Source organism: Mangifera indica, chromosome 15, assembly GCF_011075055.1.
Source record: "Mangifera indica cultivar Alphonso chromosome 15, CATAS_Mindica_2.1, whole genome shotgun sequence".
NCBI lineage: Eukaryota > Viridiplantae > Streptophyta > Magnoliopsida > Sapindales > Anacardiaceae > Mangifera > Mangifera indica.
Genome location: NC_058151.1, coordinates 11,680,222 through 11,924,184, shown reverse-complemented (window position 1 = coordinate 11,924,184; position 243,963 = coordinate 11,680,222). Strand labels below are relative to the sequence as shown.

General features: G+C 31.5%; 20 protein-coding genes and 1 long non-coding RNA gene across 41 annotated transcripts; 10 read left to right on the top strand and 11 right to left on the bottom strand.

The window, feature by feature from the left end:
- Positions 1-21,158: 21,158 nt before the first annotated feature.
- Positions 21,159-21,664, bottom strand: LOC123198217 (small polypeptide DEVIL 3-like). The gene has a single exon (XM_044612882.1). The coding sequence runs from the start codon at positions 21,526-21,528 to the stop codon at positions 21,376-21,378; it is 153 nt and encodes a 50-aa protein (XP_044468817.1). The 5' UTR covers positions 21,529-21,664; the 3' UTR covers positions 21,159-21,375.
- A 9,382-nt stretch (positions 21,665-31,046) lies between these two features.
- LOC123197700 (AP2/ERF and B3 domain-containing transcription factor RAV1-like) lies at positions 31,047-32,083 on the top strand. The gene has a single exon (XM_044612036.1). It carries the CDS (start codon positions 31,183-31,185, stop codon positions 32,026-32,028), a length of 846 nt encoding a protein of 281 aa, XP_044467971.1. The 5' UTR covers positions 31,047-31,182; the 3' UTR covers positions 32,029-32,083.
- Positions 32,084-39,417: 7,334 nt separating this feature from the next.
- On the bottom strand, positions 39,418-40,681 carry LOC123197501 (protein rough sheath 2 homolog). Its single transcript, XM_044611822.1, has one exon. It carries the CDS (start codon positions 40,679-40,681, stop codon positions 39,476-39,478), a length of 1,206 nt encoding a protein of 401 aa, XP_044467757.1. The 3' UTR covers positions 39,418-39,475.
- Positions 40,682-43,615: 2,934 nt separating this feature from the next.
- On the top strand, positions 43,616-44,823 carry LOC123197606 (allene oxide cyclase, chloroplastic-like). The gene is made up of 3 exons (XM_044611933.1): positions 43,616-43,909; positions 44,160-44,284; positions 44,363-44,823. The coding sequence occupies exons 1-3, from the start codon at positions 43,666-43,668 to the stop codon at positions 44,762-44,764; spliced, it is 771 nt and encodes a 256-aa protein (XP_044467868.1). The 5' UTR covers positions 43,616-43,665; the 3' UTR covers positions 44,765-44,823.
- Positions 44,824-46,863: 2,040 nt separating this feature from the next.
- On the top strand, positions 46,864-53,057 carry LOC123197944. Of its 3 annotated transcripts, none has more exons than XM_044612472.1 (8): positions 46,864-47,840; positions 50,465-50,758; positions 51,193-51,318; positions 51,634-51,714; positions 52,073-52,130; positions 52,229-52,287; positions 52,377-52,491; positions 52,588-53,057. In XM_044612472.1, the coding sequence occupies exons 1-5, from the start codon at positions 47,036-47,038 to the stop codon at positions 52,099-52,101; spliced, it is 1,335 nt and encodes a 444-aa protein (XP_044468407.1). In that variant the 5' UTR covers positions 46,864-47,035; the 3' UTR covers positions 52,102-52,130; positions 52,229-52,287; positions 52,377-52,491; positions 52,588-53,057. The 3 variants fall into 3 exon arrangements, with proteins under 3 accessions (XP_044468407.1, XP_044468405.1, XP_044468406.1); XM_044612470.1 differs by having other exon boundaries at positions 46,864-47,861; XM_044612471.1 differs by having other exon boundaries at positions 46,864-47,861; positions 52,213-52,287.
- A 2,260-nt stretch (positions 53,058-55,317) lies between these two features.
- LOC123197373 lies at positions 55,318-58,230 on the top strand. The gene is made up of 5 exons (XM_044611638.1): positions 55,318-55,636; positions 55,726-55,770; positions 56,025-56,324; positions 56,413-56,594; positions 57,731-58,230. Exons 1-5 carry the CDS (start codon positions 55,393-55,395, stop codon positions 57,935-57,937), a joined length of 978 nt encoding a protein of 325 aa, XP_044467573.1. The 5' UTR covers positions 55,318-55,392; the 3' UTR covers positions 57,938-58,230.
- A 1,866-nt stretch (positions 58,231-60,096) lies between these two features.
- LOC123197205 lies at positions 60,097-65,432 on the bottom strand. Of its 2 annotated transcripts, XM_044611387.1 has the most exons (12): positions 65,095-65,432; positions 64,391-64,488; positions 64,186-64,272; positions 63,924-64,095; positions 63,009-63,803; positions 62,702-62,844; positions 62,413-62,610; positions 62,205-62,295; positions 61,945-62,113; positions 61,337-61,456; positions 61,127-61,226; positions 60,097-60,449 (listed from the first exon to the last, which is right to left on the bottom strand). In XM_044611387.1, exons 1-12 carry the CDS (start codon positions 65,221-65,223, stop codon positions 60,359-60,361), a joined length of 2,193 nt encoding a protein of 730 aa, XP_044467322.1. In that variant the 5' UTR covers positions 65,224-65,432; the 3' UTR covers positions 60,097-60,358. The 2 variants fall into 2 exon arrangements, with proteins under 2 accessions (XP_044467322.1, XP_044467323.1); XM_044611388.1 differs by lacking the exon at positions 62,702-62,844 and having other exon boundaries at positions 62,413-62,564.
- A 2,806-nt stretch (positions 65,433-68,238) lies between these two features.
- On the top strand, positions 68,239-71,882 carry LOC123197265 (RHOMBOID-like protein 9, chloroplastic). 3 transcript variants are annotated; one of them, XM_044611481.1, is made up of 7 exons: positions 68,239-68,395; positions 68,994-69,487; positions 69,636-69,852; positions 69,928-70,093; positions 70,544-70,714; positions 70,867-71,015; positions 71,616-71,882. In XM_044611481.1, the coding sequence occupies exons 2-7, from the start codon at positions 69,007-69,009 to the stop codon at positions 71,842-71,844; spliced, it is 1,413 nt and encodes a 470-aa protein (XP_044467416.1). In that variant the 5' UTR covers positions 68,239-68,395; positions 68,994-69,006; the 3' UTR covers positions 71,845-71,882. The 3 variants fall into 3 exon arrangements, with proteins under 3 accessions (XP_044467416.1, XP_044467414.1, XP_044467415.1); XM_044611479.1 differs by having other exon boundaries at positions 68,240-68,395; positions 68,985-69,487; XM_044611480.1 differs by having other exon boundaries at positions 68,241-68,395; positions 68,893-69,487.
- A 627-nt stretch (positions 71,883-72,509) lies between these two features.
- Positions 72,510-77,194, bottom strand: LOC123197225 (probable E3 ubiquitin-protein ligase HERC4). Of its 2 annotated transcripts, none has more exons than XM_044611413.1 (11): positions 77,036-77,194; positions 76,804-76,948; positions 76,594-76,704; positions 76,448-76,508; positions 76,133-76,251; positions 75,421-75,506; positions 75,124-75,337; positions 74,052-74,105; positions 73,645-73,758; positions 73,295-73,351; positions 72,510-72,890 (listed from the first exon to the last, which is right to left on the bottom strand). In XM_044611413.1, exons 1-11 carry the CDS (start codon positions 77,062-77,064, stop codon positions 72,702-72,704), a joined length of 1,179 nt encoding a protein of 392 aa, XP_044467348.1. In that variant the 5' UTR covers positions 77,065-77,194; the 3' UTR covers positions 72,510-72,701. The 2 variants fall into 2 exon arrangements, with proteins under 2 accessions (XP_044467348.1, XP_044467349.1); XM_044611414.1 differs by having other exon boundaries at positions 75,124-75,325.
- Positions 77,195-78,644: 1,450 nt separating this feature from the next.
- On the bottom strand, positions 78,645-82,165 carry LOC123197896 (14-3-3-like protein A). Of its 2 annotated transcripts, none has more exons than XM_044612398.1 (5): positions 82,008-82,165; positions 80,359-80,872; positions 80,121-80,243; positions 79,307-79,423; positions 78,645-78,906 (listed from the first exon to the last, which is right to left on the bottom strand). In XM_044612398.1, the coding sequence occupies exons 2-5, from the start codon at positions 80,842-80,844 to the stop codon at positions 78,844-78,846; spliced, it is 789 nt and encodes a 262-aa protein (XP_044468333.1). In that variant the 5' UTR covers positions 80,845-80,872; positions 82,008-82,165; the 3' UTR covers positions 78,645-78,843. The 2 variants fall into 2 exon arrangements, with proteins under 2 accessions (XP_044468333.1, XP_044468334.1); XM_044612399.1 differs by having other exon boundaries at positions 81,877-82,015.
- A 7,325-nt stretch (positions 82,166-89,490) lies between these two features.
- On the top strand, positions 89,491-92,417 carry LOC123197558 (uncharacterized protein DDB_G0275933-like). Its single transcript, XM_044611875.1, has 3 exons — positions 89,491-89,641; positions 89,753-89,900; positions 91,755-92,417. Exons 1-3 carry the CDS (start codon positions 89,587-89,589, stop codon positions 91,831-91,833), a joined length of 282 nt encoding a protein of 93 aa, XP_044467810.1. The 5' UTR covers positions 89,491-89,586; the 3' UTR covers positions 91,834-92,417.
- Positions 92,418-93,183: 766 nt separating this feature from the next.
- Positions 93,184-98,293, bottom strand: LOC123198373 (T-complex protein 1 subunit zeta 1-like). The gene is made up of 15 exons (XM_044613068.1): positions 98,028-98,293; positions 97,891-97,954; positions 97,411-97,546; positions 96,796-96,947; positions 96,660-96,707; positions 96,450-96,542; positions 95,822-95,928; positions 95,537-95,651; positions 95,351-95,437; positions 95,019-95,223; positions 94,804-94,898; positions 94,118-94,186; positions 93,920-94,027; positions 93,701-93,819; positions 93,184-93,489 (listed from the first exon to the last, which is right to left on the bottom strand). Exons 1-15 carry the CDS (start codon positions 98,159-98,161, stop codon positions 93,414-93,416), a joined length of 1,608 nt encoding a protein of 535 aa, XP_044469003.1. The 5' UTR covers positions 98,162-98,293; the 3' UTR covers positions 93,184-93,413.
- A 10,550-nt stretch (positions 98,294-108,843) lies between these two features.
- On the top strand, positions 108,844-109,971 carry LOC123198363 (probable carboxylesterase 17). Its single transcript, XM_044613055.1, has one exon. It carries the CDS (start codon positions 108,844-108,846, stop codon positions 109,888-109,890), a length of 1,047 nt encoding a protein of 348 aa, XP_044468990.1. The 3' UTR covers positions 109,891-109,971.
- Positions 109,972-115,767: 5,796 nt separating this feature from the next.
- LOC123197993 (protein SWEETIE) lies at positions 115,768-160,228 on the top strand. 5 transcript variants are annotated; one of them, XM_044612553.1, is made up of 48 exons: positions 115,768-116,043; positions 116,298-116,505; positions 119,356-119,462; positions 120,340-120,576; positions 120,685-120,774; positions 120,865-120,952; positions 123,168-123,232; positions 123,713-123,817; positions 125,144-125,233; positions 125,477-125,581; positions 126,014-126,082; positions 126,976-127,101; positions 128,325-128,428; positions 128,891-129,023; positions 129,101-129,207; positions 130,398-130,508; positions 130,599-130,766; positions 130,910-130,996; positions 131,202-131,295; positions 132,538-132,606; positions 133,599-133,721; positions 133,807-133,875; positions 136,139-136,243; positions 136,806-136,894; positions 137,386-137,542; positions 147,806-147,955; positions 148,440-148,489; positions 148,620-148,719; positions 148,812-148,868; positions 148,968-149,035; positions 149,169-149,262; positions 150,125-150,348; positions 152,641-152,785; positions 152,892-152,960; positions 153,585-153,641; positions 153,805-153,891; positions 153,966-154,094; positions 154,274-154,477; positions 154,621-155,082; positions 155,622-155,687; positions 155,872-155,969; positions 156,193-156,289; positions 156,437-156,569; positions 156,993-157,303; positions 157,394-157,528; positions 157,674-157,835; positions 157,928-158,053; positions 159,144-160,228. In XM_044612553.1, exons 1-48 carry the CDS (start codon positions 115,879-115,881, stop codon positions 160,056-160,058), a joined length of 6,810 nt encoding a protein of 2,269 aa, XP_044468488.1. In that variant the 5' UTR covers positions 115,768-115,878; the 3' UTR covers positions 160,059-160,228. The 5 variants fall into 5 exon arrangements, with proteins under 5 accessions (XP_044468488.1, XP_044468489.1, XP_044468487.1 ...); XM_044612554.1 differs by having other exon boundaries at positions 115,769-116,043; positions 125,501-125,581; positions 156,425-156,569; XM_044612552.1 differs by having other exon boundaries at positions 115,769-116,043; positions 156,431-156,569.
- Positions 160,229-166,926: 6,698 nt separating this feature from the next.
- Positions 166,927-168,010, bottom strand: LOC123198271. Its single transcript, XR_006497993.1, has 2 exons — positions 167,756-168,010; positions 166,927-167,500 (listed from the first exon to the last, which is right to left on the bottom strand). It is a non-coding gene; the product is annotated as an uncharacterized LOC123198271 (long non-coding RNA).
- Positions 168,011-178,666: 10,656 nt separating this feature from the next.
- LOC123197467 lies at positions 178,667-181,598 on the bottom strand. Its single transcript, XM_044611786.1, has 5 exons — positions 180,984-181,598; positions 180,792-180,895; positions 180,009-180,180; positions 179,785-179,907; positions 178,667-179,703 (listed from the first exon to the last, which is right to left on the bottom strand). The coding sequence occupies exons 1-5, from the start codon at positions 181,587-181,589 to the stop codon at positions 178,801-178,803; spliced, it is 1,908 nt and encodes a 635-aa protein (XP_044467721.1). The 5' UTR covers positions 181,590-181,598; the 3' UTR covers positions 178,667-178,800.
- Positions 181,599-183,711: 2,113 nt separating this feature from the next.
- On the bottom strand, positions 183,712-189,806 carry LOC123197999 (ubiquitin receptor RAD23c). 2 transcript variants are annotated; one of them, XM_044612566.1, is made up of 12 exons: positions 189,568-189,806; positions 188,237-188,398; positions 187,796-187,849; positions 186,624-186,700; positions 186,404-186,451; positions 186,071-186,251; positions 185,650-185,796; positions 185,506-185,571; positions 185,369-185,416; positions 185,152-185,261; positions 184,986-185,064; positions 183,712-184,084 (listed from the first exon to the last, which is right to left on the bottom strand). In XM_044612566.1, the coding sequence occupies exons 1-12, from the start codon at positions 189,631-189,633 to the stop codon at positions 183,968-183,970; spliced, it is 1,155 nt and encodes a 384-aa protein (XP_044468501.1). In that variant the 5' UTR covers positions 189,634-189,806; the 3' UTR covers positions 183,712-183,967. The 2 variants fall into 2 exon arrangements, with proteins under 2 accessions (XP_044468501.1, XP_044468502.1); XM_044612567.1 differs by having other exon boundaries at positions 186,071-186,248; positions 189,568-189,805.
- A 5,355-nt stretch (positions 189,807-195,161) lies between these two features.
- LOC123197663 lies at positions 195,162-201,756 on the bottom strand. Of its 5 annotated transcripts, none has more exons than XM_044612006.1 (9): positions 201,457-201,756; positions 200,540-201,082; positions 198,686-199,444; positions 197,492-197,749; positions 196,966-197,406; positions 196,380-196,860; positions 196,192-196,260; positions 195,493-196,084; positions 195,162-195,385 (listed from the first exon to the last, which is right to left on the bottom strand). In XM_044612006.1, exons 1-4 carry the CDS (start codon positions 201,754-201,756, stop codon positions 197,726-197,728), a joined length of 1,626 nt encoding a protein of 541 aa, XP_044467941.1. In that variant the 3' UTR covers positions 195,162-195,385; positions 195,493-196,084; positions 196,192-196,260; positions 196,380-196,860; positions 196,966-197,406; positions 197,492-197,725. The 5 variants fall into 5 exon arrangements, with proteins under 5 accessions (XP_044467941.1, XP_044467940.1, XP_044467942.1 ...); XM_044612005.1 differs by having other exon boundaries at positions 196,380-196,855; XM_044612007.1 differs by having other exon boundaries at positions 196,380-197,406; positions 197,492-197,554; positions 197,667-197,749.
- Positions 201,757-201,930: 174 nt separating this feature from the next.
- LOC123197662 (probable disease resistance protein At4g27220) lies at positions 201,931-208,993 on the bottom strand. The gene is made up of 5 exons (XM_044612002.1): positions 205,515-208,993; positions 204,927-205,421; positions 204,217-204,759; positions 202,855-203,613; positions 201,931-202,101 (listed from the first exon to the last, which is right to left on the bottom strand). Exons 1-5 carry the CDS (start codon positions 208,305-208,307, stop codon positions 201,931-201,933), a joined length of 4,761 nt encoding a protein of 1,586 aa, XP_044467937.1. The 5' UTR covers positions 208,308-208,993.
- Positions 208,994-214,756: 5,763 nt separating this feature from the next.
- Positions 214,757-219,434, top strand: LOC123198366 (probable dolichyl pyrophosphate Man9GlcNAc2 alpha-1,3-glucosyltransferase). 5 transcript variants are annotated; one of them, XM_044613062.1, is made up of 8 exons: positions 214,757-214,948; positions 215,505-215,939; positions 216,031-216,045; positions 216,133-216,214; positions 216,301-216,408; positions 217,601-217,762; positions 218,327-218,579; positions 218,671-219,434. In XM_044613062.1, exons 2-8 carry the CDS (start codon positions 215,533-215,535, stop codon positions 219,114-219,116), a joined length of 1,473 nt encoding a protein of 490 aa, XP_044468997.1. In that variant the 5' UTR covers positions 214,757-214,948; positions 215,505-215,532; the 3' UTR covers positions 219,117-219,434. The 5 variants fall into 5 exon arrangements, with proteins under 5 accessions (XP_044468997.1, XP_044468993.1, XP_044468994.1 ...); XM_044613058.1 differs by having other exon boundaries at positions 216,031-216,214; XM_044613059.1 differs by having other exon boundaries at positions 215,456-215,939; positions 216,031-216,214.
- A 6,813-nt stretch (positions 219,435-226,247) lies between these two features.
- On the top strand, positions 226,248-228,987 carry LOC123198365 (cytokinin hydroxylase-like). Its single transcript, XM_044613057.1, has 5 exons — positions 226,248-226,585; positions 226,669-226,895; positions 227,164-227,405; positions 227,536-227,917; positions 228,391-228,987. The coding sequence occupies exons 1-5, from the start codon at positions 226,306-226,308 to the stop codon at positions 228,805-228,807; spliced, it is 1,548 nt and encodes a 515-aa protein (XP_044468992.1). The 5' UTR covers positions 226,248-226,305; the 3' UTR covers positions 228,808-228,987.
- Positions 228,988-243,963: the final 14,976 nt, after the last annotated feature.

The window sequence follows — 243,963 nt, the reverse complement described above, 5'->3', positions numbered from 1 at the left end:
TGCAGTCCATGCACAGTGTACAATATGACATCTGTCTCAGTGATCTGTTTTAGTCTGATAGGTTGGCAAGGGAAATGACCACAGAACATGAAAAAGAAAATAAATCTGGTAGCTCTAGTGTTGTTTTCAGAAGGGTACGGGATATACATGTATGTCCCATATGTTAGTTACAATAATTACATTCATAAATAAACAATTATGCATCAAACTTTTATGTGCATGCAAATCATAATTACATTTATAAAGAAACAATTAAACATCAAAACTATTATATCTATAGATCTTAAATTTCATATTATTTACATAAACTAAAAATAAAAAAACATATTTTAATCTATTATATTTTAAAATGTACTAAATATAAAAAAAATTGATTAAAAATTTAGAGGATCTTGATTTTTCTCATTTGATCTCTTTGTTTAACATGGATAAAAAAGCATAAGTTTTTTTAATCTATAAGTTGATACTATTATCATGTTATATATAATCGTGTGTAAGGGATAGAGAGATGACCAAGAGTTAATTTTAACTTTTTATTAAAAATTACATCCTTATGCTATGAATCACATATTTTCATCATAAAGAGTCACATCTTTTTTATCATAAAGAGTCACTTTTTCATATTAGTCATATGTAAATGAATGAAAAGGGAGGTGATTGCATCATGCTTGCTTAGTTCACTCTTGAATAAATGAATGTGGCTTGAAAGAGTGGGTGAATGTGGCTCAAACGTTTAGTCTTGAATAAATGGCCGGTTTATTCATTTGCTTAGCCCTAACTAAACAACACTTACCTTTAAGCATAATGCTATCACCTCCCTTTTCATTCACATCATCCATTTATTAATAAACTTATAACTACAAGATATATTTAAGCTTATGTAAAGTTAAGTATTTGAGTTGTGGTATAATATTCTTTATAATGAAGAATTGAGTTTATGTGGAGAGATCGTGTAAACAGGTTAATTTATCAATAAAAAGTATGTGCGCACAATTAATTTATCAATAAACACTTGATTTTTCACTTGGTAGAAGCATGTCTTTTACTTTGACAAACAAAGTCACATTGAATAAGAGCTTAATCAATGTCATAGTGATGGAATGTGTTAAATTATATTTCAACTTAGTATCATTATTGAGGGTTTGTTGTATTGTTTGGTCTTACAAATTTTAATATTGTATAACTTTAGACTTAAATACATTTAAACCTAATATGTATTATATAACATAATTTAAACGGGATTGACAAGGTCAACCCAGAGATTTTGCTATTCATAATTATCTTTTTGGGTCTTCAGGAGTGTTTAACGTTCATTTCTTCAATCTTCAAGTATAAATCTTCATTGCATCCTACTCTATCTAAATTTATAGTCATAATTTATAAAATAATATAAAATCAATATAATCTATTACATTAATAAATTTAGAAATCTTAAGTTACATTTGAGTAGAGTGAGATGACAAGAGAAATGCATCAAAAATAATTAGAAAAACAAAGACATGTGAACCTTATTTAAAATATTACAAACATTCAAAACCCAAAATAAAATAAAATGAAAGTACATTCAACCACAGTTTAGGCTCATGTAGCAGGCACCATGCATTGTCGAACAAACAAAACCTATTATCAAACACATACATGTTTTAGATTCATTATTAATATTACTAAATTAAAATTGACCTTCAATCATGTAACAATAACTCCTTCTTTCCTTATATGCATTAATGGTGAGCTTAAGGGATTCTTCACTAGCTCTAGAGGTCTAAGGTAAGATGATCCTATCTCCCTTTACCTTTTTGTCATAGTTATGGAAGTTCTATTTAGAATTATTGAGAACTTGTCTTTGAATAAGGAATTTGAGTTTCATTGGAGATGTAAGAAGAATGGGATTACGCACCTTTGCCTTGTCAATAATCTCCTCATCTTTAGTAAGGTCGAAACAAAGTCCATTGGTCTTATTGAGAAGTCTCTAGAGTTATTCCACAAGTGTTCCTTATTAAAGGCTACTAATTCAAAAAGTTGTGTTTTTATTTTCGGAGTTGGGTTGGAAAATAAGAAGAAAATTGTTGAAACATTAAATTTTGAGGAAGGAAAAACCTTTTTTAACTATCTTGGAGTTCCCATGATTATTTCCAAGCTCACTAGCAAAGATTGCAAGCCTTTGGTGGATAAAATCCATGGGAGGGTCACTTCATGGAAAAATAAATTTTTGTCCTATGCAGAGCGTCTTCTCTTAATCAAGTCGGTGTTTTTGAGTACTCAAAAGTGCTTAAGGAGATTGAAGCCATTCTAAGATCTTTCTTTTTGAATGGTATAGCTTTAAATAAAAGGAAAGCTAGAGTTGCTTAGAAGAAGATTTGCTTGCCTAAAGATGAGGGTGGTCTTGGCCTTTATGATTGTAAGGAGAGGAACAAAGCAACCTTAGCCAAGCTCATTTGGAAAATTTGTCAACTGAATAACTCTTCTCTTTGGGTGGAGTTGATCAAAATGAATAGGCTAAAGGGAAAAGCATTTGAGAGATTAAGGTGACTAGTTCCTTCCCTTGGAATTAGAAAAAGATTGTGAAGTTGAGGAAATTCATGAAAGAGAGAATCAAAGTGGTTATTAGGGATGGCAAATCTACTATACTTTGGATGGATAATTGGCACTCTTTTGGGATCCTTGTTGAGAAGTTTGGGAATAGAGTTAGTTATGATGTTGGCTTTGACATTAATTGCAAAATCAAAAAGGTCATTAGAGGAAGCTTGTGGCATTGGCCCGTGGACATCTCTCCTCACTTGTTGGAAGTAAAAGAGCTCATTAGTTTTTAGCCTTCAAAGGAAATGGATAGGTTGGTATGGATGCCAAATAGCAAGGGCAAACTCATGACAAATTTTGTTTGGCAAGAGCTGAGGCACAAAGGAAATGTGGTTGTTTGGAGCAACTTAGTATGGCATAAAAACAATATCCCTAAACATTTTATTATCTTATGGATGGCCTTTAAGCTCAAGCTCCATACAAAAGATAAGCTTGTGTCATTTGGGTTGGTGTCCTCTATTACTTGTGTTTTTTGCCTTTGTATGAATGACAATGTAAATCATTTCCTATTTAGTTGTCCTTTTAGTTAATTTGTTTGGAAGGGTGTGTTTGATAAGTATGGCAACGGTTATATGGTTCAACCTTGGAAGGATTATTTTGAAAAAAAAAGCTGTGACTTGGAAGAGGAATAATCTTCAAAACTTGATAAGCAAGATGTGCTTTGCTGCCTCAATTTATGAGATATGGAGAGAAAAGAATACTTCACTAATTCATCTTCACCGAATAAAATGTCTCTTAAGAGAATCATTAGTGTTAGCAATTTAAAGGAGACTGAATTAAAAGGTATAAAGAGGTCTAGGAAGAATGTGAATGTGACTAAGAAATGGAGTTTCTCATACTACATCTTCAACCAAGAGTAGAATTAAGAAAGATGAAAGCAAGTGTGGTGTTTGCTACCTGAAACCTTTGTTTTCCTAATTAGTGGGTTCTTTGATAGGTTTGGCTTTCTACCAAGGCATATAATAACATGAAGATAAAGGTCATGTATATGAAGAAAAAGAAGATTAAACAGCTCCAAGTCAATGGCTTTGTACATAAGCCATCTACTTCCTTCATTTTCAATGTAGATTCTCGGCTAAGGATCAAAAGTGCCCATATAAAGTGCTCTTCAATTAGGTTATAGGTTTAGTATAAGAGTTATGATAAGAAGTGTTTTATGCAATGTCTAGAAAAATAGTTATTGTAATATCCCTCCCTAAAAGTACTACTCTTCGAAAAAGAAATGTTACAAATTAATATTTGAAGCAATTATTTTAAAACAAATTTTTAAAATGAACTCGTCACTAAAAGTATTCAAAAATTATTCTAAAAAAACTGAAAATCTGGAAGCGAACGAAAGATGTATATATCACAAATGAAAACTCATCTGAAAAATATGAAATAATCATATACAACTATACAACCATCTAAAGAAGGTTAAAAGTCAACAATAACATACAACTATACACATATAACATAAACCAGAGATAATCTGCTTTAGCTCAGATCTATCTTCACTGACCTAACCCTGCCTCATAGCTACCTCGATCACTTGTACCTACAATCATGAAAGAAAAGGAAGTGAGAGATAAGAACACTCAATAAGGAGAAATAATTAATTAAACTATCTCATTTCCTGTTTTAAATCACTCTCGGGACTCAATCTCACATCATAACCTCTTCAAGGAATCAAGAGGAAAATCTAGTTCATCCTTTACTATTTAAGTCACACTTTGTCTCATCCGCTATCTATTTGATACTTTTTAGAAGCTACCTATAGGGATTTGACACTTTTTCAAGCTTGAGCTCTCTTCCTTTCTCTTACTACACTATTTATGAATCTAAATTGTGCTCTACTATTAGCATACTCTACTGCAAGCAAACCTTACTACGGGTCAATGTCCTACTACAAATGTATCCTACTACAGACGTGTCTTACTACAGGCAGTGTAATGTAAAGTGTCTTCTCATAGTTCATAACATACATGAGTGTTTTATCTCTTACTAATTTTGCTTCCATCTAAAACTATACATAACCCACTAGACCACACTCTTAGGACCACCCCTGAATCCTGAGCTCCAAATTCCTTTTCTTATTTTTCTTTCTTTTCTTTTCCTTTTCTTTTCCTCTCATTTCTTTCCTTTCCTTTCTTTCCTTTCTTCCTTTTCTTTTTCTCCTTTTCTTTCTTTCTTTCTTTCTTTCCAAAAATTATAAATTACTGTTCATTTGGTAGGACAGTCTTCTTATTCATATAATTTAATAGCCCAAACGGTCTCTAATTCATAAAAACTATATATCACTAAAAAGAGAATTCAAATAGCTTTCCAACAAGCTATAATAGCACTCATGTTTCATCAGATAAAATAATCAAAATGTGAAATGAAGTCAATGGCCAAAAACTATATTTACTATTTATTTGGTAAGGCAGTCATTTTGTTCATGTAATATAGTAGTCCAAACGGTCTCTAATTCATACAAGCTATATATCATTGAAACAAGGATTCAAAGAGCTTTCCAACAAGCTATAATAGCACTCATGATTTATTAGATAAGGCAGTCAAAACGTGAGATGAAATCAGTAGAAAAAAACTATATTTACTATTTATTTGGTAAGGCAATACTTTTATTCGTGTAATTTAATAATCCAAACAGTCTCTAATTTATATAAGTTATATATCATTGAAAAGAGGATTCAAAGAACTTTCCAACAAGCTATAATAGAACTCATGATTCATCAGATAAGATAGTCAAAATATGGGATAAAATCAGTGGTAAAATTATAAATATTATCCAACTTTTTGTCGTGAACAAAATCACACACATTCATGTGAACTTATATATTTAAAAATGAAATATCTCAAAATAGGGCTAAAAGGCATAAATGTCTTAAAACGTACCTGAGGGTATTACAGTTATACATTTGGTAGATTTCCAAGATGGTTATGTCTAGCAAGTGTGTAAATAACTTCTGCAAATAGTAAGCACTCATTTGATTTCCCCTTCCTTATGTTGTTGCATCATTATGGTAGACTTGAAATATCTTTCAAATTTGAGTGCTTGCAGAGCCTGTATCCCCGTTATGCTGAGATAGGATTTGTGTTGTTTTTTGCTACTGTCGTTTTCCAAAATTTTTATTATTGTGCTAATTATGTGTATTTATGTTAAATTAGTCAAGTTTAAGAAGATTATCACATTGTATAGTCATTACATGAATAGAGACGATGACATTGCTTTGGTGCTCGTTGTTTTGATGGTTTCTCTTGGTATCTATCTTATGTAATTGATGCTTGATAAATAGGAAGAGAGGCCCTGTTCTTGGTTTGCTCTCTAGCTAGAGGTTTGTCCTAGCATTGTGGCTTTGGTGGTTGTGTAGTCTTTGTCCAACCTTTGTGGTCAGTTGCTCTTGTCTTAGGGTGCCTTTGAGTGTCCTTGCTTTGTTTATAATACATACTTAGCAAAAAAAAAAAAAAATCAACCCTAAAAGTTCCAAAATTTACATATTGGTTATACTTACTTTACTAGGCAAATATTGGCAACATGTTTTCAACCATGCATGAAAAATAGCTCATGAAAAATTATGGGATAAGTTTTTTATTTATATACCCTTCACAAATATCACTTTAGTCCTTTAACTTTTGGGTCTTTATATTTGACTTTTAGAGTTTTAAATCTTACACTTAGGCTCAACAATGAATGTCGAATCCATTTGGAATGAATTAGACTCAAATAACTCATTAATTAATAAATATCAGAATTATCACAATCGGGAAAAATCCTACATGATTTATACACGTAATATGTTCAAATTTTTTCTATCTTGACAATCAAACCCCTGTTGTGTGACCTATTGGTTATCTATCATGTTGATAATGAATCGTATCATGATTAATCTACAATTAGTTGGTCTTCTATTTATAGATCATGAATGACCTCTAACAAGATATTATGATCACCCAAATGATAAAGCATTAGTAGAATAATGATTTTTATTTTTCAATAGTATAATTACCATGTGCTAAGAATATCAAAATACTTATTTCCAAATAGGTGTGTTAGTCATTAAAATGATTAAAGGGTATGTTGAAATGGGAGGATATGTACATGGACGTTTAAAAATTTTGAAACTCCTTTTGTTAACAAATTTTAATAAAATGGTGTGCATCAAACTAAAGGAATAAATTGCCTTTTAGAGATCTTCTTGAACAAAGTAAAGTCACTTGGATTAAAAAGATTCTTGACCCTCTTCATTTGCACTATTAAAAAAAATATTTCTCACTCATTCTCGATTGTTCTTTAGCTTTCTTCTCAACAAAAGAACATAAGATGCACGTAATCAATTGGGGAAATCTAATAATTAGTATCTTAGTTTTTATGTAATTTTCTATTATAATTAAAAGGATCTAATGATATTTTCTTTGGATTGCCACTCTGGCACCATTTTTTGTTCTATATAAACTGATGCAACCCTTAATTTGAAATAGTAAGAAAAAGTTGTGCATTTCAAAAATTCTCATGTCCTTTACAATTGTTTGCAATATTTTGTTCTTTAGTTTAAGTTATCATAATCAAATCATTTCATTAATCGATAATCTTTTCAAGGCGAAAGGACAAAAATGGTGTATACCTTAGGTCATCATTAAATTTATTATTTGATTTTAGAGGTAACGACCAAATATAATTAGATATGGGCAACAACCTAATCCACTGTGATTCAAGTGGTCATAGTCATTAATCAAACAGTGCATTGAGACATCTTCTCCCATACCCAACAATGATAGATTTTATCTCAATCCATCATAGTGGTGATACACGTTTCAACATACTCCTATAAAAAGGTTATGTTGGGCTATTGTTAAATGATCACATGCACCACAATCCATATGAGAATTTATTTCACAAACATTAGGCTTACTATTTATATGAAATCCTTGGACAGGTTAGTCTAATGAATATGCAATCAATATGCACTCATATATTGCACCAAGTTATGCAAAACAATCATAACACATAAGATATGTCGCTATTTATTGGATTTAATGTTCTAGCATCAATCATTTAATTTGTCGATATAAATCCATAATAAGTCATATTCAAACATCTGAGTGACACTCATTATCCATAAGTCTATACGTTTACATGTATTATTCGATAAATGCCTACAACTAGTAGAATCATGACAAGAGAATCAATGTGTAACTTGATCATGAGAACCCTGTGAGCGCATGTGATGGTCAATCTAAAAGTGTCCATAACGTTAGTATTATGTTGACCAATGATATAGATCATTTAGTAAAACTATCATTGTGTTGGATGATCTTATTAAAAGATAGAAATAAATCTCAATCAAAGTTAATGGTGTCAACCAGGTGCAATACGTGGGTGCATGTTGATTGCATGTCAACCATACCAACTAACTAAAAAGATTTCATATAGATGGTAACTTATGTACATGAAAAATATATCTTTTAATGGACGGTGGTGTCTATGTGATCCTTAAACTTAATTAAGATCACCAAAATGTTTTATGCACCAATTGGTATAGTTTGAAATTAGTCTAATTTAGCTTTTTTCAGAAGACTATCAATATGATAATGGTTGGCTATGTCCAAAAGTGTAGTAAAACTATGATGGATCAATAAAGGATTTATCACTTTTGAATACGAGAACATATTTCTTATTGTGGTGTTTTATGATGACAACATACTAAAAATCTGTGGTCATAGTGGGAACAGATTAATGTTCGATCCAATGTTAACTTAAACATTGTTTGACTAAGCAAACATTAATATCAAGGGTAATATAAGGTATACATTAGTTTTGTGTCTTGGTTTTAATGAAATATCAGTTGATAAAAGAATTTGAATGCACAGTAGTACCATTAAAAAGTTAATATTAGTCTTCTATTGATTTTTTGTCGATTGGATAATCATAATGTCTTATTAGAGGTCATTCATGGTTAATGAATAAATAACTTATTATTATAGATTAATCACAAATTTATTCATTACAATCGATAAAAAACCAATAGGTCACACACAATAGAGGGTCAACAACAATGATTAAAAAGTTATGAGTTTATTATAGCAAGTTAATTACACTCACACAACATGCATATTGTAAGGAATATATGATTTCAAGCTTGATTAATAAGCATATTGTAGGAAATTTGTGGCCTTCAGGTAGTAGAATAACAATTAAAATTTTTAATAAATAAACAATCATACTACAAAAACCCCTTATGGATTGCCCTCGTAGTATAATTAATTCACTAACATATTATTTACACTTATACAGTGTTTATCGAATATACTTGCATAGGCAATTCCTTTGACTTTCATTGAAAGAGACAAGTTATGAAGTTACTCTCAGAATCAAGTGTAGGCTTACACCTCAGCACACATAATGGGAATGAAGTTTTGAAAGCATGCTTAAAGGCTACTGAAACTTTAAGATGATCTGTGATATTTAGATGAAAGTCATAACAAGGGTGTTTTCATCTAATAGGTGATAGGGTTTTAATTTTAAGCACACATAATGTGTGTTTCACTTCTTATTTCCATGGAAAACATGTGTGCATTTTTATATGCACTTGCAAGGGCCCACCCACCTGTGAATTTCACATGAAAGTCATGGTGTGGTTTTTATTTTATTTAGTTTATTTTATACTCGTGACCCATATGGAATGTGTTAGGTACCTGGAGCTCCTACTATGGAATATCTTAACACTCTGCTGCATAACTATGCCTACAATTACACTCTTCTCCCAACAATAAGCAATATTTTACTGTTGTCCCTTAAGGTCACTACAAAGTTGGTCATTTTTACTAGTACATTTAGTTCCTCAACCACTCTATTTGCTACGAAGTTATCTGTTGTCCCACTATCAATCAAAATGATTACCTTTTTCTTTGGGCGAATCAATTTTAACCACTAGGTTGACATTGAGATTAGCTTCCATTGTCTACTCTTTAACTATTATCCTTCTATCCTCGACTCCTAACTCTTCTTTTGGTTCTTCGTCGTCAACAATCATGATATGAAGCTGCTGGAATTGACACTTATATCCCAAAGTATATCTTTTGTCGTATCGAAAACATAATCCTTTCTTCACCTTGGATTGAAACTCTTTGTTAGAGAGTCATTAATAGTTTCACTCTCTTCTCGGTATGGTAACCGATGATCCAGACACTGTTACAGCTCTAAGTGTTGGGTTGGTTGTATTTTGATTTAGGAAAGGTTGGGTTTTGTTTGTTGAATAAAGGGGTAGATTAAGGGGATAAGTCTGTGGGCCTGATGGGTTCGAGTTGATGAAGTGGGTTGTAATTTGAGTTGCCATTGGGACGTTCATAGATTGGGTTGCAAGAATAGAGTTCGATTGAGAATTTGGGTGAAAGTGATTTGGGCTGGAAATGAATGTTATTAGTCTAGTTTGTGGAGTGAAGAAGTGGCGGGTAGGTTCGACCTAATTTTTTATGTGACTTTTCCTAGGTCTAAGCATGTATTTTTCATCTATCATTGCATTCTTCTTCTCAACTTAGCGAGCATGTTCCATGGCTTCTTCTAGCAAGCGTGGATGAAAAGGCTTCACCTCTATTCGTTTTTCTTCCATCAATCTATTCAAGAAAATGACTTACAATTTTTCATCAGATAATCCATCCACAGCCGTCGATAATAATTCGAAATGACTGTGATATTCTTTCACCGAATAGGTTTGTTACCACAAACAAAGTTTTTTCTCTGACGTTCGTTCATCCAATGATGAGAATCATTAAAGAACCTTGCCCTTGAATTCTTCCTACCTCTCAAATGTCGACCATTTCTCTCTCTACTGTAGACAATGCAAAGCCTCCCTTTTTATACACACATTGACTGTCGTTAATCGTTTCTATTTCGTTAATCTATTCACTTGAAAGTATCGCTCTATCCATGCTAGCCAATCTCAAGCCTTATTTCCTTTAAATAATGGCAAGTCCAATTGACGGTATAGCAAATCCCTCTGATTTTCTCTAACCCTTTCTTCTTTCCTTTGTTCTTCATAGGTCCTTCTTCCTTCCATTTCTTTAATTCATTCAGGCAAAAGAGGAGGTAGTTCTTTCCTCGGAGGTGAATATGAAGGAGAAGGTTCCAAGTGCATTAGAGCCTTTTCTTTATTGCTTTCATCTCTACCGAGGGTGGCTTCTCTTAAGTCTCTCAAATATTCTTTAATGACTTCTATGTCAGAACTCATAAGCCTCATCCTATTGTTCAACTCTCCTATCCAAAATTTGGTTTCCTCTATCCCTTCTTTCATAACGTTCATGTCCTTCTCTAATGTTTCTACCTAGACTTCTATCCTCGTCATGCTCTAATACCAATGTGTCAGGTACCCAAAGCTCCTATTATGGAATATCTTAACACTCTACTACATAACTATGCCAACAATTACACTTTTCTCCTAACAACATGTAATGCAATGCAACAGCCAAAAACAAGACAATAGTTTCTAAATTGTAAAATGATTCAATATATAATGTGAATATTATAATGAAATAGTGTTTGAACAATGAAAATTATATTGATTTCTGGAAAAGTTTACAGATGAACAATTATACTTCTCCTCATTTTACATATCCAGCCACAAAGTCAACACAACCAAAACACAAAAGCAAAACTAATTCTAGCATTCCAGAGTTGGCCCTTCCTAGTTTTACATACAAAAACATAATGTCTTTCTCTCTCACTCAAACCCCCCTCATATCTCATCTTTGCCCTTATTAATGCTTCTCTAATCTGGTATTGCCAAGTCAGCTTCTAGCAACTTCTAGCATGTAGATTGTCTTTTCTTTCAACTACTTTGTGCAGTACCTTCTTTAAAAGAAGGATAGTTTGTTGTTTCACCTTTTTCTTACTATATTCCATTTGTTTCTTTCATCTTGCTACCAGATGTCTTTTTTATAAAGTTTATTCTATTTTTTCTTCTCACATACATGTTGACTCTAACAAAATCATGGACTAGGCTTGGATAAATCCAACATTGTACTTTCTCACATATAACTCTAACCATACATAATTATTTTATTTTAGCCCCTAAGTATCATAAAATATACTTTTGAGTGTAAAGGTTTTTCCAAAACTAAAAACCTTTAATCTAATATCTAGATTAGAAACGATATGAATTCGACTCAAAAAATGCTACACTGTAGAATTTGATCAACTCCTTTTTGTGTGTGACCTATAGGCTCTCTATTAAGTTAGTAGTGATCAGATTTGTTTCTTTTCAGCAAGGCATCCATCCAAAAACAGATAAAAAATGATCGCTAGTAAGACATTATAACAACTCAATTTGTTAATATGTCAGTGATACAATTATGTTAGATCTCTAAGTGTTTTGATTATGTCAAAACTAAGTTTAATATTGTTAATTTATATTTATTAAGCTAATTAAGTTTATCCATAAAATTCTTATGACCAAAAGATGGGTGAACTATATGTTTTTCATCTTTTCAGACATAAGACTCCCGTCCCCAAATGTAAGACACCTATTCCTTATGGGACGTCGATTCTGTTGCTTCTCCTATGACCATCCTTGCAAGTCTAAAGCTTTCAAGAATTTTTACAAAATGAGTAGGGATGTCCATTCCCAAATTAGGGACACCTATTCCCATGATAAGAATGCCCATTCCTCTGGCAATCCCTCTGCTAGTCCCTTCCTGTCTAAAACTTCTAGAATTGAATTTTGAATGTGCAAAAAAGGATGTCCATCCCTAAAATGGCACCCTAAAGTGGCGTGTTTCAAGAATTTGATTGTTGGACAATTATTTCAAAGTCGTCAAAGTTAGAATATGTAAAAAGACACTCACCCCTCAAAATAAGATGCCCGTTATATCGTGTTTTCAAGGTCAAAACATCATTTTCAAAGCTCAATGGATACATTATCCCAACCAACAGTCATTTGAGCCATTCTAACCATCTAAGACTATAAATTGAAGACTCTTTAATAGGGAATAGGTTAGAAAATATAATGTAAAAAACTTATACTCTTTTCTTTTCCAATTCCTTTCACACAAGCTCATAACTCAAATTTTTTAAGAGATAAATTTATGCTCATTTTCTTGTATCAGCGTTGTAGAGTCATTCATAAACTCTATTTTCTATGTTCAAACATTTGGGCAAAATCTTAAATAACTATTATAATGGGCGAAATCTCGGATAATTATTTAGTTAGGCGTAATCCTAGATAATTAGTGTACGTTGGTGAAATCTCGAAAAACTATTATAAAGAGACATCATTTTCACGAGTAAAACTTCAAGCGAGTTGCTTGAAGAAGTTGACGTAAGAAACTTGGAAGAGAAAGTTTTGAACCACTATAAATCCTGAACATTTCTTTTCCTTACTTTCCTTACTTTATGTTTTATACTTGTGTTATATGTTTTAATAATTTGTTGAATAATGTCTGTGATTAATTACTTGAGTTTAAATGAAGAAGATTTTGGTGAAGAAGATTTTGGTGAGGAAGATAAAAAATTAATGAGTTTAAATACAAGGGTTATGAATATGTTATTTTGTGCATTAAACTAAACTGAATTTAATCGAGTTTCCTCATGTGATTCAACTAAAGAGGTATGGACTATTCTTCAAACCACTTATGAAGGTATAAGTCGAGTGAAAAAGTCCAAAATTGAGCTTATCTTCTAAGAATATGAATTATTTCAAATGAATTCCAAAGAGAATGTAACCGATATGTATAAGAGGCTCTCAAACTTGATAAATGATCTTAAAGGACTTGGAAAGAAGTTTGAGATCATTGACCTTGTGAAGAAGATTCTTCGATCATTGCCAAAATCATAGAGCATGAAAATGACCACTATCGAATAATCAAAAGACTTAAGCGAAATGGGTATGGATGAACTCATTAGAAGTCTATTGACATTTAAGATGAAGCAAAAGCCCAAGGAAGAGGAGACTAAGACTAAAAAGAACATGGCCTTGAAAGTTGAAACAGATGGTGATGATTCTTCGATTGATGAGAAAGATGTAAGTCTTCTTGCAAGAAAATTCAACAAATTCTTTTCAAGAAACAAAGGCAAGAACTTCTTCAAATCAAAATATAAGGAGGATAGTGAAGATGAAATTACGTGTCATAAATGCAAAAGGTCTAGTCACATCCGACAAGAGTGTCCTCAAATCATAAATAAGAGAAAGAAAAAGAAATTCAAAAAGAAAGTGTTTGCAGCTACTTGGAGCAGGAGTGATAATTCTAGTGATGAAAATGAGTCAGAGCATAAGAGAACCAATTTATGCTTCATGGTCATGATCAAATCGGAGGAAAAGGGTAACAACTCTAACTCTTACTCTTTTAATGGATTGCAAGAAGCATTTGATTGTTTAATGGATGAATATAAATGCACGTGTGCTAAAAATAAATCTTTGAGAAAGCAATTGACATGCATTAAAAATGATCATGAAAATTTCATTAGTGAGCATGTTAAAATCAAGAAAAAAACTTGAATTAGTTAAAAATGAAAAGATTTTAACATCAAATGAGTTGAAAAAGCTTATAAGTGAAAATGATGCATATCATGTGAAAATATCTAACTCAAATAAGATTTTGAATAAATCTAAAATAGGCATAAAAAACTAGATCAGATGTTTACATCTCAAATATGTACATTAAATAAGGAAGACCTAGGATATAATGGAAATAATTCTTTTATTAAAACATATAAGCCATTGAAGAATAATCATTCATTGCATTTAAAATGTAAGTTTTGTGCTTTTATTGATCATAATATTGGAAAGTGTTCAATTAGGAATGACAAACAATTTAAGATAAAAAAGTTTAGATTCCTAAAGGGACATTAAAAACTAACCTTGATAGACCTAAAACCATTTATATACTAAAGAAAATTTGAACTTCTTCTATAGGTGTGTCTTGTAGCATTGAAATCAAACGTTACAAAATGAATGGCTATGCAAGGCACATATCCGGGTAATGAAGATGAGAGCACCAAGGTAGTTTGAAAATTACAATTTCTTCAAGATGAGAGCTTAGGATGTCAAGTTAGTACATAAATTTTTCTCTTAATTCAATAACCATATGAGTTTGATTGTTGGTTGGTTGATTGTTTGAATATATATATTCTTTAATATATTTTTGGTTAAATCCTCATTAATGTGATGATGATAATATTTGAATAATGCATTTAAATTGATTGAATGACAAGTGTATCTTGGTAAATATGTGATGATATAGATATATTTTTCAATTGGTATCTTTGTAACATTTGATATAAGTTTGAGCACCTAAATGTATTTAGTGCTTATTACAAAATTGAGTCGAATTAATGCAAACTTGTGTTCAAAATTGTTCATGACTTGATTTACATAAATTCTTCTCAAAGTGGATCAACATATCTAAGATTTGTGTTTTGAGGTATTTTGATTTCATACATAATTCATTTGTCTCATTGCATGGTTTTAGCTCCAAAATTCTTGAAAAATCATGTGTCTCTTTTTATATATATCTATTGATGATTGTTTTTTTGGCCAATCATTTTATGCAAAATATTAAAGGTTTTTCAAATTTAAGTTCTTGTATATCATGACTCTTTGAGGAACATGTTCTTTTCATAGTACTCAAACTTATTCTCATATTGGTTATCATGTTTAATTGAACATCATATTTATATTTATTGATGATGATTGATTAAATAACTTTTGGAATCATAATTTTAAACATTGAGTTGTGATGAATTGATTATGGATATATTTTTGGATGTGTTATTTAAATATTGCATGTTTGATGGATAGATATAAGGGTAAATGGATAATATCTCCTCTTGATTCCCTTTTGATCAATTGATTTTAATGTCTTTTGTTCATGTTCATTATCTTGAAATTGAATTGATGAACTTGACATGATATTTGTGGATTAAAATTGAGGTGAATTCTTCAGAATAAATTGATGGTATTTGGAAAGAAGTTTGGATAGATTAAATGGATTTTATTGGAGTGTATTCTTTTATATTTGTTCTTGACTGAAAAAGGGATTTATCAAAAATATAGGGGACACTATGCTAAAATTTTTCCAAATATCAAATGAACTTGTTCTAACATCAAAGTTTGGTAAATATTTTTGTTAAAGTAAAGGGGAGCATGAAGATATTGATTAAGGAGGAGAAAGTTTTTAAATTGGTATTGCTTTAGCCTTTAATTAGAGTTCAAATGAAAATTGTGCTTCAATTTATTTTTCCTCTATTATTGTTTTTAATTTATGACCGAAAAAAGGGAAGAAATTGGTTGAGTTTAAAAGGTTTAAATGGTTTATAAAATGAAAATGAAAAAAACAAAGATTTTTTTTTTAATGCCAAATTGAATTGTATTGTTAAAGTTATGAGAACTCTTTCAAGTGAGGGGGAGCTCTAAACTCTTTTAAACTCTTTAAATGACTTTTTTAATACTTAAATTTAAGTTTTGTTATTAATAAAAAAAAGGAAGATTGTTAGACCCCTAAATATTTTAATTATATCAAAATTAAGTTTAAGGTTATTAATTTATATTTACTGAACTAATTAAGTCTATAACATAAAAATCTTATAACCAAAAGATAGATGAAATTTATGTTTTTCATCTTTTCAGACATGAGACTCTCATCCGCACATGTAAGTTTGCATTCATATACCCTCTCTATTATATATATAATGGCCTCTAGATTTTGGGAAAATTTTTTTGCAATAAAAAAAATTAACATTGTACTATTTCCTCTACCTATGTATGACAGAATAAGGATTGCAAAAACTCAATAGTGTTATCAAAGTCATAAGGTGTTTTGTTATACATATAATTGTTTTTGGGTGATTTTATTCAATGTTTGATTTTATAAAAAAAAAAAAAAAGAAACTTATAATTTGTTGTATGATCACTTCAACAAACTCGAGGTTTGTTTGATTTTATTTTAAATTTAATTTGTTGTAATTTAATTGTTAAGTTATTAGTGGTAGTTTCTCATTCGGTCTTGTGTTGCCATGTAATTTTTCATATGATAATTGATCAAGACATTTAAATATAAGTGTATTTAGTAGTAAAGATATTGACACTAGAGTTTGACATAATCTAAGTCAGCTTGATTAGGTGTTTGGCTTGAATAAGCCAAACTTGAGCAAGGGGATCAAGTCATTAAAAATTCATCAGTAAATTTATTTTTTCGATAATTTTTTATTAATTTTTTTACGACTTATCTTCTTTATATAATTCCTTCTTCAATAATATCTTTTATCATCTTTAGTAACCTCTTTTCTTCTTTCTCAAATATTTTTTAGTCAATTCATCATCAATTGGGTGAGCCAAGTTTGACTATATCATTGTTTGGATTTAACTCAACTCAAATCCACTTTCAACTAATCACATAAGTGGGTGCTAAAAATCACTTCCTTAAATCAAATTTTTAGGCTTTCCCATTTTAGGATTCTTGGGCCCTTCAATTTCTGCTATGTTAACCCTCCAATTATATTCTTGGGCCAAACCCATCAGAGAGACCCAAAAATTCTTGCATTAGAATCAAAACTTTGCTGTAACAAATGCTGGGTTAAATCTAGCATAATTGCATGCGAAAATGATTACAGAGGGGGAAACATCTACCACATTAGCCTCACATCAACATTATATTAGTTTGTGTTACGGTTAGATTCAAATCAAGTTCATTCAAATTCGAGTTTGAACTTGGTTTGAACGAACCCGAAATGAGCTAGCTTTATACAAGCTCGAGCTACTCATTAAATTTTTCAATTAAAAATTTTGATACAAAACAACATCGTTTTGGTCAATATGTATAAAAACGGCATCGTTTTAATAACAAAAAACGAGTCAAGCCAAATTCGAATTGAGTTTTAGTTAGCTTTCATGAGCTCAAGCTCGATTCAGTTCAAATCTAACCCTAATTTGTATAATTTTTTATGTACAAAAATTATATATATAGCATTATTATTCGTATGAGCATCAAAAAATTATATAATGATTAAAAAATAATAATTTTTAGTGTTTGTATTCATTTATATGAGCACATTATATACTGTCCGAAAATTAAATTATATGTATAAATAAATTATATAATTTTTTTGTGTATAAATTGATATAACAACTTATGATTAGGTGTAATGACTGTTTTTTTTTTGTCTCATTTTAAAAGTACTCAATCGAATAGAATAATATTATGTATATCTATTTTAAGTATATAATTATGTACATATTTATATATATTATTATATAATTGAATGTTACTTTATATATATATATATATATATATATATATATATATATATATATATATATAGTTTTATTGAATTAAATATTATCACATCAAATTATACATAAAAAATTATATAATTTATTTGTACATTTACAAAGTTGATTAATTTGCTAATTTGAGCTTGATCATTATTAAAACTTTAATAATTAGCCAAAAGAGTAATACTTTCAGTGTGAATATATAAATGTTGCTTAATTTTCTTACCGACTTAGAAAAGATAACACACAACAGTAGGTTGTCTTTAGGGTTGGACTTGAACCGAGCCTGTTCGAACTTGAGTTTGGCTCAAATGAGCCCAAAACGAGTCAATCCTATACGAGCTCAAGCTCAAGCTATTTGTCAAATTTTTTAATTAAAAATTTTGATATAAAATGATATCGTTTTGATCAATATATATTAAAACAAAATCATTTTAATAATAAAAAATGAGCCAAACCAAATTCAAACCGAGTTTGAATTTGATTTTCATGAGCTCGAGCTCGACTCTGCTCGAATCTAGCCCTATTTGTCTTCTTAACTAGTAAAAACACAAATTATAGATGTTTTAAATATATTACTTCAATTTTTTAAACACAAAATATATTAAATACATATTTTTGTTATTTTTTATATTTTCTATTTTTTATAAAATTTTTAAGTATAAAAATACCTCTAATATTTTTAATTAATTATTATAATATCATAACTATATAAAACAAAAATTATTTTTTTGTCATCCAAATCCTTATCCTCTTCTGATAATTTTTTATGATGATTGAATCTTAATTATACATTAGGTTATATTAGGTTTAATAATTAATTAGATATTTTATATTTGAATTGTAAACCAGAAGATGTAAAAAAAAGTGTTAAAATTATTATTAATATTATCGTATTTTTAAAAACGTATTATTGATAATATGTCATATTAAACCTATATATACATATTTCTTATCTTTTCTATATTTGAATTTTATGGGTTTTTAATTTTTATAAACATACCTTTTACTATTTATCGTATTATATCCGTGTAATTTTTGTACTATTTTTTCTTGTTTCTATATTTTCTAGTGTTGGAAAATTACATTTATAAATTATAAAAAATTTATAACTTTTTTATGTTTTAATTATTACTCTTTTAAATTAGATATAGTATTGAATCAAGTCAGAGTGACCCATCGTGAACCTATCGGTCAAGCCTACAATACGCGGGAATGACAACACGATCCACTATAATAGCATGTCATATCCTTTTAAATTGTGCTATTTTAAAGGGGCCTCAGGCCAGTCCACCCTCTGCTCTATCTAGAGAAGATATTTACAGCAAAAATGTTAACACTAAAAAGGAAATATTGAGCACAATTATGAATGAATAAAATGGCAAAAAAATATAAATGCATTTTCCATCATATACAAATACAATGAATTATTGGGTACTTATCAGGACCCAATTTCTTGTCTTAATTCTCACAAATGTTTCTTGTTAGTACATGCATGCCTGGCCCCTAATCACACTGAAAAATAATTATTTCCATAATTTAGTTTATTAATTTTGCATAAAATTTAATTTTTCAACTTCTTCATTTAGTCATCAGTTTAGCTAAACAATGTCTACACAGACAAGAGAAAGCTCAAAATTAGGTCATTCCCTTCTACAAATACAGCCTAAACAAATTTCAACTAGGGTTTTTTCTTAATATATATTTTAGGTAAGGACGAAATTATTAATTAAAAAATTCTTTTGAAAAAAAATATTTGAAGATTGAAATCATCGTTATCAGTATCTTATGATACAGATATAAAATGATATGTATTATGAGGTGTATCAAATTAATACAATATGATAAATATATCATATAATATACTTCTTAAAGAAAATGATGATATTATAGAGGTGTATATGAGAAATTTTAAATTTTCAAGAATATTTGTGATATTTTTTAAAATTATAATCTTATTAATTGAACTCTAATTAAACGATCAATTTTTTTATTATTTTATTTTTTAAAACTCATATCATATGAGATAATATGATATTTGATATATGATAAAAAAATTAAATATTTTATACATAATACGATATATAATTCGACTTCCATAATTGAATCGACAACCAATGATGCAAATTTAATTTGTAAGATAGACTAAACTGCTCAAACTTGTTGGCAATTTATAGACCATAATCTATGGTACCATATGTCTCCCACTACTGTTTTTTGTTAGATTCCTTCCATGTCAATAAAATGTGATCTTCAATTTAGTTAATTATCATATTTTCCAAAAAAAATATATAATTTCCTAATTTGTAATTAAAATCTAAAATGAAAAATTAGACATGATAATCATGTTAAAAAAAAATAAAATTATGTACATAAATAAATGACATCACCTTTTGTACATATTTTGAAGTGATAGATTATGATTGGATAATATAATAATTTATTTTTATTTTATTTTAAAATTATTCAATTAAATATTATTATATTAGATTATATACAAAAAAAATTATATAATTTATTTTTATATATAATATTATTCTATATAAAATTTTTGGTGTCACTAAATTTATAAAATAAAATTCCAAAAATAATAATGTTAAAAAAAATCAAATTCTTAAATTCTTAAATTAAGAACAGGGTATCAGAGGAAGGCAGTGATGTAATCATAATGTCAATTAAAATAGGGAAAAAATATATATAAATATATATATATATATACATATATATATATAAAATAGAAAGGGATGAAAAAAAATCATAATGTTTCTATAGATAATTTGAATAATAAATAAATAAAATTATAATTTAAATTTTATTGATAATATTTTAAAATTAAAATCTTTAATTTTATATATAATTAAAATTAAAACTTAAAAACTGTCTTATCAACTCGTACAAACACACATGTGAGAGCACCAATTCTTTCAACACGCAATTCCATGGTTTTGATTGACAAGACCTCTGCAAATGGATCCTACGTTAATGACACCATTTCTCTCCTCTTAACTCTAATTTTAAAATTTTTAAAATAAAAATAAAATAATATTTAATTATATAATAATATATTATTTTGTATATATAAATTATATAAAAAATATATGTAAATATGGTGTTATTCTTTCAATGATAACCTGCAGAATTTTGAATTCATGAAAATCTAGTTGCTCATACATGTATGTGGGATTCGTTGTTTCCATTAATATTTAACACCAAGAAAATTCCCACCGGCGAGCTTATTTATTTGAGCTCATTATTCAACCTCTTTACGCCATTTTTCTTATGTTTAAGCTTCAAAAACAGCAAAGATATGAACAGAAAATGAAGAATAAATCCCTGTAATTAAATCTTAAACCAAGCTTTTGATTCTAATAGTAATTTCCATGTACATAACAAATGCTCTAGGTGGAAAATTCATGTAATAGTGCCTATCTTTGCTATTTACATTTGGGAAGAAGAAAAGAAATAATAGCTAGAGCTTCAAACTATTTCTGCAAATTCAAAGAAACAATCTATGAATATATTATATATCTTCTTCTTCTTCTTCTTCACTTGAACTTTAGTCATGCCAGCAAAGGAGCATCACTACGCATCTTCTGATAATGTATACCCTTCCTTTCTGTTGTTTAAGATACCCTCCAAGCCGCCTGCATGACACCTTCTTCTTCGACTCTTTCACCGACGACGTCGCATTGCTTCTTCTCATCTCCATTTCCTCAGTAAAATAGAGAAAAAAGCCAGGAGCTTGAGCAGAGATAAAGCTGGAGCTAGCTGATACTGAAAATGCTTGAAATGGAATAAAGAGAAGAGGGTGGTTATATAATGAGAGAATGGTGGTGTTGGTGGTCCAAAGAGAGAAGAAAGTGAAGAGTTCAGGCCCTCTAAAACTCTACTGACAGAGTGCCACGTCATTTTCTTCACCAAATTTAAGAGGGTTTTTTTTCACCCACCAAGAGAGTTGGTCGGCCATTGATGGAAAATGGTGAAAAAATTCAACTATTTTAAGAGGTTAATTTTAGATAGGCCAAAAGACAGATTCCCACGCAAGGTTTGATGCAAAGCCATCTCCCACCCACTAACTATCAAAAATTCAAACTCTCACCCATAAGTGTTAAAATTAACAAAATTATATAACTTCAAAAGTAAAATAATCTTTTGACTAATAATATAGTAAAAATAATAAAACATTATTCATTCTCCCAAAATTTAGAAAACTAATAATTTCTCTTCAAGATTAAATTTTGAAATTTTATATTTCTCCCCTAGGGTTTAGGGTTTTTCTCCCCCTTCTTTTCTAGTGTTAGAACCAACCGGTTTCTCTCTCTCTCTCTAATGTTTTCCCCTACCATGTATTGTCTTCATCCCCATCTTTGTCCAGTGACAAAGACGAATCGTCTTGTTTGATGATGAAGACATCTTCATCACTAGATGAAAACGATTCATAGTGAGAAGGAAGACGCTAGAGAATGGCCAAAAACGGGGAGAGAGAGTGAAGCCAATTGGTTCAGACATCGAAAAAGGAAGAGAGAGTGGCCAAAAATTGATAATATTTTATTATTTTTAATATATTACTAGTTAAATGATGATTTTACCTTTAAAATTAACTATTTCTATTAATTTTAACAATTCATAGGTAGAAGTTTAAATTTTTTATTGTTAGTGATAGAGAGGTTGAATTTTATCAAACCTTGATTGGGAAATAGTCATTTGGCCTTTTAGATATTTGGAAATTAAGCACTATCACTGGCCTGCCCATCTGCCATGTTTTCTTCACCATGTTTATCATATTTTCTCGAATAAGCTTGCATGTTTCCTTGTCATTTCTTGTTTGATTGCTTATTACAATTGCCACGATGCTATTATTATTTACCGCCAATTATTATCTCTTCATGGCCAAAATGTTTAATAAACCCTAAAATTGTAGCTTGTTGATCCACCGCTAAATTTCATTATTTCTTTATTTTAAGCATTCATTCTTGTTGAATTCCTATTTACACTAGCGTCCTATTTGGGATTGCTCTTTTCTTTTACAAGTTAAAGATCACTTCATTTGTAATAAAAGAGTAAATTAGTCTTAAGTGATTTTATATATATATATATTATTTATTTATATGTATGTATGTTGTGTCCATCTAATTTTGATTATCTAATTGAGTATTTGTATTATAATATGATTAGGTATTATTTTATTATTAATTTAAAATCACTCAATTACATAATATCACATCATCTAAATATCTATTTAAATACTTAAAATAATGTATCCAATTTTAAGTTTTCAACTAGGTATCAGATGATATGTTATCCTGTGATTAGATGTTATTTTATTTGTAATTCAAAATAATTTAATCGTCTACGAGCATATCATTAATATATTCATTTGGGTACTTAAAAATAGGGATACATAATTTTACTGTATGTTAACCAATAAAATTATGTGCATAACTTTATGCATAAATAACAACATATCATCATGTGATTAAGTATTATTTTATCTCTAATTTAAAATTATTCAATCATATAGTGATATATCATTACAAATGCACAAACTTATACAAATTTTTTTATACACATAGCACTATTTTATGATAATGCATTATTAACTCACTACACCAATGTACTTATATTTAGGTATATTTTTACTTTGTTTTTCAAAAAACTTACCAAATCTTTTATGAAAGTTCTATTTCTCAAAGCTCTCATTTTCTAAATTTTATGGGAAGAATAATGTTATACATGTCTTTTTTTTTTTGTATATATAAATAAGTATATATATAATATGTTATTATATGATTAAATATTATTTTATTTTTAATTTAAAATTATTTAATTATTTAATAATATATGAAATATATATTTATTTATATACTAAAATAAATATATATTGTTTTATTTATAAGGAAATATATAAAATGTAACAAACAATCCTTTGAGGTGTCTCAAAAAGCATTATTTGACAGACTAATTATTTCTGCAACTCTTTTTATAACTTCTGTATCTCTGAGATTGTGCATGAGATTAATATAAAAATGAGACTTGATCAGTCTTTATAATAAATAAAATGGAGAATTCGTATGAGGTAACGTTGGTAACAGCTCATAACTTGAGGTATTAATAAGCAGAAGCAGTATTTCTTTCTTTCATCCTCGATAGCATAAAGCGAAGGAGACAAAGAAGGAGACAATGAGGAATAGTTTTATGAGAGAGGCTCAAAACTCAATAAATTTGCAGAGAGAATCTGAGTGACTTGTTTAAACCCAACAAAAACTGAAGTGGGAAATGGGATTTTACAGCATAAAAATCCCACATGTTTTGTCTTGTGCTCATCCCATTCCTCTTTTCACGTCGGGAACTTCTCTAGGGCTTGCACCTGGACCAGTCTCCATTAATCTTCATTCTTATTTCTGTACTTCACTTCCTGGAGTATTCAAGTCTCTTTGCAGCCAACTCTGAGCTTATAATTATATTCAGAATTATCCTTCTTTAATTTGTCAATGTTTTAATATGCACACTTGCCAAGAAATATACATGCTTCTCCATCAATTGGGTGTTTGAAAATTCTCATACGGGATCACTTTAACTACAATTTTTATCTAGTTAGATAACATTAATATGGATTGTAAAATTTATTAAATTTTTGATAGTGCCTAATAACTTAAAATATAATGGTTAAATTTCTCTCTAAAATCTATATAATATAGTTTTACCTATTAAATGTTTTTATTTAAAATGGTTTTATAAGTGAAAAATCAATTACGTCAATGTAGATAATTTTGAGAGCTCTATGGATTCAGATTATATGATATTTCATATATTTCTATAATTTTAAAATTTTAATTTAATATTTTATATCATGTACATAGATTCTACATATTAAGATTGCATGACTTTATGCTTATTTATGTAAGTGAAATATTATATGGGGCGAAACTACAAAACCACTGCAATGCAGTCAGCACTGTTATATGTCTTCCCCCTTACATTATGGCTTCATTGTACGCCCTTTTTATGCCTCAATTCTTCAAAGCTGATACGACTAAAGAGTTTTAGTACAAATTTTCATGTAGACTTTGTTAGGTTAATTACACAAATTCATATAATATATTCATGCGATTAATCAAATAAATCACAACAAATTTCTACACATAAAGGCTATAGACTACTTGAAATTAAATGATTTAGAGATTCTAACAAATTTGATACATCATAATCAATACGATATCAATTGAATCTAATTGATTATCGATCTGATGAAATTAGTCTTTCCACTCGTATACTCCTAGAATGATAATATATTAATGGAGTGTTTTCCATGTGAGTATTGGAAAATGGAAACCTAACTTCCTTTTATGATATTTTATTAGGTCTTCTCATCACAAGTCCAATAAACTCAATTAATAACTCACATTTGTATTGTAATAACCCAAATTTTATATATAAAGTGGATGAGATATTCGACATAATGAATCACAGTATGTCGATAAAACTTAATTCACTAGAGTATATATTTATCAGGGTTTTATCAAATTAAAACAACATTAATATTTGCCCATATTTGAAAAAATTTCTAACAAACTTTGGATGAATCTGTCCCATATATCTCTTTTTTAGAAGATAAAATTATCTAATTACATAGCAAGAATCTAAATTTATAAAAATTAATGAGTAAGTAGATCACTGGATAATATTATATATACATATTTTTTAATAAATAATTTAAATATAAAAATGATATGTCTGTGTAATAATACATAATTTAATCATATAATAATATATAATTTAAATATATGAATTATATACTAAAAATATATCTGTATCGTTTGATTGGTATAACATTATCGGGGTTATGAAGGATAGATGAGTCATGTGAGGTAGGGTCATAAGTCACTAAACAATTTATACACAAAAAGAAAGAAGAAAAGAGAAAGCTGAAAAGGGGTTTCAATTAAAGCAGACAAGGAACATTAATTTACAATTAGAATTAATTACTTGATTAACAAATAAAATGGGGCGGTTTCTTTCCTCCTGGCTGGCAATTCTTTGCACGTAATAGAAAATTACAAATCTGTACGATGGTCGGCACGTGATAATCCCGTGAGGGACATGCTGCCTGGCGCCTGCCTGCCTCTCTGTCGGTGTTCCGATTCCGTTAATTAATCTCAAGTTAATTGTAGGATTAATTAGATTAATTCATGGGATTAATTCTATTTTTTTTTTTACATTGAATTGATGACCGTATCTTTGTCTTGGTTAATTCAAAAGATTACGGACGTTACTAAATTGTACGGTTCAACGCATACTGTTGCATTGGAGTCGGATTAATTTTAATTAAGTTAAGCATGAGATTCCACTAAATCTTGAGAGCTGGCATTCTGTGTACCTGGATGAACGTACTGGCTGAGAAATTTGTTCCTTCATTTTCACTCAATGACTTTGTAAGTAACTAATTATACTATTAATTCACTTCTTACGATATGATACGATTTTAATAAAGAATTATATATATTATAAAATATATTAAATTAATATAATATAATATATATTATTAATAATTTTTTTAAAAAAAAATAATGGTACAATAAAATTATATATAAATAATTTAAAATTTATAAAAATGTTTATAATATTTTTTAAAATGATAATATATTAATTATAATTTTTTATTATTTTATTAATATTTTATTTTTTAAAAAACATATTATTTGATGTGATATAAAATATTAGGTTTTTTATATACAATATAATATACGATTTGACTATCATATTCTATAATACTTAGGAAATCTCGAAAATATAAATTTTGAGCTTGTGTTTTCTATTTCAAAAGTGTTTTTTTTATCTTGTAAGTTTAAACTCTAGTTAGTAAATATGGAAACAAAAAATAATAATATATGAATTATACGGTTATAACATGATAAATAGTAAAAAATATATTTAAAAAAACTCATAAAATTCATATATGAAAAAAATACAAAACATATATATACAGGTTTAATATGACACATTACCAATAATACGTTTTTTTTTTAATATGACAATATCAATTATAATTCTAGCACTTTTTATAAATTTTCTGGTTAAAATCAATATAACAATTTAAATGTAAAGTATCTACTCGACTATTAAATATAATATCACATAATATATAATCAAGATTCAATCATCACAAAAAATTATCATTTCATGAATTTTTATCAAATCATTAGCAAAATATTATGATTTGTTGATGTTTGAGTTAAGAAAGTAAACGTGTATGGGAGATCCATGAAACATCTTTATAATACTATTGAAAATGTAAAATTATGCGTTAGAGATTTGAATGACAAAAAATTAAGTTTTTTCATTTATATAGTTACGGTATTGTGGTAATTAATTAAAAATATAAAAAACAATTTAACACTTTAGAGGGTCTTAAAAAACAAAAAATTTATAAAACAGTAAAAATACGTATTTAGTATGGTAAACATATACTAAATTTAAAATTTAAAATAACATGTTTAATAATAAATTAAATAAAAACATAAATTGAAGGTAAATAATTTACTGTTTTACTGATTAGGGTTTAAAAAAGATTTTTTTATTATTCATTTCTTCATCAAATATTAATCTTAATCCGGCTGAATCACAATTTTGCAATTTAAAAAAAAAAAAAATTTAGAAGTTACAACATTTAAGCCCATAAGAAGGCCCAGAAAAAGTTACATCCCATCTATGTTTTCCTAAGGCCTCTGAGGCAAGAGAGATTACCTATTATATTAAATGCTAAATTGTGATATTTGGCCGCCTAATGGCCAGGGTTTACATTTTCAAACGGCCAAAAGACTATTTCCCACCCAAAGTATATTGATTTCCCAACTTTCCTTGGTTAACTTTAAAATTCCTATTTATCTACTCATAAACAGTTAAACTTAACATTTTTAAAGGTAAAATCATTATTTTATCTAAAATATTAAAAATAAACTGAAATTTTATTTTATTTTTCCTCCTTAAATCCTAAAATCTAACAATTTTTCTCAACCTAAGTTTTTAAAAATAACATTTTCCCCCTTAGGGTTTTCAAACTTTCAGATCTAATTTTTTCGACAATAACCAGCGATCTCCAAACACTTACTCTTCCTCTCTAGCACCTCCTCCTTTTGGTTATGCATCTTCCGATGTTGTGTGGTATTATTGTCAACGAAGACAATGCATCTCCATCTCTGAAAGAAAACGATTCGTCTTCATCAACGACGATGGCACATGGTGTCAAAAGATATACGATTGAAAAAAGGAGGCGTCAGAGAGGAAGAGTAGATGCTTGTAGATCGTCAGTCATCTTCAGAAGTGGATCTGAAAGTTTCAAAACCCTAAGGAAAAAATACAATTTTTGAAAACTTAGATTGAGAAAAAAATGTTAGTTTTTAGGGTTTAGAAGAGAAAATGATATGAGTAACAGACTCAGTTAATTTTTCCCACTTATGAGTGAGTAAATAAGATTTTCAAAATTAATAAGAGAAAACTTAAGAAATCAACATATTTTGGGGGAAATAAGTCCTTTGGTCTTTTCAAAAGTTCAAATAATTATCAAAATGACTGAGATATCACATGTCAAGGGGGTCAAGTTACGGTACATCCTAGACCCTTTTTTTTTTACGCAACATACTACAATAACAGTTCATATCTTAATCGGCCTAGCCCAATACAGTTTACTATATTTTAAAAAATATTAATTATTTATTATTATATGAGGAGTTAGAATAATTAACATGCGAAATTTAAATTATTTATTAATGTTATATAAAATTAAAAAAGTAATAATAAATTATTAAGGTAAACCCAAACCTATTAATTGTTTGTTATTAATGTTGTAGTAAATACAAAAGATTAATACGAGAAATCCAACTTATTAATGGGTAAAACCAAAAAATTAACATGTGAAATCCCAACAGCATTAATAAATAAAATAGAAAAAAAATATAAAAATATATAATTAAGTGGACCTAGCACAGTCTAAAGACTGTTAGGTTATGTCATGGACCTTCAAATCCTGACCGGTTGACCTAACCCATTAGCATGACAGATCACACCAACACCAACACTACCAATTGACACCTTTACAATGACTATTTTTTATATATAGAATCTATAAATAAATTATCACTTATAAAAGTACTAAAAAAGTATCTCAATAAATTATCAAAAGCCTCTTTAGAAAAAGATACTTTATGAAAAATAATTGATATTTCTATATTAATAAATAGTTAGTAAATTAAAATGATATAAATATTAAAAAAACTATATTTTAAAAGTTAGTAATTAAAATTGGAAAGTTCAAAGTCAAAATTATATAAATTTCATATTAGAAACTCATATTTTTTAACATGAAATTCAAGTTTTATATCTGTGAACTAAAAATCCTAAATTCCACACTAAAAGTTATACTTTTTAATATGAAATATAAATTTTATATCTTATATTTTATATCCTAAAATACCGAATGTCAAATGATATGAATCTTAAGAGAATCATACCATAAAAGTTAGTTATTAAAATTAAAGAATTCAAAATCGTATAAATTTAATATGAGATTCAAATTTTATACTTTACACTTAAGATTCACTTATCTGTTAAATTTTATTATTATTGTCAGAGATAAAATTATCATTTAAAAATTTTATTTAATAAAATAATTTATCTCCTTTTTCTTATCTTAGTTTTAAAAACTGATAATTTTTTCTTATTCTTATATTTTTCAGATTTAAAAACTGATTTTTTGCCTCTAAAGTCCTGTAGCAACCTCTTATATTTTTCTTATTTTAGCCACCCCCAACTTTCTAAAAATTTTCAACTTCACCCTTTCTTTAGTTTCAATTTCTAGGTTCCCATCATTGTCCTTCCTTCTTTGTCTTTGACATCCTCTTTTGCTGAGCTTGAGTCACCAACATATTCTCCCTTCATTTCTCTCCCGTTTGACATAAAATCTGGTTGAAATTGCGCAAGATTCAACCAAGTATCAGCTTTGAAAGTTACTTTTACAGTAGCAAATCATTCAAATTGGAAATTTTATTCACCAGTCTCTATATCAAGGTATGGAAGATAAATGATTAAAATTGTGAAGATTAAGAAGCATATGCAGAAGCCAACAACTTGCACTTATTTATGCAATAATATCAGTACATAGAGATGTGGAAGATGAAATTGGAATATATACCAAAGCCCTTTAGCTTTGCCAAGTGCATGAACGTACAGCAGAACCCCCTTTTGGATTATGCAATTTGTGATTCCATCATGGAACCCATGTACTTGGAGAATTTGAACTTGGATAATAAGACAACGCCCGTCTGTCAGAAACTCAGACTGTGTTGACTCTGCGTCAAGTACTACTTCACTTCTCTATATTCTTGGAAATTTCAACCAATATCTTCCCTCCTTTTTCCAGAGACTCCGCAAACAGAACCCCACATAGATGAAATGAAAACTTTATTATAAAAATAATATAAGATAAGACTGAATAAAGTGACAATATGGAAAAGGCCATGACCTGGGGATCAAATCAGTCTTCTCTAGTACAGTGCTTGGTCGAACGACTATCTCACACCCAAAGTTTACAAAAACGACAAATTCTTGTCCATTAAATTAAAAAAATTAAATTCTCATTTATTATCTATTTTTATTAATAAATTTTATTATGTAAAATAAAAATTATTTCACATAATTTTTTCTATTTTATCTGTCCTTGTCAAAATTTGATAAGTTTGGGGTGAATTATAATTTTGAAAATATTATAGATGTTAATAAAATTTTAAAGGATTTTAAAAATTCAGAAAAAGTTTTGAGTTTTTTGAAATTTTTAATATCTAAATGTACACCTTAATAGTTTCAAAAACAATAGTTATAATTCTTAAAAATGAAATAAAATATAATATTTTAAGATTAATTAAAGTTTTGATATTTTTGAAAGATTAAATGATAAATTGCTTAAATTAATAAGAATATATTGATATTTTGATATTTATATTAAGTGTTAATAGCAGTTTTATAATTTTAATAAAAGGGTAAAACAATAAGTTTCAAGAAAATAAAACAAAAATCACAATCGAAAATGAGTGATGGGTGAAAATTTTACTTTTTGAAACTTAAAGATAGAAATTGTCATTTCATCAAACCTTGGGTGACTTAGCATGTGGCCAATACAACTAGCTTACTTTCATGGGGGGATGAATTTGGAGAACAGCTTCTGCTTATCCTCATGTGAACCCATCAATCAGCTACCCCACTTTCCTATTCTTAATCTTTCAGCTGTATAAATCATCTTTCACCTCATCAAAATTTCCAACCAAACTTTACTTTATATTTCATTTCATTTTCACTTTCTTGATTAAGAAACATGGATGAATATGAAAATGGTAATGAGGCAGAATCCAAAAAGCTGCCTTCTTCAAGATACAAGGGGGTCGTTCCTCAGCCGAATGGAAGATGGGGAGCTCAAATATACGAGAAGCATCAACGGGTATGGTTAGGGACTTTCACTGAAGAAGAAGAAGCTGCTAGGGTTTATGATATTGCAGCGGTGAGGTTCAGAGGCCACAATGCAATAACAAACTTCAACGTTTCTTTTGACAACGACGAAGATTATCATATGGAGAAGCTTTTCTTGAGCTCTCATTCGAAGGCGGAGATCGTTGACATGTTGAGGAAGCATACGTACAAAGAGGAGCTCGAAGAGAGCAAGCAGAATCATGCATGGCATGGGACCGGGTTCAACCGGGATCCGTTTGAGGAGACCCGGGATTTGTTGTTTGAGAAAATGGTGACACCCAGTGATGTGGGGAAGCTAAACAGAATGGTGATACCAAAACAACAAGCTGAAAAGCACTTTCCATTGAACACAGAGGTTGCTTCAAAGGGGGTGTTGATGAATTTTGAGGATAATTCAGGGACAATATGGAGATTGAGATACTGTTATTGGAGCAGCAGCCAGAGTTATGTGTTGACAAAAGGGTGGAGCAGATTTGTGAAGGAGAAAAGCTTGAAGGCAGGAGATTTTGTGTGCTTTTGGAGATCAAATGCTGGGCCGATTCCAAGGCTTTTCATGGATACTAAGCCTAGAAATGGGTCGGGTTCTGATGATCAAATGGGGAACCGGAGTGAGGAACAGAACCCGGTTGGAGCAGTTGAAACAATGAGTGAGGTTAGGTTATTTGGTGTCAACATTTTAGATGAACCAAGTTGATATTATGTTGTAAATAATTATAACTAATATTAGAAGTAAATTAGAGTGTTGTGAAGATGGATAGAATTGTAGATATACAAGAGTAGCTAGTGTTAATGCTCTCTCTCTCTCTCTCTCTCTCTCTCTTTTGCGAAGACGGGAGTTTCAAGGTTTAGAGTTTAGGGTTATAATTTTTTATTAATTAGCACCTTTATTATGTGTTGTTTTCTTTACATGTTAGTTGAAGAAAATTAAGAGGTTTTAATAATCAATAAAACTATGTATACTCTGTTTCGATTATTCAAATAAATATTTCGATAATAATATTTTTAAATTAATGATAAAATAACATTAAATCATTATTTAAATACCTAATTGGATATTCAAAACTATATAAACTTAACATAATATGATAAAGTTGAGAATGTTAACATGTTGATATCGGAAAATTAAACTCATTAGCCTAACAAGAGGAGAGAATCCTAATCATAATTTTACTTCTTTTTTTTGTGATGAAAAGGGATTATTTGATAATTATATAATTTCAAAACACATCAATTTGTATAAATAAGTTTATATGTTTTACAATATTGGTTATTTTATTTTGAGTAATATTATATATATCTACTTTTAAGTATATAAATACATATATATTATTTTATTTATAATTTAAAATCATTCAATCATATGATAACACAAATTAAATAGTAATGTTATATATATAATTTTTATACACAATTTTATGCATAAATAACAATATGTCATTATATGATTTGATAATTAAAATTTAAAGATAAAATAATATTTAATTATATAGTAATATATTATTATTTGTGTATAAAATTTATGTATATAATATTATTATAAATTAAATATATATTTATTTTTACATTAAAAATAAAAACACATAATTTATTATTTTATTTTTCCACGTATGAGATTGCCGGTAATATTTTCACTCAATTTCTTGAAAAGTACAAAAGATATCAAAGTCCCACCGGCAATGCCATTGGCAAGATTCCCTTCCAAAATTGTTTTTTTTTTTTAAAAAAAAAACAACCCACCTGATAGATAAGTGGGTACGGATCTACCACTTTCTGAACAAGCAGATAGGATTCATTGTAAGGGATCTTAAAGGAAATGACAAAAAACCCAGGATTCATTGTAAGGGATCTTAAAGGAAATGACATAAAACCCTAACGAATTTGAGAGTACTGAAGATTGATATTTGGCAAAGAAGAAAAGAATGAAGGTATGAAGAGAAAACTTTGAAAATTGAAATTAAAGATAAGAAAGATATAAATAGAGAGGGGTCCCTTCATTGAATGAAGCTCTATTATTCATGATTGTTGGTTATGGATAAATTGGCTATGCCCGCCGAGCCTATATTTACAAGGCCAAAGGACTTATTATCTCTTAAAGTATGTCGTTTTCTTAAATTTGTTTCTGTTAATTTTGAAAATCTTATTTATTTATTTATAAATAGTTAAAATTAACTGAATCTATTAGTTATATTTTTTTTAAACTTTAAAAACTAATAATTTTTTTTCAATCTAAGTTTTTAAAATTAGATTTTCCCCCTAAAGGTTTTTAATTTTTTAGATTCAATTTTTCGATGACGAACAGAGTTCTCTGACGATCTCTAAGCAATGTCTCTTTCTCTCTTATGTGTCCTCCTTTTGATATTGTGTGATGTTGTCTTTATCCAGAGACAAAAACGAGGTCTTCATCTATGATAGATTTTTTGTCAATAAAGACCTTGTCTTCGTCTTTATCAGAGATAAAGACAAGTTGTCTTTGTTGATGATAATGACGATGTCGTACAACGTTGGAAGGAGGACACACCAGAGAGAAAGAAACGTTACCTAGAGATCACCGGAAAACTCTCTTCATCGTCGAAAAATTGAATTTAAAAAATTAGAAATTTTAGAGGGTAAAATGTTGTTTTTAAAAACTTGAATTGAGAGAAAATTATTAGTTTTTAGAGTTGAAGGGGGAAATGAAATCCAATTTAAGTTTATTTTTAATATTAAATAAAAAATAACAATTTTATCTTTAAAATTAATATATTTAACTATCGATGGGTGAATAAATAAGATTTTTAAAGTTAAGATGGAAAACTTGTCAAAGCAACATATTTGGGGTGGGAATAAGTCCTTTGGCCTATTTACAAACCCATTTGTCTTGTCTGCCCACAATTGTCAAAGATTCCAATTAATTTTGTCAGACTCTTATGCAGTCAGTGGTACAACTTGTACAACATTATTTAATTTTTCCACGGTCTACTTCAACACCTTCATTCAACCAATAATGTCACATTTTCAACACAACAACAAATTAGGGACTAGAGGAATGCTACAGTACCTAAATCAAGAGACATATCAATGGTGGAGGTCGATTCAAGACTGAAAGATCGAGTGAAGATGGAGCAAAGTTGTGAATATGGAATATACTGGAGATTAAGTGTTCAGGAATCAAGAGTATATTTGTTAATAAGAATAGTTGAAATAGAAGAAGTTATATTTGATGAGAGAGACAATACGGAGTTTTTTTTTTTTTTTTAACAATAAACCTGATCTAAATTAGTTGATCTTTTATGGTTAAATAAATTATATTAAAAAAGATAAATTTGAGTTAAATGATCAGACTCACATCACTAAATCAGTTAAATCAAGAGTTCTATATTAACATATTATAGATAGGACTTGAACTCAAGTTTTTTATTTTGAAAGTATATTCTTTCATCACTCAAACCACTCATAGAGGGGGGAAATTAGAAGTTGCGATACTCAATTCAATTGTCAAAATATTGCCATTTAATATATATTCCCTCCTTAAATAAATAATTAACAATACGGGTTTGTTCTCTCTATGCATATGTTTAAATTAGATGAAATTCATTTGGGAAGTGTTGGAAATAATTAAATATGTCATGATCAAATTCTGTGAATTATATAAACACAGATTTTGCATACCCGTTTCAAATTTAGATGAAGCGTTTTCAAATACTGCACGAGATGTTGACGTTAATTTATTTTCACGACGTCATTTGCTTACGTATTGCTTTTCATTTTGGGAGACAAGATTTGTGCATTGGTTTTGCAGGAGAGGAGAGGGAAGAAGAGTTTTCTTCTGAAAAATAATGTTTTGTGCATAAGGAGGCAGTTCCTCTTAAACTAGGTCGGGTCGACCTGTCATGGGTGGACCCTATCCAATAGGAAGGAAAACAAAAAAAAAAATCAGTTGGGACTTCAATTTCGAATTGTTTTTATGAATATTAATACATGATCAAAAGCAATTATTGTTACTAATTAATTGTCCAATTTTAGGGATTATGATGTTGTGGTTTGAAAATTTTTTTAACAAGTCAAATTGAAAGTTTAATTTTAAAATATTATCAGATAATTATATTAAAATTTTCACTTTTTTATTATCCAAACTACTACTTAAGAGCAATGTTGTTTGAAATGAAGTTACAAGAAATCAATATTACAATTGTAATGTAATTTGGTTACTAGAAGGAGCAAAGGAAAGTTGAATGTTGGAGTCTCACGGTTATTATAAGATTTGCTGACAACTTTTTTACATTAACAAAATTATACGTATTTATTTTAAATATATACAAATTATATATACAAATTATATTATATATTATCATATGAATTGATAATTTTGAATTGTGTTGCTCTGAGCTTTTCAATAAATTAGAACATCCATCCTTAACTCAACTCTTACCTAAACTTTTCCTAATTAATTAATTAGATGAAATGATGCTCATAAATTTTAGCGTACTTTTGTTATCATGTCTTCAAATAACATGAACTTAAGTTGTTTTCAAGTTTTGAAAGGCCTGTTTTTTTTTGCCTATAAATACTTTAATTATCCAAAAAAAAAAAAAAAAAGAGAGAAAACCTCTCGTCCCTCTTGTTTTTGTCATCACTTAATATATTTTTTCTTCCCAATTTATCTGTTGTTGGTTAAGATTTTGCCTCATCCATCTTGCCCAATCCTGGATTCTTACTAGGGGCATGGTGACAGGGCTCACCCAATAAGTATGGGTTTCACTTTTATTATCCCTGATTTAATGTATCGTTTATCAAGGTAGTATCTGTTTTAAATATATATAATTGGTCATAATTTTATTTTTAAATTTTATAATAAAAAATGCAGCTTAACGAGTTAGAAGTTCATAATTTATTTAATTCATCTTATTTTAACATCATTAAGTGATATAAGTTACATATGTAAACCCAACATCTATTTTCTGTAAACTTCTAAACTGTTTTTTAGATTGTAAAATGCAAAAACAAAACCATAATATTTTACAAATACTCTTACTTGAATTATACCGACCCTTGGAGACTAAATTGACCACTATAGTAATCGAATCGTGTATCGAAAACTTAATTTATCTTGTCATATATCAAATATCGTATCATATGATAAAACTTTTAAAAAGTAAAATATCAAAGTATTAATAAAATACTAAAAAATTATAATTAACATATCATTATTTTAGAAAATATCACAAACACCTCTAAAATTTAAAATTTTTCATATACACTTTTACTATATCATCATTTTCTTTAAAAAAATATATCAATTTGTATCAATAATATATATCGTATCATATTATATAATATATCTACTATATCGTATTTGATAACAAAAACTCTTAAAGTTAATATTACTCACTTCTTTTAATTTGGCTTACAATCCCTAAATTCAAGATTATCCATCACCTAAAATCAAGACATCAAGATTATCCATTTTCTTTTTTAGATATTTATTAACCTTATGTACACTATTTGTGTGTGTGTGTGTGTATATATATATATATATATAGAGAGAGAGAGAGAGAGAGAGAGAGAGAGAGAGAGAGAGAGTTTTTGTATGTAATACAAAAATAATATAACTCTTATTTTAAACTATTCCACTTTCCCACTATTACTCTTTTTTTTTTAAATCATCATAATATCAATGCGATTCTTATCCTGTCGAAGGTAAGAATAGGCAGTATGCAAATATGTAATGTAAAACCCACATTTAGCTCTCATATAAAAGCTTTTAGGTTTTTTTTTTTTAATTTTCTTAAAGTTTCAATTTTTTAATTTGTTCTATTATACATAGTATTCTGTTATTATGACTCGCACGATCAAGTCTCTACCCTCGTCTCTTACACAACTGACTGTTTGCTCTAATCTCTTGCACGATTGAGCCCTTACTTTCGTCGAGTCCTTGGTCTCATCTCTCGCACGATCAAGCTTTTACTCTCATCTCTCGCACAATCGGGCCCTTACTCTCATCAAGATCCTACTCTCATCTCTTACATGATCGAACCCTCGCTCTCGTCTCTCGCATGATCAAGCCTTGACTCTCGTCTTTCGCATAATTGAGCCCTTACTCTCGTCTTTCGCACGATGGAACCCTTACTTTTGTCCCTCATACGATTGAACCCTTACTCTTGTCTCTTATTTTCAAATTTAAATTAATCCCTACTCTACCATATTAAGTTTGAGGGGGGTGTTAGCATGATTCTAGCAATCAATCAACATGATTTTAACAATCAATTACCCTGATTATAACAATCAATTAACATAATTTCAACAACCAATCAGTATGATTTCAGTCATAATTTTAGTCATTAATTAACATTCATACCTTATATATATTTTCATTATTATATATAAATACCTCTTTATGTAAGCTTTTAGATATGAAATAATATACAAGAAATTAATTTATTTATAATTTATCAATATTAATTTAATACATCTTATAATATATATATATATTTTATATTTTATTATATCATATGATATATATTATATTATATATAAAAAGATACTAATAAAACTTTAGATCAACTCATCAGAAAACTTAAATCGATCCTCTTCAAGTCTAATGTCTCACTAATTAGATACTTGAACTTACCCGTTCAAAGATTTGTAATGCAAATCTTTTACAGAAAATATGAGCAGGCGAAAGTGTCAAAGAGGAGGGTGGGGTGGCAGGCTATCCCAGTGCCCAGTGATTAGTCATTTCAGAGTACGAAGTAGCATTGGCTTGCCTTTGAATAGCTAGCGTAGCATCTTTCTTTCCCTCTTTCTCTGTACCTGTACTTTTTTCAACCACTTTTGATTCCTTTCTTCCATCCCCATTAGGGTGCGTTTGGTTAAAGGTTTTAAAGATTACCTTGATAATTTATCTTTTATTTTTTTGTTTGGTTTGTCAGTAATAAAATATTACAGTAATCTTCTATTACCAATGCTGACGTGACAGGTAATATAGGTGGTAATCTGATTACCACCTTCACCTTAGGTATTTAAAGATTACTAGGGTAATCTTGAGTTTATTATAGAAAAATTATTATTTATTAATTTTTTGAGATAAAAATAAATTTATTTTTAATTAATATGACAAATAATATAAAAAATATTTCAAAATAATTATATTTAAGGACATTTAAGTAAAATATTTTACTAGTAATCTTTTATTACTTTTAACCAAACACAATAATTATTTATACCTATCAAATTTTATCAAACATAGTAATCATTTATACTCAATAATCTTCTAAGTAATCTATCTTCAAGGTAATCTTTCTATTTTAGTAATCAAACATTACCCAAACTAAACGCCCCTTCAGTGTCTCAAAGCTTTCCTTTCCCTAACATTTATGTAACGACGATTTGACACCCCTCAATTCACAGCCATCTTTCTTCAACGTTTAACTGATCCCAAGTTCCCAAACCCCTTTAACTCTGCCTAATTCGTTAACAATTCTCATCATCTCATGCTACTGGTTTAAACCGGGTTGGTAACGGGTAGGATAAAAATGGAATTACCTAATCCCCACTCCATCCTTAATTTTTTCTGTCCCCGTCCCCCATAAAAGAATGATGAAAAATCCCCATTTTTTCTTTGAAAAAAAAGAAAAAATTCTCTCTTATTCTTCTCTCCTCTCTGCGTAAAAAATTTTCAACAGTTTTTCCTTCCTATTTGTAAAAAAAATAATAAAATATTTATTAAATTTCAAATCATAATTACAATAATTAAAATTTTTTTAAATAATTCAATAAAAAAGATGTAAAAGAAAGAAAAAGTCAAAAAGAGAAAAAATTAAAAATATATTTACTCTCATCTTCACTCTATTATCAATCATAGAGATTTACTTACCCTCAACTTGTATTATATCAAAATTTCCTTTTTATTTATAAATAGGTGAGCCAACTACCCGATTTCGTTGACCAAATTTCCACCTCTATCTCAACCATGTTCATGGTGAAATAAGGACTATCATCAGTAAAAGATGCAAACAAAACAATAGTATTAGTATCAAGGTTTCAAGGATCATTCTTTTGAAAAAAAAAAAAAAAACAAGGCTAAAAGCTGATTTAAAATGCAATATTGATCATCAGAATATTTCGTTGTTATTAGCTTTGGCTAGCTAGAGCATATCCTTAATTTAATTTGGGATACAGAATCCATTTCCATGGCAACTGTGAACACCAAACTGCTCAATGAGTGTCACCAGTTTAACATGTTTATTACACCAAGCTTTCATTAGTTTTGCCTCTTTGCTTTCGGCATCTCTCTGCAGACTAGTTGACTGTTCTCTATATTCACTCTCCAGCTTTCCAAGAAACGCCATTTCTTCTTCTCTTAAAGATCTAATCTTTGCCTCGGCTTCCTCCGTTTTTTCTCTTCTTTTCCTGGCTTTCTCTGACTCCAATTGCTGCTCCAATCTACTCAGTCTCCATTTTGCGTCCTTCTTGTGTTGCAGCCGGCTTTGTTCACCTTCTTTAACCTCCTTACACCACTGTATCAAGGTGCCCATTTGTTGACCAGGTATGAACCAGGTCATGTCAACCGGGTCAAGAGTAGGAGGTTCAGACGGAAAAAGAGATAAACTCACAGAAGGAGAAGCTGTGGTTGTGGAAGAAGCTGAAGATGATAAAGATGAACAAGTACTATGACTATTCATCCATAAAGGAAGCACATTTCTGGAAGCTGATGAAGGACCCGACCCAAGTGAAAGAATCGGTTCAGGATCCGGCAATGACAGCTTCGGTTGAACGTACTTCTCCGCAAAAGTCTCTAAAATATGATCGTACCTTCCCTGAGCAACCTTTTCGGGCGAAGAAACCGACGCTGAAGTTACTCGAACAACATTATTCCCTTCTTCATCCGAATAATCCCGTCTCTGTTTCTGCAACTGTTCCCATTGCTTCTCCTTGAAAACTTCCCACCACTTGCCAAGTCTCTTGGCGGTTCTTCCGGGGACTTCACCGGCAATCTTTTTCCACTTGTTGCCGCACTTAGCCTGTAGAGAAATGACTAACGACTGTTCTTCCGGGGTTAAAGAGCCCTTTCTGATGCCGGGTTTGAGGTAGTTTTTGCAGCGCTTGAGACAGGATTTGGGGTCTCGATTGAGAGGCTTTGGCATGCGTTGAGAAATGAGGTTCCATTCTTTTGGGCCGTATTGCTTCACGTATGCTCTCAAAATGGCGTCTTCTTCTGGTTGCCAGCGTTGCCTCTCCATTTCATCATTATCGTTTCCTGGTGGGGCTTTGGGATCCTTATGGATCTGCATAGACACGTCAATGCGTTGGGCCGGGCAGAGCTGGCTCCGATTCAGTCTATCTAGTTTATGGGTTAGCACTAGGCCCATACAGTAATAGGTCTTCGAACCAAGCTAGCCCATGAATTTTTGAAGACCCAAAGTTCGACCCTACATATATAGGGTCTGCATAGACACGTCAATGCGTTGGGCCGGGCCGAGCCGGCTCCGATTCAGTCTATTTGGTTTATGGGCTAGCACTAGGCCCATACAGTAATAGATCTTCGAGCCAAGCCGGCCCATGAATTTTTGAAGACCCAAGGTTTGACCCTATATATATATATAGGGCTAGACCGTAATCAAATCGGTTCGACTTTATATATATAGCTAAACCTTAATCGGATAGGTCCATTTAAACAATTTTTCAAATTTTAATTAAAATTTTTAAACACAAATTATTTTTTAATTATTAAAATTGAGGATAATATCTCAAACATTTTATTTATATTCTCTCACTTATGATAGAGGAATATTGTAGTTCCATGATAAAAAATATTATAAGTTTATAACACAATACAAATAAATTAATTTATATATTATATAATTACAAACATAAATATAATATATATATATATCATATCATTTATCTACTTGTCTTCAACGTCTAAATTTCTGAATTTATGTGACATTGAATCTATTTGTAATATTTTGTAATAATAAAAATGAAATTATAAACCTAAAGAATTATTATTTATAAATTCAATTAGTTTCCAAAAGAGAGTTAATAAGATTTATAAATAAAATTGAAAATGAAAAATATTTGGATTTGTTTATATAAAAAAATTCAAAAAATAAAACAAGCCAACCAGAGGAACGCTTCTGCCATAAGGAGAAGCAACTAAAGGCTTCTACACAGAAGCCTTGCTTTTGCCCTTTTTTTTTTTTAATTTTTAAGTAGTATTAAATTGGATTGGGTTGGTCTATCAGCCTAATATTAAACCCTACAACTTGATCCAAAAGGCTCATGGACCTGACTCGACATGTTATAGTGTTAGACTAGGCCCTTTTGGTTCAGGCCTTTGACCTAGCGCAATTGACATGTCTAGATCCGTATATATTTGGCTCTATTACAAGAGGTAAAGTAGCTTAAACAAATCTCTTTCCCCCTTGAGGTCTTGTCATTACAGGGATGGGAATGGGATATGATCTCTCTACTTGCTTCACGTCTCTGGTGAGAATAGTAGTTCACTCTAGGGATAGCAACAAGAAGGGGATCTCAATTCTAATTTCCATCATTGCAGGGAATATTAATCTCCATTCCCATTATAGGGATGACGGTATTCTTCGTCTTTTCCCTACGAAGAAAAATTCTCTCTCCATCTTCTCCTTGTCCTCACAAGGAAAAATTCTCGCTCCATACCCACAAAGAAAAACTTTCTCCTCATAGTCTTCACACACAACATAAATATATTAAATAACAAAATTAAATATAATTAAAACCGAATCACTATTTCAAATGTCACAAATATTATTTATTAACTGTTTTAATATACACAACAAAAACTTAAATAAATTTGAAAAACATAACTAATGTAAAATTCTAAAAATATGTTAATATTTTAAGTAAATATATTAATATAAAGGGTCAAAATAGGAAGAGGTCATCTGCATCCTCATTCCTAATTGTAAGGATTTTTTTTGTCTCCATTCTTGTCTTTTTTCTCATTTCTATAAAAAAAAATTCCCCCGTTAGGGTCGGACCCCCTAAATTTGGGGTGAAGTTGTCATTTCTAGTTCACTCCCAAATTAACAAATAAAAAAAAAAATTTAATGAGAAATTAATTAAAATACTCTAATTTTATTAGGATAAAATGATATTAGTCAATATTATATAAAGACGGCGGTATACTATCTCCGGCTTTGGCACAACCCATTGCACTTGTGGGCTGTGTTGGGACTAAGACCCATATAGTGACGGGTCTTTGTGTCAAGTCTATTTGTAAAAATAGAATAGCCTATAGTACGACTTTATATATGTACGATCATGCTATATCCAATCTTAAAGGAGAAAAGTTAAGTTTTTAAAGTTTAAACTAAGGAGAAATTGTTAGTTTTTAAAATTTAAATAAATAAATAAGATAAAATTTTATTTTTTTAATATTACAAGATAAATGATAATTATACCATTAAATTTTATTAACTTTAATAGCTAATAAATAAATATTTTAATTTTTAAAATTTAATAAATAAAAATTTAATAATAGACTAAACCTTAATAAAAATAAGTCGTTTGGCCATTAAGTATGTTACAAAGTTAACATTAACATCAAATATCAATATTAATTTATATACTTTAATATTGTTCTACCCATAAAATAATAAAATTATATGTATATATTTTTAGTATATAAATAAATATATAAATATATTATAATATGATTAAGTAATTTTAAATTAGAATAATATTATATGTATATATTTTAAATATATAAATAAATATATACTTAAATATGTTATTATATGATTAAATATTACTTTATTTTTAATTCAAAATTATCTAACCATATGATAATACATATAAATGTGTATTCAAAGTGGATATTTATAGTTTTCTTATTTAAATTAATGATAAAATAATATATTCAAATATATGTTAATACATTAATATATTTATAAATTTATGTATTTAAAACGAGTACACGTAACATTGTTATGTGTAAAAACACGTTCACTGTCCAATATCTTAAACATGTTAATTAAAAATTATTTAATCATATAATAATATATAAATATATATTTAAAATATATTCATATAATTTTATTATTTAAATTAATAATAAAATAATATATTTACATAAGAAAAATAGATACGAGTAAAATTGTTATGCATAAAAACACGTTCACCGTCCAAAATAACATCTTAAACACGTTGAACAGCCATCTACGCATTTGACCACAGTCAAAAGATGCCACCGTCCCTTCCTACGCCACCTCTTTCCTTCTGTATAAATCCATCCAACTTTCCTTCACCAATCCAAACACCCCCTTCAAATTAAAACTTACGGAGAATTACAGCTTCCTTTCTTCCTCCACCAATGGCTTCTTCAACCGCCGCCCCTTTCAGAATTATCCCTCTTGCAAAGAAATCAGCCAGTTCAACATCACCCTGTATTTCTTCATCAAAATGTTCATTTTCAGTACCTTCCAAGCTCACTCACCAACCCCTCAAAACTCAAGCCCTCAATCTCCGTAACATTACAAGCTATAACAATTTCTCAGTATCTAAGAGGCCGTTTACTTGCAGAAGCCAGGCTGAGCATGATCATGATCACAGACCCTGTTAGTATTTTTACTGTTTTTCAATATCCAAAAGCTAGGAAGCACGGATTCGAAATGCTTCTATTTCCAAAACACCTCGAAATTGGTACAAAACATTTTGAGGGTATTTCAAAAATATAAAAAATTTCGAAATGTTTCTGGAATATCCTTGCGTTTCTGTTTTCGTTTCCGTTTCCGTTTCCATGATACATACTTCGCAAGTCAAAATATGTAATTAATGACATTACTGTGTTTGATTTCCTTCTTGCAGCCGAAGTTCAAGAATTGTGTGCATATGAAATCAACGAGCTTGATCGTGGCAGCCCAAAATATCTTCGTTTAAGCAAGAAATTCTGGGTCAATTCCCTTGGTGATCTTGTCCCCTTTACCAACAAAGTAAATCTTAAGCCATTTCTCCATCTTCAACCCTTCAATTTACCACAAAATAATCAGTTTTCATTTTTCTAATTGCAGTTATATTCTGGAGATTTGAAAAAACGGCTGGGAATAACGGCTGGTATATGCATATTGATCCAACACAAACCGGAGAAGAAAGGGGACAGATACGAAGCTATATACAGTTTTCCCTTCGGCGACTACGGTCACATGACGGTGCAGGGAGCGTATTTGACCTACGAGGACACGTATCTCGCCGTGACCGGCGGCTCGGGGATCTTTGAGGGAGTGTATGGGCAAGTTAAACTACACCAGATTGTGTTTCCTTTCAAGATTTTTTATACTTTCTATTTGAAGGGGATTAAGGAGTTGCCGGAAGAGCTTCTGGGGACACCAGTGGAACCCCACCCTAAAGTTGAGGCCAGCCCGGCTGCGAAGGCTTGTGCTCCTGGTGCAACCGTTGCTAATTTCAGTAATTAAGATTTTGGGTAATGTTTGGAATTACAATAATATTATCTATGCATATTTTTTATACATAATTTTAGTATAAAAATAATATATCATTATATAAATACTTTTTAATTCAAAATTATTTAATCATATGATGATATATAATCTATATACCCAAATTATATATCAGAATCCCCAATCTCCCAGGCCACTCAACCTCATTGTGGAAGAACACCATCTAAGAGTTAGGGGTAACCACCTATGGCCCCTAATTAAGGCGGCGACCTAGCTAGCTAGTTTAATTGATGCAACTCAAGCGTGTTTGCTCTATCATAGACTTAAAAATATCAATAAAAATAGTGTTAATTTTAAACATAGCATGATATTCATCTACAATTAATCAAGATTAGTTTACAAGACATTAATATGCATAACATGTGTCTTAAAACAATGATATAGGGTTTTAGGTACTTACTCACGTTTGAAGACTCATTCGTCTGTTAACGATGATCTAGTGTGCATGTTGCTTTCCAATCAAACGAAGAATTGCACTGATATGATCCACACAATACACATAAACAAACAAGTGATGAAAGGACACAGGTGTCTACTAGAACAACTTAAAAGTGACACATTTTTAAAATGTGTATAAGGTCGACAAAAGTCCATACAATGCATAATATAATTTATACACAAAATGATAAATGAGTGTTTCAAGGGAAGGAATGCTTGTTACAAGCATAATATGTTTGATATAGTTATATCACACATTATTAGAATAACCGTTGTTTAGTTATGCATGATTATTCATGCGATTTCGTATCAATCAATATTTATTTTACGATTGATCATAAGGATATGCAATAAGACACTGAATATGATAATTCTTTTTTTCTAATATAGATAAAGTCAACTCTCTACTATTTTATTTCAACATTTTCATTAAGTTGATAAAGTCACACTGAAGTCTAACAATCTTATGGAACTCAAAACCGTTATCTTAGATTCCAAATACAATTCACCTTGCATATCTCAAGGGGTCTAGATTTTGTGATCTACTTATTTTGTGTGTAACTTATAAACCATCTATTATGCTGGCAGTGAGTGGATTCGTAACACATGTATAATCCACCAACAAATAATGAAGTAGAATAGCAAGGGAACATTGATGCCTTGCCCACTGAAGAGCAAAGAAAAGGTCAATATTGCTAGAAATTGGTCGGGACCTATTCCTATGCTTGTGCTCTCCACCCCTAGTTGAATGTGGGGACGAATTGATGGCAACAATCTTGCAACCCGATCCTATTTTAAAATTTGAAAGACAGTTATTATACAATCAAAACTCTTTCTCGATCAAATTTATTAATGTGATTCAATAATTAGTAAATATACACACACCAACTTATAAATCAAGATAAGATATGGATAAAACGCGATCTCATTTAAAACAAACAAAAAGAAAATATGAGTAAATATTTATCACGACTATTAAAATCTCTCCAAGCATTAAATACCGATACCCTATTAGTGTAAAACCATTTCCCACAATTTCAATAATTGTAATTAAAATATAATTAATTTTTTACTATATCGAAACCGCGTAATGGTAACAACATTGATCAAGATACGCAATTCTATAATTTACTAATTTAATTTCATATCTAACTTCAATCTATATTAGCGTAAATTCAAGATCGTAAAAAAGTTGAGGAGAGATTTTTAAGTATTTTTTTAGCACAATTTTTAAGTATTTTTTAGGATTTAATTCTTAGGAAAACGTGTTTTGGATGCCAAATTAAGTTTTTATTTTTATTTCTCCAGTAATTAAAAATTGTCTCCACGCCACCTAATTGATAAAGACTTAAGCCTAATTAAAGAGTCATGTCATATTAAACATATGGAAAAGCTGGATATTTTTATTTTTATTCCTCTAACTACCCATAGAAATTTTTCAAATTAAAAAATATTAAATTTTGGATAAAATATTAAATTTTACAATAATACAAAAAAATATTAAATATTATTTGATGTATGTTATTATTTAATTAAATAATTTTAAATTAAAAATAAAATAATATTTAATTATAAATAACTTTTTTTTACAGATATTGGGAACCTGAATGGAATTGGATCTGCCTGCTTGACTATGATCACCAAACATGGAATTAATTTACACAAGACTAAAGACAAAGACCAAACCAAACTCAATCTCTTTCTACTTGAACCTTCCTAACTGGGATTGAATGCTTCTTTCTTACAACAATCTGAACTCTTTCTTCTGCTTGTTGTCTCTAGACTCTAATGGTGGTGGTTTCTCAAGCTTCAAGCCTTCCTCTTCCAAACCCGTCTCTTCCTTCATCCCCTCCCCACATCACCTCCCTTTTATTTGAACCAAATTCCCTCTCTTTAGCCCTTATGCACTCTGATTCTTCCATATCTCTTTACCCTTCTCTATCAATTCCCTCCCTTTCTTCTTTCCCTTCAACCCCTCAATTTCTCATCCCGTCTCCCTCTTCTTCCTCTACTTTCCTTCTCCTGAATCCTAACCCTAACCCTAGAGTTGTTTTTGTTGTGGGAGGCCCGCATAGAAGTGGGGCTCAGGTATTGCTTCGGTTCTATGTTCTCCAAAGGAACAATCTTTATGGGAAAGCTCAAGTCCTTTGCTCGCAAAAGGGTGTTTGTTTTGATCACAAGTTGGGGGTTTTATTGGATGTCAAACATGGGGTGTCTGTTAAGCTTGTTGGGTCAGTTAATTTCTTTGCAATGTACTCGTTTTCAAGCTCTAAAATTTGGGTTTTCGGTGTGAAGTTGATGGATGATGATGGGGGGTTGAGATTGAAGTTGACGAGGTGCGCTGTGATTGAGTGTTGTAAGCCAATTTGGTCGATAAGCTTGTCATCTGGGTTCATGATTTTGGGGGAGGAAAATGGGGTTAGAGCTTTCAATCTCAGAAATCTGGTTAAAGAGAAGACGAAGAGAGTGAAGAATTTTAAAGTATCAGGTTCGTCAAATGGAATAGTTGGTGATGGTGCTTTTGCTGGATCAAATCAAGAGGTTGCTTGCAATGGTTACGTGGTTGGGAGGATTGATAAGCATTCTGTTTCTGGTAACTTTGTGGATTCTAGCTGTATGCCATCTTTGACTTATTTATTTATTTTCGAATACAGATGTTATTGGAAAAACTTGATACTGAGACAATTAGTTTATGTTGAATCGATTAGAGTTGTGACATTAATATTTTACTTTGTGAGGTTCTCAACAATTTTAATGCTTTATTCAGCAATTCGATGAGCTGTGTCAATGATCCTCTGTCTATTAGTTTAGTTTATGAATATGGACAGTTGAAAGATTGGAATAATTTCTTATCCTTATTCATAAAATTTAGGATTTAGTGTTCTCAGTATCTGTAATGTCCCTAACGAGGAATTCGGCTCCTGCAATTTAATCTATGTCTACACCTTATTGTTCCTGCAAGATTCTATCTTCAATTTATGTTAGCTTAGATCTGCCTTGCAAATTTTGCATTCTGCTGTGATTTAGATTTGATCTCGCCTGTGGGCATGGAACTATAACTTAAGAACTTCATTTAATTCAGGTTTCAGGGTAATTATTCGTTTATCCGAAATGCTCTTCCCCCAACTTATTCTCCTTGAAAATTAAGTTTCCATCTTGAATTGCCTCAATTGCTGTTTTTTAATTTGTGTTATGCAGATTCATTTGTCTCACTGTGCCCTGCAGTCACATTTAATACTTGAGAGCCTATAACAGAGATTGCAATTTTGCTCTTCAGCAACATTTATGCTAGGAAAACATGCCATAACTAGAGTACTATGATAATACTCTGTTCAAATAACCAATTATGGGTGGACTGTGGGAAGCACAAGAAAAGCTGAGATATAAAACTCTTTACAAGGATTAGGATATTGAGTTTCTATGATGATGTGGTGTAGTTTTGAATGACATTGTTAGACAGTGAGAGACGAGCAATTGTTCAGATACAGGGTATCTGAAAATAAAATGGAGAATATTTGTATACCTATTGAAGCGATAAGCTGTACCTATGATTGAATTGATAATGCTCTGACTCTTTAAGATCGCAGCGATTGTTCAAATAATATGTGTATGTTTCCCATGCCTTACCAAAATCAACAAATCTCTGGAACAACCTTTAAGCCTTATCACCCATCTGCCTACAAAAGTTTATTGCAAAAATTCAGAGATAGGTCCGCGGATAGATAGGTGAATAATAGTTTTGCACACCACTCAACAGGGAGGGCTTAGAAAAAAATTAGACCTCTTTCAAACTAGGTCACATATGTTTTAATTGTTTTATAAGCTTACCTAAGAAAGTATTCGAATCTTGCTTCGAATTTCTCTTTCCAAATCATTCTAGCCAACTGAGTTAAAGGATTGATTCGTTAGTTTGCATGTAAAGTTTCCTAAGGAATAATTCTGCTTAGGTTGCAGTCTCTCTTCAAACTGCTTATAGATACATTAACTGAATGAAAAGAAGAATGTTGTGTGACTTTGATACGAACCTTAGGAGGACCACATCTCAAAAGCTAGTTATTGAGATGGGAGAGCCCAAGGCTATATAAACCCCACACTAGTTGGCCATACTTTTCAATGTGGGATTCAAGTCTCATACCTTGCACTTGGGATCTTAACATACCACCACACTCTGCAGCCCCGCGCCCACGCGGGTTGGCTATGTGCTAGCTCCCTGCTAGCCCCAGGCGAACACTGCAATGTCGGCGTCACCACCCACACCGCACAATTGCGACTGGAAGACATGGTGATGACTCTGATACCAAATGATACGAACCTTAGGAGAATCACACTTTAAAAGCTAGCTATTGAGATGGGAAAGCCCAAGGCTATATAAACCCCACATTAGTTGCCCATACTTTCCAATGTGGGATCCAAGTCTCATACCTTGTACTTGAGATCTTAACAGATTTCCAACACCTAGAGTAAAACAATAAAAGTGCCCTACTTCTAATAGAAACTTAACGGTAGTTTTTTAGTCAATATAGAGAGGATGCAACAAACAAAAAAGCGTCTTCCCCAACCAGCAATGCTCCTAAGAGTTATTCCTTTTCGGATTACCTATCATGACCTCTTTCCATTTTCTTTTAACTGCTCTAAAGCACTTTAACATGTAAATTGTTGATTGTTTTTTGTGCTTGCCATGTTATGGTGTTGTATTACCCCAAATTAATGTCTTTATGATCGATATAAGTGCCTCTAATCATGGACTTTACTCCTTGTTGCGAATTTTGTATCAGTATCTCCATTTCTTGTGTCTCTAACTTAGATGTTGTTAATAGACACTTTCAAATTACTTGTCACCAAGATTATATTTTTTTTTTATTGTTCTTTGCTATGATAAATTGTATGTAGGTATTTATTTTGATCCAGGAAATGTGTGCTACTCATTTTAAGAGAGGTGCTGTCCTTTGGTTTAAATTATGAGGATGCTCTAGATGGTAATTTACTAATTAGAAATGTATCTTTGATAGCAGTAGGCTTATGTGTTTTCTTCTCTTTTTGTTGGTTGGGTCCCTGACTTGTTTAACTTGTCATATGTGCAAAGAAAAATAAGGAATATTTACATGATCTGATTGTCTATATCTATACAAATCCAAAGATGCTTTGATGGTAGCAGCTAACATAAGAATCCTGGTCTTGCATTATCCTTTATAGTTGATTGTTCATTCAAACTTGCAGTAAAACAGAGGTCTGTTAAATGCAGACAAGACTCCAGTGAAGCATATTTTGTGGCATTTAGGAGCAAGAAAGCTGAAGGCTTGAGTTCTACAACATCTGCTTTCATGTCTTTGAAGGCAATTTCTATCCAGGCAGTGTCTGCAAAAAAGTTTCTGATATTGGATTCTACTGGAGATTTACACATCTTACACCTTTCCAACTCTGTTGCTGGATCAAACATCATTGGTCACATGAGGCAGTTGCCTCATTTTATGAATGTGCTAAAACTGGCTGTTCTCCCTGATATTTCCTTACGTATGTTGCTCTAAATTCTTGTACTTTTTGGCTGCTTTCATTTTGGGAAATGCTTTCACATGCATCAGTTTTTGTGGACTTTCATAAACTTGTGTTCAACTTCAAAGAGAGACATGCACATCTACTGATAACTATTGGAAATGGACTGTCTATTGGAATTTAGAGGTGGGGTATGGGGATCCTAGCCTCTGTTGGTTTTTTAGCTATGCTATCAGAAGTAGGAAATGGGAACGAGAACGAATCTGCACGTATAATTGGAAAAGAAATTATAATGGATTGTTAAGAAGGGAGGGATTTCTTTTTTAGCTTAGTTATATATTCTAATTTTTTTTCTTCTGTTTATGACCTTGGGGCATCAGCTTCACCGGAAAGGCTTGACAATTGGTCTATACAGATTGCCTTGGTAACTAAAGAAATTTGAAATTATGGTTCAGGAACTCAAACTATTTGGATTACAGATGGACAACACTCTGTGCATGTAATGGCTGCATCTGATGCAGATATCACTGTTGGCAAAAATGGTATAAACGAGATTGAGGAGAAGCTAATGCAAATGTCAGGTAATCATAGTTCTTTGTTTTGCCTGTCTAAATATTGTGAAATAGACATTAAGCTTGGTAATTCTTTTTCTTAGCATATGAGATTGCTTTCAGGCAGAGCATTTACCATCATTTTTCCTCTATACTTTATATGATCTGTGGAAGTTGGTTTGAAATAGTTATTTGCTGCAGATGTTTTGTCTTCAAAAGCTATTTACGAACTTCTTTTTCCAGAGAAAGAACATACTTAACTTCTGTTATGCATTCTAGTTCAACCATTCTCCCCTTTTTGTTTGAATTGAAGCAATCTGAATGACTTTTGTTTTGGCCTCTTAGTTATTGAAGCAATCTTTGTCGGTGAAAAGATTCAAGACATTGTACCTTTGGCAGCGAATGGAGTTCTGATTCTTGGACAAGGTAATATCTTTCTGTTTCTTTCAAGATCCTCAGTGGCTAAAACGCAGTTCTGAAATTTGAATATATTTAAAAGTGTGGGCTACTTTACTATTTAATTTGCTGAAAAAAATATGTTTGACCTTTATTAATTCTCCTCTGCCCGTTAGAATCAAATTTTAAGAATTGAAAGACTTGTAGCAATTGGATTTGCATTTTTTCTTTTGTGCCAGTGCCCAGTATGATGTAATGTCTAGTGAATTTTAATGGGCTATTACTTTGATTCTAGATATCCAACTTAGTTATTGTTTCGATTGTCTTTTTTTCTGTCTTCCAGAAGCTACTTTCTCTAACCTAAATTTTTTGATTGTCTGCTAAGCAGGAAATCTGTATGCTTATGCAAATTCTTGAAGTTACATTGATAATAGATCCTTTTAGTGGTGAGCTTTTTTTTTTCTTTTCTGTGTTTTATTTCCTTACAAAAATTTCACTCTGTTCTAATCAAAGTTGATTACGATATAGAATCTCAATGTTTCAGGAAATATTGGATGATTACACCAGTTTGGCGGGGTCCTGGTTGAATGTTCTATTTCGATGGTGAGTATTTTTTAATCTTTTTGTATTTTGATTATCTCACTGTAATAACCCTGTATTCAGAACCTGACTCATTATAGCTTGATTTTCAGTTGGTGATTACCTGTGTTGCTATGGTATCATTTGTCATTATGTTTCTGAGTTTTGAGCTACAGTTGTCTCATGTTTAATTGTGAAAAAGGCTTCGAGAAGACTGAGCTTTTGAAGGTATATATGGTTATCTAATTCTTAATTAGTTAAAGTTTTATTCAAAGCATATGACTCCATATTAAAGTTTATCAAAACTTTAATCTTATTTTTTAGACAAATCATTGGACAAAGTTGAGTGCAAGTCATGAATGACGGATTTCTGATTCATGAAGATTGACTCGAACAACTCTGATACCTCCATTTCCAGCCTGCTTTTACCTGTTGCCAGCCAAAGCTGCTGCAAATGTGTTGAGAAGTTGGCTGTTGGTTTATCTGTTTTTTCAGCCTTTGTGGAGCAAGCATGCACGGTTTTAGGCTATCAAGGGATCACAATACAACCTGCTAATAAAATGTCATAAAGATTTAGACAACCTCAAAACGATATTCTGCTGCTGGTTTTGTACAAAACTCCATCAACATTTATTCTGCTATCAATTTGTGCAAAATTGTAAGGTTTTTGTTATTTCTCCAACTTTGGCTCAGTCCATATTTTGGGTTTGCTGGCAACTCACCATCGAATTGCTTCATTTTCTGAACTGGGTTGAGCATGATTTATTTATGGAAATGAAATTCTGCAACTTTAACCTTGGTTTCTTCTTTAGTCTCGCATGATAGAATGACCAGTAGCTCTACAGAAACATCATTGGCCCTTGATGATTTTAGATACGCAAATTCTTGAGCACTGAGCAATCACATTGTTGTATATTTTGAACTTCTTTAAGCAGGCGGGGCATCCCTTCACATTGAAAAGCTGCCTCAAGATCTTTTAGTATCACATGGGTTTGCCTAATTTCTGGCAATTTACCAACTCTTATCATTTTATTTTCATTTGGTTTCATGTATATCTAAAACTAAACTTAAAAGCTAAATGCAAACAGGGCTATTCAATCAAATTTAAGTGTTTAATTGGGTACTTAAATTATATGTTATTAGGTGATTGGGTGTTATTTTATTTTTAATTTAAAATTATCAAATCATAAAATGACACATAATCTGGATACTTGATTGGGTATTCAAAATTGGAGGCACATAAAATTTATGAATAATGTTACGTGTTTCTACTTTTGTGTATATATATGATATATCATCATGTAATTAAGTATTATTTTATTTTTAATTAAAAATTATTCAATCATTTGATAACACATATCAAATATATATCTATTTGTATATTTAAAATAGGGATGTATAATTTTATTAAAATTTTATTGTATTAAGAAAAACCCAAAAAAAGGAACAGTTCAAAACAAGTAGCTTTGAGAATGAGTGATGCTAGAAAACAGAAATTTTAGTTACTGCAAAAAGGATGCAGAGAAAAACAACCTTTGTTGTGTCTTACTATTTATGCATGTGTGTGCATTTGTTATTCCTCCTTTTGAATCATTCAGTGATTTTAAGTTTAAATATTTAGTTGAATATCAAAATAATATATTATTATATAAATAAATAATTTTAAATTAAAAATAAAATAATATTTATAATACAATCAACCAAGATGGGATGCATCATTTTTAAGTGTCGAGCTATGCCGGGCAAAGATGAAACAGAAGTGATGGAGAAGAAACGTGTTGAAGTGTGAGAGGTGGTGGACCATCTCTCACCATCAAATGACACCTACATTGCAGAAATATCAGACAAAATCTGACGGTGATGATCAGCTTAACCAGGCAACCAACTTTCCTTGGAGGGGCCCCCTCCACACCATGCCTGCCTTCTTCACTCACTTTCTTATGGATGATGACAATCATATCCCACATGCCCATCAACATCCATGACACTCTCAAACACAGCACAAACCACAAACCACAAACCACAAACCACAAGCATTGTTTTTCACATTTTCCTCCCCATTTCCTCTTGTTTCTCTATTTTGTGGGTTGAAAACAACTGTACAATGGCATTTACCAACCAACCCAATCTCCTCAAAATTTGGGTTTGTCATCAGTGATTGTATTTTCTACGTTTTTTAAGTAGGTATACTTTTTTTTTAATTAATAGCATAGGTCAAATCTTTTTCAGTGTCATATCAAAATCAAATTTTAACTTACTTGATTTAGTAATTATAAAATCGATCATTAAAATTTTTTTAATTACTCTTACTATGCGTGACTCTCGTGTCTATAACTTAACGTAAAATTTTATATAAACCCATCATGTCTATCATGTATAATATATATCAGTTAACTCCATCACCTACATATATTTCCACCATGTGTGACTCGTGTACTAGAAGTTGATCACATACAGTGGAAATTTTGGAAAAAATCATTGAATTTTATGTTCGATTTTCCTTTTACTTGAACCATTTTTAATTATAATAACATTCACGAAACTAAACAAAACCACAATTAAATCAATTTCTTTCACAAATGAACCCTAAACTTTACAATAAAAAAGCTTCAATCGCATATTCATAACATTTCTATTATCAATATAAACACAAATAAATCACCATACCATAAGTATTAAGCAATAAAAGATGAATATGATCGACATATTAATCCCTTTTTCTTTTTTATATACCTATATAAAATTTCACCAAACCCTAATATGTTGAAAGCATAACCCGAGTTTAAGGTAATTTTTTTAAACCAATTAAAAAAATTATTAATTTAACTTATTTTATTATCTCTAACGTTTCATATATAAATATATAGCATGAAAAAAATAAAAAAAAAGAAGGGACATGTGTATATATTATTAGTATATAATTTATATATATAATTAATTTATTATTATGTAATTAAATATTATTTTATTTTTATTTAAAAATTATTTAATTATATAGATAAATTGTATATTCAAAATATGTTGACATATTTTATTAATAAAAAAGTATGCACGAACGAGCTGATGCAGAGGGAAGAGGAGAGCGGTGCAACTTTAAAAGCCTCGAACGTCATTAATTGAACTTCATTCATGGCTTCTATCATGGAGCAACAGCAACGACACGATAAAGGGCATCATCAACACAAACACGAACACGATCCTCCTGACTTCAACTTGCGAGAATGGGCTCTCAAGGCTCGCCTCTCTCGTGACTACACAAATTCTCGAAGGTTTTCAGCTTCTCATATCACAAGTTTCCGAGAAGACGCCCCGTCTTTTAGATCAAACTTCACTATTTCTAGCACTGCCTCTTCTCCTGGCTACTCTTTAAAAGGTACCCACCTTTTTCTTCTTCTTCTTCTTCTTCCTCTTCTCTCTTTTTCTTCCACTCTTTTCTCAACCTCTTTTCTCTTTTATTTGCAGAAGAAATTGACCCGTCAACCTACTCCTTCACCACTGCTCTCAAAGGTAATTACTCAACTCCTTTAAAAAAGGATTCCGTCAAATGATGATAGCCCAGGGAAGCTTAAATGGCAAAAGAGGAACATTAATATATAAGTGAACATAAGTTAATTTCTCTTCTCTGTCTTTTAGATTCTTGACTTATATAGTGTTAGGACAAGTCAGGATTTTACCTGTTCAGTGTGGATAAGATTCTTCATAACAGAAAAAAAAATGATGATCTTGGAGATTTTGATGAATTTTCGTATGATTTTGTGCAGCGTTGCAAGCTAGGACGGCTTATAATAGTTGGGAATGTTTATCACCAGATGGGTTTGCTTTGAATTCTAAGTGGAATGAAGCTGAGAAGTATATATGCAACCCTCTTTCAGGAGAGTTTCCAATGGAGTGTTTATCTGCAAAAACTCTCAGTGGAAGATCATTTCGTAATTTGACTAACAGAATTACCATGTCTGCTCCTCTTGTTTATAACTCGTCTCACCATTCAAGAAATATGCAAACTAATAAGCCTTCTTCTATCACTATGCTAGAAGAAGATATTGATCAGTTTCCAATTCCAGGTCTTAATAATCTTAATCAAACATTTTGTTTCACTGCTTCTTTTTAATTTTAAGCAATTGAAATACAGAAAGTTGTTTATTTAAGCAGAGAGCAAAATGGAGAAGATGACTAGAGATGTGGGAACTCAAAGCACACCACCTGAGCTCAGTTCTGCTAGTCCAAGCCCTGCTTCCGCCCCTTCAATCATGGAGGGATCGTTGAAGCATTGCGAAGCAGAAGGCAATGGAGATTCACCTATTTCTAATGCAAAGATAAAATTTGAGGAAGAGGTATGTGTAGTTTTCCTCATCAAAGACAATTTCATTTACTCATTTGTGAAGTACAAGCATACAGAACATTCATTTGCAACAAAGCAAAACAAACACCACCTGATCATTAATTATTCAGAAGGGTTTTTAATTTTTACCCCATTTGAGTTATGAAATCAAGATTCTGAAACTTACTGATGGTTTCCCTTTTCAGTTAAGGTTTAAATTAGAGGTCAAAATTATAGTTCCCAAACATGAATGACAGAACTGCCCGTGTTGATAATGGAGTTTAGGTACTTTAGTAATTTGCTAGCTTTCTAGTTAAAACTATGGTAATATTCTTCTCTTATTAAAAAACAAAGTTATGGAATTTTTCCCTTGCCTTTTTCCTACACCCTTGTTTGTGTTATTTATCTTCTCTTTGTTTTTATGTAAAGCCACAATAATTCTTCCCTAAAGCCAGTCAAAGCTACCCTACACTTTTTCTGCTCTTTAATTATTGTTCTTTGGGGTTCTCAATCAGAAGTGCCATATCACTGCCACGAGATCAGAATTTTTTTCAGAAAAGTAGCAATGTTTCAGGGCTGAATTCTCTGGTCATTAGGTGATGGTTTCATGTGATAGATAATTTGCTGCATTATTGCAGTTGCCATTCACAATGAAACCACACCAATTTTGTACAATGACACTTGATAATTGAAGTCACTTTGATAGTACATTTTTATTAAGATAAATACTTGCCATTGGAGTTGAGTCTATAACTCTTCAGGTACTCTCAGGTATACACTACCTAAGTGAAACTGCTTTTTGTTGAGATAGATGAGGCTACTCTTCTAGGCATAGGGTTTACTAAAGATCCCAACAACAGAACATGCTGATATATATATACACACACACACTTAACAACTGTCATGAAAATGATCTTTTACACCAGTCTTCCTTCAAAGGTGGAATGGGGGATGTGGGTTTTAGATTTACAATGAATTAATGGAGTCTTAATATCTTTTTGGTAATTGGGTTATCATAATAATACAATTTCTAGGTCCTTATAACTCCATAATAGCTTCTTCATGTAGCAAATAAGGCAGGGAAGACATTCATGCAAATATAAATAAAGCAAGCATGATATTGATATCAGTGTTGTTTACTGAAAGTAGGTTGAACTGAAAGAAACAAGAGATAAAGAAGAGACAAAAGGGGATAATAAAGAAGAAATGTGGATAAAGAAAAGAGAAGGGTGGTGCTGGCGCAGCAGCAGTGTGCAAGGTGGGTGCTTGTCATGGATGAGAAAAAGGCATAGAGAAAAACACAAACCAAGAAGAAATAAGCACAGTATCTTTCTTCCTCCTCTTAAAGGGTGCTAAATTAAATAGCTGGAAATGGTAAAAGAATATTGAAAGAAAATGAAGTTTCTCTCTCATTCTCCATAAGTGATTGTGCTGTGTGTGTGTGTTTGTGTGATGGGGAAAAAGAGGGCAATCATGATGTGGCAGAGGTGAAAGATTATTTGTTTCAATGGTAGAGGTAGGATGCTTTTGCTGTAATATTTTTGTTGCTGTTATGGTGCAAATGGCTGACAACTTTTTAGCTTCACGTGTATGCCTTTTGTTTTGGCTTTAGAATGGTAAGGTTCTCTAGGGCCACCCCTCCTTTTTTTAACTTTCCTAGTCTCTTTCTTGCTCACATATTTTACCAGGAAGAAAAATTACATCTCAAATTAGTGGTACGGGGAAGAGAAAATGAAAGGTTCTCAGACATTTCTTGCAAAAAAATACTTTCCCGATTAATTTCACCAAGTGAAGAAATAGGGAAAAATGAATTCGTTTGGATGATGAGTTTGGAGAACATAGTGACCCACTTATTTAATGGAAATCTAAATTTTCTAATTAAATTGACGCTAAATGACTTATTTTCACAAGTTTAGCCTATTTTCAAACTTTTATCTATTAAATTTTAAAAACTCAAATATTCATATATAAAATATTAAAATTAATAAAGTCCCTTAATTTTAACAATAAAATTATCATTTAATCAAAGAAATTAAAAAAATAAAAATTTCTTTCATAAACCCTCAAAATTAACAATTACTGTCAAATTTAAGTTTTGAAAAATTATATTTTCTCCTTAGGATTTTAATTTTTTCATAACAATTTTTTGACAAATTGTCACCTTCTCTAGTGCTCTCCCGACAATGTTTCTCTCTTTCTAGCATTGTCTTTTCTTTTTGTCATCTCTCTTGATGTCTGTTTGATTATCTTTAAATGAATCATTCATCTAGACAATGAATGACTCATCCAAACAAAGATATTGTCTCTTTTTAGCCTTGTCTCTTCTTCCTGTCATCGCTCTTGATGTCTATTTGATTGTCTTTAAATGAATCATTCATCTAGACGATGAATGACTCATCCAAACAAAGATGATTCATCTCCAAATGAACAATTCGTTTGAAGACAATTGAGTGAGACTTCAAGAGAGATGATTAAAGAAAAGAGACAGCACTGTAGAGAAAGAGACATCCCCAAGAGAGCACCAGAAAAGATAACTGTTCACTGAAAAATTATCACTAAATACTTGAAACTCTAAAAAAAATATATAATTTTTGAAAACTTAAACATATGAAAAATTATTAGTTTTTAAGAAAAAACAAAATAAAGTTTTATTTTTATTAATATCATTGATTAAATTACAATTTTATCTTTAAAATTAATAAATTTTGTTAATTTTATTAACATATAAATATTTAAGTTTTTAAAATTAAATTAAAAAATAGACTAAATTTTGAGTAAAAAGAAGTTTTTTTGACATTAAATTAAAAAATAATATTATACTCCAAATAGCCATTTCAATTAGAGCAAAAGAATATATATATTTTCAAGAGACAGTTTAATTGACAAAAGCAGTGAAATCCCTATTCTTTCCCAAAAAGTTGGGGTTCGCCACACATCACCTGCACGTCTTGCGTCATTGCTCCAACTCGATTTCTTCACTTTCAGTTGGATGTATGTTTAATAAAATTAGATAAATAATTATTAAACAAAAAATGTTATTTAGTTTAGGGTTTCAATTTTCATATTTGTAGATAATATATTACAATAAGACATCAAAGTACAAGTTAAATGACAGATTTAATAATCTAAAATATTTTTAGATACAAATCACAATGCATCCAATCAAAAACCAATTAAATCGAACGATAAATTTAACAACTTAAATTATTGTATTTAAACATAGATATTAGAGACTCAAATTTATAAAAAAAAAAATCTCATAATTAATAAATATAAGTTGTATATAAATGTAAAAAATTAAACCTTAACACGAACCAATTGATTTTATATAATATAAATTTCAATCTCTATACTTGTAAACCTAATATATAATGACAACCCTTAAATAGACTCATGTATATTCACAAATTTTAAAACTTAAAATCTCGTAAGGTATGCAAAATCAAATCAATCCCAAAAGTCCTAAATCATTTGTCATTCATGAAAAACAAGAAAAATGAAAGGATTCTAAAAATATAATAATAATCAATGAGAACCCTAGATTTAGTTTAATCATATTGTAACAACATTGATCAATGAATGTAGTGGTACATTATCAAATTTCTATACTAGACTGGCCATTGCCGTTGCCGTGGCCATGGCAGTCGACACTTCAATTTCTTTTTCACAGTAACCACTGAGTCTATTACCTCAAATACAACACAAAACATTACATGATGATACATTACCTTAATCATAGAGGACTTTGAAGATGACATGTCAGCCAATCAAACTATGCTATGAGTTTGCTTCATCATTCCCACTCTCGTTCCTATTCTCGTTCTTAGTCAACAAGTCAGTACCCCTTTGAATACGAAGCCTTTTTGCCCTGGAAAGTAAGCAAATCAAAGATTCAAATGGCAAAACATATCAGTCAGGAAAGAACAGCCATGGGACAATCATATAACCATAATCAGATTTTCAAAAACTCTCCTCTTATTTATCTGACTGCACCATTTCTAATTACTTTAGCAATAATTCTGCAGGCACAAATAATGAGAGGCTTTTGATTCAGAGTATCCAAAAAGTGCTCTAATAATCTATCTTATTATTTTGTTTGATTTGTAAAATAATAAAAAAATTTGCTAATCTTCAATTATTAATGATAATGTAACAGTTAGATATTAAAAAATTAATCCTAATTGTATTACAAATCTATCATTAGTTAATAATTTTAAAACAAAAATATTCTCATTTTCAATTAATATAATAAATAATAATAATAAATATTTTAAAATAATTATACATAAAACATTTAAATAAAATAATATATTAATATTCTTTTATTTTATCCAATTAAACACAATAATTATTTATATCTATTCCTTTTTATCAAACATAATAATAATAATATTTTTTCTTTTCGGAAGTCAATACTTAATTGTGTGAATAAATTTCCATAGATATGTAATAAGAGGATTCCTCCTGTATAATCACGCCAAACTTTGACACAAGGAGAAATTAAAAGAAATACTCATTTTGGCATATAAGCAATTAATATCTAACCTCAATGAAGAGATATATTTCTCAATTTCTGGTTTCTGGTCCACATCATAGGTAAGCCATTTTTCATTGAGTGAAACTGCATCCGGGGCTCCCTCCAGATCTGCTCATTGAAGGAAAAAGAAGAGAGAATGATAACTTTCAAATTCATACACTCTGAAGCAAAAACAACAGTTTTTAAATCTGGTCAACAGTATAATGAATTAGACTAACCTTGAAGCAAAATCTGTGATTCACCACTGTAGCCTTTCAATTTCCAAAAGGTGCGAGTTGCACCACCACCATCTTCTAGTAAAATAGGTTCTGTTCTAACAGCATCAGATCTTTGACTCTCTACAGGGATTGTAAGCAATGGTCAGAATATTATCTAAATATCACTTACTAATGCACCTATTTTAGATATATAATTTATACATCAGAAAAACCTTTGATAGCACAAGCAAATTGCAATGAACGGTTGACAATAATTTAAAAAAATTCAGAAACTAGTAGGCATTTTAGTCCACAAATATGTTTTGGCTTCAAGTTATATCACAAATATGTTCTTCTCACAGTTTAAAAGCCAAAAATCAAGCCTTTAAGACTGGTATTATGAATGTCTCCCCATAATATTTTTGTATAATAGACACTTTCAACCATTAACATCCAACAATATTTTAAAAAATCAGAAGGTTGTTAAATTTCATCCACTAAAAAAGCAAAAAACAGAAAGAAAGCAATAATATCCTTAGGTCTTTAATGTTAAAAAGTAAATAGAAAGAGATATAGAAAGAATATATCAAGTAACTAAAAGAAACAATTAACAGAAATCCTGAACATACTCTTGGGTACCAAGCCCACTGCCTCAAGCATCTCCGAATGTGCTTGAGCTGCTTCACTTTTTACTTCTGAAACAATTGCTTCATGCTCAGAAATAGACAAAGGAGCACTTTTTTTAGCAATAAGAGCTTTCGCAACCTCATCTTGAAATTTCTGTTTCAAGCGTTTCTCCTGCATGAAAATAAGAGTTACTTATACCACTATCACTGCTATATCAGCACTACTTCACAGACAGAAATATATGCTTAATCCCTTGTGTCACCTTATCCTTCACAGCAACGACACTTTCTCTGGCTTCTTTCATTTTTTCAACATATTTTGAATTTTGATCATCAATCCAACTCCTTAGGGATCTGCAATGAATTTAACAAAAAAAGAAAAAGTTTTTTATTATATTACTTAAATGGAAGAAAAAAGCATTTAGTTAAATATAATATCAACTGAATCTCACCACATTATTATTTACTTACGTGCTGCCTAGAGCTTCATCACATAAAAAGTTCAAGAGCTTGAGCTTTTTTACATTGTCTAACTTATCATATCCATCGTCACCACCATTGAAACAATCAGAAGGAATATCATTCAACACACATTTGGAATCAGTTACGCATTTCCTGAGAGCCTGCAACCATGAATTTTTTCCACTTGTTGAGCTTAATGATGGAGACCTAAACAGTAAACAATGCAGATAGTTACTATCCCAACCCCACACAAGCAAAAGCAATAAAGTTTGTAAAAAACATTTCGAGGGATTTATACTCTTCTCCCATATCCTTTAGTATCAAAGACAACAATTTGATATGAATTTGAATTATTGGAAAGTATTGCCCATGGCGCCTACTTCGCCCACAAATCAATTCTTTAACAATGCACTCAGCTTGTCCTTTCTTCAAACCAAGAACCTAATAACATAACAAACATGAGAAGAAGAAATATTTCCAAATTAGAGATGCCTCGCTAGGTTATCATGAAAACTTCAACTATCTTTGACAATCAATATTATTATTGCAGAACCAGAACAATGATACTATTTTTCCCATTAAAGCAGAGCCCCACTCAAACATACCTTTCCAAAAGCTGCACAAAATTCTAAGAATTGTAATGCATGGCCAACGTCTTCAGAATTTAGCTCAATTCCAGCTACAGTTGTTAAGCTGGCACCCTGAGGCAATTGAATATGGGCAGCAAAATTTTTGTTCAAGGTTTCTGTAGCACCCTTTTTGATATTGTGAGAATCAAAAACTGTCTTCACCTTCAGTCCAACGTTACCGATTTCAACACCAGCTGGAAGTCTTACATTCTCATGATTTGCATCACAGTTTCTTTCCTCTGTAATTAGATTCAAGGAATCATCCTTTAAAACACGTGTCATACAATACTTTTTCTCAGCAAAATCAACACCTTCATTGTCATTTTTATCCACTTCTTTCTTCAAAATTCCATATGAATTCTTAGGTTTTCTAATCTTAGAAATTTTCTCTAAACTTCTAAATTTTTCTTTCTTAGCAATTTTCTCAGAAATTTTAGGGTTCTTTGAAGTTTTCTTCCCACTATCAATCTGAAGAATCCCAATTTCTTTCTCGTTGGAAATCTCCTTAGAGACTTCAAGCTTCTTTTTCTCAGAATATTCTCGGCCAACTTTTGACATTTCATTATTAGCAATTTCCTCAGAAATCTTAGGCTTTTTTGAAGAAACATCCCCATTGCTATTACAGATTTCCTTTAATCCTTCCCGTTTCATTTTCTTAGATTTTTTCTCATTCATTACAGCAGTTTTGTTCAGAGAATTCAAGTTAGCGTCACAGTTTCCATCAAAAGAATTTTCCTTTCCTGGATTTGGTAATGAAGCAGGTACAGACCCCTGTCAATAGCATGGATTCACATTAAAACATGTAGAAATAGTAAATTTCATTGATAAAAAGGGAAAAACTGAAATTCAGCCACATGATAAAGTTACAAAAATGGTAATACACTAAACAACCTTCTTTGGGGTGCCAGGCTTTTTTGGAGAAGTAACCGCGTCTACAGCAATCTTCTTTTCATGACTCAAATCAGCATGTCCTTTAATTTGAAGCATTTCAACAACGGAGGAAAACCCAGTTGCTTTGGCAGTATAAAACAGTTGACCAGTGGGCTTTTGCCCTTTTTTCTTCCTAAAAGCACATAATCAATTAGACCTACCCATGCACTAACAATACCAATCAACAACCAAAAAGATAATTATACAATGGTATTGCACTTACATGCAGCAGCTGCAATTGCAAATGTCTCTACACTTGGGGCAATTCCAATCATCTAAAAGTGCCACATCTTCAGCTTTTTCCCCATATCTAATTTCAAAATCACCAAAAGGTATTCATACAGATCAAGAAAGCACTCTTATGACAATATACCCACTAAATTTATCCATTAAAAAGAACCTAGAAAAATTACAATGCCAAATGGTACCTGTTTAAGAGGCATTTGTGACAGAACATAATTGTGCATTGTTTGTTCCTCTTCTGATTCTTACAACTTGCCATAAAATCCCTTGTTTTTTGCCGGCACTTCAACATTTGATCAGCGAAAAAATCAGTAAAACAGCATTCAGGGTCCATTTACAATTTTTTCCAAAACAATAACTATCTCAGTGATTGAGAAAACAAAAATCAATTAAACGGATTTTTTTTTGGCAAAAAATAGCATAAGGACTTTATGGTTATCATTGTCCAGCCCTAACAAAGCAGTTGATCAAAGATAAGCGGATAATTCTACATACTCAGATCCTAAAGAATCAAAATGCACTGACTGGACACCTTTCATTTTTACTACCTTTTCTCACAACCAATCCAAACAGAACATCAAACAAAATAAAACTAAGACGAAGATCGGAACAAAGAAATCCCATATCTGTTCAGTGGTCTCAGGCACCAAAGTTTTATACGACTGCTACTGAAAAAAGAATTATTAAGAAACAAACCATTTCTTCTCTAATTTCCCACAAATTCTCACAAAACAAACAGAATAAGTAGTGAGTAATTTCCATAAACTGAATTTAAACTATTGCTTCCCAGATCCCAAGCATCATGAATCAAAAAACCAACCTCAAAACTCACATTTCTATTCTGGCTTATTCAAATTTCAAATTATAAGAGTGAGAAAACAGAATAAACCTGGTGACACGTCCTTCCATTCTCAGAATCATAGATTCTTCCACCCACAACGCGAACTCCTGGGGTCTTGATTCTCTTGGAAGCTTTGACTTCTTTAGCAGAACTTGAAGCCACAGCCATTGTTCCCATCCCGTATTTTGAAAGTGATTTCTAGGACAATGCTCCAAATTTTCGGAAGTACTTAAATCTGGATTTGGGTCATTTTAAGTTTCCCTCTTCTTGCAAATCAAATGGCGGGAGAGATTTGAGAGTAATCAAAATGTGTGGGAGGGATCTACAAGCGCCAAATGAACTATTTTGGGGAAAATATTGACACCCTCGTGTTTACAAAAGGGTTAATGTTGTCCGTATTTCATAGAGATGATGTGTTTTCAAATGAATAAATATTATTTTATTTTTTATTTAAAATTTTTTCATCAATTAGTTATGTATATTAATTATATATATATATATATGAATATATCTTTAAAATAAATATATATAATTTTATAAACTTTTATTATTATAAAAACGACAAATACTATTTATATTTGGTTTTACTTAAGTTTTTAATTAAGATAATAAATATTATATTATCGTACGGCTAAATATACTTTAAAACTAATTTTATATCATTAATAGATATGAATAATTTTATTATTATAAACAAAATTGAGACCATATCACAAAACAAGATGATATTTTCACCTTCTTCATTGATATATTTTTTATATTTATAATATTTTTTTATTTAAATTGAAGTAGAAATATCTTGATCTTAAAAATTAACAAAACTAATAAAATATTAAAAATTTTATGAGAAAGAATTAATTTTGAGTCTCTATAATATTTATAAAATTTTAACTATAGATCTGATCATTATATCTTAATATTACTGATTTAACTAATACATACAGAATGTAATTATTTGATAAAAGAAAGAATACACATAAATTAATAACTACATTATAAATATAAGTATTTCACTTATTCATTCGAACCATATTAAAAATTTTGTATCATATTTTATTGTCGTCATTTTTTATTTAATTATCGTTACAAAGTATTTGGCATAAAATATCTTCATATTCTAATGGCATTACTTTAACCCATTTAGCACAAGATTCTATTCTTGTTATAGGGATTGATCCAAGGGTAATATAGGTATTTGATTGCAAAAACTATGTTCATTTGCCAGGCTAAATCTGATTAAAAATGTATTGATATTAGGGAAAAAAGATAATTTTTTATCCAAGTTTTAGTTAAAATTCAAAATCATACTTACGACAGATAAAAAACCTAAACACTCACTTATGGACTAACTATTGTTTAAATTTTCGGTTAAAAACAGAAGTAAAATTATTTTCCTATAAACCCTAAAACCTACAAAATTTATATGATTTCCCCTTTTAGTTTATAAAACTCACATTTATCCTCTATGATTAAACTTTAAAAAATTCACTTTCCCCCTTTTCAACTTTATCTTTGTTGTCTTGGGGAATTGACTAATGATTGGGAAGAAGCAAAGACCTTTTCTAATGTCATCCTTTGCGTGTCATCCAAACGTGACGATAAAAGACGATGAAACATTGTCCTTTGTTGTCTGGATGACATGACAAAGAACGACACTTCATCCTCCTTTGTCGTCGTATTTGGACGGTTGTTTTTCGTTATTCTTTGTAGTCAGATCTGAAAAATAAGTGAAAAGTATCAACCGTCGATTAAAATGATAGTGGTTGGAAAAGGAAATAAATTCTATAGGTAAAATCTAAATCTTTTAAACTTTGAAAATTGGTTAAAATTTTGTTTTTAAAACTTGAAAGGGAAAACAAATATAAATTTTAAAATTTTAGAATTTATAAATAAAATAATAATTTTACTCTTATATTTAATTAAAAATTTAGATAATAATTAATCTATAAATAAATATTTTAATTTTTTACCGGTTATAAATATAATTTTATAAGTACGCTAATATCTTTGAGGAACATAGTCTTTTACCCTTATTATTATTATTATTATTATTTATTGTTAATAAAATATATTTTATCTAGGCAGAGGTATTTACTTGTACGCAATTTCTTAATTCATATTTTAAAATTTCCCCCGTACCTTCCCTTGCCGACTCGTCTAATCTGTTAAATCACCGTTTCTTCCCAACTTAATATATGGACTAAATTTAATAAGAATGGTGCTATTGGAGTTCCACCTTTTTAACATATAGGTGAAAAGCCTTTGGCCACCCAAAGTTTCATGTAAATCCTATTTTATATCAATTAATTTTTAAAAATTTAATTATCTATTGATCTATTGGATTTTATTAATATTATTAAAGAAAAAATTATTGTTCAAAAAATTCTTTTAAATTCATATTTTAAGATTTTTTTAAGTTTTAAAATTTTTATTTATATCATAATTTCATATTTTTCAAATTTAAAAACTATTTTTTTTTCTTTTTAAGGAGGTTATAAACTTTTATCATTTTTTAATATATATTACCCCTAACTTTTTAAAAAATTTCAATTTGACCTTCTTACTGTCTCTCGGTTTCTAAATCTTATATCTGACAATTATTTATTGTCTTTAATAGACAATTCTCTTCCTTTTGTCTTTTTTCTCCTTTTAGACTCTTTCCCCCTTGGCCGCCATTGTTGGAGACAAAAACAAAAATTGTGGCTGAGTTTTTGCCAGACGAATACCAATTGCATGAAAACTAATTATAAATTTCATTGGTCAATTCAATTTTCAAATACGAACTTTAATTTAATTTTAAAAGGATAATGTAAACTAATTATTTATTAGTCTAATAATGAAAAAAGGATAAATTTAAAAATTTGAGGTTAAAGCTGGTTAAATAGAGATGAAGATGAGCTGAGGCTAACTTGGGGGTAAAATTAGGTATTTCTGAAACTAATGGGGAGTAGAAATAAACGAAAGCTTTGGGGGCACAAAGTGATCATGACTAAACAGTATTGACCGTTGACTCAAAAATGTTGACGTGGCTGCGAAAGGAACCGTTCAGGAATCAGCGCTCATAAAACTAACACAGGTGGGACCGGGAAGGATTATGTTGGACATACGTGGCAAGAGCCTAGTGGGCCATCAAAGATAAGGCAAGATTCGTCAGATTTCGAGTTGCGTCTTTTGAAACCAAATTTAGCAGGATTAATCACCCCAGGCTCTTGGGACATAAAAAAAAACGGAAACTTTCTTAATGAAACCGGATGCTCAATAGATGTAAAGACAACATCAACAAGCTTTGCTCAGAGCTAGCTCTTTCTTCAGTCTTCAATTTCAGCAACCATTTTGTCTTCCTTAAACGGTACATACATAAATGCTCAACTTTTCATTTTGTCCTTTAAGCTTTTTGTGTTTTCCCAGGTCCACTTGCTTCTTAATTATCCTCAGTTTCAGTAAAATAATGGACTTTTTGTATTTGTTTTAAGAAGCCAAATGTGGACTAATGATATATGTGGAGACCTTTTGTGCCGTGTATATGAAAAAGACCAATGCTGGTTGCAAATTTAGGAACATTTTCAGTTTTAGTGTTGGTGTCTAGGAGCTCTATGTAGCTTATTGTCTGGGTTTTTGAAGATGGTCAGTTTTACTTTTATTGAATTCAGTTGACTGCTGATGTTCATTTCATCAAGGAATCTAGATTATCTGCAGAATTGTGTTACTTGAGAAAAAATTAAAGCTAGGATACTATAATTTTGCCAGACAATTAGGATTTCCCTATCACTGTTTCTCTGTTGAAAGTAAACCCACATGGTTCATTTATTTGAAAGCATGTTTTGATTTACATCTATCTTTGTGCAGAGATGAATGATTCTCCCCTCATATCTGTGTGGCTGAAATTTTAATTTGCTTCAAAATTCTCTCTAATGGAACTTCTTCCAATTTCTTGTTAGTTGGAGCAGTGGTTGAGGCTTCATGTACAGTTGCATTATCCTCGCCGGGGGTTGTAAGATCTCTTCAACTTTCAATGAAGACATTTGTAAGAGATGGAATGTGTTATATCCTGTTGCTGATTCTTTAACAAAAGCAAAGAAAAAGAAGCTAATGAATTTGTATGGTGGAGTAATTTGTTATGGAAAATCTTTTCCTATGCAAAATGTGGCTGAAACGCCCCTCCTTCAGAGTATGTATAACATGACAAGTAATGTACGGTCCTTATCTATGAGAGCTTCACCAGTGGATAAAATGCGCATGGTATGCTATGCATCCAAGTCTAGTAACAATGAGAGACAACTGAGATTGTTGGAGTCCTATTTTGCTAAACTCGAAAATGAATCATATCAGACTTCTGCTGATTCTTCAAACAAGAAGTCAGAGTTAAATCATCAAAGTGGTGATATCAATGCAAAAAACACATTGGGCTCTCTAGATTCTTATCTGGAAAAGCTTAACAAAGGTAGCCCTTCACATGCCAAATACATTTATTATTCCCTTCTTTTAGTTTAGATGATTTTTTAAAAATACTCTACAAGTTAATTTTATGCATATTTTTCTTTGCCTTTTTACATTTTAAGTAGTTATCTTTGGGTCCTTTGTTCTTTCAGATCCAAACTTCCTGAACAATGTGTTATCTACGTCTGATGACCAAACCACTGAAGACAATCAAGTTGCAACACCATTTTCTGGCAGCAAAAGTTCTGAAATAGGTGTCAAGGGAGAACTGAAAGGTTATAAGAAGTTCAAAAGCAGAAATGGTGTAAATCCTTTAGTGAGGCGGCAAGCTTTACCACAAAATGACGAAACCTCTGATTTCTATTTAGTGTAAGGCATTATTTCTTTGACAATGTAACTGAAACTTGTTCAATATTGATGTTTTTTTGTTCTTTCTGAATGCAGAAGCACATTGGCTTCAATAAATATCGCAGTTTATTTGTTTGAAATAGCCAGTCCAGTCAGCAACTCTGAGTTTGAGCTCTTTTCTCTTCCATTGTTGTATGGTGCAAAGATCAACGATCTGATCCTGGTTGGAGAGTGGTGGAGGCTAGTGACACCCATGTTTCTGGTACAAGATTGACAATTGGGTTCGTCTTCTTTTTCTGTTACTGTTCTTGCATTGCATTTTACTATCAGCATGAGACCGGTTCTGAATATTGCTCAGATCTAATTGGCATTGATTTCATTATTGCACTACAGGAGATGCTCTTGTAAATTAAAACGACTTCATTTTATCCATCAAAAAACAAAAATTCCTTCATTAAATTTTGAAGTTAATTCTATAAGAACTTGGATCATCATTGTGAAATGGAGCCATTAAATATGAAAGTGGAGTTCTGCATGACCTGAAGCATTATATGAAATGAACTTTTTCTAATGTTGTATGCAATGAATTGAACTCATTCTGCAAGTCGTACAATAAGTTTTGACTTGATTTCATTCATGAAACTTTCATTAATGCCCTACAAAAGCAGGAATTGGTTTCATTTCATTATGCTGCCTTATGAATATAATGCAGCACTCAGGGCTTTTCCATGTAGCTCTTGGTTGCTGGGCACTTCTCACTTTTGGGCCTCAAGTTTGTAAAAGTTATGGTTCTTTTACATTCTTGTTGATTTATGCACTTGGAGGGTTTTCTGGCAACTTAACAAGCTTTCTTCACACCCCAGAGCCAACTGTTGGTGGAACCGTAAGCATCGTTCCATCTTCATCATTCAGTGTTCTTTGATACCTTAACAAGATGGACCATTAAGCTTTTCACTTGACAAGTACATGGTTGCTTCTTAATATCTACATATATTTGTATTTATATTCAATCTGTTGTGAATTTTCATGTTGCAGGGACCGGTTTTTGCCATAATTGGAGCTTGGCTCATTTATCAAATGCAAAACAAAGATGTGATTGAAAAGTCAGAGAGTATGTTCCAGAAGGCCATAATTGCCACAGCTCTTAGTTTTGTCATAAGCAATTTTGGACCAATTGATAACTGGTAAGACCCTACTGTAATTGGTTACTTTTTTTCATACTAAATCATTAGTATGTTGTTAGGATTCTAAGTGCAAGATATGAGACTTTGATTTCACATTGAAAAGTGTAACCTTTTGGTGTGAGGTTTATATAATTTTGGACTCTTTAATCTTAATAACTAGTTTTTGAGGTATAGTTTTCTCAAGTTCATATAGTCTAATGATTAGAGCCAAATCCAATACTACTCGACTATTTGAGGTGCCAAACCCTCCTCAATACAAGTTTCCACTCAACACACAAAACTGCTCTTCTCCTCCTCGCTCTACCTATAATCTCACCAAATCATTAGTTCTTTCTTTTTTATACCCTCTTCTGCCACGTGGTTGCTTTTTGTAACCGTTTTGCCCTTCAATTCTCATCCCTCTACGCTTGCTCCGCTCCTTCTCCTTGTAAATACTTTGAGAGGCCTATCGTATGCTAGGCCTTAAGATCATGACTAAATTGGCTACATCATTAGGATAAAATTTCAAAAATGTTCAAATTGATTTGCTTCTAGTTGTTTACCTCATAACTTGGAAAATTCTGCCATAATGATTAGTTCCCTTGTTGATAAATGTTGTAGGACACACTTTGGAGCTGCTTTTACTGGTATAATATACGGCTTTTTCACATGCCCTGCTCTGCAAGTAGATGATGCACCTTCAAGAACAAGTCAGGAAGAAAGAATTAGAATTTTTAGGCAATATGTGAACCCCTGTAAATCGCTTGCTGTGTTTGCTGTCTTCATAATCGCTTTAAGCTCTTTCCTTTTTGTCATTGAACCTCCTCTTGATACGCTAGCACCACCTTAGGTGATTCTATAAATATTCATGGAGTTACATTGGTGTTATATTGAAGTTGCATCTCAAAATTTGTCTCAAACTGATTTGGCATTATCTCACTGATGACAGACTACGATAGTAAATATCGAAAGTGTAATATTCCGTGTGCACAATTTTGAATATTTAAATAATATATCATCGTATAATTAAATTTTAATTTATTTTTAATATAAAATCACTTAATCACTTTATAACACATCATTTAAATATCTAATTATATACTTAAATTTTTATCATATATATAATGTTAGCTTTACCATTTAAAAGAGATTTCTTAATCGTATAGTATACGCATGGAGTCCTCGTAATATGGGAAAAAGTAAATTAGAGATTAAGTTACACCAAACATGCTAATCAAATCGTATATCGTATCATATATTAAAAACCTAATATTTTGTATCATATATTGTATTATAAGATTCGCCTCTAAAAAAAATGTATCAATTAAAAAATAATAATGAACATATCATTTCATAAAATATAACAAACATATCTAAAAATATAAAATTTCTCACATATATCTCTATTACATTATATTTTCTCTAAAAATTATATCAACTTATATCGATGATATGTATTATTTTGTATAATAAATACATTGTATCATATTAATTCGATACATCTTAAGATACATATTATTTTTTATCTGTATCATATCATATTATAAAATATGAATAGTATATCATAAGATACTTATACCATAATACCAAACACAAGAAACTGTTCTTACGTTATGAGTTTCATGTGTTGGTGGAATACTACAAACCCAGTATTATAGGCTTATTACCAGACATTTTAATATCATGAGTTCATATCTCCTTGGATTCCTAAGTCTGCCATTCTACTAAAGCCAGACTGTGGCGTCCCCCGCAAGCGACCAGCTTAGCGATCCAATGTCCCTCAGCTTCACTTTCACCTGCATTTCTTGGAGGTGGGATATTTATAGGAACTTCCATTGGTTGGCCTGTTGTTACCTTCCTACCATATCCAAGACGTCCATGGTCGCCTCGTCCAAACTGCAAATTGGAAAACCAGTCGTCAAGAATGGGATTTTATTTTGTATTATAAAGCAGCAATCTTATTTACATCCTTTCTAGAGAAATTACACTTTTAAACACAACGAAGTTTTCTCCATAGCTCACATTTATGCCTTTTCGAACAATTTTCGAACAATTTTGTTCAATGTTCTAAGACAAATCCCCATATTAATCCAATCACAAACACCGTAGCCCCACGCCTGCACCTGTTTCTATCAGTGTTGGTAAATTAAAATACATCCATTTCCAGAGACACCATCTTCAGCAATTATTGATATTCAGACACAGTCAGCACCACTTTCAACTTCCATCCTATATTTGCAGCCATCACAGCTTATTTCTTCTAAAACCTAGAATAGAAATGGACAAGAAAGAATACTCACTGAAAACATGCGCCCGTCATTTGTCAATGCTACTGAATGTGTTCCACCACAAGAAATCTGGATCACAGAAAAGTTAATTCAACCTAAAAACATATGGGAAAAAGGGAAAAAGAAAAGGACAAGAAAAACAAAGAGCATGGAAATAAGGTGGGTTTAAACATCCCAGGTATCCACCCAAGGTTTTGTACAAGAGCAGAGGCTTGGAAAGATTTATTCTCCACTGATCATGCAATGACAGTCATCAAACCATTAATTTGGACTAACATACGCATCAATGACAAGCCTTTTAAAAGTCCCTTGATCCAACTAAACCAATCAGAGAGAAATTTAGAACAAGTAATCAACACTACCTGAACAATGTTCTCCCCAGCTAAAAGATGAACCCGTTGGGGCACCATTTTACTGCTCTTGTCATTGTCCCCGAATCCAAGTCTCCCATGTTCCCCTCTTCCCCAACCATACACCTGAAAATCAGACATCAATAGAAGCTTTTTTCAATTGACAAACTACACATCTGAGAAAATTCAGAACTCAATATCTATTTGATACAAATATGCACCACAAAATTCAGAATTTAGAATGTTCAGTGAATACAATAGACAACCAAGGTGACAAATTATATCCGTTGTTCCTTGAAGTTACTAGAATGCATTACTTTATAGCTGCAAATGAACAGGAAAATAACAATCCTTAAAACAACAAACAATTAAATCATAAGTAAACAAGAATTTCCTCAACAAATAAAAGAAAGCAGTACCTCCCCGTCATCAGTCAATGCAGTAGAATGCCATCCTCCAGCAGCAATATCGACCTAGATGTGGGAATGAATAGATAGTCAAACAAACTTATAAAAATGAAAAGTAACAGTACTCATATTGCAGAAAAGATTTGTCATAGTACGTCATCTTAGCAACATATAGATAACCAAAATTCAAGACAAGTAAATTGAAACTACAAATGAATAAAAGATCCAGGCCAAAACCTCTGAACCAAAAAAGCCATGGGGAATCAAAGTGACTAGAAAAATAGACAACACATCTTGTCAGAGAATTTGACCAAGTTTGGCACTAATCTATTGATAAACCACAGCTCTACATCAATCAATCCATCCACCATATAGATATATTATAATCTTACAGAAACACAATTTCATCATAATCCCTTCTCAAATTTTTAAGGTTGTTACATTACAAAAGAAAAGACATATTTATGTTCACAAACTTGTATCTCTAAGGAGCTCTTAATAAATTCCCCAGATTAGGACATGGCAGACAAGGTAAAAGGTCAAGTTTGTATTCAGCCATGGAAACTTGATTAATGACCAACGGGCAAAACACATGGCAATGTCAGAAGCCCAACAATGATCAAACCTTAGGCTCTAATTATGCATTCAGACTCCAAACAGCTGCATGTTTAGTTGCAAGATTTGGCATTCGCACTGGTCGAAATAAATCCAAGGCAAAATGCAGACATGCAACACCCACTCTGGCATTTACATCACTTCAACATGATATTCTAAATTAACAATTTCAACAACCAATTTTGTTCAGAATTTTCAATCTTGATAAAACTTTTCTAACAATGACGAAATCTAAAATGGAAGTCTCTTTTTTTTTTTTTTTGAGACAAGATCAAGTATACACAATTTTTGTAAAAAACAACTCAATTTAACAAACAAGTTTTCCCAGTAGTTCACACCAATAAGCAATTATACACTAAGATGAAACCAACGGTATTGTATGCATGCTTACTTCAAATGATAATATTGACAGAAAAATGAATACAGGTAAAAAAAAAAAAAAGCAAGGCTCTAAGAATGTAAAACATACCAAAGTGAGATCAGAGAGCCCTTGGACAAGAATAGGTTGTGATCTTGGTTGTGTATCCCCAGTACCGAGTTGCCCATACTCATTGTTACCCCATGCCCACAATGTTCCATCCTCTTGAAGAGCCAAATTATGAAAAGCCCCAACAGCAATGAGCCTCACCTTTTCAAGCCCTTGCACTCTCACAGGAATGAAAATTTGTTTTCTGTAAGGAAACCTTTATTAGAAGCATGGAGCATGTAAACAAGGAGAAGCCCGCATGAACATAGAGTTGAAGAATAAAACCAAAGTTGACTATACATGTCTCCAGGAGGCCATGGTTGACCCCAGGTCCATACATGTCCCTCACGTGTAAGCACCACAGAATGAGTTCCACCCGCAGCCACCTATCATATTAGCAATTAGAGAATAGCAAAAAATTGATCATGGGCAAGCCACTTCATAAATTACAACCACACAAAAGAAGTAATTGCATAAGTCAGGTTAAGGTGAGGAAATTCTTACACCATGCCAGAGTGAGAGGCTTATTATTGTTATTGATATTATTTTAAGAATAAAAAAAATTTTGTTAACAGAAAAAAGATTCATGCTACTATTGTGGTGTACCAGTGGTGCATAATGTGAAGGAAATTTATACCAGACTAAACTGGCTAAGAATCCATGGATGAGTACGGTAAATCACAGGTTAAAATCAATTCTATCATCACAATGTCAAAGCAATACTGTAGAATATGTGAAGCACAGCTATACATCAACTAAGCAGGTAGACTTTAACCATCCACAGTGTTATCAAAATTGAAAATAGAACCAATGCCAAATGATTGGCTCTGCTACATGGTTTCACTCCAAGAATCTTCTAAAGAGAACAAGTAAGTTATGTTAAAAGCATAAATTGACAATAACCCGAAAAGATATACCTAAAAAATTAACCAAAAAAGTCACTTAGAAACTAGAAGACGCATGCATGCAACTACTCTGATCCAAAATACACAAATTAGTATGAGCAAATCACCTGCCGAACAACAAGCTTTGGGGCACATCGCTGAGGAATCACAATGTCTCTCCTCAAAGGCCTTCCAGTGTCATCTTTTCGCTCAGGTTCTTCACCACACTGACCATACTCATTCCCACCTGCACCAAAAATACTTCAAAAACTTAATTCACCATGCTTACAGACCACACCAATTCCCCACAGATAAGCCTTTTGGAACCCTCTTCAATTTCTAATTGATTAAAACAACTTTCTCTGCCATATTACATGCATTAATCTTAAAGTACTTTGTAATGAATAACAACAAAATGAAGAAGATTAATAACACATACATACCCCAAGCATAGGCTCGGCCTTGATCATCAACAGCCAAACAATGCCATCCACCAATAGCAGCCTAAAAATAAAGAAACCAAAAGTTTCAAATTCAAAATCAATTAACTTAATATTAATTTTATGTATCCAAAAAGAAGGGTAATTACCTGAACAATCTTGACATTAGCGAGATCCTTAACCTGACTGGGAACATTTTCAGTCTTGGTCTCAGGTGGGTGACCCAAAGTCCCTCTCTGGTTCCATCCCCACGTAAACAACTGGCAAAAAACAAAACAACACCCATATCACTTACTAAAACATCAAAGATACAATTTAAAATGCAAATATCCCACATCATTGCAGAAGAAAAAATCAACCTTTCCGTCATCACAGATGGCGAGGGAGTTCCGGCTACCGGCAACAACAGAACGGACTTTATAAGGCTTGAGAGCTTTGACAACGCAAACCCTATCTTTCTCTTCGTTGTTTCCTATTCCTAATTGCCCATCTTCTCCCGAGCCCCTGAAATGAAGTATACAGCGTTAAAATGGGAGTGACAGCATTATCAAAAGAAGAAGAAGAGAAAGTGTAATATAGAAAAAGAGCGACCAAGCAATAAGAGATGTAGTGGCAGCCATGAGCAGTGCAAGCAAAATTGAAAGGAGAGTGGATATATATATATATAAAGAAAGTGGAGTAAGTGCTTGGCGGCTAGTTGGGTTGTGCGAATTTGATTCGATGGTGCTGCGTGTAATCTCATCTAAGTGGGTGCTATGGACGATTGTTGGCAAAGGCTGATGGACTTATTCCCACGTTTTTTCAAGTTTTTATTGATTAATTTTAAAAATTTTAAACATTTACCCACCTGTTTATTTTTATAATTAGTATTAAAGATAAAATTATTATTTAATAAAAATATTTAAAAAAATAAAAAATTTATTGCATTCTCCCCTTAAATTTAAAAATTTAATAATTTTTCCTTTACCCTTCACCCAAAGTTTAAAAAATCACTATTTCTCTCATATGGTTTTGATCTTCTCTCTTCGATGATAATCCCTTCTCCAATCGTAAACTCTTTCTCTCCTTCTTAATTTCTCTCTCTTCCAATTTCTCCCGATCTCCTTACCATCTCTCAAACCATTCATCTTCATCACAGATAAAGATAGCTAAGACAAGGCAGTAGAAAGATTGGAAAAGAGAGATAAGTCAATGATCGAAGAAAGAATTGTCACCAGAGAGAGGAGATCAAAACCCTAGAAGAAAAATGGTGAATTTTCAAACTTATAGTAAAAATAGAAAAAAAACTGTTAGATTTTTAAACTTATAAAAAAAATACGATAAATTTTTAATTTTTTAAAATATTTTTACTAAATAGCCATTTCACTTTCGATACTAACTGCAAAAATTAATATATGAGTAAATGTTTGAGATTTTTAAAATTAATATATAAGAACTTAAGAAAACACTAATATTTAGGTAAAAATTAGTTCTTTGGCAGAAAAAGAAAAAAGTTGATGCCATTTAATTGAATTTTATCCTAATCCTTATCCGGTTTAGTGAATCATCCACCATCGTTAATTAAGATAATTTAAAAATTAATCCCAATATATTATTAAAAAGAGCTTAAATTTATATAGATATGTTTCACATCTCACTCCATAGCCACTAAATTTTAACATTTAACAGGCAGGGATATGCTGTGCCATACATTGACGTGACCTTTTGTAAAATTTTTGCCATTTCAGGGAAAACATGTTCTACATGTCAGCGAGAGATGTGAATTTGTATACAAAACCTTATCTATACTTGAACTTAGTAGAGCAAAAGTAGGCCTACTGTCGAGACTTAGGCACATTTAATCTTAAAGGATGAAACAAAGGTCATCAATTCGGCAGAGCAAGGAAGTACAGGGCATACCGCAAGCTTTCCTACCAAATGGTCTCAAAAGACAACTAAAAACCAGATATACAATTGACATCACATGGCGTAAGTCCATAGCTGGGCAACCAGGCAACCACTGGTAACACCGGTGACGCCAGTTCCAGCTTTGCCTTTGCGACAATCAAAATACACCAAGGACCGAATCATCCATTTTGTTAAAACCCACATTACTAAGCTGAAGATTTACATAAATCAATCAAGTAGTTGAAGTTCTAAATGTTAATTTGAACTCAAGAACACCTAATTTCAACAAACCACAGCATTGCACTCAAAAAACTACACGATAGCCAGATCAAATTCTTCTAATCAATAATTTAAGCTAGTTTACGATCTGTTGAAAGATTTCAATCCTGTGTGTTGTCAACACTCAAGATTATCAGTTCATGAAATCCTGCTACAACTGTCCACATGGCATGCATGTAGACTAAAAGCCACAAGATAAAAATACATAGTACATATCCTATAAACTGAACTCATCACTGCTGTGCTTCGCTCGAATCACGTTTTGATGCTTCCTTAATCTCATCCCCAGCTTCATCCTATAATCAAGAACAGCAAATTCATCAAACAGGAAATGGAATTAAAAATAAATGGCATAATAATGCAGTTTTTTGCATCAGAACCCTTTAAGAAAAAAATGATTTAGTCATTCATAAACAGAGTGGATAGGCATGCATCTCAAACAATGAGATCATTTAACATCTGTCTGATTATTAATCACATAAGTGATAAACAAATTCAAGCCAAATTTAAATTATGCATTTTCTGGTACTTGGACCAAATAGTGATAATGCCCTATTTCAATCTGACAGACAAAAAATCACACCTCAGTCTAGTTGTGGTGCAATGAGGGTTATCAACCAATTCTGACTAGGCCAAACTAACACATGCTACTCACACACAGGGAACTAATGATTGAGACATAGCAGGAGAACATACAGGGATATCGGAAGTCCAAAGTGTAAGATTATCTCGGAGAAGTTGCATGATCAATGTACTGTCCTTGTATGATTCTTCACCCAATGTATCCAGCTCAGAGATAGCCTCATCAAATGCCTGCCAAGCAAGAGTAGTAAAACTATTTCAGTACATGAAATATTGTAAATGATTTCCTGCAGTTATATATGCTTATTCCCACTAATTATTAAATCCTTCATGAAAAGGTTTGTAAAGCACCAGACCCAAAATCAGAGAGACCAAATGCAAAACATAATCATCAACAGTTTGAGTAGTAACAGCAAGACACATACAAATATGAGGCAGGAAATAATACTAATGACTACAAGAATCACTCTTATTTTAAAGAATCAACTAATTTTAAGTCTTATTTCATGCCGTATGCCATGCACTCAATTTAGACTTTTATAAACATAAGTATCAGGGTACATAATTTATATGATAGATTACTCTATATTCAATGAGATTCTTAACAGAGTAATTCCAACAAAAGGCTTATATTTAACAGGGTCAGGTAAATAACAGACCATCTTTTTAAAGCATATAATCATTCAAAGAATTTGTTGCAAAGGTAAAGAATTAGCCTTTATCCTAAATTTATTCTTTTTCACCAAAGTTCAAATTATAAGCCAGTATATCAATTAAAGATAAGCACAGAAGAACCCAGAAATAAACAATGGAACCAAAATTTACCATTATGAGTGACAAATTCCTACATCAGCCAGCATCACATTTTTTTCCAGATTGTCGAAATACGAACATATTAAAAAGAATTAAAGTAGTTAAGTATACACACCTGCTTGGCGAGATTGCAAGCACGATCAGGTGAGTTAAGGATTTCATAGTAGAACACAGAGAAGTTGAGGGCAAGTCCCAGCCTTATTGGGTGAGTTGGAGCAAGTTCAGCCAAAGCGATATCCTGTACAAACATCAATGGTAGCTCAAACAAACAAATCCATGCTGGAAAAGGTAAATAAAATTTTGCCGCAGAAAGAATGAAATTTTATGCTTAGACAAAAGAACATTATCAACACCTGAGCAGACTTGTAGGCCAACAAAGTGCTCTCAGCAGCTTCCTTCCTCTCAGCACCAGTCTTGAACTCAGCCAAATACCTGTGGTAATCACCCTTCATCTTAAGATAAAACACCTTGGACTCAGCAGAAGAGGCTGAGGGAATGAGATGTGACTCAAGGAGGTTCAAGATTCCATCACAGATCTTGCTCAACTCAGCCTCAATTTTGCCTCTGTACTCCTTGATGACTGATACATGGTCCTCATTTCCCCTGCTCTCTTCCTTTTGCTCAATGGAAGAGATGATCCTCCATGAAGCCCTCCTGGCACCAATCACATTCTTGTAAGCAACAGAGAGAAGGTTCCTTTCTTCCACAGTTAACTCCTCAACATCAACTGTCTTTGCAACTTTCTCCATGAACTCCACCATTTCTTCATAACGTTCAGCTTGCTCAGCCAACTTGGCCATGTAAACATTTTCCTCACGAGTTGAATCAATAGGCGACATCTTCGCTATATTAATCTAAAACGCAATTCTGAAAGCTAATTCAAGTTAGTTTGACACACAAAAAAGATTATGCCTTATATATCAGTAAATCAGATGTCTTCTGACTTCATTATATACATGGTGTCACATAACAATAACAATCTATCTGTGAACAGATCTAACAAGTTCATCAATTGAATGCTGTTAACATCAAACAACTTAAAGATCATTCTTTTATTAATTAATTTAACAAAGAATGAATTCCATCTATTTTCAAAGACTTTCTCAGCATGCAAACAGATCACAGTACACTTCTCTAGTCAACATAACTAATTCAATACCGGTAAATCTGATCTTATATCATATTTTAAACTCCCAAAAAGAAAAAAAACCTCAAGTGAACCAAAAAGTTACTTTAAAATCATTAATGAAGAGATCTTCACAGTTCCGAATAGATAACACTATTCTTTTCATTCTTAGCATTTTGTAGGTATCCAAACAGCCAAAAACACAACATCAGCTCAAATCGAGTATCATGCAGGTTAAATAGTGATCTGACTAGTTGAAACCCTAAACCTCTTAGCCTCAGTCTCAATATTTGCCAACCAAGCCAAATAATCAATTTTCTCAGCTTACAATAAATTTTCGGCCAATAAAAACATAAAAAAACCTCAAATCATCTAAAGAAGAAATTTCAAACTAATTTCAAGTACAAATTTAGCTTCTGAGTCTCAACAACAAAAGAAAATCAAAGTCAATAAAAAATTTCCCTTCCCCTCCAATATTTTGCTGCAGCCAAACAGATCCAACGAAGAATAAAAGCAATAACAAGACTAATTTCAACTCGGAAGTTCTTGTTCCTCCGAAGAATCAAAGTCAAATAATCAAATAAGCAATTGGTCTTCACTTCCAACAGTTTCTCGGCAACCAAACAGATTTCAGAAAAGAAGAACTAAACAGATCTACCAAATGACCACCTCTCAACGGATCGAATCATCAAACACTAAAATCAACTAAATCAGGACCCCAAACAAGAGATCAGTCAAGCAATACCTTCGGATGTAACAAAAAGAAATCACCAACAACAAACGAAAGGCAAATAATAATATTAAGTAAAAGATCTGAAACCCTTGAGCAACCCTAAAGGGGAAAAAGAGAAAGACAGAGAAGAGCGTTAAACGCACCGTATAAGGGCACCGTGTGAGGACGGGAGTAGATTGTTGAGAATAGAAATGCGAAGTTTAAATAAAGAAAAGCAGTGGGGGGAGGAAGGGGTCCAATGAGAAGGCGACAACTCTTAGGCAGCGGAGAATCCGTGAAGGTCGATCAACCTGGATGTCAGCCACGCTGGCGTTGACCGTCAACTCTGAAAACACATTTACGCACGCACACTCGCACTAACTCACGCGCACGTTATGCTTCTGTCTTGTTCTTTCACAGGTTCCACCTAGGGATGGCAATTTGGACCCGACTTTAGGGGCCCCGACCCTCCCCGACCCTAACGGGGAGGGGATTCCCCGATAAAAACGGGGAAAGGGGCGGGGATGGGGATAAAAAAAATCCCATAATCGGGGACGGGGATACATGTGTCCCCGCCCCGCCCCTCCCCTCCCCGCCCCGCCCCTCCCCGCCCCATCCCCTCCCCTCCCCTCCCCTCCCCATCCCCTTCCCACCCCTAAATCTAATATATTAATATAATAATTTCTAAACTATTAAGTTTTAGAAAATTTTACATTATGATTTATTAAAACTATAACTTTAATTTTACTAATTTTTTAATTATCAATTATTAGTTTTTACTAATTTCTAAACTATTAATCTAATATATTAAAAAAAACCTAGAATTTCATTATCATAAAATGTAAATGCACCAAATTAATTTTATTTCAACTTCAAAACTTAGTTAGTCAATCCACTAGGTTTTACACACAAAAAATAATAAATTATAAACTTAATAAAATCAATTGAAGTGAATGAAAAGTGTTAAATTTAATGTTATTATAAAATTACCCTAAATCACATACATGAAGAGCTACTAATGAAGAGATTGATTATTGTATATTGTTAGATTTTATGAAAACTTTATATTTGAACTAAAATAACAAAGAATATTTTATAGCTCTTGTAGCAAGTGATATTTTGAAAAAATATGATTTATTTTATTTATTGAAATATATAAAAGAATTAAAATTTATATTTATGGGTATGGGGAGGGGATTTTTCCCCGCGGGGACGGGGAGGGGATGGGGAGGGGATTTTCCTTCGCGGGGAGGGGACGGGGATTATTTTTTATCCCCGCAACGGGGACGGGGCGGGGACGGGGATTGAGATACCCTACGGGGACGGGGACGGGGATTGATATCCCCTCCCCGCCCCTCCCCATTGCCATCCCTAGTTCCACCTAGGGATGGCAATGGGAGGGGTCCCGTCCCCATATGGGATATCAATCCCCATCCAGGATTCATCTCCGTTATAGGGATAAAAATGATTCCCGTCTCTTCTATAAAAAAAAAATCTCCTTTTTATCCCCTCCCCATCCCGTAGAGAAAAATCTCTTTCCCATACTTGTAAAAAAAATATTTTTTTATCTTATAAATACAATATAAATATATTAAATAACAAAATTAAGCAAAATTAAAATTAATTTATTATTTCAAATATCATAAATATAATATATTAACTCTTTTAATATATACAACAAAAATCTAAATCAATTTGAAAAACATAAATAATTTAAAATTATAAAACTATATTAATATTTTAAATAAATATATTACTATAAAGGGATAGAGACAGGAATAGGGGCGGGGAGGGGACACATGCATCTCCATCCCTGGCCCGTCCTCGATTGCGGAGATTTTTTTCATCTCCGTCCCCTTCCTCGTTTCTTTTAGGGAATTTCCTTCCCGTTAAGGTCGAACCCCTAAAGTCAGACTCAAATGGTCATCCCTAGTTCCAACCATGAAAACAACTTTTAAAAAATGTTAAATATCCACTTACAAATTATAAATAAATTTCAATATTTTTAACAGGCCAAATTCGATGTCTCACCTAAGGTTTGAAGAAATTACCGTGTCCACCTTTTAGGTTTCAAAAAGTCAAATTCCAATTTGTCATCCATATCCATTGTAAATCTATTTGATTTTTCTAGAAAATATTTTGTTTTTTTATTAAAATTAAAAATCAATTATTATTACTTAATATAAATATAATTTTTGCCGGTCTAAAATTTTCACTTAAACTCCTAAATTAAATTAAAACTTTAAGCTCAATTTTAAAAAATTATGTTTTAATCATTTTTTTGAGATATTATAGTTATTTTTTAAATTAACAAAACGTATGTTAAAATTTTAAAAATTTCAAAAATACTTTTAAAACTATTTTCAAAATACCAAAACCCCCTAAAATTTTTAGTTAAAACACTTGATATTTTCAAAAATTTTGACTCATCCCTAAACTTTTGAAAAGGAAAAATAGAAAGGAAAATAAAAATAAAAAGAATAAAAGGAAGAGGAAAAATTAAAATAAAAGAGGAAAAAAGAAAATAAAAAAATTCATAAAATTACTTTCTTATCCTTTCACAATAATTGGATTATATAATATGAGTATATGATAATTTTTAGAATAAATTATTAATAAGTTAATGTCAAATCTATTTGGAGAAGAAAGTGTTAATAGTGAAGATAAACCCTAAAATTTAGACTCTCCACCAAAAATTGAGACACAAGCAAATGCCCCAAATTCAGGCCATAAGACTAAACAAATTCTTAATGAATTCATGCAATTTGGACTATGACAAAACTTGATTAATTGATAACAAAAATGGCAATGAGTGAACTTTAGTTTATTGTTAACCGATTTAGTGAGCTATTTCAAGTATTTCTTAAAAGTTTTAAACTTTATATTTACACTGATACAATCTTATCTATTGGCTTTAAATTATAAACATATTAATAAATATATAAAGGCCAAATGACTTATTCCCACCTAAGATTTAGTGTAAACCCAAATTTACCTCTGCTAATTTTTGAAAATTTAAATACCTACCCATCTATTAGTTTTTGTTGTTACAGTTAAAGGTAAAATTGTTATTTAGTTAAAAATATTTAAAAAACTAAAATTTTATCATATTTTCTCTCTTAAGGTTTAAAAACTAACAAATTTCCTCCCACCCAAATTTGAAAAGTAACCATTTAGCCCCTAGGTTTTCTCTTTTACTTTCCTTCTCCAACAAACTTTCTCCAATGACAGTTAACCTTCTTCCTCTAGTGCGGATGACCATCGACACCAATTACAACATTCTATGCCATGGACGAGGTCGAAATGGTCAGATTTTTGCCCATAGAGTTTCTAAAATGGTGACAAATTGAGATGAATATTGGCACAAAATGCCAATCTTTGACGTCCTTGGTTTTTAGGAAACTCAGATCAATGTTTCTCAAAGATGAAAGATGTCAAAGATCAACATTTCGCTCCGATCTTTGTCACAATTTGTCATTATTTTAGGAAACTCAGTGCACAAAAATATTATCAAAAACCATTTTGACTAGTTTTTGATGGTTTCTACATCAGGAAATTACCAGGGAGAGAGAGGAGATGTTGCAAGAGAGAAATGCTAGGAAGAATAGTTGTTGGAAAGATGAAATGAAGTTTTTGAGGGGTGTAAGTGCAATAAAGTTTGAGGGGGACAAATTCATTCTAAAATATAAAACCCTAAAAACCATATATGGTGGGGTGAAAGATTAATTTTTTTAAAATTAAGTTAGGAGAAATTGTTAGTTTTTAAAACTAAAAAGAAACATAAATAACTCTTTGTTTAAATAAAAATTTCTAAATGACGATTTTACCTCTAACTGGAACAGTCAAGGCCAACAGATGGGTAAGTATTTAAGTTTTTAAAATTTAGTGAGGGTGAGTTTAGATTTATACTAAACCTTAGGTGGGAGTAAGTCATTTGGTCATATATGAATTATAAGGTTTAAGTGTAATTTTTTTCATTCTAACTTGAGTTGATCATTTATCTTTCAAATTTGAGCTCAAGCAAAAAATTTCTCAACTTGACAAGTTCAAATTTACGCTTAGTTTGAGCCATATAATTAAGCACAAGCTAAGTACTATTTAATTCAATCTACTATGTTTGGTTTGGGTTTAGGGTTTAGGGATAAAATTCAATCTACAAATTTTATCAAACATAATAATTATTTATACCCAGTAATCTTCTAAGTAATCTATTTCAAAGGTAATCTTTCTATTTTAGTAATCAAACATTACCCAAACCAAATGCCCCCTAAGTGTAATAAATTCGAAAGAGAAATTTTTGCACCCCTACTTCAAATAGTTGGACTCTCAAAATAACATTTAATTGAAAAAAAATAATGAATGAAGATAGAGTTACAATATGAACACTCTTAGGGACGTTTGTTTCTTGGTAAAAATGGCCTTAATAATCTATCAGATATTACTTGTATTACTTTATTTAGTTTGTAGGTATTAAAAGATTTTAGAAATATTTTTTTATCTATAGTGATGTGACAGATAATATAGATAGTAATCTAACTACTATCTTTATCTTAAGTATAAAATATTACTAAGGTAATTTTAATATTATTACAATTATATTTTTACCTAATAATTTTTTAAGAGTAAAATGTCATCACTTTTAATTAATATAATAAATAACGTGAAAAATATTTTAGAATAATTATACTCAAGGCTATTTGGGTAAAATAATATCTTAATATTTTTTTATTATATCTCATCAAACATAATAGTTGTTTATATCTACATATACTTATCAATTTTTATCAAATATAGTAATAATTTATATTAGTAATATTTCAGGAGGTGTTTGAATTTATTATAACTATATATTTATTTATTAAATTTCTTAAAGGCAAAAACAATCTCATTTTCAATAAATATAACAAATAACATAAAAAATATTTTAGAATAATTTTACTCAAGAACATTTAAGTAAAATAATATACTGGTATTTTTTTATTACCTTTAACTAAACACAATAATTATTTATACCTATTCATTTTTCTCAAATATAGTAATAATTTATATCCAGTAATCCTCAAATTAGTTTTTTAATTTTAGTAATAAAACATTCTTCAAATCAAATACTCTTTTACGATAATTTAACTTTATGGTAATTTTCTGTTTTTTATAATAAAATATTATTTAAACTAAACAAAAACTTAAATAAATTATAAAATAATTATTATTAAAAAATCATAGTGATAACAATTCTTCTGAATATCATTTTGATTAAAAATTCTTGTATCCACAAATTGCATACAAAGAGTTTTTTTAAAATTAAATATGATAAAGAATTAAGTTCAAATTGCATGTATAAAAATAAATAATAAAACACATAAATCAACATATATTTTTGAAATTGAAAGAAAATGAAGTCAATGATGAATAAATATAAGTGGGGCAAATGATGTGATTGAAAGATTGAAACTAGAAGTGAAACATCCTTTATCATAAATGGAGTGTGATGAGCTTTGAACAAGTCTTCTTATAGAAAGGATGTTCATGGTGGGGATGACTATGACAAGTTTTTTTTTTTTATTTAATTGAAAAAAATAAACCATAATGCAACTTAATGCTATGTAATAATAAAATTTAAAAATTTAAAAAATAGGTTGATTATTAGAGGGAATCTACACCCGTTGTTATGTTATTATTATTTTAAAATTGTACCCCCGAAAACAATTACAAAGAGTTTTACTATGTTAATAGTTTTTGTTTGTCTCTCTAATCATTGAGTAGGTCAAAAAGATTATGAAAGAGTTTCAAGAAAAGATCTGGAAAGATTCCAAAAGATCCCTTGGTCGAGCGATGAAGATATTGTGATGATTAGGGGGACACGTAGAGTTGGATGTTTTGCAATCTACATGTCTAGCTCATTTGGGTAACACATATGGTTAAAATTGGTACACATTAAAGGTTTATTGGGTGTTGCGTCACCACTTTATATTTGATATGATATACGTGGATTGACTCAATTACTTTACATTTAATACATTATTTGAAAAATACAATCATTTTGCATTAAACGTGAAGCAGACTACCTATTATGCATGGTGATGATTATGTCTAATTGTACATTATGGCAACTTGAACACCTTTTTTGATGGTGGATACATGACCATACATTGGACAATTTATATATTTTTTTCCTTATTTGAATGAGATTCACCACATGTGTTACATCAAGTTGCAACTTGCATATTCACGTTTTTGTGGCAATCTATATTTAGATAGTGTGAGTTATCTACACGCTTCTGATGACATATTAGGTTATTAGAAATTTGAGATATTAGTCGCAAGAGCTAGACATTTTTTGAGGCCCCATTCTCAATGAGTAAGTTATCTACACTATAGTTCCTTAAATTTTAATTGAAATTTAGATATATCTATTTTAATAACTTATAAATTTATGAAGTTTACATTCTTTCTAATTTATTTAGTTCTTATCAACAATTGAATTTGAATGATGTTATGGGTTATAGTATTGAGTATTCAAAGAAGTCGTTAGCTCTATTATTGGTGAAAGGCTTGGTCAAGTCAATTTATGGTCTCAAGCCTTAATAATTAAGAGAGAGTTTAGCTTTATTATTACTATAATTATAATTATAGACTAATTTCTTTTTAATTTGAATAATTAAAAATTAAATATAAAATAATACCTAATTATATAGTGACACATCGTTTTATATATATATATATATACATAAAGTTGCGTATATAGTTTTATTATTAAATTATCGATATAAAAGTTGTTAAAATGAGAGATGATTGAAAGTCTTTTTTTATACGAATCGAGTTGAGTCAAATGCAAGAGTAGCTCGAGTTTGTCTAGTCTCTAAGTTTGAAGTTTGAAGTTCGATTTAAATTCATGATTCAAATATGTGATTTATTAACAAAATGTTGTGGCTCATCCAATAATAAGCAAAATGAAGTCATTTTGATAATAGTTGACATAAATTGAATTGAACTCAAGTCAAATCTGAACCATATCAAATTATTCATCCAATCAACGAGTCAGACCAAATTAAACTCTTTTTAACTCAAGTTTGACTCAATTTTAAATATGAATTGACCCTCTTAACTTAACTTCAATTTGAATTTGACTCAAACAAATTCCAATCAAACTAACATAACATTCGAGAACAAACAAATTTGGTTAAGTCCAACTCTAGAAATGATTACCTTTCTAAACCAACTGAGGCTTGAACAGAAGACTCGATAACAAAACAAATTCAATTGACTCTTCTAAAAACAGTCTTTCAATCCTAAAAACTATAAAAACTTCCTTTTAAAATTCTTTATAAAAATAAATTATTCAATATAAAACTAATGCATATATACTTTTGTTATACAACTTGGGTATACTAGATGATGTTTATCATATAATTGAATAATTTTAAATTAAAAATAAAGTAATACCTAATTATATAATGATATATCATCTGTATACCTAAATTATATATAAAAAATATATACGTATAATATTACTCGTTTATTAAATTACAACAACCCTAAACTGGAGATTGTTGGGCTTAGCCCATCATCTCTCGGGTTATTAAACCGGGCTTAATAGGCCCAATCTACATTTTCAATCGGGCTTTTTACAAAGCCCAATAAATAAATTAACCTTCACATCTCCCTCCCCGTCGAGGACTCGCGGCTGCTACAATCCGAGCAAGGGGCAAAACAAACATCACTTTATCAGAGAAGCTTCGTCGAATGGGATACGTTCAGGAAGCACGCGAGAATCACGTGAAGAAGAAAGTAGAAGAAGGTACTGTTTATACGTTGAAACTTTGTTTGATTGCGCAAAGTTTATGCTGAAAAAAAATGCAATAATGGGTTGCTGCCTTTTTTTTTTTCTTTTTTTGAATAAAAATGGTAGCTTTACGGAGTAAAATGAAGCAGAAGGCATTAAAAGAATGTGATCGTTACACGTCCAAGTATGCTGAGTGTGCCATCGGAAAAACGATTTCGATTGTGTGGCAGTGTCGCAAACAGGCGAAAGAGTTAAACAATTGCCTTCATCAATTGTAAGTTTTATTCTATCAGAGAAACAAGTATGTATTTATTTATTTATAAGAATTTGTTTGGATGAGATTATCTATTGGGTTGTAGCTATATGATAATGCTGCTGCTATCAGAATTAGTATTAGAGAACTGAGTAAGGGGCACTTTTTGGCTTTGAAATAGACAAGGGTATGATTTAGATGATGAACGGCATCTAAAAATCCATTTTTATAAGGTATTTAAAGTGACTAGATAAGCACTTGATTGGTTTTTTTCTATTAAGTGTTTTTCTATAAAACCTTTAAGATGCTTTGCAGAAGGCAATTATGCTTGAAAATGCTTTCCATTTCAAGCACAAAATGCAGTTATTCTTTTTTCGTTTGTGGGAGAATTTTGATTTTTTTTAAAAAATTATTTAAAGAAATGTCAAAAGGATGTTGGCATTTTCAGTACATTTTTGCATGGTGAATGCCCACAAGGCTGACCTTAAGACTCTTGTGCATGTCCGGCACAGAGTTTTGGTGTTCCATGAGGCAATGTTTCTGCTGTCAACCTATGAATTTTCGAGGAAATGCTTGTATGAAAATTTAGTCAAAGTTCTAGAAACAATGAAAATGTTCTCGGTCAACTTTGTGCTGACATTAGCTTCAGATATTTATAGATTTCATTTGGATAATCTCCAAACTATTTATGCCACAGACTAGCAGAACTTGTAATTTTTTCTTTTATACATAAAATAGAAATGTATTTCCGTGATTGAAGGTTTCACTCTTGGATCCTAAAATGTATCCAAGAGAAGTCCTCTTTTCTGAGAAAATTGTGTTATATGATGATTATTTTGATACTTTAACCAAGATTGGTCATAAATGTATTTCGTTCTCTATGTGTTTTGATTATTAAACATCTGAGCAAATATTTTATTTGTTCATAGATTCTGTGCCTGGTCACTGTTGTACCATCAGGTCCTTTAGCGTGAAATGTAAAAGGTTTTGCGTCTCCTGTGCCATCTTATATTGTATATATACATGTTATACCTACTAATTATTAATCTGAGCGCTTTTATTTGGTATATTAATGCGCTTCTTTCGAGGGTTGGTATTGCTTGAGTATATCATTATTCATCTAACATGATTAGATGTGCTTAGAGATGATAGGGGAATGATGATTATGTATGAGATTGGTTCCAGTCCATAAATATAAATACTTGGCAATTCATTTGCACTGATTTTCACCTTTTTGTCAAGTTCCATATAATTGTTTCTTTATTATCGCTTTTCACTGGGTACCTAATGAACTTGTTGAAGCATTTTGTTTTTGCACTTAATCACTCTAATTATCTTTAGTTCAATACACTTTGTATCTCTTTATTGTCTCAAAATTGTTGTTTCTAGCATTTGTTTGTTTTTGCCGAGGCAGCATAATTGCTATCTTTGTTCACGTAAAGCTCAACTGGTACAACAATATGAATCATATCTTATTAATGGTACATAGGACTAATGTATAAGAGTAAGGGAGGGTTGATTAACAGAACAGCAGCCTTAACCCTGTTCGTGCAGTTGATTTACAAAGCAGATAAAAGAGGGAAAAAAAAAAGGATGTTACATCTATGACTGGCTGTAACTGTTGTGTGGGGATGTCGATTTCAAACGAGGCTTTGTTGGTTGTGGTGTGGAGATTTTATCACATTCATAAATCTCTTATTGAGAGAAATTGAAACCCAAAAATAGAAGATGAAATGTTGGGAAGTTCAATCTTGACATTGTGGGCTTGCGTAAGTTCAAGATAAGAGTTAAGAAATGATAATCATCTTAAAGACTAAGCTGATTGAACAATTGAGTTCTGAATATTCAAGTATCTTACATGGTTTGTTTTTGCAGCACTAATGATTCTGCCTTGGAAGAAATGAAAAGAGAATATATGCTTCAGCAGGATGGGAAGGAGGCTGCAAGAATCTAAGCTCGACTTCATTGATTGCAGCCAATTAAGACAACATTTAGGGTGCGTTGGGTTTGGATAATCTTTTATTATAAAAAATGAAAGATTACCACAAAAATATATTATCTAAAAAATTACTAGATATAAATTATTGAGTAGTGTTATATGCACAATTTTATACATAAACAACGATGTATCATTATGTAATTGGATAATTGAAAATTAAAGATAAAACAATATCCGATTATATGATGACATATCGTTGTTTGTGTATATACTTTTACTGTAAATTATTATTATGTTTAGTTAGATGTAATATAATAATATTAAAATATTATTTTACTTTGAACTATACGCAACCCCCTAGTGTATGGAATTCCCACAGTGGAGCATCTGCTGTGTGAGGTTCTTCTCCTCCTACATGTACAAGCTACACTTCTACACTTCTGTAGGAACTTTTTTGGTTCTATTTTGGCATTTGTGGAGCATGGTTGGAGGTGGTTGGTGGAAAAAATGATCTTGTTTTCAATGGAGCTTGTGAAACTTATTTTCTTTTTATTGGGGACAAATACCTTGATGCATAATACACAATTTGTTTAGACCTATATTCTTTGCACCATATAAATCAAGACTAATTCTGGCATAACAACTGTCACAATAAAACTAGCAATGGACAGTAGTGTATGTGACTCGGCTTGAATTCGTTTTCTTATTATTCAAGCCAGTAATCTCATGCCATTGAAAAACGTTGCCATCCTTCTTTTCTTTTTAGCAGGAACCAAAAAATTCTATATTGGTTTCTTGATAACATTAGTCACTGAGGCAATTTCTAGAAGGAGAGAGGGATTTGGAGCGAACCAAACTTAAACAAATGAACTTAAAGTTGTTCATACTCAATTCAAGTTTAAGCAAAACTGAGCTTTGTGTTTGATTTTATGCTGTAGTTAAACAAAACGATATTATCTTGATGAATATATATTGAATATATATCAAAACAATTTTATTTTAGTCAATTTATATTAAGTTTGTAAGTTTAACAGGTTAAATATCCCTCAAATTGAAGTTCAAATTTGTTTGAACTAAATTCATTAAACTAAATTTATTTTTTGATCTTGAATTAACTTAATTCAAATATAACCTTAATTTAATAAAAAATATCGATAAAATTAACAGTAGCACTTCCCCATGAAAAGAGAAAAAAAAAATCCTCTAGCATTTAAAAGACAACGCCGCAGGATGATTTCATGAATCATATTCATCCAAACACTTTATTTTTTTGGCTTCCAAATTCCATTTTTTGCATGCTGCAGTATGGGGCACATCAACTAACACATATTTAGTTGCAAGATGAAACATAAAAAGACAAGTTCATGGATAACTGGCTTAATCACTAGATCGCACAAAATTAGTTTAATTCATGAAGAAATTGAACATCTAAATGGGGATTCTCTCAATAAAAAGTTTTAAATGGATGCCTGTGTTCACAATCGTCAAAATGACCACCCACTTTCACATTCTATCAGTTCTTGACTATCCATAGAACACTACCAGAGAACCTCCATTTGACAAAATTTATATGCTTAAGTACATCAAGAAGCTACCTAATTTGGCTTCCGCATATTTCGACCAGCACGAATTACTTCATCCACCAATAGCAACTGAGATGCAATCACAGGCCTGCAAAATACAGTAGCAAGTTCGTTGCTCAACCACAAAAACCCATTAACTGAAGTATTAATAAACTATTATGGCTCACTTTCTTGAAACAAAACTTAAAAATGTTAATCTACTACAAGTTTCAATAATCAAGCGGTAAATAGTAGAATAGAACAAAGGGCTAGTAGTGCAAAACACAATGGGAGTGACATTAAAACATATTTTTGCGTACCCTGAGTTTATAATTTGGCGCTTGACAGAGTAATTGTCACAGATGCCCTCCATCTGGGGGTCAATAGGGTCTCCTGAGTGCTGGTTTAATCCCACAACATTCCCTCTGTCATGCTCCGCCTGAAGAAACGTCCAAAAGATATACAACATGATAAATCTTATTTTTTGCTCAAAATTCTAAAAGGTAGAGGTACATTACAAGCAAAAGAGGTATGAATACCTTGAGGGCAATGATCACGTCCTGAGTGTCAAGCCCAGCATTCTCAGCAAGTGTCTTAGGGACAACAAGAAGAGCATCGGCAAAAGCTTCAACACCCAATTGAGCACGCTATTCCAAGTTGGAAAACATTAGCAAAATTTCAAGAGACAAACATTGTTGAATCAAATCTTTTATGCAAGGAGATTAAACAAAATATACCCCTTGAACAGTCTTTTTCACTTCATTGACTAGGTATTGTCTGGCTGCAACTTCAAATGCTCCTGCCCCCTGAACCACAATCAGGAATGTAACTCACCCCAAAAAAAAAAAAAAGGTACACAAATAACATTATTAATTTTTTGAAGGCAAAATTAATAATCAACACCTAAAATATGTCCAATGCCACCCATCCCACTCTTTCACCACTTGTGCTAAAGCTTATGGGCAGCAGGCAATCCATATTTTATTAACAGCTTATATAAGCATGCATTGACAGCCTATTTCTTAATTATTCAAATAAGTGTAATCGGTTGAACAAAGCAATAAATTGACTGTAAGTAAGAGAACAATAACCGCTCCTTAAGAAAAATGTGCCAGCACATCTTCAATTTTCATTGGCAAAATTAACAACACAAGCCAAATAAAAAAAACAGTTGTAGTTCCTGCAAAGTGCTCAGCCTTTCTATAACCTAGCATGAGCATAGTTCTTCCTTGCTAACTATGAGTTAATGAATCAATTTTCATCTGATTAAATCTTAGGAAAGTAAACATAAAACCTACCATTTTAATAAAAAACAATTCACAGATCTGACCAGATGAAAAGAAATACTGCATCCTAGATCACAATTTTAATGCAAAAACTACTAATAAGATTTCTGAGAGAATATCAATTAAGAATAAGTTACCAAAACAATGGCTTCATCTTCAATGGTATTTTTAACTGCTCTCAACCCATCACGCACAGCATCCTTAATTTGAGCAATTGTGTGGTCATTAGGTCCTACACATTTTAAAGATAGAAACAATATAAGATAGCCATAAAAGGAAATAAAATGATGTGTGTGATATCAGAAATATTGATGAGTTAACTCAATTAGAATTATCAACAAATTTCTAGTACCTTTAATTAAAATTGTACAAGAATAAGGATTTTTCACTTGTTCCACAAATGTATACTTCTCTTCGCCTAGCACATGCTCATATACGAGTCCAGCCCAACCAAGACAATCAGGAGTTAAATCATCAACAGAATTTACAGCATCTCCTCCACATGCTAATACCAATCGCTCCATATTTCTTCTCTTTGCTCTTCTAAGGGCAATTATCTGCACAATAAATTAGAAAAGTGCAAACAAAATAAGGATATGGTCAGAATAAATATCTAAAATAACAGATTATTCTTTTACAAGGAAAGCCATTAATCCACGACATAGTTAACAGTCCATAACTTACCCCTGCTCTAGCAAGAAGGTCTAGTGATGGGGGATCGATACCCTTCTGATTGATAACAATGAAGTTTTTGTCATTACCTGAACAAACCTGCATATGAACAGACAGAATGTTTCAGTAAAGCCAAGTATATCTGCCTCAAGAACATCACAAACACATTGCCCAAATAAAATCATTTGAAGTCAGTACCTTATTTTTCAGTTCAATAATCTTATGAACTCTTTCATCAACCTGACGTCTTTCGGCCGCAACCATTGCCTCTCTCTGTTCTGCATTGGAGTAGAAAAATCCTGCATTTATTTCACTGTGGATAGAACATTATTAGTTTTAGCATGTTTGCACACAACATCTAAATGTATACATATTTGCATGTAAACCTCAATGTATGCCTATAAATGTTGACATAAATATGTAAACCTCAATGTAAAGCTAAGTACGCTGACAAAAAAAGGAGTATACTTCCTAGATGTGTACCTTTTATCATATTCCAATGACACGTTGCATGTTAAGATGTAACAGTTCTCTGCTCGCCGCTTCATATCTGGATGTCTAGAACCATGATCAAGAACAAGACCCTCTACCTGAAAACAACATAGCCAAATTGAGGAACAATGATCTGTAAAGAGAGCACAAGGGAGAGGAGAATGAAAAAGGAAAGAAATTTTATTATAAGGACTATGAACAGGTAGGTTTAATTAGAATGCTAAAAAAAAGGAATCTAATTTGAGTCAAACATTCAAAATGATTACTTATATTTTGAAAGCCCTGAGATATCCACAAACAAACAGCCTCCAAAATAAACATAACTGTAATGAATTGTCTCTTAGGTCTTTAAGCACCAATAACATCAAAACGGCAAAGTGAAAGCGGGCATGACTAAATAGTAACCACAATTGTTACTCCATATTACAACCACATAGACATTTACCACAATATTTTGTTAAAATGAAATATAATTCATTAAGATTTTAGGAGAGGGCAGTATACATAAAAGAATCCTAAAATAAAATTTTCAAAATAAAAACAAGCATGAAGAACCGAGTAAAGAAGCAGGAAAAAAATTAATGCATATAAAAAAATAAAAAAAGAAAGAACATCATACAAGGCGTGTGTCCACATCAAACTTATGGCGCATGTGCATTATTTCCACCATAAAAAGATCAATTGCTTCTTCAGGCTTCCGAATGCAGAGAACCTGCCATATTCAACCAGTCTATTATACAAAAGGTTTGCCCTTGACTGTAAAATACAGTGCTAGCTGACTAGCAAAAGATGCTTTAAAAGGCAATTGTAATATGTTAGGCACACTAACCGCATTAGCAACTATGTCAGTCAACTGGTCTGCCAATGCTTCGTATAGCTGTAGAGAAGAAAATAAAGTAAGAACTAAACCACAAATAAGAGAAAACTAAATCAGATATAGAAAAGGAAAAAGAAACAAATAATACCTTTGTTCTTAGTGTTGTTCTTGCAACCATTTTCAGAATCTCTTTATCAGGTTCATCACCCATCACAACAGGAGTCTTGAACTTTTCAAGAAACTGGAGAGTCGCTCTTTTGGCAATCTCAAAACCATCAACCAAAACACGTGGATGCATACCTAAAAAAGACATGAGTCCCATGCAGAGGATTATGATAGCACTGCACATTCCTAACTTATATTTTGAGCCCCAAAAAATATGACTGCTAGAATGCTATGTTCTATCAAAATAAAAAGACATGCAACACAGAAACAAATGGCTTGTTACTGGTTTTATAAGAACAAGGTGCCCAGCATTGCAACCAAACAAATCACACATTTTCCATTAGAACCAGTAAAACTTGAATTTAAAAGAAGAGATTCCGTGTCACAGAAATCCATAACTAAACCAACTCTGAGAAACACTAATTCAAGAAGTTGAAGTGAAAAAAACATTTTATAAACCCATCACCAGGATAAAATAAATGGAGCCAAAATATCATTTATTCTGAAACGAGATAAAACAACAGTGAACCATGTGTCTGCTACCAAAAAAAAAAAAAAAGAGAACCTGTCTAATCTGATAGAGTCTACAACTACAAACCTTCATCAATGTAGCGCTCTGATTGTTTCATCAGCTCGCCAATAAAAATAACTGTAGAAGTTGTGCCATCTCCACTTATATCATCTTGAGCAACAGCTGTCCTTGCAATCATGATAGCTGTTGGGTTTTGAATTTGCTGCAAGCATTTCAACAAAAAATTCTATCTGTAAGCTTTGCCAACAAAATGTAAAATCAGTAGGAGCAAAAGCATACTGGTATTGATCCGGCATCCAAGGTTCAAAGACAAGTTCCCCATCCCAATTCAATACCAAATCATATACATTACAAGTCATGTTTATATTAGTTTCTATATAAAAGAAATTATCTGCATTTAGAATGTGCAATGCTTCTTTGCTACTTTATTAACCTAGTCATTCCATACATAACCAACAGTAAAACCCACAAAATGATTCAACTTCCAGATCCCAAAACCTAAAAAAACAGAGTAAAGATCTAGGATTTTAGAAGAGGAAAACTAACCATTTCTTTCAAGAGAGTATTACCATCCTTGGTGAGCTTGATGTCTCCGGCTCCACCAACAAGCCTAGAAAACGAGAGAAAATGAAACAAAATACATTCACAATGAAACTGAAAAAAAAAAAAAACAAAAACCATACATTTTGATTGTGCCTTTGGGACCTAGGTTGGTCTTGAGAACATCTTGAAGGCCCTTGGCGGCGTTAATGTTCATGTGAAGTGCTGCTGATTTGTTCAGTACTTCTGCGTTTGGATTCAGCACTCGAAGCGACATCTTCTCTCTTCGTTTTACGAAACAAGTAGAGAGTTTACTGCTTACTGGTTGCTAAAAGAGCGTTTGGGTTTTGTACATTAACTCAACTCGACTCAAACATGAAGCAGGAGAGGACTTTAGGGCTTTCTGGAACTCGAGTAAAATTTTCCTTCAAATTTTGTATAAAACGCACCGTTTTACCTTTAAAAAGGACGCTGTCGTTTCATTGCTGGGATTGGCAAATGTTTTCAAATAGGCCGAATCACTATGTCGCGCCTAAACTTTGAAACACTGCTTTCGCTCCCTTTGAATTTGAAAATTTTATTTTCCTATCCTCAAAATCAGAGATTAGTTTATCGATCAAATGACATTTTTGTCAATGTATTTAATATATAATATGGAATATAATTAACATTTTTGAACAATAATTTCAATCAACTTATAATTCGATTTTGCTGTCAACCTTTGGGAAAGGGGTTTGATTAACATTTTGAGAAAGTATTTTGAAATGGCATGGGGCTTGGTACGCCATGACCTAGCTTAGACCCCATTGTTGCTATAATTTATAAAATTGCAGATCCTGTTAGCATTTTGGATTATGCAGATTATGTTGGGGGTTGGGGGTCTTAAAGCAAGGCCAATAGGTTAATCTAATTCGATCCTTTAAAAATTATAATTTAGTAAACAAACCTACAAAACATATGACCTACCCTATAAAAATGCGTGGATAGACTCATTAAGGGTTTCCAAAGGCACAATCCAAAGACTCTATATGCATTATGTTACTAGTCTTGCCCTGTTAGTAGGCCAATCCCTAGACACAATGGATTGCACCGAAATGAGCCTGATACAACCTACTGTTGTGGAGACAAATAGTATTATATTGTTACATCATTTAAGCGTAAACAACACTAGTAAAATTTAGCATACGTGAGGCTTGAAATTATAAAGCTATTTGAAAAAAGTGGGCAACATCAACGTACAAATACAATATGCATTACTCTATGGGAAGGCCTGTTATTTTTACACACATTCTGTTATTATAAAACTATTTATGCTCTTAATCACAGCTGAATTTAAGCTTGTTGAAACAGTACTAAAAGCTAAGTATTAGTGGACAGAATTAATCCTGATGCCCTGATGAGCCATCACTCCAATGGCCACCTTTCAGGCTTGATATGAGGAACTAGTAAGAAGGCTAAATTTGTTATGAACGTTTCAAATGCTTGCTCCTTTTAAACATAAAAAATTCAGCATCAATTTAGACAATTAATTTGCACATTCATCTTTGAAGATCAGCTCAGCCCAGATCAGTGATGAGCTCTCCCATATCGAATGCCGGCACAGCTTCCCCTTTCTCTGCCTCTACCTCGTCCACTGCCTCTGGCAGTGTTAGCCCCAGAGATGATGATACAGTACAAGAATTTCTGACTCCTAGAACACATGACAGTAGAGCTAATACAGCCACTGCCACTGCGGCCGTGGTGGGCAGTGTTAGCCACAGGGAGTTTGATAAAGTGCAAGATTTTGCCAAAAGAAACAAAATGGCAATATGTTTGATAGCACTTGTCATTGTTCTGGGGACAATAGTGGGTTTGTTGCTTCTGCAGCCTAAATTCCTTCGCTTGGGTATCAGTACTGCTCATGCCTTCAAAGGCTACAAATTAAACAATTAAGATGTTGGAGGATCTTTATGGGAGTTGCCAATTTCCAGGAAAGATCCCGATGGCATTCTTGACATGGAAGGCATCGCCGGCTAGGTAGGAAAAAACAAGAGAAGCACTTTGTTTTGAGCGTTAAATGGCCAACTTTTCAACTGATCATCAAGAATTCCTGAAAAGGATGATCTTTGTGGTTCAGTATCCTCATGAAAATGGCACATTCTGAAGCAGCTTCAGCTCCTTCTTTCAGTTCTTCTGATTCTCGGAATATTGATCACCATGTATCTCGCTCTCAGATAGCAAACCCACAGACAGTTTCACTTGGCTTTATGCAATCTATGCAGTCCCCTCCTCAGATCCGACCGAGCAATCTGATTCAGGTTACATACCCTGTACCAAATCAGTTCACAAATCCGCCTTCCATGGCTCATCAGCCAAGTCAATACCCAATGCAGCCAATTCCGAGCAACTACCATTTTCAATCAAATCCACAACCTGTACCACAATATGTGCCTGTCCAGCAAACAAGTATTTATGTTGCCAAAGCAAACACAGTTGCTTGGACGACTGGATTATTTGATTGCTTTGACGATCCTGTGAACGGTGTAGCATTTTTATCCTTTTTTAATAGATATGTGTGAAGATAACATTGATCAATTGTTTTATTTTCATGTGTTTTCAGCTTTTGTGACATTTTGCATCCCTTGCTTGACATTCGGGCAAGTTGCAGAGATTGTTGACAGTGGCAACACATGTTATTACTTATCCCACAGCTATAAATCTTAATATTCTGCAATTATATGATGCCTAATTGTTTTCCTCCCCCTTGTTCTTGATACAGCCTGTGCAACTAGTGGGTTGATTTAGGGAGCAATTGCGTGTCTAGTCGGATGTCCATGTTTCTTGTCATTCACTTATCACACAAGGCTTCGAAGCAGATATGACCTGATTGAGTCTCCTGCCCCGGATTTGATCACTCATTGTCTTTGTGAATACTGTGCTTTATGTCAGGAGTATAGGGAACTTCAGAACCGAGGACTTGATACTTCAATAGGTAAATATTCTAAATCATAACTCGAGAAATATCGCTGATGGCAGTGCCTTGTATATGCAATAATCACCAATCTATAACCTGGGTAAGGGCATGTAAAGGCTTAAGGTTTATTAATGTAGTTAATATTGGAAAAGGACTCGAAGCTAATCAGGAATCAACAACAAACACATAACCTATCAATTTAAACATAGAGAGGAGACTCATTTCAATAACTTCATTTTCCAGGAAATTTTCGGAGCCCTTGAAAAATAATCATATGTTTTTGTAGGATGGCATGGAAATGTTTTAAGGAGTCAGAATATGCAGATGTATCAGACTGGTATGGTGCCCCCAACAAATCAAAACATGACGGGATGATGGAGAATGAGATCAACCCAGCCACCAAATAGTCTTTTCCATACTTCTTTGCCATGTCGAGTGTGTCATATTTATTAGCATTCTTCATTGCTTAAAGAGTTACTAGAATGTGTTTACACATGAAGTTCTTAAACTTTCATCACTTGTCATGTGTAATCTACTGTTGTAGACTACAATAACTTCGAAAAGAGATGAATGATGAATATAGAGAAATGTCTTTAATTTAATTCTGCATGAAGCCAAAGTGTATCGATTTTAATTGAAAAATGTTAGCTTGTAGATGAGCAGCCGTGTCAGATGCTATGGCTGAAACGACCAGCAGGACACAAAAAACTCTCAAGTTTCCAGATGATTTACACATATCTGAGATGTTGTTCAAATTCATTTAGTCACTGAGGCCACATCAATAGTAAGTAATAGTAAAGATGATCAAATGGACTACTTAAAGTTTGGCAGCCTTGTGATCAATGTAACCTGTTCTTACAGAAATATACGAAAAGGAATTTTCAATGAATGCCTGATATCCTGATTACTTTTAGTGACCCAGAAGCAACCTCGGGTATTTAGTAAATGTTGTCAGTGAAATTCATTTGGCAATTGACTGAATGAGAAGTCTTGATACACAAAACTTTATTCCTGGTCTAATATCCATTTGTGCAGATGGAATTGGTCATTAGTCAAAAAGGAAGACAAGAAAGAAGGGAATGTTTCTTGAAGAATAAAGAGAGCAACACCATTTGGATATCTTGAAAGACTTATTTCTGGTGAAATTTGATCAGTATGAATGAAAGGAATCTAAACTTTTAACTTGAAGATGGTTAAGTGAAAAGAATATGACCCATCATTCAGCAGCTCCCGAGAGCACATTGTTTGAGATATATATTCTGGTAGCTCAACTTCCATGGATTGGAACTTTCACCAAATGTTTTAGGTAAGTCTGTCTGGCTGGATATTTGATATGAAATCTTTCAAGATCTTCCACCAAGGACCTACAGAATATTGCATACTTTAGAGGCATCGAAGATCAATCTTCGCGCACTATCAAAAGTCTCTCATCTTTCCGGCCTGCAAAACAGTATTCTGCTTCTGTAAAATATGAAATGCTGCAGATTAAAATGGAAGGTTGGCATTTTTTTGAAAACACTTTTAGGCCAATTCACACTGAGAATTGGTCAAAATTCAGTATGGTGACATAGTAAGCTTTAAGACTGTAATTTTCAAGATTCAAAGGTAACAGAATAAGTGCAGCTATTGTTATTAAAAAATCACCCCATGTCCCCATGTTTGTTTCACTTGTACAGTTAAAGAAAACAAAAATTGGACAGCATATTCTGACTGGTACCAAGCATTTTGATGTACATCCAAAGCATAATTCTCATAATGTCCCATCCCATAACATTAAACCTGTTAAAATCTATGTAGCACGGAAACAAAGACGAGAAACATGAAAATGTAGAAGAGGAAACGTAGAAACGTATTTTTTAAAAAATATAGGAAACGAAAACGTGGAAAAACTTATAAATATGAAAAATATAAGAGTTTTTTTTATAAATACTAAATTTTTTATAACAAAAATATATAAACTTCTATGATATAAAAATAAATAATAAAAAAAGAATAAAGAGAAAGAATATTATAAAATAAAATCATAAAACTTATTGTAAATTATTCTTGAGCAAACACATGTAGATATTTAAGAAAAAAACAACAATACACACTAATATATATGATATGTCGGAGAAGAGATAAGTAACACATTGAAGAGTAGAGAGAAAATAAATTCAATATGAGATTTAAAGACATTTTCGGTTTAAAAATATAAAAAATATATGTTTAATCGATTTCACGATTTTTCTTCTAAGAAAAACGTGTTTTAAAATTTTTCAAAAATTTCAAAATGACTTCAAACATTTCCTATAAGTTTTAGGGAGTTTCAAAAATGGAAACGTTTTTGAAACATGAAAACGTACCCCATTATAAGTTTCCGTACTACTTTGGTTAAAATATACCCAGTAAACTTATCTCCCTAACTGCAAATCAGAGAGTTTTATTTTCTTCCTGATACTAAAAACTGAGCAGCATCCCATGTTTTAAATGAGCTTGATGAATTGAACACCCATGATAAAACATCCATTAGAAGAGTAACTGCAACTGAATTATTATAAGGAGTTCCTTTGAGCAAGCTGTTGGGATAAAAATGTAGGCCAATGAGTGTCACATCCATCAATCATCATAGGAAATGCTCTCCTTAATTTCTTTTCTTTTTTTTTTGTTAATCTTACAAGATGAATCTCTCTTTTGGCAAAGCATGCATACAAGAAATCTAAGTGAAAGGGGGAATTATATCTGCCACTAATGAATATGGGCACATTTCATATCTTTATAAACTCTAAAGGTGGTGTATTCAACTCAATTATACATAAACAGTTTGAAGAGTATTACTATGTATACTTATTTTGAACATACACTTATGTGCATCATTATATGATTAGATATTATTTTATTCTTAATTCAAAATCATCAAATTATAAATGATGACACACATCAAATGTAAACTTATTTATATATTTAAAGTGGTTATGCCTAGTTTTATTACCAATTTAAATGTCATATTGCAAGACAAAAAAAAAAAAAAAGAAACTGAAAATTGCAAGAAGATAAACCCATTTTTATTCTAAGTTTTACCATTTCTTATACTGAAAGTCCTCTAAAAGTTTCGAGGGCGTCATAAATCTCTTTGACAATTTTCTAACTAAAATGTCAAAATTTTCATAGAAAGTTTATTTTTATAAACATAATAGTCAAATTACATATCAAAAATCTAATTTTTTGTATTGTATATAGAGTCTCGTATTATATTGTATATTACAACTTTAAAAAAATAAAATAACAAAAAAAATCTAATTGAAATATTATTATATTAGGAAATATTATTAACATCTTTGAAATTTTAAAATTTTTTATATACACATTTAGTATCTCATCATTTTATCTAAAAAATATATTAATTTGGTATCATATCATATGATATGTTTTATATAATATGATACATCTATTGTATTATATTAATTTGATATATTTTATTATATATATTATTTTTTATTTATATCATATTATAAAATTATATTATATATTATAAAATACTGATAATTATGTTTATAAGTTATAGGTGAAGAAGTTTGTATCAAATAAATTGAAATTGATAAATGCATTGCTTTTTTAAGACACGATTGACAGATGATCATATTATGGAGAACCCTTTTTGTTCTGACAATAGTTTTATTCATATTCCATTGCCAGCCAGAAATAAAGTGATTAGACATGAAAGAGTTGAGGAATGAGGCAATGGTTCAACTCAGAAAAATGGCCAGAAAAATAGAACAGTAATATTAAAAAAATAAAAAACTTTGACAAAATGTCTGTAGAAAGATGGAAATCAGCTTCATTTTTTATAAGGATTTATTTTCCTCCCTACACGCTACAACTTTCCCATATTCTAATTTTGGGTTCTTATTTTTTTTATTATTAATTTCAAATAAGGTCTCGATTTATTCGAATCTCTCTAGTCACAAATACTTGCCGAATAAAATTTATTGTTGTACCACGGAGAGATGTAATTTTTTAACTTATCATAAGGTACTGGCCTAAGGTGTGACAAAAGTTAAAAAAGGGAATTGTTGACTCGTATTAAATGCTCTTTTTCCTTTTATTAAGATTGGATTCACCAATAATAAGTTAACTCGATTTAATTATATAAACTATTATAAACCATTCGAGAATGAGAGTTGAAAGGCCATTAAGTAGTTTTAGGGTTTCAAATTTCTGTAAATTTAATTTAAGATCAAACTCACATATCCTGATTGTAATTCTACGAATTAGGATTTACATAAAATATTGTATATTAATTCTAAATTTGTGATTTCGACCTTGAATTCAATTTATTGAAATTGGTTTGATTTTCCAACAACCTTTATATGCTACTTTTCACAATTTTTTTTTTAGATTATCAATATAAATTCATCTAGATTACCAAAAAAAATTGCATTGTAACCGATTGAAAGTTCAATAAAATAATTCATTAATAAGATAAATTCTTTGTTTTGAGCCTAAGACTAGATTAAAATCAAACCAAACTTAAATTTTGTTCGTAATTATATAAAAAAATGATTGAAATAATGTCATTTTGATATGTATATATTAAAATAACATCATTTAGTTGATTCATATTAAAATTTTAAAATTAAAAGTTTGTAGAGTTGAATACTCTTAAAACTTTAATTTAAGCTATAAAATATTTAATTCTTATGTTTAAGTCTAAATAAACTCAACTAGAATTTTGCCACATTTGAACCCTTCAGCAGAAAGCAATTATCCCTTTATTGCTTTGTCTGTTAATAGTCGTAAAGGGTGTACATAGAAGATCGAAATATAAAGAAAACTTTATCACGAGAAAATTCCTCTTTGAAAAATCAACCACAAGATGGATAGAAGGTAAAACATTCGAACTTGTTTTCTCTCACCTGTTTTGTTTTGTTAATCAAACTAATTAGTTTTATATCATATGAGTTTCGATATTCATATTTATAATCCAATATATATTTTAATATGGTATCAGAGTATAAGTTAAACGATTGATCTAACAACTTAAAGTATTTTTAGAAATAAGTGAAAACATATTTAGTTAAAAATTAACTAAGTCAAATGATCGACGGTTGCACTTGAACGAGAGTGTTGGAAATTAAAATAAAAAGAAAAAGAGTCACACATCTAATAAAATTGAGTAAAGTGAGTAATATATAAGTATGTATATTAGACTTTAGTATAAACTAATTGATTTTATGTAATATGAGTTTCAATCTCTATATTTATAGGCATAATATATATTTCGACAATCTTGTTCAGTTTGGTTAAACTGATAAACCTCAGATACAGTGATTAAACTCATAACTACTATATCAGATAAATCATAATCTTATCAATGTAGTAAAAAATTAAATTCAAACTTACTACTCTACTAATTTTATTAACCCTATAAATCTTCATTTTAATGTATTTTATTTTCTAATTTTCTAGTTCATTTGAATGGTTATATATATCCAAGATAGGTTTAGCCCCACAAAAGAATACAACCATATATGATCCATTTTCACGATTTGATTTTTATTCCGATTGAAGTCAAATCAGGAGAGGCATTAATCTTTGCTTGACAATCCCATCAAAAGATAACGAGAAGAGACTGCACAAGGGGATGAAAAATCAAAAGATATAGAAGATACGATGATATATATATGAGGAATATTTTAAAGTTGATTGTCCATTTGCATGAACATTATCAAAGGATAAGAAGCAAACTCTCTCTCTCTCTCTGTTTGTAGCGAAAAACTGACAGTAGCTGCAAGCTTCTTTGAAAATTTTGACGTGTAGAATGAAGGTGATCTTAAAATAGGTTATAATTATAGATATCTTATAATATATGATATATATTTTAAGATATATTAAATTATTATAATATAGTAGACGTATCATACGATATAATATATATTTTATGATATGATACATATTAAGATACAAATTAATATATTTTTTAGAGACAATAATGATGTAATAGGGGTGTACAATATATATTTTTATTTTTCAAGGTGTTTCTCATATTTTATAAAATGATGATATGTTAATTAAAATTTTTTATTATTTTATTTTTTAAATGTTGTTTTATGTGATTTTAGATATACAATACAATATACAATTTGACTACCATGAAATTAACACTAAGCTATATCTCCTTGTGCATGTGCATGCACACACACATATACATAAATAGTATTATACACATAATTTTATACATAAATAATAAAATGTTATCATGTCATCGGATAGGGCTAGATTCGAACAAAGCCGAGCTCGAGCTCGTGAAAACCAAGCTCGAACTCTGTTTGAATTTGGCTTAGCTCATTTTTCGTTATTAAAATGACATCATTTTAATACATATTGGTCAAAACGACATCGTTTTGTATCAAAAATTTTAATTAAAAAATCTGGCAAGCAGCTCGAGCTCGATTGAGCTGGCTAGAGTCTGCTTGTCTCAGGCTCGTCCGAATTGAGTTCAAGCTAGTTCAGTTTGAATCCAGACCTATCATTGGATGACTTTAATTTAGAGATAAAATAATACCTAATTATATAATGATATATTATTATTTATGTATAAAATTGTGTATATTATTTTATATATATAGTTTTATTGATATACATATATATAAAAAACAAAATTATATATATATTTTTATATATAATTTAAATAAATAAATAAATAATATATCATTGATTATACTTAAATTTATGTATATTATTTGTGCAAATATTTTTACTTTAAAGATGAATAGAATGTTTATTATATAGATATTTTGTAATTATAATCTTATTCTTCTCCAAAAGTTTTATGCTTTTGCTCTTTTAGAAACAAAATGTCAACAAAATAAGTGCATGAAAATGAAAAGAGACAAATGGAAAACAAGTCAGTAAGTTTCAAATTGTTGACTTTTATTTATCACCAAGTATCATTTTCAACAACGATTTTCTAGCTCTGAAGACTTACTGATGCAAGTGGCTCACTATAAGTCAACTCTTCACAAATAATTGTCGAATCGTATCCAGTGAATTAGATTACGTTCCCAAAAAATAATAATATTTCCAAAGTTAATATTGAATAAAATTATGTGTAAAAATTCTTTTAAAGGATAACTTAAGGGGGTAAAAAAAATAAATTTTATGTATAAAAAAATATGAGTTTAAGTCTTTTTCTATAATCTATCAAAATAAAACTTTTAACTTACCTAATTCAGTAGTTGTGGGAAAATCAAACTCTTGATTTAACTAGTTCAGTGGTTGTAAAATCGATCACTGGACCTAAGATATCGGCTTGTGATTGAATGATATAGTTATTTATTTTCTCAAATTTTATGCTCACCCAATCAAATACTATCATATGATAGTTGTGAGGTCAATCAAGTGTTAATAGTTGTGAGATCGATCATTAGATCTGAGGTATTAATTTATGATTGAATAATGTAATTATTTACTTAAACTTTAAAATCATCCAATAAAATATTATTATATCGTGATTGTTGGGTCGATTATTACACCTAAAATGTCAATTTGTGATTGAGTGATGTAATTATTTACTTTTTCTAAAACTTTTAAAATATTCAATCAAATACTATAAGTTTATATAATTTAGTTACACATAACATTTTTGGCCCGAAGGTGTAGCTTGGTTAACAATGGAAGAGTTCAATGCATAAGAGTGTATAAATTTAAATTTGTTTCGAAAATATTTCAAAGATCAAATTATTGACCTAAAGGAATGGCCCAATTTGGGTGGTATGAACTTCAATACAGTGGGAGTGGTACAAAATTTTATCTGATAAATAAAAGAAATGAAAATGATCAGACTTAAAGAGAATCCGTATGATGCAATTTGGTGAAATCAGTTGCCCACTTGTCAGATGAAAAAGAAGAGGAAGCTTCCTTCTTCCTACAGAAATTTTCCTTTTTCTCTGTGAATCTTGTAATTCATTCTCTATTTAAGGAGGTCTTGGAAGATCACCAAAACTATACTTCTAAACCATTGTTGAATGAGAAGTCAAAGAATGGCAGCAGTTTTCGTTGATCCAAGGCTAAACCAGCCTCAAGCAGGAAAGAACAACCATGGAGTTGTTATTGAAGAAATCGAAGGACTCATAAGAGTCTACAAAGATGGTCATGTCGAGAGGCTTCCAGCCATCCCTAATGTTCCCTGCAACGAGGCGTTGGAAGCGCGAGTCACAGCGAGAGATGTTTTCATTGATAAGTACTCCAACTTATGGGCACGGGTTTATCTTCCAAGTAGCCCTGCCGGCAAACTGCCTTTTCTTGTTTACTTCCATGGCGGTGGATTTTGCATTGGCTCCGCCGCTTGGAGTTGTTACCATGAATTTCTATCTAATCTTGCAGCCAAAGCAGGGTGTGTGGTTTTGTCAGTCAACTACCGTCTGGCCCCGGAACATCGTCTCCCGGCAGCATATGACGACGGCGTGAACACTCTTATGTGGGTGAAACAGCAGGCTTTAAAAGGGTACTCCAGTGAGCAGAAATGGTGGATAAACCAGTGCAATTTCTCCAGCTTGTTCATCGCTGGTGATAGTGCTGGTGCCAATACTGCTTACAATGTCACCACCAGATTGGGCTCAGATGGCGCATTCGATAGCAAGCCATTGAGTCTCAGAGGCAACATACTGATCCAGCCTTTCTTCGGAGGAGAAACAAGAACTGCGTCCGAAAAGCACATGATTCAACCGGCTAATTCTGCGCTGAAGCTATCAGCTGCCGATACCTACTGGCGGCTGTCGCTGCCGTTGGAGGCTAACAGAGACCACCCGTGGTGCAATCCTCTGGCACATGGCGCGGCGAAGTCACAGGAACTGAAACTTCTTCCATCGGTGATGGTTTGTATATCAGAAATGGATATACTTAAAGACAGGAACGTGGAGTTCTGCAAGGCGGTGGCAGGCATCGGCAAGAAGGTAGAGACGGTGATGTACAAAGGAGTTGGACATGCCTTTCAAATTCTCCATAATTCTCAGCTCTCCCAAATCCGAATACAAGAAATGATGGCTCATCTCAAGGCGTTCATCAACCAATGAACAGTAGAAGAAGATCTATGTACACACTTTTGATAATAAGATAATTTATTATCGTATAATAAAACGTTATTTTATTTTTAATTTAAAATCTTTTAAACGTATGATAATATATTATCTATATATTTAAATTATGTATAAAAATATATACACATAATTTTATTATTAATTTACACATGTAATTTTCATAGTAGAGCATATTAATAGTTTTGAAAGCAGCTGGTTTATTCTCATACAGTTGCTCTTTGTAACTTATTTGCATTGTATTTAATACTAATAAAAAATAATTAAAAGCTAATAGTTAGTCTGTTGGCCAAATTTATTTCCCACAAAAGGTTTGATAAACTGACATTTCCCATCCATAAAGTTTAAAAAAGCTAAATTCCCACCCATTTATTGAAGTCAACAGTTAATTTTAATTAAAAGGTATTTATATCTTTTTATTCAAATATTATAATATAAGGTGTATTAAGGGGTATTGATGTTATTTTTTAAACAGCTTATTAAGGGTAAATTAATATTTTTTCTATCTTATTTAGGAAATTATTATATTCATCTTATATATTTTAAAAATATAATATAGTCTTAGTAGATTGTATTATGATTTTTGCATCTCTTATTTATAATGCATTTTGGGGGTGTAATTGCCAATTTTGAAACTATTGAGTGACATATAAAAATTTTAAACATTTTAGAATACCCTAAACTTTTTTCCAAATTTCAAAAAAACCCTTTAAAATTTTTTATTAATACCTCTAATATTTTTAAAAATTTATAATTTATTTCTAAATATATGATTATACATTATTGTTACCTCTATTTATACTTGTATCAATAATTTTTTCTTATTTTTAATTAAAATTAATATAAGTTAGGGTATGAAATTATTTAATATAATTTTCAGGATAAAATCTTATTTAGTTTAAAGACTTTTTTTATCTTTTCGGTAATTTTATTATAAAAACAAAGTTAACAGAATTTGTTAAAAAATTTAATATATCAATAGAAAATTGGTTTTTTCAAATTTAACAAGTGAAAATTTGTCATTTCATCAAACTTTGAGTGAGAATTAGTCATTTGGCTTACTTTTTATGTTGCATAGATTATTTATCTTGTTTGAGGAGGTCCTCCAAAATTGACTGATGTGAGTGGGGAGTTAAAGTTCATAACAGAAGCTTGGCTTTTTGACCAAGCATAAAAATTTCTGTGGTTGAATTACAAAATGAGTGAATTTAAGGATCTTTATCCATAGTCCTTTTGGTCTAGAAGAGAAATAATAAAATTGGGGATACTTTCTTCAAAGGGAAATGTGCCTTTTGTGACACCAGAAAATGGTCAAGTAGAGGACCAAACTTTGTGAGATCACTATTCAACCCTCTTCTACTATATTTAATCAACACTTTATGTATAATAATAGTAAGTTAAATGTATGTATAAGAACCTAATAGGCTATTGCTAAAATTTTTAATAATAAAAAAAGGAGATTTGAATTGATCTTAATTGGAAACTCTAAAAGATATTGTTTTTGGGCTTAGTAAAATCCTAGTTCGTAAAAACAAGTATAATTCGCATATTAAACATGACATTTCAAAATTTTGAACCTGAAACATATTGAATATATATTTTATAGGTTTTTTATATCAAACACGTATTAAACAATTATTTTATTCGTTCTCCCTTTTTTTGAGTTTTTAAAAATAAAAAATGACGTCGTTTTAATATCAACTCTAAGGTATAAAAGTGTTCCTTTAATTTTTAATTAATTACCATAATACCAACGAAAAAAAACCTATTATTTTCAAATCTCTAATCTCTTTATTTATTACATTAATTTTGTATTTATAACAACAGTAAAAAAATTTTCACATAATTTTTTTTACTCCAGATTGATGCTTTTCTTTTTGTTAGGTTCAACTTTTCATTTCCGTTATTCTTATAAAAAGTAAACTTTTATGATTTTTTCTTTGTTTGTGTAATATTCTCAAATTAATAAAAAGGACAATTTAGTCATTTCGTTATCATTGTCCAATTATTTTGTTAGTATTAAAATTGTGTGTGTATGCTTGTATCCAGAAATTATATACATCAAGGGAGAATTCGAAAGAACATTTCGTTGCTATATTTTTTTAATATACGAATTAAATATATGTATATTTACACGTTTAGTTTTAAAAGTCACACTGATATGGGAATTTAAGGCCACAAATAAATTTTTGTTCTGGAGGCGTTTTGGAGTGATATCAACGCCGGAAAATAGGGGCAGAGAAAGGGAAACGTCTCCTTTTCATTATTAAAGCGGTTACTTTCCCGGGGGCGAATACTTTGCTGCTTCCTTATATAAAGAAAAGAAAAACAGCCATTTTTTTTTTCTGGCTGCTACAGTTAACATCTTCACAGTTTTCTTTTCTTAAAATCGATTCTTTTGGTCAAAAAGGGAGAGAGCTGAACCTGTTGCTTGTCGACCAGGAAAGGATTTAGAGGAGGAGATAACTGCCACGTGAAGACCGACATAATCGCCGGAGGAGAGGTAGGCCATAAATTCCATGTAAAACTTTGCATGTCGTAAACTAGATTTTGAAAGTTGGTTTTATATATATATATATATATATATATATATATGTGTGTGTGTGTGTGTGTGATTATATGTTTGTATTATGTGGAGGTAGCGTACAGTATTGATGATAATGATTAGTTATGGGATGTTTTGATGTTTGAAAGTTAGAGAGAGAGTGATCATGGATCTTTGATGAATAAACGGAGATCGACTATTATATGCGTGGCAGTAGACTCTAGGCGTATTTGCACGAAACTGATGTAATGGTGTTGTGACTGAGTCACCACCTGAAACTGTTAGGAAGCGAAATCTGAAAGAAAATGCAAGTTACCGTCATCTTCTTTCCAGGAAGCCAGCTTAAATTACGTAGTCTGTAGGTTGAAGAAGAAATAAAAGAAAAGGAGAAGGAATTAAGCATGTGTAAGTTATTTGGGTGGATAGGATACTGTGCATGCTTCCACACTTATTATATTGCACCTGCACCATTTTTAATTAAATCACAGAAAGTATATTAATTAGTTTTATGGATAGAATAAGTTATATGATGATTAATTTATGGTCTTGATTATTAATTTTGTAGACTGTTATCCATATTAATTTTATGTGCATATATATATATATATATATATATATATATATATATATATATATATATATATATATATATATATATATTCATGAGATAATATAATCATACTAATTGAATCAATAGCATCACTCGTAATTAGAAATCAGTGGATGAGATGTCCTGATCTGGTTAATGTTTGAACCGTTTGATGAGACGTCACGGTTTCAGTTAATGAAAAATATATATATATATAGTTATTAACTAGTTTGGTGGTAATTATGTAAACAACATCTGTGATGGATGTTCGAAATTGAGAAGTATGAAATAAGAGGTATCTGAGATGGATGCCCTAATACGTTGGCGTAAGAGACGCCTGAGATAGGCGTCCAGCCGAGCGCGTCAATGACGCATGTGATGGTAAAGTTCCATCGAGAATAATCATAAGAGATGTCGAATTTATTCTAAAGGCCTATTGAGTTTTATAGCTCATTTATATTTATTTTGGGGTGTTGCAGGTAGGAAAAACAATGGGGCAGGCGGGGAGGCGAGCAGATCAACACGTTGAAATGCGCTTTTAGCTACACTTATTTTTACAGCTAGTTTGGTTTGTTATTATGATATTTAATAGAATTTATCCATTCGAAAATTTGTTAGCTTATTTATAATTTATGAATTTCTTTTGGGAGACTTTGAGACACTCATTGATTTCTAATAAATATTATGATGGTTTCTCACAAGTATTGAATTTTATGGCTATCATATTATTCTCTTTAAAATAATAATAATATAGATTGTTGCCAAGGGTATGGAAAAAAAAAAAATTTTTTTTGGGGTATTACAGTTTGTTTGTAACTTCTTTATGTTTGTAATTTCTTTAATATTTGATATATAAATTGATTTGAGACAACGATCATTTATCAATCTTGTTGCATATTCACTTATTAATACAATGATTGAATATAATGCATTATATTGTATTAATTTTAATAGTCAATTAAATATTTTATATACGAATTATTATATTTATTTTATCCAGGGATCCTATAAAAGTGTTAAAATTATTATTGATATTGTTGTATTTTCAGAAACTTATTGTTGACAATGTACCTTATTAAATTTGTATATACACGTTTCAAATTTTTCTCGCATTTGAATTTTATGACTTTTTTTTTATAAACATATTTTTTATCATTTGTCATATTATATCCATATAATTTCCGTACCATTTTTTCAATACCCGTATTTACTAATTAGGAGTAAAATACACCCGAATGTTTTGAAAATGACAACCATACCTAATTTTTATTACCATAAAGACTCAAATGTCCTAAATTATCATTAAGTTTAGTATAATGATATTAAAAACATTCACTCAAAGTTATTTATATATTTATTAATTTATATTAAGTAAAGTTTGTCATGCTATAAAATTTCTCTTTGATCAAATTCGAGGAACGATATATAAAAGGCGACAAACCACTTCGAAACAACAAATAATATGCTTAGCGACTATGACACATCTCCTATACATGAATCAACTTTACATGTAAGTACAAGTTTCTCCATCCAAAGACAATGATAAGGACAAAAATTAACAATTTAACTCTTAAACATGTATGAAATTATCTTTCTACTTTATGTTGTGTCCATATTCCTATCAAATCGAGATTATGTAATTGATATAATTATCTTATTTTTGTAGAGTTGAAACATGAATAAAATCTTTAGATTCATTGTTGTATTAGGAAAACAATGTAGTGTACTTACACGTAACCATATCACAGTGTCATATAAACATAAAAGATTGTGCAAAGGTTAGATGAACACATCAATAATCTCCTAGTTAAGCCTGTATATGAATCAAACTAAATCGATTTTGAAAGTTAGTTTGATTCAATTTAGCTTGAATCAAATTTGTTTGATTTAAATTGAGTAAAGAATTTGACTCATTTTTTAAATCGAGTCAAACTCAAACTAGGAAATATTCAGTTTGAACTTATAATTCAAATTCGTGATTTAATTCGGTTCGAATAAACTCGAATACATAGTTCAAGTTAGTGGTTCAAATTCATAACTTGAATTAGTAATTTTAAATATTATTTAGGTAAAACATCATTGTTTATCAATGAACTATGAACTTAAGTCATGAATTCGAATCATAAAAATTTGAACTATCAGTTTGAACTACGAATTCGAACTGAAACGAGCTACAAATTTGAACAATTGACTAGAGTTATAAAATAGAGTCAAACTCGAATTGAACTGAGTTGAATCAATTTTCATTTGAGCCAAAAAGTGTTTGGATTTGATTCTGTTTATATTCACCCTTACTTCTAGTATTACAACTATTGATACTCAATTTTTTTTTTTAAATTATAAATAATATAATTATAAATATAAACTCTTGAATAACAAGGCTAACCATATTAAAAATACAATTGTTTTCATCCTTGATTTGTATTAATTTTATGGTTAATAATTATAAAGAAACAAATTAAAAATTATAAAAAAATTATCAGTGAACTAATTAGGTGTGAGCTTTGCCATATTTTATGAGATAGTGTAATTTATGCTATATTTGATTAGATCACATCATCTGTCATCTGAAGTGCAATTTTAGTTAAATAACACCATAATATATAATTTTATATATAAATAATAATAATAATTATATTATTAAATAATTTTAAATTAAAAATAAAATAATCGGCATTTGTGTAAATAGTTCTGAATCTTTAGTACAGTTAAAATTACAAACTTTAGCATGGTTGTTTATTTGTTTTTGAAAGGTTTTTAGCTTAAAAAAAAAACTTCTTCACTTGATCCTTCTTCAAGCACTGCGAGACTGAAGGAGTTTGTTCCTTCGCAGATGGCGAGGAACTACGTGAGAGACAACGTGCCTCTCTCGCGATTCGGCGTGTTGGTGGCGCAACTAGAGTCTATAGTCGCCTCCTCGTCGCAACAATTTCCTGACCCTCTCCTCTGCTTCGATCTCCTCTCCGATCTCATCTCCGCTATCGACGAAGAGCCCAAGGTTACTTGATCTAAACGCCGCGTTTTCTCTCTGTACTCATTTTTATGCCTAATGTGATTTTACTATACGAATCGATTCGTTGATTATTATTTCTTTCGCACTATACTTTTTCCGTTTCTTTTTTAAACAATGAATTTGATCTGCATCGCTTGTGTGGGAAGTAATAAGTTAAGTTGAGTCTTAGCTAAATGCAGTATCTATTTAATTTACATTTCCACCAGTTCTTGTAATTTTATTGAATTTGATTAATTCAGGAATCAATTTTGTTGTGGCAAAGAAAATGCGAGGATGCATTGTACTCTTTGCTCATTCTTGGTGCTCGCCGCCCTGTGCGACATTTAGCTTCGGTAGCAATGGGAAGAATAATTTTAAGGGGAGACAATATTTCAATATATTCACGAGTGAGCAGTCTTCAAGGATTTCTTTCTGATGGGAAGAGGAGCGAACCTCAGAAAGTTGCTGGTTAGTAAAAAACTCTAAATCTTGTACCTTGATACTTGCCTATATTTATATCCTATTTAGAAAAGAGATGAGAGTTGTTCCTCAATCTATGCATGCGAGAAAAAAGTATGGAGCGAGCACTGTTTTGCTAGCTATATCTCTGCAAAAAAATAAATATTTTTTTACTTTATTAGAAAAGAATGGACACACAATTTTTTTGTGAAGAAGGAGACCAAATATTTATTTATCTCTCTATTTGTGTATGATGTCCAAAACAGGTTAATATAATATTGATCCTTCTGTTTTCTGCCTCACTATCAATATCCATCATTGTAAAAATACCACATGATAATTTGGAGTTGCTTACATTGAGTTATGAGAACTTTTTGTTGTTAAGTGAGTTATGAGAACTTGGTGAAGAGGAGGAAGTTGATTAATAGTTGGTTTTATGTGTATAAGACACAAGCTGAAGCAGTAATCATTATTTGCTTAATTTGTTATATCGTATGGTAGATTTGATACATGAATTTTTGTTCTCTTTTTGGAGTTTTTTGCGTTGTGCTTGATGCAACTGTAGGATTTTTGGAAATTTTGTAGAAGTTTAGCTTATACGTGATTCCATTTTTTGAGAAATTTCCACCTTCCTTCTTTATTGAGTATCTGGGAGAAGAATATGATTGGGCTTTTGAATGATTGAAGCATTCTATTATGGTGCTTAATGTATGTTTTTGAGTTTTATTATTTCTTTTGTATATGTGTGTGTACAGAAAATTATTAACCTATGATTAAAAAGAGATTATAGGGCATTACTGCACTATAAATCACAAAGAGATCAACAAATTAGAAAAGAGGAGCAATTCTGTACTGGACAAGGACAAAATTCTGTCAACGATCATCGTTTCCTTGGACCAAATGAATTAACCCACACAAAGATCAAATCCTCTCCCACATGTATGTAGAATTAAAAAAAAAAAGTAAGAGTTGTGAAATTCCTTTGAAAGTGATTCTGACATAGAAGCAAAGAGTCTAACTCTGCCTCACAGTCCCTTATTGTTGCTGTCTTGTTTCAGCAAAAGAGCAATTATTTCTTTCTTGCCATATTATCCAAAGAAGAGCTGATACAACACATTTCTAGAGAGATATAGCTTTTTTTTCCTTCTTGAAAAGCAAACAAATTCCTAGTAAAGAATCTGAAGAACTTGAAATAGTCCATGATAGTCTTAATCATTTACAAATTCTATACCATGATTTTGAAGCCATAGGCCAATAAAGGAAGAGAAGATACATAATCTACAACCTTTTGGACTCATGACACACCAAGATGGAGAGAGACACATCAAGAGATACCATCTTCTAATCACATCTCTCGTATTGACTGTGCCTTTAGTTCCATAACAAGGCTTGGACTTTGGAAGGGATTTTGGTCTTACATAGCATCTTGCAAGGTTTATAGTCATTAATGAGGAAGTATTTAACAATCACTCATAAAGGATCTACAAGAGAATTTGCTCGAGCTTCAAAGTTTTATAATCTTCTATCCTTTTCAATCTCATCAATATTTGCATTTCTATCAACTCCAAAAGCTCAATGATTTTTCATAGTTCTCATTCAAATTGTGTTTCAAATTGAAGTTCCAATTATGTATTAGAGAACTTGTTGAGAAAATCATAGCAGAGTTGATGGAAACAATTCTACTAGCACAAAGCCTATAAAGATGAGCAAATTATCACCTGTAGTGGCATCTCAAAATTCCTTACTAATCTAGCCCTTTATTTTATATAAAATTCATATAGTTTGTTAGTCTCATGCATATAGCCGTTATTAGCAGATACCCTGTTTGTTGGTATAATGGATTTTAGATGTTAAGGTTTTGTATCTATTTATTTTTATAGGTTGTCTTTTTTGTAATACCTTCATCCCATGATTTCACCACCTTTTTCTGGAATTTATTGATGTCTTTTTCTTTTTCATAATAGTTGTTAAAAGTGCGCTTTAAGCACGCTTAAGCAAGAAGCTCTTTAAGGCAATAGGTCCATTGCTTTTGGATATGCAAGGCCAGCGAAACTCCAAAAGTACAGCTTAAGTGCAATTTTTTTGAGTTTTAGAAGAAGTAAAAAATGTCAGAAAAATGTGATTTTTAACCAAACCTAATTATATAAATATAAGTTTGAAATTTCTTTTTTTTTAAACTCTTTTATTTACACTCACTGTGATGGTTGAACCCATGACAAAAAAGGCCAAAATCTCTTCTTTATTCAAGCTAACCCACCCAATGTCTAAGGATAAAGTGGTCTTAGAATACAAGCCCTCTGATGAGGAAAAATGTTTTGATGAAGAAATGAATAAAATTGGAGGTGAAAAATTTGATGATGAGGAAGAAGATGTGACCTTTGATGATGAGGATGGAGACTTAGATTTTGATTAAAATGCATTGATAGAAATTTTTGTAAATTGAAGAGTTTTAATATTATTTCATGTTTCATTATAAACATTTATTTATGCTTTTAAGATTTCATCTATGATATTATGTTTTGGTATTTAAGTGATTAGTTTCTATATATTTTTTTTCGCTTTCGATTCAAAAGCAATACCTTTGCCTTGCTTTTTTCGCTTAGGCAATAGGATCCTTCATCGCTTTTAGGCGCTTTTTGCCTAACAACTATGTTTTATATAGAAAATTTCTTCTTAGATTGCTTACATTAATGTATAATTGTGCTCCATCTGTATTAATGTCATGTGCTTTTGGTGTATACATGCTTTTTGGTTTTTTTTAGAGAAAGCATATTTCTTATTTCCTTGCAAGTTTGCATAACCCTTCAGCTTGCTTTGCTGCTGATTGTATCTGATAATCAGAATTCCTTCTTTTGGTAGGTGCTACACAATGCTTGGGAGAATTATATCGACATTTTGGGAGAAGAATTACTTCGGGTTTGCTTGAAACAACTATAATTGCAACCAAACTAATGAAGTTTAATGAGGTAGATACATTTAATAAGAAACTTTAACAATTCACTTTAGATTAATAAAAACAAGGTGTGGAAACATAGAAGGGAGAACTGATGTAGGATGATTTCTTTTTTCAGTCTTTAATGAAAGACTTAAGGTTTTTTCTTGGTTGGTAAGCCATGGAAAGATTAGTATAGTTGATTTGATTCAATCTGAGTGTCAAGGGTTTATCTGTCTCCAAATTCGTGTCTTATGTGTAGAAACAATGCTAAAAGAGTCATTTGTTTCTTCATTGCTCTCTATTCTGAATTTTTGTGTCTCATTGCTTATTGAATTCCATTGAGAATTTGTGGAGGTGAAAAAGCTCTTGTCCTTTGTGGATGCTATATCCTGGCTGTGATGTGGTTCATTTAGTTTAAAAGAAAAAAAAGTTCTGAGAAGCTGAGGATTTGGATGTGGAACTACCATCAGAGACAGTTCATACTCTTCTATGTGGGCTTTGGTTATAAAGGAATTTGAAGATTTATTTTTTTCTTTTTGTTAAAAAGGACTGAGCTACTGTATTAAACTAATTTTCTGAATTCTTGAATCCTGTTTGAGTTTTATATGTGGAGTTGCTGAATTTTTGTTGGTTTTGTCTTCTATTTGGTGGAATGTCAGTCCACCTCTTTGTAAATTGATTTAATTTAAATTTTAATATTTATTTTTGGCTATTACAGAAAAAGAAAAGAAAAGTAAAAGGCAGGATGAGGTCTACCTTTTACTAGGAGAGTGTGAAAATTGAAATATTATTAGTGTCCAGAGATGAGAATCTGTTGGCTGAAGAACTGACCGGGATTGATGTGGGATAGGTTCCCTTTTGATTTTGAATTTGTTATTAACTTGAATTTTGCAAATCTCAAATTGCAGGAGTTTGTGAGACAGGAGGCCCTTCTTTTGCTTCAAAATGCTTTGGAAGGCTCTGGTGGTAGTGCTGCAGCTTCAGCATATTCTGAGGCATTCCGACTCATAATGCGGTTTGCCGTTGGGGACAAATCATTTGTTGTTAGAATAGCTGCTGCACGTTGTCTGAAGGCCTTTGCCAACATTGGAGGACCAGGTCTTGGAGTTGGAGGACTGGACAATTCAGCCTCTCATTGTGTCAAGGTAGCTGTTATTTGTTCTCCTTATTCCCCTATTTATTCTATTATTCATTAATCATCAATTCTGAGAAGCTGATTATATGTATATCGTGCATGCTGCTGCTTTTAGTAGGCTCTTGAGGATCCTTTATTGGCTGTGAGGGATGCATTTGCTGAAGCTTTAGGATCATTGCTTGCTCTTGGAATGAATCCTGAGGCACAGGTGAATACGTGTTAGTTGCCCATGTTTTTTTTTTTATAAAAGGTGTTACAATTGTCTTTCTTACAATGTCATGCTTTGCATCCTTACTAGGTTCAACCAAGGGGAAGGGGTCCTTTTCCTCCGGCAAAGAAACTCGAGGGTTGTTTGGAAAGGCATTTAACTATACCCTTCACCAAAGGTGTACTCTTGTTTGAATCGCTAAGATCGTAAATTTATTTACATGTTGGAACTGAAATTCATAAATTTAGATTGTGAGTTTGATTAACTAGTACAATATAGATTGCATTTTGAGTGGTGCACTTAGAATGAATTTGATAAGTAAGCGATCCTGAAGGTTAGATGGGAAGAAGATGCTCTCAGTTCTTCTTTGATGGTGATAGATACCTAGGCAACACCTCACAGCCAACACCCCTTCGGACAATATCTCTCCCCACTGATTTAATCACCAAATTGGAGCAACTGCAGATACTAATAAATTCCAGCCAAGACAGAACACGCAAATGTAAATAGCACAGAAAAATATGTGTTGTATTGATGGAGTTATAAACTTGATTACAGCAGTTTTCTACCAATACAATGACTATCTCTCAGCTGTTACAATTGATTAACACAAATTTACAGAACAAATACAAATTTCCAGCAAGGCACAACTCAGTAACACTGAACTGAGTTCCAAAAGTATTCACAAAACAACTCCAAAAACCATAGCCAAAGGCTCCCTTGTTCAGCTTTCGAGAGGCTGACTCTCTCCCGCTCACTCTACTCAAATTTTTCCCTCCTTCCTCTTCCGCTCAAAGTCTCTTTTTATCTCTCCATTTCCACTGCATTCCCAATCCAGCATTGCCACCTGATCTTGGGATATCTTGGTGGTCCCACATTCTGATTGCGTATCCTGATCTGGAGGCTTCTGCTGTGCTGCATGTTCCCCTGCAGGTTGAGTATGTTTTAGTACAAGTTGACTTGCTAGTTGACTGCTACTTGTTATCCTCCTAGCGTTGCCACTTGTGTTTCTTCTTTTCTTCATATAAACATAATCCCTAACAGATGGAAAGTACATTATCATTCTGTGTTTGTGTGGTGTAGTGTAAGGTACATATGAAGTGTTGAAGGATTTATATGCAACAGTTAGCCAACAAATCATTGGCTTAAGCTTTTGGATATAGGTGGCCTCCAATTTGTTATATGCAAAACCCTCCCATGAAGGTTGAAGGTTCTGCTCCTCGAGGGCTTTTTGTCATGTGTTGCTTACTGTAAAAAGAAAAATAAACAAATTTCTGTTTGTGCAAGTGATTATCAACAGAATAACTTCCTTGGAAATAATCTTTCTTTACTTTTCCTATTAACAACTCTCTCTTGTGCTGAATATAAGAGTTCTTTTCATGTGACTGATGCTTCTGTTAGTTTGTGACTTCAGTTACTTGTAAAACAAGGGTAGGTAGCTTGTGCTACGTTCTATTAGGAAATTTATCATTTCAGTTGCAAGCTGAAGTTGTTTCTGAAGTAGATGGAGAAATTTTCTTGGTGATATTAAAAAGACGTGTTTTGATCCAACTCAAGGAGTTTGAAATCCCTTTTAAAGTTTTTAATCATACACACACATGTATAGACAAACCTTTAAATACCTTGATATATATTTTCATTGACACGGACACCGAAAAAATGGATAGACAGATGTACTGAATGTGTGATCCAATGGAGAGCAAATCTTGCTCTAAATGACATCTTCACTTGTTGGTTATGTTTCACTATGAATCTTTTGTGAATGCCGTGCTGTGAGCAGCCTCTGTGATTACGTACTAAATTTTTTTCCTTCATATTTATAATATAGTCATTTAAATTTTCATGTGATTCGATGTTTTATACTTGGTAATCTATTATGGACGTGTTCTCATTTCCTTGTTTTTCATTTCCAGCATGGGAAATTGTGAAGAAGCTGTTCACTGGCTCTGCTGTTTTTCTGTTCTATGGAAATAGGAATTAAGGCTTAAAAGAGAAATGGAGAAAACATATTAAAGTTGTTTTCTCAATTTTTAAGTTTCATTAGTCCAAACAAAAGTCAAACTTTTTCATTTTATATCAAATTTGTTTTTTGGAAGCAAAATACCAAAGACAATAATGAAGGCCTCCGATATTTGAATCGTAAGCTTCCATACAATGGCATGCTTTGCACATGAAGAATATAAATGTTATTTCTTGTTTATGTTTGTTTTTTTTTTTTGTTTTTACTTTTTCTGGACTTCTAGTTCACCCATTCATATAGTAATTTATTTTAGTGTAACTTTTATTGTCTTAAAAATAATAATTCTAGTGTACTCTCTTGTATCTAATCTGGAAAGTGCTGTACATGCTTTTTGCATGCTATTATTATTCCTTACAAATGGTTCTATTTGCAGCTAATGGTGCTCGGTCAAAGAGCTTACGCGTTGGCCTTACCTTATCTTGGGTATACTTTTTACAGGTATATACTCACAATCAATCTCTATCTTTACCAATCCCTGCCTTTCTCTTTTCATCCTCTGTACCACTATTCCTGTATTTGCAATTATTTTGCAGAGGCATGGATATCTGAATATATAATATATTAGCTTTGCAGCTAGCGGTGGCATTTACCTGAAAATTTGTGGCTCTTTTTCAATCTGTTCAGATTAAATAGATCGTACTGTGTATGTTGAATTGCTTGAGACAAAATTGATAATTCTTCAACTGCTGCAGTTGCATGCTATTAGTTGTTAGATTTAGAGGTTTGAGTTTTCGCTTCACTTTGTAAGGTTTTCCTCTGATAATTACTTCGAGTAATGGAACAGTTATTATGTTGAGGTTGATATTCCTGGAAAACTAGTACAATTTGTCTTAACTTATAGTTTCTAAATACGTTTTCCTGCTAATTCAGTTTACATTGCTATTTGGATGTAATGGATTTTACTAATATTTCTTGCAGGCTATTCGCCTCAAGTATCTGCTTCCAGATAGTGAACTTCAAGGCTATGCTTTGCAGGTTATGGACATGCTTCGTTACGATGTTTCTGTTGATGCCCATGCATTGGTACAAGCAACACTTCTTTAGCTTTTCCTTCATTTGCTTTGATTAAACTATATGAGAATGTGCCATTTTTATGGTAAGATACTAGTATCATCACAAACTTTTTTTCTCATTAGTTTCTCTTTTAACAAATTACTTGGTGATTTTGATGCCTTATTATGGAGGAAATTATTCTGTTACCAAAAAGGAAAAAAAGAATTTTTTTTCTTGTAGATAGAAAAATATCTATCAGTGTGAGATGTGGAATAATTAAAATCCTGACCTCTGGCTGTTTCACTATTTTTGTGCATAAACTGATTTCAGGTAGGAATGAGTTGTTCTCTTCATTTCTAACCTCATCTCTCTCTGTTGAGCACTTGGCTGGCCGTTTACCATAAGCTTTTCTCATCTCTGTATCTTCATAAGCATACTTCCTTGTTTGTACTTTACATCACATAATTGTTTTTAGGTTTAGAACCTCCAAACTTTAGTTGTCTGAAGGGATGACTGATATTTTCTATGCATACCCTTTGATTCAATTCATTGACTTTTTACCTTTTTTTCCTTTCTGACATTATCACTCACCACACCACACCACACCACATTCTTTTCCTTAAACAAGTTAAATTGATCCACAAGTTCGTATGAGAGATTTAATTCTTTGGCCTTTTTCCTGATTGCAAGAGATTTAACTACTGGACTATTCATTGAGTACAAATTCTCTTAATGATTTTATCAAGATAAGATTTAAATTTTCCATATGCATGTTGTAATGCACATATTGCATTTTGTTCCTTGATTGATATCCTATCATTGAGCTACTGTTTCTTCAGCTTCATAATTCTTACTAATGGCCTTGATTTGTTTCTCAGAGCCTAACCAAAATAAGAAAATTATTTTCTAGCCCTTCTAATTTTACTTCTGCCTTACAGTTAGAAGGGTCTTGCATCTCATTTTAGTCAGCACCTTAATTGCAAGTAGACTCATGGATGCATGTGTTATGCTCATCTGTTCATGCAATCCAAGTAAGGAAATTTGGCTCATTCAAAGTTGATGGAGAACGATCCTTAAATTGATATTGGGTTTATTCAACGGTCAAGAGTTTGTGGTTTAAGGATCATACAACGGGCTGTTCTGGTAGTGTGAACTGTATTGTGAACAGTAATTTGGATTGTTTTATTTTTTTCAATAATATTGACTATGGGTTGAATTTAATTTGTGGAATGAGAATTATAAGATTTAATAAAATCAAATTTGAAAGGTGAATGTGGCATTTTGTATCTTTAGGACCTGCGTATGATTTTCTAAAAGATCAACACACTGACCAGTGTATCTCTTTCTTTTCTGAAGGCATGTGTTCTTTATATCCTACGGGTTGGTGTAACTGATCAGATGACGGAACCTACTCAACGGAGCTTTTTGGTTTTTCTGGGAAAGCAGGTTTGATAAAATGTTAAAAAATAGGCCTCCTTTTATTCACGTTTTCTTTTTTCAAATTTTTGTCACAACATTTGAAAGTTTATTAGTATGAGAAGTGAGTTTCAAACTTCCAAAAGAAGCTCAAAAAAAAAAAAAAAAACAGATGTCAATCCACATATGTGTTTTGAGTTATCATGAAATTGTTACCTTGCTGGCTATGATCTTCTGTAGTCTGTTAACTTCTTCGTTGTATCTGTAATGAAGCTAATCTTTTTGGGAAACTTGCAGCTTCAGTCTCTTGACGTCAGTCCGTCGATGAAAATTGCTGCTTTACGTACTTTGTCATATACTTTGAAATCGCTAGGAGAGGTGAGTCATATTTTGTGTGATAATTTGGAATTATTATTTGTTGTTTGCATGCAATTGTAAGGTGGAAAAGGTGTGCTCCATTTGTTTACCTGATTCTGAGTGCATCAAGCTTGTTAAAAAAGTAGGAAAAGTTTGCTTTTTTCTTTTATTAAATTTATTTGTAAATTAATTTTAGTACTCATTATTATAATGTTTTCTGACATGGACCAATGTGATAATTTTCTTGTTATCTGATATGAACCAGTATAAGCATGTTATCTTATCTGGAAGCAACATAGACAGCCTGTCAGTTTTACCCAATAGAACAATAAAGAATAAACCTGGATTTGTTTGTGCCCGTATGGATGCCAAAATAAATATAAGAATTTTATTATAATATTTTGTGTGTACGGCCTGTATAATCAATTTGGTTCTTGATTTGCCCATTTGCAGGTTCCATCAGAATTCAAGGAAGTGTTTGATAGCACAGTTGTTGCGGCTGTGTCTCATTCATCACAACTTGTAAGATCGTGATTTTTCTCTTTCATTTTCCTCTTTAGTTGTACTGAGACAACACTTTTTTTACTGTTGAAACTAATGAACAATTTGATAGTAAACAAGAAAATTTATCGATGTAGAAGAGTAGATACAAAAGTGAACTGGACGTCCACAGGGACATAAAAAATGTCCCATGAATCCTAACTTGTGTACTTTACCATGATTGTCTCATCAATTTATTTTTCAATAAGGGAAAATTCCATGACTTCTGTAAAGACAAGAAAAGAATCATTTTATTCTGAATTTCAATATTAAATGAAATTGATGCAGCAGAACAATGGGCTCATAATTCCACCGTGTGAGTTATAGATTGATGCAACAGGCACGGTACTAGAATTTTATGTTTTTTAATATTAGGGTGATGATGTTTTTTTGTTTGATTAGATTTTGTGATGCCCTATATGCTTTTGATAAGGCTGTCTAATTTGACCAAAGCCTATAGGTAATGGTCACCTTTTTTCAGTATACCAAAGCGTATAGAGCTTATGATCGCTCCACTTTCTGATTTATTGTTTCATGAATTTCTTTTTATGAGTAAATCACTTGACTGTTTCTCCTTACTTGCCTTCTCAAATGTATTAAAAAATGTCGGGAAGTTATATTCCAAACATGGTTTCTGGTGAAGAACTGGATTGACTTTACCCTGGTTTTTGAATATTGGTTAACTCATGACTTTTTTGCCGACACAACATTATGCGTGGCAACGAGATTATGTCTTGTAATGCTTGAAATGGAATATATGATTTCATAGCTTCTGTTGCCTTATTTATAGTCTAGTAAGGCTATACACTGGCCTTGTGCTTTCATTAATATAGTTTTCTGGAAAACTGGAATTTTAATTAGAAACTTATTCTTAGGTTCGGATTGAAGCAGCTTTGACATTCCGTGCATTGGCTGAAGTTGATCCCACCTGTGTTGGTGGTTTGGTTTCTTATGGGGTGACCACACTGAATGCTTTAAGAGAAACTATTTCATTTGAAAAGGTAAAGTTAATTTTCTTAATAATTTGTTATTTAATTCAATTTATTTACACTGCTGTCTGTCCTCTTGGAATCATTTTAATCTTCTGCATGTTATTGTCTAGGTTGGTTGTAGCTTCTTAAAGTGTGTAATACTGTTTAATATTATTGATGGTGCCTGGACAAGTAATCCTTGTTTGTCAACTTCTTCTCCATCAAAACTGTCTACTAAGTGCTCTGCATTGATGTTGTGGTTACTCGAATTTGCTTCTTAAAGCAACACTTAATTATTTATTGCATCTGTTAAACTGCTATACTTTATACATTGGCTACTGAATGTGTTTGCTCTTACTTGTTTTGGTAGTAGGAATGTGATATAGTCCCACCTGTAAATCTGCAATTCTACACAGCAGTAAACTGATGCAAACCCACAACCAATTACAACAGATGAAAAGACAAATAAAAGAAGCATCTGATTCTTTTTGATCCCACAGAGCAGAAATTAGACAGTAAATCTTCCTCTGCTACAATCAGATCACTCTAGCTATCCTCAATCACTCAACTAATTAGAAACTCCAGGCATTTGAGGTGCGGGTAACCTACCTAGCATAAGTGCCCCACAACCCATTGCTTTTCTAACAACCTTCCTAGCTCCTATCATACTGCCAAATCTCTCCACTCTTTCCATTTCCCTGTTGCTGCCACGTTGCGCTTCTATAACCGTTTTTCCCCTCAACCAATTTGCTCCCTTTCTTTCTTCTAGTTTAGACTTTGAGAGGCCTATCAGAATGTCACAGTGAGGGACTATGAGCTGAAATGGATAGAAAGGGGTTACAAGCTGATTTTGTGTAATGACGTATAAAAACTGTTTTCTTAGGGGTTTGCTAAGAAGATGCTGTTTATGCACTTTGGTGGGGTAAAATTTGTTTTGAATCACATCATAATTTTAATTACTTAATGGCTTCAACAATGCTGTAAAGATCATGAATCAGCAGATGCTAACTTATGTGAATCTTTTGCTTCGTCCTTGAACTTTGCAGAGCTTTCTCCTTCTGTAAGCAATCTACTTTGTGAATAAGACATAGTGCATGCACATGCATGATTTAATTTGGATAAATGATGACCATGTGAAAAGTTGCTTATTTTTTCTATTGATTTATGCTTTTTGCAGATTTTAAGCATTATTTTCCACGAATATTTTAATTGTTAGATTAGTTTATCGATGAATTCGTATTCACTAATGATAGGGAGGCAATTTGAAAGCTGAGCTGGACTCATTTCATGGACAGGCTTCAGTTTTAGCAGCGTTAGTTTTCATTTCTCCAAAGTTACCTCTTGGTTATCCGGCCAGGTATTGATTGTTTTTTGTATTAAGTACTTCTTGGGATGCCATCTGTATACTCTTTTTGCTGGTTTCATATAGCCAGGGGATGCCTTTGCCTTTTTCTTTCTTCTCTTGACTCATCTACTTTATTCTTTATAAGCTACTCTTTGGGCATCTATTAATTCAGAGTTCCAGGAGAAAGATTCATCTTGAGTTACTTACTTAGCATCACTTCACTTTTATTGAATTGCACTTGAGCCAAATCCCACAAAATAACTTGGACCTTGTGAGGGATTTATCCTTCCAAATCATTGCCCAGTTTTTAGTTCTACTGAAGCGAACATATGGTTCTAGACTTCAAAAATAAAAGATGATGGTGATTTTGGATAGTGTCTGATTTTTGTTGCTTGGTTTTCTTATCTGTAATATTTATGTTATCTGTAGGCTTTTTGTGCTAAGCTCTGAATATAGTCATGTTATTGTGCTCAGATTACCTAGACTGGTGCTTGAACTATCAAAGAAAATGCTAACTGAATCTAGTAGAAATGCTGTTGCTGCAACTGTTGAAAAAGAAGCCGGATGGTTACTTTTATCATCTTTATTAGCTTCTATGCCAAAGGAGGTATCCAGTCACCTCTATACTCTTGCTTTGATATAATAATAATGTGTATGTTATGGAAATATCTTTGATGCTTGCAGGAGCTTGAAGACCAGATTTTTGATATTCTTTCCTTATGGGCTACCTTTTTTAATGGAAACTTGGAAAATGTACTGATGAGAAATGGAGAGTTGGCATCTAGGATATGGTAAGCCATTTTATGAGTGCTTTCCTCAAATTATGTTCTTCTCAGGTGGGATTCTGACAAATCTCAGTAGAACTGCAGGTTCTAGCTTCTTTGGTAAAACATGCTAGATATGTTACTTAGACTGTTTATGAAATTTCTTCACCGTACAGTTATATTAGGAAAACATGCTTGATTTGTTACTTAATCTATAGTTTACTTGGCAGGACTTTGAACCTTGTCTCAAGTTAATGTTATGTAGTCTGTTTAAGAAATTTCTTTGCCCTACGATTATAAGGTTTTAGATAAATAAATGAGGCATTTTAATTGTGAGCTTAAGCATAAGAAAAGTTTTAGAGAGAACGGGAAATCAAAAAAATATTTTATTGGTGCAAATTTAAGCAGTACCTGACTTTATATAGTTGTATTTTAAATAACCTGCATGTCAGTTTCCCAGTAATAACCTATATTTTGCTCAAAAATCTTTACGAATTTGAAAAAAATATCAGTACTGAGTACTAGCACTAATTTAATAATTCTAATTTATATGTATACATATTATTTGCTTGTGCTTGGAGCCTTTCTACACCCGGCAGTCCGAAAATCTTTTCTTAATATACATTTGTTTCCAATTTGTGTTTTTGAGAGTAATTTTACTCTTCCCCCCTCAAATGTTAACTTGTCCTTTGGTGGTTGACTTGCTGGTCCTTCGATCACTTTGCCTGAACTCAGTAAAACTAACCAATGATTACCCACCCCCTCCCCTCTCGCCCCCCGGCGCCCCCCACCCCCCCACCCACCCCCATGTATATTATAATAAGTTTAGTGCCTAAATTTCCTTTTTTGTTTTTCAGATAATATATATCTATAGCCATTGGGCTTCTGTTATATCTTTTGCTTGTTGATGTGAATAGTAATACTGTGGTTTGGTGGTACAACTATAAATGAATGTTTGGAGTGTTCTGGATTCATTGGCCTGTTTTGGAAGAAAAAGTTATTTTATATCTAGTGGTTTTCTTTTGGCAATTATCCTTTTAACTTGTTATAAAATAGAATATTCTTATTCATTTTTATCTATTGCTACTTTTTTGTACTGTATTTTCAGTGTGTAAAAAGGCTGATTGTTTTATGTTGCCTGGCCTGATTGTCTTTGTAAAGTAAAAGATATCTGATTTTCTTTTCTTTTTTTTTTTTTTTTTTTTTTTGGTTTTTAGTCTATTGTCTACTGCAATTGATGCACTAACAGCATTTGTAAGATGCTTCATTTCTCCTGGTACTGTGAACAGCGGGATCCTACTTCAACCAGTTCTCGTATATCTGAGTAGGTATGGCAGTTAGTGGATTTTTAAAAAATTTTTGGTGCTTTTTTTTCGTTTAGAACTTTTTTGGATATGATCTTTATATGTGGAAAACAGGGCTTTGTCCTACATATCAATGACTGCAGTTAGAGAACTACCAAATATCAAGCCTGAAGTGGACATATTAATCATAAGAACCTTGATAGCCTATCAGTCACTCCCTGATCCTATGGCATATGAAAGTGATCATCCCCATCTTCTTCAGTTATGCACAATGCCATACAAGTAATGTTGCCTGTTGTAATCTCTTTTTCATCACTTTTATTTGAGGGTGAAATGCTATATAAATTTTTTTTCCTTATTTGAAGATTTATGTTTGAATGAATAAGATCTAATATATGTCTCTCCATGCTGGGTAAATATAAAAGGGATGCTTCTGTATGTGAAGAAAGCTCATGCTTAAGGATGCTGTTGGACAAAAGAGATGCATGGTTGGGTCCTTGGATTCCTGGCAGGTGTTTAGCTTTTCATTTCCCGCCATTTATCTCAAAATATTCTTAGAACTTTTAATTTATTTTGGTTAATCTTCTCTATTTATTATTTACAACCTTGATGACATCAAATGCATTATCATCTTTTTATTGTTTTATGTATTTTCGCAAATTTCTAATTTCATAAAAAAAGTCTGAGACATATCTTTTGTTTATTGCTTTTATTCAGAGATTGGTTTGAGGATGAACTGCGGGCTTTTGAAGGTGGAAAAGATGGTCTCATGCCTTGTGTATGGGAGAATGAAGTTTCTAGTTTTCCTCAGGTAACTATTTTTTCTCTTGTCAATGGGTTCAATAGAATTCTGTTGCACTTCCAATACTCTGTCTTTTTGAAATAGAACAAATTTTTCTGTGATGTTAAATTTGGTCTATTATGAACATGGTTAAGGTCATACTAATGAACAACATATGCATGTGGGCTAATGAAACCATAACTTTTAAGTTGGCTTGGCTGGATTGATCTTGTGAAGATGTGGACTTGATCAAAAGTTGAAATTCAAAATTTTTAGGATGTCAGCAGTTTTTTCATATGATTGTGTAATGCAGTGGGCTGGGATGACAAGTGTTTGAACAATGTAAATGATTTGAATCTGTGAGAACTAATGCACCTGTAGCTGACATTTCTCAAGAAGCAATTTAAGGTCTGAATAATTGTCTATGATTTCAAGTTTAAAACTGAATTGCTCAGTAAGTAACTAGAAGGTTGTATGCCATAATATGCTTTGAAATCTCTCACCTAGATTCATCATTGTTGCCTCATTTATGGTGTGTATATGTTGGGAGAGGGGATTGGGATTGCCAAAAGTTAATTTGTATTGTTCCTCTACCCAAGAGAAAATTATTAATGGATTCTTGTCCCTTACCATCTGCTTACAACCTTGATCCAATTTTTTTTTCCATCTGGGCCCAATTGGGTTGAGCAGTTCCACTTTGGTCATTGTGGGAAATGGTTGCAATGGGAGTGTACTTGATGTTGGAAGTCTTGAAGATGTTAGTTTTCTTGTTTTTTTGTGTTATCTTGACAAGTATACCATAAAATTCATGGCAGATAGTCATAGTCTATGCCATGAATATTGAGATTGCTAGATTATAGCAGGTAATCTTTCTATAACTATTTGCATTGTGTCTAGCTGAATTTTGAATTTCATTTAGTTCCACCACTCATTCTTTGAGGATGTCATCCACCTTTTGTTACATGATACTAATGAAACAAGGAATCAGAAAGGGCAAATCTCTTAATGTTAATTGTACATGTGATTGCAAAATTCTATATTGACAAATAGATCATATTATGCCTAGAGCAATGGACTTCATTTTTACACAATGAAATATATATTTTTTAATATCTCAAGCGTATGCTCAAGTAGTCCAAATATATTTATCACTTTGCATTGTTTTTTCATGTTTTTTTATTAATTCCCTCTATTATTATTATTATTTTATTAAAGTCATTTGCTGTTTCATTTATTTTCATTAATTACTGAAGAATGGTTTTTATCTTGAAGCCGGAGACAATAAATAAAACTTTGGTGAACCAGATGCTTCTCTGCTTCGGAATTATGTTTGCTTCTCAGGTAGTTCATTATTATTGGATTGTTCTCTATCTTCTTCATTGGATTTGGTTTGGAACTTTAATTCTTACAGGAATTTGAATGATTGGGAGATAGGTGAATTATCTTCAATTCTTTCAATTTTTGATACTACTTCTTTAAATAGAGTGCATGAGGGTGCTAGAGTGTGGAAGTTTGAGTCTTTAGGTGGATTGTCTTGTAATTCTTTATCCATTTGTCTTATTAATGATCTTTCTCATCCTTAAATCCTTCTAGACTCAATGATTTGGAAAGCTGAAGTCCCTTCTTAGGTTCAATTTTTTGTTTGGTCTTTGGTCTTGTAAGAATTAACATTCAAGATATCATGCAAAGGAGATGGACTATCACTTGTTATCTCCTAAGTTTAATATTTTGTTAAAAGATTTTTTGTAAGCATTGACCATCTCTTTCCCCATTAATCTAGTGCATTGAAACAGCAGTGGAAACTCTGTAGAGAAGTATGAATTTCTTTGGGTTTTTGATCTCTTGTAGATTTTTATTGGTTGAAGTTTACCATGCTCTTGGTGAGGGAGAGAGCCAAAATTTGTTGAGGTGCCATGTTTTGGGTTATATGGTTAGAGAGGAATAAAAGATTTGCTGAAGAAGCTAGTGAAGATGAGGATAATTTTCTATGGGATAGGGTTAGATTTTGTGCTTCTTTATGCTCTTGAGGTTTAAAAAAGTTTTAGGATGTTTTGTGTTTTCTTCAATTTTAGAGATTGGAATTCTGTAGTGGCTCAAGTTTATGCTCTTTTTTGTTAATTTGACCATTGTTTGATATGTTTCTTTTGAAAGGAAAAAGAAGAATTATTATGTTTATGCCCCTTTGTGTGTTTTTCTGTTTCTTTTTTAATGATGAACTACCGGTTCCTCTTTTTGGTATATTTCTTATTATTAAGATATTGAGTTCTATGTTTCTATTAAAAATAAAGAAATTGATAAAACATTACACTGTAACCTTGAATATGATATCCCAGGATGGAAGTGGGAGGTTGTCGCTTCTTGGAATGATTGACCAGTGTCTGAAAGCAGGGAAAAAGCAATCATGGCATGCAGCCAGTGTAACCAATATTTGTGTAGGGTTACTTGCTGGGTTAAAGGTGCTAACCTTCCCTCTTTCATATGCCTAAAAGGACTTTTGTGTGGGCTATAAATTTGTAACTATGGCTTGATTATTTACCTTAGGCTTTGCTTACATTTCGTTTTCAACCGTTGGGATCAGAGGTATTGAATTTGGCACAGGCTATTTTCCAGGTACTAAATCTTGTTCTTGAAGAAGCATACCTAAATAATTGATTTGAAGTTTCTATATTACTGTATTTTCTATACATAGTGATACAAATTGAATGGTAAATTAATCTTATTATTCTTTAGGAATAATTTTGGTTTACAATTTATAATAGAAACATAGAACTGAAAACTAGGAACTAATTGTGGAAATTAGTGACTGATATGATTGATTTTTCTATTTAAAAATTGTAAATAAATAAAGAAAAATAAATTGAATAATAAATTGGAACTAAATCCTAACAAAATATTAATAAGCTATGGTCTTCTAAGTACGAGGAAAAATCGTATTTCTCAATTCTTTTCTGCAAGCTAGTGAGTGGATGTCTTCCATTCTAAGTTTGCTTGTTAACTTTTGACAAACTGCGTTAGGTAACTCTTTTGTGAAAATATCTCCAATTTGACCACCAGTCGATGCAGATGTTTTGACAAACTGCATTAGGTACTTATTAGGCCACTATCCAACTTCCCTATAAAATGTCTATTAACTTCAACATACTTTGTCTTGTCATGTTGTACATGATTATGAGAAATGTTAAAAGTTGGTTTATTGTCACAATAAACCTTTATTGGACCCTTCCATTTAATTTGAAAATCAACCAAGATTATTTTAGGCCATAATAGCTCATAGATTTCTAACACCATTGATTTGAACTCGGTATCTTTGCTTGATTGACCCATAACGTTTTGCTTTTTACTCCTTCATATTACGAGATTGCCTTATAAGAAAGTGCAATATCTGGTGGTTGATCTCCTATCGATAATGGATCTTGTATAGTCTGTATTAGTATAAGCTTCAAGTGACAATTCCTCTCTTTTATTGAGTAAAATTTATTTGTTTGATGATCCTTTTAGATACTATAAAATTCAGTGAATTGCCTTGAGTTCATTAGGATTATGCATGAATTGATTTACAACGCTCACAACAAAAGCTATATCTAGTCTAGTGTGGGACAAATATATGAGTCTTTGTACAAATCTTTGGTAGGAGCATTTATCTACCACAGTATCATTTGGGGCATCCTCCAAGTTTGAAGAATAGGCTCTATGGGTATATCAATTGCCTTACATCCAAGCTTCGTAATTTCAATCAATAGATCTAAGACATATTTTTATTGTGATATAATATTCCTTCTTGATAATTTGCAACTTTAATCCCCAAAAAATACTTTAATCTCGTAAGTTCCTTGATTTCGAACTCTCTCACCAAACAGTTCTTCAAGTTCTCCATTCCATTTGAATCATTTCCCATCACTATAATATCATCCACATACACCAATGTTATTGTCACTTCACCTGAGGCTAAGTGTTTCACAAACATGGTATGATCACCCCGATTTTGTCTATATTCCCATATTGAGCATAACCTTGATAAATCTTTCAAACTAAGCTTTAGGAGATTGCTTTAGCCTATACAAGACTTTCCTCAATCTACACACTACATCCTTGCCTGCTTTTGACTTAAAACCTGGTGGCACTTTCATGCAAATTTCCTCCTTTAGACCACCATGCAAGATTGCATTTTCACATCAAATTGTTGTAGTTTCCAATCCAGATTGACAACTAAATACAATAACACTTGTACAATATTCATCTTAGCCATTGGAGCAAATGTTTCATGATAATTTATTCCCTATATGAGTGTACCCCTTTTCCACTGGCCTTGCCTTGTATTGTTTTAGTGAGCCATTTGACGTATACTTCACATTGAACACCCATATCACCCTATGGGTTTTTTCGGGTTAGCAACTTCACCAACTCCCATGTTTCATGTTTTTCTCTAGAGCCTCAATCGCCACTTTCATGGCAACTTTTCAATTCTTGTCACCTAGTGCCTCAAATAAAGTCTGGGGTATAAGAATTGTGTTTTGGTTGGCAAGAAAAGGTTTTTGTGGTTGGGGGAAAACTGTTTGTAGGCTAGGAACAAATGTAAAGGATGCTTGGTGGATGTTCTGGTACCTTCTCTAATGACAGTAGGAACATCTAATTGAATGGTAAAATAATCTTATTATTTTGTAGGAATATAATCTTGGTTTATATACAGTTGATAATAGATTCATAGAAGTGGAAACTAGAAATTAATTTGATTGACTTTTCTATCGAAAAATAGAAAAATAAACTGAATAATGCATAGGAGCTAAATCCTAACAAAAAATAAAAATCTATGGTTTCCTAAATGGGAGGAAAAATTGTATTTCTTAACACATGTTTTACTTTTTCAATTAAACAGAATATTCTAGCAGAAGGAGACATTTGCCCATCGCAACGTAGGGCATCAGCAGAGGCTCTTGGTCTATTAGCTCGCCTTGGAAATGATATCTCTACAGCAAGAATGGTTAGTTATGATATGCGATTCTATGCATTTGATCTCAATAAGCTTGGTCATTACAATTTTCATATTTAATTTTTTACATTCTTTCATTGAGATGTGTTGTTTATGATCCACACAAACATATGCATACATTCACAAATATACACACTGGTCTTTGTCCTGTGGATTGTTCAAATTTGTGATGCTTGATGCCACATGTCTATGAACAATATGATATTTGCAGTCATGTTAATTTGTACAGCTAGTCTGCTCTCTAATTGTCTTTTATATTTGTGTTTTTTGATGGAGTTCAATTTTGGGAATTAGATTAAATGGAACTGGTGGGTGACCCTCTACTTTTTTCTCAAGGAGACAACTCCATTTCCAATTTCTCAGTCAAATTCTTTTTCGCCAAATGCAGCTCTGTAATTCTTTAGCATAGAAGCTGTAATTGTTATTGAAGAGGTTGAATCACTATGTTTGTCTGCTATTGAGAGCCTCTGATGTCTCTATTTAATTTTCACCATGTATTCAAATTTAACATCTTCCTTGCTCTCTTTCTGCATGCTATATTGGTGATAATTAGACTCGATTGCTTCTTGGTGACCTAGCTGGAGTGACTGATTCAAATTATGCTGGATCAATTGCTTTTGCTCTTGGTTGCATTCATTGCAGGTAAATATTAAGTTTCTATCCTTGCCGTCTCTCTTCATTTCCATCATTTGTATATGTCACCTATATTCTGTTGTCTGATTTATAATGCTGAAAACTGGAAAGCAAATGCTGAGTTGTTAAAGTTGTTGCTGTTGCTTGCATATTTGAGTTTAGAATCTAATTTATTTTCTTCTTGAGTGAAAGGTGTGGGTTTAGGAGTTATTTCTATAATGTTGTCAAATCACAGAATATTTGATGTTATTATTAATGAAGATATTTTTTTAGATGCTAAATAATGTTTTCCCTTTTTTAAATGGTTAAATCAATGGTAGTTGCCTACTATTGGTTATAGTTTGTCTAACGTCAGATTGCTTTGTTGGACACTATGCTGACTTACATACTTTTTCATGGTGTTTTTCTCTCTCTCTGTTTTTTGTAATGTGTGTAAACACTGTTCATGTACCAAAGATATGTTTGTTATCTGTCTATATAAGTATCTATCATAAATGCAGTGCAGGAGGAATGGCCTTATCAAGTTTAGTGCCTTCAACTGTGAGCTCAGTATCTTTGCTGGCTAAAACTTCAATTCCAGGTTTACAGATGTGGTCTTTGCATGGACTTCTTTTGACCATTGAGGCTGCAGGCTTGTCCTTCGTATCTCACGTCCAGGTAATAAATCCCTTACCTTTGCAGTGTTTTTTATGTGCCTTCTTAACTGTCTCATAAATAACCATTCCTGTGTTGAAATTTATTCAATCTGGGTGATGTAGCAAAACTGTTGTCTGATTAATAGAAGTTCATTTTGTTATGTTAAATTGTTCTGACATCATTGGTTAGATATAAACAAATTTAAGATTGGTATCATATGAAGCGGGAGGAAATGTTATTTTGAAGACAATTAGCTTTACTGTTTTAGTACTTGTTGAGCTGTTTTTGTATTCTGTTTTTAAGGAAACTGTAGTATATGAAAATAACATGAGAATTAGCTTCTTATTATTGGAAGAATATCTATCATTTAGGGAACCATGTGTAACTCCTAGAATATTACCCAATTCCTATTTACTATATATACAAAATATCCTAATTAAGAACAAGAAACAATTTCTGGAAAATTAGGAAATTGAAATATCTGAAAATTAGGAAACCTAATCTGGATTTTGTTTCTTGCAACTGATCGAAACTCATTTTCAGCACTACTCCTAGTTAACACATTTTGTTTCTTGCTCGTCCAAGTAACAGGATTTCCTCCTAGAAAGGTGCAAAATATTTATGCAAATATTTACTTCCAGTAACAAGATTTCCTCCTACAAAGCATATTTACAATGCAAACAAAATATCACAGAACACACAAAATATTCGAAAGTAGATTGATCATTTTCTTTGTATGTACAATTGCATTTCTCATAACACAAAATTATCAAACAATTTCAAGTCATAATTCATAATTCAGGTGATGCTTATATGCCTTTTAACAAAGTTTTCAAGGCGCTATAGAACTGAAGCCTACTAAAATAGCGGTGGATTTATAATGAACCTTGGTAATCAAGAACACTGGTGCTGCAATTGATTATTCTTAGGTAATTTTGTATCAATGAAGCATGTCTTTATGATTTATCACACTGGTATTGCAGTTTATCACACCATACCTTTAGATTGAGATTCACTGTGTCTCTGTAATTTATCATTCTTAAAATCTGGTGGACTAAGTTGGTGCAGCTTTTTGATGTGACACATAACCACATACTATAAAGGACTTTAATCTTTCTCAAACTTTAGGCAGAAGACAAAGTGTCCATCCCGACTTTACGTCAGTACTTTTTAATATTATGTTGCAACTTAAAAGGAGAGTTGTCATAACGGAGCACTAACGATGATGAACATAATTGACAGCGGTTGGAGAAGCCGCAGATAGAGAGGAGTTGCTGAAGATGAGTTTTAACATGCTTGAGAAGAGAGGAGAAATCAGTTTGTGAGATAGAATTCAAAATTGCAAACAAAAATTAGATATGTGAAATTGATTTTGAAATATTCTGTACAATGAAACTCGTTCCAAACTTTTCAAACCAAGCCCTAGGTGACCGTTTAAGACCATAAAAGATTTTTTTAGTCTACATACCTTGTCTACTCCTAGGTCTTCTTCAAAGCTAGGTGGGAGATCCATGAAAACTGCTTCTTCCAAAACTCCATTCTAGAATACATTTTTTACATGTATTTATGATATGACTGGTATTCTATTTATCATATAAGACGCAATTAAAATTGTCTCTCCCTAAAGAAATTTTGGAACATGCATTGAAAGCATAATAACCCAAGCATTGATTAAAGTACTCTGTTCCATTATCTGATTGAAAAATGTTGGTTTTTGGTTTTAAATTGTGTTTCAATCATGTCATAAAATTCTTTGAAAAGTTTTTGCATGTTAGATTTTTAACAAATGAGATCAAACTAACACAATCTAGTATGATTATCTTTAAAAGTCACAAACCATCTTTTTCTATTCATGGTGGTAACCTTGAAAAGCCCCCAATCGTCGCTATGGATTGAATAAAATGCTTTCGAAAGGCTGTACAACTTTGAAAAAAAAATTAACACAATAGTTGGAATCTTCTGAAAATTTGCTGACTGATAAGAGATTGTAGGCAAGTTTAGTATCATGGAGTTGTTGATCAAATATGCACAAAAAACAGAAAAAAACATGGAGTACAAACTTAAGAATCATATTATTAGAAAGTCTAATGAGACCTTTGCCAACAATGGGGGAAAAATTGCCATCGAAAATCCGAATTTTTACATTACTCAGACAAGGAGAGTAAGACTGAAACTAATTGGATAAACTAGTCATTTGATCAGAAGCTTTCAAATCAATGATCCAAGGAGTGGAATTTATGGCAGTAGATAAAGCAAAAGGATTTCTACCTGAATGTATTAGTGAACAATTATAAGTCCCAGATGTCAGATTGGATTTTAGAAGTTTCAAAAGTTGATCAATCTGCTCTTTGATAAAAGGACCTGACTCGACTTCTTTGGCAGTAGATTATGGTCATTTCTGGTTTGATTTCCAATTTGCTGGTTTTCCATGAATCAACCTATAAGTTTCTCAAGTATGATGTCGTTTATTACAATGGTCACGCCTCTCCACCTAAGGCTTCTCATTTGGTTTCTTTTGATCTGTTGTGTATTGCCCACCAACATGAGCTTCAGTAACAATTAGGGTTGACTTTTCACCTGCACCAACATTCCTTTTACCAAGCATAACATATCTACAACTTTCCTTATGACACACCTCCGAGAAGACTTATTGATGGAAGGCAGAGGATTTCTTTCATTAATCTTTCCTTGTACATCATCAAACTCTATATTAAGACTAACAAGAATTTTGAAGACTTTGTTGGCATTCACAATTGTTTTGTAATAATTATAATCATTTGGGCACTTCCACTCATAATTGTTGAACAAATCTAATTCTTGCCACACTCGTTTGAGAGAATTGACGTATTTGGGGATCGTCTGTTAGGATTTTAAGTGTAATGTATGAGATTTAGACCTACATTAAAAAGTATGAGTTTTTGGTGTGAGATTTAAATGATTTTGGACTCTCCACTCTAGTTTTTGAGGTGTAAGTCTCCCAAGGTTCATAACATTTGGTATCAGAGTCATCATTACATCTTTCAGTTTTAATCGTACAACGTGGTGGTAATGCCAATATTGCAGTGTTTGTCTAGGGCTAGCACAACCAATTTGCAAGGTTGTTGGAGCTATGGAGCTTGGTGGTGTTTCAATATCTTAAGTGCAAGGTACGAGACTTGGATCCACATTAAAAAGTATGAACTTCTGGTGTAAGATTTATATGACTTGAGACGTTCAATCTCAACAATTAGTTATTGAGGTGCAGTTCTCTCAAGATTCATAACTGCATCATTTCCTTGATGGATTTCACCAAGTTTGAAGGTGAGTTCATAAACTTTAAATTGGTTGCCCAATTTAGAATACATCTTAGTAACATATTCCCAAAGTTCTTTAGCCGTATAGTAGCACATATAGTTGAAACTAATATCATCTTTCATGGAATTCATGAGCCATGTCATAACCATAAAATTTTCAACATTCCAAAGTTATGGATGATGGATTTGTAATGGCTGGTTCCCAAGTATTCCCTATCAAGTAACTAAATTTTCCTTGTCCTCGGATATACATGTGAATTTATTGAGACTGTAGAAACTGAAATTAAGGGTTTATTTTCATTAATTAATTTACTGTTACAGAGGTACATCTATATACACATTAGGTATTCCGTATTAGGAATATGAATATTTGATTCCTATATTTGATTCCTATAATCAAGCTCTATATTCCTATAAGTAAGCCTTATTCACTAATTTACAGATTCTGCAACACTCCCCCTCAAGCTGGAGCATAGATATTAATCATGCCCAGCTTGTTACAAAGATAATCAACTCGAACCCCATTTATAGCCTTAGTGAAAATATCCCCTAACTGTTCTCCAGTCTTCACATATCCTGTAGAAATAAAATTCTGCTGAATTTTCTCTCGAACGAAATGACAGTCAATCTCAATATGTTTAGTTCGTTCATGAAACACAGGATTAGAGGCAATATGAAGAGCAGCTTGATTATTACACCATAATTGCGCTGGTAACGATATCTGGAAACCCACTTCAGTCAAAAGTTGATACACCCACATTATTTCACACACAGACTGAGCCATAGCTCTATATTCTGATTCTGCACTAGATCGGGACACAACATTTTGCTTCTTACTCTTCCATGATACTAAATTTCCTCCCACGAAAACACAATAACCAGTGGTAGACCTTCTATCTACCTTGGAACCTGCCCAATCTGCATCTGAGAAGCACTCAATGTTAGTGTGACCATGATTTCCATACAGTATGCCACGTCCAGGAGCACCCTTTAAGTAGCATAGAATTTGCTCTAACGCTACCCAATGATCAACCGTCGGAGATGACATGAATTGACTTACAATACTGACAGAGTATGCAATGTCAGGACGAGTCACTGTAAGATAATTTAACTTTCCCACCAATCTTCTATACTTCTCAGGTTCTTCAAACGGTTCCCCATCTTTTGTAAGTTGGAGATTAGGAATCATTGGAGTGCTACATGGTCTAGCTGCCAATTTACCTGTCTCAGTCAATAAATCAAGCACATATTTTCTCTGAGATAGAAAGATACCTTTCTTACTTCTCGTCACTTCAATACCCAAGAAATATTTCAACCCTCCTAAATCTTTTGTTTGAAACTGAGTATGAAGGAATGATTTGAGAGAGGAAATCCCCACAGTATCACTTCCAGTAATGATGATATCATCAACATAAACAACTAAAAGAATACTGCCAGCTTCTGACTGTCTATAAAAAACTGAATGATCACATTTGCTCTTTATCATGCCAAACTTTTGAACCGCCTCACTAAATTTTCCAAACCAAGCACGAGGACTTTGTTTCAAACCATACAGGGATTTGCGAAGACGACAAACCTTTCCATACTCCCCCTGAGCAACAAACCCAGGTGGTTGCTCAATATATACTTCCTCTTGAAGGTCACCATGCAAGAATGCATTCTTGATATCCAGCTGGTGTAAAGGCCAATTATAAGTAGCTGCCAAAGAAATAAATAAACGAACAGATGTCAATTTAGCAACAGGTGAGAAAGTATCAGAGTAATCCACCCCATAAGTTTGTGCATATCCCTTAGCAACCAGGCGAGCCTTAAGACGAGCCACTGATCCATCTGGATTAACCTTAACTGTAAACACCCATTTGCATCCAATGGCTTTCTTCCCCATAGGGAGATTGACCAAGTCCCAAGTACCATTATCAGCTAAAGCATTCATTTCATCTATCATAGCCGCACGCCAACCAGGATGAGATATAGCTTCATGAGTGGTATTAGGAATAGAAATAGAATCGAGTGATGCAACAAAGGAACATGAAATAGGGGATAAATGACCATAAGAAACAAAAGAAGAAATAGGATAAGTACATTGCCTTTTACCTTTGCGAAGGGCGATTGGTAGATCAATGTCAGTAGAAACTGGATCCGACGAAGAGACTGGTTCAGGACATGCATCTGGGGTTTGTTGACGTCTAGAATAAACCTGTGTAATGGGTGGTCTGACAGGGTTTGATTCTTCAGGTAGAGAAGATTCTGAAGAACTAACAGTTATAGGGCGAGATGAGGTAACAGTATACACCAACAAATCATCATCCTCCCCCTGAATGGTGTAAGCAGGAGAAGTGGAGAAGAAAGGAATGTTCTCCGAAAAGGTAACATCAGCAGACACCAAATATTTATTTAAGGTCGGACAAAAGCACCTATAACCCTTTTGAAGACGAGAGTAACCAAGAAACACACATTTTAAAGACTTGGGGTCTAATTTTGTGACATCAGGACGAATATCACGAACAAAACAAGTACTGCCAAATATTTTAGGTTCAATAGGGAATAAAGATTTATTTGGAAAAAGAACATTATAAGGAGTCTGACCTTGAAGAACTGAGGATGACATGCGATTAATCAAAAAACAAGATGTTGAAACAGCATCAGCCCAAAACTGTTTGGGAACTTGCATTTGAAACAAGAGTGCTCGAGCTGTTTCAAGCAGGTGTCTATTTTTTCTTTCAGCTACTCCATTTTGAGATGGTGTGGCAACACAAGAAGATTGATGAAGAATGCCATTTTTTATCAAATATGACTGAAAGGATTCAGAAAAGTATTCTTTGGCATTATCACTACGTAAAGTCTGAATAGAAACATTAAATTGTGTTTTTATTTCAGCATAAAAGGCACAAAAATGAGAAAACACTTCAGAACGATTTTTCATTAAGTAGAGCCAAGTCATACGAGAATAATCATCAACAAAAGTAACAAAGTATTTAAATCCAGCTTTAGACACTATAGGACAAGGACCCCAAACATCTGAATGAACTAACTCAAAAGGAGAGTTAGCTCGTTTATTGACTCTAGACCCTGAAGACAGACGATGATGTTTGGCAAATTGACATGACTCACAATCAAACGAAGATATATGACGAAACTGTGGACATAAAGTCTTCAACACAGGTAGAGAAGGATGTCCCAACTGACAGTGAGCTTCGAACGGGTTTAAAACACTTGAACAGGCAACAGACCTTGGTGTTTGCATATCTAGGATATAGAGACCCCCAGATTCATGTCCTCTACCAATAATCTGCTTCGTCGTAAGATCCTGAAATAAACAATGATTAGGGAAAAATGAGACACAACAATTAAGAGCACGAGTGAGTTTACTCACAGAGATTAAATTAAATGAAAACTGTGGTAAACTCAAAACAGATGACAATGAAATTGATGGAGTTGGATTAACAGTTCCAGAACCAAGGACAGATGACATTGATCCGTCTGCTAAAGTAACACTAGAAGGGGATGTAAATGACTGAAAGGTTGAAAAAACACTAGGATTACCTGTCATGTGATCTGTAGCACCAGAATCAATGACCCATTTGGAGGAGGAGGAAACAAGACATGTATTTGATTTACCTGACTCAGCACTGGCAGCGATAGAAGTCGATGAAGACTTTAGTGAGTTTTGGTACTGAGAGAACTTGGCATATTCTTCTGCAGAAATCATAATAGCCTCTCCAGACAATGAACTGGTAGCAGTGTTAGTTGCTGCAACATGTGCTGACTGAGATTTTTAAGCACGATTTAGCAATTTTCTACAAGTGCGCTTTGTATGGCCTGGCTCATGGCAATAATAGCACACAATCCCTCCTGATTCCTGACTCCGATCAATAGCCCTGTCACGGTTACCACTGCTCCCTCCTCTATTACCAGTTCTATTATATGGACGTCCAGTTTCAAGGGCTCCACTTCGACTAACAAGAGCGCTGTTATTCTGAAATGATGGGGTGTTTTCTGTGCGAAGTACCCTAGTAAAAGTGTCATGCAAAGATGAAATCTCAGGACTAGCAAGAATTTGAGACTTGGCAGTTTCGAACTCAGATGGAAGACCCGCTAGGAAGCTCATGATGGCCATTTGTTCTCGCTGGACTTGTTGAACCTTTACATCTGGACTAAAAGGTAACAACATATTAAGTTCTTCATAAGTTCGTTTAAAGTCCATGAAATAAGAAGTGATAGTCCTGTCTTGTTTCTCTGCACGATAGAAAGCTTTGCACACCTCATATATACGAGAAAGATTACCTCTTCCAGAATACAAAAAATCTAAATACTCCATTAGCTCCTTAACCAATTCACAATGATTAATTAAACTGACTACCTCACTTTCAATGGAATTCCGGATCTGCAAAAATAATCGAGCATCATCTCGCAGCCATGCTTGTCTAGTACCATCCGCAGGAGGAGCTTGCGTAAGGTGATCATCTTTCTCCAGACTCAACAGATACAATCGAACCATTTTACTCCATTCGAGATAATTGGAACCATTAAGCTTGTGTTCAGTGATTTTTGACATTACAGGAACCATCTCCGTCATAGTTATCGGTTTAATATCTGCCATAATAATACTCAAAGCAACAGAATAGAATAAATAGCAAGAAACTATTGGAGAAATTGATTTCTGTAGCACCTAGAGCACGAATATACTGCACAAACCCCAAAGAATAGCAAACAAAAAAAGGAATGAGATCTGATCAGAGAGAGATTCGGCGACAGCAACTGTTCCGGCGACGGCGTCGGAGCGTGCGATGGCGAACAGCGACGAGGTTATGGGGCTCTGACTCGCCGGTGTTGTCTGAGACTGACTGTAACGGCGGTGAGATCTAACGCGCCTCCGAACAAGAGATCCAATGCGCAAGTTTGCAGAAGAAACGGGCGGCGCGTGCAGGTCACGCGCTGAGTTTCTGGTGATCGGATTCTGGGAAACTGCCGATCGTCGAAGTGTACTCCTTCTTAGTGCAGCGGTGAGAACTAATGTTCACTCTACAAGGGTGAACGACGAAATTGCTCACTAGGGCTAAAAGAAAATTTCCGAATTTGCACACTAGGGCAAACCTTGCTCTGATACCATGTAGAAACTGAAATTAAGGGTTTATTTTCATTAATTAATTTACTGTTACAGAGGTACATCTATATACACATTAGGTATTCCGTATTAGGAATATGAATATTTGATTCCTATATTTGATTCCTATAATCAAGCTCTATATTCCTATAATTAAGCCTTATTCACTAATTTACAGATTCTGCAACAGAGACCAATGTATAAAATTATCTCTATTGAGACGATGGTGGTAATTTGAATTGAGTGAGACTCGATATTGGAGCATAATTGCTAAAAACACGCTTAGTTGAGAGGCTCCTCAAGGCAATAGGTCCACCGCTTTTAAACATGCAAGATGAGCGAAAGTCTAAAAACATAGTTTAAGCGCACTTTCATTGCACTTTAGAATAAGTAAAAAGGGCCAAAAAAGTGTGCTTTTAATCCAAACTTACTAATATAAATATAGGTTTAAAATTTCTGTTTTTTATAACTCTCTTACTTGCAACTTACTGTGATGGCTAAGTTTTTAGATGTGATATTCGATGATGAAGATGAAGACTTATATTTAGATTAAAATATATATTTGATAAAAGTTGATGTAGATTGAAAAGTTTTAATATGTTTTCATGTTTTATTATAAATATTTATTTGTGCTCTTGAGACTTCATCTATGATATTATATTTTTGTATTTGGATGATTAGTCTTTATTAATTTTATTTTTTTATCACTTTTGGTCCAAAATCAACGCCTTTGCTTTGCTTTTTTGGCTTAAGTGATGGGACTCCTCATTGCTTTTAGGCGCTTTTTGCCTTTAACAACTATGTATTGGAGGAAATACAAGGAAAGTGGGCTACACTGGTCAAAACAGTAGTAAACTCCGACGAAGTTTTAGACAAGGTGATGATAAGTGACTAGAATACCAAAAGAGCAACTTAGGGTTTTGACATAAATTGCATATCGATAGCAGTTGACTTTCCGATTGTTTTGTACTTTCCAGAAGCTTTTCCGACAACTTTTTGCTGATTTTTGTTTTGATAACATATAAACAAAAGAATTTTAGAATATGAAAATTACATGGCAATTAGGTTCTTCTCATTGGGAAGAAGATATTTAATTTAGGAAGCTATATCTAATTCATAGAGTATTACACAATTTCTATTTACTAGATTTACAAGATATCCTAGCTAAGAATAGTATATAATCTATGGAAAATTAGGAAATTGAGATATATGAAAATGTGAGAATTAGAAAACCCAATCTGGATTTTCCTCTTTCCACAAGTACTTTTTGTGATTCTTCTGGTTTTCGTTTAACAACCTATCCAACATTCTTTGAACTACTTTCTATTAACCATGTCTTTTTACTTCTTCCCAATAATAATAACGCTTGTAAAAGACTCTATGTTAAGAATTAAATGCATTGTTAGTTAATTGTCTAGACAATTTCAATATTTACAATTGTCAACTGCAATATTTCTTTTTGAATGAGGCATCTTATAAAATATTAAATAATGGTTTTTTCTTTCTATTTTGAAATGAGCCAGAAATTTCATTCTTTTTTATTGTATTAAAATATCCTCAAAGTTAACATACAATGAAAATTTAGTGAAAATTCATCAATTACAAAAGTTGAGGGTAAAAAGAGATTATAATCATCAAGGTTTCAACAATTTTTGGATTGTGGCACCGAAATATCTTATTGAACGATCTACGAATCCCATGAACATGCCATAAAGTTCACCATATGGGATAGTGGTGTACATTGTCCATTTTTGGTGAGTTCTTTATATGTAATGGTGTAGAATTTTGAACAGTAACATGTTGTGTGAAATATATTGCTTGATGAAGGTTAATTTAGTGTTATCTTCCATGTTCTGTTTTTGCCCTCTCATTTACCATTTTTTGCAGGCAACACTTGGTCTTGCTATGGAAATTTTATTGTCTGAGGAGAATGGATGGTTTGACCTTCAACAAGGGGTAGGACGGCTTATAAACGCCATTGTTGCTGTTCTTGGCCCTGAGCTTGCCCCAGGCAGTATTTTCTTTTCACGCTGCAAGGTATTAATATATGCTTTTCTCCTCTGATTTTGTATTTCTTAATGGAGGATTCCCTTTATCTATATATTAAACTGACTAAAGTTCTAAATTATTGGATTCTAAATAAAAGATTTGTGCTTTGTGACCTAAAAATAATTTTCAAAAAGTTAAAGATATTTAAAAAATCAATACTTGTATGTCAGTATTTTTAATATTTGACCACATGTTTGAGATAATATTTAAACACGATTCTCAAAGGTAATAGGAAAATAACTTTTTTCTGTATTCTTATTTTATTCTAATTTTTAAGAACGGATCTGAGATGTCTTTTTAAAACATTTCTACCAAATACTTTGTCATAAAATTTATAGTATCCATTGTTTTTAGAAACAAAGACTTGTATCTATATTCCGTATCAAACAGACCCTAAACAATATATAATTTTTCATATATGGTTCTTGGTAGTTCTTTATCATGGATTAAATTCATTGAATTTCATGTGCAGTCTGTTGTTGCAGAAATTAGCTGTGGGCAGGAAACAGCAACACTTCTTGAGTATGTCTAACCTTTTTTTCTCTCCTTTTCCATTTTCTGGATATCATATGACTACAGTTGAATTGTTCTTCATTGTTTTCTCTTTTTCATTCTTTGTAATATCATTCGTTAATAGCCTATGAATTTGTAGGAGTGTTCGTTTTACACAGCAGCTTGTTCTCTTTGCTCCACAAGCTGTTTCTGTGCACTCCCATGTGCAAACTCTTCTTTTGACTTTATCGTCAAGACAGGTTTTGTTCCTCTGGCCACTGAATGAGTTTTCTCATAAATGATATGTTTTTGGTTTCTTTCCCTTAATACAACCTGGTTTCTTTTGAAACAGCCCACTTTGCGGCATCTTGCTGTCTCTACTCTAAGGCATCTAATTGAAAAAGATCCTGTGAGTTATTATCACTTTGTTTTTGTACTTATTTCTTTTCATGGCATATTTTAATGTCCTCTTAGCTTGCTACTCTTGAGCTGACTGTAATCTTTATAGGTTTCTGTGATTGAAGAGCGGATAGAAGACAATTTATTTCACATGTTGGATGAGGAAACTGATTCTGAGTATGTGAAGAACATGTTTCATACTAGTTAACTTAGTTTCTCTCTCTTCATGATTTGTAACATACATCTTATGAGAAATTAGTGTGGTTGGTTGCACACTAATGCATAGGTTTGAATTCCTTCTATCTTACAGGATTGGGCATCTGGTACGTACTACAATCATGCGGTTGCTCTATGCATCATGCCCTTTATGTCCATCTCATTGGATATTAATTTGTCGCAACATGGTGAGTTCTTTTCTTCTAGAAATTATCATTATCATATATTGACTACATAAGTAATGGGTTTTCATGTTCATGGACAATGTGTTTTGTTTTTTAACACAGACATGGTTGGCATGATCTTCAGTTGAGGCCCTTAATATATTTGTGTGTTTATCCTTTTGTTTGTTCATTGTAACATGCAAAACAATAGAGAACTTTTGCAGCTAAGTTGATATTCTGCATCCTTCCAAGTGCTTTGTTTACTTTTTTTATTTTTTTTGTAAATAGGAAACAACAAGAAGCATGCTAACTTTGAGAATTAAGAGTTTGTATACGTGTTTTATTGAATCTGCTTAGACCTTTTTCTTTCTTTCATGAAGGGTTTTTCCTTTGTTGATTTTGGTCTCTCAGTTTTTTTTTTTTTTAATTTCATTTAAATGGGTAAGGATATTTTAGATAAAGAAATATGTTGACATGAATTTGGAGTTTTTAGAGTGCTGATTGGAGTATGTGGTTTGCTTGAGGTGAAATAATGTAAGCATGGGGATATCATATTGGCTCATAGATTGGCACTAAGACTTACTTTTTGCATGACAATATATAAAAGGAACTCTTGGGACTTGTGTCATAAAATTGCATGGATCCATTTAATGTAGTTCATTACTCTTGTATCAAGATGTATGAGGTTTTATGCATATGTATATTTTTTTAAGTTCAGGGTTTTTGCTCCTAGAATGATTACACTGTATTTTGACAAATATGTTTATGCATGTTATGATTTTCAAAATGGTTAGTCATTGTCAAGTTGTTGTAAATACTCTATTTTTAGATGGGAAAGCTTTAGCTGCTTTAGTTTAATTGATTGTATTGTTTAACTTTTGTGTAGGTCCTTGCTACATCATCAAGAGGGAAGGCAGAATTTAATAATTCAGAAAATGATTCTGTGAATGTTCTTGATGGTGACGCAAGGTTGAATTTTGAAGATGATGGTGAAAATATGGTCTCTAGTTCCAAAGAAATGGCAGTTCAGGGCTATGCATTTGAAGCTTCTAGTTTGAAACCTAATAGAGATAAGCATCTGCGTTTTCGAACTAGAGTTTTTGCTGCAGAGTATGTAATTCTGTGTTTTTCTCTTATGTTTTCTTATGATATATAGTTTTCCAAAATAAATCCATGATCACTTGTCAATGTTTTTTAATAACTGATCAAACATTTTGTGCATGATAAAGCTTTTCCTTCACTTGGTTATTCAGTCTCAGTTATATCATTATATATCTATAGTATACTGGTTCTGAGCCTCTGGATGATTTAGTCTTTAACACGGATTGAAGAAGCTTTTGATTACAACATTCACCAATTAAAATCATTATAGATGATGTTCCACCTAATTTGTATTGTCTTTTAATATAAATCACTGAAATCATTTCTGCATACTATAAAAATAATTTTTTTTTTTTTGGTTTTGTGTTATTTATAGAACTTGTTAAAGTTCAAAGTCAATTGCATCAAAGTGGGGTGCATATTTAGGCCCACTGTAAATAATGCCACAAATTCAATGTGGAGTTGTATTCCGAGAGGTAGAGCATCATCGGAGTCTGGTGTAATGGTTGTCTGAGTGTTGATGTGTGGTGGAATTGTTGAATTGGTGAGTGTGGAGGTGAAATTGGAGTGTATGAGTGGCTGGTTAGATGAATGATGACGATGGATAATAATAAATGGGCATGTTAGGTGTTTGATGGTCGTCAGGTGATGGGAATTGTTAGAACCTTGGTGTAATTTAGGAATATTGCAATTAAATTAGGATTTTTTGTAATTTAGGAATCATATGATTTAATTAGGAGTTTATTAATTTATTACATACCATTAGAAATATTATATTAGAATTAGAAATATTATATGGAGTCCAATTTAGATTCAAATCAATTATTGCCCACTAGGGTTATTGATATAAATAGTAAGATGTTAGGAAGATTTGCGGGAGCTTTTGAGAATTAAATTTAACATAGCGTTGTTTTATGGGAGGTGGACTGGTGGAGCACCACCGAAGTGTTTTGGCAAAGCATTGGAGATTATATCCTTTAAATTGTAATCCTAATATTTTCCTTCAATAAAAAAAATCATTACATTCAGGGTTAAAATTCAGAATTCCAATCAGAATCCGGGGTTTGCAACAATTGTTATTAGAGCCTCGTTTCAGGTTTATGCTTAACTCAAGGATGGAGAATAGAGTGGAACCCGAGGAAAAGGAAATCAAGGAGTTAAAGGAGCAATATCAGAAGGTGGAGGAGAAACCATCAGAATTTCTGTTAGAATCCCAAGTACAAGGTATGAGACTTGGATCCCACATTGGAAAGTATGGACAACTAGTGTGGGGTTTATATGGCCTTGGGCTCTTCCATTTCAATAGCTAGTTTTTGAGGTGTGGTTCTCTTAAGGTTCATATCATTTGGTATCAGAGCCATCACAATGTCTCCCAGTTGCAATCATGCGGCGCGGGTGGTGACGCCGGCATTGCAGTGTTCGCCCGGGGCTAGCAGGGAGCTAGTGCACAACCAGCCCGCGTGGGCGCCGGGACTGCGGAGCGTGGTGGTATGTTAGGATCCCAAGTGCAAGGTATGAGACTTAGATCTCACATTGGAAAGTATGAGCAACTAGTGTGGGGTTTATATGACCTTGGGCTCGCCCATTTCAATAGCTAACTTTTGAGGTGTGGTTTTCTTAAGGTTCGTATCAATTTCCATTCTAGAAATTGCAAGAGAAATTCTCGGAGATTTTGGTGATAAAAGACATGTTGGCTGCGATGGAAGGGAAATAGGCCATGACCGAAGAAAAGTCAGGCAGGGGAAAGCACCAAAGAAACACCAAATAAGCAATCCTCAACACAAGCCTCCCGGTATCATCCGCCAGCTGACCACCATTAGACCACCCCCAATTTGACCACCTTAAATTACCCAGGGGTTCTATACCAACCCAACAAAAAATGCCCTAAATTAAAGGAAAAAACAATTTGAAGGAAACCCAATTATATGCTTGCCTTGATATAGAGTCTTGGCAGATACAGGGTTCCTTGACTTCCACTTGGCACCTCAATGCATGGTCTGATCTTCAAGTTGACGAAAATTCCTTGGAGAAACTCTTTTATATGGTGGTGATGTGTTTCTGTGTTGAGTATTTGTGTGTTCTTGTTGCTTGCTTTCTTTGGGTTCCATAACAACTCTGAATGCAAAAAGGCTTGGAACTATTTGGAGAGGCATTGGTCATGTATTGAATTAAATTTTTTTTCCTGTAGATGTTCAACTTTTTTGTGTGCAATGAGAAGAACTATTATGAAGTTTCAATTCTACTATAAGTGAATTGAAAATGCATCTGATTCAGTTATTTGATAAAATTATCTTGTTTTAGGTGTTTGAGTAATCTGCCAATAGCTGTGGGAAGTGATCCTGCTCATTTCGACCTCTCTTTGGCAAGAAAAAAACCTTCTAATGCAGAAGCCTCTTGTGATTGGCTAGTCCTTCGCATACAAGAGCTAATATCGCTTGCTTATCAGGTTCTTAATGTGAATTAGCTAGCATACCAGCATCATTGCATTGAACTGCTATTAAACTTGTGAACTATGCATTAAACCTGACTTGATTACATACCATTTTTCATAGATAAGCACAATCCAGTTTGAAAGCATGCGCCCGATTGGTGTGGGACTTCTGAGTATGATTGTGGACAAGGTAAGTAGAGATAGTTCTACATAATGTCTTGTGAATGTGTTTTTGTTTATTCTTCACCTGAGTTTCATTTTAACATCAAAATGGTGTGGTTATAACTAGTGACTATTCTATTTGAACTTGTGATGTCAGGCTTAAGTATTTAAATTATATTATTATGAGATGTAGCTACAATGCTCTGTAAGTTAGATTTTAGCAGATACCAAATGTTAAGATTAGTGTCACCTTATATTTTTACCTGAAGATTATACTAGCAAATTTTGTGTGTGCATTTGCATACTGGTCAACATCTGTCTCCTTGTATCTGTATTTTCTCTAATTAAAATAAAAGAAAACTCAAATTTTCTACTTTTTACCGCTTTAGTTGTTTCATGTTTGATACTCAACTTTATTTCAGTCTCGCTTATTTTGCTACCATAAAAAGGCAGAACCTTTTTGTGGCATCAGTTATATCCTCTCATTTAATTCTTATTCATATTGTTTGATGGCGGTTATTTCTGAGGAAGTATTTTTCACTTAATGTTGGACCTTTTTATATTTTGGTCTCGGCCTAATTTCTTTTTGGTTGTTTGGAGTGAACTGTTTGATTTCTTAATAAATTTCTATCTTATATTTTTGAAAATGCAGTTTGAAATGATATCTGATCCTGAACTTCCTGGACACCTTCTAATGGAACAATATCAGGTATGCTAATTTAGTTTCTCTAAATTTTCTTCTCTTGTTCCTTCATAATACCTAATTCAATTGAACTTTTTCCTATTTTAGATAGAATGTTGTCTTATGCATATAGCTATATCTCATGAATTCGATGGATATATTTTGATTAATTATGGCTGTATAAATTCAGGCACAACTTGTATCTGCTGTTCGCACTGCATTAGACGCATCATCTGGCCCTATCCTTCTGGAGGCAGGATTGCAGTTGGCAACTAAGGTTTGGAAAGATGAGATAAATGGATTTTCTTCTTTCAGTTGTTTCTAATGTTTATTGACACCTTTAAATTTCAGTTAATGACTAGTGGAATAATTAGTGGTGATCAAGTGGCAGTGAAACGCATATTTTCATTGATTTCACGTCCACTCAATGACTTCAACGACCTATATTATCCTTCATTTGCAGAGTGGGTCTCATGTAAGGTACGTAACTTAATCATTTTTGGTTTTCTTTTTCTTTCTTTCGTTATTTTTTTTCACTTTCCTAAGTTTCTTTTCGGGATCAAAGTGATTTGTTTCTGCTACCTCTGTTTTAGATAATCTGGCAAAACTTTGTTTATTAAAATGAATTAGCTTTTACTAACATGGTGAAAATGAAATAGATCAAGATCAGACTTTTGGCTGCTCATGCCTCTCTGAAATGTTACACATATGCATTCTTGAGGAGACAGCTTGGCGGGGTTCCAAATGAGCTTCTAGCACTATTGCCATTGTTTTCAAAGAGTTCGAGTACACTGGGGAAGTACTGGATCCAAGTTTTGAAGGATTACAGTTATATTTTCATGGGCTTGAATCTCAAGAGAAATGTAAGTTTCATTTATGGTAAATCAACTAGGTTTTTTCTTTTGTAACAAATGATATTTTCTTTCCTTTTTAGTTAGATGTAAGTGTCACATGAAATTTCCCTGTGGCTCTTGCCAAGCTCATCTTTGTTGCTTGCTGCTTGCAGTGGAACCCATTTCTTGATGGAATCCAGTCACCCCTAGTTTCATCAAAGTTGCTGCCCTGTTTGGAAGAAGCCTGGCCTGTTATTTCGCAAGCAGTTGCACTGGATGCAGTTCCAGTAAATCATGATGGGAATGGATATTCCAAAATCTCTGATGAAAATATGTCAAGAAGTAGCCTAATATCTGGATATAGCATGGTGGAATTGGAGTGTGAAGAATATAAATTCCTATGGGGTTTTGCTTTGCTGCTGGTATTTCAGGGGCAACATCTAGCCCCTGTTAAACAACCAATGGCATTGGGTTCTGTGAAGGTGAATTTTGGTGGAGACTCACCAATGAAAGAGATGAATTCACTTGGCTTGAAGTTACATGAAATTGCATTACCTATATTCCGGTTCCTCTCAACTGAAAGTTTCTTCAATGCAGGATTTCTTACTATGAATCTTTGCCAAGAACTGCTGCAGGTTGTAATCTGTCTCTTCATTTCTTGTCCTGTACTGTGTTTGATTTTCTCTTAGCTTGTTTATATGCTGATGTAGGACAACATTCTCAAGTTTGTTCATTTTCCCAAATTTATTTTCCTATTTTAATTTGGTTTTTACTCTAATGGGTCATGTCAGGAAGATATTCTTTTTTACTAAGGATTCATACAAGGAATTTATTGTTACCTTTTTTTTAATTTGGTATTAGGAATTATCAACTATAAATAGGCTTTTTGTTTCAATTTATTCAAAATTTTGGTTATTAAAATTTTATATAATTTTCTCTTTTGCGGTTCTTGCCATAGATTCAACTTATGTCATTTGAAGGATTTAGGAGCTTTGTTCATAAATTTGAACTGTATCAAAAAATTATCTGCTTTACCGTAAGATATGGCAAATTATTTATTTATGTATTTTAGAATCTTAAGTTTCTAGACTTGCTAGAAGAAAGGCTGTTATTATATGATGCTATATTTTGGAATATATGTTTTGAGCCCACTTTAGCATATTGGTGGATGTAGGTTTTCTCTTATTGTATATGCATGGACAACTCATGGAATAGTCTCGCGATATCAGTTTTATCACAGGTAAAATGGAGAATTTTATGCTTAAATGCAGATATTTGCTTTGTAATGCACCTTGTTAATTTCTGGTTTTGTTAAAACTGGGCAAGATTTGTCTGTCACTTATTGTTCAATTATTTTTCATACTTATAAACTTCTAATATTATTTAACATCACATATATTGAGTTGTACATTTTTCATCAACAGATTGTACAGAACTGCCCTTCAGATTTTGTTGAATCGGAAAATTTTGCATATATTGGAATAGAACTTTGCTTGGCTTACCTCTTCAAAATTTTTCAAAGGTAAACTCAATTGATCAGAATATTTATAAATGATCTTAGATGTCATTTGTTTTTTATCTGAAAACTAAATAAAACTAAATTGGTTTATAATCTGAATAGATCTAAATGGTAATGTTCATTTTTTAATATATTATAGTATGATTACAAGCATCAGTACAAAGCACTTGACAAAATGCATTCATAGAGTATCTACTACTAACTTGGATACTTTTCTGTGTTTCAGTACTGATCTGATATCACCAGATCTCCCAAATCAAGAGGATTTACTATCGCCATTATTTGTAACTGCAAAGATGCTGGTTCAGCATATTGAACCAAAGGTGAGTTGTTCTGTCTTCTGGATTTCAGTCTTTTGGAATTATTTCTTTTTTCGTTTTTTGGATTTTGATTAAATATGTTAGTCAAACATATACATTCAGTATTATGATCCATGACATTGGTCTACATGTGTTAAGATGCAGAAACAGTTTAAGTCAGTGACATTGGCGTTTCTGTTAATTGGTTACAAGTGCGTTAAACAGGCATCTACTGAGTTATGCCTTTCAAAGGTTATTGATTTTGTCAAGTTTGTCCTTTCTGCATTGAAGAAACTTGTTGAGGGTAAGTGACTTCATGCCACAACTGATATTGGCGTTGTTGTTTCTGTGTAGTTTTTGCTTTTCTCAGTTTCTTATCAAGGCATTGAAAGAGATGATAGATAAAGTAGATTCAATTGATAAGTAAACTGATTACTTTATGTTTTGTTACAAGGGCATTATATTTATATACTTTTTTGTAAAATTCTTTAAAGAAAATAAAGGTGTTGTGGTGCTAAATTCTTTGTCTCTAATCAACATCTTTGGAATGCTGTGTAGTGGTCCAAATGGCTGATATGGATAACTACCCATATTGTAATGAGTTAAATGAGTTTAATTTATTGAACGGTGTTAAACATTAATTAATAGATATATCTTCTGACATTACATTGCACCAACCTACAACTGGGAAGCTAATGCCTAATAATTTTTTTTTTAATTTTTGCAGATGTTCAAAAACTTGAAGATGATGAAATTAACCATCTCAGAACTATTTTCGGTACCTGTCTGAATGTAATTGCTGATCTGATGAAGGATTGCATCAAGGGAATTCGCCAACTAGAAAATAACAGATCTGATTTCTGGAAACTACTTCAGTTAAAGCTTGCATTCTCTCTGGAGCAAATTGTTTCATTTGCCAAACTAGCTTATGAAATTGAATTTCCTGAAGATGAAAAAGATAGTAATCCCATAGGTTTTGCTGTTTTCAAATTTTGTGCCGAATGTGTCAAAACTGTACTCAGGGATTCAAATACAAAGGTAGTGTGAATTGTAAGTGTGCAATTTCTAAGCAGGTTCAATTGCTTACCAAGTAGCAAAAGACAGCTAATGTATATTTCACATATACAGGTGCAAGCTATCGGGTTGCAAGTGCTAAAAAGCAAGGTGCAGAGATGTACCAACAGAGATGAAAACAAAGTAATGATGTTCTTCGTTGGAGTGCTTGTTAGAGACATCTTCTCTCTAATTCAGATGATGCTGAAGGTGCTTTTTTTCTCTTTCTTTCATTCACTTGAAAAATCAGAACAATCTCCCTTTTCTGTTTTCTTATCTCTTTGTTCTGTTGAACTTTTTTTATTGAGCTTTAATAATGATGATTTTGAATAATTTACTATGCTACTAATGACAGAAACCTTTAAGTAAAGAATCAGCGGCAACTGCTGGGGAATGCTTAAGAATCTTGATGCTTCTGCAAACTGTGTCTAAATCTGACGAGTGTCAAAGAGGTTTTATGAAGCTGCTTTTGGAAGCCATTGTCATGGTATTCTCAGCATCAGATGGGTCTTCCCAGGTACTGTTTTAAGCTTCCTCGAAGCTAAAGTGGAACTGGATTGTATTATATCTCCAATCTATGACATTCTTCTTACATGTCTTGCATGACAGGAAGCTAATGATATAAGAAGCACTGCTGTGAGGCTTGTTTCTCATCTTGCTCAAATTCCTTCCTCAGCAGTTCATCTTAAGGATGCCTTGTTATCAATGCCTGTGATGCACAGGCAGCAACTTCAGGTTCTTTTTTTTTTTTCCCTATACTAGTGTTATATTTCTAAACTTTGGTTAAAGGATTTATATGTGCATATACGACACACACATGATACATAGAATAAATGGTGTATGTGTGCTTTATCAACATTTCTTAAGACCTATTGTTTCACTAACAGAAAATCAAAGCTTCACATTTTCATCATAATTATTTGTCATCTTCCAGTTGGAAAGCTTTATGTACAACCACATTTATACTATTGCTTATTTCTTTCTATTTTCTTTTCTCTCTTGTTTTTTTTCTTGGGAAGTGGGGAGGGAGGGTTAAAAATTTTGAATTAAAAACAGCTTTGAAATTTCCACCATTTTGATGTATGTAAGATTGGAAATTTCGTATTTGTCACCTCAAATTCTATATGGCTCGAGAAGCCAACCTACCCCTATGGATTAAAATTTTGAATTGATTGAATCATTGTTGAAAAGTTTCATGTGCATACATTTTGTAAGTATTTTTTGCAAATTATATATTTTAATAAAATTATGTATACCCGCTTTATGTATACAAATGAGTACACATTTGACGTGTGTTATCAAATGATTAGGTGATTTTGAACTAAAGATAAAATAACACTTAATCATATAATGACACGTAATGTATGTGTGCATTTGTGTACCAAAAAGTAGGTATACATAGCATTGCTTTATACATTTTATAAAACTATGTATATCCGCTTTATGAATACAAATGAATATACATTTGATGTGCATTATCAAATAATTGAGTGATTTTGAATTAAATATAAAGTAACACTTAATCATATGATGACACACAATGTGTGTGTGCATTTGTGTATCAAAAAATAGGTACGCATAGCATTGCTCTATATATTTTATAGAGGTTTTAAATTAAAACAGCTCCGGGATTTCCATAATTTTGAAGCACATTCGTAAGAGGGATTTTTGGTATTTGTTATGTCATTTTTTGTGACCATACATATTCAAATCCCTCGGCTAGCATATTTTCTCATTTCATTGCTTTGGATATAATTTACTTGCATACGGTTTTTTATTGCTTATCGAGAAATATTTCATTTGGCTTTGCATTATCTTCTTCCAGGGTGTCCTCCGTGCTTCCGTAGCACATGATCAGAATGCACCACAAACAAAACCTGTAGCACCATCGTTAGAAATCAAATTACCAGGGCCAGCCGGTGGAAAATTAGAAAAACCTACCTCACCATCAGCTACAATAATACAGCTAACAGAAGTGACAAAAGAAAGAGATTTGCCACCAACAGCTACCTCAATGGGCACCAATGAAGACAGTGTAGGAGAGAGCGAAGAGGAAGATGATGATTGGGATGCTTTCCAGTCGTTTCCTGCTTCAACAACTGCAGGTGAAACTGATACAAAAGTAGAGATGATGGAGGAAGAACCCGATCGGGCTGAAGACTCTTCTGCCGCTGAATTTAGTACTGGAAAAGGTTACTCCCTAGAATCCAACACTGATTTACCTCTCAAAGATGTTGAGAAGAATGACAATGCAGAGAATCTGGAGACTGTCGATCACGATTTATTATCTGAAAGTCCAGATGACAGAAATGACATCAAGGTAGTTCAAGAATTTGAAACACAAGCCCGGCCTAGTAATGATCAACTTCAAGAAATAGAAAATGAAACAGTGCCGTCAGTGGAAGCTATTCCAGTAGAAGATCACGAGCAGAGAAAGGCGCACGGAGATGACAAAATTGATGAAGTATTGTCCACAAATCTTCAACAGGTTGCAGACGAAGAAAGATCACCTGAGACAGACAAGGATCAAGAGCATGAATCAATAAAGGGTAGCCCCGATAATGAAACTAATTTTGAAGCATTGGCAGATACTCTACCTTCCAAAGAAATTTCAGAATTCAGATCGCAGGTAGAAGTTGAAAAAACTGATAAAGATGAGCATAATAAGGCCAATGAAGATACTGAAAAGAAAAACGCCGCAGAAGAGGGTCTTGAGGATATGAAATTACCAAAAACTTAATATAAATGATAATTTGTGTGAGGTTTGAACTCGCTAACGTGTTTCTTTTGTTTCATATTTCAATCTTGTAGCATCGTTTAGTCATTTGTTTTGTATAATTCTTGCAACGAATCTTGCACCCTTAAAACATGTTTGAGCCTGGAAAGAAGCATGCGAGTTCTTTTGTTGAAGCCAAAGAGTTCACTTCGTGCAGGTCACTCTTGTTTTTAGTTGCTAAGATCTTTTCCTGCTTGAACATGATGCTTCATTAGGCTGAAGCAATACAATTAAAGCATTATAACAGGTCACTCTTGTTTTTACATTGACATGAGAGTGGTTTTTAGCATGAATCATGATTTTTTTTAATCTTAACTTCAATTATTTTTAAAGAACAAATTATACAAAAATTGTGAAATAATTTAAATCCACCCGTAATTTTTTAGTTTGGTTTGGTTTTTTTGAACACATGTTTCTTTTAAGATTTTGCCAAACTTTTTTTTTTTAAATTTGTCTCCTTTCAAACAGTTGTGCATCTTATCAATAGGACCTCCTCTTCAGTGTTGTTCAACAACTCACCATATGAAACAGTTGTCCTTTTGATTGTGTTTGTTTTCCATTTTTAAGGCTTTACAACGAACATAAGTTTAGTTTTCATACTTAAAAATGTATGTTTTTAAGTTATAATTTAGCACACAAAGGTCTTAATTATGATTAAAATGAATTTCCCTTCTAAACTAATGCAAATTTGCTAAATTGAACCATTTAAGTATTAATTTCTTCAAAGTCCACCGAGTAGCTTTTAGGCCAAAGGACTTATTCTCACCAAAGGTTTAGCGTATTGCTAAATTGATACCCGCAATTTTTCGAAAATCCAAATACTTACTTTTCATCAAACTTTTGTTAAATTTTGTTGTTAGTGTAAAGGGTAAAAATGTTATTTAATGATTTTATTTAAAAAATAAAAATTTATTCCTTTTTTTAACTTTAGTTTTGAAAATCGACAATTTTCTCCTCTATCTTAAGTTTAAAAAATTATTTTTTTGCTACCATCTAATATTTCCATATTTTGTGGTTAACAATTGCTCCTCTCCAAGTTCAAAACATTGTATTATACCCTCACAAAATGTTTTCTCTCTTTTCGACAACCATTTTTATTGATAATTCAATCCCACTACTTACTCCCTCTTCCTCCTCTTTAGTTTTCCCACGTGAAAACATTGCCTAAATTGACCAAAATCGAGTGAGAAATTCAGCTCAATTTTGGTCGATTTTGCGCTGTCATCGACTTATCATCAATCTTCTTACATATCACAAAAATCTTTTTCCACCAACAATCAAGAGGTGGTTTTTTTCCAAACAAGCTAGTCTAGAAATTTTGAAATCTGATTGTGATTATCATTTACCAAAGTTAGTTGAAAATGTCATTCCAATCTTTGTTGTCAACTAAGAGGCAGTAACAACACCTATGTTGATCTCATATTTATCACCTACTCACACATCTTATGATCATCATATCCAAAGTTCAAAAAACTGATAAAATTTAAAGCTTTGCCAACTAAACTATTAACTTCTCTGAAAACAAAATTCAATATTTTGTAGTTTTAGTTTTAGAGTCTGGAGTTTGTGAACTTATTAATAGGGTTTCAGACACAATAAACAACCCTTCTTGGTTCAAGGCAATGTAAGAGGAATGCAATGCACTTCTAAGGAATGAAACTTGGAATCTAGTGCAAGTGAAAACTGATATGAATTTTGTAAGGCACAAATGAGTACTTAGAAGTAAATATAATGCAGATGGAACTGTGTAGAAACAAAAGGCTAAATTAGTTGTAAAGGGTTTTCAACAAATACTTATCATACAATCAGAGTTATTATAGTTATAACAGTTTCTCTGAATTGAGATATACATCAAATAGATGTAAACAATGCATTCTTGAATGGAGAATTGGAGGAAGAAATGTACATGATATAGCCTGAAGGTTTTGTCTCTAATGATTATCCAAATGCAGGTACCAATGGTCAAATTTGATAAGTTGAAACATGTTCTACTAGAGAGGGGTTTTAAGATTTCTATTACATATCCTAGTCTCTTTATTTTCAAAAGTGAAAAGTTGATTGTCAACCTCCTAGTTAATATATGTAGATGATATATTATTAACATGCTCTGATTTTCAATATATACAAGATCTTGTTCGAGATTTAAATGCTTGATTTTCATCGAAACTTTAAGGAGATTTGAGTTAAGTTTTAGGACTAGATGGACACAAAACAAATCAAGGTTTGCATTTGTCACAAGCAAAATTTGTTACTCATCTTTTAGGTAAAACCAAAATGAGCAATACAAATCCTTGTTCTACTCTAATTGCATTTGGTTTCAAATTATATGTTGAAGGTAAAGAGTTATTTGAAGACCCCAGCTTTATAGAAGCACAATTAGGCCTCTACAGTACTTGACACTTCCTAAACTTCATCTCTCTTTTGCCATAAATAAGCTGTGACGGTTTTTAAAAGCTCCCTTTAGAGTACAATGGTCTACACGTAAAAGAGTATTAAGGGCGTTTGATTCAAGTATTACTGAAAATAAAATATTACCATTAAGATAAATTATTAAAAATATTATTATGTATAAATTTATTACTATGTTTGATTATTTTTGACAAAATTAGTATGTATAAATAATTATTACATTTGATTGAAAGTAATAAAATAATACTAGTATATTATTTTATTTATTATATGAAATATTAATGTGTATACAAATATTTTTCATATTATTTATTATTTTAATTAAAAATTGATAATATTTTTGTCCTAAAAATTTAATAAGAATTAAATAGTAATTAATAATTAAGATGCTCTTGCTAATATTTTAATACCTATAGTAAACGTGATAATTAGATTACCTTTTTTATTACCTGTCACATCACTATTAGTAATGAATTATTAAAATTTTTTATTATTTTGCAAACCAAACAAGATAATAAAAGTAAAAAGAGATAAAATAGTAAGGTAATAAAACATAACTTCAACCAGACGTTCCTTTAAGGTATGTTAAAGTCACACTGTAGCATGGGTTATTTTTTACAATAAAATTATGTGCATATTTTTGTGTATAAACAATGACGTATTATCATGTGATTAAGTGTTGTTTTATCTTTAATTTAAAACTATTTAATAATATGAATATATATCATTATTTGTGTACAAAATTATATACATTGTTTATGTACATAAGACTAGTATATTTTTTTAAACCAAATTCCATTTCAACATAGAAGCTTATACAAAGTTTGATTGAGTTGGATACATAGGTGATGAAAAATCAACTAGTGGCTATTGTGTTTATGTTAGTATCAATCTAATGCAATCAAATTCAAGGAAACAAAAGGAGGTTGCTCTATCTTCAACATAATCAAAATTTAGAGCATTGAATCAAGCTTCAACGTAAATTGTCTGGCTAAAGAATCTGCTAAAAGAGCCTAAGAGAAACCTATAGGGAGTGTTGTAGTTTTGTGTGACACTCAAGAAATACAGTCACTTGCTATCAATCATATTTTCCATAGTCGCGTAAAGCATATTGAATTGGATGTCCATTATGTTTGAAAGCAAGTCGTAAGAAGGAATCTGATAGTTCAATATGTCCCAACAAATATCAAGTTGTTGATATCTTTACCAAGCCCTAATCAGTGGCTAGATTTAGCACGCCTGAAGGCAAGATTGTGAAATATTAATAAGTTTAAAGGGGCAGCAATGATTTAATTTTATGAGAGGGATCAAGAAAATAAAAGGAAATTGAATAGCTTATAAAAGGACCTTGGGGGTTGCCTGTTGTTGTTGTTTTCATAAGAGATGTGGGTATCAACAGTGCTCCATTAAGTGTTGCCAGGACAACACCATCAAGTCACTGGACAGCACCTATCAAATCAACTTTCTCAGCCATTTACAATTATTAGTGTTTTATTATACCAACCATATATAATTAATATTTTATAATATAATATATGTTAATATAGTAATTAATATTTTTTTGTAAAAAAAAAATTAATAATATTATAGATATATAATTTTTAAAAATATTTATAATATTTTTAAAATAATGATATACAATTAATTTTTTTATTATTTTATTTTTAAAAAAATATATTATATAATATAATATATGATAAAAAAATTAAATTTTTTATATATAAAATAATATATAATTCAATTATTCTGGTATCTACACCTTTACCCATAATTAGTTTTCTCCATCAACAGTAATGAGTTGATCTTGAGAAAGGGAATTATGATTTGGGTTGACACCTCAATAGCCAGATGCCAATAATCTCACCACTAGTTAAAAAAGAAAGGTTAGATTTGAAAAAGTCAAATTTAAATAAGGTTTAACTCTTTTTCGAATATTTGGATTTGTCAAACTCAGTAAAACACATTTTTGTATTTAATAATTTTATTGTTTATGATCAATAAAATTAACAACTTCAAGAAACATCTTTTTGAACAAGAAGAATTATATCCTATGACTTTTATGTGTTTCATCAAGCCATTATATAATGAGTCATCCCAAATGTCTATCTGAGATTAAATCGATTATACTAAATAGATAAATTTTTGGTTTAGTAATTATTAACTAATCTAATAATTACTGTATTAAACAATTCGATAGTTTGATTTTAATATATCATTGAAAGGTTTCGAACTCCTACTTTCACACTCAAGCATTCCCTTTCTTCACTAGGGTAGCTACCCCTTCGGGGCTACAATCCTCACCATAACCTACAAAGTTTTTTATTTTTAATAAAAAAATCCCAGCAATGTTTTTGCACCAATAAAATTATGGTAGGATATAAATATTCCTCAACATCACATTGTTTTCTGAATTCTGATCCCAAACTTGTTGTTAATTAAAATGTGGTCACATTCATATTAAGGAATTGTCCCTTTCTTGGTGAGTAGATAAGCTTTGTGGTATGTAGAACCTGTCAACTTGCCAAAACTTGTAGAAACGATATGATTTCTTGTGGTAGCAAATAAACCAGTCATCTCTGTGGACGGTTTGGACTATTCAACAACCAATTTATTAGAACAATAAAATTATGTATATCTATTTTGAGTTTATAAATAGATGTATATATAATATGTGTCATCATATGATTGAATAATTTTAAATTAAAAATAAAATAATATTTAATCACTTAATAATACACATAAATATATATCAATTTGTGTACTCAAAATAAGTATATATGATATTACTCCTATTAGAAACTCAATGCTTCTCTTTTAGATGAAGAAGAATCAGGCACAAGAAGATAAGTTTCGCCATTTAAGGGAAGATGGAAATCACTGGATCGTTGGTTTTCCCTTTAGAGGCTAACGGATGAGAATCATATCTCTTCGTGAATCCTTATTTGGACCACACTCATCATATTCCCACCTATCTCATATTCTTTTTCTTTTAAAAACATGTAAAAAATGTTATTCATAAAGTAAGGTTTTCAGTTCATGATTGTCGAATTGTATATTGTATCATCTATCGAAATAATAAAATTATGTGTATCAACTATGAATGCATAAATGGGTATACATTTAATGTGCATCACTAAGTGATTGAGTTATTTGAATTAATGATAAAATAATCTCTAATCATATGATGACATATCATTTGTGTACTCAAAAGTAGATACGTATAACATTGCTCTCCCTATTATGTCTTCATTTTCCCTAAAACGATGTATCAATCCGCATCATAGAATACGTTCATTTTATCATATTAATTAGATGCATTTTAAAATACATATTGATTTCACCTATATTGCATCGTATCTACGGATGACAATGGTTCCCTACCCCACCTTCGGAGGGATATCAATTCTCATCCTTGACCTGTCCCTGTTACGAGGATGATAAGAATTCCCCGTCCCTTTTCTGTTAAAAAAAATTCCCTCCCCATCCCTTTCCTGCCCCCGTCCCTATCTCTGTACCATTCAAATACAACATAAATATATTAAATAAATAACAAAATTAACTAAAATTAAAACCAATTCACTATTTTAAATGTCACAACTATGATATATTAATTATCTTAATATACACAATAAAAATATAAATTAATTTGAAAAACATAAATAATCTAAAATTATAAAGATATGTTAATATTTTAAGTAAATACATTAATATCAAGAGGCAAGAACAGGGACAAGGGCAGGGGTAGCGTAGGGACTTGGTGGAGCAGAGATAAGACACATGGATTCTCATTCCTAATTGTAAAGATATTTTTCTCTTTTGTTTTCGTCCCGTACTCTTCTTTTTATTTTTTGAGTAATCCCCTCCTCATTAGGATTGAAGAAGGTTGGAAACTCTAAATTCGGATCAAAATCCTCATATCTAATCATATTATATAATATATATTGTGTATCATATTATATTAATGACAATGTTTCAATTCACCATGATTCCCGTCTGGGCCAATGTGCCTTCCGGAAATTTTTACTATAAATTATATATAAATCATTTAGATCTCTAAAATTTAGCTTAAAGGCTTAGCCCATAAATTGCAAGTTTGGTTATTTGAGAAAATAATGTGATGAGAGCAACTAATAAAAGACGGAGACTCATAATTTTTTTCTCTTTCGTACATGATAAATTGATAAGCACACTCTATATAACAATCAAACTAATAAAGTGGACATTTATTTAATCAAACTTTAAATCTATTAATCAGATCCGCATCCAATAAATTAAAATTTTGATCTTAAAATATCGTAGATTTAAACTCATATCCTCTTGTAGAGGAAGTTCCCTCGTTATTTTCTCAATAGCAATACATCTTGGATTATGGTAACTGAAGCAAATAATGATTCTGAAACTGAAAATGAGAGCACATATGAAGTATAGCAACTACAGCTTCACTCACAGATCCTACTGTTGAGCAACGAATCTTTCAAAATAAAGCAAAAATGATTTCACTGTCAATGGACTGTTCAAAAACTTTATTAACTGAGGACAAGGTATAAAATAATGAAATTAAAGATACAACTTTTGGCAGATTAACGTTTAAAGTCAAACATTAAACTCCCATGAGAATTCTATAAGAAACTACTTCATGAGAGGAAGGTTTGCAGTCAAGGTTGAGGTTTTCTTAACCATTAAATCCTCAAATCCTTCAAATTTGAGTTTCGCGGAAGTTTGAGATCAAGAAGGTCTGAAATCAAGATAATCTGATCGATTAACTCTCTAATCCTTAAAAAATAACTTTTGTAAATGTATGAAGAAAGGTTTGAGATCGAGGTTACTTAACCATCAACCTCCTAATCCTTCAAAAATAGTTTCATGAAGGTCCGAGGTCGAGGTTCTTTAACCATGTAACCTCGTAGTGTTTCAAACACACAAGCTATTTATTATATCTTGCTCAAGTGGGTATTCCAAACAAATTTTCATGGGTAACTTTCAGCATCCCTTGCCTGCTGTAAAAGAGAGGAGAATAGAAAAAAACAGTGAGAAGTACATAATTAAAAAAGGAAAAATTATATATATTTTTTCTAATTATAGAAGAACAAAAAAGAAAAAAAAACTTTGATATTGGAATATTACTAGTGCAAGAAAATACAAAGCTTTTTGTGAACTATGCAAATCAAAATTGTCTATCAAAACCCTAATTTTATAGAGATTCTAGCGAATTTGAAGAAACCCTTCTGAAAAGAAATATAATAAACTATTACCTGCTTCTTCTCTTTCTTCAGAGCATCTTTTTTTCTGGCATGGTCAGTTTTACCTCCTCCTTCACCATGTTTATAGTTTTGAGAATCTTTATATCGATCGATTATGATGAAAGAGATAGAGCAGAGATTCATATATGGATTCTTCATTGAGGATTTTAAATTTTTGTATATATCTACGAAGTATATATAATTGTAGGACGAAAACTAATGAAAGAGAAATTAAGAGGAGAAAGTGTAACGGTAGAAAAATTCATCTATGGGTTCTTACGTGAAGCTTGAGCTGCCTTTTATAGGCAGTGTGAGAGACTAAGGAAGCGTTTCAGAGGTAGTTTCCAAGAAACGTTTCGAGTAAGAAAGACAAAAAAAAGTTGAAACTTGGAGGATTTTTTTTTAATAATAAAACAATGCATACACATTTGTGATTATATAATTGGGTATAGAGATGATATATCATTATATATTCGATTAATTTTGAATTAATAATAAAATAATATATAAGTACATGATAACGTATTATTTATATATTTAATTATATATTCAAAAATAAAATCGAATTCAAAATAAAATTATTCGAATTCGATACGAATTTTATTCTAATGAATTTAAAATGAGCCTAGCATACGTGAGCCCGAACCCAAATGACAAATATTAATATATGCCAACTTGAGCCCGAAACTATGTTCTGGTCGCGTTCGGCTCATATGAATATTAATAATCAAGTAGCAATAAATATATTAACTCAAATAGTCAATGCAACATTTCACTTTCCTTCTTAATTAACCCAACATTTCACATTCTTTCTCAATTGACCCAACCTTTCATTCTCTTTCTCCATTAACGCAACTTGATTATTAATATTATGACTTGTTTATCTTTGAGTTAAAAAAATTAAACGTGTATGAGAGATCTATTGAATATCTTTATAGTACCGTTGAAAATATAAAATAAATGTTAATGATTTGAATGATAAAAAATTGAATTTTTTGTTTTACATGATTATGATATTATGATAGTTAATTAAAAATATAAAGAATATTTTCATACTTTAAAAAATCATAAAAAACAAAAATGTTTAAAATGACAAAAATACGTGTTTAATATGGGAATTGTATAAAGTACACATTTAATATGTTTTAGGTTCAAAAATTCAGAACGACTTGTTTAATACTCGAATTAAATGAGAATACAAACTAAACGTGAATAGTACGTGTTTTTACTAACTAGGCGTATAACAATGCTCTTTTTTTAATTAGCTTGTGATTTTATTGAAATTTAATTAATTTAATTAATAACCAATTGATATTTATATATGTCTATTGTTATCTTTTTTTTTCACTTTTTTTTTTTTTACCTCAAAAGTGTTTTTATTCGTATCATTCAAAAGTAATTAAAGAGTTAATTAAACTAATAAACTCTTATTAGTTATTGAACTAGAAATCAAATTCATACCACATCACTATTTTCTTAAATTTTATTATGAATATAAAAAAATATTTTTTTCCGTAAAATTCAGTCATGAATAAATTGTAATAATATATAAATATATTTTTTTTATTTGTCAAAATTATATAAAAATATCAATGTTTTTCTTGTGATTGATCCTTCTTAGTTCTTACAAGCATCGAAACAAATATTTTATTTAACAAAAACAAAAATAAAAACATACAAAGAATAAGATGTAAGAATATTTTCATTTGTGTGGTCCATGTGTAATAAACATCAAGTTTAGATTTAATAATAAATTAAGGGCTAAAATGTTATCTGTCAATATAAAAGGGTTTTTCTAGAATAGGACACTCTGATGGGGTGTAATTGTTATTTACCTAATGACTATATAATGCTTTTTCTCTCTTTGCTCATTATGTGAACAAAATTAACTTACCCCATCGGCCGATCAACAATTAACATATAAGAGAGAAATAGAGAGAAATCAAACTTCTTTCAACTGTTCTATAACAATCAAGTCAAAATTTCATATTTAAGACATCAATCGGATCAGATGTGTTTTAATTCAGTTAACTTGTGACAATTAGATGTTCAAACTTATCCATACGGATAGAGTTATGACAAAATTAACAATCAGGATAATAGAATAATATGTAAATAGAAAAAATTTTAGAGACTTATATTGATTTTGATGCATATTAAGAAATATAGAATGGATTGCATCTTTCAAGGTTGTTAAATTATATAAATTAATAAATGATTTTGATTGTTTGCCCTAATTTCATGTAAAATTGAACTTACCTTAGAAAGTGATGATAAGAATGAAGCAAGTGATGAGTGTTAGAAAACCCTAAAGTTCGGTGATCTATTCCACACATCCCATTGATATATATATATATAAACAATATTATGTATATATATTTTGAATACATAAATAAATATGTATTTATGTGTTTCATCATATGATTGAGTGTTATTTTATCCTTAATTTAAAATCATTCAATCATATGATGATATACATCAGATATGAATCTATTTGTGTATTTAAAATAAATATGTATAGTTTTATTATGTATATATATAGAGAGATGTTACGCAAGAATTTTGAATTAAAATACAATCTGATTAGAAAAGTTCTATAAGAATGTCATATAGATGAGGGGGATCTTACTGATATTATACCAAGGTTAAACTTTTCGGGGAAAAAAAAAATAATAAGTAAGCCATAGCTAGAGGTGTCGATGGGTCGGGCTGGCTCAGGCTCGGCCCATCGGGCTAACGGGCCGGGCCTAAAGCCCAAATAGTGATGGGCTTTCGGGCCGGGCCGGCCCATTAATATATGAAGGCACAAGGCCCGGCCCATATATAAATGGGCCTTAAATGGGCCGGGCCGGGCCGGGTTTTGAATATTTTTTAAAATTTTTAAACAAATTATTTTTCAAATTATAAAACATAAATAAATATATATTATAATAATATTCAAATAGATTGAATTCATTTAATATTTAATCTATTTGTAATATTTTGTAATGATAAAATTAAAATAAAATTATAAACACAAAGAATTATTATTTACGAATTTAGATATATTTTGAAAGATAATTAATAAGCAAAAAAATGAGATTGAAAATATAATAAAATAATTGAGATTAGAGATTTGTAAATGGGAGTGAAAATGAAGAAAAATTAAATAGGTTTATATAAAAAAATAAATTAATTAAAAAATAAAAAAAATAAAGGCCAAAGCTTCTGCTACAAGGCAGAAGCCTTGTTTGGCTTCTGCCGCAGAAGCCAGCAGCACAAGGCAGAAAATCTGCCAATTAAAATTAAAAAATATATATATATAAACAGTATTAGGCCGGGCCGGGCCAGCCCACGGGCTTAATATCAAAGCTCGAGGCCCGGCCCAGTAGGCACATGGGCCTAGCCCGATACGCTACAGTGTCAGGTCAGGCTTTCTCGTGCCGTGCTTTTTTTTCGTGTTTTGTGCCGTGCCTCCCTTCAACCCGACCCAATTGACGTGTCTAGCCATAGCTATGCTTAATAAAAGCTTTCTTCTAGCTTTTGAGGCAACGACTGGTGCCGCCCCTGAACTGCCCAAGCCGCTAAAATCTCTTCCGACAAACTCACGGTTACAACTACTCATTAATCATGTCTCCAGTCCAGTGATTCAGACAGGCTTGTTCCACCTTCAACAGATTCACGTGCAAACAGCTTTCTTTTCGGCCTTTTATTTAAATTTTAAAGTCTTGTGCCATACAATCTCGTACTTATGGAAAAGTTTCTTTGTTTGCTTTTTTTTTTTTTTTTTAATATGAAAGACTTATTCCCATTTAGGTTTATTCTATTGTAAAGTGATGTTTATTAATTTTTACAAATTTAAATATTTATTTATTATCTAATTTCTTTCAAAAACAAAAATAATGTTTTTGTTATTAGATAAAGATGATATCTTCGTCATTGAAAATTCAAATTATCTAATTTTCAAAAATTTAAACTCTCACCTATTAGTTAAATTTGATTGTTATTATTAGAGATAAAATTATCATTTAAAAATTTTATTTAAAATTATATTTTAGATTACCCTTAAGTTTTGAATTTTTTATTTTTACACCTTAACTTCGTATTTTCTACGTTTAAAAACTCAATTTTTCCCCTAATTCTAGGATTGCAAACTTTTTTCCATATCCTAGCCCCCCAACTTTTTAGAAAGTTACAATTGAACCCAACTTTCTTTCTCCTCTCCGGTGATGATTTGTCAGAGACGACGGTTGGATCTCTTCCTCCTCCCTTTCCTCTCTCTCTCGGTCACCTTCCTTTCGTTATTCGACCGTCTTCGTAGGAGGTGAAGACTTACCGTCTAAGTTTGAGATGAAGACCGTTGGATAACAAAAGGAGGGTGATTGGGAGAGAGAGGGAAGGGAGGAGGAAGAAATCTGACCGTTGTTTCTGACAAATCATCATCAGAGAGAAAGAGAAAGGAATATGAGTTCGATTGTAATTTTCTAAAAAATTGGGGGTAGTTGTATATGAAAAAAAGTTTACAACCTTATACTTGGAAGAGGAGAGGGTGAGGGAGAGTGAGTTTTTAAACCTAGAAAATATGAATTTAAAGGATAGAAATAAAAATTTTAAAACTTAAGAATGATCTTAAAATATAAATTTAAATAAAATTTTTAAATAATAATTTTACTTTAAACAATAATATTAAAATTTAATAAATAGATAAAAATTTGAATTTTTAATGCGAAACAAATACCAGTTTGAGTTTACAATAACCCAGGGTGAGAATATGTCTTTTGGGCTTAATTTAAAATTTGGTTGGCCAATCGCTGCCCTGGATAAAAGAGTTTGTCAAAAAATGACGATATTCTCACGCGAACAGGGACCACTTGCATCCATTTATCACGTGGACGTGCTTCACCCTAATTGTGATAAGAGTCATCACAATTCACTGAATCCAACCAAACAAAAACCGTTGTTCCACCTAATTTTGCTTTCATTTCTGCCGTGAATTAAATGATGTTTTATTTTTAATTTTTATAAATAATAATATATTATTATATAATTAAATATTATTTTATTTTTAATTTTTAATTATTTAATTATATAATAATACCTTATTATTTATATACAAAGTTATATACAAAAATTGTTAGATTATGTTAATAGCTCCATTTCTAAACACACTTTTATAATATAAAAGGGTTTCTTTAAATCCTATTTTATACCAAAAAAAAAAAAAAGAAGCAAAAAAAACCCTATTTAGTTAGGGTTTTGTTGACTTACACAATTAGTATCTCATTTTGATGAATACTTCGTTTAGGTTAAAAATTTTAAAAAATAATGATAATAATAATAATACATTTTTTATTATAGTTATCAGTATTTTATGATACATAATATGTATTTTATGATACGATACGATACAAAAAAAGAATAATATATATTATAAAATGTGTTGAATTAATATGATACAATGCAAGTATACTATGATATGATAGATATTACTGATATAGATGGATATACTTTTTTAGAAAAAATAATTATGTAATAGAGGTATATATAAGAAATTTTAAAATTTTAAAGGTATTTATGATATTTTTTAAAATAATGATGTGATAATTATTAATTTTTATTATTTTATTAATATTTTTATATTTTATTTTTAGAAAGTTGTATCATATGATATGATATAATATTCGATATATGATACGGCAAATTATGCTTTCAATATATGAAACGATAAATAATTTGACTACCATGCTTTTGATTAATTTGATGAACACTTAAAATGACTTTTTGTCAAATTTTTGTGTTATAATAAAAGGAATCATATGGCCACCAAACACAATTTTGAGTGGCAAAGGAAAGAGAAACCCAATAATAATAGTGTGGATTCAAAACCAGTATATCTAAATAAAATTCTTAATTTATCTAATAGAATAATTATATAGCCAAGAGTATTTATATCCATTCGGTTTGCTCGTTTGTCAGGTTTAATTTAAACTCCTCTAATCTTATCAAGTTATTAACTTCCCTTAAAAGGCGGAACTATTTTAAAAATGCTATTTTAATTTTTTTTACACAAATACCCCTCAATTATACTTTGTCTTCTCCTTTACCATTTTCTTCGCATATCTCATATTTGAAGGTAAATAATCGTGATATCATTTTTAAATTTCGTAGTATAAACAACAAACAAACCCAACAAAAAATGACAAATAAATCTAGGAAATCTCTCAATCTTCCCAATAGTTCATGGTGACATTACTCCTATGGTGTGCGTCGAAATGGCTATATTGATAGTGGTGACATGCCTTGCAAGGCAGTGTCACTAGCATCTAGGGATGACAATTTAGATCCGATTTTAAGAGTCCCAATCCTAACGGAGAGAGGATTCTCTGATAAAAACGAAAAAATAGGCGGGGATGGAGATAAAAAAAATCTCCGTAATCGGGGATGACTCAGGGACGGGGATACATATGTCCCCGCCCCGCCCCCTAATCTAATATATTAATATAATTTTTTTTGAACTATTAAATTCTATAAACTTTTACATTATGATTTATTAAAATCATAACTTTAATTTTACTAATTTTTGAATTATCAATTATCAGTTTTTACTAATTTCTGAACTATTAATCTAATATATTAAAAAAACTTCAGAATCTCATTATTATAAAATGAAAATGAACCAAATTAATTAAATTTAATGTTATTACAAAATTACCCTAAATCACATACATATTTACTAAAAACTATAACCTTTGTATTTGAACATACAAATCACATACAAATCTACTAATGAAAAGATTGATTATTGTATATTGTTAGATTTTGTAAAAACTTTGTATTTGAACTAAAATAACAATGAATATTTTATAGCTCTTGTAACAAGTGATATTTTGAAAAAATATGATTTATTTTATTTATTGAAATACATGAAGAAATTAAAATTTATATTTATGGGTATGGGGAGGGGATTTTTCCCCGCGGGGATAGGGAGGAGATTTTTCCCCACGAGGATGGAGAGGAGACAGGGATTCTTTGTTATCCCCAGGCTAAGGACGAAGATTGATATCCCCTACGAGGACGGGGGCGGGAATTGATATCCTCTCCCCGCCCCTCCCCGTTGCCATCCCTACTGGCATTGTTCATCACCTTCCTTTGTTTTCTCTTGATTTAGAAAAATGTTGAGGTAATAGTTTAGCTTTTTTTTAAAAATATATATATTTAAATAAAAAATTATTTTAGTAATTTATCTTTTATTATTAATATTATCTTATTTATTTTGTCAAATAATAAAAAATTTTGATGATTTTCTATCATTTATACGTTTGTGTAACAAAGATTGACTTGCTATAGTTTCTTTTCTAGAAAAGAAAACATCAATAGTTAACTTGACAGAAAAGAAAAAAAATTACATTTTTCCTTTTTCTACCAAGTTAATTAACTAAAATCATTGGTTTTTGTTTTAGAGTATCAATTATTTGGTATGCATTACAATAAAATTCAGTTTGCACGAACTTAGGTTCTATTTAAGCATCAATATCATGGTAGTTAAATCGTATATCATATTGTATACGTAATTTTTTATATTATGTATCGAGTATTGTATCATATGATACAGTTTTTAAAAAATAAAATATTAATAAAATAATAAAAAAACCTAATAGACACATCATCGATTTGGAAAATAATACAAACATTTTTGAAAATTTAAAATGTCTCATACATACTCTTATTATATCATTATTTTCTCTAAAAAATTAAATATATTAATTTGTATCGGTAATACATATTATATCATTAGATACGTCCACTATATTGTATTAATTTAATACACCTCATAACACGTATAATTTTTCTTTTGTATCATATCGTATCATAAGATATATATCATATATCGTAAGATATTGATAACTATGATCAATATATGAATTATCTTAGACCATAAAATTTTCCTGTTGTAATTTTCATAGAAATGAAAAGAACTAGTTTAATTTGTTTGATTGCAAAGATTCATCTTATGTAGAACATTGACATACATATATATAAAAGTTATAATAGTAGGTAGAGGAAATGTCCAATATTATAAGAGTAGTACATTATGCGTACAACTTTATACACAATTTTTATGAACAAAGAACGAAGTATTATCATATGTTTAAATAGTTAAAAATTAAAAATAAAATAATATCGAAATATATAATGATACATTATTATGTATATAATATTATTGATATTTTAATTAACTAGATAATATCAATATTGTTTCATTTTGGTGGGGGCAAAACAAAAGAATTTTGTGAATATATAAAACAACCTTATTTTCACGTGAATAAGTTCATGGTTCACGTGAACAAGACTTCTTTTGCATGCATTTCTCACGTGAATAATTTGATTGATTGGCCATGGAAATGGACAAGAAACCAAACATGTTCAAGATTATATGTAAGAAATTCATTTATTTTAGATCAAATCAATTGATTTGATTAAATCTTTCGAATCAAAATTTACAGGATTTGTGCTGTCCTTGACCACTGACACGAACTGACTTCTTCTGCAACATGTAAATCTCACTGGATCTGCCTGTTTTCTCTGTTGGGATTTTGTTATATGCGGCTTCCCTTTGGGGTGGTGGGTCTCTCTTTCGATCGCCCAAAAAACGTAACTCAGGGTTTCGATTTTCTGTAGTATACTATTCAAATTTAAGTTAATCAGCTTATGATTTTTACATAGAGGGAGAGAGTTCATACTATTGGAGAGTTGGTCTTTCTTTTGGCTGTTGGGTCTCTCTTTCATTGGCCACACAAGATAAGTGAAGATTTCAATTTTTGTAATAAACTACTCAAATCTAAGCTACTCAGCGTAGGATTTGTTCATATAGAGAGAAGAGGGCTCATATTATTCAAGCATTGGCCTTTTATGAGAGAACCTTCTACTTTACCACACTTCTTTTAAAATTTGGGTTAAAGACAAAAATATTAAAAATATTAAAAATTATTAAAAATTTATAACGTTTTTTTTTTTAAATTTAAAAATATAAAAGTTTCATTTAATGTTTGAAAAGTGACAATTTCCCTATAAGGTTTCGAAGTCATCTTCAAGCATATGCTTAAAATGGGTTATTTATTATAATTATTTTTGTTAAAGTTTTGTTATTACATGCTCTGTTTGCTTTCATAGAAAGTATAGAAAAAGAAAAAGGGAAAAAGAACTCGGAAATGTTATTTTAGAAAGTTATATTGCCATTGTTGTTGCTCGCAGGAGAAAGAAAAGGTTTGTACTTTATTTGGTTTTGTGAACCAAGTAGCAGTTGAGGATTCGTTTGGGGGGCTTTTGTAGAAAGAGGTTTTACTGAAAATCGGTACTGCTTTGAAAAATAAAATTGATTGGGTTTTTGTAAAGGCATTCATCAACTGATTCTTTGAAAAGCAGTTGAGATGCTCATTTGATCTCAAAATGCACTTCACCTTGGGGCAATCACTCACAGGTCAAGGGAGAGTTTTTCAAGGCTTGAATGTAGAAACAGTTTTGCGTAGGTTTGATTCTCCGGTGCTGTGGAAATTTTATACTTAAATAGGAAGTATGTCAGCAAAATCACTATTATTTAACCTAATTGCAGAATTATAAAACTTGATTATTCTAAATAGATCATGTTATAAAATACTGTAATTCGTAGATTAGGGATATAGACAAATATGTTTGTGTCATTTTGTCAATTAAAAAAAGATTGAATGTCAAGCTCTGAGCTAAATCTTCCTTCCTAGTTTTTACAGAATACGTTGTGGAATAGGGTGCCAAAAGAAAAGGCTACACGTTTACAGTTGAAAGAACCTTTTCTGTTTGTTTTAGTTAATGCTAAAAGGGTCAATTAGACTCTCTCTTCAAAAGCCTAATAACTTTCATTGATCTATACTTATAATTCAAATTAATAGTTATAATATGCAATGTATCGGTTTGTCTCCAAATGATCATATTGGGATCATAAAATAAATTATTTTAGACTACACTTTTACCTACTTTTATTAAACGATCAAAAAGTTTAATCAATACATGCCCACGTTATTCCAACGGTATGTTGTGAGGCCAATACAAATATTCAGATTTGGCTCTCTGTTCTCAGTGACAATAAATTTAATTTTCTGACATTAGCGACTTCGGGTGGGCAATTCTGAAGTTAGGATTTGTACTTGGTAGAAAAACCAAAAACACTCGTGACTGTTTGAAAGTGTTTTAAAGGTTGTTCTTAGTTGTCTGAAAATGCTATTAACTTTTGTTAATGATTTTAATTTTCTGTTTCGGTTCACTATAGAGGTAAAAAATTTATATTTTTTCATAGTGTCTGAGAATTTAGACTTTTATTGATACTGTTAGATTGTCTAGGAAATAACAGTTGGAAAATCTTAAGCTTTATTATGAAATATTATTAGAAAAGCACTTTACTTTTTTGTACTTATTCATGTGGTTTCTTGATTTAGGGAAGCTTGGAGTGGTTGTGAAGCTGATTGAGAAACCGAGGATGGTATTGAAGTTCCTTTGGATGCAAAATGACATTGGAGTTGCGCTGGACCAAATGGTACCAGGGCATGGAACAATCCCTTCAAGTCCTTATTACTTTTGGCCTAGGAAAGATGCCTGAGAAGAGCTCAAGGCTACTTTAGAGAGCAAGCCATGGATTTCTCAGATGGAGAGGATCAATCTTCTCAATCAGGCTACTGATATAATCAACTTGTGGCAATTTTCAGAAAGGTGTAGTTTAAAGTTTTGAATTTTGTTTTGTTTGTGTCTAGTATTAATCGTTGACAAAATTCTGATGTCAATAGCAAAACACCGGCTTTTTAAGTGAAGGTTTGAAAGGCACTCTATTGCAATGAGTTTATCAGAATTATTACTTCTTATCAGAAAGCCTCATGAATTTTGGTTCTCAGATCATTTTAGATTCTGAATAAAAGCATGTCTCAAAAAATGTCTTTATTTCCAACCAGAGTCTGGATGTACAGCTGCATAGCAAAATGAACTAAAGAATGGCGTAATAGAGTAACTATGAACTTTGGCTAGGCAAAAATTGAATATTTATACTAAACTGCTTTTCAGATCCTCTGAGCTGGTATAGTCCTCTTTGAAAATTGCTTCCAGTCTGTGTTTGAATTCTGTTCATGTAATTGTTTTCTAAAATTCAACCCTTGTGTGTTCGTCATCCTATATTTCCTCTCCATAGCTTTTATCATCGGACACTCTTTAGTTTCTGGTGAATCCAGTTTTTCTGATGGGTGAGAATGCTTGTTATTTATTTCCTCGACTGCGAGACATTGATGGTCATCTCCATTATTCACTCTGTTATATTCGTGTGTGATCATGGGCAAGCTTGGTTTTCTGTTAGAATCCAATTCATTATTTGTTTGCCATTGTCTATTCGCTTCATTCTTTTCAGTGTCATCATCTTTATCTGAAGCTACTTCGTTTTCCTCCTCATCATTTTCTGACTCTGAACCTGGATACTGTTTCAAAATGAATGCTCCTCCAGCATTTCTGTCATTTTCTTCCAATTCTTTGAGATGAATCTCATCACTATTTTCAGCTAAGTCTTTGCCTCCTGATTCTGAGCCAAGGTTGTCCACGGGGTGGTTTTTGTCGAAATCCAATCCATCGCTTGAACCCTCATCTCCCTCTCTGACTGCATATTTGTCACTTTGAAGGTTAGATTCAGAACAAGCACCGTGTAGATGACTGGAACCACCGTCATCATCTGAATCATAGTCTTGTGATTCAGATCTTGAGAGTTCAATAGCAGCCCTTGCAGCCGCTGCCGCATAAGCAGCTGATTCAAAAGCATCTAGAGCAGCTGCACCTACATCTCTATATTTCTCTCTTGTTTTCACAGATTCAGGTAACTTCTCATCTAGGCCGAACTCCATGGAGAAACTCTGTGGATCGTCTCCAAGCTTCACATCATCAAAGTTAGCCGATTCCTTAGGCTCCTGTTGCTTTGGTTCCTATAATCATAGAAAATACTCATTTAGCGATGAAACATAAAGAAGCTTTTGAAATGTGCCAAAGCATGCAAATTTCCAAACCTTGACAGCAGCAAGAACATCTTCCTCCAAGTGCAGAGTGATACCAATCTCAGCAGAAATCTCCTTCAGCACCTTCAATCTGCTTTCCAAGCTAGGCCGTCGCGACGACAACTTCTGCACAATCTATAAAAATCCAAAGAACAATCCCCCATGTAAGAAGGTAAAAGAAAGCAACAATTGTTTTCATCAAATCATTCCAAACAAGCAATGAACTTCTTAATTACCTTAGGATTAACTGCACTGTTGTTGCGCAATTCAATAGCTCGAGCAGCAAATTCTTTCCCAAACCTCATCGTTAACATCTCTCGAATTTTCAGCAACTCAGGAAACTCCCCACACCTCGAAGATGCAAAGATCAAGCTTGATACTGCCTCCCTCAGCTCTTCAGGACATTCCCTATGTAAAATATGTAAGAAAATTTCCCAAAAGGTAGACAAACATTGCTATTGTTTTATATTAATAAAACTCGGATTAATATATAATCCAATGAATTATGTTTTGTGGGTATGCCGTGATCAATTTTATTAAATGTCTCATACACAATAATGTAATTGTAGATTATTAAATATATTGAACTTGTGATGAAAGTACCCAATAAACTAGTTTGTAGATTATTAAATATATTGAACTTGTGATGAAAGTACCCAATAAACTAGTATAAAATGAGGCTAAATTCTTATTCCCAATATATGCACAATAAACATTCATTAAAATATCATTATTTTGGAAGCATACGAGAAAAGAAGATTAATTTCATTGATCGATAATTGAAAAGATTTGAAGTCAATTTTATATCAATTATGATATATCAGATTTGTCTGAATCTTTAAATCTTTAATTTCATGAAATTTATAACTTGTATGCATAAAAACTTGTTGCCATTTTAATTGATTGATTATATGAATATAGTGTACGAGTTTGTGTAATTAATCTTACCAAATATTCATGCACATCAATAAACATGCATATCTCAATATCCAAAGAATTTAGTTTGCAAGATAACTTACTTGTTCTTTTGAAAGAGCATGACTCTTTCGATCAGTAGGTGGCAGTAATTTTCTATCATAACAAGCACATCCAACATGTTCTCCTCTGTAATCACATACTCAACCTGTGAAGAAAAATCCATTAAAATTTCGACACACAAACAAATAAATGCAAAGAGGTGAAAAGGGTCGAGAGAAAAGTTGATTACTAACACGAAGAAGAGCTTCTTCATGGTGGCCGAGGGTAAGTAGCTGGATAACATCAGACCTGGCATACGAATATCGAGCTTGGCGCTGGTTCTTCATTATAGCATCTCTTGAAACAGCAAGCTTAACGATGGTTTTAAATTTAGAGGCTTTGAAATTCCTTCTAAGCAACGCATCAAGCGTCCTCCCCATCTTCTTCACTTTTTGTTTTGCTTCAACTCTTCTCTTGCCACTGCTCTTAATACCCTCCAAAACCAAAACCAAAAGACAAAGCAAAACAAACCCAATTTGCAACTGGTTTTGCAGTAGCAAAAGCGTGCAAGGATCAAATGCTTTTATATATACAACAGAAAACCAGCTGGATCCTGAACGGTGTCTGGATAGTATCAAAGAGGATGAATATTTTGACGTGTAACAGTTGTTTATAATCCTGTGGTTTGAACTTGAACGTGGCAAAGTACTTTGGTCAGGTTTTGGTGGCCTATTGAGAAGAAGAAGAAGAAGTTTCTTGTTGGTTTTCACGTTGTGAATGGTCACAAAAATGACCGCTTTTTCTTCAGCAAAGAGGGGGTCAAGGGTCAAATCGAAACACGGACGGAACTGCCCTTTCATTGTCACTTGCTTTTTCTTTTTGCCGACCGGAATGATACGCGTAAATATTTTTTAACACATTTTTTAATATAAAAATAAAATAATATTACACCTATTAGATACATAAATATATTATCATATAATTAGATATTATTTTATCTTTAATTCAAAATCATTTAATCATATGATAACACATATAAATATGTTCATATTTGTGTATTCAAAATAGGTACATATAATTTTATTAATATATAAATAATACGTTATCTAATTAAATATTATTTTATTTTTAATTCAATATTATTTAATGATTTAATCACTCAATTATTTGATAACACATATCAAATATGTATTTACTTATATCTTTAAAATGGATTGGCATTTTTTTATTGCTATGTGAAACTCTAGGAATCATTTTCTTTATTTTTTTATTCTATTTTTGGATTGAAAATTGCTATTAATGATGTTATGGTTTTTTAAGAGAGCATTTAGTTCTGATAATTTTATTACCATAATTATTACAAAAATAGATTATTTAAAAAATTATTAGATATGTTTAATAAAAATTAATAATTATAAATAATTTATGATTGAACTAATAAAATAATATATATATATTATTTTATTTAAATATCTTGAGGTATAATTATTTTAAAATATTTTTCGTATTATTTGTTATATTAATTAAAAATAAAAATATTTTATCTTAAAAAAATTAAAAAAATAATGATGAACTTGAAATAGAATAAAGATTATTTTGATTATCTTAAATTATATAATAATTAAATTATCTATTATATTATCTCTCATATTATCAAATGTCCCTAAAATGGGATTATTAATTGTAATAGAATATACAAATGGTAATAAAATTAATTAATTGAAAACAAAAGACACAATTCGATGGTTTGTGGTCTTAATATTGAAAAAACAAAGTCAAAATTTGCTTCTCAAAAGATCGACTTGCTCAAGGAATTGCATGGAAATTCATGAAATGCTTTCGCAATCTTAAAAAAAGGATGTCAGAAAAAGAAAAAAAAATCCAAATCCAAGCAAAGTAAAAGAAAAAATTAATTCACGCGGACCAATTCCCACCAAAAATATTAAAAGGAAATCAAAATTTCAACTGCTGAGCCTGAGAGCAGCAAAATTAGAAATGGAGGGGCTTTAATATTGTCATTGTCAGGTTTAATTTTCTAATTTCTTCCGAAGAAAAAACACAAAGAGAAGCCTACAAGAAATCCTGTGGCTGACCAAATTGGCCAAAAGGGTGCAGGTCTCCCTGGTTAGGTAATGGGTATGTTGCCACGGTAGCCATGACTACTTGTCTGCAATGGGGATTTCAATGGTTCTGTTACAGTCAGTGCCTCCAGTTGAGGGGCACTATTGAGTTGGAAATTTCATTGGGGGAAATAGTAAAATATTTTAACATGCTGCAATACTTGTCTGTGTTGGAAGATTTATTATTAAATGACTCACTAACTCGTATACTGCAAGGCCTGATGTGCAGACGCAGACACCAATTCTCCAGCTTCACTTGTACGCGTATCAAACTACAAAAACACACAATTTTAATACACAAATATATATATATAATATATCATTATGTAATTAAATAATTATAAATAAAAAATAATATAAAAAAAAATGGGTTTTTTCCTTTTATAATTCATTGATAGCTTATTTTGTCAGACGATTTTCTTTTATACACAGGTGTTCGAAAGAGGAGAATCAGAATATCCTATTGAAAAACCAATAAAAATTTGGTTAAATCTGATATGCAAGATAAACTTACTCCCAAAGGTAAGGACAATTCCAAGCATAAGAGGACAAAAATTCAAATCCCTTCTAACGACAACCACTCATTGTATCTAAGATTTTACCTGTTCAATGGAATCATTTCTGATCCAAAGAAACAATCTAACTCAAATAAGATTTCCTTGTTACTAAGGAAAAAATAGATAAAGAAATGTTAGTTGGAATCCTGTCATTTCAAGTCTACCACTTTTCTATGTACATCTGCTTTGACAAGTCTTAACCCTAAAAAACCAATAAAAAAGAAAGGGATGTAACAATACAATAAAGTTGATTAAAACTGAGAAAACACTAATTACAAACTATAAATTTAAGGGAAAAGGGAGGGTTAAATTCAACACAGAATTATGTATAATTATATAATCAACAGTTAAAGAGAAGGAACTGAGAAAATGCATGCTATGGCGTCCGCCGACAAATTAGGGACATCAACATCTAGACAAGTTAGCTCCGAAGACTCTACATAATATATAATTGGTATAAAACACTGTTAACCACAAAAGTATATTCACCCAACATGGAAGAGAAAAGTCAGATGCGCAAATAGAAGCTAAAGTATGGAGGAAATAGGGAAAGACCACATGTCAATCCTCAAACTCGTGCATATGATCTAAAAGATAGTTGGCTGCCAATTCCTCGTTCTTGTTACATGCAAAGAACACCTCCAACACTAGAGCTCGATCAAAACCCATTGCTTCAAGCTGCATAAATTATCAACAAGGACCAACTTAATCATAATTAACATGGCATCATGAAATAACTTACCAATCACTACTCAAACCCAAAAAAGATCAGAACGCTTAGCATAATTTATGCAAAATTATCAAGTTAATTCAAACACTAACAATAATAATTAAAATATTAAGGATAAGGGATTAGGCTCAAGGAAAATGAGGGGCCAACTTGTTCTTACAAACAAACAGATTGGACCGAGCTTTCTCGTAAATGCTTATTGGACAAGAACTAAATGTTCAGATATGAATCATGAATATAAGTTTTAATTACTTTGGGTACAAAGCATCTCTTGGTTATATGTATGATACATCAGAAATTGGATTGTCATACATATCCTATTCATTTTATGTAAATTATTTGTTCGGTTACCGACACATAAAGAACAAAAAAATTCAGCAGACAACCATGACATTTAAAGAACAATGTTATCTGTACACATTTTTGAGCACACAATTGGGTAAACTACAACCATGACATTTAAAGAACAATGCTATTTGTACATATTTTTTAGCACACAATTGGGTACACAAATAATATGTTCTTATTAATTAGGTGTTATTTTATCATTAATTCCAAATCAACGAATCACATGATAACATATTATCTGTGTACTCAAAAGTGTGTATACAGTTTTATTGAAATTTAAATAACGCCTACTCCATAAATGAGCAAAACACAAGGATGCCACAACAGAACCCCGGTAAAACTCATTATAACTACAAGAGCAAAATGTTAAAATTCCCAGACGCAGACATGAAATGTGATGTCAGCAGCTATAATTAAGCATTAAGTTTGCCACAACCAGCTATGAATATAAGTGCTGAGCTTGTTTGATTTACATCAAATTAAGAGGGAAAATATACGTACACGCTCAATTGCATCTCTCTCTTCAGGAGTCACAGTCAAAGCCTGTGGCATTGCTGAGGCCAACTGACCCAGTATGTTCCTGATGATACATATAGACAGTTAAATAAGCATCATATGAATTCATCAATCAAGAAAAAGTAAGAAACAGCACAGCAGATCATCTCACCCCTCTCCTCCTTCAACAGGCTCATTTATCAAGCGCAAAAAGTCAGCCTGATGCTCTTGGATGAGCCTCATAAGCCCTGGATTTTGCTTTCCAAGCTCCTGAAGCATAGGCTGCATCACAAAATAATATCATTAGTCGTCAGGCAGAAAGGTGAGCAACAAACATAAACAATTATTAACAAAAACCTAAATTCTAACACATGTGAAATTATAGGCACCTGCAAAATTTGAGGATTTGCTTGCACCATAGCTCGCAATGCTTGAAACTGAATCAGAAGGTTGATAAAAAAATTAGAAACATTATGCAAATATAAATAAACAAAATATTGGCACGCATGCAAAAAAATGTTGATACCTGTTGACTGTTGCGCAAGAAATCCAAGGTGCCTGCACTTGCATTTGAACCCATGTTTGGAAGGCCCTGGATTGAGAAAATATATTATCATTTTCTGTCATACAACTCCATGACAAGATTCAAAATAAAAAAGTAGGCATCTACCTGAGGAAAAAGATCCAGTGGGTTTGCATTGGGACCACTGGCAGGTGCGGGTGCTGCTGGTTGTTGAACCTGGGCTGGTGGGTTTACAGGCTGCCCACCAGCAGGGACTCGAGAAACTGGTGGAACTCCAGTTTGTTCAGGAATGCCCTGCATTGTTTATCATTTTAAACTAATTAGCTACCAGCACTTGAATACAAACATTACTATTATTATCATATAGCATTCAAGTTCAAAAGAAATAGAAAAAAATAAAATAAAAGAAGGGACTCTACAGCAAGTTCGAGTCATATCCTATAATCAATGTCAAAGACAAAACAAAGTAAGAAAGAAAAAGAAAAAAGGCACTTGAACTTTAAATGATATTCTGTGTACAAGACACTAATTGTGAGCAGATTGCAGCATCCACAGAAAAAGGACTTACAGAATACAGATATTCAACAGCTCTTTCAGGGTTGTTATATGCAGCACGTAGAGCACGGAGAACAGTTTCTCTGTCCCAACTACCTCCACCCATATCAAGTATCTGTTGAACGATAGTTTCTAAATTACTTCCCGCAACAAGATTTGATGCGGCTTGGCCATAGATATCTGATCCTGAACTGCTTTAACACAAAGGATGATATTCAACTTCCCAGTGATCATTGTAAAAGGCAACAGTGAGGCTCAAAAACATGATCTTAACTGTTACAATATAACCACCACTTAACACACAAAATATAACACTCGTTTTTGGGTAATAGAAAAGGATACTCACGAGACAGGTGGAGGTGTAGCAGGGGTAGATTCAGGTACAGCCTGTGGCCTGCACAATTGAAAGAAAAGAGAGAAAACAAATCAGGAAAAAAATAAACAATCATAATAAGAACAGCATTGCAGCTTCAAAATTGAAAATAAAAATAGAAAATCCAGCCAAAATTTCAAAAACAATACAAGGAAATAGATACGACCCAAGAAGAAGGCATATTTGAACTCACGTTGCCACAGCAGGTGCAGGAATCTGAGATGTTGTGGGTGGTTGTGTTGATACAGTGGGTGTTGTAGTTGGTTGGGCCTACACAAACAAGTGGTTCAACTAAACAAGCTCTCAAATGAAAAGAATAGAGGATGAATAGAGCCAATAAGTGTAATCAGAAGTTTTTTTAAATGAAAAAGAACCATATAAGTCCACACATTATTCAGAGGCATCATCAGGATAAATTACCAGAAGGGTAATACTTAGCACATCCTTATACATGGTTCTTTCTCATACATCCTCATTTTGAAAGAAATTCAGGCTGTATATGAAAGATTTATAATTGTATGACATGTACAACACATGCTTAACATGATGTAAAGTGGATTGAATTTTTATAATATATATATATATAAAAAACAGTTGAATGTCAGCAGAACCAATTAATATGCATCCATAAAGGAGCACAGCAAATATATATCTTTTATTTTAAAGAATAATTTAACGGCTCCAGTCAGTTTAATAATTCTGCATAATCAAAATCTAATGTAAAGCATAGGCCAACGAAGCCATTTGTATGCCTCACCTTGCATGAGCAGTATGTGGGTTCTTAGAGAGTTCAATTCAATGAAAGCACCATTGGCAACTAAGAAAAGCAATACCATGTAACTTAAGCCAGTAAAAATCAAAACCAGAGGTATAATAGCCAGGACTCCCACTTTTCCATCTATTTCCATTTGAATAATTTAAATCCAGTTCATCCATGCTTTGCAGCAGAATTAATAATCTTCAATGCCCTAATTGACATATTTCTGGTAACAGATTCGTCACTAGCTATTATAATGTCTGTCCTAGTATATTTGTGTTTTTGGTTCAAGCACCCATAGTGGGTCACATACGCAAATTATAAATAAATGTATGAGTGAGGGAAGAACAAACACTCAAAGCATAGATAGCCACTTCAAAATGCATTTAACAAGTGTCCAAACAGCTAACAGTCAAGCAGAACATATATGCAGTAAATATTTCATTACAGGCAAAATCCATTTATTCAATTTATCAATTTCACACATCAACATGGAAATTCATCCTAAACTTCTAAAGAAGAAACAGATACCAAAGGGACCATAACACCAATGAATGCCAACAAAAGCAGCTGATCAAAACCATTCAGACACAGTTTATTAAACTAACCGGATTTGCTGGCACAGCTGAAGCAGTTGAGGGTCCACTTGACGAGACCTTACTCTGCGATTGTTTCAGAAAAACTGAATCAGTCATTTCATTCAAGAAATTGTCATGTTTACACCTCTTAAATATAGATATTAGCAAATCAGGATTACCAAATCTCTTGGCAAAAAACCAACATATACCTGTACTACATTATCACTCTTCAGAAATATATTAACAATGATAAGGATCAGCAGATTAAATAAGAAGCAATCAGCAACATGGTAAGGACTTCCACATAACAACAATTGTAGTAACAGTAGTCTCAGAAAGGGTTAAAATAGAAGATGATTAGAAAAAAATCTGAAATTGATATAGATATTAAGAACAAGAGAACTGTTGTTGCAAATTTATACTAAAACGGTAGAATAGATAACAACTTATAAACAGCTCAACCAGACTCACCTTGGTCAACATGACAACAACAAAACTGTTTTCAGCGACTTTGTTTTCTTCCAGGGTTGTGTCATCCTTAAGAACTTTTCCCTGGTGAATAAGCATCAGTTGTGCAGCTGGATAAACATCTGCACCTTGTACACTTTCTATATTTTTCTTCACATCAGCAACCTGCAGAAAGAAATATTTCAGCTGACAAGGCCTTCAACAATAATTCTTGTAACTACACAGAATGATCATAAATGTTTGCCAATGTTCACCAGGTAGTGGAAGCATGCTAACCCAATACTAGCAACAGTGTGAAGTGCGATACTTATGTGTGTCTGACTCAAAAATACAATTTGTTATGAAAAAATATTTTTTTAACACTTTTCCTACAAAATAAATTGTTGCATTTATGAATATTAAAAAGCTTTAATCAACTTTTGTGTTTCCAAGAACTAATCGAAAGCAGCCTTCATCTTCCATTTACAAGCATGAGAATCTGAAGACCCACAAGAGAGACAAACAAAACTGTGCACAGATGTCAATACTCAAGCAATTGAGATACAATTTAATCAGGTCCCAAACAGTTACTATGAATTATAAAACTTAACAGGCAAATAACAAGAGACAATTCAAGGATTCTGAAAATTTATAAACATTTGTTCTCTCTAGCTAACATGCATTACATTAGGGTCTCATCTGATTTTGTGGCATACTACAATTGATTTACAAAACCTTTACAAACAGACATGAAATCTAACAACGACAATAAAGAAAAAGCCAAAACGATGGCCAATTCACTTTGCAGTGATAATAACAGTAACTACCAAGTCATAAAACACTTTTAAAATAGGACGGACTACTTATAGTGCATCTTCAAGCAAATGCACACATAATTACAGGTTGACATCTGCTCCGTATTGCCTTATCTCAAGTTCCACATATTCCATTCACTGAATTTATCTAGTGCGCAAAAGGAGCTTTCAACAAAGGCACCAAATCAATATGGTTAGCTAACTAAGCAAATCAACCTAACTCTTTGCAAAAAGCATTACATCAAAAGGAATAATATCCTCATACAACAAAGCAAACCTTAACTTAGCCAAATTAAAGCAATCAAAGCAAAATTTCACAAATAAATCCCCATAAACCACATTAATCGCTTCAATTTCGAAAATAACACACACAAGCGTATCAATCAACAACAAAATATCACTAAATGCCAATAAAACCACACCTACCTACTACCTAAAAACCTAATTGAACATATGAAAACCTATTATCAGATTAAACGTCATGAAAAACTGAGTTTCAATTATAATCAAACATTAACAGAAAGAACAAGAGATTAATACCTTGTCTTCGGGCTTCACTTCGATCTCGAAGTGAGTTCCCTTCAAAGTCTTCACAAAAACCTTCATCCTCTCCTGAACTCACTGGTCCGAACAGTCTGATATTCTCTAGCGAATTTTCAGAGCGTCTCTCACCGCCGGCGGTCACTTTCACAGAGAGACGAAAGCGAAATTATTATTATTAACAATTTTATTTTGGTAAAGTGTGCGAAAATAGCCACCGAGGAAAGAGAAAGCCGGGTCTGTTCTCTTATATAATAACTATACGGTAAATAAGTTAGGGCTACAGCACGTATGGATTAAACGATCACACGGGTTATAAAACACCGCCGCGTGTATTAGTAGTGGGAGGTGTCGTGTTGTGATTGGACATTGAAAAGAAGTTCCATAGAGGATAGGGCTCGTCTGACGTAAGTATGTGTTGGATAGATATAGAATAAACTAAATTTCGGCATCCAGCGATCAATGTTGGGATTGTCCGTACATATATGGCCTGTGCGGTTGTGCCAACCAGGAAAGTGAAGTTTTTAATTTCTTTAAGGCCAAGCAACCATTTCCCACCGATTGTATGGTGTAAATTTAATTCCTCACCCATTTATTATTGGCCAAACGACTATTTCCCACCCAAGGTTTAGCGTTTTCTCAAAAGTCCCCCCTTTAACTATGGAAACACCAAACACCCACCCATGGCCGGTTAGATTTAACCAAACCCTAACGGCTGAAAATTTTATCTCCTTTTGCCCCCCTAAACTTTAAAAACTGAAATTTCCCCCCCGCCTAAGTTTTAAAAAATGGCAGTTTCACCCTAGGGTTTGGTTTTGAAATCTCCGGCGACCTCTCCGGCTCCGTTGCCGAAGGCCGCTCCCTCCGAAAGCAACCTCTCCTTTCGGCGATCTCTTTCCTCCCATTTGGAGGTCCGATCGGCGCCCGGAGACGCCGTGGGAGACGAAGACTTCGTCGGGAAGACGAAGTTCTTCGTCTTCCCAGAAGAAGACCTCTGGGAAGACGACCGTCTTCCTAGACGAGGATGACGGCGTCGGCTTCGTCTTCCCGATGAAGTCTTCGTCTCCCACGACATCTCCGGGTGCCGATCGGACCTCCAAATAGGAGGAAAGAGATCGCCGGCAGGAGAGGTTGCTTCCGGAGGGAGCGATCGTCGGCAACGGAGCCGGAGAGGTCGCCGGAGATTTCAAAACCAAACTCTAGGGTGAAACTGTGATTTTTTAAAACTTAGGGTGGGGGAAAATTTTAGTTTTTAAAGTTTAGAGGGGCAAAATTAGATTCTATTTTAGTTTATTTTTAATATTATAGCCAAAATGACGATTTTACCCCTACCACCGTTAGTGTTTGGTTAAATCTAACCGGCCATGGGTGGGTGTTTGGTGTTTCCATAGTTAAAAGGGGGACTTTTGAGAAAACGCTAAACCTTGGGTGGGAAATAGTCGTTTGGCCTTTATTATTTAAAATCTAAATATTTATCGATCTATTAAATTTAATTATTATTATAAGAATAAAATTATTATTTATTAAAATATTTAAAAAACTAAAAATTTATTACATTTTCTCCCCCTTTAAATTTAAAAATCTAATAAATGTCTCATTATCCAAGATTTAAAAAATCAACATTACCTCTTAGGATTTTTTTCAGCCATTACTATCAATAGCAGAGACAAAGATGGAGATGATGACGATGATATTCTCTCTCTCTCTTGGCTTCTCTCGTAGTCACTTTTTATTTTCGACAATCATTGATCAATAAAGATGAATCGTTTTATCTTTAGACGAAGAATGGTCTTCATCAACCAGTTTTCTTAATTAGTGATTATCAGAAATAAAATCGAACTAAGAGAGAAACTAAGAGGGAGAGAGAATACAGTCATCTCTGACTGTAAACAACATGCTACAAAAACCTTAAAGGAGAAATGTAAGTTTTTCAATCTTATAATTAGGGGGAAGGGGGAGGGGGAGATTTGTTAGTTTTTAAACTTGGGGGTGAAAATATGATAAATTTTAATTTTTAAATATTTTTGTTAAATAACAAATTTATCCCTGACAATAACAACTAAATTTAATAGAGTGATAGGTATTTAGATTGTTGATAATAAGTATATGATAGTTCTATTTACGTCAAACCTTGGGGGGAAAATAGTAATTTAGCCTTTCTTTAATTAGAATTTTCAGTTTTTCTTCTTTATTATTATATAATAATCTTTTTTTTTAATTTAAGAGGGTGATTATTAAATAATTTATAGATTAATATCATTTAATTAACAATAAAATTATGTTATCTATACACAATTTGATATACATTGATATAGATTACTATGTGATTGAATAATTTTAAATTAAAAATAAAATAACACTTAATTATATACTAACAAATATCAGCATGTACTCATTTATGTATATAAAGTAGATAAACATTGTATTGCTTTTGGATAATTTAATGAATTGAATAGGATTGTTTTATTATATATTTCAATTATAATTTGATTTATATATTACATTTTGCTACAATTTATGTTTTATAAAATTTAGCTATTGTTGATGCCTAAAATGAATTAAGAATGATAAAATGATAATGGACTTAACTTGATTTGGCTTGTCTAATCACATAATTGAATTAATTAATATTGTGATATACTTTATCACATTATTCCATTGAGACGGAAAGTAATAATATAATCATGTGATGACAAAGATAGAGATAGAAATGAAATCATCAAGAAATTGGAATGGAGATATTGTCTCTCTTTTCGTTGTTTGCTTTTAGGTTAAAAAACTTATATTCATGTTTAAGGTCGATCAATGTGTGGGTGACGTAGTTAATTGTTGATCGTAAGGTTAGTTGTCTTTTTCAATGATGGTTGACTAAGATGAAATCTAACGTGCAACAAGTATTAATAGATTTTTTGTTTTATGACACTTATATCTGATGATTTGATAAATTTTTATTGGACCACTAGGTGTTTTAATAATACTAAAAACACAAGTTATAATGAGTAACAATGTCTAAGGAATATGTTGAAAGTATTATCAAATGGATATAATTTGAAAAATGCAAAAACAAGACTTACACATCTGTGTATTGTAATAACATGCTCGTGTGTCTTGCCCAAACACAAGTAAAAAATGTCCATAAGGTTTGCGTATGTAAGTTTAGAAAAAGTCATTGTGGTCAAGATGTTGTAGACTTATACGCACGTGTCCAATAATATACACTCATGTATATTTGGGAACAATCGTACGAGAAGTTTTCTTCATTTAATCTCATTATGTTTTTTAAAGAATTCAATGGTGAAAAAGATGCACACCCATGCATGGTTGAAAATCCATCCATTCATATTCTCCTTCATTTCTTTATTCGATTCCCCATCCATCATTATGGAATCCTTGAAGAATTTCATATATAAAAGAGAAAGACCGTGCATTTTTATCTTAAACCCTAAACATTCAAAGTGTCATATTCCACAATTTGTACTTAAATTGTTATCTGTTTGTAGGTTGTGAATCATCTCAGTGATGCTAACGAGGTTTTAAACGAGCTAGCGGTGGTCATGATGGCTAGGATGAGTTCATAAACTTACTAAACACGATTTTTCTTCATGCTCACCATTGCATACCAGTTCTATGCAACATCCAACAAACCCCAAACACCCTAATTTCTGGAGACAACTATGAAGTTGAGCACGGTCTAAGTGTTATATAAATTATATACATCGCCTTTATAAGTGAAGAATTTCCAGGATTACATTGAGTTTAAGGTAGACCTTGCTCGTTGTTTCTACTAAAAACCTGAAATTACACCATTCAAGTTGCGGAACATAAGAGTTTAGCTCTTCTGGTTCATAGCTCATGTTTCAAACTTCCAAATAGAAGATTTTCTGTTGTTCTCACTCTCTAATGAGTCATATCACACTGAACATGAATTACACATTTGTTCAAATCAATTCTGAACACAAGTGGAAGACTGATTTTAGGTTTTGTCTGTAAATATTTGTAAGTCGTTCACTTTTCCATTTGATAACAGCATAGTAACTGGTTTAATTTCTAGTTACCCATATAGTCAATTTCCCTCTTTTGATTGGAATTCTAAACAAGTTTAAACTCTTGTTTGTGATTTCTGATGAGGTTTTTTGCTTTTCCAGAATCTACTTTTTGCTCCGTAAGTGTGGTAGTCAATGTTTTTAAGATCAGTGCGGTTGTTTTATTAGTTTATGGTTCGATTGAGAAGTAGCTAGTTTAATTTATTATTAAATTATAATAATTTTTTTAATAATATCATATTAATTAATAGATTTTACTTAAAATTTTATAAAAAATAAAATCAATCAGAATACCCAAAACTATGGTGATTAAAACATATCATTTCTAAGGAATGAGAATTATTCACCTAATTTCAATGAAATAATTAAATAAAAATTATCTTTATTTCATGATACACAAAAAAAAAAAACATAATCCTGCAAGTTATTACCTATAGAAGACATTTTAATAGATATAATATACTTTTTATTTTATTTTATTTTTGAACTTATGTTTTCTTTATAGAACTTTAAAAATTCATCTAATCTAATTTAAAATAATAAAATTACTCAAAAAATTAATTTTTTGGGAAATACCCTAATTTTTTGTTAAACCCAATTCTGTCAATTTTAATTGGTTCATCCCGTTCACCAGTTTTGATTAAATTTGAATGAGTCAATAAGTAAATCACTTTTTAATGTTAATCAGACTGAATTTAAAATTGGTTATTAGTTTACCCAGTTGAACTAGCTGGTTCAATCCAGTTTTCAAATCAGTGGTGGTAGTAATAAATTCATTGGTCCGATTTGGTATTTTGCTTTCTAGGTAATTTATTATGTCCATTAGTGCCATTATGCTACGACCAATACTGGACTACTAGGTAACTCTTTAAAACTATATCCCATTCCAATCGATTCACAAGGGATGACATGGTGACTAGGGATACCCCAACACAATTTCTTCAATGCTATCATGATCAAATTTGTGATATATGGCCTCTCCGAACTATCAAATTCGTGATGTCAGAATATCGAATAAAAGTTTATGTATACAAGGTTGCTAGACATGAAATGAATCTCTCTTTTCCCATTTAATCAAATCGGAAATTGAATGTATTTGATCTAAGTTTTGGTATTGTAGAAATTTAACTTGATGTTAATGATGCACATAACTAGCGATAGTGTTCTTTTCTTTTCATTTCCATTGTGTATGATAGTTAAATCGTGTATCGTATATCTAAAACATAATTTTATATATTATGTATCGAATATTGTATTGTATGATACCATTTTTAAAAAATAGAATAATAAAAAAATTTAATTAACACATTATTTTAAAAAATATTACGAATACCCTTAAAATTTTAAGATTTATCATATTCACTTTTATAATATTATCATTTTCTTTAAAAAGTATATTGATTCATATCAGTAATACGTATCGTATCATATGATACATTCATTATATCATATTAATTCGATACATCTCATAATACGTATCATAATTCATCTATCCCATAGGATACTAATATCTATGCTCTTAACAAATTTGAATAAATAAAAAATGGCTGTTGTAAAGAGTAGTCAATAAAGCACCAACATGTATTGTCTTGTTTGCCCAAAGTGTTGGGCAACTTGGAGAAATTGGAATTCATGAAACAAATCCAACAACAACAGAACAAATGTGTACACAGAGGGCATTCCACCTTGAACAAAATGTGTCCCTCTTTACCTGGAGAGTGTGTCACAGACTGTTAAAAGTAATGACCTCAATATGTTTTGGAGCTCCGCACATTCTGTTATCATAAAGCATAGCACACTGAATTAAGAAAATGCAAAGAAAACATGAATTCAAGTCAAACAATATAAATGCATGAGGTTATTTGGTGAGCCAATAATATACCATATTTTTGGACAAATATTGTACGGGGGAATTAAGGTTGCCTTCCCAACATTCTTCTACTTCATCCTTGCCGCCTTCTGTTGATTGTAGTTTTTCGAGCTTTGGTGTGGTTAAAACGCCATGGCAAAAATTCTCCATCTCCCGGCATTGTCTGATAATTACCTTTTTCAAGAATGGGAAATCAAGAGAATAATCCCCACAAGAAGAGCTTTTAAGGCTGGACAAACACTGAAGCTCCAAACAAAACAATTTGCCAAAAACAATTGAATTCTCTATTACTTCAACTCCCAAATGTGTTATAATTTCCACCATCAATTTGCAATTAGATACATTCAATCTTTTAAGTTGATCCAGAGTTTTAGCTTTTGAGAGGGACAGTGAATATCTCAATCCATCACACTTTGAAACTTGCAGAGTTTCCAAATTCTGGAAAGTCACTGATGAGGACCACGAATTTTCTAAGCTGCCACATTCTCACTTTTAAAGTTTTGAGATTTTGAAAAGCATTGCTAGGTTGAGAATTTCCTCTCCATAGATGCAATAGCCTGGGCATTTCACACAATTCTAGTTCTTCCAAGCTAGGGAATGCATCCTGGAAACCAGTCGATCACAAAAAAAGTGTTGAAATGAAAAAGAAAATATGATTAATTTAGGTGGGTAGCAATATATACACTGAGATTTGTGATATTTGGGACTTACTATATCTATAATGATAATGATGATAACGTTGTCCAGTAAGAAAAATTCCACCTTGCTAATAATAATAATCTTTTAAGAAATAAGATAAAATAAGTTAGAGAGAGAGTCAAAATTCTGCAAAATTAGTAATAGTGCCTCCTACTTATTAAATTATAGACATGATTTAATTGAGTACTTCATGCTCATACCTTGTAAACAAAAAACAGTGTTTATTGACTGTCTCCATGACTCCCTTGAATGCTCCATAATTCTGAAGCAAAGATCTTCACCTTATTACATCCATGCACCTTCAACACTTCTAAACGTGGCCATTCTGAAATATGTATCTCCGGGTAGAAACCTTTCAGACTTGGTAGCATCTGTAGATTCAACCAGGTTAATTTAGAAAATACAAACCTAGGGATTGCTTCCTCCTTGGCAACAATTTCCTCCACCATGCCAGAGCTTTTCTCAAGTACTTCAAATATCTCTTCAACTGAATCACAGTTTCATACTTCCCAAAATTCTAGTTTCTGGTGACTCCAGAGCATATTAGATGGAAAAACACTTGCAAGTCTTTTACAAAATCTTACATTCACACTAATTAATTTTCCAAATGAATCCAAAGAGACTTGATTGTTCCATAATTTTATCAACTGATCAGCATAGTTGATTTGCAATCTCTCTGAACTAGGGAAAGTACAATATAACCAGCCATTATTAGTATCATAAAAAATTATAAATTAGATATGAAGGATGAGGAAAACTTGAAAACAAAATAAAGGGACAAATCACCTTCTTATCAAAGAGAGATAGCATGTGGGTAGAGTCCTCCTTTACATTCATTCCTTCAGGTTCTTTGCTTGATGATGTCATATCACCACGTACAGAATTGGAGATGAATGTTTGAATCCTAGGGCAATTGTCAATCCAGAGTCTGAATAAGGAGGACATTTCTACAAAACTTGCAGTGGAATTGCAGAAAGCTGTGAGTTTTGGAAAGATCTCTAAGCTTCAGCTGGTATAATTTAGGATACAGAGTCGTTCTTGTTCTCCCTTCATCTTCATCAATTACTCTTTCCATGAACATTCAATTAGATATCTCAAGCTCCCTCAGTTTGAAAAAACTTTTCAACATAAAAGACGGGAATAAATATTTTAAATGATCAAAGCTACCGATGAGCAAGATTGTTAAATTTTGGAAGGAAAAAGATGACCCAAGGTGGGCAATTCAACCTGCATGCACATAAAATGTCTGCATTATTGAACAACATTATGATAAATTTAACTTATCCTGTAATAACAACTGGAACAAGCTTACATTTTTGGTGAAACATAATGCAGGATGAATATTGAACTCCTTCATTTGGGCCTTCTGACAGTCCTTAATGATAATAGTTTTCAAGGGAGGACATTCCAGAATAAAAGCTTGTCAAGTTAGGCAATGACTCAAGCATAACAGAGCTTAATTGAGGAATCATAATTTTATCACTCACTCCATCCTTTTCCTCTTCCTTTTTGATGATTTCTTCGACTAATGCACAGTTTTTCACCTCTATCTCTTGGAGTTGAACAAGACCTAACAGAATAGACAAAGCAAATATGCATCTCAAGCTATTGCAATTGTCAATTTTCAATGATTTCAATCTTTGTAAGCCCGAAATTTCTTGATGATTTTCTTCCAAATCAAACACTTGTTCTAGTGACTCACAACATTTTACATCCAGTATTTCCAAATTTTTGAAGCAGTATAGCACATTGGATGGAATATATCCAAAAATTTATCCACAACTAGAGACTTTAAATTCCAATGTAAGTTGATTGGTAACTGACCATTTCATATTTTTTCTTTTATGTTGGAAAATTCAAAGAGCATCAAATGTTCAAAGTTGTGAAAGCCCACATGTTTAACCGAAAATATTAAATTATAATGACTCTTAAACAGCATATTGAGAAAAACCAGAATCCAAATTAGAACACAAAATAATTGTTTAAAAACTAACCCAGCAAAAATTTTGAACATGCATCTTCCTTGTTTTTTCAAACTTGCTTAGCATGCAATTGATTTGTGTATGTCATTAGTCAAATGAGATTCATGGAATTAACAAATTTCAATGGAAATACCAGTAATGACAACCTTTCACACTAGTCCATGGAAGATAATGCTCGTGTTGTCATGATTTTGGCAACCTTGCATTAATCTCTACAGTAAAATCAAAACTATAACTATTATATATAAACATCTGAACAATTCTATTCATACCCATTTTAAGTACATAAATGGATACACATTTGTGTATGTCATCACTTTGGTTGGGTGTTATTTTACTCTTTGATTTAAAATCATTTAATCACATAATGACACATATCAAATTAGTATTCATTTGTGTACTTAAAGTGAGTATGCATAGTTTAATTGTAAACATATCTAGTATTAGTATTATTTAAATTATATATCAGTAGAAATGTTGTAAAGGGGAAAAAAAAAGCAAAAATTTTGTGAAAGAGTAAGTACCATATTCCTAAATATTTGCTGGATGGTAGAATTAAGATCTTTCTTCCAAAAATGTTCTTGATCATTATCTCCTTTTATTAGTTGTACTTTCTTTAACAATGGTGTGCTCAACACTCCCCGAGAAAATATGTTAAATCTTGGGCACTGATACACAATAACTTGCTCCAAACAGGGGAATTTAAAGGAATAGTTGGCTGAGCAGAAGAATGTGAGGTTTGATAAACAGTAAAGCTCCAAAACATTCAAGTGGCCAAAAACAATTTCTTCCTCTCTGTCTCCCTCATTTGCTATTATCTCTGTCACTAACTTGCAGTCTCTTATTGTCAATGTTGTGAGATTGATAAGAGCTTTGGCTGCTTCAAATGTTAGTACCTTGTCTAATCCATCGCAAATGGTTGCCTCTAAAGTTTTAAGATTTTTGAAAGACATTCCAGATGGCATTAAAATTGTCAAACAATGACATCTATGTACTTGTAATGTTTGAAGATTTTGAAGAAATGTGTCCCCTCGGAAACCTTGCTTCCATATATGTCCCTGTTCATAGGGGAATAGTTTTTTGCAACTATTATCAATAAAACTAAGTTTTTCCAAACAATTTAATTTTTGAAGGAAATCGAACACAGAGGCAACAGATTCATCATCAAAGTTACCCAGAAAAAGCATTTTAATTTTGCCAAAGATCTCAGATAGATTACAGTGGAGGAATGTCAATGCGAAGTCATGAGCATCTAAACCCAACCATTCCAAATTTGGCATGACCTAAAAATCACAAAAAGTACATAAGTAGGTGTCAGCATTCACTAATCAAGCAACCCACCACAACAAACAAATAAATAACTAGGATTTTTATATACAAACAGTAAAGGTGTCACCTGTTATATACATCGAATCATAAGCAAGTAAAAACATATAAAACTAAATATTTAATCTAGAAATAGTGTAAATTATATTGCTGTGAACAGTAACATACAAGGCAAAAGGTCTAGTCTACTTTTTTGAGCCAAATTTTAATACAAATAATAAGAAATTGGTTCATAATGTGTGCAACTCATATTACTTAGCAACTTTCTTCAACTGATTACTTGATTTATACATTTAAAATTACTAATTAAATAAATATCTTTACAAAGTGAAAATACACTTTAAACAAGAATTACATAAATGAACAACAATGTTTAATCAACAAAATGAATTATATCTTGGAACTAAACATTCAGTTGATTAATATATGTTAACATGATAGACACATAGGGGAAAAATAAATTTATTATAATCAAGCTTTAGGGAAATGTAACATCCGGTCCAATAATTGGTTTTACAATCAAAATATTGTTTGTTTTTGACATATAATTTATCGTGAATTTTGCTGAGGTTTTATGGATTGTCCGCTCATAAACTATTTAACCAATGTTTTATTATCATTCTCAACCCATGTGAGATGCCCATACGTACCTCCCAAACATCTCTCTCCTGAGTGAGATTTGCCTAAAAGTGTTAAAAAATAATGCCTCTTAGTTTAATTTTATTTGCAATAGAAACGTTAATAGTTCTACTTATGAATTGAAAACTGAAATTGACTGACGCCTAATTCAAATTTTAAAATTGAGTTGGTGTACTGAATTTTTAGGCCCAATTGTTATCTAACATCAATTTGTTGACAGAAGGACTTTGAGGTTACATATGGCAGGTGTTCCTCCACCTACTGGGCTTGTCTTTTGTTATGGATACTTGTTTGTGCACCAACCACACTAAAAACTAAAAAGTGCAACCTCTAATAAAAGGGATGGTGATCACATCAATCTGGATAATGTACAGATGTTGTACTTATGAGTATGGATGAAATTGAAATAATACCTTTTCTAACAAAAAAAGGGCAGGTTGCCTCTCCCCATCTCTGGCTCGGGAACTAGGGAATTCAGAACCATATACTTTTATCTTCTTGCATTTATACACACCCAAATTTCTTAGCATTGGCCACTCTATTGTATGCAACTGGGGGTAGAAACATTTAAGTTCCTGTAAATTCACAAGGCGGATATATGCTAATTTTGGAAACAAAAATGTAGGGGCTCTGTCAACTTCCTCCTCAGAAACAATTTTCTCCAACCCACAAAAGCTTATCCATAGATGTTCAAGTTGCAGGAGACTAACAGCGGTAGAAACTGGAAAGAGACTTTTCAAACTCCCACAATCGTTAACAGTGAATCTCTCTAGATAGCGAAAGGTCAGATTTCCTTGAGTATTAGATGGAACAATAGTCAACAACTTTTCACAGGATTCAATTCTCAGTACTTTTAGTTTGTGAAAAGATTCCACATGAAGTTTTTGGCTTTGCCATATCAGCTGCAAGTTATCCATGTGTAAGAGTACCATCTCCTCCAAGCTTGGAAAAGCAACCTGCATGAAACAATTCATGACATGAATATTGGGGCATTTATATATGACTCTGAATCAAAAAATGTAAGGCAGGTTGAACAGTTGTCAGGCCAAATCAAATCGTAAGAAACGAATCATAATAGCTAGCTAATAGAAAACGAATCATAATCAAATCGTAAGGCAATATTTTGATTTCAGATAATGATAACAAAGATTGCTGACCACGATATTAAAATTAAAACTAGCTAATAGAAAACTTCTTTCACTTATGTCTGAAAAGAAAATTTCTACTTGTTGGAGTAACTTTTAAAGATATCATAATTAAAAGGATGAGAAATATTGGAAATGAAAATTCTCATTGCAAAATATTGGAAATTTATGTAAGAAAACCCAACCTTTTCACTGAAAAGAGGTGGAGTATGTTCAGAATGGTCATTCTCCTTCAAATCAGCAAAAACAAACATCCCCATCTGTGAACAGTTGGCTATAGCAATACTTTTTAAGGAAGGACATTCCAGATTGTTAGTTCCTGAATAGAAGTTTGCCAAGTTAGGCAATAGCTCAAGAACAACAGACTCCAGATGAGGGATGAAAACTTTATCAATAGCTGTCTTCTTTCCTTTGTCCTTTGTAATGATTTCTTCAATCAAAGCACAATTCTTTACTTCAATCTGTTGAAGTTGATCAAGGCCCATGATTGTAGAAGGAGTAAATATATATCTCAAGCTGCTGCAATTGTGAACTTTCAGTGATTTCAGCTTGTTGAAGCCCAAAATTTCTTCCTTACTGTTCTTCAGTGTTTGTCCTTCTATATCAAATAAATCTTTCAAAGAATGGCAATTTCTTACCTCCAATGTTTCCAGATTTTTTTAATTGTACAGTACATGGGATGGAAAAGCACTTGACATATCAAAATCCTCATCACATACTAGCCACTTTAAATTGCGGAATATGCCAACTGACAATTGGCCGTTCCATATTTTCTCCTTTAATATGGGAAATTCAGAGAGCTTGAAATATTCTATGTCACGGAAACCAATCTGTACAATCCAATATATTGGGTTAAAACATTGTACAATCAATATTTTGAATTTTGTGACACTTAAAAAAAGATTTTAAGCTTAACAAAATGAATATTTATGTTGTGAAATTTTCATTTCTTTTATACTTTTAATTTGTGCCCCTCATTAATATGTAAGACCACCTGAAATTGGACAAAAAAGACAATACATAGCCATGAATCTGTCTATCTATCTATTCATATACTCTATCTAAATATACAGTGAATCTGTCAAAAAAAGGTAGGGGGTTAAAAGAATGTACATTGTGAGAATTACAAGTTCTTCTCATAAAAATTTAACCAAGGTATAATGGCTCTCATAGAGCAGATTGAGAAAAACCAGAATCCAAATGAAACATAAAATAACCATTCAAAAACCCACTTAGGAAAAAAACTGAACAAGCATCTTCCTTTGCTTTTTAATATTGCTTAGCATGCAATTGATTTGTATATGCCATCAGTAGATTGATATTTGTGGAATCCTGGAATAAAAATTTTTAATTGAAATACAAGTTTGACAACCTTTGATCCTAGTCTAAAGAAGATAATGCTGCTGTAGTCATGATTTTGGCAACGTTGCATTAATCTCTGCGGTAACATCAAAATTATAATATACTCAATATCCTAATTAATATCACAAATAAACATATCTATTAGTAGTAATATTGAAACTATATCAACAACAATGCTGTAAAAGTTCAAAAAAAAAAACAAATACTTTGTGTAAAAGTACCATATCTGTAAATATTTTCTGAATGGTAGAATTGAGATCATCCTTCCAAAAATATTCTTGATCAGTATCTCCTTCTGTCAGCTGTACTTTCCTTAGCAATGGTGTGCTTAACACTCCTTGAGAAAAGATGTTTAATTTTGGACATTGACTCACAATAACTTGCTCCAAACAAGGGAATTTGAAAGAATAATTGGCTGAACAAAAGCATGTGAGGCTTGACAAAGAGTAAAGCTCCAAAACTTTCAATTGGCCAAAGACAATCTCTTCTTCTCTGTCTCCCTCGTTCACTACTACCTCTGTCACTAAGTTACACTCTCTTATTTTCAATGTTCTGAGATTCACAAGAGTATTGGCTGCTGAGAATGTTAGTACCTTGGCTAATCTATCGCAATTGCATGTTTCCAGAGTTTTAAGATTTTTGAAAGACGTTGCATATGGCATTAAAATTGTCAAACAATGACACCAACGTACATGCAGTGTTTGAAGAGATTGAAGAAATGTGTCACCTCGAAAATCTTGTTTCCCCATATGTCCTAGTTCATAAGGGAACAACTCTTTGAAACTACTATAAAAAAAGCTAAGTGATTCCAAGGAATTTAATTTTTGAAGGAAACTGAACACAGAAGCAACAGATTCATCATCAAAGTCAGACAACAAAAGCCTTTCAAGTTTGCCAAAGCTCTCAGCTAGATCACTGTGAAGGAATGTCAATCCAAAGTGATAAGCATCTAAACCCAACTTTTCCAAATTTGGTATGACCTAAAAATCATGAAAAGTAAATAAATAGGTGTAAGCATTCAGTCATCAACAAGTGCACCGCAACACACAAATAAATAACTAGAAATTTTATATATGAATGGTACAAGTGTTACATGTTATATACATCTAATCATAGGGGAAAACAAATACAAACAGATTTTTAATCTGGAAATAATGTAAATTATATTGTTGTTAATAGAAAATTACAAGGCAAAAGTCTTGTCTACTTTTATGAGTCAGTTATTTATACCAAAAATAAGAAATTGTTTTATAATGCGGGCAAGTCATATCACTCATTAACTTTCTCTAGCTGATTACTTTATTTATATATTTAAAATTTATAAAATGAGAATACACTTGAAACACGAATTACGTAAATTAACAAAATTTTTACTCACCAAAATCAATAATATTTTGCACCTGAAACATTTAACTCAATAGATTCAAAGAGAAAAATAAATTTATTATTATCATGCAAAAGGAAGAGTATTCGTCAATTTATTTTAATTAGAATAGAAACATACTAAATTAGTGTGATATTAAATCAGTCTGGATTACATAAAGATGTTCTACGTATGAATATGGATAAAAGTAAAGTAATACCTTTTCTAAATAAAAAAAGGCAGGTTGCCTCCCCCGGTCTCTTTCTTGGAAGCTAGAAAATCCTAATCCATGAACTTTTATCTTCTTACAATTAATCACAGTCACAGCTTTTAGCATCGGCCACTCTGATGTATGCAACTGTGGGTAGAAACATTTGAGTTCCCATAAATTGAAAAGGAAGATATATTTTAATTTTGGAAACAAAAATGTAGCGGCTCCATTAAATTCTTCCTCAGAAACAATTTTCTCCAACCCACAAGAGCTTATACGTAGATTTTCAAGTTGCATGAGACCAATGGCGGTAGAAACTGGGAAGAGACTTTTTATACTCCGACAATTCTCAATAGTCAAACTCTCTAGATTGTGAAAGGTCAGATTTCCTTGAGTATCAGATAGAACAATAGTCAATAACTTTTCACAGAATTCGACTCTCAGTACTTTTAGTTTGCGAAAAGATTCTACATGGAGTTTTTGGTTGTGCCATATTAGCTGCAAGTTATCCAAGTGTAAGAGCACCATCTCCTCCAAGCTTGGAAAAGCAACCTGCAGCAAACAGTTCACGATGTTAATATAGTGTATAAAAGACCCACAAGCTCACAATGTGAAAGCTGTCAAAGTATTGCATCAGGTTGATCTGCTCTCAGAATGAAAAGACATTTTGAAGGCAATAGGCAACATTATTTTTTAGTTAAATGAATAAACTAAATTACCTTATCATCAAAGAGAGGGTTTATATTCATAAAGTAGTTTTCCAAGTTCACTTCTTCTTCTTCTCTCACAGTGACTGGATGAAAAGATTTGCAGAAGAATGTCTTCAAATTAGAGCATCCCTCAATGTGAAGTTCTTTTAGGGAGGGGAATTCAATTAAATTCCCACTGCCAAAACTTATGAGTTTTGGCAGAAGTTTAAGCTTCATGTACAACAATTTAGGAAAACTCATACCAATTATCTTTTCTTCTCTTTGTACTCCTTTTGAGTCGACTATTACTTCCATTGACTTACAATTGCTTATCACCAAATTTTGGAGTTCGTTAAGACTTTTGACTGCAGCAAATGAAAACAAAAAATTCAAGCCATGGCACTCCTCAATGCTTAGGCTTTTTAAGCATTGACTATAAGAAAAAATTGATAGAGATCGATCAAGCCATGTGTTCTCAAAATTAATTGAATACAATTTCAAGTTCCCCAATCTTGGAAAGACAACCTGCAGAAACAAATATTCCCCTTAAACATAACTTATAAACTAATAAGAATACTCCGTTTTACATCAAAAGAAAATGAAAAATACAAAACATACCGTCATGTCAGAGCCAATCTTAATGAATTTGGGTAGGCATTGTAGAGTCAAAGAACACAATTGATTGAACTCCGTCTTATTATTTGTTTCAATTTCATCACCATGATCATCACTTTCTTCACCAAAAAGCTCTTTTAGGTTCTTACAATTAGTCACTCCAATTTCTTGTAGCTGCATAAGGTTTTTTGCCATGAAGGATGCAAAGAGATACTCCAATCTATCACATTTTTCTATTTTTATGATCCTTAATTTGCTAAAAGACCGTGCATTGAGTTGACCATGACATATCTTCTTCAATTTAATCAAATTACAAAGGATCAAGGACTCCAACTTAGGAAAGGCTAGTCTCCAAGCAACTGAGTTAATGATATACAAAATATCAAGACCGTCCTTTACATGCAGATGCTTTAAATATGGAAAACCATCTGCACTGAGTTCATAAAGAACATGTCTAACTCCATTCATTTCCTCTAGAAAGAGATCTTCGGTCATCTTCAACAAAATTTTAATTCCTTGCCCCAAATAAACATTATCACTTATCTTCAGTTTGAACGTTCTTGAAGTTAAAGGGTCATATTTACTGGACCACTTCCATTTATCTCCTATAAATATTTTATAACTTCTCAATTTCTTGAAGAACAAGTCTTGTGGCATAAGTCGAGCATCCTGAACATGAAGATGTAAAGCTGTTAGGTTAGACAATTGCTTTAACTCTTCTAGACTAGCATTTCTTCGTCTTTGATTATCCACTCTTTCAACTTCCCATTGAATGAAGTTGTTGCTCATATATAGTTCTTCTAATTGACACAAGCAGGAGATGACATTTGGTGCAATGTATTTTAGGTTCGAACAATCTCTCAAATCCAACAACTTCAACCGAGTCAATTTTCCAATTTCTATAGGCAATTGTTCAATATCAGAATTCAACAAACTAAGAATTTCTAACTTTCTTAGCTCTCCAAGTGTTTTAATATCCTCTAACAAACAGCTATCCAAACACAATGTTTTAAGGTTTTTAAGGCAGGAAAGGGATGAAGGTAATGAAAAGAAAAGAAATCCAGTAAGATCTAAAACTCTGAGATCTGTCATTTCTTCGAAAAAAGCATCTGGGATTTGTAGTGAGCGATTATCCGTAAATAGGAAGAACAAATTCAATTTCGGAAACTCTAACCGTTGAGGAAACTCGTCATATATATCTCTATAGGGCAAAGAAATAGCAGTTGAATCTTTTGATATTTTCTCCCCCAGTACTTCTTTCAAGCCGGTGACATTTTGAATATTAAACATGAATTTCTCTGTTGATGCAATCGATGCAGCAACGGCATGAATAATATCATGCATTTTAACTGCATGGTCATTGTCACCGTCCAACAACAAACAAGAAGCTTTGAGATGATTTATCAACGAGTGCAATCTTTTCCTTCCTTCTTCCAATGTATGTACATCTCTAAACAAATTCAAACCCATACTATATTTTAATAGGTCACTAGTGTACATGCCACTACCAACATCATTTAGAGCAAAAAGAAGAAATAGTGATTTAGCTTCCTCACTTTTCAGAAAATTGTAACTCAGCTCAATAGTCGAATACAAAGTTTCACCCACTTCCAGAATGTGTTTTGGATTAGACCTTTTTAGTTGAGCCAAGGCAACCTCCCAAGCTTCAAGACTCTCATTTTTCAATGCATTTGCAATTGCTGAAATTGCAAGTGGTAAACCTGCACATTTTGTAACAATCTCAACTGCAACTGGATGACAATCAGAGTTTTTTGCAGAATCACCCACAATCTTCTGAAACAAATTCCATGCATCTCCGTAGGATAAAGGACTGACAAAGATGTTCTTTTGAGTCTTCATATCTTTGCTTAATAAATCCCGATTTCTAGAAGTTAACAATATTGTGCATGGTCTCATCTTACCATCTTTTCTTTCTTTCTCAGCATTCTCAAAAGGAATTCCAATTGCATCCAAGTCAGGTTTTGTCCAAATATCATCCAGTATTATAAGTAAAGTCTTCTCCTTCTCTATCCTGTAACGTAGTAGACTAGCTCTCTGATATTCACTCTCCTGCCTAAATTCCAAGCCAAGATCGAAAGCAATTTTTTCTTGAATTTTTTTGTAGTCTGGGGTTTGTGTTACCTCAGCAATAGCCACCTCATGAAATAACTTGTCTTCCTTCACCTGCCAAGCTACTTTTTTGACCAGTGTAGTTTTGCCCACACCTCCCATACCATGCACCCCAATCATGTTAATATTAACATCCTTCAATGTGTCCATAATTTCTTGCAAAACTTTCTCTCTAGAATCAAAGGCCTCATAGCCTCTGACACAGTCTGTCCTCTGTAGAGCAGGACGGTAGGAAACACTACTGAAGTTGCCTTTCCCCAACAGATTGGCCCCAGTCACTGCTGCTTTCATTGCTTCCTTTCCAAGCTTGTAACGTTGAATCAAATTAGGACATGACCCCAATTTGAAACAGCCACCCTTATTTGCTTTATCTTCATCCTCAATGATGGCTTTTGCTACCATTTCAGTGAACTCATCTACATCCCTCAGCCATTTCTTAACAGCATTATAAATCTCTTCCCCCTGTCTTTCAGCTGACTCTACAGGTTTCTCCACTGTTTCTCTTTTATTTCTGAGATCCTCAACTTGGTTTTTGAGGTCGTTGATGTAGCTCTGGTACTTGAACACATATGATATCTGCTGTTTAAGCAAATCATATGCCGATTCTGTGGCTTTTGATGCAAGCACCGTGGCAGTTCTCATAGCTAGTTCCTCAGCCATTGCCATTAAATACTTGCACGGACACAGACACACACTCTCTCTCTCTCTCTTTTTTTTTTTTTCAAGTAAAGCTAAAATTAAAGGGTACTTAGGAGGCAAGGGAAATGAAAGAAAAAGAATTGGGAAATGGTATATAACAAAAAAAAATTCAGTAAATGTTTGAGAGAAAAGCTTAATAAACAAAATCCACCCTTACTCTGAGAATAAAAAGCAAGGCTAATTAATAATGAAAACAGAAAAAGAGTGACACACAACAAACAACTATCAAAGTCAAAGTATTTAAGAGCAAACCCTCAGTGAACGTAGTCTAGCTTGAAACAAACAGATCACAACGAGCAAAAATATCGAGAAAAGTTGAGAAAAATGCTAGATATTTTTTTTCTACGGAATTTATTGATACTGAGTATAAAATGATAGAGAATTGATAGTTAAAACAGGGGAAAAGAAAATTATAGTGAAGTAATTTGAAGCAATAGACAATTAAAAGAAAGTAATTATAAGGAAAGGTTTAGAACAAGTACAAGTGCAGCTTGATGGCTTCATCTGTCTGTTTCTCTCAAAAGCAGAGCTAGGTTTTCAAGGACCACCAAATGTTTACTTTACTTGTTTGCAGGTAAGAAGCATCACTGATTCAATGAGCGTCGGATAGAAGATGAAGAAACTGAAGAGACTAGAAGATTAAACGCCCACGTCATCCTGCAATTACCGCCTTTCAAAACTCAGTGACTCACCACTTCACACGCAAACTTTGGCTTAATATCCTTTTCACCCACAGAATATGTAAATCACACTTTATCGTTCAAAAGACAAAATTTAATTCTTCTAATTGAAATTGATATTAATACAATATTAAAAAGTTAAATTATTATATTATCTTAATTGTTTTACTTTTGAAAAATTATCATAATACCCTTAAAACTTTCACTAGTAAATTGGTTGTATACTATCTGAAAACAAATGCCAACACCGACCAATTTTATTTTTTGTCTATTTTGTTTTTCCTTTTTACTATTCTCTCTATTCTTTTCAAGGCATATCTATGTTGATAAAAAGAGTAGAAAGAAGGAATGGGATGGTTTAATACATGTTTTAAATTACTCACATCTATTTTTTGTTATAAAACTCGTTTATTGATCACGATATCAAATGAGTATGTTATAAGGTTCTATGATTAAAAGACTAAACCAAAACAGGTGAGATAATAATGTCTTCTTCATCTCCACGACCGCTCTATCTTCACCTTCCACATAATAATACTTCTCATACAGTCATACCCACAAAAAAAATACACAAAAAAAATGATAATTACAATAAATATGGATTATGGAGTCAATGTAAAGTTTATAAACGAGAAGGTAATAAATGAGATTTACTTTGAAAATAATATGATATAAATATCATGAAAGAATCGATGATATCACGACTTAAACAATATTGATTGGGCTACAATCTAGCCAATCACAACCTAGGTGCTAGTTAGGTTGTGATATGGCCAAACATGGCTTGGGTGACATTGCTTAAGTTGTTTTTTGGCAATATCATGACTTCAACTACAATGTCTGAGCCATGATCTAAGCAAATTGAGGTTTTCCAAAACTGAAATGTTTAATCTCAAGGTCCTTTATGGCTTCCATCAAAGTTTGCAAGTTTTGTATTGTTGGTTTGATGGGTTGGGATGACTAACAAAAGTGGTTAGACAATGTGACAAGATGAGTTGCGATGGTTTTGTTTGTGTAGGTTTGTTTTGGTATCATTATGATTTTAATTTGATTTTGATTCTATTTTTGAAGCAGTTTTGATTTTTATCTTTGTTTTCGGTTTAGTGACACCTTGGTTGCGATATAGCTCATATTTCTGACCAAGTTTTATTTTGTCAAAATTTTTGAAAGTAAAATGACTATCATGCATTGTTACTTTTAAAATTAATAGAGACAGATGTTTAGTGAAAAATGTGATTTATGCGTTGAATAGGCGGTAAAGTGATTTTAGGCCAAACTTGGAGGAGAAAATGGTAATCCACACTACAAACACCACTAAAAAAATAATATTTGCGTTCAAGAACCTTGAAACATCCATATAAAGACAAAAATTGGCCGAGTTTTTCTAAAGTTGACGGCTATTATCCATCAAATGCAGGAATAATTTATAAAAATGGACTATGAGCAAGTATATATAATTAAGAATGACCCTTGAAACATCCATATAAAGACAAAAATGGCCGAGTTTTTCAAAAGTTGACAACTATTATCCACCAAATGCAGGAATAATTTATAAAAATGGACTACGAGCAAGTGTATATAATTAAGAATGACCCTTGAAACATCCATATAAAGACAAAAATGGCCGAGTTTTTCAAAAGTTGACAGCTATCATCCACCAAATGCAAGAATAATTTATAAAAATGGACTATGAACAAGTATATATCATTAAGAATGACCCTTGAAAGATCCATATAAAGACAAAAATGGCCGAGTTTTACTAAAGTTGACAGCTATTATCCACCAATTGCAGGAATAATTTATAAAAATGGACTACGAGCAGGTATGTATAATTAAGGATGACCAACACACATGAAATGGTGATGTTCCAATACAACAGACTCGTTTCCTCTCCAGCCCTCTTCGGCCAAGACAAAGAAGAAATCGTTTCCCTCTTTTGATTGAAATTCTAAACATGTTTGGACTCCCGTTTGTGATTTCTCACATAAGGTTTTCTGCTTTTCCACAATCTAGTTTTTCCTCCATAGGTGTGGTGGTAGTAAATTCTTTGGTCTGATTTGCTATTTCGCTTTCAAGGCAGTTTATTCTGACCATTAGTGCCATTACGTTTTGACCAGTATCGGACTACTAGGTAACTCTTTAAAAATATATCCCCTTCCAATCCATTCATGAGGTATGACATAGTGGTTAGGGATGCCCAAACACAATTCTGTCAATGCTATCATTATCAAATTTGTGATATATGGTCTTTCCTAACTATTTTATTGGAATAAAATTCGATGAGTCATATCACACTGAATATGAATTATCAAATAGAAGATTTTCTGTTGTTCTTACTCTAATGAGTCATATCACACACTGTGAACACAAGTGAAAGTTTGATTTTAGGTTTTGTCTGTAAATCCTTGTCAGTCATTCAGTTTTTCATTTGATAACAACTTACCCATATAATCAATTTCCCTTGTTTGATTGAAATTCTATTCAAGTTCGGACTCCTGTTTGTGATTTCTCACGTGTGAGGTGAAGAATGAAGAGAGGGGAGAGGACTTTGTAGGGTGTACTATTATAAATCTTATGTGTCAAAGTATGCCTTGCTATAGTGGTCTCGGTGTCATTTCTGAAGAGGAGGGAGAGGACTGCGAAGGGTGTGTGAGGGTGAAAAGAGGGGAGTAGAGGGAGAGAGATTGATCTCACAATCTCTCATTTTGATCTCACAATCTTAGCATTTACATTGCATTTAAGCTGTTTTTGTTAGTTTTTTGTAATGTTTGTAGTAGGCATGTTTGGCCTCTAGTCCTTTGAGAAGTATTACCTGGAGAGAGATTGAGATTACTTTACCATTTGTATGTGAAATGGGATGTAGAGTCAGTTGTCGAAATACTTTAAAAATAAGAGGAAGAAGGGAAGGCTTACCCACCCCCACACCCAAAAAAAAAAAAAGGAAGATTGAAAGGTTGTCATTATTTTTCCTTTTGCCGACTATACAACATTTCAGATGAAAAATATTACAAACCCGTAAGTGGGTTCCTAAGAAACATGCGGTTGGGCATCTTTCATACTTCCTTTGTGAAACATGTTCAACCCGCCTTGTTGGCCCTTGGGGATTTGACATCCAGTAGACATAAGGTGAGTTGTTTTTTAGCTTGGTTTTCAACTTTTCTTTGCTCCTTCTACTACTTTAATCCAAGCTTTGAAGCATTCAACTTCGCTTATGACCTTTAGCTACCTTAGACACCATCTTTGTTGGCCCTTGTGTTCTACGATGATGTAAGCATAGAAGTCCTTGGTTGCTCTCCTGTGTCAACCAAGGCTCCAACTTCGCTTGTGGTGCTCCTCTTTGTTGACCCTCTACAATACTCTTCTTTGTTGTCTACCGGATATCGAGTTTGCAAAGGAATTATTGTCATCTCAACCGAGGCTCTATTTGCCTTTCAGGATATGGTTATTTTTTCTTTTGTCAACTCTATTTGCCTTTTAGGGTATAGTTATTTTTTCTTTTGTCAACTGTACAACATTTTAAGTGAGAAATATTTAAGAAACCCACATTTGCCTTTATGAATTATCAAGGTTGTGATATTTAATATGAAAACTCGTGACCAAGGTTCTTTCAAATAGGATAAATGATATTTGTATCTTTATAACTAATAAATCTTTTTAACCGTAACAACCAACCGATGAGTTTTTGAATTCTCTAAAGTTAGCAGGTATGACTTTGTTAATAGATTAAACTTTGGGCAAGAATAAGTCTTTTGGCCTTATTTTAATCATAAGACTGCCGGTGATAGTGGTGGCTATCAGAGGAACCGAAAGAGTTGTGAAAGATAAATCGGAAGTACGAAGAAGTGAGAGAGGCAGAGATGACTGGTGGCGGTTGCTGTTTTTGATAAGAAAATTTCGTTTGCTGCGGGAAAGTGGGAACATGACCAAAAAAAAAATTTTTTGCCAAAGGGTTTGTTATTTTCCACAAGTCCCTTAAAATCTGATTATTATATAAATAACCCAGGGAAAAAAAATGCCCTTGTGGTGTTATTTGATCTCGCCATATCGGAGAATAGGACTGGATTCAAATTGAGTTCGAACTCAAACTTAGCTCAAACAAATTAACTCCAAACAAGCTCGAGCTCAAGTTCAAGTTGTTCGTCAGGCTAAAAATTTTGATACAATACGATATTATTTTGACCAATATATATTAAAATGATATCGTTTTAATAATGAGTTAGTTAAAGTTTGAGCTCAAATCGAGTTTCACTCAAGCTCAATCTTATTTGCAGTGAGCTTGAAGAGTCTGAGCTCAAGCTCAATTACTGCAAATCGAGCCAAGCTCAAGTTCGATTCAGTTCGAATCTAGCCTTATTAGAGAAAATCCTTATTTTGAATCCATATGCATAAAATAGAAGTATATGAAAGAGTAGTATTATGTGTATAATTTTTGTACATAAAATAGTTAAAAATTAAAGAAAAAATAATACTCAATTATATGATAATAAATTATTATTTGTACATAAAATTGTATACATAGTATTATTGTTATATGAAAATCATGGAGTTGGGAAAAGCATATTCATTGTAAGAATTCCTTATTCCCGTACCACTTAAATAATTTGGGATAATTGGTGACAAATAGGAGCAAAATTCAAAGTGGAATAATTTGGGTTTTTGGGAAAGAGAAGCATTACTTGTATAAATAATGTATAAAAATTTTTATAAAAAAATGATATATTATTATATGATTATGTATTAATTTAAAATAACTCAATTATATAATCAAATATCATTAGTTTTATATAAATTTATATATATTATTTGTAAATATAATTTTATTATTCTAGAGATTAAGAGATATACGAGAAGTAAAAGTCTAAAACTCCAAGAGAGTCGAGGAGGCCTCTTGGCCTAGGCAATTGGACCATCCCCTTGGCCACCCTAGAGTTAAGGTCGAAAAGACTATTTCCCAACAAAGTTTGCTGAAATGATAATTCTCGTTCTTTAAGTTTTAAAAAATTAAATTTTCATTGATTATTTATTTTTATTTATGAATTTCGTTAAGCAAAATAATAGGCTAAACATTTTATATATATATATTATTTTTCTCTATTTTATCTTTTCTCTCTAATCATTTATATTTTTCTTTTCCTCTTTATTTAGTCTATTTTCTTTTCTTTAAACTTTACAAGAGTAACCTATAATTTTGAAAATATTGAGAATTCAAAAATAATTTTACGGTGTTTAAAGTTTTTAAAATTTTAATATCCTTTTCAATAGTTTCAAAAATAATATTTATCTCTCTATAAAACTAATTAAAATATAATATATTAAAATTGATAAGAATTTTGATTTTATTTAGAAGTCTAAATAATAAAATTTTAAATTGTTAAAAATATATTAATAATTTGATATTTATCTATGATGTTAAGTATAGTTTTATAATTTTAGTAAAAGTGTAAAACAGTCATTTAAACGAAAATTTAAATGACTCATAAATAAAAATAGATGATAGGTAAAATTTTGATTTTTTTTTAAATTAACTCGTAAAAAATTGTTTCTATCAAACTATGGGTGGGAATGGTGATTTGGTCTAGTGTCAATAGTTGCTTTAGCTGCCCATGAAGGTAGCCCAAATTGCCTAACAATGGAAATATCAAATGTAAGGGGTTCTCATACTGTTTAAATGTTTGGGTGGGAAAGTGTATTTTTTCAGACCTGTGGGTTAAAATAGTATTTTCAAAACTCAAGGGATAAATGTAATTAATTTCGCAACAATCACGACAACAGTGGCTACTTCCTGGCAAACCTTACGCTTTGGTCTTCCAGACGCCGTTAACCGACGACTGAGCAGCTCAAATTCTAGAATCCGCTGGCACCAACACCAGACCGTGGAGCTTGAGTTTCGACACCACGAAGCCCTATAATTTTGCAATCTGAAATTTGGTACATTTGAAGCCTAATCTTTATGTTTCAAAGTTCCGGAAGTTCATTTGATCTTTATGTATGATGGTAAATAAGCCTAAAATCTAATATAAATTATCAGGTTTTGAATTTTTTGAATTAATTATTCAGATATGCATTTGCTTTCTGGATATTTAGATTTTCCGATTCTCCTATCTTCTTTGTTTGGTCGCTGAGAAAGATTGGAGATCGTACTTAAGTAGAGTTTTGAATTTGAAAGTTCAATTTCCTTTTGTTTTTCGTCATTCATCCAGCTGCCAAACTGAGGATCTATCTTTTGCTGTCAATTGATTGTTAATTCACTAATCTTTGATACACTGGTTTATTTTGAAACTTTTCAAGTTGTTTCATTTCAACTTACGGATATGACAATTCTTTCATTTTTAAAATTGGGTATGCAATATTGCTTCATTGTCTGTTACCGCAACTGGTCCTGACAATGGCGGGCTTGGGTTGAGTCTTACCGCTATTATGATTGTTTTTTGCTAGATTTTGGTGCTATTCTATTAATTTATCTTAATTTAAAATAATGGCAAAGATGGAATCTTGATGTGTTTCTGAGAGAAATGGGAAAGAAGAAAGAAAAGAAGGTGATGGATGACAAAGTAGAAGTTGATAGAGATAATAGTGCATCTTGGTGCTTGGTTCAAAATGGGATTGGAGCTTCATTTTTTTGTATTGCTTTGCTTGCATTACTAGTACGAGTTGCAGTGTCACTGCATCCTTACTCAGGAGCTGGTGATCCTCCAAAATTTGGGGACTATGAGGCACAGAGGCACTGGATGGAGATTACTCTTAATTTTCCGGCTACAGAGTGGTATCATAATAGCACCACCAATGATCTTAGCTACTGGGGTCTTGACTATCCTCCCCTCACTGCTTACCAGAGTTATGTGCATGGTCTTTTTCTTAGATATTTTGACCCAGAGTCGGTTTCTCTTTTCACATCTCATGGTTATGAAAGCCATCTTGGGTTGGTATCATTACACTTTTTAATATGATGACCCTTTTGTAGCATTCTTTTTATATGTAATACCAAATATTATTTCTTATTTCCGTTGCAGAAAGCTACTGATGAGGTGGACGGTTTTATCCTCCGATGCTCTCATATTCTTTCCTGCAGTTTTCTATTTTGTTTTTGTTTACCATACGTATTGCAACAGCAGCTCTAGGAATGATATAGTGTGGCACATTTCAATGCTTCTACTTAATCCATGTATGATATTAATTGACCATGGTCATTTTCAGGTATCAAAGATCTTCTTCTTGCTTGGCTGTCTACTCCTGTTCTGTACCTTTTATACTAATTCTCATCATGTATGATTCTCTATCAGTACAATTGCATCAGCTTGGGGCTTACTGTGGGTGCTATTTCTGCCATCCTTTCTCAGAAGGACCTTGTAGCCAGTTTCTTATTCACTCTAGCCCTGAACCATAAACAGGTGTTTTCTCTTTTCTCCAGCTGGTTTTCGTTAATTTTAAATTATCTTTCTAAACCTTTGGCAGTTATTCCACATAGTTGCAGTTTACCACATGCAGTTCAACTATGAGTTGAGACCTTGATGTACTTAATTATTAATATTGCTACATAGAGGGAATTGGTGTCTTTTATGTGCTTGTGTTCAATCTGCTAAACTCTACTTGAGAGAGCATTCAATGATCAGATTCTAAAAAATGAAAAGAAGCTTCTTGGAGCTTTCAATTGTGTGTGTTTTAACATTAGCAAAGGGAAATTCCATCATTTGTTCACTCAGAAGCTTGGAGTGACGTGCTGGGGTGTGTGTGTGTGTCTGTGTGCACGCACACACAGAGACATTTAACCACCAAATGTTAGATCCCATGGTCCTTTTTCTCTTCCAACTAGCATATTGCAGTTTGTGTGTTTCAATATTTGCAAGAGGATTACTGATTACAGTGCAGCTATAGAAGTAAATAGATATAAAAATGTGAATATATAAAGAGTTGGGAGATTCTAGTGATGCGGTAAGGTGGATCAAATGCCATTTGTATCCCTGTGATTACAGATTTGCTGATTTATCCCTAGAGAGCTTTGATGAAATAGCTTTAGTTTAAGCAGTAAATCTCTTGGGTTACCTTCAGCTAAGTCGAAGGTCCAAATCTTATTCATAAATAACTTAAGTGGTAATTTCTTGATTCAACTATATGTGATCACATACGTGCAATATTTTAGTCAACAAGTTTCCTTCCTGCTGCCTAGGTGGTTGGCTTTAGAAGTTGCTCTCTGTTGAAACTTAGATAACATGTAGGAAAGCTCGAGGGATTTGTGGGTATTAAAAGAAAAAACTTATCAATGCTTACATATATATTTAAATAAATAATGTTCTGACAACTGATTGAATCTGAAACATTGACATCCCTCTAACGGGGTGAGTCTCTGTTTCAACTTTAAATTGGTTGCAGCATTGTTAGAGAAAAAGGAAAAGACTAGCCAGTTATAGTAATGTATGTCACAGATGACAGTCTCTGATTAATTCATTTCTATACCTTATCCATTTTAAATTGTATTTATATTTATTTATTTAGGATTTATTCTGAAGTGGGGTTTTGTCATTTGTGTTCTTGTTCTGTCATTTTTGTATTTTGATTGTTTTTATTATTTTAATTATTGTGCAGATGAGCGCATATTTTGCTCCTGCATTTTTCGGTCATCTCTTAGGTAAATGCTTAAGGCGTAAGAATCCTCTTCTTGAAGTGATAAAACTGGGCCTGGTGGTCATAGGAACATTTGCTGTTGTTTGGTGGCCGTATCTTCATTCAGCTGATGCCATTTTCAGGGTAAACAACATTAAGGATTTGTGTTCTGTTTATAAATGAATTTGTTGGTCTGATAGTAATATGCGTTGACTACTAATTCAGGTTTTCGTCTTTCTGGCTTAGATATATGGGTGATAACTTCTCATGATTCAAGATCTAGCATTCTTAGTGAGACTTGTAGGTTAAAAAATAATAATGAGATTTAGTTTATATTTAGAATATAGTGCACTGAAAATAGGCTGGATAACATAACTATTATCCAGCGAGGAATCTATGCAATGAAGAAGACCTATGAAACACGTTAGCCATCTGGTGGTTTAGATAGATCTGCTTTATGCTAATATTTTTCCATATTCGTACATCACTAATGATTGGTATATCATGTGGAATTGAATCTTGAAGTAATCATCTCCACTAATTTTCTCTGGATATGAAAAGGCTTTTTAGCAACGGAAGTAGATTTAATTTATAATCTATGAAAAAGGAAGTAAAACATTGAATTTGGTATAATATCATACTAACTGCTAACCTACTATTCATCAGTATTTTCTCTACTTTAATATTGGTAATTGCTGCCTTTTACAGGTCCTTTCCCGTCTTGCCCCTTTCGAAAGAGGGATATATGAGGATTATGTTGCAAATTTTTGGTGCACCACATCAATTCTCATTAAGTGGAAGCAATTGTTTACAATACAATCATTGAGGTTAATTAGCTTTACTGCAACTGTTTTAACTTGTCTACCCTCAATGGTTCAGCAAGTACTGTCTCCTAGCCGGAAAGGGTTCCTTTATGGGCTTATGAATAGTTCTTTCTCATTCTATTTATTTTCATTCCAAGGTAAGTCAATTTCTTTTCTTCCCTTGTTAATTTGTTTACGGACTTTTCCCCCATGTGACAATGGTTTGAATCATCTTTTTCATCTCTGCAGTACATGAGAAGTCTATTCTGCTGCCACTTCTGCCTGCAAGCCTTTTAGCCCTAGAAGAGCCTCATACTTTTCAATGGTTGACACATCATGCCTTATTTTCTATGTTTCCTCTCCTTTGTCGTGACAAACTGATTCTACCATATATGGTGTTGTATGCTCTCTTTACTCTTCTGTATTTTACACCTGGTCAAAGATCCCAGAAAAAGAAACCTGATCACTCCTCCTTTACTGCATCAATCATGATGGGCTTTCTTTATTTGTGCTCATTTATTCTTCATACGGTTTACTTGACCATCCGTCCTCCTGAGAAGTTTCCTTACCTCTTTGAAGCAATGATTATGCTTCTGTGCTTCCCTCAATTCTTGTTTTGTGCATTTTACTCCAATGCTAAGCAATGGTTGTTATCGAAGCATTCTGCAGTAGACAAGGAAAAGAAGCTTAATTGATTCTTACGTTTCAAAAATAGTTTACCCTTTACAGCATTTTTCTAACTTTGTTCCTCACAGAAACTCAAATTCATAACAGCAAATGCACTTTAGCATGTGCTGGTTGACAAGTTATTGCATTGAAATTGACTTGATTGCTTTTGCTAAATTTCATATTTTACATTCAAGATCTTTTCTCTTTAGACAATATGTTATGAGCAGGATTGTTCTTATGGCTGCAGCCTCTTTTGAGTTGACTCCATATTGTAACAAAATACACCTAATTTACTGTTCCTTTTGTATTTATCTTTTTCAATTCAGATGTTGCATTAAAACTTACATCCTTTTTATTTGAAGCTTGCTCTGGGTTTCGATCACTGAGGTATGGTTTTAAGGAACTGCAAATCTAGTAGAGTTTTTGTAATAACATATTGGTCCCAATTAGCAACATTTTTTTTGTCCCTACCAAACATTAGCAAAGCTCATGGATTAAAATTTGCTAACAGGGACCAAAAGATTACTAAAAAATTCTTTTTGAACTAAAGGTGATTAAGTTCATTCATTAGTTTTGTAGTCTTTAAACCCCTCTTTTAGCTTATGAACCAATCTTCTTAATTCTTAATGTGTGGGCTTAAACTATAGGCTTTTGGGCCCAAAAACACAATCACCTCAAAATGTATGCACTATCCCTTATGGTACACTGTCAATAAAACTATGCAGATATGTGTACTAAAAATGTATAAACATAATGTTGCTTATATACTATATATGTTATCAGCTTACCTAGAATTAGGAGTGTCAATTGAGTTGGGTAAGCTCGAGACTCAATTATTTGTTTTGAAAATTTTACCTTTAGACTGAATAGAATTTGGGTCTTAGATGAGTCTAGACATAAAAAAAAAAAAAAATTATCCATTAAGTTATCAGATTTAAACATAGGTTTTTCAAGCTTAAGACTTGAGAGACTCAAAAATTTATTTGTCAAGTTTTCAAACTACTAAGAAATTATAGAGGTGTTTTTGTAGGTTTTTTAAGTTATAAAACATACAACAAATAAGCCCAAAACAAGTCTAAAACCCAAAAATTTTTAATGAATCGGGCATAAACAAAAAATCTTATGTCTGAATGGATTGGTTTGAGACTTGAGTTCAAATTTTCTTTACATGGACTTGAACAAGTCAAACCTAGTTTGGTAAGCCGGATTGATAACCCTACCTAGAATCATTTGTAACATTCAAAGATGCCTTTTCTTCATAATAGCTCAATGAATTCCATCTCTTATAACAACCTCCCTCTCCTCTCAAGCATTCAAATTCAAAGATGCTTTCCTTTCATTCACAAATGTTTGGCTTCCAAAAAGATCGTGTGGGACTAGAACTACTCTTTCCATTACAACAAAGAAAAAGTTTTGTTTATAACCGAAAACGAAAACATAAAATTTTCCGATTGGAATTCCCCTTTGGTTTCTCTCATTGGTTTAATTTAACCAAACCGTACAAGCATCTATACCAACCAAGGACCAAACCTGTTTCGAAATTTGTTCTTCAATTTAAGGAGCAACTGTCCTTCTTAACAAGGACACCGAACCCTACCCCATAAGAATATATTCCTCTAATTTCATGAAACACGTTTCCTTATAGATTAGAGTAACATTGCATATGCCCATGTTCCCCATCCCCATCCTTTTTAACTTATGGGTCAACGGTTCCTTATTCCTTTTCCTTTATGGAATCATAAATTAAAGTGTTGAATGTAAGCCCATATCAACTTAGCTTATTTGCCAACATTTTTTTTTTTTGGGTAATGAGAAATTTTATTCGAATCGAATTATTATTTTTGGGATCAAACCAATTACACTAAATAGAATAAACCCTCACAACCACTAAAATAGATAAGTCAAAGGATTAATACATTGTTAGAAAAGACTTAAACTCATACTCTTTTATATATGAAACATCTTCTTTTGTTACTCAAACTACCCTTTAAAGTTTGATAAAATTGTTTAATAAACTCAATCAATTTCAATTTAGGTAAGTTCCTAAGAGTAATATATTAAAGAACTTTTGATTTTCCCAATAGCAAAAAGCAAATTCTTAATAATTAACAGAAGATTTTGATTCTTTAAACCTTTTCCGCCATTGATGACATTGTTATATATCGTCTCGGAGAGGAAATTAAAGCAAGTTTTTTATATTGCTAGAAATATCTTACGCACCGACTCTCCAATCCAAAGATGATTCTCTTATAGATTCTAATTAACCGCCTCTTTGACTTAATCTTTATTTTAGTCTTAATTAATCTTTCTAAATGTCTATTAATTCCCTTTCGGTCAGGTTCCACGTACGTTTGATTCTTGATAAGCTTGGGGGCTAAATCTCCTCAGAATAAATGACGGCTTTGATTAGTTGACTAGTTGTATTATTTTAGTTTAGTCTGAATTAAACAAAGAATCTTCGACCCTTCCATTGATAGAATCAGAGCTAATTACGAGTATGAAATATGTGCTTGCGTTATGGTTAAAGTATTGAATCTGAAAAGAACTCAGATTCGACTTCATGCTCTCGTAATAAACTTAAATGCCCATATTGGCACCTTCTAATGTGTTCTTAATGAGGTAAGCGGCTCTGGCACTAGTTTTTCTAAGGTTTACCTGTTAGGTGAGGTTACTCGTAAAAGGAAAGAAAAATCAATCTTTTTCTCTTAAATTTGAAATGAAATATAGGAAAATATATGGATTCTTTTCAAATTTAGACAAATTTTAAGCATTTTATTGGCTTTGATATCGATTATTCTTTTCATATGTTGCTCTCAAAATGTAATTGCTTTAATCATTATAGTAAAAATGTAATGTTATACGTATCCACTTTTTAGTATACAAATACATATACATATATATATATATATATATATATATATATATATATATATATATATATATAATGTGTTATCATATAATTAAGTGTTATTTTATTTTTAGTTTAAAATCATTCAATCACTTGATGACATACATCAAATATATATTTATTTATGTATATAAAATAAATACGTATAATTTTATTGATAGTAAAATATAACATTTTATAGATAGATAGAGTTAGGCGAAAAGACAAAAAATGAAAATCAATATTGATCATGAAATTAATTAAGGTAGTGAAATTGTTGGAATTATTACTTATAATTGTAAGTCATGGTCATAATAACCCATTCAAAATTGTTACGTGTATATATTTTTTAGAATTTATATAATATTTTATTATGTAATTAAATATTATTTTAAATTTAATTCGTAATCATTTAATTATATAATAATATATTATATTACAATAAAAAATATATACAAATAGTTTTATTGACGATTCATCTCTATAATTCCATTCATGCGTAGAATTAGAGGGAATTCGGCAAAACTTTGATTTGAATGGTCGTACCTTCTCTTTTAGCATCTCAATTATTCTGTAAAACACCTTGAATTGGCCTCAATATGAACTTGATTTGAATGTGAACATTTATTGTTGAAAGATTTCGGAAAGCAAAAACGTTGTTCACGTCTATGTTTAATTAGTTGCTTCATTTCTGATGAATTCTGTCTCTAGAGTCTTAAATTAAGCCGTACAACGCTGCAAATTCCCTGGAATTTTTGCAGAGCCTTTTAAGTTTCTTTCGGCAAAATATATATTCTCCTCACAAGACAGAATTGACTGGCCAAATTGCAATAACAGCCATTGTAGTTACTTAAAAAATGGAGGAACCCTTTATGAAAATAAAAAGAATTCATCAAATAAGAATATGTATCCACTTTAAGGGTTAATAAAAACTAATAAAATATTAAAATTTTTTTAAAAAAATTCTAGGTTTGAGTCTCCGCACATTTATGAAATCTTGAACTTATATGAGTCCAGCTATTATATTACGAATTTATCCATCTAATAAATATATATAGAGTCATTAGTTACCGAAATAATAATAATAATATGTATCTGTCAATTAAGTTTTATATATATATATATATATATATTATCTTTCAATTCCTAATTGCTAAATTGGATCAATGAATGAGATCTGGTGGTTAAGATTTATGAAAAAAAAATAAAGAAAAATGAAGAACTTTCCGTGTTGAAGATCGTGAAAGCATGCAGCTGAAAATAAAGAAAGCAGTAGACAAGAATGAATGGGAAAGGAGGTGATATGATAAATTAATGTGATGGAACTTTAGAAGATTTGGGCATGATTTATTTTTTGAAAAAGAGTAATACTGTATATACAAATAATAATGTATTATTATGTGATTAAAGATTATTTTATTTCTAATTTAAAATTATATATTCATATTATGATATATTATCGTTTATATACAAATCTATGTATATAATTTTATTATTTTTTAGAGCAGTTCATGTATATTTTTCTAAATTAGGACATAGAAATACAAATTCAGAGATAAATAAACCGAAACATCATAAATTGTTCCCATTAATACGCAAGTAGCATGAAAATACAAGAATTTCAAATATCATTTTATAATTCTAAGTAAGGGTGTAAACGTTAGCTTGTGCATTGTTTAGCTCGAGTTCGGTTTGATGGAATAAATATACGACTCAATCTCAAGTGTGAAAATGAGGACTTGGGTTTAACTTAAAAAATTATAATTACAATTATAACAAAATTGTAGTAATGAAAACAATGAACTCGACCACTAAAATCAGTGCAAAATCTAGAGAGCAGGCTTAAGGAAGAAAAGCTGGTTTAAAACCTGGTAAGAGTCACACAAATGATAATCGTTAATTCAAAATTATCTAATTATATAATGACATATATAAGTGTTATATATTTGTATATTTAAAATAAATATATATAATTTTATTGAATAAATAATTCACATACAAATAAAATATATTATCAACTGTATTTAAATGAATAATTTTATACAGTCGAATATGTACCCACAACAAATTTTATGTTGAATACAATTGCTCATTTTTCGCCAAAAGTACTTGCAAATATTTAAAATGTTATATGTTGATACAAAAGGTATCAAATTTATTCAAAAATTTGGTTTCCAAACTTAGAAAATTCTTTCAACATATATATATATATATATATATATATATACACACACACACACATATATATATATAGTCAATCACAGAATCTGTGTTGGCTAGATGGATGAACTCTAGAAATAGGATCAGATTCATAATCACTGTACTGGATAAGTCTATCTTGAGATATAATAATTAGATCTACAACATTATACCAGATAAATTAGGATTTTATAAGTATAATAGAGATTCAAACTCAGACTTTTTTCTAAAAATTTTAATATTATATTAGTTTTGCTAAATCCAAAAGTCTAATGTGTACATTGATTGAAACTAGAAAAAAACAAATTCAATAAGAACTTCCAGTAGGACCTAAATTAATTAGTATAAGGTTTTAATTCTCTTCAATAATATTTTAAAATTAAACTATTGATTTATCTGATGCAGTAGTTGTAAGGTTGGTTATTAGACCCAAAATAGTTCAACTCTAATAAGATTTTTTCAAATACACATAATTTTATATATAAATAATGATATATTATCATCTAATTATATATTATTATATCTTTAATTTAAATTAACAAAATTAAATAATAACGTATAATTGTTTATATATATAACGTTTTTTTTTTTTATATATATAGCCATCACAATTTTTTTTAATTAAGCGGACCAAAAATTTCAAACATTAATGTTAAATAGGAATGATATAAAGTTTTTCCTATTAAAACTGATGATGTAAACATGTGTTTTATGTGAAGACACGAACAACTTGTGCATAATATAACAAAAACCCATAAAAAATAACCAGAATAAATGAAACCTACACAAATAAGCAAAAATATTATTATTATTTTGTTTTTGATAATAGAGATTTTTGAAGTGGAAAATTTGAAGTGTCTTCATTATTGGGGCTCAACAAGAAACTCATGAGCAATGATAACTAGATAATTTCTTTAGATTTCAACAAAATGTCATTAGGATTTAAAGATTTTAAATAAACAAATACACTTAAAAAATAAAAATAATGTTTTAAAAAATTCTAAATAGATAGATTATAGAAAAGTTAAATCTTTTTTTTTTTAATGTAACAAAATACAAGTTTTATCTCTTTAATAAAAAAAATATAAAAGTTCAATTCATTTAATTTAAAAAAAAAAAATTGATTATCTAAGAATTGCTCATGTGAATGGATCAAATTTGCATTTTGTTACACAACATTCAAAAATGTATTTTCTCAAGTGAGAAAATATAAGAATAAAAACATTAAAAAAATGTGAGAAAATATAAGAATAGAAATATAAGCACACATTACACAAATTTCAAAAATGTATCCCAATAATCATTTTTGAATTAAAAGAAAATAATCATATAATTTTTTGAATTAAAACAAAAAATATACTTAAGGTTAAACACATTTTTGTGTGAGAAAATATAAAAATAGAAATATAAAAAGTAGTTTGTTCTGATAAATAAATAAAGTTGAATCTCTTTATTGAAAGAAATAATAATATGCTTGAAACTTTAGTATGTATGCAAGGGATTAACAGTCAAGTCATTTAGTTACCAAATTATTTTATTTTAAAAAAATCTGCCTTTTCCCTAGTCAGGATTCTCACTAAATTGAGCCTGATACATAATAATAAATGCTCGATCTTGTTAATTTTTCCTAACATTAACTAATGCCTAGCCCACTAAAGATTACACACGTTCAGTACTCGTTGCCCTTAAATTCAAATCCCACTAATTTTTATAGGATTTTGCCGGCGTTACAGTAATTCGAACCTAAGCTTTTTATTTTAAAGTTCTAATGTTCCGTCAACTTGCTAATTTTTAACTTTTTTTTTTTTAATAAATCTAAGATACAATGATTAAATCTATAATTAGTACATCAGATAAATTAAGTTTTTAGGTTTTCTCTCTGTAATTCATACTAATTTTGTTATTAATGTATTTTAATAAGAAATCTATAAATAAATCTATAAGAACTCCAATAGATTAATTACCCTTGTATTGAATAATATTATAAAAAATTTATAGCTTTTTTTTCACTTATAAATTGGTGAGACCTCAGGTTTGCTATCATCCATAATATAAATCTCAACACTCTCTCTCGTTCGCTCTGTATATTTTCACTCTGTGTTTGGAGAATTTTTCTGAGTTTCATTTTGATGGCGATGGTGGTGTTGGCAACTCTGTTGGTTGTGTTTATTTCTTTGTTCTTTAGAGTTGCATATGATACAATCTCGTGTTACTGGTTAACGCCAAGGCACATCAAGAAAGTCATGGAGAAGCAAGGCGTGCGAGGTCCCAAGCCCCGCCCGTTGACAGGAAATATAATGGAAATTGCCGCTTTAGTTTCGCAAGCCACCGCCAAAGACATGAACCGTATCCACCATGACATCGTCGGCCGCCTCCTGCCGCATTATGTTACTTGGTCTCAACAATACGGTATGCATATATCTTCATCATCTCAATATAAAAACCATGTAAATATTCAAGCTTAAGATTATTATTTCTATCCTTGTTTGCAGGGAAAAGGTTCATATACTGGAATGGAATCGAGCCCAGGATGTGCTTATCGGAAACCGAGCTGATCAAGGTACTTCTCTCAAAGGACAGCACGAAATTCGGAAAATCATGGCTGCAACAACAAGGATCAAAGCATTTTATTGGGCGAGGTCTGTTAATGGCGAACGGCGATGACTGGTACCATCAACGCCATATTGTTGCGCCAGCATTCATGGGAGATAGACTTAAGGTATATAAAAATATAAAAATTATTTTTTTTTTATATGACCGGGACCGTGGTATATACGGTTACTGTACCAAGTAATTTAAGATTTTATACGGAAATGATACAGTTCAAACCCAGACCCTCTTTACGAGGAATCTTGCAATTCTGCTGATTTTGCTAACCTCAGTTCAAAAGAATATATATTGTTATCTCTGCATTCACTTTTGATCAAGCTTTTACTCCAGTTTTCTTGATTGGTTTTGATTTTTTTTTTAATGATTTTATTGCATAGAGCTATGCGGGGCACATGGTGGAGTGCACTAAGCAGATGCTCCAATCACTGCAAAATGCAGTGGAATCGGGGCAAACCGAGTTCGAGATTGGCGAGTACATGACGAAACTCACAGCTGACATAATTTCACGAACCGAATTCGACTGTAGTTATGAGAAAGGAAAACAAATATTCCATCTTTTAACAGATCTTCAACGCCTGTGTGCTCAAGCTAGTCGTCACCTATGCCTTCCAGGAAGCAGGTGATTTTTTTTCTGCCTTTCCTTTATTAGATTCCAACCTTTTTCTTTAAGCTTTTATTTTTTGCAGTGCTTATTCCTTTTCAGGTTAGAGTTTTCTCTGAATAGAGAATCATTTTCCTATTTTTTACAGGTTTTTTCCGAGCAAGTACAACAGGGAAATAAAGTCATTGAAGATGGAGGTAGAGAGCCTTCTAATGGAGATCATCCAGAGCCGAAAAGATTGTGTAGAAATTGGCAGAAGTAGCTCTTATGGAAACGATCTGTTGGGTATGTTGCTTAATGAGACGCAAAAGAAGAGATCGGGAAATGGGTTTTCTTTGAACCTGCAATTGATTATGGATGAATGCAAAACTTTCTTCTTTGCTGGACATGAAACAACTGCTCTTTTACTCACATGGACTGTCATGTTACTCGCCAGTAACCCTTCCTGGCAAGAAAAAATTCGTGCAGAAGTTAAACAAGTCTGTAATGGTGGTACCCCCTCTGCTGATCACCTCAGCAAACTCACTTTGGTAAGCCAAAATCCCAAAATTCATGGACTCTAATTTCTTTTGTTCTGTTTTTAATTCGCGGATCCAGTCGCATATCACTGCACCAAAAAAATTAAAGGGTTTAATTTTGATATATCTCCCATAGAACATGTACCCACCTCTTATTTGCCATAAGCCTCTTTATAAGCAAGTTGCTATTCCAAATCTCAAAATTTTATCTGCCCGTTGTGCTCTTGTGCAGTTCTTTGTTCCATTTGGATTATGATAATCACTTTAATGACTCATGTCTAAAGCACAGTTGAGCTTCCTTTAAGATAACTATGCAAATAAATTTATTGCACAATCATGGATCCCCACTTCCGATAAATTTCTATAATAATCCAATTAGAAGTCAAGAGATTAAAATAAACTAAGCTAACATTCCCAAATGATTAAATATTTTGGCTGCAAACAACTTTATAAATCTTTTTTTTTTTTTTTTTTGGTTTTGGCAGTTGAACATGGTAATAAACGAGTCACTGAGGCTATATCCCCCGGCAACTGTTTTACCAAGAATGGCATTTGAAGATATAAAGCTGGGAGATCTCTTGATTCCGAAGGGTTTATCGATATGGATTCCGGTGCTGGCAATTCATCACAGTGAACAGTTATGGGGAAAAGATGCCAACGAGTTCAATCCAGAGAGGTTTGCCACAAGAACACCAGGCCGCCATTTCATCCCTTTTTCAGCAGGCCCTCGAAACTGTGTGGGGCAATCATTTGCTATGATGGAGGCAAAGTTGATATTGGCCATGTTGATTTCCAAGTTCAGCTTCAGTATTTCTGATAATTATCGCCATGCTCCTGTCATTGTGTTAACAATAAAACCTAAGTATGGAGTTCAAGTATACTTGAAGCCCATCGAAGGGTGAATCCTGAAGATTCAATTTAATTTTGTAGTTCAGGAGAAAAAAAAAAAACAACATTATTTTAGTGGTGGGAAAATCGTTTCATATGAATTGCTTTTTATAGAGATTGACAACCATTCTCTATTTCAAAGTTTGAAGATCCTTTCTTCATCGGAAATACCTTTTTTAAGAATTTGCAACAGATGTCACGCACTAATGCATATGATTATTAATAATAGTATTTGTTTTCCTCTTTTGCTATTACCTATCAAAATAAAATGTGTATAAAAAATTTAATTTTATATATCATGTATATCATATCATATCATATCATATCTAAAATACATCTTTTAAAATATATATATATAATAATAAAATATTACAAACGTCCCCCCAAGTTTAAAAAATTTTCAATTACATTTTTGTCATATCATCGCTTTCTTAAAAGTATGTATCGATTTATATCACTAATAAATATCATATCAAATGATATATATTATATTGTATAAGACACTAATTATATTCTATTTATATAATACTCTCGTTATATCATATCAATTCGATACATCTTAAGATATATATAATTTTTTATTTATATCATATCGTATGATGCGAACAACTATGCTACTAACAAAATTCAAATTAGAAGAAAATTCTGAATTACAGTGATGGATATGGGATGAAACGAAATGGTATATATTTAATGGATTAATGAAGATTTGGGGCTGTTTAGGTAAGCTTTAGATGCTCTTAAAAAGAGCTTCTTCTTTAGCTTAATGCTTCATAACACTTATTTTGAAATGATATTTTTACTCTCTCCTTTTCCACCAAAATCAATCGATTTTCATTTAAGTGCTATAGCTTTAAAATTTTAAAAAAAAAATTGAAAAAAATAAAGCCAAGTTGTAGGGTCAAAATCTTAACTGAAAATGACAATTAAAGGTATCCCATCATTTGTTTATACCAGTCTGTATTATTCTTCTGCTCCTTCTACAACCTAATTTTACTCATTCTTTTTTCATTCAACCATCATTAATTTAATTAACTTCCCTTTTCTCTCTCACTCTCTCTTTTATATATGGGGCCTGCCTGCCATTGCATTTGCATGTTAACTGGTTTCATTGCCCTTAGAGAGATGAAACCAAGAGAAAATTCTATATTCATTTATTTATTTGTTTGTTTGCTCATTTGTGTTGCCAATTTGTGGGCACGCAAAAGCTAGAGGTAGAAATTGGTGTGATATAGCAACAAATATTTATAAATAATATTATAAATATTTAAATAAATTAACATTAACAAGAATAAGAAAACAAGAATGAACTAAAAGAGAGACATGCAAGTACTTCTTGTTCTAAAACCCACAAATTTATCCCCTTGTGCAAATGCTTTTTAGATTCCGTATTACCAATAATGCTCAATGAGTCATACAATATGAAATGTTTCTACCCATTGAACCATCTTCAAGAGATCTCCAATCACTATCTTTGGGTTGCTTCCCTAGATGAATCCATTAAGGACTTAGGCTCATCCTCCTCGACAATTCAGAGACATCTTTCCTTGAAAGTTAAATATATATCCACTAGATTATCACTATATACACATATTTGTGTACAAACAATAAAATGTCATCATATAATTGAGTATTATTTTATCCTAAATTCAAAATTACTCAATTACAAGATAATATTTTATCATTTGTATACATTGTTTATGCATATAATTTTATTATATTCATTAAAAGTATCTTCATAAAAAGACTCAATATGCAAAGCTACAAATTTAGATCCCCAAGTTATTGTTTCTTCTGATCACATAAATATATAAACACTTTTGGACTTAGCATGTATCTTATCCATTATCCAATTTGTATCACTATACTCCTATCACATTAGGATAACTTCTATAACATAATAAGTAATCAATTGAACCTTTGAAATATCTACATAGTCTCTCTATTGCACTTTAATGCTCTTCACTAGGATTATGAGTTTATCTACTTAGTCTTCCCCTAGCATATCAAACATTAGATTTACTTTTATTTGCTATGTAAAACAAATATCCTATCATTTGAGAGTATATTAATTGAGATACAAGTCTTCTTAATTTTTCTTTAACTCTATTTTATGATTATAAGGAATATTGATGGGTTTGGAATTTTAAAATCCAAATTTCCTTAACATCTTTTATATAGAACTTTGTTGATCCAAGGGAATCTCTTCCAAAGTTCTATGTATGCTCATTCTTAGTTTAAGAGTAGCTTCACCTAAATCTTTCATATCAAAATTATTTGATAGATATGATTTTATATCTTTTACTGCCACCAAATTTGACCCAAAAATCCAAATATCATCTACATACAAACTTAAAATGATATGAGCTCCCTCACACTCTTTGTGATATACACACCTATTAAACCATAATCTAGTACAACTTTATCAAACTTTTCAACTCATTGCTTTGAAAAACATTCTTTACATCCATGTGATAAATAACTAACTTATGGATAAACATTATGGTAATCAACATTCTAATTATTATAATACTAGACACGGGTAGATAAGTATCAAAGCAATTTATCCCTTTCTTTGAAGTGAATCCTTTAGCTACTAGTTTAAATCTATACTTATCTATAGATCCATCAACTTCAACTTCTTATTTAATATCCACTTACAATCTATCACCTAATTCCGTAGTAAAAGATTTGTTAAAACCCAAGTATTTCTTTTTTTGGTAAGTTGATATTTTAAATTAAGATTTCACAATCATAACAAAAGCTCGAACCCAGATATTTTTATGAAAGTTTTAATATTTTATCAATTTTACTAACCTCTGATGTTTTCAAAACCCAAATATTGTTTTGAACTATATAATCAAATCACTATTTATATCTTCGTTATAAAAAGTTGCATATATAAAATTGTAGAATAAAAGTGTGATCTCATTCAACTAAGAAAGTATTAAAGTTTTTTCAAAAATTTTCATTATTTTAGGTCTCTTACTCATTTAAGTTCAATCAGAATCTCATCTAGTAATAAAGGTTGAAGAGCTAAGTTCAATTTAACTATGTTTAACTTGATTTTGAATCCTAGTTTTGAAAGGAAAAAGTTCTTAAAAAATGTTGATTCCCTAGATTCTATAATTATATTGTTTGATATTCCATTAACTTTGTAATTAATAAATAAAAACCTATTGGCATTATTATTTTGAGCCCAACCTTTATAAACAGTGTCTAAGGTTTTTTGACCTTTTTTTTTTTCTCTTAGGTTCATTTATTGACTTTACCTAAAAACCCCACACTTCAAGGATTCCAAGGCTAGAAACTCTTCCTTTTCAAAATTCATATGAAGACTTATTTAAATTCTTTATAATTATCCTACTTAATATGAAGCATGAGATTAACAAAGCTTCCTCATAAGTTCTCGTGTAGACTAGAATTTAACAATATTAAGTTCACCATAACTATTAGAGTTTTATTTTTTTTAATTCAAAAACACCATTTTACTGCGGTAAATATGACACGGTTACTTTCTATATGATTTTATTTTCCTCACAAAAATTCCTTAGGGCACTCAAAGTATATTCTCTTCCTCTGTTAGATCTAAGTTCCTTTAACTTTCTATGTAGTTGATTGTCAACCTCGCTTTTGTATACTTGGAATTTATAAAAGATTTTTACTATTGATTTGATAAGTATACATAATAATCTTTAAATATAATCATTAATGAAAGTCACAAAATACTTATCACCTCATCTAATAGGTGTTCAGTTAAAATCACAAATATCATTATGTATGAGTTGTGACACTGGTTTTCCTCCGATGATTTAAAAAGGTTTCAAGGGTGTTTCAAAGATTAGTAATATTATATGTATAAATTTATATATACAAACTAAGATAATAAATAACAAAAAAGGTAAAAAATTATATCACTCAATCACAATTTATCACTTTAATTTATACATATAACCAATTTTTTTAAGATTGGACCGATGATCGAATCGATTGTCTCACTGGTTCATAGTTCGACCGGTTTAACTTATTATCAAATTATAATTAATAGATTTTACTTAAAAAATTGTAAAAAATAAAATCAATCAAGATACCCACTCTTATGGGGATTAAAACATATCTTTTTTAAGGAGTAACAATTATTCGTTTGACTTCAATGAAACAATTAAAATTAAAAAAAAAACTCAATCTCATTATACAAAAAAAAACATAATTTTGTAAATTATTGTCTATAAAATACATTTCTATAGATATGAGATATTGTTTACTATTTTATTTTTGAACTTATTTTTTCTTACAAACCCTTAGAAATTTATCAAATCTAATAAAAAATAATCAAATTACTCAAAAATAATTAAAATTTAAGAAATTCAAAAGTCAAATCTAGTCAAACCTGATTTTGATCCGTTTATTTGGTCAAATCCGATTTTTTATTGAATTTGACTGAGTCAATAGCAAAACCAGTTTTCATATCAACTAGACTGAATTTGGAGCCGATTCTCAATTGAATAAGTTAAATCAACTGATTTGATCCAGTTTTCAAATCATTGTATATAACTTTATACACTTTATTTATATCCATAGTTTTATTCTTCAAGGATGTAAAACATTCTTAGAAATTTGTAGACATTATAAAGATGGTGTGACAACACACTCAATATCCTATGATCACTTCTTCTGACATTTAGGCAGAAGTGGTGGAAAATTGAACAAGTTGTTTATTCAACTTTATTGTGTTGAATCAAAAATAGGTTGACTAGAATGTCTATCAGCTCAACTTTTCCTCAAATTTAGTCATTTTAGAGTACATTAAAATGGAAAAAAGAAAAAAAGTAATACTATATGTACATATTTCAACACATTTTGTGTTGTGTGATTTGAATGAAATTAAGCCACTTTTTGTAATAGCTAGTTAAAATATTTCAACGCCTTAATATTAAAAATTTGCAATTAATATTTTTAAATTTTATAACTCATATAATAATTTCAATTTATAACTCATATAATATTTTTCAATATATAAATCTAATAACAATTCCAAGATTTTCAAATCTTCTTTAAAAAAATTCAACAGATAAATGTGTGGTAACTTTGCAAGGGAGAAAAAGAAATTTGTGTAATTATTATTTGTTTTGATTTTTTTTTTCGGTTATACATAGGAACTTTTCCATTTATGAATTTGTATATATGACATCCAACAAAGATTAGATACAGTGAAAACGACTAAGCATATCTTTTATCTGTCAATTATCTACGAGCATAGATCTTAGAGATAAAGAGAGAAACTCCACAAGATTATAAATCTCTTCAGTATCCATTAGAGTATTTTTTTTTCATTCTTTCTCATGCCTACAAGGGAAATCTAACGTCTCTTACCAAATCAAGATTATCTCGTTAATGTAATTATTGTATTTTAGTTTAATTAGAATAGGATTCAATCTTGAGAATCATAATTAAATTAAAAATGTTCAAATTTGATTATTTGACGGTAACTTCTCTTTTCATCCTATAAATATAAAAGATTACCATAGAGAGGGGGAGAGAGACAAACATACACAAAAAATAACATTCAATCACATAATGATATATTATCATTAATACCTGAATTAGTACTCATTATAAATGGACATAACATTGCTCATTTATTAGTATATCATCAAATTCATTGTATTTGTAGTATATTTTTTTGGAGTTCTTACAATTGATGAATTTTTTAATTTTATTTCATTTTTCTTAATAACCAACTTGTATACATTGTTACCTCCTTAATATACTGAGCACTAAAATTATTGAATAAAACATAAAATGGTTACATATATCTAAATTTTTATTTCCTCTTACACCATAAAGCTAATTCAATAAACAATGAAGATGGAATTTATACAATAAAAAGCATAAAATATATTAAATATATAAAAAAGAGGATATTTTTGAAAAAATTGGTGGAATTTATTAAAAAAAATATTTTTATGCACCAGCACTTGTTTATAAAATAAATTTAAAAGTGGGGTTTTGAAAGATGAATAACATCACCTTAGGAGCATTTAGTTTGTATTATGGAAAAATTATTTTAATAATCTATATTTTATTATTTATATTATCTTGTTTGATTTTTTAATAATAAAATATTACGATAATTTTATATTACTAATAATAATATAATAGATAATGTAAGTGGTGATATACCTTCAAGGTAATATTTTATTCTAATAAAATTTTACCCCAATCAAACTCTTTCTTTTTATTTTGGTGTGCTAATTAAGGAGCTGTGAGCCAGTGAAAATAGTCTTTATATATATGGAAGAAAAGATTATAAACTGAAATTAAATTTTATACAGTTGAACCAAAGTGGAGATTGACAAACAACAGCTTAAAAAGACACAATTACAAACCGTCCGAAAATTATTTTGAAGACTGATTTATTCTGAAAATGCAAACTTGAATAAACAAGAGTAATTTTTTCTAAAACATATAAAAATATAAAAATAGAACAATATTACCCATACCCACTTTGGATACACATTTATATATGTCATAACGTGATTGATATTTACTTTATCTTTAATTCAAAATCACCAAATCATATGATAATACAAATCAAATATACACATATTTGTATACCTAAAATAGGTATATATAATTTTATTAATAAAGATATTTATACAGCACCATGGAGATGGAGGTAGGCAAAGTTAGGAAGAAACTGGCAGAGGCATGCTTACTGGTAGGAAGAAACTGGTAGAGGCATGCTTACTGGTAGTTAATGTAAGTGTAATATATATTACTTGCAATTCGCATTAACCAAATAATTAATAAAATTTAGAATTTAAAAAATAATAAATTGATTTCTTCTTTTATGTGAAATTGAAATTAAGGTGTACCTGGTTTGGTTTAGTGTGATTTAAGAACTTTTTAAAATTAAATAGAAAAAAATGATTTAGAAAAATTTCGATCCAAAGTAAACTATTTTAGATTTCAAATTAAATCAAATCAAATTAAAAAAATACAATTTGATTTGATTTATATTACGGTTTAAACTTATTCAAAATTATTCACTTTCAAATATTTTGTATTGAATAAATAATAATTAAATTATAGTTATCTAGATATAAAATAAGCATGTAAAATGAATATAAAAAATATATATATATAAAAAAATAAAAAAAATATATAAAAAGCAAGTGGGACACCTGATTGTTTATTGAATTTTTTTTGTCAAATACTGTTTTATATACTAAAAATTATGATTTACGGTTTGAAAATCCTCAAAACTGTAACCCAAATCATAATTTTTTTTTATAAAATTTATTAATTTAAATTAAATTATTTTATAAATTAAATTAAATCAAATTATAATATTTTAATCTAATTTTACGGTTTAAAGTAGAGGTGTATATAATTCAGTTAAAACCATAAAACCGAACTGAATCATTTAAAAATTATAGTTTTGTTTGGTTTAGTTTATAAAATAATTGATTTAGGTTATAATTTTTTGAACTATTTTTTTCAATTCAGGTTACAGTTTCAACAATTTTCAAACCGAACCAAACCTAAACTATATATATATATAAAACTATGTTTGACAAAATTTTTCAATAAACAATCAGGTGCACAACTTATTTTTTTATATTTATTTTACACATGTATATAATGTTTTAGAAAACTATAATTTGTTTAATTTAAGTAAAAGATATATATATTTAGAAATAAATAATTTTTAAAAGATTTAAACTATGATAGTCGAATAGTATATTATATCGTATATCAAAAACCTAATTTACTATATTGTATATCATATCATATGATTTATCTCTTAAAAATTAAAATAATAAATTTTATAATTAACACATTATCATTTTTAAAAAAAATTACAAACACCATCAACATTTTAAATTTTTTTCATATACACCCCAATGCATTATCATTTTCTCTAAAAAGTATATCAACTCATATCAATAATATGTATTATATCATATAATAAATATTATATTATATGATACGTTTACTATATCGTATTAATTCAATACACCTTATGATATATATCATTTTTTATTTCTTTCATATTATATCGTAGGATACTGATAACTATAGTTTAAACCGTAATTCAAACAAAAGAAAATCATATATTTTCAGCTTGGTTTGCTTTGATGTGAAATTTAAAATAATTTGGTTTGATTTAAAAATTGTTTAAACTATTTTTTAATTTACGATATACACCTCTAGTTTCAAGCGAATTTGGCATAACCTAACTAAAGTTGTTATTTAATTCTTAACAACCAACAAAAATTAACCCTTTTTGGTGGACACACAAACACATAAAAGAGATTATCCTATGATTGTGATTAGACGTAATTAATTAACATCCCAAATATTCTATCTTGCACGAGTGGGTATTATTTAATAATTATTAAAGTGAATAATGGGTCCTATGATAATATAATAATTAATTAATAACACAAATTTCTTTCTTTGACAATGTGGCTTTAGATTGAATTGAGTCAATGCAAGATTCAATTATTAAAAATTTTTTTTTTTTGTGGTAATTATATATGAATTTATGCTCCACCATGACTCTCCCCACCACCACCACCACCACTACCACAACCATCCAAAACCCAAATTAATTATTATTTTTGTTCTAATCAACAAGGATTTTTTTTTTTTTCACAATTTAAAATTTGAAACACGCCTAGAGAAACTGCCTTTTTCTTCTTAAAAGTTATGACTATTAATTACTTCCTTTTAAGTGATGCTTGATAAGACATCCCCTTCCAACCAAAATTATTATCATAATAAAAATCAAGAACCTCTTCCTAACTTATTATCATAATATAAATGACAATGAGATATGTTTTGACTAAATAAAATGACCTCAACATGATATAATCGAATTGGTCGATATCTCACCTAATACTGGTTTGATTATAACATCAGTTGAATCGAACTCATATTGTTTAAATCATGCAAAAAAATCCACCCCATGTTAGAATTTACTTCAAGACTCAACATATTATACAAAAACTAATATTTTCTTGTTAAAATTAATTTATGTATTTGTTTAAGGTTATGAAGAAAGTTTCCCACCAAATATATATATATATAAAAGGTTATTAGCAAATTATAAAATTAATTACCATACCTAACTCAACTATGCCTGTAATGTATCAGTCAAATGTGCAAAAGAGAGAAAACCAATAAATATTAATTGATTTTTAAGAACAGGACAGATGGAGGTGCCAATGCCACCACTAATTAGTGTTAATAGCCAAAATAGAAAGGGTAGTATTATATATATAAATAATATATATAATTTTATGTATAAATAATAATATCTTATTATATAATTAAATTATTTTAAATTAAAAATAAAATAATATTTTATTATTTATAGAGTGGCTGAGTGATTGGTGAATTTGTGAATCGTGGGAAATCTTGACCTGAATCTTTAATAAAGTTATAGATAATGATGAAATGATTTGTTCAATCATTATTAACAAAATAATTATTATTATGTTTTGACTGATTGACATTGTGTAATAGATGATCCAAGCAGTATCAAACTAAACCAATATCTTAGATTCGGAAGATTTTACTTCAAATGGTCAAAGTTATATTTTTGGGATATGAATAAAATAATAAATAAATTAGGGGTTTATAAAATTAATGGTATTTTTAATTTTTATTTCAATATAACCTTTAAATTGAGTGTGACATGTTAGAATGTAAGCTAACGGAGGAAATCAAAGTCCGTTGGCTCTTTCACAAAAAACAATTTTTTTTTGAAAAAAATGAAAGGTTGGATTTAAAGAAAGGTTGAGAGGATTCGCGATTTTTTTTTCATTCTCTTTTTGAATACTCCTCTCGTATTGTTTATCTCTGTCACTCCTTGATCTAGGGTTTACAGTTGATAATGTAAACAAATGAATAATGATTAAATATATGGTTATACATCACTAGATAATACATTGATGTTGTTTTTTATTTTATTCTTTTGGCATTTCTTTTGTCAGTTATATATGAATGATGTAGATTTGTGTTCTGCTATAGATTAATGGTGTCATCGAATATGTAAGGTCGTATTTTCATGCTTTTGTGATATATTCATGTTAAAATATGTATATAACCCAATGTATTGCAATATTTTTCCTCAAGAAGTGAAGATGAAATATTCAATAATATGAGTCTATTTTTGTTCTCTAATTTATTTTTTTTTCTACTATTGAGTGTTCTTGAGATTGTGTAGATTTCGGGTTTCACAAATTTGGTCTAGGGTTTACATGGTATAATTAGAGTCTTACACTAGCATTGAATGGTTAATATTTCCTCTATGTTTAGCTTACCAAATACATTGAAGAAGGTTGAAGTCATAGTTAAATTCATATACTTTCATAGATTTATTCAAAGACAGTTTGATAGGAAGCTCATATGTTTAAAAGTGATTTTGGAGGAGAATATATATCACTAATACCTTATCTAAAAGAACAAGGTAGCATGTTTAGAAATTCTTGCCCCATACTCACTAACAAAATAGTAAAGTTGAAAGATAACATACACACATCAATGAATTAGGATTATCTCTACTATCACAACTTGGCATGCTACTGTTTTATTGGTGGACAACCTTCCAAATTATTGTATATCTCATAAATAGGCTACTCTAATCTAATATAGGCTTAAGCTTATCTGATAAGAAACTTGATTACAAGTTTCTGAAAACCTTTGGTTATACATGTATTCCTTACCTTATGCCCTACAATAGACATAAACCAAACTTTCATACTAAAAGATGTGTTTTAATAAGATATAGTAACACTCACAAAGAATATATCTACTTATGTTCGGAAGGTAGAGTCTATGTTGTAGCCAATGTCACATTTGATGAAAAATCTTTTCCTTTTAAAGAAAATTAGAATTTTGTGGAGCAATCCAAATCAATGACAAATTCTTTTGAAAATATTCTAGATAAAACAAAGAGTTTCTTTATGTCAGTCTTATCTACATCAACAAACTAACACAAGTTGGTATCACAAGTCCATTTGATGAGTCTGAGAAGAAGAGTCTAATGTGTCCTAGCCATTACACTAATTTTGTGTCTAATTATCCCTAAATTAATTCCCTCATCTCCTAAACACCTTGATTTTGAAGCTAAAAAGAGCCAATCAAGATTTTCTAACTTCATTAAAGAAAATAACGCATTTGAACATAGTTCAACACAAGACATATCACATCATTCAAATGTTGACTCTCTCCCCACCATTAATTTGAAAGTAGTTTTGCCTATTAAACATGACAAAATAACTATTGAAGAAGGTATTGTTCAAAACACATCAACCCATCTTATGATCACTAGATAAAAAACAGGTAACTTACACAAACCTAGACCTTTTTTTATCTCAAACTAAATTGTTGGCAATGACTAAACCAATATCTATTAAAGAGGCAGTTAACAATCCATTATGGTATAGGTCTATGGAAGAAGAATATAATCCATGAAACACCAGACTTAGACTTTGGTACCAAAAACTTTTGAGATGAATGTTATGGGTCGTAAATTGGTGTTTGGGGTTAAACATAATGATGATGGAATTGTTCAAAAACTAAAATCCAGATTAGTGGTAAAAAATTTACAACAAAATCTTCGAATAAACAATTTTAGTCCTGCGGTGAAAGCAACAACTATTAGAATAGTTATTACCTTGGTTGTTTGTTTTGGTAGGAAGATTCATCATATTGAAATAAAAGATGTCTTTCTGAATGGGGATTTACAAGAAGAAGTATATATGACTCAACATGAAGGGTTGGAGCATCCAAAGAAGTTATCTCATGTATGTAAACTAATTAAGGCATTATGTGGCATGCAACTAGCTCCTACAACTTGGTTTGACAAACTTAGAACAACTTTGTTAACTAGAGGTTTTATAAACTCTATCTTTGATACATGTCTATTTGTGTTGCAAAATGATAATGTAACAGTCTATCTCCTTATATATATAGATTACATCCTAACTATTGGTACAAATATGGAGTATATTCGAGATTTAATTGATAATATGAATTTACATTTTTCATTGAAGAATTTATGGAAATTACCTATTTCTTAGGGCTTGAAGCTCATAGAAATAGTAAGGGTTTGCACTTGTTTGAGACAAAATATGCAATTGATTTATTGATTAAAACCAACATGATAAATGCCAATCTTTGTTCTACTCCCATTGTTGTTGGTGTGAAGTTATTTGCTAGGGATAATAAGCCATTTGAAGATCCAATCTTATATAGATAGCCAAACACTATTGTACTAATAGCTCTCTAAAAAATATTACATTAAACTGATGTCAAATTAGACCAATTAGTATATAAAACGTTTAGGTGATCTCATTTTTTAAAATCACATGAAACACCATCCATTAGAAATCTATTCCATAAACACTGCAGTCACTATCTATGTGAATCTTCTTGGTGGGTTAGTTTGGCAAACATGCAATCGATATACACTCATGTTGCAACAAATTTACAATAACAATCTTGACACGTGAAATTTGTTGTTATCTTTCAGTAATGTCGTTCAACACTATGATAAGGACTACATTATTTGTTTAAATTCAATCAGTTTAATCTATCAATAATGTTGACCGGGTATTGCTAAATCTGGAAAATGAATAGATGATATTTCTTAAACCTACAAATGCTCACCACAAACATAACAAGTGCTCCATGTTAGAGTCATACATGTATAATTTTATCTTTAATATATTTATTTTATTATTGAGTATTATTTTATCATTAATATAAAATTATCCAATTCAACATTAAACTTGCTTTAATTATAACAAATTTAATTTACAACAGTAATGAAAAATAGCCTTTCTATTTCGATGAACACAGGAAGAACCACTGTTTTTATTGGGAGCAACTGTAAACTTTCTGGATCATAGGACACATAAACCCTACGCTTTTGAGTACTTTCGTGGAAAATTTTCAGTAGGAATGAGTTGCCACACTATCCTTTGCTACCTCAAATAAAATTTCGCCTTATATGCATTCACTTTAAAATCATTAATAGGTGTAATGATGAAATTGATCGAACCTGACTACTCAAAACAAAAATATATCATCAATAAAATTATGTATATATATTTTTAAATATATAATTAGGTATATAAATAATATATTATCATATAATTGAGTAATTTTAAATAAAAGATAAGCTAACACTCAATCACAATAATGTATCATCTATATACCCAATTATATACTAAAAAATATGTATATATAATATTACTTAGATATAAAAATGTGTTGTTTTTATAAAGTATAAAAATAATAAAAAGTTGTTCAATAAATCTTGTTAGTATAATCGTTTTTGGTTGGAGAAATTATTACAGACGATTGAGTTGTTTATCACCTCTTAAAGCAATTAGAATAATTATCATTTGATTTTTTTTTTTTTTTTGTAATGAGAAATCTTATTTAAATCAGACTGTTTCTTTAAAATTAAATCTATCATATTAAATATAATAAATTTTTTTATATATAGAGTATTCTCTTATCCATGTTATCCCTACAGGGTTATTTGGCATTAATATTGACTAAAGTTTTCTTCAAGTTCTGCCCAAATGCTGACACGTACAACCTTGTATTTGTATACGTACTGAAATACAAAAATTTATATCCACTTACTGTGCATTTTATCGGCTCCACAGCGTTAAAACTTAATTTCCATGCGTGACTTATCAAGCAATACTTTCTAGGGCAATTACCGTCACCTCTCCTAAGGCTCGACACATATTTTGCAAAACTACAACCACCCCCCCTTAAATTTTACCACTAAAATTTCTCAAGATTTGAGGGTACTTATTGAAATTTACTTGTTTGTACTCAAGCATATCTCAATGATTTTTTCATTTCCAAGTGATATAATTTTACTATGAGCTTGCAAGGCCTATATGTTTTTAATTACTGCATCTTCATCCATATGATATGACATTTCTATATTCTATGAAAGTTATGACATCACTATTCACTTGAAAATGGACAATGATGAGGTTGACTCGTGGCATAATTCAAGAAATGAGACAAGATTATGTGACACAAGCTCACATCTTATATGATATGACTAATAATGAGGAATGATAGATATGTTAGTGAGCACCATGGCTCTGGTTTGCTTACACAGACCGGATCGACAGGGGATTAAAGAGCTCATCTAATTTTTTTTCTTTTAATTTAAAAAATTAGTAATTTGATATTTTTTTCTATTTGAAATATTAGTAATTTAATATATTAAAAATATTAAAATAATTCTTAAAGATTACAATACCTTATCTTAAATTTTATTATTTCTTAATTCGCCCTTATAATTTTACTTCCATACAATTTTGACCTTTTTGATATTGTGTCTCTAGGTCCACCCATTGTTTTGCACTATGATGAGAGTTGAGAAAGGAAGTTTGTTGGGTATGGAGAAGGATCAACAAATTGGATTTGCATCCAGTTGGGTTCACATAAAATTTAACAAGACACTAGCACAACCATAATATAAAAGTAATATTATATATACAAATAAATTACATAAAATTATTCATATACCCTGATATAAAAACATCTGATTAAATGATTTTGAAATGAGAAAAAAGTAAACAATTACTTAATCACAAACTGTTATCTTAATTTATATACATAAATTTATATAATTTATTTACACGTGTAATTTTATTTATAATAAAATAGGGGCATCAAGGAAACCGCGTTGAATGGGGACTCACTTTTCGTTGACATAGTGATGAATGGATGATAGCTACATTTCAACTTTCACAATTCAGACTTGCATTACTGGAAATCATTATTAGCTTATGAAACCCCGTGAGATTTCTTGTGGCTGTGAATCCCACTTCTAGTACTCTACGGAAGAATATTGTTCATATTGCCATGACATTATCTTGACAAATCCCCCTCAAACAGCCGCATTGTTTTAAAATTATACTTCAATCAATCTTCATTTGATAAGAGTAGATATTATGATTTAACTAAAGAAGGAAGCTATAAAATGTTAAATTAAATATATTTTCTAATTTAATCTAATTCTGATTTGATCTGATTAGATATAATTTCGGTCTTATTTTATTATATCTTATTTTTTCTATTTCATAAGATTAGAATTTTGTTCAAACTGTATT

Bases quoted from the DNA above. Each gene is read 5' to 3' on its own strand.
- LOC123197265 (XM_044611481.1), top strand. From the start codon at position 69,007: ATGTACAGTTGCATTATCCTCGCCGGGGGTTGTAAGATCTCTTCAACT. The intron at 70,715-70,866 runs GTAAGCATCGTT...TTCATGTTGCAG, and splicing joins AGCCAACTGTTGGTGGAACC to GGACCGGTTTTTGCCATAAT. The intron at 71,016-71,615 runs GTAAGACCCTAC...TAAATGTTGTAG, and splicing joins TTTGGACCAATTGATAACTG to GACACACTTTGGAGCTGCTT.
- LOC123197944 (XM_044612470.1), top strand. From the start codon at position 47,036: ATGGTGGTGGTTTCTCAAGCTTCAAGCCTTCCTCTTCCAAACCCGTCT. The intron at 51,319-51,633 runs GTAATCATAGTT...TTGGCCTCTTAG, and splicing joins GAAGCTAATGCAAATGTCAG to TTATTGAAGCAATCTTTGTC. The intron at 51,715-52,072 runs GTAATATCTTTC...TCTGCTAAGCAG, and splicing joins AGTTCTGATTCTTGGACAAG to GAAATCTGTATGCTTATGCA.
- LOC123197999 (XM_044612566.1), bottom strand. From the start codon at position 189,633: ATGAAGGTTTTTGTGAAGACTTTGAAGGGAACTCACTTCGAGATCGAA. The intron at 187,850-188,236 runs GTGAGTCTGGTT...AAACAATCGCAG, and splicing joins TTGTTGTCATGTTGACCAAG to AGTAAGGTCTCGTCAAGTGG. The intron at 186,452-186,623 runs GTGAGTTCAAAT...TCAATTGTGCAG, and splicing joins CCTGCACCTGCTGTGGCAAC to GCCACAGGCTGTACCTGAAT.
- LOC123197700 (XM_044612036.1), top strand. From the start codon at position 31,183: ATGGATGAATATGAAAATGGTAATGAGGCAGAATCCAAAAAGCTGCCT.
- LOC123198373 (XM_044613068.1), bottom strand. From the start codon at position 98,161: ATGTCGCTTCGAGTGCTGAATCCAAACGCAGAAGTACTGAACAAATCA. The intron at 96,948-97,410 runs GTTTGTAGTTGT...TGTCTTTTTTAG, and splicing joins AGAGCGCTACATTGATGAAG to GTATGCATCCACGTGTTTTG. The intron at 95,929-96,449 runs GTATGATGTTCT...TGTTGTTTTCAG, and splicing joins TTGATGTGGACACACGCCTT to GTAGAGGGTCTTGTTCTTGA.
- LOC123197205 (XM_044611387.1), bottom strand. From the start codon at position 65,223: ATGGGAACAATGGCTGTGGCTTCAAGTTCTGCTAAAGAAGTCAAAGCT. The intron at 62,845-63,008 runs GTATGTTTGAGT...TTATGTTATTAG, and splicing joins TTTGTGCAGCTTTTGGAAAG to GTTCTTGGTTTGAAGAAAGG. The intron at 62,296-62,412 runs GTAAGTAAATAA...AATTCATTGCAG, and splicing joins GATGAAGCTCTAGGCAGCAC to ATCCCTAAGGAGTTGGATTG.
- LOC123197467 (XM_044611786.1), bottom strand. From the start codon at position 181,589: ATGAAAGGGCAGTTCCGTCCGTGTTTCGATTTGACCCTTGACCCCCTC. The intron at 180,896-180,983 runs GTTAGTAATCAA...TTTTCTTCACAG, and splicing joins ATGAAGAAGCTCTTCTTCGT to GTTGAGTATGTGATTACAGA. The intron at 179,908-180,008 runs GTAATTAAGAAG...GGATTTTTATAG, and splicing joins ACAGTGCAGTTAATCCTAAG to ATTGTGCAGAAGTTGTCGTC.
- LOC123197896 (XM_044612398.1), bottom strand. From the start codon at position 80,844: ATGTCGCCTATTGATTCAACTCGTGAGGAAAATGTTTACATGGCCAAG. The intron at 80,244-80,358 runs GTGTTGATAATG...ATGTTTGTACAG, and splicing joins TGGCCTACAAGTCTGCTCAG to GATATCGCTTTGGCTGAACT. The intron at 78,907-79,306 runs GTATGTTCTCCT...TCTTGATTATAG, and splicing joins TTTGGACTTCCGATATCCCT to GATGAAGCTGGGGATGAGAT.
- LOC123197225 (XM_044611413.1), bottom strand. From the start codon at position 77,064: ATGGCTGCCACTACATCTCTTATTGCTTG. The intron at 76,949-77,035 runs GTCGCTCTTTTT...ACTTCATTTCAG, and splicing joins ACTACATCTCTTATTGCTTG to GGGCTCGGGAGAAGATGGGC. The intron at 76,705-76,803 runs GTTGATTTTTTC...GTTTTTTGCCAG, and splicing joins CCATCTGTGATGACGGAAAG to TTGTTTACGTGGGGATGGAA.
- LOC123197606 (XM_044611933.1), top strand. From the start codon at position 43,666: ATGGCTTCTTCAACCGCCGCCCCTTTCAGAATTATCCCTCTTGCAAAG. The intron at 43,910-44,159 runs GTTAGTATTTTT...TCCTTCTTGCAG, and splicing joins TGATCATGATCACAGACCCT to CCGAAGTTCAAGAATTGTGT. The intron at 44,285-44,362 runs GTAAATCTTAAG...TTCTAATTGCAG, and splicing joins TTGTCCCCTTTACCAACAAA to TTATATTCTGGAGATTTGAA.
- LOC123197993 (XM_044612551.1), top strand. From the start codon at position 115,879: ATGGCGAGGAACTACGTGAGAGACAACGTGCCTCTCTCGCGATTCGGC. The intron at 123,233-123,712 runs GTATATACTCAC...TATTTCTTGCAG, and splicing joins CTTGGGTATACTTTTTACAG to GCTATTCGCCTCAAGTATCT. The intron at 130,509-130,598 runs GTATGGCAGTTA...TGTGGAAAACAG, and splicing joins GTTCTCGTATATCTGAGTAG to GGCTTTGTCCTACATATCAA.
- LOC123198366 (XM_044613058.1), top strand. From the start codon at position 215,533: ATGGGAAAGAAGAAAGAAAAGAAGGTGATGGATGACAAAGTAGAAGTT. The intron at 216,215-216,300 runs GTATCAAAGATC...ATTCTCTATCAG, and splicing joins TTGACCATGGTCATTTTCAG to TACAATTGCATCAGCTTGGG. The intron at 218,580-218,670 runs GTAAGTCAATTT...TCATCTCTGCAG, and splicing joins CTATTTATTTTCATTCCAAG to TACATGAGAAGTCTATTCTG.
- LOC123198217 (XM_044612882.1), bottom strand. From the start codon at position 21,528: ATGGAGATGAGAAGAAGCAATGCGACGTCGTCGGTGAAAGAGTCGAAG.
- LOC123197501 (XM_044611822.1), bottom strand. From the start codon at position 40,681: ATGGGCCTAGTGCTAACCCATAAACTAGATAGACTGAATCGGAGCCAG.
- LOC123197373 (XM_044611638.1), top strand. From the start codon at position 55,393: ATGGCTTCTATCATGGAGCAACAGCAACGACACGATAAAGGGCATCAT. The intron at 56,325-56,412 runs GTCTTAATAATC...TTATTTAAGCAG, and splicing joins TGATCAGTTTCCAATTCCAG to AGAGCAAAATGGAGAAGATG. The intron at 56,595-57,730 runs GTATGTGTAGTT...TACTGAAAGTAG, and splicing joins AGATAAAATTTGAGGAAGAG to GTTGAACTGAAAGAAACAAG.
- LOC123197558 (XM_044611875.1), top strand. From the start codon at position 89,587: ATGGGATACGTTCAGGAAGCACGCGAGAATCACGTGAAGAAGAAAGTA. The intron at 89,642-89,752 runs GTACTGTTTATA...TAAAAATGGTAG, and splicing joins GAAGAAGAAAGTAGAAGAAG to CTTTACGGAGTAAAATGAAG. The intron at 89,901-91,754 runs GTAAGTTTTATT...TTGTTTTTGCAG, and splicing joins AACAATTGCCTTCATCAATT to CACTAATGATTCTGCCTTGG.
- LOC123198365 (XM_044613057.1), top strand. From the start codon at position 226,306: ATGGCGATGGTGGTGTTGGCAACTCTGTTGGTTGTGTTTATTTCTTTG. The intron at 227,406-227,535 runs GTGATTTTTTTT...TATTTTTTACAG, and splicing joins CTATGCCTTCCAGGAAGCAG to GTTTTTTCCGAGCAAGTACA. The intron at 227,918-228,390 runs GTAAGCCAAAAT...TGGTTTTGGCAG, and splicing joins ACCTCAGCAAACTCACTTTG to TTGAACATGGTAATAAACGA.
- LOC123197662 (XM_044612002.1), bottom strand. From the start codon at position 208,307: ATGGCAATGGCTGAGGAACTAGCTATGAGAACTGCCACGGTGCTTGCA. The intron at 205,422-205,514 runs GTATGTTTTGTA...TTGTTTCTGCAG, and splicing joins AGATTGGCTCTGACATGACG to GTTGTCTTTCCAAGATTGGG. The intron at 204,760-204,926 runs GTAATTTAGTTT...TGTTTGCTGCAG, and splicing joins ACCCTCTCTTTGATGATAAG to GTTGCTTTTCCAAGCTTGGA.
- LOC123198363 (XM_044613055.1), top strand. From the start codon at position 108,844: ATGAGAAGTCAAAGAATGGCAGCAGTTTTCGTTGATCCAAGGCTAAAC.
- LOC123197663 (XM_044612004.1), bottom strand. From the start codon at position 201,756: ATGGGCCTTGATCAACTTCAACAGATTGAAGTAAAGAATTGTGCTTTG. The intron at 201,083-201,456 runs GTTGGGTTTTCT...TGTTTCATGCAG, and splicing joins CACCTCTTTTCAGTGAAAAG to GTTGCTTTTCCAAGCTTGGA. The intron at 197,750-198,685 runs GTACTTACTCTT...CTATTCTGTTAG, and splicing joins AGCAAATATTTAGGAATATG to GTCTTGTTCAACTCCAAGAG.